Consider the following 206,925-nt stretch of genomic DNA (forward strand, 5'->3'; position numbering starts at 1 on the left):
TCTACGCCAAACAGTTATTCCGGTATACGTATGAGAGACTTCTGTTCGGTGTGCGCCACACCCTACATACCTCAAATTCTGAAGTACTAAATAGAAACTCTATGGCATAAAAAAGCTTTACCTTGGACCGAGACTAGCTATTTAACTGCCCACCAAGTAAGTCTACAGAGATACCGGTTGGACTGCTTAGCCCTTTCGTATACACAATAGAAACATTAAACAGACTAAAAAGAAGCAACAAATTATAGCCTCAAGTAAAAGTTGACAATAGGTTATGACCGTCCAGGACAAACTCTGATGGCCCAGAAAGAAAAAAAGAGACATACGAAAATTGAATGGGCCTTGCCAAGATGGACAATCATTTCGAGAGATGAGAAGCATAGTACGGCAGCAGCACAGAAGCAAGACGAGATTATCACTGGGGAAAGAAAAGAACTTGGTGAAGAATCAAGCACGTGCAAGAAAGAAAGAAAGTGTTGAGCTGAGAATGAGAGTGGGTCGAGAAATAAAGTCATGGAAACAAATGAAAATCACAATAGCTCCGAGTAATATTTTTTTCCTGGGTATACGGCAACAAGCTGTGTAAATACTGCGCTCACTCCAAGAGCTAATGCACTTTTTATGGCTGCCTGGATCGTGGTTGCGTACACCACCACAGAGCAGTGATAATAAGGCAGCATATATTCTGTGAGAACCACCTCTTTTTTTTATTGCGCATACTGCTGAATAATGCAGGGAAGAGGAAAACAAAAATGACAGCGGCAGGGTGTTCAAAAAGAACAAGGGTAAACTTACTGGGCTACTATGGAATGCTCGTCTGCCCCTCCTATTGCATTTATTTCCTCCTCTCTCATAGTACTTTCCTAATTATTATATTCGCCTTTTATTAGGCACAGATCGGTACTATACTGTGACAAATATTTGTGAATGACGAGAGCAGGCAGTTAGCAGTGCATCTAACGAAGACATTTCGCAGAGGCTGACATAACTGTGGGCACAGCTACGTTGAAAAAAATGACGAGAAACACCTAGAAAGAAAAGTTTAGTAAATTCGTAATACCGGAAGACTTATGGCACAGGAAACAGGAATGCCCACTCCGGAGTTTCTTAAAAACACGAGGCTCTCGATCTCGCCTCGTACCTCGCGTTGGAGGACCAACGCCAAAAGGCACCAAAACGACCCGTTAGGCCGCAAAACTGCCGAAACCGGGGCTTTACGGCGCCTCTTCGCCCTCGTCGTGGCGTTTCAAGTCGTCGCCGACGCCACCTCCGGGTCCCGGGTGCGTCGGCAAGAGGGCATCTTCTGCAGCGGAGACAAGTTCGCCACGGGTCTCCTGCGAACCATCATCAGCGCCAACGTCGAAGTGATTCGGAGAGCGGAGCCGATTAAGGTTGGTGACCTCGACCATCTGGGCCTGCTGTGGCTGAGGAACGGTCGCGCCTTCAACGTGCACACGGTGAAGCCTTTCGCGCTCATCGAGAGCGACTGCGACAGTGACGACCAGTGGATCAGGACAGTTATTCCGTTAGCGTTGGACGGACCAGAGTTTCACTTTGACTGGGAGGCGCCCGGTGGCCTGTTGGGTGGTCTGTTTGTGCTCTCGTACGAGAAGGTTGCCGCCAACGTCACCATCGAGATTCCCAAGGTACGGAAACAAACCGGTGAATCGCATGCTGAATTGAAGAGAGACAGTGGCACGAAACAAATTGTTCACTGGTTGGTTGGTTGGTTGATTAAGTTGTTGATTTATATATGCCCCACCTAAACAAGCTCGTATATGCACTTTTGCGTCCTATATATAAATTTTGTGATGTAAGCATACTCACGTTTAAGTCTTTTAAGTTTCTGGGTCAAAAACTGTACTTTCCCGACAAAGTTTTTGCGTGATACAGATATCAGTACCCAGCCAAAACGAATACTAATGTTTATTTTTTTTATACGCCAATTATACTCAGTAGCAGAGAAACAGATATTTCGAACGTAGTCCAGCTATGTCTTGCATTGTTAACGAGCGAGGTGACTGTGGTTCATTGGACGCACCTTCATACCTTATTGTGCTCTAACCTATAGCCTTTGCCCCTATACGTGCCCGACTCACCCATTTCTCCGTCCACGTATGACCACAGCAAATAACACACACATTAAGGATATGTCATTCAATGAGTGCATTTCTCTCTGTTGTTCGACTGCAGTACAAGCTGCGCGGCCAGGCGCGCACTCGCGTGACCGACTACAGGACGGTGGCGAGCCAGGGCCTTGCCTTCGGCAAGCCGGGCGTCACGAGTGGGCCCTCGGCAGTTCTGGCGACGCTCTTCACGGCCCTCAACACCATCTCCCCCAACGTGGTTTCCGACTTGCTCGACATACTAATACGCAGGCTGCTGCAGCGTTTTGTCCAGACTGTGTCCTTACCCTTCTAGGCATATAGAGTTTCCTAAAATTAACTAGAGGGGGCTCTGTCGCTGTGATCGTTCAGCGATCATGGGAGTGATGGGCAGTACACACTTTTGCCCAGTCTTCGTACTTGCGTGCGGCGAATTGTACTTGCGGCTTCGTTTATTGCTTTGTTTCGGTTTTGTTTTAAAATAAAAATTCAACCTTTGTGAACTTCGTGACCCGATTTGGAAAGTGAATTCTAAAAGAATAAGGTGGTGAAGCGCAATCACTGAACATTTGCTGATTTTTGTTTCGTGAGAAAACAGCTTCAAACCACACGAACACACACGGAGCCAAAAGCAGGCCAAAAGTACGAAGATTAGACAAAGCCATGTACTACCCATCATTCCCATGCTCGCTGAAGCGCCGTGCGTTGCAGCTCCCATAGACACTAGCGCCAGAGTTCCTTCTAGCGTATATTAGGAAACTCTACGTTTCTCGGGAGAAAAAATCAGCCCACTTCGGTCGTCATTTGTTGAACTTTATTTTAGCGCCATTATTAGCGTATAAAAATAAGCAGTATTATAATGCATGCATGCACACACAGCGCCTTCTTTATGCATGCATGCGTGCACTTTCTGAAAATCATTTTTGTGGATGCTTGAAGCTCGCGATGCATGTTCAGGAGGGCGAATTTTCCTCCGCACTTAAACCAAAATGACACCTAAGTTGTGATGCCCTTTCTCGAATTCTTCTTTGTGTTTAAAAGTCCGTAGTATCTTGAAAGCATAAACAGAATAGAATATACCTTATGCAGATAGCATACAATCATTCTATTTTATTGCGTACTTTTGCCGGCAAATGCACTCTTATACTATTGAGTAGCCAATAGCAAGAGTATACGCTGACAATATTTGTTTCTGAACAGCTTTTCGACCGGGAGCGTTTGTTTCTTTTTTCCGCAATACAATGCAAGACGTAGGACAATGCGGGATATTTTAATCAGTTGAATTATAATTGAAGGCTAGTTAGTCATTTATTGTTTTTTTAATGTGGAAGACGGGGTGGGGTGGCAGGTGTACATCCCTATGGTCTCTAACAGAAGGTTGGCACACAGAGAACACTACACAGACACTATTTGACGAAGGCTATTTAAAACGGTGGCGAGGCTGGGGGCCTTCGATTCTAGTTGGCAGAAAAAGTCTATAGAATGAAAGGGGCTACGAGTGTTTTTAGTGCACCAAGTAAAATAAGGGGCATAATCAGCATGCAATTCACTACTGCATAAAAAAAGTTGTCCACAACATTGGTTCCTTTCTTGAATTTACTTGTTTCTTATTCCTCTGTACATGCTGGCTGTTATGTCCTTATTTTATTTTTGGTGAATATTATGAGAAAATTTTGACGTACAGTGCTAACTTTCATGAAAGAGGACACGCAAGCGCATAGCCTGCGCTGTGTCACGGCAGCCCACAGCACCATCAACCGGCAGATAAAGAAAGTGCGGCCGCTTTTGACGTCATCTGTTAGCAAAAGAAACAACAAGTCATGACTGTTGGACAAGCGCTGCTGAATTGTGATCTGGTCTCGCAACGGGCTACGAGATGGTGCTGTAGGCAGCCGCAGCAGAGCGCCAGCCACGTGCTCGCGCGTTGCCTTTGATAAAAATTGATACTGTACATAAAACGTAATTGATCCCCTCCCCCTCCTCCCTGCCTAAAAACGTCTGGCTACGACCTTCGCCTCAGCGCTTAGAAAGGCATCGGCGTGGTTGCGACGTAGTTCCTCAATATGCGGGTCAGTATGATCTCGAGGAGCCGCGTCTGCACAGACGGTATCAGGAGCTGGAGCAGTGCCAACAAGGAAGTCACCGCTGTCGTGGCCGGAGGCATCCCCGAGAATTCGAGCCGAAGGTTGTGCACTCTGCGAACGTCGGCGAACGGTACCTGCGGCTGGACCTTCTCGGCACTCTTTTTGATCTTCGGTGTGACGAGGTTGATGTCGACGTCCAGCGAGTCCACCCTGACCGTCAGCTGACCACCGGCGAGCAGGTTGCTGCCCAGCGGTGCCACCAGGTCGAACACGATGTAAGGCTTCTCGAGGTTCAATCTGAACACGAGGTTCATGGTGGTGTCGTTGCATTCGCTGGTGAACTTGTCGCGGACCTGCGCGTAGTAGACCCACACGACTTCCTGTTGAAACGCAGGAGTCAGTGTAGCATAACACGAATTGCTACTGCGATTGTCAAGCACAGACTGCCATTATAGGCGTTACAAATAGGCTGGTAAATCTTAGCAAAGAAAAAAAATACTGTATTTTATGTTACGAGTCCCTGGCCAAACTTACTGATTGAGTGAATGCGCATACGTCAGGAAACAAAGGACGTGACCTTGATGGTATGCAGATTGTAGACGCGGCCATTTCTCAGCCATACAAGACCTAGGTGCTCGCTGTCGCCCACATTTAGCGGCTGGGTGGCTCGAATCAATTCCCGGTTCACGTCCATCACGTTCGTCATCAGCTGGGTGAAGCTGTCATCGCTCTTGCAGATGAAGCGCCACTGACGACGCACTCGCCGCAAGGGGCGCTGTTCCGCCATCTCCGCGCCTTGCTCCGACATGGAAAATAGGGCTAAAAATATGTCAAACAAAGCATCAACAGTTATTGGGGCGAAGCCCGGCATTTTCAAACGCGGAAATTGACTGTTGGCGTCGTTGTTGTCAACATAAGTCATGCCAAAAGTCATAACGCGAAGACGTCGTCGTATGACGACGTCATGAGAACATTCGTTGACTCATCATGCTTTCAGTCATCATGACGTCACATGTGGACGTTGAACCTCGCGGTGTTTCTCTGTATCTCTCTCTAGCCAGTAAACCATTTTAGACAGTGCTGAATCTTCGGAGTAAGCGACGCCGGCATCTATGTAATCGAACTAGCGCTGATTAAAGAAGTAGTCATGTGACTCGTTTTATGGGTGCCGACTGTTGTGAGCCGATGATTTTAGTAAGGAGTGTTCGTAATTTGTACACCACTGGCTGCGCTGTATGTATGATAGCGAATCGAGTTTCCTTCAATTGAACCCATTTGAAACCTTTTTATTAGTTGGAATGGCTGGCATGGCTGTATGCAACGTCTGTAACTTCAAAGCGAATACCACTCATTGTGCCACTTTCCTCAAGTTTGGCTTGTCAACCTCTCCATCACACTGTGAAAAAAGAATATCGTGTCCTGTCAGTATTGACGTTAATATAGAACCTCGTCTATCTTTTCAATTTTAGTTTAAACAGCAGCGGGATCGAAACAGTTAGCTACGAAGCGATGCCATATACTAGGGACCATTTCAATTTTTCTTTCTATTCATTTCTCTAAAATTTTCAGCAACGCAAGAACGGAATCGATAAACTCTCTGTACTCACCGATCTCGCACCTTCCTGCCAGCAAAAGAAGAGGCAACAAAACAATAAATTCGACCAGCAAACGAACCATAATGAAACAAGGAAACGAAATTCGAAAGCGAGACGCGCGAGACATGGCTGCCGAAACTGCGAGGTGAGCGATTAAAAACGCATGGCGTTATTATTAAACAACGACACTCTTCAAGCGAAAATTTTGTTGGGAAGTTTCTCATTGGGCAAGTGATTTACTTTTTTCTTGATTTTCTCGAAAAATACACCCTTAAGTGCATCTGCGGTTGAATTCTATAACGAAGTGTTCGAAGAGTAAATAACTGCGACGGGTACGCAGCTGTCTCGAGGCAGACGTGTGCTCAGGCGGCAGCTAATACGCTCCTAATTAGAAACCGCCTTCGTGCATTTATTCGGTCGGCGCTTGATTGATTCAAGTGCCCGAGAGGCCGTCAAGCAATTTAGCCCGAGGTCGCAAAGCTCAGAGAGCGGAGATGTTGAGTGAGGGAAGCTAAATGGCAGCAGAAAATCCAATCAGCTGACCCCGGCGAAGGGTTTGAGGAAAAAGGAAAGAACTTTTTGAATAAGTATTTACGTGTTACGCGAGGTGAAGTATAGTTTTCGCTACTTACTTAACTTACCTTAGCTTACACTAGCTATATATTTCAATAAACAATTATTGTAAGCAGAGCGTTCAATATATGCTTCTTGTATTGTTAAATATGTTCTTTCAAAGAGAGATTTTCATTACTAAACTCATGAAGAAAAATCTATGCAAAATTAGTTTGTAATAAAATAACAATAGAAGCCTCATTATCAGCGTGTGTGACACTAAAAGGTAACTGCTAGAGCATATCTTTACTAATTGTTTGTTATGTTTTAAAGTTATCTTTTTGGTTCTTTCTCTTCTTTCTTGGGTGTAGGCCTCATGCTAGCATTATGTAAAGGGACCCTGGAACGGTTTTGACAATTTCGCCCAAGCACATTGGGCTGGTAGGCATTGGGCTGGTAGGCATTGGTCTGGTAGAAGTTCAAAGGGTCATCCACAAACCAATTTGAGCGCTCTGAGTAAACTGTGTAATTTATTACAACACTTTGGAGCTGCGAATCACAGAACATCGCTGCGGATCGTTGTGACTCGGCAGTTTTCAACCGCCCATTCACACGGTGACATGCTCTGCCCACTTGACGTCATCGTGGCTGCTGGTCTCATTGGCTGTGGAACGCGTGGCTAGGATTCCGTGATGGCGGTGCTTTGCCCCGAGTGCTCAAAGGAAGAGTTGAGGTGGTTGAGAGTAAAAGGCTGAGGGTAGGAGGAAGGAACCTATTTATAACTCATAGCTCCATTAAAAAGAGGTGTTTCAATAGAAATATGGTGCCAATGATTTGTTCCAGTATTGGTATAATGAAAAACGGAATGTAAAAAAAAAAACGCTTCAGGGACCCTTTAACCGCGACATGCAGACGCCCTGTTTTCTGTACTTTATGTCATAAATAATATGCAACGCGTACATGTATGCATAATTTATCTCCTTGTGTGCCCTGTACAAGAGGTCCAAATTTTTGACAAGTAGAAATTACCTGTTTAGAAAAGGGAGGTGGGGGGCTTCCTTTAATTTTATTGAAGTAAACATTCAATTGCATTGAAACACTGAGGTAAACTACTGCGACAGAATCCCTCTAAAAACGTAGCCTAAGTTTCGGATCTATGAAACCTCACTAGAAAATGGGCTGGTTTCATTAGTGTTTTGGAGGACCAAATAAAAGTTTATCCAATCCAATTAGAGCAAATATACATTTCCCCAACACCAGTGTAGAGTAGTATACCGGATACTAGCATCTGGTTAACCTCCCTGATTTCCTTATTTTTTTTTTTTTCGTTTCTCTCTCGTTCTAACGGAGAACCTTGCTCACATTATATCTCTCTATGGAAGAACACCGTGACCTTCACGCATTGCCATTTACTGTCTGTCCTTTACTCTCAAAAAGGTAACACGAACAGCATTCCCAAGTGAGGTATACTTTTTTACTTAACCCTAAAGCAAATATCCTTTTCAACTAAAAAATTCACATACAACGTTTTCGTTTTAAAAGTCGTAAGAGATCTAGGTAGCAGAACTTTTCGTCTAAAATGCTATTTTCTCAGCCTGCAGGCGTTTAGAAGGCGGTGCGTTAGTTTAGTTGGCTTCGATTCGAAAACACGCGTGCCGCGAAACGTGAAATTTGTGGACGGATGTGTGTGACGCAGACAGACCGCCAACGATGACGTCACATCCCGCTGCGCCGGATGCGATAGTGGCTCGCTAGTGGGGTGAAAGAGACGGTGGGCGGCTTTCAGTATGAATAATGAAGCAAAGTTTCAAACCACAGATGCATAGGAAGTGTTCTGTTAAACTACGGAACTGACGTGTAAGCTTGTATACCAGTCACAGCTTAGTAAGTGTGTCGGAATAATATGGCCAGAAATCCTAAAGTCGGTATTCGTCACCTAGTTCAGACACTGACATTGCTTGGTTCTTGAACTGAGTGTCCTCGGTCGGAATTTTGTTCCCAGATGCTCTATAGTTTAGTCTATGTCAGTGGGTCAACGAAGATTCGTCACAGTCGGCTTAACTGTCGAAAATCGATTCCCGGCTGCGGCGGCTGCATTTCCGATGGAGGCGGAAATGTTGTAGGCCAATGTGCTCAGATTTGGGTGCACATTAAAGAACCCCAGGTGGTCGAAATTTCCGGAGCCCTCCACTACGGCGTCTCTCATAATCATATGGTGGTTTTGGGACGTTAAACCCGACATATCAATTAACTGTCGAAAAAGCTCGAGAATGGTAAAGAAACCTGCGATTGACAGAAATTGGAATATCGAAGCTTGGGATGAAAAAAAGAAAATCGATAAGCAGGGGTTGTGTGCTCCAACGCACGTTTCGACAAATGGATATGTCTTCTTCAAGCCCAGAACTAATTTCCTGGAACTGATTTTGCTTTGATTGACACGTGGGGTGTCCCAAAACCACCATATGATTATGAGAGACACCGTAGTGGAGGGCTCCAGAAATTTTGACCACATGCGGTTCTTTAACGTGCACCCAAACCTGAGCACACGGTCCTACTCCATTTCCGCCTCCATCGGAAATGCAGCCGCCGCAGCCGGGATTTGATCCCGCGACCTGCGGTTAAGCAGCCGAGCACCTTAGCCACTAGACCACCACTGCGGGGCGAAATTTCCTGGAACTTATTTCAAGGCAATCAGTTCTAGTTTCGGAAAACACAAGTTCACTTGTCTAAACGTCTGTTGCGATTTTTTTTTATAGCATCCTTATGCTGCATATTAGAAGGCGATTTCACTGCGTGAGCACAGTTTTCTTTATAGCTAACTGTTGCAGGAGGATCAATATTCATAGGGCTGTAAAGTGGGCTGTAGAGAGGCGGAGTGCTGAATAATAATTTTGACAGTCTGATGATAACTTCGTCAAAAGTCTAAATCGCATGCCATTCGTATTTTTTTTTCCTTTTCACATTTTTTTTTCGCGTGTACACGCTCCCGCCAACAACAGTGAGCCGGTGAGGCACTATCCCTTCATGAGGGTCGAGAAATTGGGATGACACTCAATATGACGACGATGACTCATGTTCACCAGCACATGGCTGAAATTGCTTGCTTGTAAGCGTAAAGAGTGAAGCTGAATGGAAGCATGACGGTAAGGAAAGAAAAAAAATACACAGCATATCCATGGAGGTTTGGTGGGCAGATGAGATTAAGACGTTTGCGGGTATAAATTGGCAGCAACAAGCACAGGACCGGGTTAACTGGTGGAACATGGGAGAGGCCTTTGTCCTGCAGTGGACGTAGTCAGGCTGATGATGATGATGATGATGATGATAATGATGATGATGATGATGATGATACACGGAGTGAATGATGATCAGTGGGGCGAAGCATCCATCACTCCGTCCGTGCTTGCGTCCGTCCGTTCGTTCTTGCTTCCGTCCTTGCGCCCGTTCAAGTGACTGTCCATGCGACCATCCGTGCGTCCATCTGTCCATCCGTGCGTCAGTCCGTCCATCTAATAAACACTTCAAGTACCGCCATCTCGCATCTTTTCATCATGTATCCATCATATACAAGTACCGCCATCCAGCGGACGTACTAAAACCTAAACAAGAGGTGGCTACTACTACGATGACGTCACGGGACGTATGACCCACGACGTAAGGAGCTTCGCCCCTAAAAACAAAATGTTAGTACAGCTTGCACTGAATCTTGCAGGGCTAAGTGAGAACGCTGGTAGACACTTTATCTTCTCTAATTAACCATTTATACAGAATGTGTCTGCGGTGTTTGAGCACGTGCTGGCTCGTGGTGACGACATCGCAAACCTTGACCATGACAACTCTGCTGTAAAACTCTCATAGCACGTATGAGCCACAGAGTTTGGGTAAATAACGCTACTCATCGCACTGGTCCACTAAAATTTTACAAGAAGACGCACGGGTGGCATACACCAATCAAGATTTCGGTATACAGACCTAAGCTAAAATCTAAGGGTCTGTTATGCACTCGCCCAAGATGACTGCAAGGCGAAAACCTTCTTTATTTAGTAGCATAGCACCTTCTTCTTCTTCTTCTTCTTCTTCTTCTTCTTCTTCTTCTTCTTCTTCTTCTTCTTCTTCTTCTTCTTCTTCTTCTTCTTCTTCTTCTTCTTCTTCTTCTTCTTCTTCTTCTTCTTCTTCTTCTCATCATCATCATCATCATCATCATCATCATCATCATCATCATCATCATCATCATCATCATCATCATCATCATCATCATCATCATCATCATCATATCTTAACCACAGCGCTGCGCCTCTTGCACTGCTCGTTCTCGGAGCTCAAGGCGCATACTCCTTTTTATTGTTATTATTTTTATTCTTTGTATGCATGTGTAACAGTGTTATTTGTATTGCCAATTGCCCCTCCTGCTTGGGCCACAAACTGGCCTGCAGTATTCGCAATAAATAAATAAAGAACAGAACGAGTCCTCGCGCCTGGTGGCTAGGTCACCACTAAGCTTTGATCCTGAAAAATAAAGTGGCGCGATCCCCTGACGTCTCTCTGCCTCTCGCTACGATGTCATCCTAACTCAATATGTACAGCACCTTGCCCACCATCCTCCGAAAGCGTTAACGAGGTTTCCCTTGATCTTCCTGCAAAACCGGAGACATCTCGCCAAGTTTCGAACTGCCCCCGTGACCTTTGACCAAATTTCGATGTCATGCGACAATGGCATCGTATGACGTTATTCCACTTGACATCACCCTGAAGTCACAATGAAGTCACTTTTGCCTAACTGTGACGTCAGGATTGCGTCATTTGGTTAGGTTACCACGTGATATTTTGCGTCAATCATGCTGACGCCACCAATGGGAGACGCTGACGTGGAAAGTCCACCATTTTTAGCGTTTGATTGGGCAAGTAAGGCTTTCGTCTTGAAAAAAAGTTATGAGCACAGTTACAAAAAGGTAGCATCGAGGTGCTTTAACGACTGATAGGGTATTTAGTGGTTTTGTTGGCGTCAGTATGGTGCTGGGGTTACCAGACAGTCTCGCCTGTATTTACACTTCAACATGTATTTACCCACGTGAAGGTGCAAGTGATGGCACATTTCTTCCGGTGCCTGTGACCTCTTTGCTGATGCGTGCCACGCTTTCGTGGAAGTGAATACAGAAGGCAAATACAGAAACCAAAAGGCGAGGTAAGTTTTAGAATCATGAAAGAAAGAAAAATCCGCTTGGGTGAGTGAGATATTGAAATTAAAAAATTTTACTTTTTACTTTGTTCGAAAACTTTATGTATGAAATGTTTTGCCCTCACGTGCTTACCCGCTACTTAGCGGGCTTGAAAGTTTACTTGGTTTTGTAACTCTGACCATTAATAAACAGTTTACAGCTGGTGCTCTGGCTCTTCACTGTCTTTTCTCCGCGTTTCAAAACTTCGTGTCAAGAATTACGTGTTCGGCAATTGAGATTTTTCGAATAGGGGCCCCAAAGAAATAGCGTCAAGGCCACTGCGCATGCGCGAAATCCAAACCGCGCTCGGGTTTTGCGCATGTGCCTTGACACTATTTCCTTGGCACATTTGGCGGGAGGCCTAAAGCCTGCCCCAAAAGTTTTGGGTCAGAAAGACGTGACGGCACCCACTGAGGTGACGGCTCTTGGTCAAGACTATAGAGTAACATAAAATATATAGGGAAAGAGTCCAAAGCGCCATAGACCCTCATCGAAAACTCATCGCTTCTGCATGACCCAAAGCGTCCATGCGCTAAGGCTTCGTGGCTCCAATTCGAAAACTCCCAAATGTCAGAGCCCGATATTATTTCAAGTGAAATTTCGTCTGCATGTTGGAATCGAACGCAAGCGGAAATCATGTAAGTACGTTGCCATGGTTTTTCTCATGAGCTTCACTTAATCTCCTCTGATCAGTAACGCTACAAAGAAAACGACGTTTTTATTAGGACGATAACTTAAAGCCTCCGCTGTCGATCATCCTCTGCAAGCCGGACTGAATGATGCGCCTAAGCATGGCCAGCTTAACGGCTGTCGGTGGTCGCTCCATGAACAAGGTGACCGGCCTGCCCGAGATGGGTGCGAACGTCTTCACCTCGATCTCGATTGCGTCCACGTCCACGATGTCGACCGACGCAATCTCCACGTGTCGGTCTGGGTCTTTCCTGTTTACTCGCACGCCGACGTCCATCTCGAGACCGGCGAGTGTGTACGAGACGTTCTTGTCGCTGTTCGACTCACGGAACCGGACGGATCGCCTGCGGTGCAGCACTATCGAAGGCGACAGCCTGAGTGGTAGCACCGCTTCGGCCACGCTTTCGTTACAGAAGGTCTGAGCTGTACCGCGGAGCTGGAGGGTGTCCAGTCCGTTGATGGTCACGTTCAGGCCATGCCGCTCGCCGATCTTGAGCGGCCTCGGATCTTCGAGTACTTTCTTGCCGAACGTTAGCAGCAGGTTGATGGTGTTGGTGAACTTCTCCGTGCCCTTGCAGATCTGTTTGGCGAGGCCTTTCTCGCGCGTATTTGTGGGCGTTGGTTTCTTTGTCGTCGTTGTCGCTGTCGTTGTCGCTGTCGTTGTCGCTGTCGTTGTCGTTGTCGCTGTCGTTGTCGCTGTCGTTGTCGCTGTCGCTGTCGCTGTCGCTGTCGTTGTAGACGTCGTCGCGACGTCATCCTCTTGTGAAGCGGCCTGGTGGGCCAGCAGGAGGACCAAGGGCAGCAGTGTAAACAAGGCTGTCAAGGTCAGGGCGCGCGTACGACACCGCACGGCAGCCGTGCCAGAAGTTGGCCGCCGCCGTATCGGAGGAGGTCGCCTGCAACGAAAGGGGGCGAGAGAAAGCGAATTTTGCATAGATTGAGATCCAAACTTCCTGCACAGCAGTTGACATTGACAGGAAAACGGAAACAACGCGAGCAAGCGAGCGGCGGCTGCGTAAACGAGGCGTCGTGGCGTGATCACGACCGTTCTTCGCAGCCTTGTTATAGGCAAGCGTCGCCCGACGCGCCGATGGGCACTCTTTCAAGTGCGGCGACGAGGAAAAGGCCAGCAGGCTTGGCGCGCGGCGTCAACCTATACGTGCACACTTTATGGGGATATCGACGCCGATATTATGAAAGATTCCTGCTGGTGCTATTCGTCTCTTAAATAGGCGCGTTCGTATCCCGAAAGGTTTTGCGAGCTCGAACGAGGCTGCGCCGGTGATAGGAGCCGAAGCGAGCACGATTATCTCGTACTATTTTAGCATCCCGTGAATATGCACCGCGAGTAATCATCAGAGAAGCATTTTTGCTGCGTAAGTCTGTGGTGCAATAAATACGTAACCATGTTCTAAGCTGGACTTAATGCATGGTGCTGTCCTCCGAAGCCTCTTGTTCTCCATAACCGTTAACACAACGTGACCACAATATTGCGCGACCATGGATAATGTATTTGAGGAACCGGATTGTTATACATCAATATGGATCATTTTTCTTTTATTTGCATCCTGCCCGAGCTCCAACAATAAACTTGCGAGGCGAACAGTTAGTGGTGGCGACAGGATCATGATTAGCTACGTCACATAACGACTCAATTTCTGTTACTTTGCGTAACTCTGGCTAATAGGAGTGCTTTGTGGCTTATAGGAATGGGTCATGTCAATAATTTCTGTAAATGAGAACGTATGACGCTAACAGTTCTAATTTAGGTTCGAGAGCGAAAGTTAAAGAGTTCACCAAATAAATAGTTATATTTGCTGTTGAACAGTTTTTGAACTTATAGGTCCTGCGTCTCACTACGACTCACAAAATGCTGCCGTTTTTCTGTGCTGTAAACTGAAATTCTCCCAAAACCAGCACACACAAAAATTTCTGATCAGTTAGAAAATACGCTTGATGTAGAAGGGGTTTTATTGGGCATATTCAACGACTTGGTTATTTTCGCAAGGTGAAAATTTGGTTTAAGCACTTCTTTATATTACTATCAGGTATGACTCAAAGAAGTGACACAAATTTCTGGCCCCGCCGCGGTGGTCTAGTGGCTAAGGTACTCGGCCGCTGACCCGCAGGTCGCGGGTTCAAATCCCGGCTGCGGCAGCATGCAGCATTTCCGATGGAGGCGCAAATAATGTAGGCCCGCGTGCTCAGATTTGTGTGTACGTTAAAGAACCCCAGGTAATTGAAATTTCCGGAGCCCTCCACTACGGCGTCTCCTATAATCATATGGTGGTTTTTGGTACGTTAAACCCCACATATCAATCAATCCATCATCAACAAATTTGTGAAGAAGTAAATTTTCCTAGGGGTGTGCGAACAGTGAAATTTTATCTCGAATCAAATTCTAATCGAATGGTGACCAATAGCGGCCGAAAATATGGAATATCCAATAAAATATTGATAACAGAAGATCCTGCTGAAGACTGAGAGAATAAACGAACAAATAAAATCTGCTCATAGTCTCGAGTGGAAAACATGGTCGGTCGTTGCTGTCAAAAAAAGTACAAACTATCATGCAGGAACACAAGCTGTTCCACTTGACCTGGCTTTAAGTGTTCTTGCCGTTATGTTACGCAGTTTTTGCTGTCAAAAAAAGTACAAACTATCATGCAGGAACACAAGCTGTTCCACTTGACCTGGCTTTAAGTGTTCTTGCCGTTATGTTACGCAGTTTGAAATATGCGCTCACTGGGCACCTCCGTAGCAAAGATGTCTCACAAATCAATTTCGGAGATACCTGGATAAAGTGTGGCTCCATGCCCTTTCCAGTATATATAAGGATACGATCTTGGGCGCGTGGTCTTTAAGCATACATCAGCCCAGAAAGCCACACGAGCCCTTCTACAATTCTTGTGGGCAACATCACTGAGCGACCGCCTGTGAAACCCTGCATGCACTCTGTCTGCGGTGTTCAATGTCCATCTAATGCTTTCTCTTTCTCTCATTTACTCACTTATTCCCCCCTGAGCTAAATTCGAGACGATGACCTTGGATGCTCCTTTCAAGATTCGGTCTGTTGAACAATCCACAAATTTGCTCAATTCCACCGACTTCTCAGGAATTCTGTAAGGTCCTTTTTCGTTCTGTTCTGTTCTTTCCTTCCTTGACGAAACGCGTATTTTTCCATTTCAGTAAACATGTACCAACTAGCCCAAGAACAAGTTTTACAAAATTATTTAAGGAACGATCCTACTTAGTCCTCATAATGTTATGTAAATAAAAAAAAACTGGTGCTCGGTAATCGTGAGGAATAAATAGAATTGTACATATTGGATGTGTTTCCACTGAACACTCTGAACATGTCGGCTCTCACATTATATGCGTTGTGTCCAGACGACATTACCAGAAAGAAGGAACACTCGCAAAATAGAAGTTATATATGTCCCAAAACTAATAGTTTCATCGAAGGACGCAGTAAGCCCTGCACATTTACAGAGCAGGTTGCACACAAAGGCTGTAGTGGTCATGAAGTTCCTCCTAAATTATCATTGTCCCGCTGCATTGTCTTCGTGAATGAAAGGTATCGTGTATGCTAAGACAAAATGATCTATGATTATTTCTATCTTTTTCTCTTTACCTCTCTCTCTTTGAATGAAATCGCCTGCGTCATCTGGGAAAGTTAAGCCACCACATGTACCCTCGATTTATTTTTTTTTGTCTGGCTTCACTAACAAAATTTTGCAATAGGTGTTTGGTCGGTGTCCATGCTTAATGGTATACTGCAGAGGTCCTTAGCTCATTGTGACGGTACTATACTCATCAACGTGATTCTTCGCATAAGGTAACCCCCTATGTTTTCTGTGCGGTGGCTTTATTGCGTACGTAGAGAGCACAGCATGCGCCGTCATATCTCCAACGAGGTAAGCAACAAATTCATTCGCCTTTTTTCCCCCGAGTAAAAACGAACTCGTGCATGCGCGTCTCACTCTGCCCATATCGCTTAACCAGGTCACGTATAGTTAAAATAAAACAGATAGCATTCGTCCAATAGGGGACGTCCTTCAAATACACACTCTTCGACAAAGTGATATCGATTCGTCGGAATGACGGAGGGAGGCTTAGATTGATTGATACGTGAGGTTGAACGTCCCAAAACCATTATATGATTATGAGAGACGCCGTATAGTGGAGGGCTCCGGCAATTTTGACCACCTGGGTCGTGCACTCAAATGTGAGTAAATGCGCCTGCAGCATTTTCGCCTCCATCGAAAATGGAGCCACAGCCGGGATTCAATCCCACGATCTGCAGGTCAGCAGCCGAGTACCTTAGCCACTAGACCACGGTGGCGGGGACGAAGGCAGGCTTTGAAGATTATATATTTTCCTGTCATTTTTTGATGCAAGGACGATCGCCTCTCTTGCATAGCACTGCTCAGACATGACAAGTTCGTGCTGACTATGTCGTGCGCATCTCCTTACATAATTTGTTGTCAAGTCATAACTGAATTCAGCCAGATGCATTCCATACATTCCTCGTTCGACTGCTGTCGATCTCTAAGTCACCACTTTTCTGAATGTCTGGGGGGCTCGGATAAAGAGCATTAAGCGTTGTCCCACTCACCCTGTGATGGCGCTATGGACTTCGCTGTTGACGCCACGTGAACGTTGAGAGCATCCATTGCCCTTCATGGTCCAACTTTTTAAAAAAAAAAACCACTGTTGCCGAGGACACGACCAGACTTTTGGACACCGATGAAGCCCGACGCACGGGCCTTGGTACGGCGGCGGCCTCCGTATAATTTCCCGCTGAATATGCGCACTCGGTGGATCGGTTTGATTAAGCGCCACTCATCGTCAGTGCCTCGTCTCATTCAGGGCTCGGTGAAACTTCTGCGACGACTTCACATGTTCATTTCTTTTCCTAGGTACGAGAAACACGTGCCAGTGTCAGCTGGGAAAGGAGTGGAATGGTCAGCGGACAACCGCGAGCAAACAGGCATTCACGGCTTCTGAGTTGTGCCGTCGCCTCCTCTCTCCTCTTTACATGCGGCCACCTTGACTGAGTGCCATTTGCCCCGAGGGGGCGGGCAGCCCGTTCGGCGAGGACGACTGCGCGTGCAGCCGTGCGTATAAACACCAGCGAGCCCTTCTTGCGTCTGCAGATATTGCGTACATCTCCGCACTGGTTTCAATGCGGGGTCGATAGCGTACGATATAGGCCCTAGATTTGGCTTATTTGGCAAGGTGCCCTCGGCTACCTAAGTCGCAAGCAAGGTCCTCACGAAAGATATGTAAATGGTGGATTGGAAAGCGGGCTGTTTAAAGAACGTGAGACGGAACATGTTGTATGCTAGAGTTCGACAATAAGGATGTGCCGTCCGAAAATTTTTGCGTGCGTCTTTTCCCTGGTTGCAGAGCGGTTTTAATTAAGTACGGTAGGCTCTACATTTTACTGATTCGGCACCGCTCTTTTCAGCTGCTAAAGTCGCAGACAAGACCTCAGTGACGGATACATAACGGGTGTCGAAGGATTGGAAACAGGAGCATTTTCGGAGTGTGAGGAAGATAGGAGAACGCATGTAAACGTCGTATATCGAGAATAATCATATGTCTCTTGGAACGTTTACTAATTAATGTAAGGAAAATGACAAAAACTTTTGCAAGACTTTACGGAGGTTTCCTTTCAAATTTTATTACATGGAAAATTACGGCATCGCTTGATGCTGCAACGATGACAGAGGTGCTTTTAATTATCATCTGATCGCAATGCCCGAAATATCTTTTAGAACTTACATAGATAAAACTGAACACCATTAACGTATTCAACTTGTTAAGACTAGATTCTCAGTTGTAGTGAATCAAAAGTTATCCTACTGCCCCCCCCCCCCTCCTTTTTCTTTGTAAGAAGCATAGTATTAAACTGACCAAGTGAAAACGGAGGCCTGTTTTATTGTCCCCCCCCCCCCCCCCCTGTCTCATTCTTTTTCTACATTTAGCACGATCCGTTTGTGCAGTACGTATACAACTACACGAGTGCCATGTTTTTCTTTTCACTGTTTTTCATATTATTTCGAAATGCCTTGCTGATTGCCAGGCACGTTTCATTCTCACCTATGACGAATGCACACCTTTAACAAGTTTCTATAAAGTATCTTCGAATCAATCTCTAGTTTGTAAACAAGAATAACAAAGGCATTTAATCAGTTATTGATTGATTAACAAAAAACACGCGAAATGCTTCGATACTATGTAGTAAGGTAGCAATAATCTAATAGCCACACAAAAGTCATCGCAGCAAATTGTGATTAATTGCGTACTCAACGCACAACCACAAACACGAGCCGAGTGGCTTATTTCGTGACTTGCTCTAACGAGACAGCGCGTTCTTAGTTTTGGATGTTTGCAATCCCCTGTCCGACGCGTGTCTTCCTGCAGAGTCATCTGCTTACACGTGATAACTGTGCTCTCGGTTGGCACGAGAAAATGAATATGCAAGGCAGATCCCGGATGCAGTGGTGAGGCACGAACACATCAAATGGGCATTCCGTCCTTCATGCAAAGGTTGTGTTCATTGTTCGTGTGACACGACCAGTGATTGAGCGCGCTTGCGTAACGTCTGCCGCTCCGCTGGCCTTTCTCTGACTTTTTTTTTTCATGAGATTACCCAGAACGATAGGAATATGCCATATCTGTTCCTTTCGCTTGTCAAGGGAAACGTTTTGCGGTGTCGACATGTGTCACTTACGATGTACCATTTTTGGATTTGTATGTCAGCCCTGTAGTACACATAAAGCACTAATCTCCAGACAAACTTTCATAAAAGACCGCCCAGTCAACGCACATCATGCACTTCTTTGTTGGTGTCCTTTTGCTTCCATGATATAAGCGTTGTCTCATAGACAATAAAAAAATAAAGTTTTATGGCGCCTCGAGCAGAACTCTGTGGACTGTTCAGCAGCGGCTTTCCTGAATGCGTCCGTTGCCAATTATATACATGGCCCCGCCGCGGTGGTCCAGTGGCTAAGGTACTCGGCTGCTGACCCGCAGGTTGCGGGATCGAATCCCGGCTGCGGCGGCTGCATTTCCGATGGAGGCGGAAATGTCGTAGGCCCATGTGCTCAGATTTGGGTGCAGGTTAAAGAACCCCAGGTGGTCGAAATTTCCGGAGCCCTCCACTACGGCGTCTCTCATAATCATATGGTGATTTTGGGACGTTAAACCCCAGATATCAATCAATCAATTATATACATGCTCACCTTGCGAAATTCGTTTCGATTTCGCCCGTGAAGTTCGATGATGAATATCTCAAACTACGTACAACATTATATATATATATATATATATATATATATATATATATATATATATATATATATATATATATATATATATATATATATAATGTGTGGAGGGGGCTCTTTTTTCTAGACACACAACTACTTTGAGAATTGATGCCTTCAGGTGGCATGCGAGGGATTATTGGTCAGCTGTCATCTAGTAATAGGGTCACGTGACGCCAATAGCCGTAAAAGAGTGTTGCTTACTCGCTGCAGTGACAACAGACAGCTGTGACAGGAGCTTCACGTTTAAATGCACATATATTATACCCTATAAAAGTGGGCAATGGGGATTATTACCTCCGTAGCTCAGTGGTAGAGAATCGAATGCGTTATTTCGAAGGTGGCAGGTAGCATGGATGGCTTTCGCTCACGACCACCAACACCAACGTTGACACCAGGTTTTCTGCGAAACGAGCTCTTTGATGGTGTCATAAAAGAAACGAATGATCACCAAAAAAAAAAAATCCCGCTATGGAACGAGCATCAAGTATTGGAAAACGGCGCATAGAAACACGCAGATGACCAGCACCGGGTTTTCAGCGCGGTGGACGCCGGAATTTGCGAGTTATTAGCGCCTCGCTTATAGAGCGCAAGGAGCAGCATAGTCAATATTTATGTCAATCGAGAATGGGAACAGCTGTCTGTAAAGAACTTCCAGACTGTGCTCAATATATAGGGGCCCTTTTCGGCCATGATGCTGCAGCCTTCTCACTGGTGTTTCTATTTAAGTCTGGGTCGGATAAGAAGTACAATTTACGCGTGAACATCCGATGGTCCCGGAAAATAAGAACGCTGTTTTTCGACCTCAGTATGCGAGATGCCGCGTAAAAAGCATGAATTGCAAAAAAGGATAGTAATGAAGGCAACACGAGCGGTCACCACGATGTCACTGTTCACCTGTCGTTACCACTGCCTTCTCACCAGCTTCCCGTTCTCTCAATGAAGAGTAAAAAAAAAAAAACTCAAACTTTTTTGTTTTGAGGGAGGAAGCGTTCAAATACATCAAGGTTGCCCAAGAAATGTTCAACACTCAAAATGGCGTCTCTTTGTCTTTTGAATAACACCCTAGCGTTTATTGAGTGAGAAAGAATCGTAGGAGAAAACAACGTGTCTCTTTCACCGCCTTTTTGCGGCAAATGTACATGATATAGGTTCTACGTACGGCGACAAAAGCGGAACAAACAAATTACCTTAGCATCCACCACCTAATTCTCGAATGAGATCTTTTTCTGCACGGCTCTGTTGCACGAGAGGTGGTCAGCATCAGCGCAAAGATCTAACGATACCTTTCTCGTCGTACACATTCTATATACTAAATGCAATACAAGTTTCCTACAGCCATAAAGGTAGGCGTGCTATATGCATGGACAGCAGAACGCCCTTAAGGGTGTACGACATTTTTATCGCTTCGATTTTACTTTGTCTATATCTCTCTCTCTCTCTGGCCTTGTTGCTGGCGTCGTCCAAGCTAGTGACATCAGGTTTTTTTTTTTTTCATTCAGGTGGCCCTAATGCTGTCTACCCAGTCGTGGAGTGCACTCAGTTTTTTTTTCTTTCTTTTCCTTTCTAGCTTATTGCGTTGGTAAGAGCAACGCGAGCAAGTCTAGACAAAGAGCATACCGCATTCTTATCTTCCGTGACGAAATGGAAAACAAAATGAATCAGCCTGTGCACACATTATCCCTGGACTTCACGAAGACACCAGTAACCAATTCTCGGAACGGACAAAGTCGCTTCGGTCGTTAAGCGTCGGCGGCGAGCCCACGTTCCCACTCATTGATGCATGAAACGCGGAGTCAGCAGCCCTCTTAACAGGAGGAATTAAAAGAAGGAATTTTGTTCACTTCAGTGCTGGTTCATTGACTCTGAAAGGGCTAGTTCAGGAGATATCCGCCGACGTACACAGTACATATTGCTTTAGAATATTTCAGTGTCAACCGTACAACATCCATCTCAAATGCAAAGATCTTCGTTTTTTCTTGTTCACAGCCAAGGCTCTCTGGTCCTAGGATCAAAGATTACTCATACAGAGAACTTGTAGGAGGATATCGGACAGAACCACTTTGTCGTGCCGGAGCATGAACAGCTGCGCTAGGGTGTGTGGCTCTGCTTTAGGCACCTCGGCACGCCCACGACCGCTAATGTGTGCGTCACCGTCTAGCCAGTCGCACCGATGATGATCGGACAAGTAAATCCGAAATCGCGCTGGTTTTTTTTTCTCTTTCCTCAGACATACAGAAAAACGATTGTCTAGAATGTTTACACTCCCCTTCGCCCGCCATTTTCTCAACTCCGAGACCTTGGACAACCACGCGGACCCACGCGCCACATGCCTCTTGCCGCAATCTCTAGTAAGGCCCTTAACTTTTCTTTAAAGAAAAAGTAAATGACGCTGCGTACTACTTGCTCAAGCCATAAATGACTTGAAAGGGCTCTTATCTTTCTTTATATATAACAAGGCAAGTGACTCGTAGTATTACTGTAGTGATAGATACGCTACTCTTTAGGAAAAGGTTTATTTGCACTATGTATAAAAATAGATGATATATATGTATACATTTGGCTTATCTAAGGGTATATATGTGACGTTATGATGAATAGGTGGAGAGTCCTGGTTCATAAGCCACGTTTATTCCATTCTCACTTCTTCCTCTTCCGCTTCTACCAACCATCACTACCTTCCTACGTCACATGATTCCCCCTCCCCCCGGAAGAAGTCGCGTCAGACACTTAACAAAACAAGAAAAACACAGAGTGTTAAAGCAAAAGATGTCAAAATGTGCCGTAGTTCCATTTCAGAAGGGAGTTTCTCAACTCGCACGAAAAATCCACAGCAGAGCAGAGGGAACCAGTCTGGCCATAACTAAGAGAACTCGTGTAGACGAGGTTGGCTGTTGCGTCCTGGATGGCATAACCACACCCTGGAGATCTGCACTGGTGATGACATCGGTTGAGTTCTTGTGAGGAACGGACAAGGTTGGGATTCCCTGTAGTATTTCAGGTTCGGATGTCGAAGGCGTCGACTTGTGCGTCGTGGCGGGAACTGACGGTGTGCTTACAGTTTGCGAGTGCGATGGTCGCGGCTGACGGAATGGTGTCTTGGTCTCTGCGTTCTACATATGATGCGTTTTCGCCTCTTTCGTCGTTTTCTGTGGCGTCGGAGCTGTAATTGGCCCGCAGGTTGCGGGTTCGAATGCCGGCTGCGGTGGCTGCATTTCCGATGGAGGCGGAAATGTCGTAGGCCTGTGCGCTCAGATTTGGATGAACGTTAAAGAAACCCAGGTGGTCGAAATTTCCGGAGCCCTCCACTACGGCGTCTCTCATAATCATATAGTGGTTTTTGAACGATCAACCCCACATATCAATCAATCGAGCTGTAATCGTATAGGCACAGTTTTGATATCTTGCACCAAATCCGTTTCTGGCGCCGATCCCTTATGCGAAGATGCCTCACGTCTTGAATTTGTTTTAAGCGGCTTACTTTGCGTCGTCGTCCTTCATTGTGGTATAAGAGGGGAAAAAGAAGAAAAGTGAGCCCCGTAACTGTCTGCATCAGCTTGCGACACCTCAACCGTAGCTCACAAGGGATGAGGGTGAGGAGGGATTAAAAGGATAGGATTAAAGGTATAGAGAGAAAGAGAGATGCGCTAGGACAGTGAGCGACGACATAAGAGAGGTAGGAGAGATATGAAAGATGGAAACATGGTCGCAGGAGTCCTAGGACGGGGCACCACTTGCGAGAGCTCTTGTCGGCGACAGGAGATGGCGTAGGGCTAATCCAGTCGGCCAGAGCTGCGCTGACGTCGTCGTAGGGAACCAGCAGCAGGAGATGGCGTAGGACGAACCCAGTCGGCCAGAGCTGCGCTGTCGTCGGAGATCGCGAGGGCACAACCGGTCGGCACGGAATCCTGTCGGTGTATCCATTGGAGTGTATGCGGTTCTTGTACTTGCTTTTGCTGGCGTTGCTGATGTTGCTGTGGAATGTATTGCGGTGGAATCCCTTCTTGAACATCGCGCTGGTTTTCTTGACAGCCTGATGTGATGCCCAGTCGGCAGCTAGTAGTCTGTGGGTTGTTGTGATGCAGTTCGGGCAATGAAGATAATGCTTCAGAGTTGGTAAAAAGTTCTTCAGAAGCTTCTTCTACCCTGTTCACTACGAGAGGCTCTTGCGCATTGCAGCGTGTGACGTTCGATGCGTCTGAGCCTTCGGTGGTGCTTCGACTGTCGAGTGTGTATGCACCGGACGGCGATGCATGAACCTGTGTGGAAGGAGCATGGCTCGACAGGCTATTTTTCCGGTGCGTAAGCTCGTCTATCGTGAACACGGCGTCCTTACGAGGCAAACGGTGAGCGTGAGGAACGCTCGAAGAGCCGTGTGATTGAAACCCGGGTGGTGGAAAACGTACGTGAGACGAAGAAGGAAGTGCATTAGGTGGATAAGCAACGTCTCGTGTCGTGTGCTGGAGCGACGACTTTGAAAACACCGGCTTTCGCGAAGAGAAACCTCGTGGAAACAAGGAAGAGAAACAAACTATGTTCCTTGAGAAATGAGCGTGGACTGCGACGGCCAAGTGTTGTTGTGTGCAGATGGTCGGTAATGAGGAAGTCCTTGTCGTAGTCGTTAGAACGGGCAATAATCTCTTCTCTGATCTTTTGCTATGGTTCGTCGTTTTCGAATATATCTGTCAGGTAAAACTTAAATGCCTCACCGGAGACGTAGTCAGTGAAGTTGGTGATGATCTCCCGTTCCGATCATGACGCAGCGGTAGCGTGGATCTCGAACAGGAAGAACCAGTCCTGCACGGTCCATCGTTCACTTCCCCGGTGTACTTGGGGATGTCAAAGGTAGGCCGATGAACCTGTCATGGGGCTAGTCGTTGAGTCCTGGTTGGAGATGACTCGGTAGTCGATGTATGGTCAGGGCGTCTTGTGGGGAACTGCGTTGATGATGAGCGACTGATGAAGGGGCAGGCAGGTCTCCATTTTGTCGACTCGTGTGACGCTTGATGACTGGGAGACGTGACTTCGTGAATGATTTGAGACTGATGACTGATGAATGGCTGACATTTCTGCGGTGAAAACATTTTTGCGGTGAGGCTGGCTACCAGGTCTTCATCCTGTCGATTTGCTTGTGGTGTGACAATGATCGTGGTGTGCCAGCATTCTTAGCAAGTCCTCCGCAGGCTTCTACGACGTGAACCAATGCAGCTGTTTCCGGTGGAAGACAATGTGTGGGCTTTGTGCACTTGAATCTTCTGTATTTATAAACCATTCACTGTTGGTGGTTGCCTGAAGTATACTTGTGTCGTCAGAAGGGGCACCTGTGCTTTTTTCATTGTTGGGAGTGAGGTTGTATACTAGATTCACGTCGCTTCGATCTTGTGATTGATGAACACTAGACGCTTCTGCAGGAGACTTTTCTTCACAAGGTGCTGATTGTGAATGCTTCTGTCTTTGTTGAACTGCTGAGCTGAATACTTTGTACCTTCCCCTGAACATTTCCCGAGAGATGCTCCAGCAGAACAAAATCATCAAGGTGATCCGCAAAAATCTCGTCAAGAAGTGCCTCGAGCTCTTCGACAGCATCACCGAGGATGGCGATATGTACAAGGAGTTGTACGAGCAGTTCAGCAAGAACATCAAGCTGGGCATCCACGAAGAATCTCAAAACCGCAAGAAGCTTGCAGAGTTCCTCCGGTAATACACCTCAGCCTCTGGCGATGAGATGTGCTCGCTGAAGGACTACACGTCTTTCATGAAGGAGAACCAGAAGCACATCTACTTCATCACCGGCAAGTCCAAGGACCACGTCGCCAACTCTGCCTTCGTGGAGCGGGTACGGGAGCGAGGCCTCAAGGTCATCTACATGATTGAGCCTATCGACGAGTACTGCGTACAGCAGCTGAAGGAGTACGATGCAATACTCTCTTGTCTCTGTCACCAAGGAAGGCCTCGAGCTTCCAGAAGACGAAGCTTCTGGGAGCTCGGCCCAATGAAACCCCAATGGAAACCCCAATAGAAATCCATTGGGGTTTCCCCGCACAGGTTTGAATCCTGTCGACTCATGTGACGCTAGATCCGGGAGACGTGACCTGGCTCATACGCCATGTTTATTCCATTCTCACTTCTTGCTCTTCCGCTTCTACCAACCATCGCTACCTTCTTACGTCACATATGTACTTCGGCACAGTTATGTGCCACGTCAAGTTTGCCGTAAGCTGCACTTTCCACTTCGTTAGAGTCGCATGACATATCACGCCTTCCAAATGTCACTTGAGGACCTTTAGATATGGGATAACCATGGTTCACGTCTGATCACTACTCCATTTCATTGTTATTGTGGTATATAAGAAGCACTTGGGCTGCCACGCATGAACTTTATGCGAGGATTTCATGGTTCGAGACGGAAAATCAATAAATTTGCTATTAGAAAAGAAATTTAGGCAATCTTCGTGCTGAGAATGCTTGAGAGGCTGGATGGGGTGGATGAAGTGAAGACAGAGACTCCTAACGAGATTTCCTTTAGGACATATGCGCATATTTTTATTGAAGAAAACTCGCGTGATTGCGTACCCACTTGAAAACGTTGTTTCCGGAGAGTGTCGACGACCAGTCTTCTTCATCTCTTGTGCATCTGTCCGCGTCTGTAACGGCACCACAGGAAGCGTACCCCGCCACTACCGAAACGTGTGTTTGGCACTAAATTGTCGCAAAGTATTGACTTTCTTCAAAACGTAGAATCTTCCATGAGTAACACCATCCATGCGAAATCCTACAACGAGGAGCAATGACAGTACAAGGAACGTCGGTCCGATAAGAAGCGCATCGGGGGAAGTGGAGCCCTGTGCGCTCAATTCCTATAGCGCTCTTGCACGCGCGACGCCACACCGTTAAAACACTACCCCAGTTTAGTTGGTTCCCCTCTTCACAAACAGCGGGGAGGGTTCTAAATTTTAGGGGTGAAGCTCCTTAATGCGCAGGTCGGTCGTCACCATTATCTATGCATGTACGTAGTAACCACCTCACAGCATATTCATGTAGTGAAGGATAATGAGTAAGGCCGAAGCTTCGGTGGATTTTATCGGCAAACCGTGAATAATCCACCGGCTGCATCCGTCAGTCGTCCGTCTGTCTGTCTGTTTGACGCACGGACGGACGGATGGATGGACAGACGGAAGCAAGAACGGACGGATTTCGCTCAGCAGTTGAAATGACTTAGGCGTCACAATAAAAGCTCAACCACGCGTCAACGTTTTCTTCTGGAAGCGGGACATCCTGAAAGTTGCGCGGTCTTTTCAAACTTCTGTTGGTTTTCTCGCAGAGTGGTTTTCGTCATTTTGACATAGTATCGTCAGCACGTGATTTAAGAAGTCGGCTTTCCAAAGCCTTGCCTCGATAATGGGCCTCTTAATGCACAATTGTTGTTTAACCACAATACAGCAACCATACCATTGTAAAAAAGAAATGCTCTCTTTCTTTGTGGTAAAACTCCGTCTCATTGACGCTAATAGCTCGGTGTCGTATAGTACAGATAGGCAACAATTTTAATGATTACACCGAATATGTTAGCCAGGTTCATAGCCTTGCTCGCTATACTTTAGATTCATGCAGGAGACAAAACTCTCAAGTACAGCTGACAACGTGCTACGCCTGCAACTATATCACATGTTCAACGATGTTGACATTCGATGTTTCCTAAGCGCGCTGAATTATTTATTCACGAGAACATAACAACATACTTTAGCCATCAGCAGATATTTCCATTCATAAACCGTTTCGGTATGTTGCGCTGAGGGTATACTACATATTGAACACCAGAGGTGCGCGCAGCGCACATGCCCTGTATGTATAGTTGACGCCCTGACGAAAATCCTGCCCGTCCTTTTTTATCATAAGTCACCGTAAACATCCTGCTATTTCTAAATATCCTATTCTAGAGACGCTTTCACATTATTTATGGGAAAACCTCGGATGCCTTGTTAAAAGTGAAAATTGAGCGCCAGCGTCAACACGAGTGACGGAAAAAAAATCGTCGCGTGATTACGTCTTCACATGACGATCTCACAGATCAACTTTGTGATGTACTCATGACGTCATCACATGACATCATCGCTTGGTTAAAGGTAGGCTGATAACGGAAGCGCTGCAAATTCAGGCGAGGTGCGAAAAGCTTGCAATGCATCCGATCTCAGAGGCATGTGCTAAAACCACGTTAGTGCACACGTAGATAGCTTTAAGAGAGGAGAAAGAGGGATGCGGGACGGGGGAGGATCAAGAAATCGAGTAAGGAGAAAAAGAGCATGGCTTTCTCCTCTTCGGTGAGCCCATGAGAGACGCTGTGAGTTGTTTACAGGCTAAACGAGCTGTTGTCGATGAACACCTGTAACGCGGCACGCACCACGGGCGCGAGAAGCGCGATCTTCCTAGTCATGCCGGGCAGTTGGAAGAACGACGTGAACGGCGTGCCGGAGAAGGATGCGAAAGAGCTGAGCTCGACATCGATGGTGTCCACGTTCAACACTTGGAGCGACGAGATGACCAGGCGGCCGCTGGGGTCGTTCCTGTCCACCCGAATGCCGACGTTCGCTTCGAGTCCGCTCAGCGTGCCGGCTATGTCCTTCTGGACGTACGGCAGGTACGGCACCGGCGAGATCAGCGTGACCACGACGGTCGGCGAGAGCGAGACCGGAATCGAGGCCTGCGCGACGTTCTCGTCGCAGTATGTCTCCGCCACGCCCCGCAGCGACAGAGTGTCGAGTCCGCGCAGCGTCACGTTGAGACCCAAGTTTCCTCCGAAGTTGAGTGGCCTGGGCTGCGCCAGCACGCTGCGGCCAAGTGTCAGCACGAGGTTGAGGGTGTTGGTGAACGACTGCGATCCCCTGCAGATTTGCGTGACCAGGAAGGACTCGCGGCGCTGCTGTCCGTACTGGCTGGCCTGTGCTGAAACTCGCTGGGACGGCAGCGATGTCAAGTGTAGAAGTGTCAGCGAAAGGAGAAGCAATAGAGAGTGGGCCAGTGTTCGAACGTTGGTGGCGCCAGTGGACATCAGAAAGTGGCCACTGCAACAGAAAAAAAAGTGAGGCTTTATGGTCATGAGGTGAATGATAACTGAAGTAAAGAAGCAAATTGGGCTCGTTTAAACATACTCATCATGTTCAGCGCTTGTGTAGTGCACTTTGTTGTGCTTTTTTGTGCTTTTCGTGCACTGATTGTAATGAGGTGAATGATAGTCACCTGGACTTACGGACTGACAAGGTACGTTTTACTGCTATATCAGCTATATGAAGAATACAGTTGCAATTTTTATGTCGGCGTCGTCATCGTGTCCTGTGTACCATCCAAGGGCAGAAACATTGCACAACTCATTGTGTATTCTATGATCGAATGAGAGCATAAAAGAGCAGACAACTAAAAATTTGTAGACGTATAGTGGAAATCGATGATATGCGAGGCACGAATGGGGAAGGTTGAATTGTCACATCAGAATCAGCCCAGCGTTGTGAGGCGGACGTATATCGTTCCGTACATGAATTCTATGTCATGATTACCATGTTTTCGCCTAGCATTTGTGCTCATCGTCGATTCACGTCACGTAATACCAAATTTGGTATCTGTGAAGCTAGCGAAACGGCCGCGAGCATGCTATGAGCGTAGCATGTCGTCATGTTTTACGGGACACGCATGTCATGATTATCATGTTTGGACATGTCATTTATCGTCGCCGTCTATTCATGTCCCGCACTGCCAAATTTGGTTTATGTGAAGCCAGCAAAACGGCCACGAGCGCATCATGAGCGTGGTACGTAGTCAGGCTCTCACTGGACACGTATATCATGATTATCATGTTTGCACCAGTCATATACATTCGTCATCCGCTCACGTCACATAACGCCATATTTGGTATATGTGAAGCTACCGAAATGGCCGCGAGCGCACTATGCACATAGCATGTAGTCATGTTCTACATGATACGCATGCCATGATTATCATGTTTAGACATGTCATTTAGCTTCGTCCTCTGTTCGCGTCACGTAATACGAAGTTTTGTATATGTAAAGCTGGCAAAACAACCTCGAGTGCATCATTAGTGTAGCATGTAGTCATGTGCTGACATGACACGCCTGTCAGGATTAGCAGCTCTGCAGCAGACACGTGCCTTCGTCATCCATTCACATCCCGTAATACCTAATTCGGTATATTTGAAGCTAGCGAAACGACCGCGAGCGCATCATGAGCGTGGCATGTAGTCATGTTCTTACATGACAAGCATGTCATGATTTTCACTTGGGGGCCTGTCACTTATGTACGCCATGCAGTAATATCGTACCATACTAGTTTTGCGATATGTCATGTGAACGAAACCATGGCAGGAGCAGCAAGACCATGACATATAAGTCATGACATTCATGACATACATGCGATGATTTTCATGTTATGACTAGTCAATTATGCTCACTATATACTACTGTCATATTATGCCATACCATTTTGGTTTAGATCCCATTATCCAAACGGTTAGGAGAGCAAAAATTCGTAGGCGGATAGATAGATATATCAGACAGACAGACAGACAGACAGACAGACAGACAGACAGACAGACAGACAGACAGACAGACAGACAGACAGACAGACAGACAGACAGACAGACAGACAGACAGACAGGCAGACAGACAGATCGATAGATAGATAGATAGATAGATAGATAGATAGATAGATAGATAGATAGATAGATAGATAGATAGATAGATAGATAGATAGATAGATAGATAGATAGATAGATAGATAGATAGATAGATAGATAGATAGATAGATAGATAGATAGATAGATAGATTTTGCATTTAAAACACCTGAAGCTGTGAGGAAAAGCTCCTTACGTGCACTTTTCCGTGATATGTGCATGGTGTGGCACCGAGGGGAGGGGTAGAGGGGGAATGGTGACCACTTGGCTCCAGATGCGAACATCTGTTTCAAAGCTTAGTACCGAAATTAATTCTCATTAGTTTATTAGCGAATAGATGGCTTCGTTTTTTTTTCTGATCAAGGTACGTCCTTCTGGGCAGAAACTTTATAGTGATTTGATCTAACTAAATTTTGTTTTTTGAAAAGTTTTTGAAGCAAACTTTAGGAGAGTCTGTGTCTCTATATCGGTGGAAGTTGACAGTCAATTTAAATAGATATATTTTTTTAATTCCATGGGGAAATCCACCCTATTACACTTGGCTGCTGCTAACTGTTCTTTGAACTAGTTCCACTGAAGGTTTCACATGACACCCAGTACTTTTATGTTTGTTTGTTTTTTTTCTTTAAAGAAATATATTTTTTTGTGAACTCTAAGGTTGCTGGGTGCCACGCAGTAGTACTTTTCTTCTCTTTTATTTTCCGCTTAAATACTTCATTTCACGCACCATACAATGTCCAAACAGTTCACGCAAAGCAGAGACTGCGAAGCTACACAAACAAGACAGTGCGCGTTTTTCCTCGTAACCCGTGTTTGCCAGTTATCTATACCCTTAAGTCACAGCTGCGATAGTGTCGTAAGAGATCTTGGTGGTTTACAACGTGGCGTAAGTTTTGGCGCCCTTTTGATGTATGGCTGCCTTCGTCGAAAAGCAAATGTACTGGACAAAAGAGTAACCAGCTGCATTATTTCGTCACGGCGTACTCTACATAACTGCAGGTGCTTACACGCGCTGCTTTCAGGTACTGAACAATTCCACACCAGTACCGAGGGGCAGACGGCGGTGACAGCGTGAGTAATGTTTGATACAAACATTGCGTGAACTCATCGTCAGAGCGATTTAAAGGGCGGGAGAATAAACCGTCTTTCATTTATCAAGCTGTCTCACACCTCTATTCGACACAACGCTTCCACACTGACTAAATTGATGAAATTATTATCTCAATTAGAAGTGGTTCCTACCCGTAACTTCCGAAGGTTATGGAACTTTTCGAACCAGGCACGTAACCAGATTGTTTTTTTTTTTCGAATTGTTACGAGGAGGGAGCCAACATTTATGGGCGTTCATGCATGTGCTTGTACGTGTACTTGTGTGTATGTGTCCATACACATGCAAGAGAAAAACATTATGGGAGGAGGGTTAAACCCCCACCTCTCACCGCTTCCTGACCACGCAAATGTTTCGCACATCCACACCATATGAGACCGCCCCACAGACGAAAACCCCAGTACAGTTTCAAAAATCGGCCTGGGCTACACCTCACCTCTCGTGATGGCCAACTCACTTCCATGTGCCTCGCCCCCTCTCTCCTCCAAGCTCTTGTTCAGAACGTCCGCAAGGTATTCTGCGATACCTGGCAGGTAACGAAAACCTCTAAAGAAGAGCTCCGGACAAAATGCTATAGCTGAATTCTAAAAAAAAAATATCTCTTTATGTCACTGCAACACCCATAGTTCATCGATTCGCTGACTGAACCAGTTCACGTTTGACCTTAGGTAACGCTATGTGAACATTGGTCGAGCATGCTAAGGCCCCGCGAAAGTGAGCTTACGCCTAATTGTAGATCAGCTATACTAGTGTACCGCAGACGCTGACGATGCGTGCCTCACACGAACGCGCACACCCAACACAACCATAATGACAGCCGTCTTCAGAAACAAACAGCATGGCTATTACCTTCTCAAACTGGAAAAAAATGCAGAAAGAAGAGATGAAAGGGGCAAATACAGCGAAACACACCGTATTATGAAGACAGAAAGGAGGAAGAACTAAAAAGGACAGGAAGAATAGACAGCTCATTATGAACACAGAGGTGCACTATAGAGTGTATGAGGTCCTGCGGCTTAAAAAAAAAAACACATCCGAAGTTTAAACAGACAAGTCTTTTCTTCATTTGGCCTGTGTTTTTATTGGGGGAGGGGGGCGTAAAAATACCACTGCCTTTCTTTTTCTGGCAATGTCGAATGTAATCGGATATTTTGATCGTGCATCCTTGGAACCTTGTGTCACAGGCGGCCGGAAAGCCAGCCAAGTTATATGAGAGCCGAGTTGAATATCTCCGAAGTAGCGCGTGAGGTGCAGTGGAGCTCACGCCCACATTGAGTGTTATTATCGTTCGGCTGCTGTCAATGTTTATCGTTCGTTGCACTCAGGGGTAAAAGCTGATGATAGCGACGGAGCGGCTTCGTTGACGCAAAATTGAGAAATCTCCTGTACAATGCCAGCGCAGTAGTCACTTTTCGCGGTGTTCAAACTGGCGGTTATTAGTTTACTCAGTGATACTATTATGCTAAAGCTTTAGCCTTTTAGCAGTAAGCTCATACTCCTCTGTACGAAGGTGAATATATATATATATATATATATATATATATATATATATATATATATATATATAGAGAGAGAGAGAGAGAGAGAGAGAGAGAGTGTTGTGTGCGAGTGTGTGTTGTGTGTGCACGCGCTCGAGGCAGGGGTGCGGCCTATAGTGTTGGGCTGCGAGGTGACTCTCAGACATGTTATTTTCCTTTGGTCCAAAGAACCCAGAGCGCGGGAAAAGTATGACGTACGATTTAGAACCACGCAGCACCGTGTGATGTTGTTTCTCGTAGCCTTTACCACAGTTAACAGCGATCAGAAAACAAAATGAGCACTTGAAGTACACCCACATTACATGTAAACGTTACACTTTAATATTACTTCTGTTGTGGATGTCCTATATGAAAGAAATAAACGGCAATAGAACGGCGTGGCTGGTATCAACTGTACACAAGTGCCAGTACTAGAGTAAACCAAGCTTGCGGGAAAAAAAAAAACAAGAACAGTCAGTCTGCTATAACAAAAAAGAATGTTATAGGTAGGACAAAGCTGGGCGAAAATAAGATAAGATAGGGCGTAAGCTTAGGTTGAAAGTGGTACGCCTACTGCGACTCCAATACATCGGTTGGAATGAATGAATGAATGAATGAATGAATGAATGAAAAATGTTGCAAAAACAAAACGGCGCATTTTTTTTCTATAACTGAAAAAACCTCGCGATGCTCCAACGCAACAACCAGTGAGTTGCCCAACAATAATAAGCTCTTGTGTCGTGCATGGGGCAGCATTTGATGGACACAAAGGGACAGCACGTCAAATGACGAATGTGTACCGAATAGGCGAAACTTTGTTTACCACGTGTGACACTAAAGCACAATATTATTTTCAAGTTCAACCTGCACAAACAGAAGCTTAGCGATACGCTATGATGTTTTAAATAAACACATTTAGTTCGCACTTCTGATTCAGAAGTTACACGCATTTGCCATAGTCAAACTAAACTTCTTTATCGTGGGTGAGGTCGAAAAATTATTACTGAGTTGCTATGTCTTGCAGAAAAATGGTAGGTGTAACCTTAAGAGACAAGAAGAGAGCAGAGTGGATTAGGGAACAAACGGGAGTTAAGGATATCATAGCTGAAATCAAGAAGTGTACATGGGCCGGTCATGTAGCGCGTAGACAGGATAACCGCTGGTCGTTAAGGGTAACTAACTGGATTCCCAGAGAAAGCAAGCGGGTTAGGGGGAGACAGAAGGTTAGGTGGGCTGATGAGATGAAGAAGTTTGCGGGTATAAATTGGCAGCAGCAAGCACAGGACCGGGTTAACTGGCGGAACGTGGGAGAGGCCTTTGTCCTGCAGTGGACGTAGTCAGGATGATGATGATGATGATGTTTTGCACCTCAGCTCAAGTGAAAGGGGGAGATTTCTTCACATGCTTACAGAAACACTTATGATATACAAAGATGATCACAGTGGAATATGATTCCCACATTTCGCGCTTAACAACAGGTCTCCAATCCAGGATAAACACGGTTATTTAGCACTTGATAGCGATATCTTACTCTCCTCAGCTCTCTATGAAAAATATCCTGTTTGACAGTGATGTCGACAGGTATGAGCGAGTTGAGAGAGCTCGACCATCCCACTCCCCCTTCCCTACTCGCGATTTTTTTATTCAGTTTTACATGCATATATACGCACACACAAACGTGTACGCACGTGAACCACCATAAAGTATTGTTTAAGTCCGAACTTCCCGAAAGAGATTTCTGGCTACGCACTGCGATAGACCGCTGCTAACACTGTGGCTGCAGACCAAAGTGACGAGCAGTTGGCAGCGTTCGCGCGCGTACTTTCACAGTTTACACTTGCTAGCGACAAATATCGTGAACTTTGTCCCTGGCCAACAGAGGAAATCTTCGTCGCTTACATCTATACGCACGTGTCAGGCAACTGCGCGCACACACACGATACTCATAATTCCGCTCACGTGACAACGATGTGATTAACTACATCACGGCCGCCTTGCGCTTGAGGCGGTGACTGGTTGGAGCACTCACCTGGCTTCGATTTGATTGATTTTTGGGGTTTAACGTCCCAAAACCACCATATGATTATGAGAGACGCCATAGTGGAGGGCTCCGGAAATTTCGACCACCTGGGGTTCTTTAACGTGCACCCAAATCTGAGTACACGGGCCTACAACATTACTCACCTGGATTCGCTGTGCACATGGGGGGTATCGTACGAAACTTTCGCGGACTTGCCACTCACCAGGTCGGCGCATAAATCATGCGCGCGCGGCTGCTGGCGCTCTGGGTTATGCGCACACAATGCAATTTTTCGATCCAAGAGGAGGTTACGCGCGGAGTCCTTGGCGGTAGAGATCGAGCGGTTCTTCAAATGGGCTTCTTCCCGATCTGATCACCGGCAAGCCATCAACGTCGCTTCCGCCCAGCAAAGCGAAGACACGCGCTGCCGAGACGTGGAAACGAAGAGAAAAAATAAAGCGTACAAGGCTCGGGAAGAGTTACGTTGGCTCCTTACAGAGGCCCCCGTTAAAGAGTTTTATGGAGTGCTGGTCGTGAGACGAACAATTAAGAATGCTATTATAAGCCTCCGGGTTCATTTTCCTGTCGGCCTTGATGGTGTCTGTTCTGATTCTCCTGGTGGTCTTTTTGACGATACATAACTTCGTTCCTTGCTAAGGAAGAGAACGAGCTGCACTAGAGTGCCCATTTTGGGCCAGTCGGTACATATGAACGAGTGAAAGCGTAATAAACAGGACAAGGAGGAGGAGAAGGAGGGGAAGAAATGAAAGGCAGGGAGGTGAACCAGACGCACGTCCGGTTTGCTACCCTGCACTGGGGGAAGGGGTGAGGGGATTAAAGGAGAAGAGAGAGAGAAGTGAAGGGCAACAGTACAACATTACAGATATGGACTTAGCGCTAAGTCCCCTTCTGTCCTGCTCGCGATGTCTCGTTTCCAGAAGAGGTGGAAATCATGGATAGATGAAAGATTAACCAATACTAAGTCAAGCTGGATGCCCTGAACTGGCAAAAGAGAAAGAGGACGAAAATTTTGAGGGCAAGGAAGAAGATAAGGTCGTATGTTGGTTCCGCTGAATGGAAGAGCTGCGTGCTCGATGTTCCAAACGATCAGTCAGCCTTCGGAAAATGCAGCTTCGTCTGTTCTTACGTTGTTGTTCGTTCATATCTTCAGCGCCTTTTCTCCCATTGTTTCAACTATATTCCGGCGGGCAGGCAGGGTAGTAACCTTAACAAACTACGAATCGACTGTCAGTCCTTTTCTTATTTCTGGCCCGTCTGTCTCTTTCTTTATCATTACTTCGTTGCATGGTCATTGTCGGAACCGCACCAGAAGTGACCGTTGGAGTGTCCAGCGTATACGGACGACACGTGTTGGCTGAGTGAACCGGCATCGTCCACTAAACTGCCGTACATAAGCAATAAACAATGAACTGTGAAACGCGTGTATACGAAACGCTGCATGGTTACATTGTTCATCTATATGCTGTTGCGCGCCTTCGACGAGGACCGTAAAGCCAATAATTTACTAGCGTTGGTGCCGCCAACACGGATTTCCGGGCCTTTGCGCCAAGAAAGAACGCGCAATCGGTGAGTATACAAATGAATCTCCAGGCATATTTTTTTTTTTCAATTCTTCATGTCTGACCATTCGCTCTCTTAATTTTTTTCAGACCACATGTTTTTGATATAGCAAATGCTGCCTCCCACTCCACACATTTTTAGTTCTCATCATCCCTCCTCCACTGTTATTTTTATTTACTTCGATTTTTTTGTTTTTTGCTTGGGCGCATGCGACTTGATAATTTATTGTGTTATCAGGATAGTCATTTTGTTTTTTGGCGAGAGAAACCGTACCATGTGCCTAATTTGTAAGCTGCACATGTGTTGCCTCCTAACTGAACTTCCATTGGTGAGTGTCGCCCTCTTCTTCTGTTCATGCCTTGTGCTGTGCCCAACCTTCGGCATTTAAAGTGAATAATACGAACTAGCCCAATGGCTGCTTTGCTATAACGTGTACGAGAGTGTCGAAAGAGAGTACATCGCCAAGTATTGGTAGTTGGCCGTAGACAATCACGTATGGGCAGGTCCTTGCGGAACTCTGTGACGCTGTGTTAACTGAGTATTCAGTCCCGCTGAAGTGCTCTTCCCAATCGGCTTCACCGGATTTGTTGTTCCTACACAATACGGTGCCCGTCGAGCTTGGTGGTTTTGGTCTGACATATCTGCCGGGCTGTTCACTTGTGGGTTGCAGGCTGCTGCAAAATGATGCTCAAGCCGCTTGCCGGAATACGGAGCTCGCGGCCGCTGAAAGTGATCGACCTTTTGGAGATGAGTTTCGCAAGGACGCCGTGTCTCCGTTCGAAGCGGTTCCACCGAATTTTTATTACGAAGCTGGCGGAAAGAGAAAGCACGGCAGTGACCTCTATGTACCTTAACGGGAAGTCCACGCCGACCATCTGTTACACACTAGCGATGTCGCAATATGCCCAATGGAGCATGTTCTGAACGAGTATAAAATTGTCTCCGGTGACGTAATAGGTGTAAATTATCCAAGTTGACAACCCGGACACCATTTGTATTGCTGGACCACCGTCAGCTTGCGACATATACGAACACGCATTCCTGTCCGTTCTCGCGACCACCAAAAGGACTCTTGTGCTTTGCGGAAGCTTGCTCGGTAGCCGATCTGGCCTTCTTCGAAGATATCTTCTGTTCCTTCCTACGGAGACTGTTCCTTCTGTTCCTTCGAAAATATCTTGGATGGCACTCCGAAGATGTGTACGTAGGTAGGTAGGAATCAACAAGAAAGTGGCGTTCGTCTTGCGTCTCGACCCAACGACGACGATACAACGTGCCTTTCTACTTACAGAATATATTTTTGTGTTTCGCTCGTTGCTCTACCATTCTTGAAAGCTACTAGCGTTTGCAAATATTGTATCCTCAGAATGATGTACTTTTTTTCAAATTGTATGAGACACGTAACTCCTTCTGTGCTGCTGTGAATCCTTGAAATGGGAGTGGTGGGCTCGTCACGATGCTGGAAAACAGCTTTTATTTGCCGCTCCTCAGTCTGTTTTTGAAACGGACAAAAATAAGTGTTGATTGATTGATTGATTGATTGATTGATTGATTGATTTACAAGTGATGCAGTGGTGACATCTCCCCGCTCCTTCACTTCCCTTTTCTACTCCTTTAACTAGGCATGGAGTGCGCATGGACGCACGACAGGAATCATGGCCTCACACATCTTTTTATTCATTCCACAGTTATTTGGCACCCTGGCCCTTGGCCCGGACTGCTATGGTGTCCTTCGTCATGGTGGCATGCTACGCACAGCTTCGGCAACTGCAGACGCATGCCTTCTGGATGACTATGCCTCACCTGCCCCGTCTTGGCCTGATCACTACTGCTTGCCACAGTCTGAGAGACGTCCTATCGGCCAGTGCTTCGTTGATGGAGATGCCGTGGATGAACCTTGCTACTGGGCTATGACGGCGGACGGCTTCCCAGCTACATTGTTTTCGTGTACTGTCACTGTTCTCTGGCGGAAAGGGCGCGTCATGGATTGCCGATCGCTTGATATCCACTGCGCATCTACAACGTCATCATCAGCTCTGATTGTTAACGCATTTAAAGTCGGTGCTTCGAACGCAGTCTTCAGTGGGCATGGAGGCACGACAGGAATCATGGCCTCACACATCTTTTGCTTCACTCTACAAGTCAGTTGTTTTTCTATGACAAGACTAAGATCTGACGATCCATTTATAATCGTGCTTCCATGCCCAGAAGCACTGCTTGCTCCATTTTGTTCTTTGCTATTACTTTTGTGCGGCGATATTGAAAGCAATACCGGCCCCCAAAAGAACAATCATCGGATCCGTTAACTGAAGTTCTGAAAACATTACGTGGCTTGAATAAAAAAAAAAAACTGAAAGAATAGAAGATAAGGAAAAAGAAATGCTCGGTACTATTAGTGAGCTGAAAACACATCAGGAAACAGTGGTGGGTGCGATATCTGAAATCAAAGTAAGACTCGCGAACGGAAAAACTTAGACAGGCAATTTGGAAAAATGGCAGCATGAATTGGGTGAAGTCGTCGAGGCCGTTTGAGGCACCACTAAGGACGCTGCAATCCTATATACGCTACCGATTGTATGATGCATAAGATCGTTCTTGTAGGGATAATCTACTTTTTTATGGAGCAATAGATATTTCCAGTGAGTCTACCGTTCAATAGGAGCAGAAAATAATCGGCATGCTAAATAGCACTCCAAATATAAGCGTTTCTAGTGATAACATATCGCAGGAGCATCATATCGGTCGGTTTTCTAAAGGAAAATCACGTGCATTAATTTTTACTTTTACTGCCTATGAAACCAAAAAAGAAATCTTATCCAAGCGTACCCGGCTACAAGAAAGTAATGTTTCTCTTAAAGAAGGCTTCTGTGCCACTACACGCAACGCCAGAAAAAGCCTAATCGAATATGGAAAAAGTCTGAATCTGCCATAAAGGTTAAGGTACAAAAGCTATTATTTGATAGAAAGTGATATGGCTGCGATGCTGATGAACAAGAGGTTTATGAAGTGAATCCGTGAAGTACCATTAATAATACCGAGACGTCTGTTCAAGTCTTAAGGCCCCGGCGCAATGTTTCAACAGCCTCCGAATAGGATAAGGCAAATGGTAGGGACGCTGAATAGATAATATCCAGCCTACCGGTTCTTTTTACTAACATCCGTAGTGTCTTACCTAAAAGAGATCTTCTATGCGGACTAATGAATAACTGTGATGCAGATATAATTCCACTAACCAAGACTTTGTTGACGAGTCAAGTTACAAACTCTGAGTTGTTCCACAGCAATAAAAAGTATGTTTACCGTGCCGATCGTCCTAAATGATTAGGTGGTGGTGTATTAATTGCTGTCAATGAATGCTTAGACTGTTTTCCTGTGGTTATAACATGCGACATTGAATGTGTATGGTGCTGTGTTACTGTCAATTATAAAAAAAGGTTCTGATTGGTTGTTGTTACCGAGCACCATCATCTGCCTCGACGTTTTGTGACAGCATGCACGATTAAGTCAGATAAGCACTCGTTTTCCCAGTTCACCTATTCTGCTTATGGGAGACTTTAATTTTTCGAATATTTTGTGGTCAGGCAGCTGTCCTTCATTAAATCCAACTTCCGCAGAATCGAAACGTTTTATCGACATATGCCCAGAGTTTAGCCTACTTCAATTTGTTACTTCGCCTACACGTGTAACGAACACCACATCATCCCTTTTAGATCTAGTTCTAACGTCATCAACAGATATCATATCCCAAATTTCACACTCGCCTGGTTTGATTGATCATGACGTCTTACATTTTACCATTAGCCTTTCAATTTTTCTTTCTCAGAACAGTCTGAAAAACACTCTAAACTACAAAAAAAAAACCAATTTTATTGCTATCAACCATAAACTTGGTGTTTTCCTTGATAATTTTTTCCCTAATGCCGCTGAACGCTCATTGGATGCTAGCTGGAATATGTTTAAAGAAAAAAAAATCATGATCTTGTCAACCAGTTCATTCCAACGAGGCGCGTTTTCTCAAATAACAATGCGCCATGATATACTAAATCCTTAAAACGACTGTCAGACCGAAAAAAAAAACATCTCTTTCGTACAATTAAGCGGGTGCAAAGCGAGGCTACATAGACGGCTTACAAAGAAGCTGCCTCGACCTATAGATTTGCTCTAAAGAATACTAAATTTTCATTTTTAACACAACCCTTCCGACCATGCATATCAATAATCCGAAAACCTTTTGGAATGTAATAAAACCTACCGAAACAAAAACCATATCACTCAGTACCCCTGCCGCTCATCCAATACCCCTGCACCACTGTGCTACTATTCTAAACAATGTGTTTGTTAAGGTTTTCTCACCTGCAAGACATGATGTAGAACTACCATGGCTACCGCACTGCAACTTGTTACCCATGGATCCGATAAATTTCAACTCCGCAGGCATTACAAAAATTATTATACAGCCTCAATCTTACGTCTTCATGCGGAATCTACGGAATCACGGCGAAACTTGTGAAAACTACCAGAGAATACTCCTCAATTGTCCTAGAGAGCATTGTTTTTTTACAATCATACACGTCTTCATCTCTACCTCCTGACTGGAAAACAGCAAAAATTATTCCGATTCCCAAATCTGGTGATACTTATGACCCATCTAATTACAAGCCCATATCGTTAACCTCAATACCATGTAAAATAATGGAACACACCATATTTTCTAGCCTTGTTACGTTTCAGGAAGAAAACAACTTTTAAAGACGATAGCCTTTCTTGGGGACCTTCGACGGAAAGTTTTTGGTCTGTCTGTCTGTCTGTCTGTCTGTCTGTCTGTCTGTCTGTCTGTCTGTCTGTCTGTCTGTCTGTCTGTCTGTCTGTCTGTCTGTACATTTGTCTGTTTGTCTGCCCTAACGATACCTCAAACGGCACCAAACGGCCAACTCCATCCGCAGCGCCCACCAATATTGCTCAAGGTTTAGCGTTCATAGTTGTGCGATTGTCAATTAAAAAGCAAATATTGCGCATATTTGAGGCGCCATAATAACACGTCTATGTTTTGTATTTCTGCCTTTATACTAGAAGAGGCACACACAAGTAACTATAATAACTGCAGCGTTTATCGCGCTGCGCTGACAGTGCAACGCGATGCTCAAGAAGGTGTTTCCAACGCTTTGCTACGACAACACGGTGGTGGCACCTGCCCGTCGCTTTGCATTCTACACCTTATCACCTCCGAGACTGGCGCGCATATTTCTCCGTGGTCGTGCGCGCCTTCGTTTCAGAAAATAACTGCCAGATGGCGCTTGTGTCTAACGTGCCTAGAGGCGCTTGTTCACTTCCGCTACGCGCTCGAGGTACTCTAACGCAGTGACTTCAGAATTCCATTTACCAATTTTCTTGCGCAGGACATCAATTAAACGTTTTGTTCACTCTCTCCAGACGCAAGACTATCGTCTTTCGACGACATTTACAGTGTAACATGTAGATTCGTGTCAATTTTTTCTTTTGGAGTCAACACGGCTATTGCAAATTATTTTTCTGTGAGACTCAGCTTTAACTAATGACTTTCACGTGTATCTTGATAATGGCTTTTTTGCAGACTGTATTTTTTGAACTTCTCAAAGCTCTCCTCTCTAACACATAGGTCTGCTCTCAAATGGGTCTGCTCTCCAACAGGTCTGCCAACACATAGCTCAACTCTCTATCACATAGCTCTCTTTTCTGACACACAGCTCAACTTTCTATCACATAGCTCTCTTCTCTGACACACATGTCTGCTCTCCAACAGGTCTGCTAACACATAGCTCAACTCTCTATCACATAGCTCTTTTCTCTGACACACAGCTCAACTCCCTATCACATAGCTCTCTTTTCTGACACACAGCTCAACTCTCTATCACATAGCTCTCTTCTCTGACACAGATGTCTGCTTTCAAATAGGTCTGCTAACACATAGCTCGACTCCTAAAACATAGCTCAACTACTAACACATAGCCGAACTAACACATAGCACATAGCTCAACTAACACATAGCTCAACTGCGACACACATGTCTGCTCTCACATAGGACTGCTAACACATAGCTCAACTCTGACACACAGCTCAACTGCGACACACATGTTTGCTCTCACATAGGACTGCTGCTCGCGACGCGCCGCAGGGCTTCTTTTATATGCGCCGGGTGAATTCTTTGAATAACAAAATGTCCAACCAGAAGCGCCGCTGGTCCTGAGGTCAGACTCCTCCAATGGGGTCGCCGCTGGGCCGCGTCATTCTTTCTCATCGAATCTGGAGAGGCTGCGCTGCAGGTGGCTGCACCCAAGGACGAGTGACGTCGCAAGCATTGCGTCAGACCCGCCAGACAGAAAGGCGCCGGTTGTTTGCTCGACGGGCTCGCGGGCTGAGGTGACTCACTGCACGTGCACGCCAGAAAGGCGCCGTCGCGTGATGACGCCGTTGAGTTGTTGATCGCGTCAAACGGGCTCGCGTGCTGGCCTTGACACAGATTTCCTTTTTCCGAGGCATGGACAGTCGCTGCGGACTCGCAGGCATAACACTTCACATCTGATTCGACTACTGTCGTATCAGGTGCTCCTTAAGGGTCCGTCCTAGGTTCTATTTTATTTTTAATATATATTAATGATATACCCGACAACCTTGCCTCAAAATTTTGTTTATTAGTGGGTGACTACGTTGTGTATCGTAAGATTAATGATGCCCAGAAACACTGGGCATCATTAATTCTGACACACAATTAATTGAATGATGCCTCTGACATAGCCACCCTTCAATCTGACTTGAACAACATATATAAGCGGTGCCTTTCATGGTGCATAATACTCAGCATTAATAAATGTAAATCGTTGCGCATTTCTCATTCCAACACACTCTGCCCTACCTACGCACTAAATAACAGTCCCCTTCAATCTGTTAGCACCTACTGTTATCTACCATGGCTGAGTGTGCGCGCGTTTGCTGCTGAATGAGCTGTGTTTATCTCTCTTCCCTCTCTCTCCCGTCTATTTTTCATCTCCCCCATCCCCCTTCCATGCGCAGGGTAGCGAACCGGCTACCTAAAGCGTGCTTAACCTCCCTGCCGTTCTTTTCCTCCTATTTTCCTTCCTTCCTACCGTTATCTTGGCATTCATATTACAACGACCTTTCTTGGAAGCAGCACATAAAATACATAACATGAAAAGCTCACCACTCATTATGTTATTTGAAAACAAATTTTTCGTTTGCACCTGTCTAATTAAATCAACTGCTATATATAAGCCACGTCCGCCCCAACTGGAATACGCCTCATCCATTTGGTATACTCATCAAGTCACATCAAATAACGAAATCGAATCGGTACAATATCGCGCTGTTCGTTTTGTTTTAGGTAATTATCATCGCACTGCTAGTGTTTCATTAATGAAGAGTACGCTCCAAATTCCATTACTCTCTATTCGCAGAAAGGCATCACGCATTTCGTTATTTCATAAAATATATCACCACAATGCTTTCCTTCGCTCACTTTGGATTCACCCGGTACAGTACCATTCAGCTCGCCATGATCACGTGCACAAGTTCGGCGTACGTTGACACAACACCTTAGCATGTTCACAATCATTCCTTCCTAAGACTTCAATAGATTGGAATAACCTACCTGCATCATTAGTAAGCATCACCGACCCCGCTTGATTTAAGAATCCACTAATAAACTCGCAATCGTGAATTGTACGAATTAGCGTAAGTTTTGTTGGCTGTTTAGTGTATTCTTTGTGGTTTGAGTTCAGTTGTCTTTTAATAAAGTGTACTCCTTGCATGTAAAAATTTATCATTATATTTATCTTCACGTTAATGTGTTTACATAATCCTGTATTCTGTTGTTCAAATATATTTCCGCGCCCTCTTTAATGTACAAATCTACCCAGAGGATTTCATAAATAAAAAAAAATTCGGCAGAACCCTCGTACCACGGAATCGACGTTATGCGAAGCATGCGAAGGAAAGGTGACCATGTCACATTTTTTTAATTGAGCGACATGTCATGAAACGACGTTAAATATATGTACGAATGTTGCACGCACAGACAAATGTTTAACAGTTGCATATGTTTATATAACCAATAGTTCGCACTTGCGCAACGATGCCAACTGTAACATGCGTATTAGCAACACCAGAAGCTGATATGAAGCGCTGATGCTCGCGAAGATGCTGGTCCTGGACACTGCAACATAAATCATCTTCAGCGCATGACCACCTACCACAATTGACGTTAACCCGATGTGACGGCTGTATCAAATGAGTACCTATGAATTATTTATAAATTTGGGTAGGCAGCACTGCAACCACTATTGACTTTACAAGAAGATTAGCGATTTGAAAAGTAGTTACTAGATCTGGCTTAGCTCTGAGGTAAAATGCTTCATCGCCACCTAGAATGCTTGGGTTCAATTCCAGCTGGGACCCTCACATTTATTCTTTGCATTCGTTGGGTCGACGCTACTGATGTCGCCCCGCCACGGTGGCCTAGTGGCTAAGGTACTCGGCTGCTGACCCGCAGGTCGCGGGATCGAATCCCGGCTGCGGTGGCTGCATTTCCGATGGAGGCGGAAATGTTGTAAGCCCATGTACTCAGATTTGGGTGCACGTTAAAGAACCCCAGGTGGTCGAAATTTCCGGAGCCCTCCACTACGGCGTCTCTCATAATCATATGGTGGTTTTGAGACGTTAAATCCCACATATCAATCAATCAATCAACGCTACTGATGTCGGGTATTTCTTAACGCTCGCGTGTTAAAATAGCCCATCTGTGTTCTCGTCGTTCCTGGGTAGATACTGAGTGTCAATCACCTGTGGCACATAACCGCATACCAGCGGCACATACTCGCCCATGGGTACGTGCCACTGTCTGGCGGGAAGTGTTGGACGACGCACGTGACGTGATTGTGACATTATTCATTTCTTGACCAGTGCGTGATATTCGTCAAACCATTTTACTCTCCCATGCTAATTTTGGTTCACGCCAAGTTAAGGCGGTGACCACGAGAGCACCCAAACGTAAGCGGCTAGATAGATAGATCGATAGATAGGTACGCTCAAAGTCGCAGAAGTTCGCTCAGAAATGCTTCGCATTTAATAAATAAACTGCTATACAGTAATGCGCACCACTACAGGCTATACCCTCTCCTTTCTTCCTTTTCTCCTCACACTCACATCGCTATTCGTTCTCCTCACTTTGCTTTCCCGCCCGCTTGCCACACTGCACTACGCGCGACAGTATTTGTCTCTTCTTCCTGTCATCTTTACTTCCCCCCTCCCATCCCTTAAGGAACTGAGCCATGCCCCCGCATCGGGAGGCAAAAAATAGCATCCTTTTTATCCCTTCCTCTTTCATTAACCTCTCGCTCTTTCTCAGTATATGCTTGCTATACGCTCTGTCATCCCTCTTCATTTACCTGCTCCTTAGCCTCACCTTTACCACCCCTAGCTGTACTGTACACGGCTAGGTCATGCTCTGTTTTATAGACGATAGTCTTTCTTGGGGACCTTCGACGCAAAAATTTTGGTCTGTCTGTCTGTCTGTCTGTCTGTCTGTCTGTCTGTCTGTCTGTCTGTCTGTCTGTCTGTCTGTCTTTTTGTCCACTTTTAACGGCACCGTGTACTTGAAACGGCCGACCCCATCCGCAGCGACCACCAATGTTGCTCAAGGTTTAGTGTTCATGCTTGTGCAATTGTCAATTAAACAGCAATTCTTGCGCATGTCTGGGGCACCATAACAACACGCATGTATTCTGCATATGTACCTCTTACTAGAAAACGCATACATAAGTAATTTTAAGGACCGTAGCGCTTATCACGCTGCGCTTACCATGCAATGCTTGCACGGAACGGGAAGTGTTTCCAACGCTTTGCTAAGACGAGATGGTGGTGGCACCTACCCGTGGCCTCGCGTTCTACACCTTGTCACCTGTGAGACGGGCGCGCACGGCCACGCGCTTTGTTTTACAAAAGAAACTGCCAGATGGCGCTCATGTCTCACGTGTGACGTGACTTGATGCGCTCGTTCGCCTCCGCTGTTCGCTCGGGGCACTCTAACGCAGCGCCTCCGGAATACCATTCACCAATTTTCTCGCGCAGAACATCAAATAAATGTTTTGTTCACTCTCTCCACTCGCCATACTATCGTCTTTCGACACCGTTTGCAGATTACATGCAGATACGGGGCCAATTTTTTTCTCGTCCTTTTACTCCTCATCCATCACTTCTCTTTCCCACTTCTTGTTATATTATACTAAGCAGGGTATGCTATGCGCTACCTTCTCCCCTCCTTATTCCCAACCACCTCAGTTTCACACCACTCCACATGATTTATACTTCCCTTTCCAGCCCCCTTGCTATACTGTACTGTTTGGAATTGATTATCTTGCTTGTGCGACGCCACACACGGCTATGCCGTGCTTTACCTCCTCCAGTCCTTCCTGCGCACTGTGTTCCCTTTCCGGCACCCTTGCTATACCATACTGCACATGCCTTTGCCACACATCGCCTTTCAGTTTCTATGTCAGTTTAAATTTTATTAGTCACACGAGCATAAAGTTCATAACACTTGTATACAGATGTGGGTTCTAGAAATTGAATGCTGAATACGTATACGACGCCATAATAAATATATGACGTGCTTTCCTCTCCCTTCTTTTCCCTCCTCCTTACTTTCACATCCCTCCTGCTCGCTTCCCTTTCTTTTTTTCCGTCACATTGCTGCATTTTATATGGTTGTGCTATACGTTCGTTTTGTCTGCATGACGTCAAGCCACGGCATGAGTTGACAGTATACGTACTACAGCCCGGGCCTCCAAAGTGATGTGCGCGTAGAAGTGGCACAAAGAAATTGACGAACGAAAGCGCTGACTAGCAACGGTGTGTTTATTACTTGAAGCAGCAACGTAGTACTGTTTTTAAGACTAAGAAACCCTATGAGGCTAGCGCAAAGGGGGAAAAGGGTAACGAAGAAAATACATGTAAGGAAGCCAGGAGCATTCCGAGAGAAAAATAAACCAAATTTAACCAATATTTATGACTTTTGCTCACGAAAATCGCTAGCGAAGAAAGTGGTGCGCCTTCACCCCGTTACATATGGTGCCATAGCCTTTTGAAGTACCACCCAAGATATACCGCCCAAGATATTTCGAACAGATTTCGAGCACTGGTATCTTCCAACGTGTCCGGAATATTTCTAGACGCCACCGGAGACGTCGACGGTGGTGCCAGTGACAAAAGCGCTGTCGGGTCCACAGAGGAAGGCGACCACGGCGGCCACTTCGTCGGGCATCGCCGCCCGGCCCATCGGGATGCCAGCAGCGAGCTTCGAACGCTGCGCCTCGCTGAACACCTTGACCATGGGCGTCTCCGTCATGCACGGCGCCACGGCGTTGATGCGGATGCCGGTATTAGCAGCATCCGCTGCAGCTGACCTGTCAATGTGAAGTAAAGCATGAAAAAAAAAGTCACCGACAAAGTGGCCACTCAGTGAATGTATTACTTCCATGAATATCGAGGAAATCCAGACAAATCCTGTTTTTGTCCAGACTAAGACAAACTGCCTCGTAGAGAAATTGCAGCCTGGCTAAGATCTGTTTATATTGCCATGAAGTAAAGTTCATCTGGTGAACAAATTCATATTGTGCTTGCAGGTTTAATTTGCCAAATTTTCGAGCAGATCTCACACATCTGCACTGGACAAATTCGCGTACTCTGCCGTGCCTTGGGGAGAGTAGATAACCGTAAATGTGCAAAAATGTTACAAAATGTGAGTGATTTCATGAATGTTTACTAGGACTTAACACGACGGTTACGAATGGAAGAGGGGAAAGAAAACTTTTGGAATGGCGTGCTTCAATTGTCGTGGCGCATCGGCTAGCGGATGCTCTAACCACATACGCCATCGCCGCACTATGCATGTGGGAGGTAGTGGCCAGATACTGCACCAGGGTGGCCAATCCTTCTCTGGTGAGGGAGTGCGTTCCCGGCGGTGGTTACCAGTGAGGCCGCACTCCGGGCCTCTTAATGCAGTTCTATCAACACGCGGATTGTTTTTTAATACGGTTGGGAACTGCGCGACACCGGGATTTGAACCACGAACCTCTTGCATACGAGGCGGAATACTAAGGTATTCACCATTAACTACTATCCCTAACTGTTCCCATTCAGAAGCCTAGAATGGGAACAGTTAGGGATAAGAGTTAATGGAGAATACCTTAGTAACCTGCGCTTCGCCGATGACATTGCATTGCTGAGTAACTCAGGGGACGAATTGCAACTCATGATTACGGAGTTAGACAAGGAGAGCAGAAAGGTGGGTCTTAAAATTAATCTGCAGAAAACGAAAGTAATGTACAACAACCTCGGAAAGGAGCAGCGCTTCGAGATAGGTAATAGTGCACTTGAAGTTGTAAAAGACTATGTCTACTTAGGGCAGGTAATAACCGCAGAGCCTAACCACGAGATTGAAGTAACTAGAAGAATAAGAATGGGGTGGAGCACATTCGGCAAGCGCTCAAATTATGACAGGTAGATTGCCACTATCCCTCAAGAGGAAGGTATATAACAGCTGTATCTTGCCGGTACTTAGCTACAGAGCAGAAACCTGGAGACTTACAAAGAGGGTTCAGCTTAAATTGAGGACGACGCAGCGAGCAATGGAAAGAAAAATGGTAGGTGTAACCTCAAGAGACAAGAAGAGAGCAGAGTGGATTAGGGGACAAACGGGGGTTAAGGATATCATAGTTGAAATAAAGAAGAGGAAATGGACATGGGCCAGGCATGTAGCGCGTAGACAGGATAACTGCTGGTCATTAAGGGTAACTAACTGGATTCCCAGAGAAGGGAAGCGGGTTAGGGGGAGACAGAAGGTTAGGTGGGCAGACGAGATTAAGAAGTTTGCGGGTATAAATTGGCAGCAGCAAGCACAGGACCGTGTTAACTGGCGGAACATGGGAGAGGCCTTAGTCCTGCAGTGGACGTAGTCAGGCTGATGACGATGATGACGATGATGATCGGCTTGCCACAATGACTATGGCTCCCTGCCTGATGTTAGTGAGGACATATGTGACTAGTGGATTGGTCGACCTGCGCTCATTGATTACTGTATAGTGTTTACTAAGATTTCACTTGAACTAGGTGCGAAACGTCAGAATACACGTAAAAGAACTATTCCTCTATCAGTAAAACTAGCTCGCTCACTCACTCATTGATGGCTACTGTTAGGTCCGCTGCTCACTGGAATGTGTGCTATGTTCGCCAGCTTGTTGTTAAATGACATCACGTTAAGAATACGCTGAATCGTTGTCCTGTATGGCGTACAAGAAGCGGCTATCCACAGACATCCGACGTCATCACACGTTTTCCAGGTAGGCAAGTAGCTCTAATATCAATGAATCAAGGAGATGTACAGGAACAGAAATGCACAGCCCTATTGAACTGGTTTATCTTAGTCTTAGTGAACTGGTGAACTGGATCTGACCTGACAAAGCATGCGATGGCAGCCTTGGAGGCACAGTATGCAGCAAGGCCCGGTCGCGCAACCCTGCCTGCGACGCTGGATATGTTCACGATACTGCCCCCGGTGACCTTTTGCCGTAGCATGCAGTGCATCGCGGCTTGCGTCACCAGGAAGGTCCCCTGCATTTTCGAGGAAGAGCATAATGTCAGCATCGTTTTCAATACTGGGCCGCGAACAGCAGGCAGTTTGCATCAGACGTATACCCTCCACGCTGTTCTGGTGGTTATTAGGCTCAGCGACGGACCCGATGGTCGCGGGCTCGAGTCCCGACCGCGGTGGCCACATTTAGATGGAGGTAAAATGCTAGAGGTCCGTGTACTTGGATTTAGGTGCGCGTCAAAACACGCCAGATGGTCAAAATTGCCGGAGTCCTTCGACACAGCGCCCCTCGTAATCATATTGTGGTTTTGGGCTGCAAAACCGTAACATTTATCATCAGTTTGTGTTACATCAAATTTGTCACCTGTGCTGGAGAGTTTGATTGAAAGAGCTGAAAGCTTTAGTGTATAATGAAAGGGATAAACAGTAACGTATGTGGCCCGAGTAGAAAGAGTAGGCATGCCTGCTGGCAGCTGACTTGTTCTGTAACAAGCCTCGAATCTTTATTATCGGATTTAACTGGTGAACGTAACGCCGTAATGAGAGGGATCGCTGTACACACAGATTGCCTTTGCGTTCTGTTCAGATCGCAATACAATCACCATTGACCCCGGTATGGGAACTCTATAAACCGGGATCAGCAGCATAGATAGTGAGCCTCTGCGACGAGTCGAGTATTTAGAAATTTTCAGCCATACAAAGCAGCACAACACCTGCCACACTGGCTCAATGGCAATAGCACGAATTCCGCTACGTAACACCAGGCTGCTAACTCGAGTCACAGCCTTTTTATGGGGAAAAAATGCGCTAACGCCCTTGCCTTCAAGGTGCGCTTATACGTGCTCTTAAGGTGCGGTTTCAACGAGTCGAACTTATCGGCATCAATACGCGACTATTTTACCGTCTGGAATTGCTCAGGTTGTTCGCAACTTGCACGAACGCAAGCTATGCTCGATGTGTGCCTAAAACACCAGCAAGCTTTAGGCCTTGCAGCCATTCTAATTTCGTAGTATCTACCGGTAAGTGGAGCAAAGAAGACATTGTTGATTATCGGCGTCTCAAGTCTATAACCAAGAAGAACGTGTATCCACTCCCTAGCATCGATGACGTCATCGACTGCCTGCACTGAGCATCCTATTTTTCTTCGGTAGACTTGCGGTCCGGAAACTGGTAGATTCCCACGATCAGACTGATAAAGAAAAAAACACGGATTTTGTTACGCCAGAACGCCAGATCAATTGTTTTAATTTATTGTTATGCCGTTAGGATTGTGCAATGCCCCGGAAAGGTTTGAACGATGTGGGGGAGCCGTCTCGCAGGGTCTCGAATGGGAAATCTGTTTATGTTACATGGACGATGTGGTTATCTTTGGACGAACTTTTCAGTATCATAATCATCGCCTGGACCCTGTTCTAACCTGTTTGTAGAAAGATGCCTTGACACTGATTGATTGATATGTGGGGTTTAACGTCCCAAAACCACCATATGATTATGAGAGACGCCGTAGTGGAGGGCTCCGGAAATTTCGACCACCCCCATGGGGTTCTTTACCGTGCACCCAAATCTGAGCACACGGGCCTACAACATTTCCGCCTCCATCGGAAATGCAGCCGCCGCAGCCGGGATTCGATCCCGCGACCTGTGGGTCAGCAGCCGAGTACTTTAGCCACTAGACCACCACGGCGGGGCAATATGCCTTGACACTAAACAAAAAAAAAATATGTCGTTTCAATGAACATGAAGCACTGATTTTGGGACAGACACCTTGTGGACAAAGCCGGCGTTAGGCTGGACCCTTAGAAAAGTGACGCCGTTGAAACGGCGGTATTGATGCTTTTTCTGACAAGACATGAACGGAATAGTGCCTGTGAAAGCGCGATGCCTTGTACACCTGCTGCGGGCTTAAAGCAAAAGAAAATGCTGTTCTGTGCTTTTATCTTTTAGGTGGTGATGCTGAGAACTGCAAACAATTCCACTCGCTTACACAAGTTCCGTCATTGCGTGAGCGTTATTGATATCAATTTTTCGGGTACGAAAAGAAAAAAGAACACTATATATCGAGAAGAAACGAGAATTTGTTAGGAACTGATTCATTGAACGAAAAAAAAAATCGTTAAGCAAGGCAAGATCCCCGATAGTCAAAGAATTTTACCCGAAGGTTGACTCTCAATATGCGGTCGAATTCGTCTACTGCAACTTCCGTGAATGGCTTCGGTGGTGGCAGTATGCCGGCGCAGTTGACGACGATGGAAGCTTGCTCCGATCTGTTCCCTTCAAAGTTCTCAAATGCTTTCTTCACCGAGTCGGGGCTGCCAACGTCAATGTGAACAGCCCGGTGTTCAGCGGCCCCTGATGGCTCTAGAAAGAGACGTATAAACGGTCACTCCACGTGTCACTTAACAATACTCTAAGATGAAAAGCATAATATCCTGTTACACTTTCGGCAGCGAGTCCTCACTTGCAAAATACAACTCGCTTTAATAATAGACGTTAGAATTATCTTCTATAAGTCGGCTCCAATGAAAGAATACATACAAGCTCCACTTAGCCATCACTATCCAAGTGAGGAAGAATAGGCGACCCACCCAATCAAATATCCTCCCTGCCGTGACGTCATGCACTTTGCGCGTGCTTCATATATTTAGCATGTCAATATAGACAGTGCTCTTTTCACTGTTTTTAAGACAAAAATATGAACGTCCTCGCGAATTTCATCATAGATTATGAGATCATCACTTGTTCAAGGAACATATCTTAAGACGAAACAACAAGCCTTTACTTTATATGTGCGGGGCACCTGTACATTAACTCAGAAAATGTGCTCACGGCTTTAAAGGAAAACAGCTTTCATGACTATCACACTTAGGTGATCTGTTAGCGGATTGACAAGCACGCCACCTTTTTGTGGGAAAGGCGTGTATTTATTCTTAGGTTGTAAACGACCAAAAATCATTATAGTCTGTTTAGGCGAGGCACGACTCTCCGAAAGAGATATGAGACTGGACACCACGAGAGACTAGCCATATGAATACACCTGCTTAACACTGACTTGCAGCATTGAACGGAAACAATGTCATGAGGTTTTCGGTCAACAAGCTACGAACCTGGGAAGGCCTCACAAAGATTTAGAAAAAGAAAAAAAAGTTGTTTTTTATACTTCCCTAACATTGCGTCATCATTAGCACACGACAGGAACGCCACACAAATATCCTCCTTTTTTTTTTTCTGAACTCATCGCAGGTGCTTCATGGTGTCACTGAATAGAAGGGTTGGAAACAAAGTATTCAGTATCCACCTGCAATACAGTAGTGGAGCAGGTAGGCCCCCCATGGCCCTCTCACATCCAGTATTCAATAACCTTCCATCCTTCAAAAAAAAAAAAAACGTCTGTCTGGACGCTTTTTTTTTTCTTTTTGGGAGGGATATTGAATACTGGGAGGGAACTAAATATTGAGAGGTAATATTGGGCGGGAAGAAAACTATATTTACAAAACAAGTTTACAGCATGCATCGTCGTGAGCAACTTGAGATGGAACACCGCATTCATGTTTCATCAACGATTACTTGTAATATTTCGATATTAAAGTGACGCAGTCAATCGCAAGAGATACCCTTCTACTTGAGCTTTTGAGATGAAATACACTTCTTTACTTGTCATCTGCGTTCAGCCACTACGACAATTAAAGGTTAAGTTCAGCGTTGCATATCACATTACTCATCACCACGCATCTGAAAGCAGGAGCACAGTGAGAGCTTTGCAAGAAGGATATCATGACAACTCAACCAAAACAGACGTGGCCTACATGAAAACTGCGTAGTCGTACGGCTTTCCGCTCTACCATAGTAGAGTACCAAGTACTCTAACTCATAAACCGCTTTTTCTAAACACACACTGCCTACCAACAGCGCGATTTGCTAGGAGACATACTGCTGCAACGAAGATTGATACCAAATCTGTTTGGTCACAGCGGATATAAAACTGTCAGTCGCATTACTTACAACTTAGTCGCGAACTGTGATTCACACTGAATACTGTCTTAGAAAAAAAAATAATAAAAGGTGGCCGTTGGCATGAGTAGCCGTTGACCAAGAAATGCGAACGAGGACGAGCGATTGCCTAACGTTGAAATGGACAACGCACACGTGTCGCAGCTGTCGCCAGCCCATAGCGTGCATGGTTATTCATTGCGGGAGTGGGGGAGGGCAATAGTCACCGCCTTCTCCCCCGTATGATGCAGCAACCGTTGTCCCTCCTCCCACCCTTCATTTGGAAGAGTTCAGAAGCAGACAAGCCTCACAATGGATGCAGAAAATAAACGTGAGGCGATGACGCGCTTCGCACGAAGGCGTACGTCATTGCTAATAAATGAGAATGATGGCGAAAAACGCCCATCATTGCGTCGAAAAACGCCCACCTCATCAACGTCGACAGGTAGATTCAAAATGCACTGCATGATGAGGAGTTGCAGGCAGACTTGACCAACACCACTGAATACGAGGATAAAGTCACATTAACCCCTGATCTTTCCTGGCGAACGCATATCACTAACATGATTTCATCAGCCAACCGATCATTAGGATTCCTAAAACGTCACCTACGTCGCTCACCGTATCACGTTCGTCTTGTGGCCTATCAGTCGCTGATCCGGTCCAAACTTGAATACGCATCACCCATCTGGAGCCCTCACCAAGTTTCTCTGATCAACGCTATCGAAGCAGTTCAAAATCGTGCCGCTCGCTTCATTCATTCTTCTTATTCTTACGATGTCAGTGTTTCATCCCTTAAAAATGAATCCGGTTTATTAAGTCTTTCCCTTCGCCGCAGAATTGCTACGTTGTCACTGTACCACAAGTTGTATCACAGCTCACTCCACCAACCACCTTACATCGCTCCCGTCGCACGCATTTCTCCCCGCACTGGCCATCCACTTCAAGTCTTCCGACCCCGATCTGGCACCTCAACATTTTCTGCATCATTTCTCTGCCGCGCCGCCAAAGAATGGAATGACCTTCCCCACGATGTTGTTTCAATCACCTATCCATCACATTTTATTCAGTGTGTCAATGCATCTGCAATGTTAACCTGTGGCTTTTGTATCTTTGTTGTACAACCCACCCCTTATGTAACACCCCCCTGTGGGGTCTTTAAGGAAATAAAGTGAAGTGAAGTGAAGTCATCTGCGCTCAAGTATACTGAGAGCTCGCCACGCGACCGAGCCGTAGCAGCCAACGCCACCAGAATGCGCCGCCGTCACAACCACTCCACCCAGTGACCCTCTCGCATGCACGTCGCAGCCGGCCGCGACCTCGACTTCGCCCGGCCTTGCGACTCTAACGACGGCGTCTCGCATCGCGCTGCCCAAGCTGCACATCCCGAGTTTCTCCGGAGAACAACGCGACTGACAAGGATTTTGGAACCAGTTACAAGAAAGCATTCAGAACAACGAGTGGATACCAAAAATCAATAAGTTTAAATATTTGTTAACATATTTAATTGGGGCAGTGAAGGTAGCAATTCACCCCACCGCGGTGGTCTAGTGGCTAAGGTACTCGGCTGCTGACCCGCAGGTTGCGGGACCGAATTCCGGCTGCGGCGGCTGCATATCCGATGAAGGCGGAAATGTTGCAGGCCCGTGTGCTCAGATTTGGGTGCACGTTAAAGAACCCCAGGTGGTCGAAATTTCCGGAGCCCTCCACGGTGTCTCCCATATTGATAAGGTGGTTTTGGGACGTTAGACCCCACATATCAATCAATAAAGGTAGCGATTCAGTGTATTCGCCTTACCGACGTTAACTACGACGGGGCAATACAGATATATACTATCCGACCATTTCGGCCGCCGCGACGTGCTAGTCGATGACCATTTAAACAATTTGCTGTCAGTCACACCACTTTGAAGTTCCACTGACGTGACCAAGTTAAGTAATCTCTATGATGTAACAACATTGCGCATCAACGCTCTAGAAGGTCTCGGAGTGTATCCAGGAGAGAACTTCACGGTGCTGCGGAGCATCACCTTGAAGGCGTTACTTTTAGACCTTAGCATCCTGTATCGCAAAGGGCAAAAGAAAAGCTATGCCAGCTGAGAACACCATGACATATCAAGAAGCGCAGTCACAACAAGTGAAAGAATTCATGAGCTTCATCAAAGTTCAAGCACAATTACAAGAGGAAAGCGATGTCGATGAACCGATATCGTCTACAAGCCGCCTCGCCTATCGGACTCGCCTCGCTTTCACGTCGCAGCAGGCGGCGATTTCGCCGTTGACCAACCTTACGACTCCTCTCGCCTCGTCGTCGCAGCAGGCCGCGACTTTGCCTTCGCCCAGCCTCCCGGCTGAGGCGCCACAGTATCTGGCATTGCACTAACCCAGACTACGCCTTTCGTCGCCCACGAGCCTGTTCACGCACGAAACTCTTGAACACCAGTTGAAGAGTTTCGGGTACATGCCGCGAGACCTGTCGCTGTCCACGCGATCTACGGTGCTTAGGTGGAAGGACTCATCCGAAAGGTACGCCGTGGCGAGTACTATGGCTAAGGGAAACCCCGAGCGCCCCATACGCATCGACCACAAGGCTCAGGTTTCCCACAACCCAGCTTGCCAAGGTTGCCTTATACTTTCCAGACGAAGAGGGTGAAGTCATGTACTGCCGATCACCTAGCACCGTGTACATCCAAGACTTTCTGCAAAAGCAACAGCAGGCGGAACCCTACTTCTCGTCCTACATGTACCTCAAGCCAGATTCTGGCGGTAGAGTCTCGAGTTTGTCTTGCTCCAAGTCCAAGCAAGTCGTTGATCAGGACGGTGATCAGCGGCGCTACTACAAGCCGCACTCAACCTGGTACATGCATCCCAAGACCGTTTTCGACACCGCCGAATGCCAGAAGAAGATGGCATCTAACGCCAGAGACCTCCGCTAGATGTTCAAACTATACACTACACAACTCCAGCACTACACCATGTTCATCACGCAGGAAACCGGCGGGAACGAAGAATCTCGCTAAGCGGGACAGCCATGATCGACAAGCCGTCGGGAGACTTCTTCATCGTCGCTGTGTAACACCTCCTGGCAGATTCACTCAAAGCTTTCTTAAACTTGGCAGACTAGCTCAAATCGTACACAACATTACCAGCCGCGGGAGAGTGTTGCAAGTTAAGGAGAAAGAAAGGGCAGCGGGCATGAGCAACAGCCATGGGAGCTGGCTCGCTTTGTTGGTTCATTTCATTTGATGCAGCCAGACGTACGGGTCCAAGTTTGCACTTCTCTTTCAAACGGCATCTCATTGGTCCCCAGCTTTCCGGGGTAAAGGTGGGATGAAAGCAGTTCTTTCAATGCAAGATCAGGAGCACTTGGTTTTCATTATTGTCAAAAACACAAAAAAAAACAAAAAAACGCGCGTAGCCTTAATTTTGTGCCTTAAAAAATGACAAGAAAGATTTAACTTAGTAAAGATATTGTTGTGGATCATACCGACAGGTTTACTGACGCCTGAAGGGTAGTCCAGAGAAAGAGGACAATCAGGACAGTGTTCGTTTTGGATGGTGTTAGCGTTAGTTGCTCTTTTACGCAACACTTGGTGGTAGCGGTGGCAACGGTAACCCATGTCTACTCGGAGCAACGCCGTCTCATCGTCGACTGCCCGGGAACCTGCTGTCCAGACTACGCAGAAAAGCTCGGGCACAGACCCTATCATACTTCGATGCGCAAGATCGCCTACAAGCCCTACAAGGTCAGGCCGACAGAAGAGCCCTCATGCGAGATTTCGAAACTCGCTTCGCTACCCGCCTGCTTTATCTTGAGGCCACGCTTGCCCAACGTTCCCTGACGGCAGATGACGTCGCCGACCTATCTGCATGGCTCTCTGCCATTGAAACTGTCTGGCCTTAAGCACCGCGAGTCTACCACGGTCGAACGAAATGCTCTCATGTCAGCTCAGCCTTGGTTTGTCGGAGCACAACTTTCACAGCCTACCTTCGACAGCACCACGTCATGGGCAGCATTCTTAATGCAGTTTAAGTCCAGCGCTGCCCTAAACGACTGGACAGTTCAACATAAAGTTCAGGCGCAAGTTAACCAGCTGAATACCTCGAGTACATCCCGCAAGCCGTCCGCTCGAACTATGAAGCTCTGGTCTCGGCGCTGCAAACCAGGTTTGGCGACACTCATCTTATTCACAGTAATCTCCATATAAAGGGGGAGAGGCTGGCACAATTCACCCTCTCCCCCTCTATATGACAAAGGGCTGCCTCCCACTGCACTCTACTTCGGCTCGCGAACGTTTACATGCCGAAAAACCCCTCGTGAATCGTCTTCTGCACTTCAACAAATGCACATTATAAGGTACAACCTAGCTGACCTTGAAGCAACGCCACCGTCGCATTGGCCGCCTCCAGATCGACATCTGCCACCAGAACGCGGGCACCTCTCTGGGACAGCAGGCAGCACACTGCGCGGCCTATGCCGCTGCCGCCGCCAGTCACAAGCGCCACACGTCCACGAAACATGTCAGTTGAATGCGGCGGCCTGCTATTCAGAACAGCTGCTGCGCAGGTAGAAATAACACTGTTATTTGAAGCTGTCAATAGACATTTCTTTCACCGTGAATTTGTGGGGCGTGCCACCATAGTGCACGCATGCGCGCGTGCGCAAACACAGATTAGATAGATAGCTTCAGTGTCAGTTTATATCTTAAAGAAATACAAGATCAACAAATATACAGGCGATGGTCCCAAACTAAATAAAAACTGCAGCGGGACCCTCGGTCAATTATGCAATTATAGAGGGCAATAACTAATACAAGTCAACGGAACATGTTGCAAAATCAAAACACACTAGATAAAACGTCTACAAAATCAGCAGCAAGAGAAAACCAAAGGTACAAGTAAAAAAAAGTCGATTTGAGACGAGGTATGACATGAGTACACTTAGTTCAGGTAGTGCAGTCTAAGGTCATTTTTAATGATTCCAAGAAAACACGAGTGAAATAGATAGATAGATAGATAGATAGATAGATAGATAGATAGATAGATAGATAGATAGATAGATAGATAGATAGATAGATAGATAGATAGATAGATAGATAGATAGATAGATAGATAGATAGATAGATAGATAGATAGATAGATAGATAGATAGATAGATAGTCACCCAGCATATTTGTTAAAATCACTATACATTCATCTATGCCAGTCCAAAATTATGATCATATCTTTTTTTTTTCTTTCTTCGCGAAACGTTTTCATTTTATAAGGTTCTGTATAAGCGCCTCATACCTGTTTTTTACCAGCCAATATTCTAAATGTGTATTGCTTATCTTGACCGCAGATCAGGTAATATTTGAATCAACTTGAAAACGCATTGTTTGCTCAAAGATACACGCATTTTATGGGTCCTATTGGGTGGATACGCTTCCTCCTGGCAGTGAAGTAAACATAAAAAAAACATCGTTTCTTGTAGCAGCAGCGCTAACTCACGGCAAAAAACAAACAAAAAAGATCGTTCTGTTTATGCCCTCCAAGATGGCAAACGCACAGCAGCGCTGCGCGTTTGCCATCTCAAAGGCCATGCTCTGTCAAATGATGCTTATCTTGGAGGCCTAGTACGAATCATGTATTTTTTTTCTCCTGTTTTAATAACTACTTTACCGTAACATATTCAAGTAAAACCAGTAAACTGACAGGGGTATTGCAAGCCCTAGTAGGCTGTGTACAACGCTTCATATCAATGGTGTTTTCCTTCTTTATTTACCTTCGAGCTCTTGGTCTCTACTACGTTTGGAGATCGTTATTTTTTCCGCGTGTAGCGAGCAGCGAATTAAGCAAGTTTCGTGCAATGTTGTTGAGAGGGCGCTGCCATCGGAGCGCGCAAGTTTGAAAGCCACTCCGGCCACTCGTGTTGGACGGAGGGTTGTATAGTCCCAGCTTCCATTTCCGATCAATAAAAGTTTATTACTCCCCTAAACAACTCGCGCCACTCGTTCAAAAGTTATCTCAGCAGCTTTTGGCCAAATAAGGAGCTCTGAATGACATGCGTGCACAGCGCATGTTCCAGCGTAAGAATATGCACATGAATAACCCGTTTAATTCAATTCAACATTTATGCAATGTACCGCCGCGTTGAAAGCGTATACGTAAGCTGCTCTTCGGATATTGTCCCTAAAGCCGCGTTTTCAGTCCCAGCCGTGGAGGTTGCTTTTCGATGGAGAAAAATTGATAAAGGCCCATGTGTTGTGTACAGGCGCCTTTGTACTGTGTACATGTACTGTGTACATGTACTGTGTACATGTCAGTGCACGTTAAGGAACACCAGATGTTCGAAAGATGTCCGCAACATTACGCTATAAAGCGCCTCGCAGTCATATCATCGTTAAGGCGTGTAAAATCCCAGATAATATGAATACTTACGGAACGGCTAAGCACGCTTCGGAACAGGGCAACAGCTCCCACGTTTGTGCTGTCTTAACTCGCTGAGAGCCAAGAGCATTTATATGCAGAGTTGCAGACGTTCGGTGTTTTTATCTGCAGAGTTCCATTTATGCGCTAGCCGTGGTATATTTAGGTCACGGTCTGATATATTCCCCACATGTGCGAGATTGCTGGCAAATCCTGCAAGCTGTTACTTTCGTATCTCGAATCGCGTTCGGATAACAAAGTTCGCGGCCTTGAGACGCGAGCCGTAGCCTGGACCCAAGTACGACTTCCCCATTAAAAAATTCAAAAGGAACCGTCGTTACGATGTTGTCAGGGGCGTAGCAGACATAATTTTTTACGGTGGGGGTCAATTATATGTCTTTTCTGCATGTTTGTATACGAAATCGGGGATTTCAGGAGTGGGATGTGACGCCCCTAAGGCCTCCACCCAAGCTCGTTGCCAGGAATATTATTTGTCATTGGTAAAATTGGCAAAGCACTCCCCTTCATCCAAGTTTATGGGAAAGTCCAGGCCCCCAGCTGCGCCCCCCCCCCCCCAAGGTGGCGCCTGGAATTGTCGAGAATATATGGAAGTTTATTTATTTATTTATTTATTTATTTATTTATTTATTTATTTATTTATTTATTTATTTATTTAGCAATGCTGCCGACCACATTCGAAATCATCGGAGGAGGAACACATATCAAAGAGCCTCTTACAAAAAGTCATAAAGGAGAGAACAAGGCATAAATTAAATAATACACAGAAGAGTAGTTACTACAAAAATATACCTTGAGACTGCTGCAATAAATATACAATAGCGTCAGAAGGCAACCACAGCAGCTTCAACAGCAGTAAAACATGAAAGTATTTCACCCGATAAGGTGCATTTTCAAATAGGTACACATAAACACGAAGAAAAAAAAAAGCTCATTCAGTCGCAGCCCAAACAATTCAGTACCAGTAAAATAACTGCAATATTACAATACACTCTCACATTCGTGTTCTTAAAAAAACAAGAAAAAAGAAGAAGAAAAAATAGTTCATAAAGTTTGGATAAAAACATTAAAGTTTAATTGTTGAGAGGAAAAAAAAGTAGTATATTATATAGCGCTTTTTGCAAAGATTTTAAAAAACTGTTCATGAACTTAGTGAAAGGATGTGATCATGGACTTGGTGGTGGAGAAACATTGTCCGTGGTACTTCAAAGTTTTCACGTTAAAGAACCCCAGGTGGTCTAAATTTCCGGAGCCCTTCACTACGGCGTCTCTCATAATCATATAGTGGTTTTGGGACGTTAAACCCCACATATCAATCAAATCAATCAATCAATCAATTAACCAATCAAAGTTTTCACGATGTCAGTATTAATTATCAATTTATCTAATCTATTACAAGAGTAAAATAAGAGCACATAAGGCAGTTGGTGGTGGTCGAGTATTCAGCCGGTGTTTGGGAGTGCTTGCATCGTGTGTCTTGTGTTTGTTGAGATGAACTTGGAATTGCTCTCCCATAGTAGAGTACCTAGTACTCTAAATCGTTAACCACTTTTTCTAAACACACATCAACCTTAATGTCGTCATTCAGAAACTCCAATAGAAACATTATTCTCGCTATTTTCTTGCTCTGCTTTCAGTGGTTCGTAATTCGGCTTTTATTAGCGGTTCTGTTAGTTAATTGGTAAGTTTATATTTATTATAATATGAGGCGAATCACGTTTTTTGTACACCATCCAGTTCAGATACAAGTTTCATGGTATGTGTACACCATGCGACTGTGCCATATTCGAGTACTGGTTGAATTACTGTATAGTGTATGCCAGTAGCTTTGTTTTATATGGTGCGAGCCGTAGCCGCTGTGTAGGAACAAATAACCTTTTTAGGGTTGATGGCATGATGTTTTTTTATGTGAATTCCGCACATGAGATCGTGTGACAATGTTATTTCTAGGTGTTTGTGTTCTTTCGAAATTGGGGCGTTATTTATTGCATAAATGAAGTCTGTTTTGACCCTTTTTTACGAGTAATTGAGAACACTGCAGATTTTTCGATGTAAATAATCATTCGCCCTTCCGGGCACCAATTATGAACGGAATTCAGTGCTCCTTCATATAATGTTGAAAGAATTTTCCGGTATAAGATGCAGTCAATGGTAAAGAGTCGGAATGTGCAGTTGCACATGAAGAGTAAATTGTTTATCTACGGCAGGAATACCATCGGTGCGTGAGCGCTTCTTTGGGTATACCCCATGACATTTCGACGAGAATGCTGCATTATGAATTGGCACACACTGAAGGCGATCAGCTAAGTAGTCCATGGTGCAATGAACAATAGGGGAATTACCCAAAACACAAAAAAAAAGAATCGAGAATTTAAATGGCACACACATACGAATACCCTGGTAAAATCTAGTAGTGATAGGTACACTTGCTTCTGGTCGCCAATAGCTAACGACATAAGATGCACTATCTCCGCTAGATTTGTTACTGTTTCACGTGCCAAAACTACGACATGCACAGGAGGCATGCCGTCAGGAATGGATTCGGAAATTTGCACTCTATGGTGTTCTTTAACGTGCACTGCCCATTGCCCAGAGTACGGGCGTCAAGCAGGTCATGAACAAAATCACTGCATTTAGATGCAATGGTCGGTGTGAACTGATTAATGACATTTTCGACGCCGAAGGACGAAATAGGTAGACAACTGAATTATTGGACGAAGCTTGATCGAAAACAGTGCTGCTTTCTTAACAGCAGGTAGCCAATATTAACCCAACCTTAGAAAAAATCACCAATACTTATAGCCTTATCCAGTGCTACAAGCATCCCAGTAAAAACAATATGTTGAACAGACTGACAGACCAACCATTAACGACCGAGTTGGAGGGGAAAACGTCAACATGAAAAAATTAGTTGCACGGACTTGTTTTGAATCCCACAGAATTGTTTTGATTTCAAAGCGTAACGAAAGAAAGTTGAAACTAAAAAAATCCAAACATTCGCTTCAAAATACAGGATTATGCGCAGCTGCACTGAAGATACAATCGGCGGTATCAAACACCGCCCTACGCGATCGAACAATTCTGCAGGTACTGGATGGTTGGAATCTCAACTGTCATGTATACCGCATTGTTTTGCTGGCATTGCCCTACTTGCCTTGAAGAGACGAACGCGCAACATGTGCTGGTACACAGATATCGGCAGCCTTGAACGATTGTTTGGAAAAGAAGTGGAGCGCGTGTATCTTCCAATTTTCCCGTTTTCTTTTTTCTCTGCATTGTTTGGCTCCCAGTGCACTAGTATGTATCTGTATATTTCTTGCCTAAATCTCTTTGTTAAAGTTAGAGGTAAACATCAAAGTTTAGTCGATTGAGCATATATATATATATATATATATATATATATATATATATATATATATATATATATATATATATATATATATATATATAATTCAAAAAAGACATTCTGTGGGTCCGGTGCAAATATAATTAGGAATTAAGCAGCACACCTACGAAAATGTGATAGTTGTTTACTCTACGTTTCGGCCGTGGCAAGGCCTTCGTTAATCCTGACGGTTAATCCTGACGAAGGCCGTGCCACGGCCGAAACGTAGAGTAAACAACTGTCAAATTTTCGTAGGTGTGCTCCTTTATTCCTAATTTTATATATATATATATATATATATATATATATATATATATATATATATATATATATATATATATATATATATATATATATATATATATATATATATATATATATATATATATATATATATATATATAGCTTGCATACATTGATCAACGAATTAAGAGAATCATAGCAAGTGTCAAAGAAAATCAACAACTCAAGCCAGCCATTGACATTACAGTGAGTATGACAAATTTCCAGCTTGGGCTCTCCCTCTTTCATGTGTGCCCTTGTGTATGCAAATAATAATAATAATAATAATAATAATAATAATAATAATAATAATAATAATAATAATAATAATAATAATAATAATAACAATAATAATAATAATAATAATAATAATAATAATAATAATAATAATAATAATAATAATAATAATAATAATAATAATAATAATAATAATAATAATAATAATAATAATAATAATAATAATAATAATAATAATAATTCTATCACCACAGCACTTACCAAATTGAACTCTGTTTAAAAAACCACGTATATAGCTAATGCAGCTATGAACTGACCAAGGCTAACTGGTTATCGCATTACCGATGCCTTGGAGTCGGGGCAAACGGTTGTCCAACACTTCGCTTCTTCAATAAGTTCGTTTTAGAGTTTGTACGAAGGAATGTATAAGGTGGTCATACAATCACACATTCACGCACATAGAGTATTAGACTTAACCTATTCACATCCGCCCACAAAAAAAAGTCCAGAATTCGTTCCTGGGCTGACCAATGATATCACTCACGTTGCTAAATGCAAATATGGCTTGAGTACGCATTAAAAAATCAAAGCAGTGGAACACCTTAAAAATAAAACCAACACGAGAGCAGGTCCTATACATACCTAGCCTCTTGATATGAAAACAGTGGAGCGCTGCCCTTGGTTGACCGACTCGTCTCACCCACGTCGCGAACAGTGCCGCTCTGCACGACAAGCCTTATCTCTCATGTACCAAAAAAAAAATACAACTGTACTACGGCATTCCCCGTTATCAGCGGAATGCATTGAAGGGTGAACACGTTTTGCAGGACCAGAGTCAGGAGCAAACAGACTATATAATTTCATGGTGAGGTACAAACTCTTGTCGAGGCAGATAACAATTGTGTCAATGACTTTTTACAGAGATATCGTTAACCCGAAGGTGGATAGGTAGATACACCGAGAAAGCAGTCGTCAGCGAGCACTGCCACGGTGTCATATCATATCCATAACGCGAGCATAGCAGAATATAAATCCTCATGCAAATCGAGCTTTATAGTTATGCCGGTCGAAAGCCTTAATCAATGCCTACACACACGTACGCGTCAGCACGTGTCGTGTAGACTAGAGGCGTGTGCGAGCTCCGGATAGAAGGCCCTATAGCACGGCCCGGCCCGCGGGCCATGTTACTGCATGTGGGCCGACGTCTTAGGATCTCGGGCCCAGGCCATTTCGGTGGAGGCGAAATGGCAGATATACAATCTCCCAATGCTATTTACCGCGTGCTTACCAGGAGGTTTTCAGAGGCCTAGCTTGGGAAGAGTTGGGGATGAGAGTTAATGGACAGTACCTTTATAACCTGCGCTTCGCCGACGACATTGAATTGCTCAGTAACTCACGGGACGAGTAGCAATACATGATTACTGAATCAAGAATCAAGAAAGGCGAGAATCAAGAAAGGTACACATGTTGGAATTAATCTGCAGAACACGAAAATAATTTACAACAAACTCGGAAGAGTTTGTTGTAAATTATGTTGGTAGAAGTTGTAAAATAGTACGTCTACTTAGGACAGGTATAGGAACCGCGGAGCCGATCCACGAGATTGAAGTAACTAGGAGAATAAGAGTGGGGTAGAGCACATTCGGCAAGCATTCTACAATCATGACTGGTATATTGACGCTATCCCTCAAGAGAAAGGAACATAAAAGCTGCATATTGCCGGTACCTACGGAGCATAAACCTGGAGGCTTACAAAAAAGGTTCAGTTTAAATTTATGACAATGCAGCGAGTGATGGAAAGAAAATTGGTAGGTGTTTTAAGAGACAAGAAGAGAGCAGAGTGGATCAGGGAACCTACCAGGGTTAAAGATATCATAGTTGAAATCATGAAGAGGAAGTGCACATGGGCCGGACATGTAGCGCGGAGGCAGGATAGCCGCTGGTCATTAAGGGTAATTGAGTGGATTCTCAGAGAAGGCAAGTGGTTTAGGGGGAGACATAAAGTTAGGTGGGCTGGTGAGATTAGGGATTAGGAGGCAACAGCAAGCACCGGATTGAGTTGACTGGCAGAACATGGCAGAGGCCTTTGTCCTGCAGGGAGCGTATAGTCAGGCTGATGATGAAATGTCAGAGCCTCATATACTGTGCACTTCAGTGCGCGCTGAAACACATCAAGTGGTCAAAATTTCCGGAGCCCTCTACTACGACTTGCCTCAGAAGAATGAGGTGTTTTACGCACTAAAACCACATGTAGATATTATTAATTTTATAAAAACATTTGCTACTTCATCATTGTCTTCTTAACTATTTTTGTGATGGGGCACATCAGCCATCGTCAGGCAGCTGTTTGATAAAAACGCACCTCCATACCGGATCAAAATGGAAAAAGCATGAGGAACTTTCTCAAATATTTCTAAATGGACGGTGAGACACATAAGGTTCATCACAGCGCCTTCAGCCAGTGATAACAATAACTGCAGCTTAGTGATTCATACTACGTCCCAAGGATTATCCGTGATATATCTTAGGAGATTTATCGTCGCGCTGCTAAGCCCGAGGACGGGAGTTCGTTTCCCTGCCACAGTGGCCGCTTTGATTTGGAGTTGAACGTGAAAAAAAAACAGCAAATAAACTTGAGCACTCAGGTTTACGTTCACGTTGGGGAACCGCAGGTAACCGGCATTAATGTGTAACACCCTATATAGTACCACTTGCGCATGCTATAGTATCGTTGTTTTGACACGTGAAATCTCAGACACTATGTTAACACAACCATGTAATTTTCTAAAATCGTGATGCGCACACACACACACACACACAGACACACACGCGCGCGCGCACACACACACACACATACACACACACACGCACACACACACACACACACACACACACACACACACACACACACACACACACACACACACACACACACACACACACACACACACACACACACACACACACAAAAGGCGGCAAGTCGAAGATGACGCCGGAGCTCACTCACGGGATTATGGCCATCGCCTAGATTGCCCCCCCCCCGCCTTCTCCGAAAGGGGAATGACGATGTTTTCGCCAATGAAATAAAATGTTTATTTTTATAATCATCATCCCACATGCATGCATATTAGTACTCAGACCACGTATGGCCCGTTGTCACAATTCAGCTGGTATTGAGAGAGAGATATATATATATATATATATAAGAAATAGGAGAGGAACAGAGGTCAACTAGACTACGCCCAGTTTTCTACCCTGCACAAAGAGAGGGGAAGAAGAGTGTAAGAGAGAGATAGACATGTTGCACACACCACACACACACAGTTTTTCATAGGCGGCCGCTCAATGTTGCTATATATCTTTAAATACTGAATGAGGGCTCTAGTAGTTCTCAAGGCTCTTGTGCTATGAGGCCAGGTTCCCAAGAGATTTCCTTCAGAGAAAGATCTTTCCTATGATCGAGTCTGCTCAATGCACACTGGAGAGTCCGGCGATCTTAGGGCTCTGCGTCCTCCCGTAGCCATCTTTCGGCTTCTCGACACTGGTGAGAATGAAAACGCCGAGATTTCATCCAGGGGAGTTTGCAGAACATTTTTCAGGCAGGGCAAGTTCAACAACTCGATGTGTTCACGCGTACGTCTGTTCGTGTACGTGTACATAAATACGTGCATACATGCAAAATTGAAATATTCGAAGAGGGGGTGGCAAGACAGACCCCCCTCCCATTCTTTCCCTCTGGCCACGTCATTGTTGTCCTTTTGCTGGTGTTGTGTTCACCACTTGGTCAGTGGAATGGTGAATACGTGCAGACGCCATCTCCACAACTTCGTTTGAATGTACCATGTTTATTTCCTAGCCGACTGTCCCAGCTGATTTTTCAACTATTTTCAATATTTTACGCAAATATTTATCCAGTATTGTGTGGCTAAGAAAAAAAGTTCTCGCTCAAATTATCTTCAGAAAAACGAATATTCTCGAACATTTCGGAGCACTTCGAGTTTTATCAACCAGCGTCAAATGAGAAAAAAAAATCCCCACAGAATTCTCAATTTTCGTAACTATCACAGCAATTGCATTTCTGTCGTCTTTAAAAATGTATTTATTAGTAGAAAAGTTATTAGGGCACCATTTTCATCTTCATCTTTAAGTTTTTAGCTCTTATAAGCGATGTAATTGGACCATTTCAAGGACGCACCATACAAGAATTGGTAGGACATAAAGTTTTCATAAAGATTGCATGCAAGTTCCCGCGACATCTGTTATCCACTAATGTTTGCATCATTTGTTTCCTTACGGTGTCCACAGGCCCCACTATTTAACGCAGAGTTTGTGAAATGTGCTCGGGTTTGCGATATGTGTTTCTCCTGTTTAGAAAAAAATATTTACAGTATGTACAGAACACAAAGGCTTCATTACACAGTAACAGGGCATATACACTTCGGCACATCTATGTATCACGACCAACATCACTACGTTGCAGTGAAGACATTTGCTCTAATATACATGATATTTTCCTAATTTTTAATCCCTCATTTCTCTGCCACCACGTGTAGGGTAAGAAACTGAACATAGATTAGTTGATCCCCCTACCTTCCCCATGTTTCTTACCTCTCTCTTCTCAAATGTGGCACCTACGCATGTCTGTTCTTGCGGTTCTAAAGCAACATACCGGTTCTTTGAAGAAACTCACACGACTTCGTTATCACAAACACTAATATCAAGTAATCGAACAAGGTTGAAGTTTTAAAAGCCCCCCCCCCCTCTTTTTTTTTTTTTCAGCCAGCCTCTTTAACTTTTTCGAGCTATTACAGGTTGGGCTTCGCCACACAATTTGATGGCAGGAGATGTAAGCGTGATTTTAAAGCAGCGTATTGACTTGCGGTAGACGTGCCACACGCTGTAATTCATAGTATTTTGATCCGATAACAAATAAACCCGAATGAATCAAACACGTTATGGCATTTACCAGTGCGGTTATTTCGTGTCACATGATATGCATTCCATTCTTATGAAAATGTGCGCGATAGACGAAGTCTCGGGAACTTTAACGCGCAAGCGACGCCGCTACCGCCACCTCGTGGGTTAGATTCAAAACGTCAGTTTGAATACTCCGGCCTCTACGACTCGTGAATGCCGCCAAATAGCCAGCAAAAAATTTAACGCTGGCAGTGCTAACGCAATTACTGATTAACGGTCAGCCACGCTAGTGTAGATTATAGCCATGGCGAGGTTTTGTCTGCGACATGGATTTTCATACACTTTAGTTCGTGACTTTTTTGCCATCTCGAAGGTTGTTGTCGAGTTAAACAAGGCACAGTAGTTCGTATCATTGTGGCCAGATGGCGCTATGTTCGCAAAAAACAAGGAAACCAGGAAGGAAAGTGCGGATGGAGCGGTGTCTGACGAGTGTGACCTACAATTACGGCCACTCAGCGGAAGCGTTCGCGCGTGAACAAACGCTTCTTTTGAGGTCGCCGGGGAAATAGGTGGCGACACACAATAGCCGCTCGCCCTTGAGTTGAGCCGTTGCGCCACCCGACGTCTGTCGTTTTGCGGGGTTACTGCCCGTCGAGGCCAAAGCCATCGGGGATCGGTAAGCTGAGCTTAGCTGACCGTTCGCCGTCATGCTAGAGGCGCGAAAAATTGTCCAATAACTGAATTCGCGTGTGCAGACAGATTTTTTTGCTCCTTGTGAGAGAGAACGGCCGGGGAAATACCAACTGTGACAGTTGTGGCAAATGGAAAACGGGACCCCAGAGGGCACAGCGTGGCAGTGGACACTAAAGAGAAACAATGACTTGATTTAGATTGATAAACCGAGAACTCTAACGTCACAAGTTTCGCTATCGTAAGTTCACTATTAGTGGAGAAAAATGAAGGCTGAAGTTTCATTTTTTTTTTTAATTTTGCGCCGAAATCTCCGCGCGTAACGTCAAATCGTCAATCAATTGAAAATCTATTTGTCTCATTTTGGCAACATAGGATCTACGGAATTTTATGAAAGTTGGTGTGTTAGGTCTGTGGAACCCACATATATCAATGTACCTAATTTTTATCTTTTAAAAACTACCTAGAACTCGGTAATGCTGTCAAAATCTATGACGTCATGGTGTTTCGTGCGGAAATCTGAAGATGGTGTTTCCAACCGCATTTGTTTTTATTATTATCGCGCGTTTTCTCGTTTTACGAGCGTTGTCTTGCGGTAAATGTGGTGTTTTCGGCACTGTGAAAGACTGCACTAACGCGCAAAAAAACGGTGGTCCGTTTAATGTCCTTCTAAACTCCTTTTAGGCCACTCTGGGCCCGACCAGAGTTCTGACGCGAGATTAGAGCTTGTTGTTGCCCAGCGCCTCCACTAAATTAAGTAGCAGGTTCACTGAAGCTCATGGGGAAATCTAAACACGCTGTCAAACCCGCAGGCCGTGCTAGGTCCTTGCTTCAACCACACGATCTCCAGTCTCCAGCCACCACGGAGGAAGGAAAAGGTAAGGAGAGGCCCTGACGTCACTCGTTGTGAAGCCGCGATGAAGCCGGAAGTCGGCCATATTGAGTAGGCAAATTCTCCTCTCTTGTTTACATATGAATGCGAAGCAGAAGGCGCGACTCCCTCTCCGGCTCGGAAAGCACGTGGGCTGCGCAGCGCGTGTGTCGTGACGATCCGAAACTAATGGAACTGGGCTCATCACTCAGAGCCAGCAGGACACCTTCAGCGAAATCGCTTCATCCGAGTAATAACAAAGAGTAACCGCTCGCCGACAACGAAGCAACTACGAAAGAACGCGCGATAGATGCAATGACAACGGCGAGTGCTTTCACGTAATTCAGCAACTGTACAGACAACACGATCGGTCGTGCGCCTTCTACGGTTGCATTCCGCCACGTGACTGACGCAGCGTCCTGCCACTGTGTCCGTGTTCCGCGTGAAACTCACCTGCGTCAGCATTCTGCGACCGTGGTAACTTTGAGCACGGTGCTAGTGACAGTTGAACGTGGTTGCTGTTACGTTGAGATTACAAGCAATGCTGGTGGAGAGTGTACCAAGCGGAACAGAAAAGGTGTTTTAATACGCACGTGCAAGTTGTTACTGTACACACACAACACGAAACTACGTATGTGCACATGGTCCTCACGGCGTCTTGCTGGGCTCAACAGCGTCGTCCATTGTCACAAGCAGGAGCACTGCTCAACCGTCACTGACCTGCAAGGCGTTCGTCGTCATTCAGCTTCATCATGGTGCCCAACGCCATTTCGCTGAACACTAACTGCTTCATCCGCGTCATCCGCCGCACGACACATGGATATGCACTTGTTCTACGCACTGTTGAAACCCCGTGATGGACAAAGAGATTTGTAAACGTTGCTAAGAGTAATGTAACAGCCAGACGAACACTGCGTAACCAATAACGCGGCGCAGAGCACAGATATTGTCCGCCACGGCTCAGCACGAGACCTGGGGAGGCACACATTCCGCCGCCAGCCGTGGCCGCTCACTGCTAGACCAGCTTCACTGCGCAACACGTAACCATAACAACGCCGCCATTGTGCCTACTGAATATGGCCGCCATGATGTCATTTCCGCCACATTTTTTACGCCCTGCGCCGGCTGGGCATGCCCTCTCCTTACCTTTTTCCTTCCTCCGTGCCAGCCACAGTGGTGACAGGGTTGCTTATCTGCCTCAACGTGTTCTTTTGTCTCAAATATATAGTTGAGACATATATTTATGAGCCATATATTGTTGAGACATATACATTGAGTATATATATGTATATATAGTTTTTATAGTTGGTACTAATGATCTATATTTAGCCTGACATATGATCGAGATGGATCGTTCTTTAAAGTAATCCACGAAATTGCATGTATGACCGCTTGAAAGACTTCCCGTGGAAATGCACTACGCTAACTTTTCTTTTTTCCTTTCTCTTCTTTTTCTCCAACTTAATACTTCCGCGCTGCCACAAAGCTAGTTCCTACTTTCCATAATGCAACCTGATCGGTTCATCGTCAAGTTGCTTGCAAACGAGTCACTAACAATGACGAGAGAGACCCCTGGGTTATTTGAGTAGATGGGCCCGCACTTACACGTCCTTCGATTTACTGCAATAACGTGACTGTGCTACATTAAAATATTACGCGTTTCGAGTAGTACATTTTATATATATGCGAAGCGTCCCGAATAAATGTATAGCACAGTTGCTCTGAAAGCACAACAATGAAGGTACATGCTGATTGCTCAAAGGTGGCGACGAAATTTTCAAGTTTCCTTGCAGCGCTCCTTTCCGTATACTACTCGTAATAAATACACTAACACGCGTCATCTTCATTGTTCCCTCAACAAGCGTCCACGTGTCACCACATGGTACCTAACTGCGTCAACTATAGCGTAATGCTCATCACGGAAAAGCGATTGTCATCAAATTATGGATGACCACGTCAGCCGTAGACAAAGATTTGTTTCATAATGCTTTGAATTGTGTGCTTTGTGGGACAAACATATAATGAGTCACGCGTTGAATAAGATTAAACGAATGCGATTTGACGCATCACTATTATATAGAGTTCACATGAAGTCTCTCTAGGGCCCCTAAACCGCCCAGAGGTTGAAAATTCGTTGCGGTGTTCCAGTTGTGCATGAGTGTACAACGAACACATTGACCTGATAATTTTTTCGGAATGGTACCGTAATAGCGGAGTTACACCTGATTGGTGATACAAAGAACGCCCTTGCTCGTTTCGCTCTTTCCTTCCCTGTTCGGCTCGTCTCTCCTCCTGACGGAGTTTGCGCCTTGGTGGAACTTAACATGGGCCAGCGGGACGTGGAACGGCTGCCAGCGTTCGCGGCTCAAGCTACGAACCTCTATCTCCCGTGCTGCTGAAGTATACAGTGTGGTAGTGTATGAATCAGCACAGGCGCAGGTTACCCTAGGATGTATTACTTGGGAGCGCACATCTTGCCTTTTCTGCTCAATTGACGACGCTTTGAAGCAGTGCCGTTTTGAGAACCTTCGTTTATTACGTGCTATAGTTGATGTCATCTTGAGCGGGATTCGTGACATCCTGGGTCCAAGTATACCCAACCAATCGCAGCTGCCACAACAACTGGATCATGATCGTGGATGGGCCTTAGTCTTCGGGGCGGAGATTGTTCACAAGCTATAATATATTAATGCACAATAAACAATCAACCACTTCCGAAAAGACACGTTTCACTTTCGTGTTACACCGATTCCCATTACAGAGGGATCAGCCATGTTATTCTCTTTTTTCCCCCTTATTTTGGCCCATAGCAGTAATTAGTGGCGAGGGTGGACAGCTATACGCCACTGAAATCGGTTGTTGTGATTTCAAACAGAGCACAAAAAAATAAATCTTTTTTTTTTCATGGTGGTCAGCTGTTTGTAGAGCTGCGTGAACGCGATTGACAAAATGACTGCCGCCGTTATTTTCTTTCGTCTCGCTGGATACAACATGTTTTACACGAAGCAAGGCTCGAAGCAGCGGCAACGGGGTCTGACGAAAGTAGTTCCGTTCGGGGTCAGTGCCGTTTGTGGCGCGGCCCAGTGAGCGCCTGGCCGGAAATGGGGCAAGAAATGAACATTCGTAGACTGGGTGCTATTGGTGCCGGATATGTTACCTGTTTCTCCCGGAGTATACACCTGATGTGGAAGCGCCCGTCCAAAGCGACAATGGAAGAAGCGATTGTACATGCATGTGCTGCAGTTCGACATGAACGGGGCTACATTTAGTGGTCTCTGTGCCCACGTCCCGAGCCGCTATCTTCCCGCGCTCAGGTGAGTAGTCGCTGCGGATGAGCAAATATTTGAGCTGCGCGTGAAACAGGATATACGCCGCGAGACTATTTTAGTCCAATAGACAAAAACAGTTGTCGTTTCACTGCCGTGTTTATGTGTTGTATACTTGTCATGAGGCACTATCACATTGCTGAAGGTTCTCTTTATTTTTATCTTTCGCTGTGTAATTTTGATTGGCGTATTGTACGTCTCACTTCTTCTAGAGACAAGTTGAAGCCATTGTCATGAAGTTGCACACATACGAACGCATGCATAAGCATTCATAAAGGGAGGAAGGAAGGAAAATAGGAGGGAAAGAACGGCAGGGAGGTTAACCAGCCTATAGACAGCCGGTTTGCAACCCTTCGCATGGGAGAGGGATGGGGGAGAAAAGGATAGAGAGGGGAGAGGGAAGAGAGATAAACACAGCACATTAGGCAGTACACGCGTGCACACTCAGTCATAGTCCATTCTTGTCTTTCGCGGTGTGTGACATTGCTGTTACAGCCGCTTGTTCAAGTCCGTGTCGCGTAGGAATTTCAACAGTGATTTTTTTGCCTTCTGTTGCAATCCTCTCTCGGGCACTTGAAAGAATAGTGTCCACAGACATTTGGCTGTTGTCGATGCGCGCAAGAACGGACGCCAGTGATTGTCTCTGGATGTCATACAACGGACAGTGGCACAGGATGTGGTGTAGCGTCTCTTCGCAACGACAGGCATCACAGAGAGCGTTGTCGGCCATTCCTATAATAAAGAAATAAGATTTTCTAAATTTCACTCCTAGCCATAAGCGATGAAGAAGGGTGGCTTCTCTTCGGTCGAGCCCAGTGGGCATGCGGAGAGCCATCAAAGAGGACAGGGGGTGTTGACGATTCGTCTCGTTGCTTAATGGGCACCATATAGATTGGTCAAATCCTTTACCCCATTATCTTTCGTAAAAAAAAAAATTCTAGCTACGACTCTGGCGTTGCAGCATTTGGATGCCCACACATCCTCCTATATATCGTATATATTTCAAGTAGAGGGAGTAGTTCGGAATGAAAACAATTAGGTTACTCTCGCCAAAGTATTATTATATTGAACTTCCTGCGAGGACAGTAAAAAGCCGGACGCTGCGCTTCATATTTCCTTGAAGATGGAGTGACATAAACTGTGTTCTCCTTTCTGGTGATGTGGATTTCCTGGTGCTGCGTCCCTGACAGGTGGAGTGACTAACACGCACACACGCAAATATATATATATATATATATATATATATATATATATATATATATATATATATATATATATTGCCGCGCCCGAAACAAAGAACGAGGACGATGTGCGCGCCAAAACAGCCTCGTGAAAAGGGGGACTGAAGAAGACGACGTGCTTTTGTTTTGCTTGCCTGCTCTTGGCTCCTGCATAAAAACACACGCCGTCGGTTCTCGGACTCAACGTCTCGGTGCACTGCTTACGTTGAACCACGACAGTGGTGGAGGCGCTGGGTTGCAAGCCTGCCGATGCTCAACACCCCATCTGGGAGCCGTTCATCAAGTCCCGACACGCAGCCACCTGTTACGACACCAGTGCACCGCCTCAGTCGGCGGTTGCTATAGGCCTATCTCCTGAGCTGACCTCCTTCGACGAACATTCTACCAGGCAATACGTACCTCTACCAATGGCCTCCGCTAGCCAGCCACAGTTGGTCCAAGGGATACAAGGCAGCCCCGTTTCCAATCCAGCCCAGGTAACACTTCTTCAGCCGCTTGTGCCTGATCGCTTCGGTGGTGCCCCACATGAAGATGTTGAAGATTGGCTTGAACATTACGAACGCGTTGCCGACATCAACCTGTGGAATGCTCAACAGAAGCTCGCCCGCACGTACTTCACTCTCGATGACGGCACTCACCCGTGGCTTGAGAATCGAGAAGGCCGTATGTCCACATGAGATGAGTTTCGTCAGCAGCTTATTGACACCTTTGCTAGCGTCGACCATCGAGAGCGGGCTCAGAAGTTGCTCGAGTTAAGGCTTCAAAAACCTAACGAAACTGTGGCAATGTTTGCTGAAGACGTGACGCGCCTCTGTCGTCGGGCTGATCCCCATATGTCCGAGAAGAAGTTGCGCTACCTTATGCGCGGCGTGAAAGAACAACTGTTCGCTGGGCTTGTGCGCAATGCCCCAACTACCGTGGCCGATTTTATAAGAGAAGCCACTGCCATTGAGCGTGCTCTGTACCAAAGATCGAGGCAATATGATCTCTCGTCCACTACCACCCCAATCAACGCCGCTTCAGTGACTCTGGACAATCAGGGCTCCCTACGTGACCTGATCAGAGATATTGTCCGGGAAGGAATTCAGAAGCTTTGGACTCCTCCAGTGGATACACCAGTGACCGCCATTGCCGCAGTCGTTCGTGACGAACTTAGGCATGCTTTTTCAGCAGCTGATCTCGGTCGCGATCAGCGTCAACTGAGTTACGCTGACGCTGTCCGCCGTCCACCACCCGTCCCGCCTATTACATCATACTACCAGCCACCTACAGCCGCACCTTCGTCACAACCATTGCAGGAGGCTTTCAGACGTCGGCCCATGGCTCCGACGTCTCCATGCCACCAGCCACCACTTGCCGCGCCTTACTCACCACCACGAGAGGACATAGGACGCCCACAATTTCACAGAACGGACGCTTGGCGCACCGTCGATCGGCGCCCTCTCTGCTTCAACTGTGGTGGTGCCGGCCATATAGCTCGCTATTGTTGGTACCGCAACACATCGCTTCACCCGTCTCGGCCAGGGTACGATGGCCGCCGTCCCAACGACGACTACATTGTTCGCCATGACGACCCTGGTTTTCGGGGACCTTCAACAACGTGGTCTCCCTATCACAAGTCGCTTCCTAATCGCCACCCCAATTCCACCCACAGGTCACGCTCTCCATCCCCTGCTCAGACATCGATCGTCACCGAATCGACGTACTTTTGCTGACCTTCGGAGAACAAGGTCGCCCAGCCCTTACCGGGGAAACGAAAGGCGGCTACCTATCGGGGTAAGGTCGCATCCCGACCACAAGACGATAAAAAGTCCCCAGTACTGCCGCTACAGAACGACTCGACGCCGACGAATATTAACAACTACGAAATGGTGATCGCCGACCTCAATGTAAATATTGATGAAGAGCAAGTGACGGCCTTAGTCGATACGGATGCTGAGTTTTCCATAATAAGTCACAAGCTGGCTGATCACCTTAGAAAAGTAAAAACACCATGGACAGGACCACATATAGGAACAGCGGCTGGTCAATTGCTGCTCCCTACTGAAAGATGCACAGCAAGAATCAGCATAGGAGATTCTTCTTTCGTCGCGACTTTCATTGTTCTCCCAGAGTGCTGCAAAGATTTAATTATAGGAATGGACTTTCTCCGGGAGCATGGCGCAATAATCAACATCTCGGACCGCATGGTTTCATTTTACGAGAGTGCTCGTCTGACTGATCCTACATCACCAGAGCACAAATCCTTTCGTCTCAAAGACCACAATATAGTCGTGCTGCCTCGATCATGTATCCTCGTTTCAGTAGCATGTGACGTACCGTTCGACGGTGAAGGAGTCGCCGACCAACTAACCTCACTGCTTTTCACACACGGGATTTCTGTAACACGAGGAATAGTCATTGTCACCGACGGCTGAACGAACTTGCTGTTGACCAATTTCACCTCTGAGCGACGGCACCTTCCAAAAGGCACAACGTTAGCACATTTAGACGAGATCGCAGATGTTTGTGACTGCTTTTCAGCACTCGAAGCAACACCTGCACAAGACCCACGTGACCTATCTCCTATCCTTGACGTCAGCCCTACTTTAACTCAGCAACAGCGGGAACGCCTGCTTGTGCTGCTAGACGAGTTCCACGACTGTTTTGCGTCGACCTCGAAAGTTGGCCGGACGTCCTTGACCAAGCACCGAATCATCACAGAGGGCACGGCTAGACCAATTCATCAAAATCCGTACCGTGTGGCTTCAAAAGAACGAGAAGCAATACAACAGCAGGTAACAAAAATGCTTGAAGACGACGTCATTCAACCGTCGAAAAGCCCCTGGGTATCACCTGTTGTTCTAGTGAAAAAGAAGGACGGCAGCCTGCGTTTCTGTGTGGACTATCGAAAGCTAAATCAGCTTAGAAAAAAGGACGTGTACCCGCTTCTCCGCATAGATGATTTGATTGACAGGCTTCAAAACGCACGTTACTTATCTTCCATGGACTTAAAGAGCGGATATTGGCAAATTGAAGTAGACCCCAGGGATCGTGAAAAAACCGCTTTCGTGACCCCAGACGGACTATACGAATTTAAGGTTTTACCATTTGGCTTGTGCTCCGCACCTGCTACTTTCCAGCGTCTCATGGATACCGTTCTTTCTGGGCTTAAATGGAGAACCTGCCTAGTATACCTTGATGACGTCATTGTGTTTTCTACAACGTTTCACGAGCACCTTGAACGATTGCAAATGGTCTTGCAGGCCATACGGGCCGCAGGCCTGACGCTCAAGCCGGAGAAATGTCACTTCTGCTTTGAGGAACTGCAGTTTTTTGGCCATGTTGTCAGTTACGCAGGAGTTCGTCCAGAACCCGAAAAACTTGCCGCCGTCGCACAGTTTCCAACACCATCAGATAAAAAGGCAGTGAGGCGTTTTCTGGGTCTCTGTGCATATTATCGGCGGTTTATTCCAGATTTTGCGCGCATTGCGTCACCTTTAACTCGTCTCACGAGGGATAACGTTGCATTTGTTTGGGGCGACGAACAGGAAGATGCTTTCAATGACTTGCGGCAACGCCTACAGGTGACCCCCGTTCTTGCCCATTTTGATGACACAGCCCCTACAGTGCTCCATACTGACGCCAGCAATGTTGGCCTCGGAGCTGTGCTTGTGCACCGCCAGGACGACGAGGAAAGTGTGATCGCTTACGCAAGTAGAACTCTGTCACGCACAGAAGCAAATTACTCGACCACTGAAAAGGAATGCCTCGCCGTGATGTGGGCAGTTATGAAATTTCGCCCATACCTGTACGGCCGCCCATTCAAGGATATCAGTGACCACCATTCGTTGTGTTGGTTAACAAGTCTGAAAGATCCTTCCGGGTGATTGGCACGCTGGAGCCTTAGACTACATGAGTTTGATATAACGATGGTGTATAAATCCGGAAAACGACACACGGACGCCGACTGCCTATCTCGATCACCAATAGAGTCGGCTGCTGCTTTTGATGAAGAGACAGCGTTCCTCGGAATCCTCGACACGTCAATCGTCACAGATCACCAGCATGACGATCCTGAGCTACTTGGCTTGATTAATTATTTAGTAGGACGAAGCCAGAATGCACCCAAAGCCTTTACAAGAGGACTATCGTCGTTCTGTCTGCGAAACAATGTCCTTTACAAAATGAACTTCTCGTCAGACGGGTCCACCTACCTGCTTGTCGTCCCTACCACTCTTCGTTCTGAGGTGTTGCAAGCGTGCCACAACGAAGTAACATCTGGACATTTAGGCTACATGCGCACTGAGCAGAGTTCGAGGGAGATATTACTGGCCTAGACTCACCGCTGCCATGAAGCATCATGTTCGGACCTGCCTCGATTGCCAGCGGCGCAAGTCACCTTCAACGAAACGAACCGGTTTGCTACACCCTGTCCAGATCCCGACAACGCCATTTGACCAAATCAGAATGGACCTTTTTGGCCCACTTCCCACCTCTAGTGTTGGTGACCGCTGGGTTATAGTGGCGACCTTACTCGCTACGCCGAGGCAAAAGCCATCCAGAAAGGCACAGCAGAGGAGGTAGCCCGGTTATTCATAGAGAACATTGTGCTGAGACACGGTGCGCCATCGATCGTTATAACAGATCGCGGAACTGCATTCACGGCCGCGCTTTTAGATCATGTGTTGGTGCTCAGCGGTACTATTCATCGCAAGTCGACAGCTTACCATCCACAAACCAACGGGTTGACCAAGCGACTTAACAAAACTCTGGAAGACATGCTTTCAATGTATGTGGACATCCAACACAAAAACTGGAACGAGATTCTCCCTTACATAACGTTCGCATGCAATACTGCGAAACAAGAAACCACACGGATGACCCCGTTCAGCATTGTTCAAGGACGAGAAGTAAGAACGATGTTAGACGCGATGCTGCCACACGAATGCGATGACAACGAAACGAGTGCTGACGCGTTTACTCAACGCGCAGAGGAAGCCAGGCAGCTCGCACGTCTGCGAATATACCAACAGCAAGAGTACGACGCAGGCCGCTATAACCAACGTCATACACCTGTAACGTACGAAACCGGGGACAGGATATGGGTGTGAACGCCTGTACGAAGACGGGGACTACCCGAAAAGTTGTTCAGAAGGTATTTCGGACCTTATCGAGTGCTGCGACGACTATGTGACGTTACCTATGAAGTCGTCCCGGAAAGCCCAAGCTGTTCAAGGCGTCGCCAGCACCGACCTGAACTTGTGCACGTAGTGCGCATTAAGCCATACGTCAGCGAGTGACTCTGCGGGGCACCGCTTCTACGAAGTGACTTCATGTGCTAATTACTGTCTCAGCCAGAGCATCGGGGCGATGCTCTTTTAAGGGGAGGCAAATGCCGCGCCCGAAACAAAGAACGAAGACGATGTGCGCGCCAACAGCCTCGTGAAAAGGGGGACTAAAGAAGACGATGTGCTTTTGTTTTGCTCGCCTGCTCTTGGCTCCTGCATAAAAACAGACGCCGTTGGTTCGCGGACTCAACGTCTCGGTGCACTGCTTACGTTGAACCGCGACAATATATATATATATATATATATATATATATATATATATATATATATATATATATATATATATATATATATATATATATATATATATATATATATATATATATTATATATATATATATATATATGAGAGAGATGAAATAGATTATCAGAGTTTCTTCCGGCTACCGTAATAAAAGTTATAAACTTCGAGAATAGTACAGTATAGGAAACAAAACAATAAAATATTTATTTAATCCTAACAGTTTCGGCTGGTAGACCAACCTTCTTCGGAGGATCTAAGTGAAATGGTACAAGTGCCCGTAGCAGAGGGTGACCCTCTGTATATATATATATATATATATATATATATATATATATATATATATATATATATATATATATATATATATATATATATATATATATATATATATATATATATATATATATATATATATATATATATATATATATATATATATATAGTGGGAGTAATAATTCAATGGGCCAGTTAGAATATATCGGCCAAACAGACACGCCATTTCGGCTGCGGTTCAATAATCACCGGTACCACGCCACTTCAGTGCCGAAGCTACCTTTATCTAGACATCTGCGCCTGCCAAACGACAGTTTTGAAAATATCAGCGTAACTCTTTTACAGTCCGGTTTCTCAAACAGACGCGAGCGCGAACAGCGTGAGGCATATTTTATTTTCAAATTTCGAACATTAGTAGCCGGCATCAACGAAGACCCCCGAAAACTCAACTGCCTCCGAGAAGTAAGCCAGGAGGAAATTGGTGACAAAGATTGATAGCTAGAGACCATGCTTTTTTCTGACTGACTCGTACGTGTACACTGTCCTTTCTTGCTTTTTGTTTTTCGTTTTTTTCTTCCTTTTTTCTTTTTTTCCACATGCACATACAAAGTGTTTACGTTCGCCTACCACTTGATGACCATTGAAGGGAAACGGACGAAGATCAAAGGTAAAAAGGTAAAAAGAGCCGACCGACCCATTAACGGGAAACCCTTCCTTTACGCACGCCGCACGCCGACCGACCCATTACGGGTAAACCCTTTCTTTACGCACGCCTTCACGGACCCTCCCGGCACCACGGCGACAATCTTGGGTGGCCCGACACACATCGAGAACTGAACAGCACGTGATAAGAACCGTATGTGGACGTACACGGACAGTTGGTTTCGTTCTCAGTGTTGACAGTGGTTCTTCCTCTTTTTTACTTTCTTTCTTTTCTTTCTTTTTCTTCTTCGTCTTTTCCCCCCTTTTTCGTTTTTTGTTTTTTTTCTTTTTTTAGTTTCCTCTCACTCTCGCAAACATGTTTCAAGGTGAGAGGGACGCGGCTGCAACGAAGTTTGGAAGCTCATGTCAGTATAACTCATCCCCTGATGAAGGGAGGACCCCTCCCGAAACTGTTGGGAAAGAAATATATTTATCCTTGTTGACAACGCTCCCGTTGTGCCATATCCCATATATAATATATATATATATATATATATATATATATATATATATATATATATATATATATATATATATGTGTGTGTGTGTGTGTGTGTGTGTGTGTGTGTGTGTGTGTGTGTCTGTGTGTGTGTGTGTGTGTGTGTTTGTGAAAAGTAAATCGACGAGTGAATTCGACGAAAGCGCTTTAGAGGTGCTCCTAAATCTTGTACTTAAACATAATAACTTTGAATTCGACCAAAAACATTATCTGCAAGTAAACGGAACTGCCATGGGAACCAAAATGACCCCAAATTACGCAAATATTTTCATGGCCTCTTTAGAGATTCCTTTCCTCGAAAATTCTCCATTCAAACCTATATTTTACCAACGTTTCCTAGATGATCTATTCTTCGTGTGGGCCGATAGTCAACATAATCTTTCCAAATTCATTTCCGGTTTCAACTCCCTGCATGCTTCGATAACATTCACGCACACGTATTCGCAGAAGAGTGTTCACTTTCTGGATGTCACTGTATCACTAAGTGGCACCACCATATCTACTTCCCTGTATAAAAAACCAACTGACCGCCAACAGTATCTGCATTTCCATAGCAGTCACCCCCATCACTGCGAAACAGGTGTTCCTTACTCTCAAGCCCACAGATACAGAAGAATTTCTCTGAAATCACGCAATTTGACACCCACGCACATGAATTGAGAGCAGCCTTCTTGCGTCAAAAGTACCATGAAAAAATAATTGACAATGCAATTGAGCGCGCTCGTTCTTTGGACTGAAAATCAACAATGGGAGAAAAAGGCGGGAATAAAGATGATATAACTTCAGGGGCAAATTTAATCCTCACATACTGCGCCGCCGCCCCTCGAGTGAATTCTATACTAACCCGCCACTTCAACATACTTAAACAGAGTAGTCGCCTCTCTGCCGTTTTTCAGACTCCGCGCAAGGTGGTTTACCGAAGAAATAAAAACCTGAGAGACTTACTGGTCAGGGCGAAAACACACAAATCCGACCACCATCAGGGCTGTAGACCGTGCGGGAAACCTCGCTGCAGGGTGTGCACACACATGGTGACCACAGATACGGCCGAAGCCTCCTGTTTAGACTATGTGTACAAAATTAAAGACGACCTTAACTGTGACTCAGCCAATGTGGTATACAAAATTCGCTGTGAGGTGTGCAAACAGGAATATATTGGACACACGGAAACCGCGTTCCGTTTGCATTTCAACAACCACAGCGCACACGTAAAGGGCCTCCCCAATTTGCCGTTCTCCAAACATATCAATCTTCCTGGTCACTCTTTCGAACGCGTAGGTGTCATACTCCTACAATCCGGCTTCCAGAACACACGGGAGCGCAAACAGCGGGAGTCATACTTCATAAAGAAATTCAGATCACTTACCCACGGAATCAACGAGAGCCCTGGGCGACTGACGTGCCTCCGCGACGTTTCGTGAAACACAGAAATTGAATTACTCAATTAATTTCTTTATATATACGTGAAGTCGCACACGTAAGTTGGTCAATATAGCGCGTGAAACAAAACGAATTCGATGCTACGTGAACCAAACGGCGTGTGTTAGTATTATTAGACTTTATTTTCATTTCTGAGTACTTTTTTAGTATTATTTAATTTTTATTTTTTTGTTTACGTTTTCGTTTGTTCATCCTTTACAAGAATACCCATTCATTTATTTTCAGTATGACTGGTTGTACAGTTTTCTGCAAGAGAGGGCAAGTGGAGGGAGGGGGAGAGGGCACATTAGCTTTCCAACGTGGCCATTATTTTCCGAAAGCTGGAGCAGGTCGTATGCGTGTGTGTGTGTGTGTGTGTGTGTGTGTGTGTGTGTGTGTGTGTGTGTGTGTGTGTGTGCGTGTGTGCGTTCGTGCGCGCGCGCGCGTGTGTGTGTGTGTGTGTGTGTGTGTGTGTGTGTGTGTGTGTGTGTGTGTGTGTGTGTGTGTGTGTGTGTGTGTGTGTGTGTGTGTGTGTGTGTGTGTCCCGATTCCGCGGGCCAACCGCCGAACCACGTGAACTTAAACTCGATCCATGTGTGGGATGCGAGTAAGCGGCAACGTGTTTCACATTTTTCCGTTTTTCTTGGTCGCCTCTGCTGGCGGCGCGTCTTACCTATACCCAATAACAATGCCAGAATTACCCGCTCGTTTCCGGCGGCTCTCCATCGCTCCTTTCTAGTTCCTCTCCTTCTGCTTCTTGTTGTCTGTTTTGAGCTTGAGTTTGAGTCACTGCCACAGGGCAACCTCATCTTGCTGGGTTGGATACCAATCGGGATGCACCAATTACGTACAATGAAATTACAAAGCACTTTTACTTGGAACGCCGCATTTTTCCACCACCACATTCGAAACTTAATCGACCGCAGGCATTAACCCTACGCCTATTACAGACCCACACGTACCCAAACCTTGCCACGCTTCACGTTTATTATCCCGGTGCATACCCCAGCGACACATGCCCATCATGTGGACACACAGTGACACTCGAACACATGCTCTGGGAGTGTAGAACAACTCCTCCCGACTCTACCTCAAGCAAGTGGGAGAGGTCCCTCAGGAGCTCACTCCTCGCCGACCAGCAATGGGCCGTCCAGCAGGCCCACGAAGCGGCCGCCAGGTACTCCCTGTCGGTCCCTACGTGGGAGACGCCCGCTACGCGCTAAGCGCGTCCTGCAGGACTCAAATAAAGTTTTTTCATACCATTCCATTTGAGTTTGAGTTTATTCAACCACGTGACAAGTACACGAAAATACAATGTATACGTGGTTTGGTGCGAAGGGAAAAAAGCTGCATTTCACAGCTTGACTGGCCCCTTCACCCAGAAAAAAATCTAAACTACAAATTTACAAAAAATACAAACATTACAGGCAGTGGAAAGTGACAATAAAAAAAGAAACACGCATGTTGCCCATGACAGCAAATAATAGAATCACAACTCTAAAATACATACAAAAATATTCATAACAAAGCAATGCATGAAAGAATAAAAACTGAATAACCATTACAGAAATCACCCAACATTCACTTACAACACAATCAGCACATCTGATTTAACATTTCAGTTTTAGACAATATACGCAGATTATCAGTTGTTAGTTTTCACTTGTTCATCGCACTTGTTCATCACACTTGCTACCTCGTTCGCCCGTTTGTCTCGTTCTTTTGTGTTTTTTTGTGACCCTCTGCTACGGGAACTTGTACCATTTCACTTAGATCCTCCGAAGAAGGCTGGTCCACCAGCCGAAACTGTTAGGATTAAATAAATATTTTATTGTTTTGTTTCCTATACTGCACTATTCTCGAAGTGTATATATGGGATATATGGATATATATGGGATATGAAGTTATATATGGGATATGGCACAACGGGAGCGTTGTCAACAAGGATAAATATATTTATTTCCCAACAGTTTCGGGAGGGGTCCTCCCTTCATCAGGAGATAACTCATCCCCTGATGAGTTATATATATATATATATATATATATATATATATATATATATATATATATATATATATATATATATATATATATATATATATATATATATATATATATATATATATATATATATATATATATATATATATATTGTTACGAGTGACTGTGTTTATTTACAGATGAGGTGAAATGGCGTTGTGAAATAGCAGCGTACTTCTGAGACAGGCCTAGAATGCTTCCACCTAACCACACAGTCCAGGTGCCGCCCCACTACTCTTCTTCTTCTTCCGCGCCCCATAGGCTTGCGCATCTTCGTTTCATTTCCCCCGGCGGCAGACGAAGCTCGCCGAGCGAGTTAAACAGGCCTATGATGGTACTGCTTGAGGCGGGCTACGTGAACAATTTGCGTAGTGCGCGAACGCCGGTTATTGGCTGTGACTCGGGCGACAACGTAATTCACGTCACTGAGACGAGTGACTATCACGAATGGGCCGGAATAGTTTGCTAGAAACTTCCGGTACAATCCTTTTTTACGGACAGGAGTCCACAGCCACACGTAGTCACCAGGAGTGAACTCTACGGGGTATGCTTGGCATTGTAGCGACTCTTGCTGTGTTCTTGCGAAGACAATGTTCGAAGACGCGCTAGTTGACGTGCTTTTTCAGCGCGACACAACGTCTGAGCGATGGACAGATCTTCCTGATGCGAGAAAGGTAATAGAGTGTCCAGAAAACTCTGTGGATTTCGTGCGTAAAGCAGAAAGAAGGGCGAATGTCCAGTAACTTCATGCTTGGCGGTGTTATACGCGTAAGTAACAAACGGTAAGACGGCGTCCCAGTTCCTGTGGTCAGCATCAACGTATATCGATAGCATATTCGTGAGAGTTCGATTTGTTCTCTCAGTGAGACCGTTAGTTTGCGGATGGTAAGGGGTGGAGTGGCGATAAGAGGAGCCACAGAGGCGCAAAATTTCTTCAACCACATCGGCCATAAATTGTCGTCCACGGTCACTGATGACAACCCGTGGAGCACCATGACGCAGTATGAGCCGTTGTAACAGAAAAGAAGAAACAGCGGCTGCTGTGGCCGATGTCAGTGCGTCCGTTTCCGTATAACGCGTTAAATAATCCACGCACACTATAACATATCGGTGGCCCGATGGGGTCTTTGGACGGGGTCCGAGCAAATCGATGCCGACTTTTTCAAAAGGGGATGTCGGTGGAGGGATGGGCTGCAAATAACCTGCCGGGGCAGTGGTGGATCGCTTGTAGCGCTGACATATAGCGCAGCTGGTGACGTACTGTTTTGTGGTCTTCCACATTTTCGGCCAGTAGAACCTCTCACGTAGTCGATGTAGCGTACGTGTGAAGCCGAGATGACTGGATGTTATGTCATCGTGCGCAGAACGAAGGACGACCTGGCACAGGCTTTCCGGCACCACCAGAAGCAAGGGGAGGTTATCGGCTGAATAGTTTCTTTTATACAGCAAGCCATTTGAAATTTTAAAGTGCTTGTCGACGGAGTTATGTGCAGCTTCGAGCAAGGGTTTCAGGGTAGGGTCGCGCTGCTGCTCACGTTTGAAGCTGCTGGCATCTGGGAAGTCGGACGAGACAGAAACTAAATAGTCATCAATGTCATTGTCATCAGCATTGGTGTGTACTGAAGGAAGGCGGGATAAGCAGTCGGCATCTGTGTGACATCGTCTGCTCTTATAGGTAACAGAAAAGCTGTACTCTTGGAGGCGCAACGCCCAACGAGCCAGCCGGCCAGACGGGTCATGAAGTCCCACAAGCCAGCATAGTGAGTGGTGATCGGTCACTATTGTGAACTCGCGGCCATGTAGATACGGTCGGAACTTCTGAATGGCGAAGACGACTGCTAAGCACTCGAGCTCGGTGACGGTGTAGTTCGTCTCTGCTCGGGTCAGTGTCCAACTGGCATATTCTACGACGTGCTGGCGGCTGTTGCAGAGTTGGACCAGCACAGCACCAACACCTAGCCCACTAGCATCAGTATGAATTTCAGTCAAAGCATCAGGATCAAAATGCTTTAGGATGGGTCCTGAAGTCAATAAAAATTTCAGCTGTTGAAATGCAGCCTCACATTTATCATCCCACAAGTACGGTGTGTCTTTATGAAGAAGGGACGTCAGTGGTGAGGCAAGTTGTGCGAAGTTCTTAATAAATCGGCGGAAATATGAGCACAGACCCAGAAAACTTCGCAGGTCCTTCACTGTTCGTGGTGGTTCAAAGTTGTGAACCACTGCGGTCTTCTGTGGGTCTGGTCGCACGCCTTCTTTATCCACGAGAAAGCCTAATACGAGGGCTTGACGTTCTCCAAAATGACACTTCTTTGAGTTTAAAACAAGGCCAGGTTCACGTAAACATTCAAACACAAGCGACAAGCGGTGGTCATGCTCTTGAAAAGTCTTGCCGTAGATAATCACGTCATCTAAATAGCACATGCAAATTTCCCATTTTAGTCCACGGAGTACTGTATCCATAAATCTCTCGAATGTCGCTGGAGCATTGCACAAACCAAAGGGCATAACGTTGAACTCAAAGAGACCGTCTGGTGTTACGAAGGCCATCTTCTCTTTATCTGCGGGATGCATAGGAATTTGCCAATACCCAGAACGCAAGTCAACAGAAGAAAAATAGGAGGCAGAATGCAGGCAGTCCACGGCGTCATCTATACGTGGTAAAGGGTAGACGTCTTTCTTTGTGATGGCATTTAGGCGACGATAGTCTACGCAGAATCTCCATGAATTATCCTTTTTCCTCACTAGAATGACAGGAGCTGCCGATGGACTAAACGATTATTGTATGACGCCCTTCTTTAGCATGTCTTCAACTTGCTCAGCGATGACTTTCCTTTCAGAAGGCGATACGCGATAGGGCTTCTGGCGTATTGGTGGTGCTTGGCCTGTATAGATGCGGTGTTGCGTACGTGAAGACGGTGGCGTAACGGTAGACGTCTCGTCTTGGGCAAAGTCAAAGACTGAGGCGTAGCGTGCGATCACCTCCTGCAGCAGCGACCGTTCAGTTGATGGAAGTGACTTGTTAATCATACGGTCAATGCTGGCAGAATAGTCGGGGTACGAGTTGGCGTGGGGTTTCTTTACATCCACCGACAGTTGGAGTGACCGTATGGTAAGAGTGTTTTGCTCTTGAAAGCTTGCCAATTTAAGTCCTGCAGGCAGATATATGGGCTGCGCGGAAACGTTCACAGTCCACAAATTGGCACAACCATCGACGGTAACACGAGGCAACGAGGCACAACAACGTTTTTCTTAAGTGCGTTACTGAAGTTCGGCTCGGCTAAACAGTAGTAAGAACCCGCACAAGAACGCGAAGAGTTTACAAGCACAAACATTGCGGTATGTGGGGTATGTCACACACAGAAAACACTTCCAAGCAGTCATCAACGGTATCTTTCGTCAATGGAGACGGCAACACGGGACGAAAAATAATCCCACCACTACCACAATCTAAGTTGCACCATATTCCCGCAAAAAATCTATACCTAGAATGACGTCGTGGGTTGCTCGTGCAAGCACCGTTAGTTCAGCTCGAAACGTTTGATTTCCTACAGAAAGTAAAACAGAACAAACTCCAACCGGGCTCAACGTTTCTCCCCCTACGCCGCGGAACGTAGCACTCCGATTCCAAGAGGAGTGCTACGTTCCGTTACTTTCGTCCCAAGGCGATTTTTAAAAGACATGCTCATTATGGAAACGGCAGCACCAGTATCAACTAGTGCAACAGTACTCACATTGTCTACAAAAAAAAATGCCCGCAGCTTCCCTCGGGGGAACACTGAGGAGGATGCGGACCATATAATTGGTTAACGGGGTGTTAAAGTGCGACTTACTTGGGTCGATGGCTAAATTGGTTAACGTGGTTGTGAAATGGGGTGTTAAATTGCGACTTACTTGGGTCGATGGCTAAATTGGTTAACGTGGTTGTAGGAGGGGGTGTTAAATGAGTGAACACGTACACACGTATGCGAAAGGGCGGCGCTGGTCGAAGGGACGTCGATCATTGTGTTTGTGGATTCGTTGGAATTCATTTCACCGCGACCTTGGACGTCGACGCGCCGTACAAACCAACCGACGAGCGGCAACTGAGCGAGCGAGCGCCGACCTTGAGTATATATACAGCACGACGGCGCATGCACTGTCAGCTGTTGAATGTTCTCGAAGCGCGACGCCACATGCGCGTCCACTGGAGAATCAGGAGAATTGTAGATGTCGAACGCGGTGTGTAGAGGAGGAAGGGTGCACAGATGGTGGAGGAGTGAAGCGCGCGCGGTGTGTAGAGGAGGAAGGGATGCACAGATGGTGGAAGAGTGGGCGACGGCGCGACGGCGCATGCGCGCGCGTCAGCTGTCGAATGTTCGAGAAGCAGTGTGGGCGGCGCGGACGACGCGGACGGCGCACTACAAGGCGCGAGTATAAGATGCTCCGCATCTAAAACACTCACTTTGTTCTCAACCATCACAACACAAGGGGGTCTTGCGGAAGATGATTTTGCGGCCTCGCCCTCTTTGGTCGCACCAGTTAGTTTCCCAGTGGTGGTGGCGTCCCCGAGCGGCGACGCGGAGACGGGGATCGCTGTTGGCGTGCGGGTGGTGGGGTAACGCTGCGGTCGGAGCAAGGCGAGTCAGCACGTGCTGCGTGTTGCTGTTGGAAAGAGCCCTGAAATGCTCGAGACTCGCTAGCAGGTACATAGGGCGTGTACACGTTCAATCGTGGAGCTCGCTGCTGGCGACGGTAGCAGTACCTAGCGATGTGTCCAGGTAGCCCGCAGTTGTAGCAAGTACGGGTGTCGCGTCTAGTCGTCCCCGGCGAAGTAAACCTCGTCGGTTGATAAAAGCCGGGCGATGGTGGTCGAGGAGTGAATCGCTGTGACGCAGCTTGCCTGCGTTCCTGGTTTTCGAGTGGTCGTTCACTCCGTCGTTCGAACCGATCGGTGTAATTTGGGCGAGGCTCAAAGCAGCTCTGTCGCATCCGAGGTACCAGTGGTTCACGGGGCCGTTGGTCGAATGCACACTGATGGCAGACACCAGCGGTGTCCACAGCTCGCAGTTCAACAAGTTCTTCCTTAACCACTCGTCTTATAAGAGAAGTGCCCACTTGCGATCGTGGGCACATTCTCAAGACGCCCAAATTTTGGTAGGATTCTCCTCCTCTTTAGCGCTTCAAACGCTCGGCAGTGTCTCTTTAGGTCGGAAGGTGTGCGTAAGTCTTCCTTAGTGATAAGGAAATTGTACACGTCTTCCGCGATTCCCTTCAGCAAATGACCTACCTTATCTTCGTCACACATGGTCGCACTCACGATTCCGCAAAGCTTCAAGACGGCCTCGATGTAGGTGGTGCATGTTTCGCCAGGTAACTGAGCTCTGCGTGAAAGCGTTTGCTCCGCCTGCTTGACCTTAGCTGTTGAGTCACCAAAACACCTCTTCAGCTCGTCCACGAAAATGTCCCATGTGGTCAATGCACTCTCATGGTTGTCGAACCAAAGAGACGCGGTGCCGACGAGAAAAAACACCACGTTCTCGAGCTGCTTAGCAGTGCTCCAGCGGTTGCTGCGACTCACTCTTTGGTAGTGCTTGAGCCAGTCGTCAACATCGTCATCCGGCTGCCCCGAAAAGGTCCTCGGCTGACGTTCCGGTATGCCGCAGCGATCTTGTCCTAGCGGGTGAGCGTGTTGCTCATCATCAATGAGGTTGTTATGGCCTGCTCCCGCGTCCTCCATGTCTGGTAGCTGTGGTGGCAAGCCTGCCAAGCGTCTGCTCCGTCGCAAAATCGGTAGAGCTTGGTCGTCCAGATCGATGTACCCGGCACCTTCCACCAAACTGTTACGAGTGACTGTGTTTATTTACAGATGAGGTGGAATGGCGTTGTGAAATAGCAGCATACTTCTGAGACAGGCCTAGAACGCTTCCACCTAACCACACAGTCCAGGTGCCGCCCCACTACTCTTCTTCTTCCGCGCCCCATAAGCTTGTGCATCTTCGTTTCAATATATATATATATATATATATATATATATATATATATATATATATATATATATATATATATATAATGAGATATAACAGACAGTAATGCCAAGGAATGTACAGGGGAAGTTATTAACATTAATGGAATGTAAATAAGAAGAAAGAAAAGTGGATGAAAAAATTACCAACTGTAAGCAGGAATCGAACCTACGACCTTCGAATTACGCGTTCGATGCTCTAACCACTGAGCTATTACAGCGGCACTCCCTCCATCCACTTTTTTGGGTTTATCTGTGAATTTAGAAGTAGGAGCGACAGTCAGCGCCATCTATAAGCCAAACAACGAGTGTGAAAACACTCTTATGCGCATGTTTGGCGTCACGTAGCACGTGAACTTATTATGAGCGGGCAGCTGATTAATTGTCCCTCTTATACAACCTAAACACACCAAGTCTGCCAGTACGAGACCCTCGTTCAATGAAATAAGGGAAAGAAGTGTATACCTAAGGGCTCGTTTTTCCGTGTTTTTAACACAATAATAATGAGATATAACAGACAGTAATGCCAAGGAATGTACAGGGGAAGTTATTAACATTAATGGAATGTAAATAAGAAGAAAGAAAAGTGGATGAAAAAATTACCAACTGTAAGCAGGAATCGAACCTACGACCTTCGAATTACGCTAGAGCATCGAACGCGTAATTCGAAGGTCGTAGGTTCGATTCCTGCTTACAGTTGGTAATTTTTTCATCCACTTTTCTTTCTTCTTATTTACATTCCATTAATGTTAACAACTTCCCCTGTACATTCCTTGGCATTACTGTCTGTTATATCTCATTATTATTGTGTTAAAAACACGGAAAAACGAGCCCTTACGTATACACTTCTTTCCCTTATTTCATTGAACGAGGGTCTCGTACTGGCAGACTTGGTGTGTTTAGGTTGTATAAGAGGGACAATTATTCAGCTGCCCGCTCATAATAAGTTCACGTGCTACGTGACGCCAAACATGCGCATAAGAGTGTCTTCACACTCGTTGTTTGGCTTGTAGATGGTGCTGACTGTCGCTCCTACTTCTAAATTCACAGATAAACCCAAAAAAGTGGATGGAGGGAGTGCCGCTGTAATAGCTCAGTGGTTAGAGCATCGAACGCGTAATTCGAAGGTCGTAGGTTCGATTCCTGCTTACAGTTGGTAATTTTTTCATCCACTTTTCTTTCTTCTTATTTACATTCCATTAATGTTAATAACTTCCCCTGTACATTCCTTGGCATTACTGTCTGTTATATCTCATTATTATTGTGTTAAAAACACGGAAAAACGAGCCCTTAGGTATACACTTCTTTCCCTTATTTCATTGAACGAGGGTCTCGTACTGGCAGACTTGGTGTGTTTAGGTTGTATAAGAGGGACAATTATTCAGCTGCCCGCTCATAATAAGTTCACGTGCTACGTGACGCCAAACATGCGCATAAGAGTGTTTTCACACTCGTTGTTTGGCTTATAGATGGCGCTGACTGTCGCTCCTACTTCTAAATTCACAGATAAACCCAAAAAAGTGGATGGAGGGAGTGCCGCTGTAATAGCTCAGTGGTTAGAGCATCGAACGCGTAATTCGAAGGTCGTAGGTTCGATTCCTGCTTACAGTTGGTAATTTTTTCATCCACTTTTCTTTCTTCTTATTTACATTCCATTAATGTTAATAACTTCCCCTGTACATTCCTTGGCATTACTGTCTGTTATATCTCATTATTATTGTGTTAAAAACACGGAAAAACGAGCCCTTAGGTATACACTTCTTTCCCTTATTTCATTGAACGAGGGTCTCGTACTGGCAGACTTGGTGTGTTTAGGTTGTATAAGAGGGACAATTATTCAGCTGCCCGCTCATAATAAGTTCACGTGCTACGTGACGCCAAACATGCGCATAAGAGTGTTTTCACACTCGTTGTTTGGCTTATAGATGGCGCTGACTGTCGCTCCTACTTCTAAATTCACAGATAAACCCAAAAAAGTGGATGGAGGGAGTGCCGCTGTAATAGCTCAGTGGTTAGAGCATCGAACGCGTAATTCAAAGGTCGTAGGTTCGATTCCTGCTTACAGTTGGTAATTTTTTCATCCACTTTTCTTTCTTCTTATTTACATTCCATTAATGTTAATAACTTCCCCTGTACATTCCTTGGCATTACTGTCTGTTATATCTCATTATTATTGTGTTAAAAACACGGAAAAACGAGCCCTTAGGTATACACTTCTTTACCTTATATATATATATATATATATATATATATATATATATATATATATATATATATATATATATATATATATATATATATATATATATATTGCAAGGGGGTTTATTAGCGACGCCAGATAATAGGCAGACAGCCGGTACAGAAACAAATGCTCGGGCAGTCCAGTGTCTACAGCTCGTGCTCGCGCTTCGCACTCAGCGATGGTCCCACTATCATTGCCTTGCGAATTCCCCACTACAATGCCCCGGCGACGAAGACGAGCCATCCTGGCGACTCAAGGTGACGAGAGAACAGGAGGGTCGTAACAGGGCTTGAGGCGACTGACGTGGACCGTCTCACGACCAAGGCGGCGCTTGTCCGTGGACGGCTTGAGTGGTTCAATCACATAGGTGACAGAAGAAGGGTGTTGTATGACGCGGTAAGGGCCCGTATACTTCGGTGCAAACTTGGGAGTCAGTCCAGGAGAGTGGAAAGGCAGTCGGAGCCACACGAGAGAACCGACGGGGAAGGTATTCTGAACAAGATCATGGTCGTGGCGATCTTTTTGGAGGGCTTGGTTATCGGCTGTGAAGGACCGTGCAAGTTGACGACACTCTTCGGCATGTTCAGCCATTTCAGAAACTGGGCTGAACTCTGAGGCATCAGGATTGTATGGCAAAATTGTGTCGAGTGTGTTGCATGGGTCACGACCATATAAAAGAAAAAATGGAGAAAAGCCTGTTGTTGATTGAATCGCCGTATTGTAGGCGTACGTCACGAAAGGAAGAACAACGTCCCAGTTGGAGTGGTCGGAATCAATATACATAGCGAGCATGTCTCCGAGGGTTCTGTTGAAACGTTCCGTTAGGCCGTTTGTCTGAGGGTGATAGGCTGTTGATGTGCGGTGTACCGTATGGCATGAATGTAGGAGCTCCTGCAGAACTTCGGACAAAAATACGCGTCCTCTGTCACTCAGGAGCTCTCGTGGTGCACCATGACGAAGAACAAACCGGTGTAAGATGAAGGTTGCAACGTCACGAGCGCCAGCCGAAGGCAGCGCTGCCGTTTCGGCGTACCTTGTCAGATGGTCGGCAGCCACAATCACCCATCGATTGCCACCAACAGAGCACGGTAGCGGGCCGTATAGGTCAATCCCAACACGGTCGAATGGGCGTGCAGGACATGGCAAAGGCTGCAGTTGACCGGGTGAATGAGGGAATGTCTTGCGCTGCTGACACTGGGAACATGAGCGAATGTGTTTGCGCACAAACGTGTACATACCCCGCCAGTAGTAACGTTGGCGGATCCGCTCATACGTCTTTAGTGCACCGGCGTGTGCGTGTTGCGGTTCAGCATGAAAATATTTGCAGATATCAGACCGCATATGGCTGGGTATGACTAGCAGCCATTTACGACCCGTCACTTGATAGTTGCGACGGTATAACAGGCCATCCCGTATGGCGAAATGCGTTGCTTGGCGGCGAAGAGCACGCGGGTAACCGGAAGTTGATGCGTCAGAAAGCATATTCAATAGCGAGGCGATCCAAGGGTCCTTGCGCTGTTTGGATGGCATGTCTGTGACGCTGACAGCAGAGAGGGGAAGGTCCAGGGCTGATATATCCGTATCATCGGATTTCACGGGTGATCGTGAAAGCGCATCTGCGTCAGAGTGCTTTCGCCCCGATCGGTAGACGACGCGTATGTCGAATTCCTGGAGGCGTAGTGCCCAACGTCCGAGGCGGCCGGAAGGATCTTTTAGCGAAGCCAACCAACAGAGTGCGTGATGGTCAGTTACCACATCAAAAGTTTGGCCGTATAAATAGGGGCGAAACTTGTTTAACGCCCACACAATCGCGAGGCACTCTTTTTCCGTAACAGAATAGTTGGCTTCTGCCTTAGTGAGGGCGCGGCTGGCATAGGCGACCACATACTCAGTAAAACCTGGCTTGCGTTGCGCGAGTACTGCACCAAGGCCAACGCCACTTGCATCCGTGTGTACTTCGGTTGGCGCAGTAGGGTCGTAATGGCGCAGTACGGGTGGTGAGGTAAGGAGTCGGCGCAGTGTTGCGAAGGATTCGTCACAGGCTGCTGTCCAATTCGAAAGATCTGCAGGGCCAGCAAGGAGTTTGGTGAGTGGAGCGATGATGGAGGCAAAGTTCCGGACAAAGCGACGAAAATAGGAGCACAGGCCCACAAAGCTCCGTAGTTCTTTAACAGTAGTCGGCTTAGGAAATTCGGCAACAGCACGAAGCTTGTCAGGGTCGGGAAGAATGCCGGCTTTCGAGACGACATGACCAAGTATGGTGAGTTGTTTAGCCCCGAAGTGACACTTCTTCAGGTTAAGCTGAAGCCTGGCGTTTGTAAGGCACTCGAGAATCTTGCGCAGACGAGTGAGATGCGAAGTGAAATCGGGTGAAAAAACCACAACGTCATCAAGATAGCACAAGCAAATGTTCCATTTGAGACCACGTAAAATGCTGTCCATCATTCGCTCGAATGTGGCAGGCGCATTGCAGAGTCCGAATGGCATCACGGTAAATTCATAGAGGCCATCCGGTGTGACAAACGCCGTTTTTGGACGATCAGACTCAGCCATTGGGACCTGCCAATAACCCGAGCGAAGGTCAAGCGAGGAAAAGAATTCTGCACCTTGGAGACAATCGAGAGCGTCGTCTATGCGGGGAAGAGGGTAAACATCTTTCCTCGTAATGTTGTTTAGGCGCCTGTAGTCTACGCAGAACCGGACTGAACCATCCTTTTTTTTTGACGAGTACAACTGGGGAAGACCAAGGACTACAAGAAGGCTTGATGACTCCGCGCTGTAGCATGTCGTCTACTTGTTCTGCAATTACCCGACGCTCCGCTGGTGACACACGATAAGGGCGCTGGCGCAAAGGAGTACTCTTTCCTGTGTCAATTGTGTGCACAACGGTGTTCGTTCTTCCTAGCACCGCTTGGGGAAAGTCAAACGAACGCTTGAATTCGTGCAGCAGGGTAACAAGCTGCTCTCGTTGAGCCGGGGCGAGATGGCTGTCAATAGAATGGTTAAATGCATCGGTAGACACGCTGTTCAAGGCAAAGTGAGGAACCAACGCGTTCAGCTCCATATTCGGCTTGGTGTCGAAGAAATCGGCAGGCACGATAGTACCTTCATCGATGAGCTGAATGTGGCCGAGCGTCTCGTTGTGGCGCAAACTGAGGGGGCACGAGTTGGGATTGGAAATAAATATCCCGGTAGTGTCTTGACAAAGCTCAAGAACGGCGAATGGCAGCGATGTGTGGTGGCGGCTACCGAAGATGTCAGATGGCGTGAATAGGACGGTAGCGTCAGAAAGTGAAGCACAGCATGCAGGGACAAACTGGGCGCTGAAAGGAGGAAGGTCTATGTCCGTCGCGACGACAAGGTTAGCCACACTAGATACGGCCGCATCAACAGAAGGCGCATCACCAAACGGTAACAGCTCCACTTCGGCCCGAGCGCAGTCCACGACGGCGTGATGACGTGATAAAAAATCCCATCCTAGGATGACATCGTGGGAACATGAAGCCAACAAGTGAAATTCAATGGTGTACAACACGTCTCGAATCACAACTTTTGCTGTACATGACGCGACGGGCTCAATTTGTTGGGCGCTCGCAGTACTAAGAGAAACCACGGGAGAAAGCATCGTCACTTTACGAAGAGAGCGGCAGAGTCTCTCACTAATCACAGATATCGCGGCACCGGTATCGATGAGTGCGAGTGTTCGTACACCTTCGACGATTACATCGATAAGATTGGCGGGAGACAGGCGAGGACTTGAACGATTAGACGATGACGCAGCTCGTGCCTCCGGAGCTGCGGCAGTTAGTTTTCCGTCTCAATGGAGGTGGGTCGTCGACGCATAGGCGACACGGAACGACGACTTGGTGAAGGTGAAGGCGAGCGGGAAGTAGAACGTCTAGAAGCGAATGTTCGGGCGCCGGAAGCAGTTTGCGCATCGCGTTCGTGAACTTCAGGTGGTACGTGAGGCGCGTGGTATGGAGGTCGAAACGAATAGTCAGGATATCTTGGTGCGTTAACTGTGAAGCGCCGACGACATAGACGTGCAACGTGACCTGGAATTCCGCAAAAGTAACATATAGGCCGGTTGTCAGCGGTGCGCCAAGGATTTCCGGCGTGTTGCTGTGGAAACGGCGCGGTGGACGGTCGCACAGGTTGTGGCGTATACATTGGCAGACGAGATGCAGGAGGCATTGCCGCGACGGCCGCATAAGTCAGTGGCGCGGCAACAGGCGTTGGTTGAGAGGCAGGCGTAGGTAATGGCAACGCCTCGGAGACCTGTTCCTGAATAGCCTGTCTTATTGTCGGCGTTAGGCGGTTCGTTGGTGCTTCGGTGGTCGGCAGATACGAGAGACATGAAAGTTGTCGTGCGACCTCTTCGCGTACATATTCTTTTATCTGCTCCAGCAGGGAGCTGTCCCCACCGACGGCCAGGGCAGCGAGAGAGTCGTCTGCAGTCGTCGACCTCCGAACTGCTGCACGTTGTTTCCGAATCTCTTCCAAGCTCTGGCACAAGGTCACAAGTTCGGATACGGTACTTGGGCTCTTTGCCAGCAACATTTGATAGGCATCATCGTCTATGCCTTTCAAGATATGCCTGATCTTGTCATGTTCGGTCATCTCAGGGTTGAAGCGCCGGCATAAATCGATTACATCTTCAATATAGCTTGTGAAGTTTTCGCCCTGCCTTTGTGCACGTCCGCGTAGGCGCTGCTCAGCACGCAGCTTGCGCACTGCGGGGCGATCGAACACAGCTGCGAGGGTGGTCTTGAAACCGGCCCAAGTGATAAATTCAGTGCGGTGGTTTGTGAACCACAGGCTGGCGACGTCTTTGAGATAAAATGGGACATACTCTAATTTCGAGGGGTCGTCCCACTTGTTGGCGGCGCTCACCTTCTCAAACAGCTGCAACCAGTCCTCCACATCTTGGTCCTCGGTGCCACTGATGAAGGGCGGATCTCGTTGGCGCAGGGTGGTAGGCACGATGACCAGTTGAGATTGGGCCGTGCTTTGCTGGGTGGTGCCTTGCTCGGTCGTCTGATCAGGCATTGCTGATGTAGTGGGCGGCTTCCGGCTTTGAAGTTCCAGGTTTGCGTACCCAGAACACTTCCACCACTTTGCAAGGGGGTTTATTAGCGACGCCAGATAATAGGCAGACAGCCGGTACAGAAACAAATGCTCGGGCAGTCCAGTGTCTACAGCTCGTGCTCGCGCTTCGCACTCAGCGATGGTCCCACTATCATTGCCTTGCGAATTCCCCACTACAATATATATATATATATATATATATATATATATATATATATATATATATATATATATATATATATATATATATATATATATATATATATATATATATATTGTCAGCGGCACTCGAGTTCGCACAGCTGAATTCTCCGGCAGCGTCTCATTCTCCGGCAGCGCCTCCTTCTTCGGCAGCGTCTCCGTGCTTGCTCGGCAAACGCTGCACTGCGTTAACGTAGACTCCGACCCCTGAGCGCGTCCACTCGACGCGGTTGCCCATTGGTTCAACCATAGCCTCCTCTATAACTTTGTGCCCGAGCGGTCGGTCCCTCAGCGCCGTCCCCCGAGCTATTATGGGATGCGAGCGCTCCTGGCGGAGCGCCGAGGCGCAAAACGAGAGAATGGATGGCAGCTATGGAGAAAAAACCGGCTTTGAGTAACTACCGAAAGGGCAAAAATGAAATAAGGAGGGAGGCATTTTACGATAATTCAAGGGGAAGCGCTTTACTGTTTGAAGCGAGATCGGGTTGCCTTAGAACGCGTAGTTATAAAGCAAGATTCAGTAAAGAAGAAGAACAATGCACATGCTGCGGGAAAGATAAGGAAACGGCGGAGCATGTTCTGATTGAATGTGGAGATATCCACCCAGGTGTACTCCTGTATCCGTCAACTGAGCTCGTAATTGTTCTAAATTCTCTAAAGAATTACGCGGAAGTTTTCCTCGCAAGAGCGAGAAAGATGAATCAGCCACTGAAGGCTGCCGTTGACAACGCCGCGCAAATACTACAGAAACGTGACAAACTCAAGTGCTCGACCCCGGGACATCATAAAAAACTTTTGGAGGTTGTGCTCGTGAAGTTTCTCCGCCCACTTTTTCTGAACTTCGCGACGAGTGTGACTGACAAACACGACTTGGCAAAAGATTTTCATGTCAAACCATTGTCTCGAAAAGTGCTCAAGCTTTGAGCGCGAAATCAAATAACAAAGCTCACATTGCATTCTGCATACAGTGCTTGTGTTAAAAATTTGGTGTGTGCGCACTTCTTAACGTATACGCATAATCCAATGCAATGTAGACGGTTTCTAGACCGTCATAAACGCAAGCGTGCATAGGCCGCGTCGTCTGCTGTTATTATGGGATCGGTGCGGCATCTGGCGGCGAGCGCCAAAACTATAAGGGACGGATGGCGCGTATGTATTTAGCGCTAATGCGCGGGCACAAAAAAATATAGGAGGCTATGGTTCAACGAACATTCAAAAAACAAAAAGTGAGCCTTCGAGCCGGGACCGCATAGCAACGCATCGCCAGAGAGAGGAGAACGAGCCGAGATTCGAGCCGGGACCGCAGAGCAACGCATCGCAGAGCGAGCCGAGACGCGAGTGGCGTCGGGCGCATCCGATCGAGCTCCTGCACCGAGTGCAGTTTCCTTATACATGTAACCACTGCCGATTCACCGGTAACTTAGCACAATACAGTTTTTCTTAAAATTTGAACCTTGCCTTGACTACATTCATTCGGACATCGCTGACATGGCGCAGCCGACAGGATGTGAATCGACCGAGCGGCATGCGGGGGAGGAAACGACGCCACGAGAAGGAGCGACGCCACGCCGTGCATCGTCTCGGGACTCCGAAACGACCATTGTCGAAAGTGTGTTCACGACCCTCGACCACAGCAGGATGGCCAATGTAACGAAAAAGCAACTCGTCGACGAGCTGAGAGCACGAGGTCTACGGTGCTCCGGACGAAAGGACGAGCTCATCGCAAGAATCATCCGCGACAACATCACTCGCCAAGCCCTAGAGCCGACGGACTCGTCAACAAAGGACCAGGCTGCCTACGACGACGACAGGCAGGCGCACCTGGAGACGCTGTCCGCCGACAACGCGAGGCTTTGCGCTGAACTGGGCAGCCTGCGAGCCCAGCTTAACCGTGCGACCACGAGTGAACGTGAGACATTGCACGAAGCCCATCAGAACGCTTCACTGCCAACGGAATGGGTGACGACTCCAACCCTCGGGCTGCACCATTCCGTCCCTGCTGACATAACGATGTCCTCGCGTTCGACGCGGCCACCGTCACTGAACGACGGCACCAACCAAGACGCGGCACGCCCCGCCGCGCCGACCATTTCAACGCACGAGGGAGAACCTTCCATGGCCCAGATCCTCGCCGCGCTCGTGAACACACAAGCCCTGCTCGCCAACACGCTGTCGAGAAGTCCACCGACGACGAGCCCGATCCAGATTCATTCCACAAGCGACACGTCGTCCTCAATCCCCTTGTTCGATGGGACGCCGCAACAAAGTACTCACGAATGGATTACGCAAGTGGAGAGAATCGCAGCGCTCGCCCACTGGACGCCATCGCTGACGTTGGTGACAGCAGCAAGCCGCTTGACGGGATCTGCCAAGGATTGGCACAGCGCCTACGGCTCACAGTATGACACCTGGGAGCAATGGAAGGAAGCGCTCATTCTCCGATTCAAACGAAAGCTGACAATGCAGGAGTTCCTCGAACTACAGACGAAGCGACGCCTTCAGAGCCACGAGACCATCGTCGAGTACATGTACTCGAAGAACGCCATTCTGAACAAGGCGCCGTACCGTTTAGCAGAGGAAGAACGTATTTCCCTCATTCTCAGCGGCATCGAGGACGACACATGGGCCAACCCACTCGCAGCGCAGCTGTGTGGCACAGTAACCGAACTCATTGACAGAGCGGCTTTGCTCGACGCGAGGCGTCGCACAACCGTGTGTGCCGAGAACGACAAGAAACCGTCATTGTCTACAGCGAGCCGTGGTCAGGGTTCGAACCAGCGGGTGCCAGCCAGCAGCTCTGCCAACTTGCCGAAGGCCAACCCGCGCAGCGATTTCTCGGGAGCTCCACACCCGCGGCCCATCTCTGCTCGTTCGTGCTTCAACTGCGGCGACATCGGTCACCTGTCCCGTGATTGTAGAAAGCCGAAAACGCCAGCAACGATCAGAGCGGACGAGAAACGAGCGAAGAGGGACAATAGCAGCCACGAAACAGGAACTACGTCACCTAGGCAAGCGAACTGTTTTTTGCATTCGACGGGCGGCACATTACCAATAGTGTCCGGTACTGCTAACAGCCGACCCGTCCGCGTGTGCATTGACAGTGGCGCCAACTTATCCATCATGAGTGCCAATGCCTTGACGGACGACATTCCCACGCACGCATGGGTATCGCACGAGAACATTGAAGTTCTCAACCGCAGCATATGCCCAACTCTCGCTGCAACGCTTGATGTGGCACTGGGCACCACGAATGTGCGACTCGAAGACGTCGTGATAACGGAACTGCCCAGCGGCATCGACCTGATTCTGGGATCAGACTGGCGACGAGTCGCGAACGTCGACGTAACGTTTCACACATCAAACGATGTGACTATCGTTCCAGTCGAGCCCTCCGGAAAATTCTCATCGTCCGAAGTGCCACCCCCGAAACAAGGCACACCACACCGCACCAGGGAAACGCTTATTGCGACGTTCTGCCGGCAATCGGACGAGAGTGTTTCCAAAGAACAAGGGTACGTGCGCTTCAACACGAAATGTCCCGCACCCGACGAAGACTGCACGAGTCTAGTCGAAGACGCCACACGGAAGATAACGAATGATGCCACCGAGGCAGAGAGGGAACAACTTCACGCAATTCTGTTAAGGCATCACCAAGCGTTCACTTCCAAAGGCGACACCTTGGCCGTGTGTCCTCACACCGAGCACAGCATCGAACTCAGAGACAATATACCAGTGTCATCGAGGCCGTACAGGTGCTCACCGGCTGATCGCAAGTTCATCCGAGAACAGGTGAATGACTACCTCTCCAAGGGCATCATAAGGGCGAGCGAAAGCGAGTACGGTGCTCCAACGATAGTCGTCGAACAACCGCACCACCCGACGACTCCACGAAGAATGGTACACGACTATCGCAAGCTCAACGAGAAAACCATCAACCCTTCTTATCCAATGCCTGTCATGGAAGACGTTATTGACGATGTCATGCGCGACGGATCGGCTTACTTCACTGTGTTGGACGTGAAGACGGCATTTCTGACTATACGAATGAAGCCGGACGACGTACACAAGACCGCATTCGTCACTCCAGACGGAAAGTACGAATACCTTCGAATGGCCTTTGGGTTTTGCAAGGCCCCTCAGACCATGCAAAGAGTCATGCGTCGCACGTTCGATGGCTTACCTAGGACAGCTACGTACATGGAGGATGTCGGGCAGGGAGCCACAACAGTGAAGGAGGCTTTGGATTTGCTGAACGAAGCACTCAGGACAGTCGTGATCAACGGCTTGAAGATGGATCTCCGGAAATGCCAGTTGATTCAAGACAAAGTATCTTTCCTGGTTTACGTGATCTTCGCCGAAGGACGAACACTGGACGAATCCAGAGTTGCCGCTGTCGAGAAGTTCGAGCCGCATCGCAACGCAAAGAAGCTGTAGTCCTTCCTGCAGTTCGCTAACCACTACCGAAAGTTCATACCGGAGTTTGCAAAGGTCACGCACAAGCTACGGCACCTTCTGGCGAAGGACGTTCCTTTCGTATGGACTGACGCTCATGAAGCAACCGTCAACGCCATAAAACACGCCTTGAAGAACCCGCCGATTTTGGCGAGCTTCCGCCCAGACTGCCTGATTAACGTTCACGTCGACGCTTCGCAAACCGGGCTGGGTGCGGTGCTTTCTCAAACTCAAAACGGAAAGGAGCGAATCATAGAGTACGCAAGCAGATCACTAAACGAGCACGATCGTGGTCTACACTCTAATATGCTCGAGTGCATGGCGCTCCACTGGGCGATCACTGAGAAGTTTTCGGTCTACCTGAAAGGAGGCCCTCGTTTTACAGTGTTCACGGACAACTTCAGCTTGTCACACCTCGTACAGAAGGGAGCCAGCAACCGCAGATTTGCGAGGTGGACGCTCGACTTAGAGTACACCTTCGACGTCAAGCACAAGCCAGGACGCCAGAACTCCGCTGCTGACGCACTCTCGAGGCAGTCGGAATCTGCAGAGGCTTTCGACCAGGGCGTTTCGACCCGAGACCTCCACTGCTACGCAGTAGTGGTCGGCAAACACAGTCGCCTACGCGAGTTTCAGGAGAGGGATACTGACTGCAAAAGATTTCGGGAGGAGGCCAAGCACAAATCTTCAGACTACGAGATCGAAAACGACATACTGGTGAAGAAATCTCTCGAGGGAGGACGGGTCCGTCGGAGGGTGATCATTCCCGCTGCCCTCCGAAGCAGTGTGATGATCGTTTTCCACGACAACAACGGCCACCTAGGCGTCGAGAAGACAAGAGACCTGATCCAGCGTAAGTACTGGTGGCCATCGTTGAGAAAAGACATACGCGAGTATGTTGACTCCTGCCACACGTGCCAGACTATCAACGCCCGTACGACACGGAATGAAGGTTGCCTCATCCCACGCGATATTCCTACTGAGCCAAACGCGGTGATATCCCTAGATCACATGGGTCCACTAAACGAGAAGGGAGACCACATCCTCGTGTGTATCGACCACGCCACGAGATACATGGACGCCGTGACCGTACCGAGCACTTCGTCGGCGCACTACCTTGACTTCATGACAAACCGGTGGATTCCGCGATTTGCAGTTCCTAGCGTCATTATTACGGACCAATCCAAAGGATTCGTGAACAAGAAAACCAACCAATTCCATCCCAGACTGGGAATTACTCATCAGAACTCCCCACCATACTGGCCACAATCAAACGGACTGATTGAGCGAATGGTAGGAACGTTGAAACAGGTGCTACGCAAAATGCTAAACAACAAGGACAAATGGCAGAAGGAACTACCCCGAGCAACGCTAGCAATCAACGCCACGAAGCATCGTCACAGTGGCCACAGCCCATTTCGACTCATGCACGGCTACGACCCAAAACTGCCAGGAGAGCTCAACCTCGCCTCAGTCGAAGGAGACATCGACGAGTCTCATAGACTACACGACTTGGCCAGGGGACGTGCGGAGACAAGAGAGAGGCTACTGCACAGTCAGCGCAAAACAACGATCCGATACGACAAGAAGCGGCGAACTCCGAGGTTCATAACGGGGGACCTCGTCCTGCTTGAGTTGAGCGCTCGAGGCACATTAGACCCTCACTATGAAGGTCCGTTCGAGATAACAGCCCTCGTCGGAGGAAACAGGGCCGAGATCCAAAGAGTACCCCACACACCGGGCATGATCAACCAAAAATCGTCAACGTGGAGCAGCTTCGTAGATGTAAGGAGCCGCTCCTAGAAGTTACGGAACCATCGCCATCTAACGACACGCACGCCTGAGGACAGGCGCAATTTTCGGGAGGGCCGTGTCAGCGGCACTCGAGTTCGCACAGAGAGAGAGAGAGAGAGAGAGAGAGAGAGAGAGAGAATAAACTTTATTGAAGAATTAAAATTACGTGACTAATCCCGGGTGGAGCCCTCTTGTAGAGCCCCACTGGCCACAGCGGCTCGCCGGGCCTGGTCTAGGGTCACCATTTGGCTCCCCAGTGCCAGCCCGGAAAGCCGTGCCTCCCAAGACCACGTTGTGAGTGTTTGTAGTGAGCGCACCAACCTAGATACTGCATTGGCTGGCCGCTCGGTACATTGGTAGGTTATGTGTGTAAGTGTGGCTGTGTGGTTACTACACCATGGGCATACCCCTGTTGTGTATATATGTGGAAAAATTGCGTGTAGTTTTGATATGTGGGGGTATGTGTTCGTTTGGAGGCGGCGCCAATCCCGGGCTTGTTGGCTGCTTAAGTTCGGATGTGGAGGGGCGTACGTGCGTCTTGTAAGGCGTTGGTTTTCCAATATCTGCCTGCTTGTTACACTTTGCTCTTCATGATGCCCTGTGAGGTGTCCTGAGGAGAGTCCTGCGTCTCGGCCAGTAAGTCCGCGAGCTACGCAGTTTGCCTCCTCGTTTCCCCCCAGGCCGTCATGCCCTGGGCACCAAGTGACGCCATGTGCCTCCATCAACATGGACCCCAAAATATCAGTGACACACCTTGGAAGTGTGCCTCTAAGGTATAAGCGACATGCAGCTTGTGAGTCTGTCAAAATATACGCTGAGCGCCCCCTTCTTTCGGCTTCTCTGATTGCCAAGGCTATGGCTGCTGCCTCTGCGGTGGCACTTGATCTGGTGCGTAGGGACGCGCAGGCCACGACTTTGCTTTGGTTAGTCACTGCCAATGCATATGCTTGTTTTCTGGAGCCTTGTGGTGGCGCGGGATAAAGACTGACGTCGGTAAAGTAAGCGTCTGGATCGCTACTTCTCTGCAGGAGTTTTCGTGCTCGCGCTTGACGGCGCTTTTTGTTGTAGAGCGGGTGCATGTTTTTTGGAACTGGTTCCACGATTATTTGATCACGTATTTGCTTGGGTGCAATGACTGTCTCATCGCCACAATATTGAGGGGTGAGAGGGTATCCCAGCCTCTGTAGCAGTGTTCTTCCCTGGAGCGTAGTGGTGAGTCGTTCTCGCTGTGCGATTAGCGTGGCGGCGGCCAATTCTTCATACGTATTATGCATGCCGAGTCCCATGAGTTTTTCTGTGCTTGTGCTGTTCGGAAGTCGCAATGCTGCTTTGTACGCAATTCTGATGAGTCTGTCAATCTGCTCTATTTCGGGCTTGCGTGTTGATTGAAAGGGAAGAGCGAACGTGACTCGGCTGAGAACGAAGGCCTGTACAAGGCGTACCGTGTCGGCCTCTGTCATCCCATCATTACTTCGCGCAATTCTAGCTATAAGGGATGCAATACTCTTTACGGTGTGTTTGAGTTTGCCTATTGCAGTCTTTACGCTGTTGTTTTCTTGCACGTGCATGCCTAATATTCGAGCTACTGGGGTCCTGTTGATGATCTGTCCGGCAATTTCTAGCTGCAGCGCTGGTGCACGGTTGGACCGAGTGCGTGGGGGTCTTATTTGCAAATAATCCGATTTGCTAGGTGCGCACGACATGCCTGCAGCAGTGAGGTAGCCTTGAATCATGTCTATAGCGGTTTGCAGTACATCTTGTCGTTCTCCATAGGAGCCCTTTGTTGCCCATAGCGTAATATCGTCCGCGTAAAAGGCACAGCCCAGGTTTGGTACAGTCTCCAGCTGGAGGACTAGTTTCCGGAGGCCGATATTGAATAAAAATGGAGACAAGATGGAGCCCTGAGGTGTGCCTTTCAGTGGGAGGTCGTATGGTGAGGATTTGGTACCAGCTATGCCAATCTGCGCCTTGCGATTTCCAAGAAAATCAGAGGCATAGTTGAATATGCGTTGTCCGCATTCAATGGCTGCAAGACCGTCTAGTATGGTAGAGTGCGCAATATTATCAAATGCTTTTTCGATGTCGAGTGCAACGAGTAGATTGTTGAGACTACCTGGCGCTGGGTTAAGCACTTCCTCTTTGAGCAGTAAGAAGATATCCTGGGTAGACACTCCTCGCCTAAATCCGTACATAGATGTTGGTAGAAGCCCCCGTTCTTCTGTGTATTGCTCAAGGCGAGTGAGTATAACTTTTTCGAAGAGCTTGCCAATGCATGACGTTAAAGAAATTGGTCGTAGCTGATCAAGGCTTCGCCGTTTGCCTGGTTTAGGTATGAGTACAACCTGTGCCAGTGTCCATTCTGCAGGTATCTTTCCACTCGGTGTCCAGAATTCCTGATTAAAGTGGTCTGTGATGGCTTGTAATGCTTCATCGCTGAGGTTCCGTACCATGGCATTTGTAATGCCATCCAATCCGGGCGCTGTATTTCTTTTGAAGCTTTGAGCCGCTGCATAAACCTCAGCAAAGGTTATGGGGGCGTCGAGCTCAGTGTTGGGTTCTCCATTGTATTCTTGACTGGGTGTTGGGCTAACGTTTCGCTTGCGTTCTCCTGTGTAGCGTTGTTTCAGCTCTTCTATTAACTGATCCGGATCACCTTGAAATTCCCCAGCTAGCCGTTGAAGGGTAGCGTTTGTTTCGGTTCTTGTTGCAGAGGGATCCAAAAGACTCCGTAGGATGTTCCACGTCTTTTTCGTGCTTAATGTGCCTTTTAAGGAATCGCAGAAGGTGCGCCAGTTGTTGTTGTAAAGTTCCTTTGAGTATGCGTTTACTTCCTCCGTGATTTTCGCTATACGGAGTCTGAGTTTCTTATTTAGCTTTTGTCGGCGCCACCGTTTCGTGAGGCCTCGACGAGCTTCCCAAAGATGTGTCAAGTGGGTGTCAATGGCAGGTGCGTCGGTAGTTGTTTGATATATCTTGGTGTTCTTGTCATAGAGACCCTTAATGTACGGTGTCCATTGGGCTATAGTTGTTGGCTTGGGCCCGTCTATTTCCTGTTGCTCTCTATATTTAGTCCAGTTAGTCAGTCTGGCTTTTCCGAGCGGGCGTCGCAGTCGAGCTGTTTCATATGTTATTTGCACAATATTGTGATCGCTGCCCAGATTGTCGTCCAGCACACTCCAGCGCATGGTCGCGGCATTGTTGGTTACGGTAAGGTCGGGAGTGGTGTCCCTGTTGACACTGTTTCCTATACGAGTCGGTACCCTATCGGAAAAATTGCCATGGTGGATACTGGAAAACATGGTGGGAGTAGTGGAAATAATAGTGGGCATGGTGGAAATAATAGTGGGCATGGTGGAAATTATGATGGCTATGGTGGGACGTAGTGGAAAATATGGTGGTTATGCTGGCACATACTGGGTGATATGGTGTACAGATGATGGGTAAAGTGCAAATGATGGTGGAAAGCAGAGGCTAGATAGTGGGCAATAATGGGACACTCTGCCCACCATTGCGATAATGCTGGGAAGCCCTAAGTATATGGTGGGATGGTGGGTGGTGCTTATTATGGTGGGTACATGGTGTACCAAGTTGAGAAACTCTTCCCACCATTGCGATAATGCTGGGAAGCACTAAACAGATGATGGGTGCTGCTTGTGATGGTGGGCCACATGGTGTACCAAGCTGAGAAGCTCTGCCCACCATCGTGATAATGCTAGGAAGCAGTAAGCAGATGATGGGTGGGCTTATAATGGCGTGCAATTTATATAGTGTACAAAGCTGGGATCTGTACACTACATGTTCTACCACCATGATTTCCACCAAAGGTTAGGCCTACTGACCGAGCCCGCACAATTGTGTTATCCGGGCTTCCGGGTTTCAGAATACATGATTACGACGATTAAGTATGACAATACAGCGCAGCCATATGGCATCAATTAACCTAAATGAAGCATTTTTCATTGTGTATGGTGTCCGCTCAAGAAGCAACAAACATCGATACGATGCGATTAAAGCACTCCCAGAGAACGTAATTAAGTGTCTTCTCACCGACAGCCGCCAGTCACTATCGCCGGCACTTCTCTAGCTTTTGTACGAGAACTCAGACGTGCAATTCGTGTGCTTGGTGAACCAATATGATAGCGTAATGTTTCTGGCACACTGCATTCGTTTTGGCCAAGCCGTTATGTAGTTGTTGCTTTAGCGAAAGAGCTACAGCATTGCGCTGGCGCGACCGCCCTCTACATTGCGCGAAAAGCATCCAAATACTCAATCAAACAAATTAGGCGGGCGTATCCATGGAATGAGCCTAGAAGCGTCATAAAGCGTGAGCAGATGTCGCCCTTTAGAACGAGCGCGAAACGGATATTAAACTTGGAAGACCCCGCCGGTAAACTGTTGCTGCTCCCCAGTCCACTTGGTTTTTTTTCTTGAAGTTGTGAATTGTAAAAGAAAAAATAGCACTAGTGCCATTAACATAGTGGCGATCGTTACAGGCCGCAGTTGCTTGTGTTTAATAAATGTGCAATATTTAGTAGCAGGTGTAGATCTTGTCTATGTTGTGTACACGACAAACATAACTAAGTTGAACCTTAAGTTTGTATGGCAACTAAGTCTTTAACACGCAATCAACGTCATGTTGGTGTGGCGCAGTGGTTAGCGTTTTCGCATGGGAATCCGCAGGTTGCAAGTTCGATCCTCCGTGGCGCCGTGGTTTTTTTTTTTACGGGACGGGTGTTTTTTATACCGTTTTTATAGAATTGTTTTTTATTTTTTCTGGAAGCTCGTCACAGTGATTCTGACGTCATTTTGCGCTCAAGTGTTGCCGGCACTGCAGCACCCACCATACCTACCATGCGCCATGGTGGGCGTTTCCCACCATTCACCCACTACACTAATCCACTATAATGGTGGGTGGTGGTTTCCACCATGCCCACCATTCGTTTTTTTCCAATAGGGTATGCCCGGTGTCGTGAGGAGTGTGTAGTCGTAGCGCTGTATCGCTTCTAAAAGTCGCGTACCTTTGGGTCTGTCTGCGCTATAACCCCATGTGGTGTGCCAAGCGTTGAAGTCCCCAGTGATGATCAAGCGGTCGCGTGGTTGAAGCTTGTTGTTCAAATAGTGGAAGATATTGCTGAATTCTGCTTTTCTGTCTTGTGGGGGACTGTATATGTTACATATAACCTGCCTTGGGCGTCCTTTCTTCGCTGGCCAGAGCGTTACGATAAGGTGTTGCGTCTCTTCGGTCGGTGCCGTTATGCATGTAGCTGCCAATTCTTTCCGGACGAGTGTCGCAATCTTAGGTGTATTTGGATCCATGTATAGTTTGTAGCCAGAAACTGTTTTAGGCCTAGTTCCCACCTCTTGCAAGCAGATTACGTCAGGAGGAACCAGCGCCGCCTTTATGTATAGAGTGAATGTAGCGTGCTTGTTGTGCAGGGAACGACAGTTCCAGGACCATATAGTGAGATTCTCGTTTGCTATGCGTCGGTTAATTGCCATGATGCGAGGAGGTGGGTGTGCTTTCAGCGTCCGAGGTAAGCATGCTTTTGGCGTCGGACTCCTGGGACCGCGTTTGGCTCTGCTTACGTCGACGCTTCGTTTCTTTGTCGAGGCTTTCATGAACGTATCGCTTCAGGTCTTGAAATTCGACAAAGAACTGTTTCATTTGGGCTTCTGTTTGCTGCAGTATGTGCTGTTGCATTAGCTGCAGTTGTTGTTGTAAAGTGGGGTTTGTCGCTGTTTGTTCTGTTCCTATATTGGCTACAGGATCTCGTGGTGGTGTCGATTGCGGTTGGATGTGCCCATTGTCCCGTAGCTTTTCGCTTGGGTGGCTAGTTAGATTTTGAGAGGCCTGGACTGTAGTTTTCGGGGTGGCTCCCATTAATTGGGCCAGCTGTTTTTCGAGCCACATTATTTTGTTCTCGTATTTGTCAAGGCGTTGCTTAAGCTGTTTGTTTTCAGCGATTACTGCTTGATAGTGTACGTTTTGTGTGATGGGGGGAGTACATGCAGACTTGGGAGCCACGGCTTCCGCCCAGCTTACCGGAAGTGATGATGCCTGTTGAGTGCATCCTTGATCCCCGCCGTTGCCTTTGGCTCCCCCTCCTGGAGGACCGCGGTGGAGGTTCTGCTGAGTCGGTGCTGGCGCGCTCTTCTTGGATGGCGGGTGCAACTTTCTGCCCGGGGACCGTGAACGCGACCGGGAATTGTGCTTGTCATCTGCTGACTTGTAGGCGTTTTCTTCCTCTTCAGAGGAGAACCAGCGGAGATTCTTGGTCCTCGGTGGGTCGTTGCTAGTGCCCTGTTGAAGCTTATCACTGTGGCCTGCTTGTACTTGCGGCTGTTTAGGCTTCGGCGGCTTAAGTCTTTTTTTGCAAGTTGGATCTCCTGTGGGGTGAGCCTCCCCGCACGAGGCGCAACTAATAGAACACGGATGTCCATCCGTTGGATTAGTCAGTCCGCACAGCCGGCAAATGGGGCGATCCGGATGCGGGCAAACGTCCGCGCGGTGTCCTTTTTCTCGGCAGACCTTGCAGACTTGAATCGTAGGTCGGAAGGGGTAGCAGCGGAGTTCACCCCCGTAATAGTAGACGGTACGAGGTAGCGTTGGACCGAAAAATGTAATGGCTGCGCTTTTCGTTGTGCCTATCATTCTGGCAGTGATGATCTCCACACCGTGCGTTCTGACACGTAGGTGCGCCATGAGAGTTTCGGTTGAGGTGTTCATCGGTACGCCGTGAATCACCCCTCTCAGAGTATCGTCTCCATTTGCGGCGTATGCACGGACAGCGTGAGCCCTGCCGTTAAGCACAAGGGCGCGTATCAGACGCACTTTGTCCGCCACTTCCTCATATTTGGTCGACAGAATCGCTATGTTTGACCCTGGGTTGATTCTAAGGATGAAATGGTCATCTCTGATGCCAGCTTGGCATGCCTCGATGATTGCTTGCGCAAGCGTAGGAGTCAGAATGTTTCTCAGCGGGAGGCCCTGCTTTGGACGAATGACGATCTTGTAATCGTCCTTCGGCAACGGCGGTAGCTTTGGCAATTTCTTGAATGTTGGCGTGCCTGTCTTAACTTGGTCCTGGAGCCCTGCGCTGCCGCGTCTCCGCTCCAGTGCCTCTTGCTTGCGTTTTTTGGTGGATTTCGCTGCCTGCCAGCTAGCGTCCTCGTCTGCATGCGATTGAGCGCCGATAGCGTCTCGGCTCACCGTATCGTGGTCGCCCTGGAGTTGATCCATTTGGTCGTCTGCTGTACCATCCTGGTCTAGGAGGTGGTATTGTTGGTCGGTCGCCGCGTTGAGAGCCATAGCTGGATGAAGCTCCGACGCGGGCGTCCCCAGCGTCGGTGCAGCTGCCGGCGGCTCCCCAGGTCAGCGTTTGGTGAGCGTCCTAGTGGTGACGAGCTTTCTGAAGTCCTTTGGCACCTCCAAGTGGCAAGAAATCCTCTTGAGTGGTGCCCAGGCGTTCCTCGGAACTTCTTGAAGCTGATAGTAACGTTTTCGAGTGGTTGCAGACGAAAAAACACCACTAAAAATCATGAGAATCCAGAGTGCGAAGCGAGCGCGTCTGCACTACTTCGAGCCCCCTAGCGGTCTCCGAGTTCGCACAGCTGAATTCTCCGGCAGTGTCTCATTCTCCGGCAGCACCTCCTCCTTCGACAGCGTCTCCGTGCTTGCTCGGCAAACGCTGCACTGCGTTAACGTAGACTCCGAGCCCTGAGCGCGTCCACTCGACGCGGTTGCCCATTGATTCAACGAACATTCAAAAAACAAAAAGTGAGCCTTCGAGCCGGGACCGCATAGCAACGCATCGCCAGAGAGAGGAGAGCGAGCCGAGATTCGAGCCGGGACCGCAGAGCAACGCATCGCAGAGCGAGCCGAGACGCGAGTGGCGTCGGACGCATCCGATCGAGCTCCTGCACCGAGTCCAGTTTCCTTATACATGTAACCACTGCCGATTCACCTGTAACTTAGCACAATACAGTTTTTCTTAAAATTTGTACCTTGCCTTGACTACATTCATTCGGACATCGCTGACAATATATATATATATATATATATATATATATATATATATATATATATAATTTATTCTATTTGCACCGTTGTCGACTTCTCAGTCACGCATAGGATAATTTTTCGTTCACAAACGACAACGACAACGCTGGAATTTCTCCGAAGTGAGGAGGAGGAAGAGAGCTCAAGCAGAAAGACAGGGAGGTTAGCTAGTGTTTCTTTAATGCTATTGCGTTAAATTGTTGTCCACCTTTTTGAGTATGTATACTAGAGCTTGCAGTGCAGTGTTTCATGGGACGATGAAAAGCTCGATCGCTCCCTCCCCCCTCCTCCCCTCCTTTTTTTTCTGCGTTTGTCCTATAATCGGGGGCACTTCAACCTTCGTACAGAGTTATTACACTCAAGCTCCGACAGCATCGTAAAGCTCGGTGGAGGACCAACTTCACGCCGAGTGCTTGGATTCCTCCAGAGAGAAAGAAATCATTAAAAGGAAGAGACAGGGAGGTTAACCTAGACGAACTGGTTTGCTACCCTGTACGGGGGTGGGGAAAAGGGTCGGAAAGAGGATAGCTATAGAGAGATATAAAATAAATTAGAAAAAAACACATGCACACACATTTAGGGAGTTCCGATCACAGTCGTTTGGACAGGCCGGTTGAACGCAAGGAGCGCATGAGCGCCTTCACAGCCTTCTTCTGCGACATAAAGTCCTGTCGGCAGCGCAGGAGTCTTTCTTCCGAAAGAGGCTGGTTGTCCAGTTCATCTAGTGCATTGCAGAGTGACTGTCTCTGCGAGCAGTATTGTGGGCATTCACACAGAATGTGCCAAGTTGTTTCATCACTGCCACAATGGTCGCAGGCAGCAGTGTCAGCCATTCCTATGCGGAACGCGTACGCATTGGTAAATGCGACGCCCTACCATAATCTGCACAGCATAGTAGCGTCTCGTCGGCGTGATTCCGGAGGAATTCGAAGACTGAGAGTTGGGTCTAAAGTACCTAGCTGTGCATGGAAGAAATGTGACTCGTTCCATTGTGACGCGGTGCGCTTGCGAGCAAGCATGCGGAGTTCCCGTGCAGCGTCAGTTCTGGAAAGCGGAATTGATATTTCATCGCTTTCAGTATGGGCAGAACGGGCAGCTCGATCGCGCGTTCATCGCCAATTATTCCACAATGACTTGGCAGCCATCAAAAGGCTATTTCATGTCCTTCCTCAATGAATTTGTGAGTCTTTTCTGCAATCTCAAATACCAGCTGTTCGTACGGGCCGTGGCGTAAAGGGGATAGAAGGGATTGCAGTGCCGCCTTTGAGTCACTGAAAATTGATTCCTCCAGAGAGTGCATGTATAGCACACATGCAGCATCCCATTAGCGTCGCCTCACCCTGACGATACAGTTTCTTCACTCTCGTTAAGCCAATCGCCCAACTCCGTACGGAGAGTATACGTGTGCGCAGAGTTCTCCGTTCGGGGATTCGAAGTGTCACCGCATTCTTCCCCTCCCTTCCCAAAATAGGAAAAAAAAAAGAAGCTTCGTATTGGACTAAAAAACGTAAATGACGCAACTATGTGCTCCTCGCAACCCGTGTCTATGGTCTACAGTTTTGCGGGGTTAAAAGTGGGCAGCAGACTGTTCTCGTAATGTACAATCAGTGGCCCTAGGGACGCCGTCATTGTCAAAAACCTGTATTGCCATAACCTTGCACACCTAAAAAAGACAGACAGGTCCGGCAGATGAAAGGTATACGTTGCATACTCGACGCTTCCCTGAGATAATACAGAAAAAGAAAGTGGTGGCCTCCCTCCCCTATGAGTGCATGCCGAAAGCTGAGAGGTTTGCATACTTAATGCGGCCGAGAGCTTGTGGGCATTCTCAAAAGTAAATGGAATTTGTCGCATGCATGGGGGTGCGGATGGGGAGGGGGGAAGCGCAGGGGTGGCAGCCGCCCCTTCTAGTCCCATAGGAAGGGGGTCGCGAAATCCGCCCCATTTATCAACTTAATAGGAAGGGCGAGAGTTTTATTTTTACTTTTATTTTATTCATACTGCAGACTACAAAACGTGGTCCAAGCAGGACGGGCAATCAGGAATCACAAAAACAGAGGACTAAGATTGATCACGAATGTAATAAATAACAAAGTGAGTAAGATGAGGAAATATATACAGTGCTACATCAACAAATATACACTATGAGACAAACATACATACTATGCAAGGCGGTCACACTCAGACAAGGTGTTCCACTCAGACACTGTTCGCGGAAAAAAAGGAAAATTTATATGTATCTGTTCTAGCAAAATATGGTGTAAAAGAGTTTGGTTGGTGATGTCGTGTATATCTGGTTGACAAAGGGGTTAAATACAATGAAGGGTCAATTGCAACTCTATGGTTAAGCAAGGAACTCAGGAAGTTGCCATAAACCTTCCCCCCACTGAAGGTAAACCCAGCGCACGCTTATGGGGGCGTGAGTTGACTACCGCGGAGAGGGATTATAGCACTCAATGACTCCTCAAAGTAAGATATGACTGTAAAAAAAGAAAAAAAAAGAAAGAACACACTTTTTGAACACTTTAGCGCCAGCAGACGAGAACAAAATAAGTTGGCACTAATACACCACGACGTTCCAGTAGCGCATTTACCTGATCCACATTTCTCCGTAAATGTTGACGATGACGTTCACTTCGAGAAACAAAACGTTCCATTTTTTTTTAATTTCAAATCACATATTCTGCCGCGACTCGTACCTTACCAACATAACATACCGACTCGTGCTCGCATTAAAATTAGTACCAGTGCTAGAGTCCTCGCTAGATTCTTTTCCCAAAAGCACCGAATGTGTTCAGGGATTAATACACTGCTCTTTCTCCGTATGAGGTGAACGTTAAGTGATTTCGCTTGTGCGTTGACTTACGGTGGCTTTGAACTTCGTTTTCGTTCTATGCTCCCACGATTTTGCACTTTTCAAACTACTTTCTTTTTGCAAGTGCCCGCACTTGCCCTCTTGTTGTGATGTGCAGAGTTGGACTGAATGCGTTAAAAAGAAAAATGAGTACCGTGTAGCAGCGCAGCGGTTTTTACTCCCACTGTTAACTATACTACAAGTGCTGTCACTCAGTGCGTACTCATAGCGAACGTCACGTTGTTAAGGACGTAATGAAGCAACTCCAAGAAAACAAGCTTGGCCAGGACGCCTGCCTGCATAGGGTTGACTGTGATAACGCATTTTGAATACATGCCCGGACAGGGCGTTATTCTTGAGCGCGAATACATACGCCATTTATGAGCACATATACCTTAATATAGGGAAAGATGTCATGAGATCACAACAACGGCGGATTATGGGTCCGTAGTTTTCAGCCGTCACCGGTGTTTGTAACTACGCTGTAGTGGAGGGCTCCTGAAATTTTGACCACCTGGAGTTCTTTAACGTGCACCCAACTATACTATCGAGTGAAACAAAAAAAAACGGAGGAAAAAAAGAATACCGACGACCTTTTCCGCACCCACAGCATCAACAAGCTGCAAATAATGTCTGACGATTTTATAGCGGGTACCACAATTTGCCTAAGAATGACGAATAATGGCATATTCCATAGACGCTTCCCTACTACACGAACATTATGACTGTTTATGGCTTAGTGGGTACCAAGCAAGGTGTTTTTGCAGTGGTTGCCCCAAGACTGTTTAATGAAAGGCTTTATATGAAGGCCGCTGCTCCATCTTTCGTTGTGACTGTGCTGCGCTTTTTGCGCAGGCCTGGCGTTTCTTGTGTAAGTTGGTGAACACGCGCACTTTGCTGGTGCACACAAGAGGCGTATGCGAAAACCGTGTCCGGAAAGCACGTGACCTATCTTACCAGAACTGACACCATGCAGCCCCGACAGATGCCGCAGCAACTGAGAGTTTTATCATAGCGAAAGTAAAAATCTGGCACTATAGTGGCTATGGGAGCTGCATCACATGGAGCCCACGTCAGCATGGTAATAGAGGGTAGCACACAAGTTTGTCCAATCTTCGTTCTTTGGGGTCCACGTGGCCAGTAGCCGCTGTGTCTCATAGGTGAGGTTCAGACAAAGTTCAAGAGCTTTCCGTCACCGCGTTGACCCTTTTTAGATACCCAATTCAAAGCAGCTCACGAGGTTTCAGAACGAGCCGTTCTTGGATTTATCCGAAACAAAAGTCAAAACAAGCCGATAAACAAATCCACTAGTGCGTCAGAGGCAGCAAGCACGACGACTAAACTAATTTATGTACTGCCCGTAGTTTGCACGGTGGCTGAATGATCGCTGTGCCACAGTTCGCTTTAGCAATTATTGCAGAGAAACACTAAAGACTAAAAACGGAACAATAACACGAGACACAAACGAAGAATACACAACGACGGACAACGTGTACTCCTCGTTTGTGTCTCGTGTTCTGGCGCCGTTTTATTTATTTTTTTTTTTTGTCATGAACCCGCACCAACTGGCCCAACTATCAGGGTTACGAAACACTATAGCCTCTTTTCCGTGAGATATGTGAGCGCAGCTATCTTGGGCTTTTAAGCCGACATTTTTTTTTTCTTCCTTTTTTTTCTGTAAGTCGTCACGTAAATTAATAGGGCCCTGAAATATCGTACGCACCAACCCAACCGCTGCCATGTGTATGGGTCCACCGTAACACTGCTCGCTTAGTAGTGAAAGATACAAAACATAAAGGTCAACAGCCCTATATGGCAGCACTCAAACCCGACCGTAACAGAGTATGTAGAAGCATCCAGCAGCCGTGGCGACACTCTACGCGCTCCGCTTAATAAGCGCAGTTCGGCTTCTCACATTCACCCATCTATTTGTAACGCAACAGGGAAACACCAATTCACAGCCACCCTCGGTAACGACTATCTAACCGAAGAAACAATTTCGTGTTCTAAACTCACGGCGATGTGTTTGATTCTCTGCGACACCTTTTTTTGTTTCGACGAGCTACTAACCTCCCATTGAATGTCTTACAGGATATTTATTACCTGCTTTATATCTTGATGTAAATACGTTGCATCAAAATAGGAGTGACAAACAGGCGTGCACTTACAGAAAACGATAAAAAATAAAAATACATAGCACCACACCAAGACGTCATGGCCTTCTCGCGCTACGCCTTAAAAAGCAACTTCTGCGATTTATTTTAATCATGTCAGGCTGATGGCAGTTTCGTATTCATGAGACGCCCCGTGACCCTGCAAGTTCGAAACTAATCTTAAGTAAGCAATAAAGCGCAAGGGGAATAAATGAAACCCGAACAACATTGAAACCCGATCAATCAATACATTGATGACGGAGTGTTTCACACCACGTGAGCATAAGAAAGAAGAGAGTTAGAATAACAAAAGAAAGGGTGCACTCACTTCCAACTTGGAAGTAAACGCTGCTTTTCTACTCCGTCCTACGTTTTTCGCCTATGTTCTTTTGCTGTGAAATACGCTGTAATGTACCAAAAACAGCTTGCCCAAGCTCCTACACTTGTACAGCAAGCAAATCTTTTCGCATGACATATACTTAGAAATACAGATAGAATGGGGCGCAAGGAATGCTGGTGTAGGCAGTGTGAGGAACGAAAGTTGGCAAAGGCGAAATGCTAGCTACCGGTTCGTTGCCTCCTCGGATTCTCGGAAGCAAGTGTATTCAGAGCTACGTAAGAGTGGCGGCTGAGCTTTCAACAAATTGATCGACCATTAAGCACACATCGCCTTCAACTCAGTGACATGCAGGACAGCTGTTGAGACGGCCAGTAAGATTAATAAATATGTGGGGTTTAACGTCCCAAAACCACCATATGATTATGAGAGACGCCGTAGTGGAGGGCTCCGGAAATTTTGACCACCTGGGGTTCTTTAACGTGCGCCCAAATCTGAGCACACGGGCCTACAACATCTCCGCCTCCATCTGAAATGCAGCCGCCGCACCTGGGATTCGATCCCGCGACCTGCGGGTCAGCAGCCGAGTACCTTAGCCACTAGACCACCGCGGTGCGGCACAGCCAGTAAGAGCAACAAAAAAGATAGATTTATTGAGCCGAAAGCCTTAGGTGCACTCATTAAACGCGAAAAAATGACAGTCGGTGTTGGCACCCATTTGCGTTGGCATCTACACTAAGATTATAATCACATGATGAAGTCACAGATCGCCCAAATTTGTGGTATCACCATGATGCAATCACGTGGCATTGTAGCTTCGCGAAAAATGGGCCGATCATGGAGGCAGTGAGAAAAATTCCAGTTTTTTCGCCAGGGTGAAGCGATAAATGCAATAGAAGCATAATGTAATCTTATACGAAGTAAGAAGGCGCGCATATGACAAGATCTCACGTAACTGTATGAAATTCTGGTGTAAGAGGATACGGCCGCTCCAGGGAGAGGCAGCGCTTTTCGCACAGTCTCTTCGCATTAAGAACGCAGCACGTAGCAGGGCGTACGAGCCGTTCACCGATGCCTGCCGAGATAGCACGCCGCCAGCGATCGCGCTCTTAGAATCAAATCTCACAGGTACTTATTAATGCCATAGTGGGTACCCAGCAAGTGTGCTTGCAGCAGTTACCCAATGAGCGTTTAGAAAAGGCTCTGAAAGGCCGCTCTTCTAGCTTTCGCTGTGACTGTGCTGCGCCTTCCGCGCAGGGCTGGCATTTTTTTTTTTTCTGAGCAGTATTAGACAGCATGTCCAGCAGGCGCAGGGTTGTTATCACATGCGCCCTACGCGCGATGGATATGACCCGGCTCGTTTGATCTCTGCTTCTGCCGCATTTGTTTTGCCCGCTCCCAAGCTTTTACCAGCGCTGGTAAAACATACGATGCGTTGGGGATGATATAAATTCGAGCTTTATGCCGAACGTGACGGTGACAGCAATGTCGACGCCGACAGTGTCCATAAAATTGCTATCGCCATGAAAACCAGGTCAGGTGCAGACTGCTGGCAACGCATCTGATATACAAGGGGTGATGCAAAGGGACGGTAGGTGCAGATAGCTTGCGGAGGGGGCGAGGAAGGACCAGCAAATCGACTGAGAAGAAATAAAAGATGACTTCCACCTTCGACTATTCTTAGGCAAATGCATGACGAACCCTATGAGTTTACTGAAAGGCAGTGTGGTTGGCCTGAGCGATAATTTGTTTTGGCTTGTTACTCTGCACTGGGGAAGAGGGAGGGGGACGCGAAATAGTAACGAATGACGAGGGCGAGTTAGGTATGTGAGTGTCCCGTCACATTGAGACAAATGTAACGTCGTTCACCAGTCCAACCCCATGTGGGTGGACTATATGACGGCTCCTGTGTGCTAAGTTGCGTGGTTGGCGTAGCTAAGAAATCGGGACATGCACGCCGCTTCGGAGACAAAAACAACGTAACAGCTGTGTCTGTAGAGCACGCTCTTTTAATTGGGGCAAACTTTTAATTTGTGCAAGAAGCATGACGAGTGATCAGTGGCGTATCTAGATAGGACCGCGCCCATGGATAATTTATTTCGGCGCCCCCTATGATGGTAATGACAGTTATTATTGTTATTATTCATTGCTCATGTGCAAAACAACCATCTGTGGTGCTATGCGGGATGGCCTGAGCTTTTCGGGCAGACTAACTCGCTCTACGGCGGGAATGAAGACAGTACAAAACGCGCGATCGCAGCGCTAATAAAAATGACTGCAAGAACATGCGTGGCGTCAGAAACGCACTTGGGCATTTGCGACGTTTCTGAAAGAAGCGCCGCGTGCGAACACGTCAGCGCCACCACTAAGTCAGCATTTCACCAGTGTAGTGACGTCTGCTAAGGGTCCTGGATGAAAGAACTTGTTTTATCTATGGGGACCTTAACGTCAACACGATTGTTGCGCTATCACTTTGCCAACTCAACTTGCGCCTCCCACAGGCGCGTTCGTGAGCGTTTGTTCTCTTTCGGGCAGGTTCTTGCGTTCCGCCTGAGTGAGTGAGTAAAAACTTTATTGAACATGTCCGGCGTCATTGAGTGGGTTGGGCTACAAGCACCCCGGCCTAGGTGACGGCCTCGAGTCCTTAGACCCGGGCGGCATCCTGGGCTTGCCGGACGGCCCACAATTGATCGGCAAGGTCGTGGCTGAGCAGAGCCGCCTCCCATCGCGCCTCGCGGTTCGAGACCGCCATGTCTACCGGGTTCGTAGGGGACTGCTGCGCGTTACCGGTACACTTCCACAGCATGTGCTGCAGCGTCGCTCTGGCTCCGCACGCCTTACACGCGTCGGACGTATAAATGCCTGGGTAGCAGAGGCGAAGGATCACCGGATTTGGTACGTGTGTGTCTGTAGTTGTCTCCAGGCAACCTGCTGTTTCTTGTTTAGTTTGGCGTGGGGTGGTAGATATTTGCATGTGTTCAGTCTGTAGTGTTGCGTGATGTGAAGCATGAAAAATTTTCTCTCTCGAAGGTGGTAGTGGTGGTGGTGGTGGTAGTGGTTAGAAGATGAGAAAAGCACCTAATTTTTTGCAACCCGGTCGGGAGCACGGCGCAGTACCTTGAAGGTAGCAAAGGTACACACGCAGCACTCTTGTGCCGCTCGTTTCCCTTTCGCTTCCATAAGATATTGCGGATAAATATACGGCCAGGTTGTCGCTAGGGGCGCTCGCATCATGGCGGCAACGCGGCTGTGAGTGACTACGTCGCGAGCCTGGTGAAATAGAATGCGAGACACTATGACCACGTGATGATACAACTTTCACACCTGCGTGCGTGTGTACATAGTCTGTGCGATAAAGCTGATAGATGAATCGTGCCGCTCGCCGGCATCGCGGCAAGGGCAAACGTGGTAGGAGGAAACGATCTTCGCCGCGGGCGTCTGTCAATCAAACTGACTGACGTGTGAACTCTGGTTCAACCTTCTTGATTTGTAGAAGGCCTAGTTCTACTCGGGACTGTCATGGTGCCGGCGTGACTGTCAAGCGCTTGAGGTGGTGGACGCTAAGCAGCAGCTTCTTTGCATATATAAAATAATTTGGTCAGCTCGCACAAGTTGTGCAAGGCTGAAGCCTTGGAGGAGCTTGTGATAACCCACCTTCTTCCAGTTTTTTGAGTCGGTTGCCAACTCATCTGTTTGGTCTGCTTCGAAGTGAAGACCGCTTGAGCTCTGTCTTAATTTTGAATTTACTAATTAGCTAGGGCTTAATTAACATAACACTGAATAGCTTTGCCTTTATTGATAATGTTTTACTTGACATAACACTAATTATCTGGTGTGCGATTAGCGAATTCGTGATTATTGAGGATCTACTTAACCTAATTCTAATTATAACAATCGACTATCATATTAGTAAGGTATAATGAGCATGGTTTTACTTAGCATGCTTATATTTACAGTCGCGTTAATTAGCATGGTATAGTTAGCGCGTCAATTATCATGGTTTAGTTTGCATCGTCCAAACCTTACAAGACTTCGTTAGCGTGGTTTTAATAAGATGTGGCGTAATTACCTCGGTCTTACCACGACTTGAATTTAATGGCGTGTTCATAGCATGTCCTGGCCTAACGAGCGAAGTTCACCACCAAGACAAATAGCTAATTATATAGTCACTCTTGCTCGGGTTCTGGCAGACGACGAAGGCGCGCACCGGACGTGCAGCGCGCCTCTGCGAATTCCTATGCGACACAATGAGATTAGCTTGATCAGTCATTGATCAGCTCTCGATTTTCCCTAATGAAGCCTAAGTTTAGTATTTCATTATTAGACAGCATTGACTAAACCTACTGAAGAATTATGTATTACGAATATGCCTCAGGTATTCGGAAAATTATGTTATTTTTCTTCTTTATCTTTTTTGTTCACATTGTGCCAAAATAATCCCGTCTTGTTAAAAGAAAGTAATCATCTTTCTCTAGTGTGCATAATCCTAAATTCTTCACTTACATTAACCGTCGGTTTCTTGGCCAATCCCCTTGATATAGTGTGTAAGAGCCACAAGAGAGGATCAATCAAGCAAGCAAGCAAGCGCCTAGAATGTACAGGTTGGCCATGTTGATCAACACGTGCCCTCGGGTTTAGCTGCAGTCACGATGTTGTAAGGCACTCGGACTGAACTAACCTCAGAGTTTATCGCGCTGATCATTCTAAAGCAGGCTTAGTGCAGGAATTAAAAGCTTCAAAATGAACCTAAACACACATGCCTCAAAAATTATCGCCAGAAAATGTTTCAGACGCTTTTGTTGCATGAGTGCACTTCTGCACTCTGTGGAACGACAAACAAATGAAAGAACATCCCTCTTATTTTAAAACACCGCCAAGCTTAGTCAACCGTCCTTTTCGCGATGCCGGCCTGCATCATGACCACTTCTTATACCTTATTATATGTGGGGTTTAACGTCCCAAAACCATCATATGATTATGTGAGACGCCGTAGTGGAGGGCTCCGGAAATTTCGACCACCTGGGGTTCTTTACCGTGCACCCAAATCTGAGCACACGGACCTACAGCCTTTCTGCCTCCACCGGAAATGCAGCCGCCGCAGCCGGGATTCGATCCCGCGACTTGCTCGTCAGCAGCCAAGTTCCTTAGAAACTAGACCACCGCGGTGGGGCGGGCCTTTACATTACCTGATGGGGCCACCTTACAAGTGAGACGTCCCCCGCTACGCCACCGATTACCAAATAGAGGGAAGACCACTGAACCCCTTGTCTATCCGGCTCCCTCTTGGCTATGTGTATCAATCACTTCTCACATACAGGGATTCGTGCTGGGGCCGGGAAGTTAGAGACGCTACGACCTGTTTCTGTTTACTGATTCATTAAATTTAATACTAACTGTAAACATCGTATACCCGCGTACATCAACCACTACACAAAATTATAACACATGATCTAGACGCTCGCGACGTTCGACACAGGGCAGGCACATAAAGAAAGTAACAGCAACCATACAAGGGTATGCATATAAAAAAAACACACGACGACACAAATCATAAAGTCATTAATTAATAAAACCGCGCAATGTCTCAATATGCCGCATCCCTTCCCGCAAAGCTCGTTTAATTAAGGGAGGTGAAGTTCGCCTCACAGAATGTCCATGTAGTCGGGGCATCGGAGTTGGCTGCTCGAATCGGGGCCGAAGGTTGGTTCTTGGCGTCGAGGTCTGATCTGTCCAATTCGTCAGCGTATTCATCGTCATCGTCACCTACGCCGTGCCTCTCAGTGATTTCCATCTTAGCTTCTCTACCATCTTGAGCTCATCGCATCGTCTCTCTGACTCCCGTCGCGGTCTGATCTCTCCCCTTCCGTCGCCGTCTGCTTCTTTTTCTCCCCTGGGAAAGACTCTCCTCGCCTTTCCCCTTCCTTGACACGTGGCCGCTTTTCTCGGGTTCCGACTCTGCCCTCCCGGGGCACCAAACCAATCAGTCTCAATGTTTCCATGCAGCTCGGTGTCTCCCGCGAAATTCTCCGAAGCCGCCGCTTCTTCGTCATTCACCGCCGCGGGCGGCCATCCGCGCAGAACGCAGTAATGAGCCCTGGAGCCACGGAGGCTGACGGAAAGTCATACTGGACCAGGCACAGGCGCTGCGGCAGCGTCGCATTCCCCGAACCAACAAAAGGTGCTCTGCTGCTCCCCCATGCCACAAATCTGAAGGGTGCGCACGGATTATCTCCACCGTACACTGTCACACTGTACGTAGACGACAAGGCGCCGCCCGGTCCTCGTGTTTGCGCGGGAGAGCCCGCGAGAATAGTAGAAATAATCCTTCCGGTACTCCACTCCGGAATGTCCATTCGTCACACCGAAGGTTTTCTTTTCCTTTTTTTTTGCGTGGGTTTGAAAAACGAGCGTACACATCTTGAAAGGAGCGGGGTTCAGTCCGTGTTTGCGGGGACATCACACAAGATGAGTAACCACGTAGTGTGCCTCTATGCACGCTATAGCGCCCCATAACTACGAACAGCCAAGCGCCAGGTTGGTGTACTCCTCCGCCCCCTAGGAAATACCGGTGGGTTGCTGGGTGGCAGTGGAAATCGAACCCTGTACATACCGGATTGAAAGCTGACGCTCAATCATGTAGCCACCGTTGAAGAAGCTATACTATATGATCTAGCAACTGTTGTCCCATGCTCGAGTAACCGCGCTCGTGGCAACAATCTAGAAAGGTGATATGGGGGCGTCCACGGGACTCTAAGCGAATATTTAGTTTTAAAGTGCCCTTCTTCAGCATTGCTTTGTTCGACGGGGTCACACGATGCACCAAGAACTATTCTTGCTCCAGGATAGCTCCTTCCGGTAACATTTGCGTCTTTATTGTATGCGATACCAGCTATACATGCTAAGCTATGCCTTCCACCCATATTTCAGGGCTTAGCAGTGTCACGATACACGAGTATCGTGGTAATAAAGGCGTATACGTTGAGATACTTTTGAGTATCGGTATTTTTGTAAGGAGATACAGTTGAACAACAACAAAAAAGGTCTTGTATCTCACTAGGTAAATGCTATTACGATGTATAGAATATATCGTGATACTGGGCAGGACACGGGTATCTAAGTTACTTTCATTTTATCAGAAACCAGCTGACTTGTTTCCGAAGAAGAAAAGCTTGTTTTTGCGTGTGTGGTGTGCCAAATAAAGGCACTCCGCCGTTTGGCAACGCCGGAAGGGTGGCGTGTGACAGTGGAAGAGCGCTTTTGAGTGAGACCCACTTGAGAATGGTGTATTTGAGAACTAGTACATCGCCTTGCTACAAGACTTTTTGGGTATGGAGGCGATACTTGTTCGTTAGAACACGAAGTTGTGCTCGTCTTCAGCCGTAGACTTCTCTAGTTCGCAAGTCTTGTGCTGAGGCCCAAGTGGCGCTTTCCTAAAGGCAGCCTATATGACATGTGGCGGTTACTTCACCTTTGTGTTCTTCACCTTTATTCACTGGTGTTCATTACTGATTTGATCGATATGTTTTACTTGCAAGTTTCAATGCACTATAACATTATTTCTCATATTGTGCTGCACTAAAATGTCACTGCGAAGAATCAGCCACCCGGAATCAAAGAAAGGTATTCCAGTATCCTGTACCTTTATTCCGAAACGTATTTTTTTTCTGCAAAAAGCATCTTCGGGTTGTCCTGTAGAGTGAAAAAGAAATGTATCTCAGCATTTGTATTTTATATATAGTCTTACACCCCATGTATTTCCATACGCGTATTCCGGAATACCTTTCTCAGTATCTCTGCCCAACCTTTAGCAATCTTCCATTCACCTTCCTTTCGTAGGCAAGGCTGTAAAAAAGGCAACACTCCAGAGAATTCGATGAAGCAATACTCGATCGGTTCCGTTTTTATTTCAGCTCGGTTTGGCGAAGGCTTTATGTCGGTGTCTGCATGTGTCTAGCAGTCGCCTGTACACAAGTTCTCTCGTAGCCTCACCGTAACCTCACCGCCGTGAAACTTTGATTGATTGATTGATTGATTGATTGATTGATTGATTGATTGATTGATTTGTGGTGTTTAACGCCCCAAAACCACCATAAGATTATGAGAGACGCCATAGTGGAGGGCTCCGGAAATTTCGACCACCTGGGGTTCTTTAACGTGCCGCCGTCAAACTTTGGCGACGTGAACAAATGCTTTGAGTTTATTTAAGAGTGCAGTGGTTCAAAAGACTGCGTTTTTTTTTTGGATCGTCTGAATTATTGAACTCAGGCCACAGTGTCCGGATGACCATCAAGAATAATCGAGCGAATGTTACTTCCTGTCACGTCGATTGGCTGCGCGATGTCCCGCTCCAACTTCTAGCGCACCGTTATAATAGTAAAGTTATCCGATTTGTTTTTGTTCCAATGTAATAATATTCTGACGTGTAAGATGCCCTAGCGATTTTCGTAGGCAGTCCTATCGCTTTGTAAAACGTACCTGCGCACATTGGTCACGGTTAAATAGCGTTATTATGGTGTAACATATTTTCGTTCCGGCGCGCTGTCTGGTGCGGTTTCCGCAAGCGGCTGCTTTATTGAATTCACATTTGTAAGGGTCGCTTCATAAGCCCCCTTTCTGTTCGTCTGGACTTTGCTGCTGCGTACCATAGTTCTCCTTGTATTCATTTGCTCATTTGCGTTATCGCAAGCAGCACAAATAGATACAAAATATAATATTGCACTTTTACGCGAGCGGACAATCGTTTGTCCGGGTTTAGATGCAAGTATACAGCTGCTCACCCAACAGTGGTGATAGATAATGCTCCCAGGTTTTCTACACAAGGGCACACGGGCAAACGCGTAATTAGTATTCAAAATCTGACAGCAGCTAATCCACAGCTTAGAATCCGTAAAGTTGTCACCAATCTGTTTGCATAACGTTCGTAAGCGTCATACAGGGCATCCTCCATCTGTAAAACAGAAGGGATTAGGTTATGTAACCAGTGAGAGTATGGTAACAACGCGCCGACGGTAGGTAGTGCGATCCCGCACGGGTATGTGGAGTTCGCTTGATTTATATGTGGGGTTTAACGTGCCAAAACCACCATATGATTATGAGAGACGCCCTAGTGGAGGGCTCCGGAAATTTCGACCACCTGGGGTTCTTTAACGTGCACCCGAATCTGAGCACACGGGCCTACAACATTTCCGCCTCCATCGGAAATGCAGCCGCCGCTGCCGGGATTCCAACCCGCGACCTGCGGGTCAGCAGCCATGTGGAGTTCGCTTGTATTCCGCGAATCAAGACCATAACGAGCAATTAATCATACGCTCGCATCGTCTTCGATTTCGCCATCCATTCAAGGTGCCAGACTGTTAACGAAAACAAGGGAGCAAGAAATCACCAGAGGCGTATCCGGCGAGAAAAAATGATCCTTTCCCAGACTTTGAGAAAATAACACGGCGCTTTTCAACGACGTCATCATTGGGAGGTTGCATTTGTGTTTTCCAGCGATGCAGGATCTCAAGGCAGCTGCCGGTACGTATACGTGTACTGGTGCTCGATACCTGGACGTCCGAGCCACCGGTGACGTGTTCCGCCTGCACGTGTGTTTTGTGCCGGCGTCATCCGCGTTTTTTTTTTTCTTTTCATTCTCTCTATAAGAGGTTGTCAAGCGCCTGCTTTTTTTTTTTTTTTCGAGAGAGAGAGTGAACTGGAGGACACCGCTTCCGAGTGAAACATTCCTCGCGTGTACAACGACTTAGGAAAGGCGGCACGAAAATCAGGAGAGAGTGCGGTACTGTGCGCAGACGGGCACGGACGGAGTCACCTCTTCCCCGCAAGGCAAGTGCTTGTTACATACTCGCATTGCGGACGTCGACGGAAGGGATCGGTGAGAGTTGGTTGCGTGGGAAAGGGTGATTGGAGGAAGAGGAGGGTGCAGGTAGACGCGCGGCCTCCTTTTATTTTACTTTGCCCCCGTGCGCACTTGCCCTCGCCGTTCGCATTGCGAGATCGCGCGACTTTCGCACCGAACATACTCGACGGCATACTCGAAGGCAGCGCAAGAGGGGGACGCAACGGCGCGCCGAGCGAACGGGCAAATACGCGACGTGTGACCACGTTAACAACGCCGTCAGGATGCCGACCGGATTCAGCGGCGCTATGGAGGCGGACAACCTCGCACTGGAGCTCGAGGTGAGAAGAACCCCGGAGTTGAACGTCGATCCGTGGTTTGCCTCGATTTGCGTCTAACTACTCGCTTTTTTTTCTCTATCTCTCGTTATTCTCGTCGATGTTTTGTCGTAAAATTTGAGACAACCCGATGAAGAGCAGCCGAGATCGACCGTGATGCACACATCTCGTACGAACAAATAACGAAAAAAAAATCTTAATGAAAAATTTTATGTGAATAGACTTTAGCGTTAATGGCGCTTAACCAAACTGCAGCTTGTTATGTATTTATATTTTAATGTTATTACTTTACAGCTCTACCCACCACTAATGCACCAAATGGGCGCTGTATATATAAGTAGTAATTTCCGTATGAATTTTTTACCGACGGTTATTGTTCTTATGGAACCCACGACTATCCCACAGCCATGGGTCGTACGTGTTAATTCAATTTGCATTCCTTGTGTGTGAAAGCTAAGGAATTGATATGAATAATATAAAAGTTCATCGATCTATAACGAAGCGAAACAAAAGTATGGCAACTACATCCCGCCAGCGTGGGGCTTCATTCAAGCAGTGATGGGGGCTTTGCGCAGTGTCCTTATCTAAAGCCGCATCCAAGAGGTGAAGACTACGACTGTACACTCCCTCGGTGCAAATACTCGATTCTACTGCTGTTTCGCAGTGAAATGAGATGTATAATTATAAGGGACCACGATTTGGCGCTCGCCTTCGTGTGTACACAACAGCGGCGCAATATTTTACATTAACGCCAAAGGACACTCGTAAACAACAGGAACCAGATATTTGTCAACAGAAATTTTACTACAGAGCTTACATTAATATGAGCCGTACCTTCTTCTTCGTTTCTTTTTTTCCCTCCGAGTCTGGATGGGTTGCGTTGGACCTTTGTTACAGTACCTTCATGTTCGCGTTGCGATAGCTATTCGCAGTTACGATTTGTTTTCAGGTTACGAAGAAGAGCTAATGTACTTCTTTCATTAATCGCAAAGCGCAAATTAACATGACTGTTATACTTAAATCCTAAAAAAAGCAATCTTAACTGAAGTAGTACTGCAAAGTAGGCCAACGTTATTGGACCCAGACATGCAGGTGATGATGATGATGAGTAGGAGGAGGAGGAGGAGGAGGATCCTCTCACACTTTTGACGCTCACCCACAAAGAGGGGTCGGCCATGAACTGGGTGCCAGGATTTTTTTAAGTTGGTGGAGTATGAATCTTAAAACAGGCAATGGAAATTAGGTCTACAAAATCAAATCGTGAATAATGAAGGAAAATGCTGCACGAACAAACGGTCCGGCAACCAGAGAGGTTCGGAGCCGAAAATAAGACTCAGAGGCACCTACCGTACCCTCCTTTCTCTTTTCTTTCTTCTTCTTTTATTTTTGCGTTGCAGGAGCGATAGGATTGCAAATGATGTTGCCTAAAAATGAAATTCGCAATTCGTTGGATTTCATAAATTTCCACATAATTCAGCTTGCTCTCTCTTCAATGCTAGCTGAAAGGCTTGCTCATTCAATGCGACGTGTAGACGTGTCGGTTAGAAAATTGTTAAAAAAATCAGCAAGGGAAGAAAAAATGAATCATGTGTAGAGTAGGCCGTAATCAACGCCAAGAGAGAGAGGGCCGTGCCGCTAAATAAAACAATAGTTACTAAATACAATTGAATAATTTTAGACGACGTTATAAGCGAATCGCAAAGGGAGAGTTCAATACTCTTTTCGCATATACTTTTGATTCTCTGAAATAAATTTCCCTTATTTATATATAGCTTCAAAGTTTTCACGCACTATCAGCGCATGCTTCCATCGTGATGAAGTAGTGATACGTACAATTCCGTAATTCAGTGTTTCCCAAACCGCACATCACTAAAACAGGTTGCATGTTGGCACCCGGTTGCGTCGCAACTCGTGAACACGCAAGTGATTTGCATCGCGTTGTGTATTTCCATGCCTCACAAGGAGGATGAAAGTGGCGATGAGGGCAGTGCAGGAGGGCGTGGTACGGCGCCGGGATGTGACGAGAGAAAAAAAAAATGAAAGAGGGCAAGGAACATTAGTAGTGCGACCACGTATAGTCAGTCACACATCACGTACACAGTTAGTGAGGACGGATTCACTTCAAACGCTGGATATAGTGACGGGACGAAAAGCGTTGTGAAGCTGCAGCACACTTCTTTTTAAAAGCCTGCCGTGAAGCATAGTAATGGAATTCTAATATTTCAAAAATGTCGGTCTGAACGTCGTTAACACGGAGTATTATTCATTATCATCTCCGTTGCTTAACACAACAACAACAACAACAACAACAACAACAACAACAACAACAACAACAACAACAACAACAACAACAACAACAACAACAACAATAATAATAATAATAATAATAATAATAATAATAATAATATGTGGAACGAGTATTTGATTTATCGTGGCAAATTTATAAATACATACCTGGCACCCGTTGTCACACTCTGCAATTGTTCGATGCTTTTTTTTTCTCCTCTCTCTATTTTAAGGCTACTTTCGGTCCTTGCCCGTACATGCAAATTTTTAGCACTTAAACGCGCACGTCTTGAGCCACGTTCAGCGTGTGCACGTGTTTCCTCGTGCGTATGCGGAGCTCCCGGCATCGGCACGTGTCGAAAGCACCACGTGGAAATGTACTGGCTGCAGCTTCGGTTCACGGGACAAGAAGAATGATAGTTTTTCGATTTCGCATAATTAAGGCGTGATACGTGACTCTTTATGGTAGCCGAGGTTGTGCTTCCCACCTCTGCTGCTCCGTTACATCCTAACTGGCTTGCTTTGGAGAGGCTCAGTCAATCCACCCGTAAGCCATCAAAGCGTGCGTATAGACTCTGAACATTGCCAATCCGCATGGTAGATATTAATGAAATTAATGATGCCTAAATTCACACAGAGGAATGCACGGAACAAATGAATACTATTGAATATGCAGAAACAGAAGCGGTTTCAGCAGAGCCATGCCTCTTAAAAACTAGGAAAAAAATTAATACAGGTGACGTCGAGCACGACACACCGGTGAAACAAACGCGTAAAATGGAGAACAATGGACAGAAGCGATGGAAAAAAGAATACGATTTAAAGAAAAAAGTAGATGCGCACGTTCGTGTAAAAGATTATGTTCTTCAACCCTGACGCAATATCAAAAGTGTGCATTATTCTCGCAAAAAATGGCAAAAATTACCAGCGAATTCGCGGTAAAGAACAACAGATCACCAAGTATTCCGAAGCCCTCCACTAAAGACTATCTCTTCAAATCATTTGCCGTTTCGGGACGTAAAGCCGCGCATAATATTATTACAGAGCAACTCCGCAGAGAAACCTTCGCCAAAACATTCGAAGTATAGAGTGGGTAAGGAACAAGTGTAAAGATTCCATCTGGACGTTCTGACGAAGATGATTATTTCGTCGCAATCAGACAAGCTCGGCGAACTCATAGTTCAGCACCCTTTCATTGGTGATGTAGCTGCAATAAAAAGCTGCCCACGAGCAAGAACACCTAGCCGCGTAACAGCTGACACTTGAGCTAGTTGTTAATAATATATATCTGGGGTTTAACGTCCCAGAGCCACTAAATGCTCATGAGGTGCGCCGCAGTGGATGGATCCGAAAATTTAGACCATATGGCGTTATTGAACGATCACTCACATAGCACAATACACGGGTCTTTTGGCATTTCGCCTCCATAAAAATGCGATTGCTGCCGCCAGGATCTAATTTTCGTGTAAGTAAACGAGCACTGTGGCCACTGTACCATCAAGGCGGATAGCTATATAGTTGGCAGTGATTTACCACAGAGGAAAGTAAAAGATGCCAAATTCGACACACAATCGGAGAACAAGACAACGAAAAAAGGACTACTGTCATTACATAGGCTGCCTTGCGTCGGAAAAGAAGGTGCACAAAAAAAATACAGCATATCCACGGGACGAGTGATGATAAGTGGGCCGAAGTATCCCTCCGCCCACCCGTCCGTCCGTTTGTCTGTCTGTCTGTCTGTCTGTCTGTCTGTCTGTCTGTCTGTCTGTCTGTCTGTCTGTCTGTCTGTCTGTCTGTCCGTCAATCCGTCCATCTCTCTGTCTGTCCGTCAATCCAACCATCTCTCTGTCTGTCTGTCTGTATGTCTGTCCATCCGTCTGTCTGTCTGTCTGTCTGTCTGTTTGAATGTCTGTCTATCTGTCCGTCCGTCCGTCCGTCCGTCCATCTGTCTGTCTGTCTGCCTGCCCATCCATATGTCTGTCTGTCTGTCTGTCTGTCTGTCTGTCTGTCTGTCTGTCTGTCTGTCTGTCTGTCTGTCTGTCTGTCTGTCTGTCTGTCTGTCTGTCTGTCTGTCTGTCTGTCTGCAGATATACTGTGCTGGCTACGCCGGAGGGATGGACTGCCCTAAACCATAAGGAGCTTCGCTCCTAAAGCTAATCTGTGCATGCTCAGGAACGGCAGCACACCAACCCTCAATCAGAAACACGTGGAGGTACAAGTGAGAGATATGTTTAAACAACAGATCTATTATGCAAGGTAATCGAAGACCGGTGCACTTCCGCTGATATTGATATGTCACGCCCCGACCATAACACGCGCGTTTCTTCGTTTTGGGGTCGTTACATAAAACGGGTAGCCATTGAATGTTGGTGTATATTTACAATAGCCTCTTTGTCACACTCTTCGCATACGTTAGCTGGATCGCGTAAGTTACGTGATCAACCATTATAGCTTTCTAAAGAAACCAAAAAATTACTTCTACGTAAACTTGTCAGGAGTAGCATTTGATTTGACGACCTGTCACCTCCTCCTCCTCTCTCTCTATTTTACTCCATCATTCCCCTCTTCCCACGTGTAGGGTAGCAAACTGGACTTAGTCTAGTTAACCACCCTACCTTTCTTATATTCTCTCCCCCCCTCTCTCTCTTGCTAACCTTTCAGCGAAAGGCGCCGAAGTAAATTAAAGAAAACTGTAATGTGCACAAGGGTTTTTGTACCCTTGTGCACATTACAATTAGTGGTGTCGAGCCACCTTAAATTTTTCTCTCCCATACGTAATCGAATAAATGCAAGATACATTTATAACCTCGCAAAGCACAAGGACCATAAATTGTGTTTGTTGACTGTATTGTAATAATTACGGCGTAAATTAGAGTAAACTAAATGCTGAAGAAAACACCATTTCCATTGGTGGGAGCCGAACCGATAATCTTCAAATTCTGCATGTGATACCGCTAATTCACTCTTGTTTGTGCGATTGTAAAACTTCCCCGATACTTTCGATATAACATTTTAGGACTTTTATTATTATTAATTTATTATATTATTTATTTATTATTATTGAGGCTGATACGCATTCTATGTAATGTAATAAATAGCCCTGATCTTCGGTGCTGTTTATTACGTTGTAGGTCGTCGTGTTATTGGGCCTCATAGATGTCAGCAAACAAGCTTAACATGACCAGTTTACCGAAAAAAAAAAAAGAATGCAGTGTGCCTGTTGATATCCAACGAAATGTAACAGACGTGGCTATAGAGATAGAGAAATATTTCAATGGCGAGCTGGATATGTATGCCCGGCTTTTCGTCTGACAAGCTACTCCAATCGCTGGGTGATGAGTAGGGTGCACACCCTGATCAACACACAACACAAACAGCCACACACACGTAGACCAAACTGTTCACAATGTTTCGTTCAGGCTCGTGGCCCACAAGAAAGACAACAAAGCTTTCGTCGCGCGTAGCGCACTGGGGCTGCTTTGCCATGGCGCCAGAATGACGTGGTTGTATCAAGTAGGCTATAGACCATACTACTGTGTATCGCCTGAGCGCACGCCGTCACTGCGCATGCGCCGGGGAATAGGAGGCGGCTTACGAATGCAAGCACGCGTTTGTCTCGTGATATCCTTGACGCAGTCACCCTCCGCTCTCTCGCAACAGTCAGACAAAAGGAAGAGAGCAGGGGCCCTTGTGCCACGATGCTTTCCGAGCACCGCATTGACTGAATATAACCGTTTGTCCCGCCGCCACAAGCAACACGTGCACTGATCCAGCTTTCATTGGCTGAATTAACGCAGCGGAAACTCAATACTTAGGCTGTAGTGTTGGCGTAGGAAGTTGCCAAAGGGGGGTGTGTGTGTGTGTGTGTGTGCGTGCGTGTGTGTGTGTGTGTGTGTGTGTGTGTGTGTGTGTGTGTGTGTGTGTGTGTGTGTGTGTGTGTGTGCGTGCGTGCGTGCGTGCGTGCGTGCGTGCGTGCGTGCGTGCGTGCGTGCGCGTGCGTGCGTGCGTGCGTGCGTGCGTGCGTGCGTGCGTGCGCGTGCGTGCGTGCGTGCGTGCGTGCGTGCGTGCGTGCGTGCGTGCGTGCGTGCGTGCGTGTGTGTGTGTGTGTGTGTGTGCGTGCGTGCGTGCGTGCGTGCGTGCGTGTGTGTGTGTGTGTGTGTGTGCGTGCGTGCGTGCGTGCGTGCGTGCGTGCGTGCGTGCGTGCGTGCGTGCGTGCGTGCGTGCGTGTGTGTGTGTGTGTGTGTGTGTGTGTGTGTGTGTGTGTGTGTGTATAACTTGTGGTATTCCCTGAGATAGAATACTTTATTTCGGTGTGGGATGTCTAACCTACACGTCAAATTAGTTGAAAAGTACAGCTATGGTTTTTCAAGAGAGAACGAACGAATGAATGTAAGAGAAGGTGACTATGTAGTCTGCATTAAAATTTAAAGAAGAAAGGTGAAGGGGGAGCAAAGGGAGTACAGGTAGGTTGCATAGGCTATGTTGCCACCGTTGCTAAGACTTTATATGTGGAGTTTAACGTCCCAAAACCACCATATGATTATGTGAGACGCCGTATAGTGGAGGGCTCCGGCAATTTGGACCACCTGTTCTTTAACAGTGCTACGACTTAGTACAACCTATTATACGCTACTTGTGGAAAAGGAAACGAATGGTAAAAAGAAAGAGAGAGAGCTTGCGGATAGATAGTATTTCCATGCATGATGCAGCTTAGACAAATTTGGTTGCCCTCAAGAATATTTCCGAAGGGCCCGTGCGACTTTCCCTCCTGAATAAATTTGTAAAACTATAGGCTCCCCAGATTTTTTTTAAATAAAAGGCCGATCATCAACCAGTTTGTCCATTCTAGGCACACTGGGGAGCCTGGCCATTCTTGTCAAAGTGGAAACATGTACATTTAGTGATGAACGGTGTCTTGACATTTGCATTTAGAGCACGTGGATGAATCTGGAACATATAGAAGTGTATATAGTGGAGGATTGTTTTCTAATGTTGTTTTACTAAACAAAGTGAACAGAATTTTCATATGTTGAGCATGTAGTTTGTCAGGAGCAACAGCTGCACTAAAACAGCATCACTAGCTCCCAGTATACAAATAAAGATGTTCATTCCAGTCTTGAAGTAGCTGGATTTCAGTACGTTGATGGGACTAAAACTCCCACTTTTCTCTCTATTCATTCATTGTTAAACTAATTCTATCCTTCAAGTGTACTTCCAGGAAATATGGCAGAATGTTAGTGCTCTATAACTCATTCGCGCCAGAACACTTCCTGACCCAGGTCCCACGGAAAGCGTTGGCGGAGTTTAGGACGATATATTTCTACACTCCTGACGTGTGTGTGCATGTCAGACTTGGACCACCTGGTGATCTTTAACGTGCACTCACATCGCGCAGTAATGAAGTGTCTAGTGTGTAGGCTCTATATCGAATTGTGACCGCTGCGGCCAAAATCGTTAAATGAGCGCCGTTACCATTACATGCGCACCATCCGATGGAGACCTATACAAGAGACGTCACCAATGTGGCATTCACACGCAAACTTAAATAAATGCTCGTTTATCAAACTGGACTTCAATATCAGTCGCAAAGTACTCGCAGGTTGTTGAACGCATTCTCGTTTCGATCTTTATATTTAGCCACGGTAACTTGCATTTGGTTTCTCATTGTTTGCTTATTTTCGTTTTCATTTTCTTTTTGACTTCGTGTAAAGTTCTGGTAGGAGAGTCTTGCGCCGTTTGAGATATCGAGAACCCGGGACAAGCAAACGTACGGGACCATAAAAAAGGGGGGGAGGGGAGAAGAAGAAGATGAAGCAACTCGCATTACCACAGGCCGCGCAGGCGTCATCGGCGGCTTGAAGTTCGCGTGTCCCGCCCACGGCACATGCACGGCGGCACCGAGGAGACTCAATTGCCGGTGACCGCCTCCCTGCGCATTCTTCGGTCCATTCGTACACAAGAACTACATTTTTCGAGACAGTCTCACCGGATGTCTTATACGCAGCGTTCCTAAACAACGAAGAAGCATCTATTCTCGCGAAGGTCGTCATTTAAGGGCAGCCTGATTTGACGTGAGTTGGTTTTGAGCTGCCGTTATACGCCATGAAATACGTGTAATGAAATAAAAAAGAACCGAGCCCATCGATTCTCCCCCATTCTTTTTTTTTCATTTCTTTTCTTTTCTGAAGTTCTGAAGTATTCTGAAGAAATGCATTCTCCATCCGCGGATGCCAATATTCGTGTCTTCTCACAGAGGGAGAGTGACGACTGAGTTACGTCAGCCGGGGTAAGCGTGACCAACCACAGCTAATCAGTCATCTCAGGCAGTCTGTCAGGCTTGTTTCGATAAGCGGCCAAGGTTGCGTCAGTATGTAAGGAAGCACGTAGTTCGTGTATTACATATACGCCATGGAAGAAACCAACACATTCCAACTGATGGCCGTCCACCTCTGCGTCGCCAGTGTCGAGCAGCTGTTATCGATACATGCCCCGAAGCGTCGGAGATCGCTTGTCGCATGTTTGTGTGTGTGCTTTGCCGGCAACGCAATGATGGGAAAAGCTTTCGCAACTGCGCTGACAAAGCCGGGAATGCCTGCACGCAGTAGTCCGAATGACGGGAGGCAGCGAATGGGAAGGAAATTGAATCATTCCCCCAGCGCCGAAAATTCAAAACATGCCGTTGGTCTTGAGGCTTTGAAATGTGGCGTGGCCATGCAAAACACTGGATGAGCACACAAATGTCAAGCGTCTTTCTCAATTCAGGCACATGATCACACCAGTTTATTTCTCTTCTAGTTTTTCGCTACATTTATTTCCAATTGAGAGAAAATGAGCTACCTTTCTTATGAATCTTCTCTTTTGTGTGTATATGTGTGTAGTGGGGGTAAAGATGATCAACACTCGTGACACTGAATAAGACAGTGGCAACAGTCATTCAGCGTACATTGCCTTTCTGATCCCGCCCACGGAGGTCACATTTTCGATGAAGGTGAAAGTGTTTGGGGCCCGTGTACTACAGATGTGGAGGTACGCGTTCAAAAAACTTCAGGTGCTCGAAATTTCCAGAGCCCTGCACTACGGAGTTTATCATATCGCGATTTCAACACGTTAAATCAAACAATCATCATCATCATTATATTATTAATATGTCTTTCTTCAAGCCACGATGCCAAACATGCAAAAGCTGTGCCGTGCTCTGTCGGTAGGATGAGTACTGATTATGACAACTTGGTAGCGCAAACAAACGGGACAAAAGACACAAAGGTTTGTGCCCTTTGTACTGTTTGTTTTCGCGACAAAGTTGTCATAATGAGTCTATACCCACTAGCCCGCCAATCGACTATTCTGCAGTGAGTACTCAAACTGGACTTCATAAGGGAAACGATGTGAAAACAAACTAAATAATTAAATAAGTAATTTTCTGCGCAAGGTGCTTTGTTCTCCTCAAGAACGTTCCACTCGTGCGATTATCCAATATCGACCCTTTATTTTTTAACCATCAAGTTCTGATTGATATATGTCTTCCCAGTAGAATCTCCCACTTCCATAGAGTGTCACGACCTGGTTAGGCCTATTGTCAGTTAATAGAACGGGAAACGTTAGCGGTGGCTCCTTGTCTCGACGTTGAAAAGAAGAGGGCAGCCACGCACGTAACTTGCGACGGGTTTCGTCACGGTCGAGATGAACGGGGAAAGCCCTACGAGGTGGCCCCACCGTTGCGCAATCGTCATGTGCGTAGTCGCGCGTACACTATATGACACGGGAAAAGAACAAGAAAGCCTAATAGAAAGAAACGTTACGAAGGCGTCAGCAGGAACATCTGTCACGTTGTCACTCAATTTGTATGCGTTCTGAGATTTTTCTCAAGGTCTTACGAACACGCCTTCTAAAGCTGTATTATTATAGAGCTTGCCAGAATGACGCCTGAAGAATATTCCGGGAGAATACAATCGCAAGACAATTTTCAGTGCGCTCTGGTGTGTGTTTATAATGTGAATCCGAAGTCTAAAGGCTCGTTCACACTTGTGACTGACACCGGTCGTGCAACCATTTCCTTCCGGCGACCAGAAAACGGTTTAAGTCGACCGATGTTGACACCCCCGTGCGACTTGTCTATACCGTCGACACACAAAATTCACGTCTGCTCTATTGCCAATGCCCTGTGATGTCAACTGACATGCTGTTACTGCGCATCTGGTTGGATGTCAGGCGTCTGGAAAATCAAGCAGCGGGCGAGTGAGCCAAAGTAGTTGATGATTGATATGTGGGGTTTAACGTCCCAAGGCCACCATATGATTATGAGAGACGCCGTGGTGGAGGGCTCCGGAAAATTCGACCTCCTGGGGTTCTTTAACGTGCACCCAAATCTGATCACATGGGCCTACAGCATTTCCGCCTCCATCGGAAATGCAACTGCCACAGCCGGGATTCGATCCCGCGACCTGCGGGTCAGCAGCCGAGTACCTTAGCCACTAGACCACCGTGGCGGGGCGAGCCAAAGTAGTCGCTTAGTGACAAAAGCTTCTTTTTGCGGCTAAGTTGCTTTGCGACTAACTTGGTCACGTGGTCGGTGCTAAGACGCAAAGCTGTCGCTTTATTTCTAGATTTTTTTTTCTTTTTGCGCAGCGTTTTAGCACTTTTGCTTTCTAAAGCAGCTGGCCTTCCTATCAGGGCCTGCTGTAGGCCCGTGTACTCATATATGGGTGTACGTTAAAGAACTCCAGGTAGTCGAAATTTCCGGAGCCCTCCACTATATACGGACTCTCTCACAATCATATCGCGATTTCGGCACGTTAAACCCCACATATCATATAATCCTTTCAGGGCCAGCTCAACATGTGCCCGGCTCACAAGAGTCTTCAGTAAGGTTTTCCCGGCACGTCCGTGTAGAGACAGTGCGGCGTAGACATTTTGAGCGAGAATGTTACGTGCGTCGCTGTTGCAGAACGTCGCGAATTCTCGCGGGAACCCGACGGTTTGTTGTCGGCAGGCGATGATGCTTCCATGCACGAACGAAACAGACAGCTTGCAGCGACGACAACGAATGGCACCCGCGGGCGCAGCCTATAGAGAAGCGCAGCTTCTCTCCTCCGCATAGCTTCTCACTCGTCGTTTCGCTATAAAGCGTACATGTGACGGTGCCCTATCATGGCAAAAGACATTTGCCTGGGTATACACGAGCTGAAAATTTGCGTATTCCATGCAGCCGGGACTACTGCCACAATATCCATGCAGCAGACTAATAGCGACCGCTCGAGAAAGATTTCAAAAATGTGCGCTCAAGTGATGCATGCATGTGGGTGTGCGCATGATGCAAAACATTTTTTCTTTCAAAAAGGGAGAGGAGGATCCGCAAGACTATATACAGTCATGCCCGAGTAATATATGTGGGGTGCATGTTTGTATATGCATATGAGCATATTACGTACAAATCCTGAAATATGCTTTGGTTTTAAAGTGCTTCTCTCGTACACGCCTTCATTGCTCTCTGTATTTATAAGATATATATTTCTTTTTCTTTCTCAGCTTTTCAGCGCGTGTATGCTCGAAGGAATTACACATAACCGAGAAAAAAAAAATCTGGTTTTCCTGAAGAAATACACGCAAGCTCCGAGGCAGTCTACCTGCGCGCTGCGTCTAGCTGCTACACGTGCAGAATCTTAACGTCCACCTTCCGCGTTCACGATCCCCAAGTATGATACGTTAGGAGGTACGTATGCGTGCGCGAATAAAAAAAGAACCCTTCTTGGAATCAGTGCTGGTAAATACTTTATACAGGTAAACTAATGCGCCCAAGCCACGTGCCATGTGAAGGCGTTTATCAGACGGCCATCGACCCGACTGCAGCCGATCGACACCCCGGAGTATAGCATTGCCGCTTAAATGCTTTGCACGATCGGCACCCGGTTGAGTTTGCCAAGTAATGCAAAAAATGAATATGTAAACAAATGGTACGGCGTTTTTTTTCTTCTGGCGCAATGAGACGCCTGTGAGAATGCTTAAAAATGCAGGAAAACCGATAAGGTTAGGCCTTGTTGATTTAACGTTCTGTCATTCGTATCGTCCTTCTATCAATGAGTTAAAGAGATTTATTGGTGACGATGATGATTAGGCGATACGGATTTCACACTCTGTACCTCTACAGCTCAGTGAAATTAATGAATGCAACAGGACCCGTACGTCGCAGGATCGTGTTTTGGCCACGGCGGCCACCGTTGGCTCGAGGCGATATGCTAAAACTCGGTGTGCTTAGGTTTAGGCGCACGTTGAAGAGCCCTAGATTATAAAAAATTTCAGAGCCCTCCATTACGGCGTCGCTCATGATCATATAGGGGTTTTGGGGTACAATACCCCATCAATTATAAGCATGAAAATGAAGAGTGATAGTAAACTTTTGTTGGTTATTTTTGTTTGTTTGTTTGTTTGTTTGTTTGTTTGTTTGTTTGTTTGTTTGTTTGTTTGTTTGTTTGTTTGAGACTACCACCGATTGTCTCGCGTTGCTGGACGGACCGCACTCGAAGCCAATGACTTCAGCAAATTTCCTTTACACACTGGATATTATATCAGCACTTCTACATAATAATAAAAGTACTCGAACAATATGATAATGTTGGCCGCGTAAATCTGAGAATTATGTGTGGTAGGACTATAGGTAACGCAGCCTGATACGGTGGTGTATATTGCATCCAAGAGATTGTTGAGCGTGTGACATTCCGCTGTCGACACAAGGACTCACCTGCTCACCTTTGCTTTTGGAATGGTTACTGGCCCATACTTCTCTTATATGAATGACTGTATCTCAACAGCAGTGTGTATTGGATTATACTATAACGTACAGTGCAAATAATGTGCTTTAGTCAACTAAACTATAGGGACGCTGATCTTCCGGACGACAGAAAAACAGGTCTAGATTTCACCTGCAAAAAAAAAATACCACCTTGCTCTTTTTAGGGGCGAAGGTGGTGGTGGTGAAAACGTATTTATTTATTTATTTACATGAAATTTTCTGCGGAGAAGCTCCGAGTAGTCGGAGATGCTTGTCTTGCGGTGGGGGGGGGGGGGGGGGGGCTTAGTCTAGGGCTCCGCTTGCAGCAGCCGCTCTGCGGGCCCGGTTGATCAGACTCAACTGAACTTCCAGGTTCTCGCTGGCCAGCAGCTCCTCCCATCGCTCCGCTGTTGGATTTTGTACTGGTTGTAAGGCTGTAATGGCCTGACACTCCCACGTGACGTGGTACAGAGTTGCTTTAGCTGAGCACCATGGGCACACAATGCAACATCAAATATTTCAACGATAATGCGTCGTACAAGTGCTCTTTGCAATCAAACGTCAGAACACGCGATTATTATGATATTGACTACGTGGTGTAAATCCAGTAACCCACTTAAAAACGCACACACGCCATCGGCGTTTGTTTCCATACGGGCCAACTCCGGCGATTTTAGGGGCGAAGCTCCTTAAAGCGGCACCCGTTCATCCTTCGTCGTAGTCGTAGTGCGTAACCAGTCTTACCCTTTGACCTGCAAGGTGGTGCCGGTGGGAGATTTCTTCTGTGCGTTGTTGAACAACAAAAAAGTAGCAGCGTGTGCGTTAACTAAAAGCTGAATTTTCCTGTCTCATTCCCAATTAGCAGCCATTGGCATGTACATTGAACACTATCTGACAAGAAACGCTTACTAGGTTATACTCGCTGGGCGTGACCTCCTTGGTTTTAGAAAGGTTTAGCGAGCGTTGAGCCGCAGTGCCATGAATACAGTATAGTAAACTAAACCATGAACTCGAGGTGGTTAAAGGTGAGAAGGAGACAAGAAGCGCAAGTCGCAAGAAAATGTGCGTGTGCCACCTCTCGTTTAGTCCTTGGAATGTCCGCTGTATGGCGGTGCTTCTATGTGTGAAATATATGATGGAAAGATGCGAGATGATGGTACTTGGAGTGTTGAATATAGATGGACGAATGGACACACAGAGAGGTGCATGGAAGGACACATGAATTGTAACTAGCAAGGACGACGATACAGCATGATGGCCAGAACAAGAAGTGCTATCGGTTTATTCAGTCACTGATTATATAGGCGCACGATAGCGCGCCGTGAGTATCTGCGCATGTCCGATGCGCAGTCGTGATGCAATAGCCTTGCCGGATACATCCTTTCCGTTAACAACAAAATTACGTACCCACCGAAACAGTGGTAAGTACATGGCATTTAAAAAAAATGATATCATACACTTGGTTAAAGTCCTTGTCATAATGAAGACGCTGTGGTGGCTTCGCGGTTCGAGTCGACCTTCTCAAAGCTAGCGTCGGTGGTGAAGTTGACTGACGCACCACAGGTGGCGAAGGGTCGTCCGACGTCGGAACTTCGCGACGTCGGCCATTGGCTGGCGAGGTTGAAGTTGCCACTGTCGGATGGCCACCAACGTTGTTGTCCGCTGAGCTGGTATCAATGTCGTCGTCGCTTTCCTCGATGAACCGTTCGCCAGTTTGAAGTAGGTGACGACGGTTGTGCCTTAACAGCTTCTGGTTTTCCGTTTTGACAAGGTAGGACCGTGGATATGGCGAACCCACCACTTGAGCTTTCCGGTACAATGCAGCGTCTCTGAGCCTCACGACGTCACCCTTCTGCAGAGGAGGCAAAGGTCTTCCCCTTTGGCCTGGCTGTGCTTTTTGACGTTGGTTGCGGTCACCGTACTGAAGTCCGGGAGGTTGGCGCGAAGGCGCCTTCCTTGCAGTAGTTCACCAGGGGATCGCCCGTCCTCCAGTGGGTGCCAGAAGTGGCCACCGCGGACCGAAGCACGGCAGCAACGGCGCGGAATCGCCATGGACCTACTGAAGCCGCCGAAGCCATTGCGCCTATCGGGCAACTTGTCTGAAAATTGGAAGCGCTTCAAGCAAAGGTTCGAGCTTTTTCTGCAAGCAACGGCAGCCGAGAAGTCCCCGAGAAGTGACTCCTCGAAAGTGGCGCTCTTGCTGAGCTTCGCGGGAGACGATGTGCTCGACATCTTCAACAACTTTCAGTACGGCCCCGGAGAAAGCAAGGAACGTTACGACACGGTCGTGCGGAAGTTCGACGCCTACTTCTCCGAGGTGAGCAATGAAATTTACGAAAGATATGTTTTTCGTACACGAAGCCAGGCGGAGAAAGAACCTTTTGAGAAGTTTGTGCGGTACTTAAAGAAGCAGGCGACTCAGTGCAACTTTGGGGATCAGCACGATTCACTGATTAGAGACCAAATTGTGTTTGGTACGAATGACCCAAAGCTGCGTGAAACAATGCTTGCCGAGAGAGGCCTGACGCTACTAAAAGCCGAGGAAATGTGTAAAGCGGCAGAAGCAGCGGCATTAAGGAGCCTAGTTTGGAATAGGACAGAAGACAGCATTGACACAGTTTCAAGTGGCGAAACGGTGACGAAAAAACGGCAGCAGCGGAAAAAAAAGCAGAGTCGCGATAATCAAGATATTTGCTGCAAGAAGTGCAACCGCAAACATAAACCTAAGCAATGCCCCGCGTATGGTAAATTATGTCATTCTTGCCGCAAATATAACCACTTTGCAAGTTGTTGCCAGAAGTATACCGCTGTTAGCGCAGTAGCTAATCTCGTTGAGAATGACTTTGAGATTCTCGAAATCGGCTCCGAAAATTGTCGCAAGAAAGACTGGACAATCAAGGCTCGAGTAAATGGCAGAGAAGTGACGTTCAAAGTGGACACCGGTTCGCAGGCAAGCTTACTTCCATTTACAACGTACCGTAAGCTTGGATTCAAAGAAGCGTTGCAACCTACCGGGTCAGTGTTGCGTGCCTACAACGGGGGCGTTATCTCAAGTCATGGAACAACGTCGCAGAAAGTGTCTGTCGGAACCACCGAGATAAGCGTGCAATTCTTCATCGTAAAGAATGGGCGCCAAGCCATCCTTGGGCTCGATGCCAGTGAAGCGCTTGGATTGGTTCGACGTACGGTGGACGCTGTCAATGCCTCGTCTGAGTATGAACTTTTGAAAGATTTCAGGCACCTGTTCCAAGGGCTCGGCTGCTTGAAAACACAGTACAGAATGGTCCTGGATCCAGACGCGGTTCCATTCGTTCAGCCTGCTCGCCGGGTTCCACTTGCACTTCAGGAACCTCTGAAGAAGGAACTACAGCGAATGATCCGGGGGGGGCATCATCGTCAAACAAAATGAGCCAACCGACTGGGTAAGCCCTCTGGTACTGGTAAAAAAAAAGACGGTGCTCTAAGGGTTTGCATGGACCCCAGAAGAGTAAACAAGTAAATCAAGGGGTAGCATTTTCTTTTACCCATACGCGAGGACTTGGAAGCACGGCTAACCGGTGCTACTTATTTTAGCTGTTTGGATGCAAACGCCGGCTTTCATCAGGTGCACTTACACAAGACAACATCAAAGATTTGTACGTTCTCGTCGCCTTTTGGCAGATACCGTTTTCTAAGGCTACCTTTTGGCATCTCATCTGCACCCGAGGTGTTTCAGCAGGCACTTTGTCAGATATTTGACGGTCTGCCAGGCGTGCTCATATATATAGATGATATCCTGGTCTGGGGCTCAACGAAGGAAGAGCATGATGAGCGCCTGGTAGCAGTCCTCAAAACTGCCGAAACAGCCGGATTAACGTTTAATCTGCGCAAGTGCAAGTTTGGCGTAAAAGAGCTACGGTTTCCGGGTGATATCATAAGTGCGAACGGCATAACCCCAAATCCAGGGCTCGTAAAAAGTTCGGTTCAAATGCCAGTGCCAACATGCAAGGCCGATGTTCAACGTATGCTTGGTGTGTTGAACTACTTTGGAAAGTTCGTGCCGCAGCTATCTGAAAGAACGGCCCTGTTAAGAACTCTTATCAAGGCCAGTTCTGAGTTTGAGTGGACAGATAACCACGCCAAAGAGTGGAAAAGCGTCACGAAAATTCTGACCACCGCTCCCGTGCTCGCAATATGTGACCCACGACGGGAAACAAGGTTGTCTTGCGATGCATCGAAGGACGGCGTCGGTGCCGCTCTTCTGCAACGTCACAATAACGAGTGGCGGCCCGTAGCTTCCGCATCTCGCGTACTGGCTAAGGCAGAAAAACTGTACGCACAGATAGAAAAGGAGGCCCTAGGAATTCGCTTTGGATGCGAAAAATTTCACCAGTTCGTCTACGGCCAGAAAGTCACAATTGAAACGGACCACAAGCCACTCTTGTCAATTGCTCAAAAGGAAATTAGGGACATGCCACCTCGCCTTCAGCGGTTCTTTTTGAGGTTGTTCAAGTATGATTTTGTTTTGCAGTATATTCCTGGGAAGCACCTTGTTCTTGCTGACATGTTGTCCCGGTCAACTGCTGACAACCAAGACGACGCTGGTGCTACTACCGACGTGGAAGTTCACGCAATCCAGCTTCTAGGTTACCGTGTCACAGAAGCAACGCAGAAAGAACTGCAAGCGGCAACGGCTCGTGACCGCTACCTACAGACGGTGATCGCAAGTTTGTCGGCGGGGCTTCCAGTACAAGGTGAACTAAAGCCTTTTGAGCAAGAACTCTCATTTGTCAACGGAATACTTTTAAAGGCGTCGAAGGTTGTTATTCCGAAAAGCATGCGAAAAACTATACTTGAAAAAATCCATGCAGGTCACTTCGGCATGCAAAAATGCAAAGATAGGGCCAGACGCCTCGTGTTTTGGCCGGGGCTTAACGCTGAGATTGCTTCCATGGTGCAACTTTGTCCTACATGCCGCAAGTATGCTTACAAACAGCCCAAGGAACCGCTTCAAATGCGGCCCGTGCCAGGTTGTGCATGGCATAGAGTTGGAGCTGATATTTTTTCGTTTGCGGGGGACTCGTACATTGTTGTCTTTGACGCCTTATCAAACTTTCCGGAAGTTCAGAAACTACATGACATGTCGGCGCAATCAACCATCGCAGCACTGAGCGCTATTTTTGCCAGATTTGGCGTGCCCGTCGAAGTATGCACTGATAACGGCCCACAATTTTCCAGCCATAATTTTTTTTTGTTTTCAAGGAGATACGACTTCACGCACGTCATTTCAAGCCCTCATTATCCGCAGTCAAACGGGCTTGCGGAAAAAGGTGTGCAGGTTGTGAAGCGCATCTTAAAAAAACTGCAGATTCGGGCGACGACTTCTGGCTGGGCCTGCTGGCCTACCGCTCTACCCCACTTCTGACACCATGTGACTAGCAAGGACGACGATACAGCATGATGGCCAGAACAAGAAGTGCTATCGGTTTATTCAGTCACTGATTATATAGGCGCACGATAGCGCGCCGTGAGTATCTGCGCATGTCCGATGCTTAGTCGTGATGCAATAGCCTTGCCGGATACATGAATGGCTGCACGGACGGATGGACGCATGGACAGACGCAGGGGTGGATGCATGGACGAACGCAGGGACGGACGCATGGATAGACGTGCGGATGCACGAACAGACGCACGCACGGACGGGCGCATGGACGCATGGATGGTCACACAGATGCACGCATGGACGGATGGAAGCAAGAACGAATGGACGGATGCTTCGTCCCTTTCTCTATCATTCACCCTATTGATATGCTGCCATTTTTTTAGCCTCGTGCCTGTGGATTACGCTTAACGTGGGGAATCGGCCAAGAATGGTGGAGTTACGATTCTATAAAAACTCAAAAGGATGATTCCTGGAATGTAAGTCTCACGATTCGGATAGAAAATTCAGGAGCTCAGTAAATTGTAAAGGCAACCAAACCCAAACAAATCCTTATTACAAGCTACCATGGCACTGGTCATGCAGGCACGTGATATCCGTGCCGCCGTTGCTTTGTTTCGCGCGCACGCTGCGAACAATTGGGAGGGGCTTATAGGGCGCGGTCCAGCACGCCTAATCGGAAGGGGGCTAGTGCTGATGCCAGGAGTGACTGCGTGTTTCGCAGGCGTGAGTCCCGGGTAAACTTCCCTAAAAAGAAAGAAGATAAAAGGCATTGAAGAAATGCTAAAACAGACGAAGAAAGAAAAAAGAGAAAACGCGAGAACGTAATATTCCTCCAGAACAATACGAAGGCCTCGATGACCATTTTACCGCTTCGTGTAATTTCAATGCCATATGATATTCGTTTTTGAGGTAGAAGGAGTAATTACTGATAATCACTTATAATAACATCGTGGTGCTCATTTTCAAAACGTTACAGTTAACGGTGAAAGTGTGCGAATAGTTAGCTTTGGGACGAAGGAATATGCACATATGGTGATTGCAGAACTAGTGATCTTCTTGTGTATATACTTCTTTGCACCCGTTTTATTTTCCCCTCGGTTATATATATATATATATATATATATATATATATATATATATATATATATATATATATATATATATATATATATATAAACAACGAATCTCATTTATGACAGCCGATTGCAGTGACAAGCTTTCAAGCAGTTTACAAAAGCCACTGGATTTAGATCGCATGCTGCAGTATTTCCTGATTGACGACGATGAAGTCGTCTGACAATAATAATATGACAGCCTTTCGAACAATTGACTGACAATTAAGTGTCGAGTGACTCTCTCTCGTCACACGAGTTAAAACAGAAAATAAACACAGCTTAAGCGCTGTCCCTCGAGCCAACTCGATCGCTTCAGAAAATCACCACCTGTCTAAGTATACCCTGATACGTCCGAACTTCGTGGCTGAGTAATCGCGACTCTGCAGCTTAATCGTTCTATACTCGGGTTACATCACCTCCACGATGCGAGTGACCGTGCCGCTATAAGCACACAGGTGCGCTGCGGTATTGAAAACGAGGAGGAAAGGGGGTGGCGTAGCCATCAAGTGGTTAAGAAAAAAAAAAGCGCGGTTTCGGGCGACAGCCCTGCTTGGCAACAGTGCGGTCCCCCATATCTCCTCATAAAAGCGCGAAATGTATCGACCTGCCGACGGTTTCAAGGCGGGGCGGCATACGTATGTGCGATTAGGAGAGCCGATTATAGGCGTCCGACAAACATTTCTGCGAAAAAAAGAGACAAGAACAACATACCGGGCCGTTTCTCATATTGCCAGCGTCCGGTCTACTGAAATCTTGCTCTCATGCGAGCAGAGACCCTGCCTATGGAATTTTCCCGAGCCGAAGCCAAGTTCGTTTTCTTTTCTTTTTTCTCCTCTCTTTCTTTTCCTTTATGTCTCTGCCCCAGCTGGGCCAGGCAGAGATATTCGATTCTGCTCGGCCGGTGTCTCAGGCAGGCCACGCCCACTCCGCAAACAGTCAAGACCACCATCTTGTGTCTTCTCTGCTGGATACATTCGTCTCTTTTCTCAGTGTCTGCATTTATCTCTCTCTCTTTTTTGCATGCTAATTATTCGCAGTGGCTCGTAGGATAATACATACGGCTAATCAGTGACCTCCAAACAGCCAGACGTTCTTTAGGTCAACTACCATCTTGCGTTTCTCCCCCCCACCCCTACCAACTCTTAAATGTGTCGACCCTTTCCAAAAGGTAACTTAACCATGTCGCCCATGCAGTGTGGAAGAAAATGGGATTGTGTGGCAGATTCGAAGTGGCTAGGAAGCCGTTGGCGATGTGAGACTAGCGCCAAGTGAAAAGGGTGGAGGGTATGGTGTGTCTATTTGAACGAAACGGCCGTTTTGCCACTGCTTCAAGGACGGACGGAAGAGACTGCGGAGTGCGGGGAGAAATTAAGGCCGTTTTTTGTTTGTCTTTGGACTACTACCCACCCTGTTTGAACTGGGAGCATTTTGTATGCGCCAGTGGTTGTCGGACGCAGCGCAAGCTGCATCGCTGTAGTCCGTGAACAACTAGGCGCAGTGAAGCCTGAACAAAAATGAACTATTATTGGAGTCCTTCCACTGAAGGACGCTTCCATTATCTCAGCAGCAGCTCGTTTCTTTCTTCGCTGTGTTTTATATATATTTGTTTCTAAGCGGATACCCTACGTATAGACAAAGACCATGGTCGGACCTAAGGCATTCTCTGTCTTTATTTAGCTTCTTTTTCTAACAGCGATAATATTCATGATCCACACGCCTAATTTAAGCAGCGGTGCCACCCGATATGGAAATTTCTGCGAAATGCATTACGCTTCTGGATTAAGTTCTTGACCTAGCAAGTTCACTGCAGGAGCCTAAATCAGAGAGTAACTCAAGCGTGTGCAATAACTGCTACGTATTGCACTGAACTTCTTGCATTCATTTCTTAAAAGAAAATATCAATGTCCAAGCGGCAGCAACTCACGCTTGTCCTCACTAGCAAAAGGATCACTCCCTTTTTGTTTCTAATTCATTAGGAAACCATATTATTATTTTCTTTTGTTACCGACTCCACGTAGAATCGAAGAGAAGGCGTATTTTACAGTGAGCGTTTAACCGTTACATTATCACTCTGAAACTAAGTAATCACGTCCTTCATTTGCTCGGTGCATTGGACACATTTACAAAGTAAATGCGTTGTTTGAGCTTCAATCGTAGCCAGGGTAACACGCTTGAGCGATCGCTCGCTTCAGAAGACGCATTAAGCCGTATCCGATACGAGGCAACCTAGTCGGAAATCTCCTTAATCCCCCCACGGAGAGGCGGAAAATCGCTTCAGGCGAGCGTGTTTTAATTGTGACTGCGACTGTATACAATCAGCGCACACGGCGAAAACAGTGGCGGCTAGGGGATTGACACGCGTGTATACGACGTGGACGGAGTGCATCCTGCCTCACCTCGGGAATGGCGTTGTTTGCACGTTCACCTGCGCATGCACGGCGGCTTTAGTGGCGCCCATTGCTAGTTGTCATATAGTACATCTTCGTTCGTGCAACCGCGCTGCGTGAAAAAATTTCCGGCTGGACTGATTGTTTGTGCTTCCCTCCTTCCCTTTCCTTTCCGTATACTTCGCGGGGTCGTCACCTCGCACGCGTGATTGAACTTGGGACGCTAGCTGGATACACGGGAGTTAGAAGAGGAAGGCAGGGAGGTTAGCTAGGTAGTTCTAAGACCGGCTGGCTATCCTGTGCTGGGGAAGGGGTAACGGGGAAAAAAAAGAGACAGAAAAGAGATGCTATAAAAAGATGAATCTTTTTTTCTTTCTTTTTTTAAGGAAGAGAAGAATACGATATACGTATAAACTGCTTTAAGTATGTCTTCTAAGACAAACTCCCTAAAACAGCGCACTTTAGAAGCTTGTGGTGCTCAGGACGTTTCCGACAAGCGTCATAACACCCTTTTCTCCGGCAAAAGGCGATTGTCAAGCCTATCAAACACAATCAAAAGTTTTTTTTTGTTTTTTTCGATGCACTGAAACAAGTGTTTACATGGAGTTTTTGTATGTACGCTTTCAACTGAATTTTCAAGGGCCTTCGCTGTTGCCTTGCATTTAGGGGCTGTGGCTCGGTCAAGCTGTCTACTACAGCTTTTTCTGCAGCTCCCCTGTCAATGTATTTTCTTAGGCAGAAATAAATTATTATTATTATTAAGTACGCTCAGTGAGAAGAATTTGTGATTATTTCATCGCTGCTTCAGCTATTAAGGCGGAAGCTTTGATGCCTTACCAAACGTGAAAATTGACTTCGGCGGCGGCAATGCAAGTGACAGAAGAAAATAATGACGTCATCACGTTACCGCGTGACGTCATTTATCCCCAAGTTTGTGACTTGCATGATGATGTCTTCACATATCGTCGTCGATTGGTCAAAAGTGGGGCCGGGCTAATCCCGGAGGCTGTGCGAAATCGTGTTAGGTACGTAAGGCTTTCGGATGTGAGCGTGGAGGACCAATATATCTACTGAGAAGAACGAAAACAACATGACTTTCGCCCCCGAGTCGACTTAGGCGAGAGAGAGAGAGAGATGCGATTGGGAAAGACAGGGAGGTTAACAAAAAAGCAAATATCTTGTTGGCTGCCCTGCAATGGCAAGGGGAGAGGAAAGATAGATAAGTATAAGGAAGAGAGGAAAGAGGGGTGGAAGTAGAAGCACACAGGAGTGTCACAATCGTTCAAAAAGGCGGGTCGCTTGCAGAAACTTTATCAACGCTTTCATCGTTTTCAGGCCTCAAGCTCGGTCTTTCCACTATTCCAAGATTGACATACTATAGCTAGCTTTCATAGGGCTTAGGCGAATTCACAAGAAACCTTGTAAGTTCTCACATGCCAGGCTTCTGACCACTCCGACCCGAAGTGAGTAAGCATTGGTGAAGGCCGCATCGGGCCACAGGTGGCACAGAGGCATCCGGCGGATGAAGCTCTCCGGCGGTCGAAAGCGAAAGCGGGTCATCGCGTCGCGGCCCGTCCGACCAGTCTCCGCCGCCGCCGCCGGTGTACGGGGCTTCCGATAGCGGCTGTGCGTGCGAGAGCGGCTGACCCCGTTCTCGACGACAGAGCGTGCCGCAGGGTCCCCGCGTGCATTCCGCCTGCATATATGAGTAAGCGCGGCTGAAACCGAAAAGGCCGAGCCGGTCACGGGCCACACGGCCTTCGAGCGATCGTCGACGCCGACGACGAACTCCTTCTGGCGTGAACGGAGGCATGCGGGTGTCTCGCGAGGCACCACTTCTTTTGGGATATTGGTCAACTTAATAGCCCACGGCCGGGGCTCGTCGGAGAAATCGAAAGTGGAATTGGCTGCTCATATAAAGCTGCCGCTTTCGGAGAGCAGCTTTTACCTGCAGCTGTCCCTCATCAAATGTTTGGAGTAAAAGCTATTATTATTATTATTATTATTATTATTATTATTATTATTATTATTATTATTATTATTATTATTATTATTATTATTATTATTATTATTATTATTATTATTACAGAAAATTTATTCATGCGCCCCACTTTCACGCCCGGTGTGATTTAATAACGGTGTGGGACATATATGAGGGGTGACCAATAGCAAACGGACGTTCAACCAAAAATGAGCATTCGGTCTGAGTTAATATTTTTTCTTTCATATGAAGAAGCATGGGCCATGCTCGCAATAACGTCCTGCGTTATGAGATGGTTCGAAAAAGAAATTGCTATAAATCCCGACACTGGAAGTATAATTAGTGATTAGCACTCAAAAAAGAGAAGCCACCCTCCATGCTGGTCTAGTGGTGCTCGACGGCGGACCTGGAGGTCAGTCACGGGATTGAATCCCGGGCGCGATGGCCGTATTTAGATGGAGTCGAAATATTAGAGGCTCTTATATCGAGGTGCCCGCTGAGAAACACCAGACGGTCAAAAGGAGGAGGAAGAAAGGAAAGGAAAAAGACGCCATTCTTGCAGCCCTTCAGAAACCTCCACTTTGGCCTCCCTCCCAATATTATCGTGATCTTGGGTACTTAGACCCCGACCGTTATAATTAGTAAGAACAAAAAGCATCGTGGAATATGCCACATACCTTTTTCTGCCACACAACCCTACAGACCCCACTATATATGGCCGCAAGCTCTCTCTCTCGTTGCGTGGCTGCAAACGCGTTTATCCGGAGATGGTTATCACACGACGGATAATATTCGCGCATATGAGCAGTTTAAACTAGCTGATAATGTTAATGCCTTGCCCCGCCGCGGTGGTCTAGTGGCTAAGGTACTCGGCTGCTGACCCGCAGGTCGCGGGTTCAAAAATCCCGGCTACGGCGTCTGCATTTCCGATGGAGGCGGAAATGTTGTAGGCCCGTCTGCTCAGATTTTGGTGCACGTTAAGGAACCCCAGGTGATCAAAACCTTCGGAGCCCTCCACTAAGGCATCTCTCATATTGATATAATGGTTTTGGGACGTTAAACCCTACATATCAATCAAATGTCAATGCCTTATATGAGCTGGAATTCTGTGTGTGCTATAGCGACGGCGTCAAGCGTGATGCAGTCTATAGGCTAATTTCAGTGCTGGACTATAATCGGGACGAAAATGGAGCCGCCCTGAGCGGCTACGATTTTCAGTCGTAGGCGCATACGCACTTACAGAGTAATGTTGAGTAGTCCTGTAGGTAGTTTCGTTGTAGATTGTATGTTAGGCTATAGGACTGAGCCTCTTTTAACTCAATCAATAGACATTCACGCGAAACCGTGCTTCTACTAGGTGTGCGGCAAGGCATTGAAGCTTGTTGCTTTGTCGGCAACATTTAGTTTATGATAATAAATGTTCAGTTTTTACCTCCCAAAAGAACACTATGAGCGACGTTTAGTGGGGGACCCCGGAAATTCCTACCATCTGGTTCTTCGACGTGCGCCCAAATCTATGCACGCGGGCGCGCCTCAAGTATTCTCGCTTCCGTCCACAATGCGGCCGCCGCCACTGGGATTCGACCCCGCGACCTTCGGATCAGCAGTCGACCACCATGACCACTATAGCCACCGTGGCGGTTGCAAATGTACTTCTGAACACGGAAAGTTGCCCTTTCAAGTGCGTTTGAAAGAACGCCGGAAGTTTCCAATTCCGATGGCGTTCGTTTATCTCCTGCGCAATCTCGCTATATATTGACACGTGAATCGCAGTGAGCATAAACGCACTGCTCTGGCCTGCCCCCCCTCCCTCCTTTACCAGCTTTATTATTATATTATTATATTATTATATTATGTTTATTACTATATTACATACAATACTATTATATTGTACTACCTTTATTTACGTTAAAAAGCACGGGAACGGTATATTAGAGCCGACTATCCCCTAATCATGACCTTAATATGTAGTCACTGCTTGTTAGTTAGTTAGTTTGTTTGTTTGTTTGTTTGCTTGTTTGTTTGTTTGTTGGCCCTACTTTATATTCGTTGGCCACGCCAAAATAGCAACTCGTTCCCCATCATTCTTCGGAGCAAGTGCCTGGAATTGCGCATCGTGTAATTTATTGAAAATGCGGGCCAACGGCAGAGCTTGCATTCTAGTATGCGCGTTCCAAAACGCAAAGAAAAAAAACACAAATGAATAAAGACCACGTGTATAAATGGCAAAATCGATGTTGCAGAGACGTTTGGCGAAGCCCCCTCCTTCGCGTCGAAGCTGAGCCAACGACTCTGCCCGACGTTCTGTTCACAGTTTCTAATCGCCACTAACCGTGTGGAGCACTGGCGCATGCCAAAAGGTGGCTGGCTGATTTGCATACTAGACAACGCGGCTGGTGCGGACATTGCGAAGCAAGCGCGCCTTCGGGGAGCCGTCGCGTATGTGATCTGAATGGGCAATTGAGAAGGGCGTTTCCCGAACCGATAACCGCTCGTTCATTGAGTGCAGTCGGCGACTTGGCTGCGAATCTCGGCTCCGAACCGAGTGGGTCGTGCCGTTCAAGGACTGCGGAGGGCGCAAAGAAGTGCGCTCCCTTTACGAAGCATCATTACTGAGTCTAACGAGGGGCGGAATGTGCAACCGATACCCTACGTTTAATGCGTTAGCATTTACACGGACACTCCGGCAAAAATGCACGAGTGTTTTCGCGAAGTATACCGCATTCGCTCGCATTGAACTAGAACTCTGGTTTGATGCGTGGCCTCCGAGATTAGCCAGTGGCGATTTGCTGGCTATAATCTCGGAGGTCATGGTTTGATAGCCCGTCTCGGTTGTCTGTGGTTATGGTGTTCGACTGCTGACGCGCAGGTCGCGGGTTCGGATCTCGTCTGTGGCAGCCGCATTTTCGAAGGAGTCGAAAATGCCTGAGGCCCACGTGCTTAAATTAAGGTGCACTAAAGTACCCCAAGGAGTCGAAATTGCCCGAAACCTCCACTAGGGTTTCTCTCGTAAACATATTGGCGTTATGGGCAGACAAACGCCAACAATTAGTTTTGCTGATTGTTGGCTATCAGTGTAATCAAATAAATTTAATCCAAGGTAATCAGGTGTAATTAAAGCTAATGTTAGCGCGTTGCTCTCATATTCACCACCAAATCACCGCTAAGTTTTTGTTACTGCCCTTGTCTCATCACCGGCCTTCAATATAGAGCCAAATGACGGAGCGCCTTCATGCGCTCTAGCTCAACAACAGGGGAAAATGAATGTTCACCGTGTTTCAACGTTGTCATGTTCACGTTATTCATGGCCAAGAATAGAACCAACACCCTAAGGTGTTGAAATTGTATGCTTTTCTCAAACTACAATGACCATTGACGGCGCCGTACATATGCATCGCGTGACAATGTTTTAGAGAACAATGATTCCTTCATACGGTAGTGACGTACGAGTCACGTCATTCGATCGATTCCCTGAACTTCACGATTTGTTGCTAATAGTTAGAAGACTGGGTGTGTTGTTGCAACATGATTTTGAGTGCTAATCAGCGCAACCGACATGGGGGGGACAGAAAAGATGTACTTATAGGTTTGTCCACGAGATGGATTCTTGTAACATCACTGTGTCACAATGATGACTTTAATGACCCCGCATGGCTGTTGCAAGCATGTAATTGTATAAAAAGCAAAGGCTCTCCAAAGAAATAAATTGTTGCAAGTTCAGCGCAATGTGACCTCTCTGCTGTCCCCTCCTGTCGATTGCGCTATATAGTTTGCACCCATAATTAGCAGGTAGTTCTTGTTAAAGCAGCACATATATACAACGACTTCACATAACAACGTTTCGCCCAGGAACACTGTGCGAGGAGACACATCTGGTGTCACCTTGTTAATGTTTCAGAGACAGTCAAAACACCGCGCAATCCCCTTGCCCGCTTGATGATATCATTGCAGGCACGCGCGCAATCCCATTGACGACAGCCCGCTTGATGATATCATCACAGGCACGCGCCGCCAACCGTGCGCATGGTGCAGCGGATTTGCCCTCTTGCCAAATTCCGCTTTAATGACCGTCTGGCGCAATGTGGTTTGCGCTGCCAGTATAGTTCGCCCGCAGCGTACCGGCCCGACCACCACGCTTTGGCTCGCTAACTATAAACGAAACATTTAGTTAGCATCTTGTTGCCACGCGAGACTTCCTTTTCTGTCTCTTTCGAGTCTGACTGGCATTACAACAGCAATTTCGGTGCAAATTTTCGGAATCGCAGTTTGCATGCTTCGTTTTTGGTGCGAAAACAGCGATCGTTCAGTTCGCGTTCACGCTTTCTGATGTCTAATCGGCGAACAAGCTACTCAAGGATATAGCGACGGTGGACGCAAGAGGCACACGAGTCTTTGCCTTTGAGAGTGTCCTCGGTTCTTAATTGCGCGAATTATAAGTCTTTAGCTCTGTGCAACTCACGGGAATGATGATAGCAGCCAGATAAACGACTGGCACAAAATGACCGATTATTAATCATTTTATGTTCACTCGTGGACAAGGGTGTTGTCCGGTCTACACGAGCGTTGGCAGTGGTCTTACCTTGCAGAACTGACCGACTGCTAAAAACGAGTACGCTGGTATACTGACGCTGTCAGCGCGCATTCTAAACCAGTGTCTCAACCCCACCACACGCTCGCCGAACAGAATCCAATAGTTGGTCGAGATAGGGTGTGATCACCTTACCTCATCATGCAGCTTATGTTTAGTATACTACAAGAAACCTAGCCCTCCACCCCTCCTTCTTTTTTCTAATTTTAAATAAATACATTTAAGGATTGGCTGCTAGATGTGTGTTGTTCCGGCTACTCCCTCTTTCCTTAAATCATGGCTGTCATCGTAACGTTGTCAACGGTGACAAAACTAGGCCGACACAAACTATCATACTCAGTCTCAGCACTCCATTGTAAATGTACACTGTCGTCCTTTGTGAAAGGGAACACACGTGGCCTGCGCTCTGCGACGGTGGCCTACAGGACCATCATCAACCGACAGCAAAAGAAAAGGCGTTGGCTTTCGCCGTCATCTATTGGCAAGAAAAACAACGAGTTATGCGCGCTGGAAAAGCGACGCGAGATACTGTGTTGGCAGCCGTTGTAGAAAGCAGGTCACGCGATCGCGTGTTCCCTTTCATAAAGAACGACAGTGTATACAAGCATCAGGAGGATTCGCATGGCGTGAATGCTCACACAGGCGAAAAGTGCACGCATTGAATGAAAAGCTTTAGAACACGAGTCTTGCTCCCCCCCCCCCCCTCGTTCCTCTTGATAAAGAACAATCTTCAAGCTTTCATCTTCTCTTGAACTCACACCGCAGCTTACCCTTCTAGTCATGCACTGAGTGACGTCCTTGTGTTCGCTCATCCATGCTTCACGTCACTGATTGACCAATCGGTGTCCGCGTCTCCCGTTAATGATCAAAAGTTGAAGCCATGTTGTCGTTTCCTACAATCGTTTTGCCTCGTTCGAATAGTTTTTCGCTCAAGGCTGTCATGCGTGTAACCGTAAGCGTATAGTGTGCCTAACTAATTAGTTAACCATGTAAGCTGCTAATGCCTTGTGCGCACTATGGAAGAGGCGTGCGAGACAATTGTGTACACGTGAGCATGACTCACTTGAATGATGTCTTTTGTGTTTCCTCGCGCACGGCGTGCTTCGTATATACGCTTTCAGGTGCGCATATCTGGCTTAGTCGCAGGCTGACATATAGTTAGCACGTGCCCTCTAGAGAGTCTCACTTACGTGAGAGAATTCCCAGGTGCAGGACGAATGCTTGTACGACTTCTTACGTAATACGTTCTGGCATGCTATATTGGTCGGTTCATTGCTGACAAACTTGTTAAACTGTGCGAGAAGACGAAGACACAAATAGGAAACATTCCAAACACCACAAACGATGTACTTAATTACGCCGCGCTGCTTACAAATGCTTACGCCATGCTGCTTATGGTTTCGCAACTATTTTGAAGCTTCCTGCGCGGTCGCTATTTCACTTCCTCAGCGCCTCGTGACAAAGCACGCCGCTCATCCGTTTCGTATTTCGACGTGCTCAGTTGAGTTATTCGCGCTTCGTGATAAGAGCGCACGTGTCTTATACAGGGAGAAAGGTTGTTTTGGGCTGCGTGCAGTAATTTACCTGGTGAGCTATAGTTATAAGGCTGCGAAATGCTGCTATGCACATCAAGACATAAATAGGATTGCCGTCGATGTCAGTCGTATGTTAATAGAGGGTCTTAAACAATGCCTGATCAATCGATATATACACGAATTTTAAAGAACAGTTGGTCACAAGTTATCAATAGCTCCCCGACGTGGCTTCTTCTGTATACGTTAAAACATATGTGCCCCTTTGATATTCCTAAGAATGAATTATTTATGAAAACTCTGGATGTATTTTACATTACTTCTCGCTAGAAGTATGACGGAAGACACTGCTCGCCCCTGCAGCTATCTATAAAGTGAATTTTTACGAAGCTCGGTGTAAATTTGCACAGCTTCGTCAAAACTGCGCTTGCAGTGCCTTCTGGCCTGCGTTCTTAAGTGAACGTTGTAATTTACTGCATTGTACTGTTTTGTAGCAGAAAGGTATTTACGTTACGGCACTGTACTGTACACTCCCCCTCTAGTGGACCATTTGCAGTTGACTGGCGTCGGTTATCGACCGCTATAGCTCTATAGGCTGTTAACAAGTCATCTTGCGCAGCCATTTTTTAAAGCTAATGCAGTGTTGAAACTTGAGAGCTCATTCGAGACAGCCGATGACATCGTTTTATGTGAGAATTTAGGCATCGCCGTTATCAGTGAAGAAATATGTTCGTTTTGTGCCAGCCATTATAAGGACGGAGATGTGGTGGTCGTACGGGAACTCAGCGAGGAAAGAATTTATGTGCGACCTTATACTTTACATTCGTTACAACGAGCGCAAGATGCATTGATTTCAGATAAAGCACAGCTGCCTTCACAACGCTCACAACTTTACTGATTACGCGGCTACTTCTACACAGATATCGCGTGATAAGAATCACTGACTTTATTACCACCCGAACGATATCATCTTTTTCGCGTGTTTCAAAGAGAGCTTTCACGCGAAGCAAGTAAAGCTTGAATGAACTTTTCGAACTGCAGACGGGTGCTGTAGCCCACAATGATTTGCGTGAGCCACGATTTTGCTATCCACCTATATCGCCCTCAGCAACTTTTGATGCGTCCGTGAAGTGATGTCACTTTCGATACCATTCGTGTTCCCGCCGGTCGTTTATATGCAAGACGCCGTATTTGTTTGTTTGTTTGTTTTTTGCTCGTAAGACATACAAGGCGATCTGCCTTAAAACCTCGGGTGTAAGCTCCCATGCCACGCTCAGCCTGTTCTCGCGACCGAATGATTCAACGTAATTGTATACTAACACCGTTGGCACCACCACCGCTACGATCGGACTCGACGTGTCGCCAAGGTTCACTGGAGAAGCGAGAAAAACCGAAGTCGTGGTTAGGGGATGCTCTAAGGACTGAGCGAGCGGATGACAGCAAATGTTCCTCGAGAGGCCTCTTACGGTCCCCGAATTCTTCGAGTGCCAACGGTACTTGGCAGACCGCGCTTAGCCGGAAGCCATCGCATTCTTGTGTTTTGCCGCTCGAGCACGCCTTTAATGTCCCTTGTCTGCCTTCCTACCGTCGGATCCTCAAGGACGACTCTGTGCCACAAAGGTCGTTTGCTCCGACACCCCGCGCCGTATATCTGTACACGAAGGCCTCGGCCAACGCGTTCTTCTGACGCTTCGTTTCGAGAATACCATGCAGCATTACTTAGGAGACACGGCTTCACCTTTTGCTGGCCGGAGGCGAAGTTTGAGAAGCTGTTCCAGTGACGAGAAAAACCGTGATTAACTGGCGTACGGGGAAGCGCGCGAGAAATTATTTTATGGGTCCTCGTTTGCCAGGCCGTACGCTGCAGCAACGGTGTTGGTAACGCACGAAATGACCCATTCATACACAACACTTGTAGCATGCACGATAGCCATTACCTATACAACCTAGTCAAGATTGGTGTACTAGCTATTGCGGCACACAGGCTTAAAAGCATACAGTGGCGGTGACGTGATTCCTGTTATAGTCCAGCGCTGAATGCGAGTTTATTATGTAAATCACTCTGAATTACGCATGAAAATCGTATTCTGGGTCGATGTATTTGGCGGTCAACATTTTTACTGTATACGCTAGCCGACGGAAGTGTAAGGAATGAGGAATTATCCCACGTTGTATAAGCGCTATTTTTCACGTAGAAAGCAGATCGCGCCCATCTTCAGTGCATTGAAAATTCGAAATGGCAGCCGATAGCAACAACGAGATTTTGTGTTGGAAAGACGTCGCGAAGACATGTAAGTATATATCCGAAGTTGGTTAAACACGCGCCCAGAGACAACGTCGGACACAGGATACAGATAATTTGATCGTGCTGACGGATACGGTAATGCAATTTAAGTGAAGTAATAAACGATGACAGCTTCTGTTAATACGGACTTCACAAGATACTGACGCTTATAAATTATTGTGGAGAATTCAAGTTAAGCTTCCTTGATTTCCCATATGGATCACGTCATATTTTATATTGAGTCAGTATTCTAACGTTGTAACGAATGTAATTCCTGGTCATGTTTTTTTGCTGACACCCTGCAAATTTAGAAACCACAACGAAGCATAAGAGATGCATTTTCTTTCATTTTTAAGGTGCATACATATAACCTTCAACGTGCATAAAAGCATGTGCACTAAGTGCAATCTTCGAGGTTTTGTTAAGTGGTTCGTTTAGGATGCGCTCTATAGGTTGAATTAGAAGGCTATATCATAACAGTTTTTCCGCAGCAATTATATTCGTAGCCCGCAAACTTTTGCTCGCGTTTGTACATCGCTTCTATTATACTGCTCAATACGAAGCTGTCCAGTGCACACTTTCTGTCGACATTCTAACAAGGTTTTTTTCCCCTCTTTCAGCGTTGTTTCTTACATTGATAAAAAAAAATGAGCACAAGTGTATGGAGTCGTACAAAACGGAGAGAAATGAGACAGAAGGCAAATATCCAAACAATCACAGACTGCCCTCGTGCGCGCGCAGGTTGAGAATTTGGCCCTTGATCGCTTATAATGGCGCGGTTCTTTCACCTTCTGCCATGCTGCACTCTTCTAAGGACCGTGAGTTTCAGGCACAATAGCCGGAAGGTTGGGTGGACTGCAACAGCCTGCAGCTGTGGTGACGGCCGTTGTTTTGGGCAACCCTACGCGAAGGCAGATTAGGTAATTCCGTGGTGCTACCTGCAGCGTCCTTCACTAGCCGTTGTGTCGGCCTGTCCTTTTTTGTTTACATTAGTCTGCAAGGGCGATGGAAAACAAAGAGTCTTTCTCCGCCTTGGCAGCAAAGCCAGCGTTTTGGCTTGTACTACCGCAACCAACTCAGACCTCGCACGAAATAGCACTGCGAGCACAAACAAAAGAATAGTGAAGCGAAAACTCGAAACAGTCGGAGCCCTGACAGTCATACTGTTCGACTTAATGTTCATTTTAGCTCTCGCGGCACCAAGCAGCATTCACATTGCGCTTTAGGAGCTGCTGGAGCCAAACAAAACGCTTGTTGTGTTGAATAGCGCTTAAAGATTGGCAACATGCCAGAGGATTGTGAAAGGCCCAGATTTATGAGAAGTTCCAAGTAGTTCCTACTCATTTATATAAATAAACTCTCATGTTGAGATGAGACAGAGCAAATACTTCTAGAAGCAGTGCTATATCTGCCATGGATCTCGCAACAAATAAGCTGGTGGAATTTACAGTTATTGTCTTTGTCTAATATGGTCACACTCGCGTTTAAGCTATAGACCAAGAGCCCAATAACGGCTGCGCCTACGTGTTCCACGCAACACGGAATCTTAAGGGAACTGAAGCAAACGAAAAGAAAACGCCTATTTTTGTGCGTCGTTGGAATTAAGACGGTTGAATAGCGTCTATAGATCGGAAAGGTTCTTACCAGGCCCATAGCCAAAAAAAAGGCCTTCGCCCTCCCCCCCCCTCTCCCCCCAAAAGAAAATTCGGTGAAGGGGGGTGTTTTACGGAGGATAAGCTAATGAAAATAGGTATTTTTCAAGGTTTCAACCCCCCACCTCCCGAAAAAAATTTCTAGCTACGGGCATGGTCCTCGCACTTCTGGTGGTATAGCTGTCACAGCAAAAGACGTCAGTGCCTGCCCTGAGGCCGCGGGACCTAATACCATGGTTTTAAGGGCTACTCGAATATAAAAATTGTTTAATACACGTAAAATACGAAGCAAGTCAACGAAACTGATGGTGCGTAGCGAAAATCAAATACATGAACGCGGGCCAGTACTGCTATGTTGTATATGCGTCAACTTCTATATGCGTTCTAGTCAAGTGAATTGTTAGAAATCATAATAACTAAAAAAAATCGATGCAAAAAATAGGCTGCAAAACACTGCGAAAGCTGGATATATCTTGCTTGAAGTGTTTCTGCAAATAAATTCCTCAAAATCCCGCCTGGTGGCAAAGGTGTTCATGAAGGGGATGATTAACATTGTGGCTTCATGCTACAAAGCACCGAACAAGTTTTTACGCGAGACAGAACTCGACAAGAGACTATAAATTAATTGGAACTTCCAAAGTTATGCTTGATTGCCACCTTCCTCGTCATCAGCAACGCCTTCTCTCCTTCATTTTCCACCCCCCTCCCTTTTCCTAAAAATGAACTCCTGTGTAGCAGGTTGGTAAATCGACTCAGGACGACGTCCCAGCGTTTATGCCACAATAAACACTTCTCTCTCTCTCTTTCTCTCTCTCTCTTTCTCTCTCTCTCTTTCTCTCTCTCTCTTGCGTTACAAAATGGCGATTGTCAACTATCCCTTTTCACGACTAACCCTGGCTGCTCGTCATCAAACGCAATTTCACACTTGCTTCGCTATTGTTCAGAAGTTTTAAGGATCTTCTCACTACGCTCTCTTACGCGCTATTACCGTAGTATCAAAAGGGCGGATGTCGATTTCAAGTCAGACCGTTCAGAGGTACGCGTAAGGAAATCACCGTAAGGCGCCACCCTCGTAACGCGCGGCAAGCTATACGACCGTTACTTCAAGAACGCCCGGCTCTCGGAGACGCATTGCGCGAGAAAGATACGCTGCTATGAATAGCAGGGAGTCAGGCGACGCAGACCGCCTGTCGCGCATGCGGTGGTTCCCGCCGAAGGGCGTGTTCGCATCAACGGCAAAACAAGAGAAATCGCGTGCCGTCGCCTCGGCATGCAGCGGGCTATACAAGGCCACGCAAGCACGTACAAAGTTAACAGGGTGTAGCCTTGGTCACTGCGTACAACTTCGGCAAGGTGCCAGTGTAGTGCGCGCCGCCCGTCTAATGAACATCGACGCGCGCCCGGCGGTGGAAAGACGGCTGCGCGTGAGTTGACGCCTACACCAGGAACTTTCAAGAAGCGGGAGGAGAGGAAGACTCGGAAGGTGTGCGTCCCGGATGGCTTCCAAAAGGCGGATGCTGCGTCTCTGCCTATACATAAAACTGTCGCGGCTGGTCAGCTGTCGACTCGATGGCAACACCGCTCAGATCGCCTCCGTCTGCGTGTGATATGTCACGATGAGTGACAGGTAAACCTCAGCTCTCTCAAACCATCCGTCCAGAGCGAAGTGTATTTTGGCAAGTAAGACACAATTAACATAATCAGCCAACCTGTTATTGTGATCTCGTATCTTCTGGGGACAGTGGGGGATATTTGGCGTTGTTTGTTTCCCATTATAGGGGCAAATGATAAATTGCGGCATAAAAGTTTTTGCTCGGAAAATAAATGAGCTTTCTCTGACCGTAGAATGACAACCGGAGGAAGAGGGAGCCACTTCATGATGTAGCACTTTGCCTTCGCGCCTCGATCGCGCCCGTGTCTTGGACGCAGCGTGTACGTATGGCAGAGTGTAGGGGCTTAGAAAGCGTAGACCTTGAGAATGCTCAGCGAACCATTGGTGCCTGTGCGCCACAGTCGTTTTCTTCGAAAAAAAAAATGAACCCGAGCGATAAAACGGATAAAAGGCCGACAAAACCAAGACTTCGTGATGAGGCGCTGAAGGCCATAGCAACTGAGAAGAACACCATGAAGGTAGAACGATTTACGTCCTGGCGTACTGCAATTCTCTGTAGTACAAAAGTATCTTGCATCACTGTTAATGAGCGTACTTTACCAAGAGTTCCCCAATTCATTGAAGCGTGGCACATTGCACCTCCGCCCACACTCACACACTTACGGGGCGATTAGCTAAAGGCGCGCATCGGCGAAGTCTTTTGAAGATGACCACGTAATGGCCAAGTTGCTCCAACCCTCTATTGCACGCTTCAGTACGCCTGTTCGCGTGGTTATGCAAATTTGCACCCTGCTGTACAGTCAACTAGTTATGACATCCTGACCTCGGACCCACCATGTCACGTAAATCACTCCCTCCTTCGAAAGTTCATTCTGTGTGAACCTGCCCTTTTGTTATTGCTCTTTTCTTTAACATGCTGGTTTTCACTATGGCAAGCTTTATTGTTCGGCGAAGGCGTGACGAAATCGAATGGAGTCAACGGGCGATGAGCGACGAAGGTCGCCGATGCAATGGGCCACGCCATCTTTGCCATTGATTCCCGAGGGTAGACACACGCCTTTCGGCCTGTTACCTTCCATATTTCACTGCGCGGAGCCGGAACCATCAACATGCTTTCATTTCATTTTTTTTTTAATGTTTTCTCGGCATAGGCGTTTCTTCTTGTACACCCTCGAAGGCCACCTTGAGGGTGCGCCTACGAAGACGTCCGATCGCGTAGTTGCGGTCGGTGGACACGTCATATGAGAACACGGACGGCAACGGCACACCATGGATGTGGACGTCAAACGCAGTTCTCTGGAACCGGATTTCGAGATCGCGTCGCGCCTCGTCAACCAAGCAGGCAGCGAGGAGTACAAAACGTACACTCTGCCAATCAAGCACACCTTTCCGCGTTTGCGGATGCTCGTCAAAGCGTGAGCGTTACAGAAGGAAATAACAATACTTTCACCTTTCTTCTTTTTTCTGAAAAGTACAACCAGTTCTATATAGCGCCAAACAGGAAGACTATTTTTTTAGCATCAAACAAAGACAGATAGGCGTGAATATTCTGACGTTTTTTCTGACTCCTCGAATTCGAGAGACATCTTACTGAGAACTGGCAAGTATACGGTATTCGTATAGGACAATTCATCATCCTTCACCTATACTCGTTGTTCTCAGACACAAATGAGTATATTCTGCTACCGTGAAACCCGTTTCTTTTGGAGGCGCGCAATGAAGTCATTTTCGAACCACTCCTTCTTACTTTATATAGGAGACAAGATTGCTGATATTTGCAAACATTCAAATTTTTAATTACCTCATGTGATCTCATGGCGAAATGGATAGCGGGCAGGTTAATTTTGCATGCCTTTCATTAACATCAAGCGTGGACGAGATGAAGATGGAGTGGAGAAGATGAAGTCAGAGTAGAGGAATACAGGCTTAGCACACACACACGCACGCGCACACACAAACACACACGCACACACACACGCGCGCACACACGCACACACACACACGCACACACGCACACGCACACGCACACACAGACATGCACACACGCACACACACGCACACACACGCACGCACACACACACATACACACACACACACACATACGCACACGCACACACACGCACGCACACACGCGCGCGCACACACACACGCACACACACGCACACACGCACACACACACACACACGCACATGCACACACACACGCACACACACATGCACACACACGCACACGCGCGCGCACACACACACACACGAACACACACAGGCATACACACACACGCACACGCACACACACGCACGCACACACGCACACGCACACACACGCACGCACGCACACACACCCACACGCACGCACACACACACACACACGCACACACACGCACACGCACGCACACACTGAGAGCACGCGTCTGCAGTTGTGTACTCAAATTCTCAATTTTTTCAGCCACTGTATCAAACGAGGCAATGTAGCTTTTTTGGTTTATGAAAAAGCGAAAGGAGAGGGAGGGGGGAGGGGATAACAATAAAACGTTGTAGAGGTCGTATAAAATGAGGCTATGTTCCCAGGACCTTTGGTTCGGTAAAAGGACGATCACGCAATCAATTTTCAAGGCCATCTTGAAAAACTCACCATGAACAATGGGAAATGTGATGGCGGATGATCTCTTCATATCTCCCCCATGCAGACATGGGGAGACTTTAATTAAAATGGGATAGCTGCATAAATTAGTAAGGGCTGACGCTGACCCTGCTGGTCTGACCCGAAAGAGCTACAAACGCGTATACCATGGTTGCTGCAAGATAATTATCAGAATCGCCCCGCCGTAGTGGTGTTATTAGTGTTATCATTAGTGTTAGTCATTAGTGTTATCATTAGTGTTATCAGAACCCTTCACGTAGTAAACAACTGAGCCTTCCAGAGTAACTTCAACGCGAAAGACGACGACGCTCTGCTGCGCAGCCCCCTCTTGATAACTGGATTTAATCGTCTGTAAGCAGCGCCATCATAAATCAATCTGGATAATTTGGTCATCAATTTTTTTCACCCCGAATTTCGCGCTTCTCTAGTGGCTCGAGCAGCGTCGAGAGTGGCGTGTTTGGACACTGTCTATGGGACGATGTAGTGCGTACAGTTTCGGCGGTAAGCAAAATTAACACAAGTGGCAAACACCGCTTGCGAGAAAATCACAGCACTGGGCGTCATGTGCTCCAGCATATACGAGTAGCAGCCGGCATGGTCTACGAATAAATAATTAAAAAACAAACAAATAAATAAATAACTTGTCTTAAAGCCCAAATTTTCTTACGTGATTCGCAACTTCGTTCAAAGCTCACGAAATCGTCAATTTGGCATGTACATACCCGTACACATACAAACACACGCAGGAACATACCTGATATACCCCCCTCCCCCCAACTGCCTCCCTGAATACTGCCACCCTCATGAAAAATTCTGGCAACGCTGTAATCTTAGAATGACCGAGAGATGAGCTATTTGGCGGGCATATTCGTGTTGAAAAAGACTGAGCGTACAAACACAGACACAGTGTCGAGACGGCACAAACACCCCACAGCTACCGGTAATCCGTGGTTTTTCGTTATACGAAGTCCCAACAATGACTGTTATTATTATCTTCCCATCACGCTGTTTCTTCGGAGCGGTAGACAATCGGAACTTGTTTGTCAGAGCCAGTTCCGCGTGACGCGATGAGCTTGTTCAACTTTTCCGTCTCTCCTCGGCTCGAACGTATATCTCGCTCTAGATCGCGTTCTCCTTCACGACGGCGCATATTGCGTGGCCTGCACGCAATATACCTTCGAGAGTAGTTAGTGCTATACTCCCCCCCCCCCTTTTTTTTGCATTCTTTGTCTTATCATCATTTCTTTTACGTCTGCATGCAGTCTGTATTTTCTGTGCGTCTCTCATATACTGTTCACACGTATTCACACTACAGAACGGAATAAGAAAAAGCCGCGAAGTAACGTGCTCAGAATGCGAAACTAACTATCCGAGAGTTTAAAAAAGAAAGACGACAGCGTGCCTCGGAAATTCTGCCGGCCTTACGCTACGTACGGCATTAAGAACAGAGATGGCTTTCATGCTGCTTTAGAAACGCACTGCAATACGTGCAACACTGTCTAGAAACAGCCACGGGTGTGTTTTTTGCGCCACGTGCCCATGTATGCAGTCCCAATCTATAGTTTTTCACAGTACGTTCAATGCCAATCACGCACGGTGTATTGTGGCGTTTGCCACAATACACCGTGCTGACTTCAATCTATTAATCAATCTAGTAGGCTTCAATCTATTATGCTTCAATAATCAATCTATTATGCTTCAATCTATTATGCTGACTTCAATCTATTATTAGGTTCCAACGCATATGAGTAATCTACTTAACCTGTAGGTGTGGTAGTCAATGACTGCGGATCAGATCGCCTCATGAAATTTTTTATGCGCACTTTGTTTTTCTTTTTGCGTTTCTCTGGAAATCGTATCACAAGCTGGTGCCGGTGTACGAACCAGCGACCTAATGTTCGTTTAACAGTCCTTTTAAGCCAATACCGTGGTCGCCTATGTATAGACTGAAATAAAAATTTAATCAAACTTAAATAGTAGAAAGTTACACCAAACAATAGTTGAGTGTGGGTATTTCGGCTTACTGATAAGTACGTCATCAATTGGCCTTTTAGGCATTGACCACACAATAACATGGACGTATATGTAAAAACAATATGACACACACGCAGTACAATGTGTATGTCCCATTTTACCTCTACATTCATGTGCTTCAATATCTTTACGCCGAAGGACAAACAATAAAGTCATTCGGGAAGGATGTGGGCTTGTGACAGAGACGCCACACTCTCCTATCAATGTCCGCCCTTTTCTTATTTCTTTCGCTCATGCTGCTGCACCTTTTTTTGAGATTCGCTTGTTGTGTGAATATTTCCGCTAAAAGTGGAGCAAGCACATGTGATCCGCTTAAAGCCAGTTCCCTTCCGCTAGGACAGGAAACTTCGTCAAGCTTTGCCGTGTTTGGACACTGGTGCAAATCTATAGACGATAATTGACGGGAGGATGAAAAAAAAAAAAACTTTATTTTAACAGAGGAGTTTGGGGCACGCCGGCTCCTGGGCCTCCACACGATCCCGCTGAGCTCAAGCGTTCATTTGGTGGGGCTCTGTGACGCTGGCAGCCCGGTCGGCAGCCATTGTCTGCTCCACCGGGTCCTCTGAACGAAGTAGGGTCTCTCAGACTTCCCAGATCTTCAGGAGGGCCCCTGGGGGACGATCCGCCGGGAAAGGAGGTGTGCAGAAGCAATAGGAGGAGGAGGAGGAGGAGGAGGAGGAGGAGGAGGAGGAAGGGAAGAAATGAAAGGCAGAGAGGTCAACCAGACGCACGTCCGGTTTGCTACCCTGCACGGGGGAAGGGGTGAGGGGATTAAAGGAGAAGAGAGAGAGAAGTGAAGGGCAACGTGTGTGTAGATGTGACCTTGTCCATTGCACGCTTATAAGCGGTCGCGTAGTCCGGTCGTCTTTAGAAAACTTAGCAATGCGCGCGTCGCTTTGCTGGCCAGCGACGCGTAGAGCCATGAGCCAAGTATCTTCTCTTCGGAAAAAGGTAGATCCAGGGCAGAGAGTACAGGCTGGTGTTACGAAAGGGGGTGATAGTGCGATAGAACGAGAGGAGAAGCAAGAGTGTGAGCCTGTAGCTGGCGCCAGAGGGTGGCCTGTCGATTGCTGGGGGAGTTGTGTGGGGGAAGATGTATAGCTGACGCTCTGCCCTATAGGCCAAGTCAGCTCGTTGAAAGTGTGCGCGCTAACTATAGTCCCTCTTTCCCCCACCCCAGTGTAGAGTAGCCAACCGAGCCAAGCTTGGTTAACCTCCCTGCTTTTCCTCTCTCTCACCTTCGTGAATCCAGGATCGGAGGCCCCCTGATGCTCGGTTTAGAGTACCTAGGACTAAGAGGCCGCCGGCCTCATTTTCAGGATTCCCGGAGTGCGCGGACCCCCAAGATCAACTCCACACGACGCGGCGGGTGTGCAGCGGACGATTCCAGTATACGCAAAAAGCAGGGACATGAATTCGGGCACGTTGCGAACAACCAATGCGTACACATGTGGTATCGACACGAGCCTTTCGAAATAAGAAAGTGTAGTGTGTAGCTGCCAGGGCACCATAAAGAACCCCAGATGGTAGAAATTCCCGGAGCACTCCACTACACGGCGTCTCTCGTAATTATATCGGGGTTTTGTCACGTAAAACCAACATATTATTATTATTATTACTATTATTACTATTAATACTATTATTACCATTATTACTATTATTATTATTATTATTATTATTATTATTATTATTATTATTATTATTATTATTATTATTATTATTATTATTATTATTATTATTATTATTATTATTATTATTATTATTATTGCTCAATGCCAGAAATGTAATCTTATTTACCCTAGTCTTATTCCAGCCCCCACCGACACCTGTACTATTATTATTTTCTTTGGTCACTTTTTGCGAAGCCTCATGTTCCTTCTTTTTGCTTTTTTGTCATTTCCCTTGAACCTAGCATGTGTTAGGCGTTTTTGTGTAAATTCCACTGAGTATGCTGTTCCTTAACCAGCATTTTGTTTGCCTTACTGTATGCTGTATATATCGTGCTTCTTGTTTTTTTTTTTTTTTTTTTTGTAACCCACATATGCTGTAATTACGCTACAAATGTTAGTGTATGTTTTAACTCACTTGTTTTGCTTTGATTTTTTTTTTCCCTCTATTTTCATTGCCTGTACTGAAAATCATTGTACTGCCCAACTGCCACGCTCTCGAATGAGAGTAGCAGTATTGAAAATAAATAAATAAATAAATAAATAAATAAATTATTATTATTATTATTATTATTATTATTATTATTATTGTTGTTGTTGTTGTTGTTGTTGTTGTTGTTGTTGTTGTTGTTGTTGTTGTTGTTGTTGTTGTTGTTGTTGTTGTTGTTGTTGTTGTTGTTGTTGTTGTTGCGCAAGTGGCAAAAAGACGAAAGTGGTCGAGGCTGCCCTAATTATTTGTTTCTTTCAGTTTTCATCCTGCGTACAACTAGGCAAAGTCATTTCTCAATTTAATCTAGCGTGAATTAGTTCTTCTGTTACCAGTAATGTCGTACTTAGCTCTACAGTCTTTTTTTTTTTTTTTGCACCTAACATGAAGAATTGTTCATAATACTGCTTGCACGTGCCTTAACAAGTCCTATACTCTGAATTTAGGATGATGCAAACTATTTCTTATCCCAATCTCGCTTTCGTGCGTTGTCTATTCCCAAGTGACTTCAGCTAGCACTGCCCTCGCTGCGGGAGAACGTGTGATTTAAAGCCCGTGCTTCGGCGGTAGCCCTCGTTATGTGCGTGAATAAGGACCACGTAGAGCAGAAACGAAGCTCGGTCCTCAGGAGCTCGGAATATCAGCATCAAGCTCGAGTTGTGCAGAGAGTCAGCGATGAAGCGGTTAGGTTAGGTCCAACTGGCCCCACGTGGGAGCGGCCCGTGTTGTCACCCTAAGGGGGAGGCACTTCTCCGGATCTTTAAATGAAAGTTCTTCATACCTTATGGCTGCATGTCGTGCGGCACATTAATTTATTAACTATTATCTTGGTTGCGTAGATGGCTGATATCCTGCTGAAATAAATAAATAAATATGAATAAATTATTTAATAAATAAATACCTCGTTTTTAACGTTTTCAATCTTTTTACTGACTCAAGTCAACCCTTATTTACGCTCCCAGCAGCATATCACGTTTAATCATGGAGAGTTTCTCACTGCCGATCCATTCACGTCAGGATGGATACTTTATTGATTTCGAATCACACTCATTCGGAAACGAAATCGATTATCTGAGGGTCTGCCGACAGCCGACAAGACGACCGGCTTCTGACTTAAGCTGCATGGTAAACAGGGATCCCGGACTCAACCAAACCGAAATCTGGACACGAATCCCTCTTACCAGCCCCGGCAGCAATCTCGAGTTCTGCGATCGCCTTTGAATGCCTAATGAACGCTCTTATCTGAGCTCGCCCGTCTCGTCTATTTCCTTTTGCGTTTTCCTTGCCCTTTGCCCTTAACCAACGTACTGTAACAAGCCCGGTGCAATCTGATTAGCCCCCCGGCCGGCCACCTCATCTTTTTCCACGCCGCACTCCCACCTATATATGCTATATAAAAAACAATATAACCATGTGTCGCGAACGTGTAATTTCTTTCCACGGTGGGCGTGCCAGTTCTCGTCAAGCTGATTGCAGTCGATTACTTGACGGGTTCGGAAATAAACACCCCGTCCCATGAGCCATAAACGGCATATCGTCAGCCAGCTCTTACAAGTCGCTTGTCAGTGTTGGTTTTTACAACGCACACACCCTAAGGCGTTTGCGACGAAAGTTGAATGCGATATTTAGATATGCATGCATGGCAGGGAGAGTTATAAAGATAAAGAAGAATCGCGGGACGCTTGAAACTGGCCGACTCACCAGTCGTGCCTTTTGCTAGAATAATCATTAGATACTCCAATTTTTTTCTTGTTTTTTTACGAAAAAACTTATTTTTTTTAAATTTCTCATTCTTCAGGCGTGTTTATTCTATACCTGAAAGCGAATTCACACACAGACGAGCCCTGTGCCGTTCAGCGTCCTATTAACGCTATGATCTCGTACCAGAAATCATCATAATTTGATTCCAATTCCCGCTCTAGGATCATTATCATCATCACAATCATCATGAGTGGGCACATGTACCGCAGAAAAGCGATACTTTCGTTGTCACCTGTTCGGCACAACACATGTCAGTCAAATCAACTCGCTCGTACAAGTTCACCGGATTTTTTTTTCTTTCGCTCTATTCGGTTATTTTAGGGGGAAACGATAGTGGGGAAACATGCATGCTTTGTTTAATACCGTGACTATCAACTATTACCTATTACTTTGTCTTGAATCATTGGGGATCGATAGTCAACTGTTCGTGCCCTCGGTGTGCGTACTGCAACTAAGAAAGTGTACACCGTAAGCAGACGTAGTCAATTTTTCTTGAACACGTCCAAACATATTGACCATCATTCTGAAGGAGCCCAGATGAGCACTGGCATACCTGATGACTCGGCACATTTGCGCTACACTTATTGCTATGGTGCGAGAAATAATTATAGTATAACAGAAACAGCCACATGGCCACCGATCAACTGTTGCTGCGACTCTGTCCAAGTTTCGACGTGCATTTCTGTCACAATAAGTAGCTAATCGAAGCGAGGTCGGAGTGATATCAAGGCAACTGGCCAAGTTTCCAAGCGCTTAATGAAATCAGCGCATGGGTATGTATTCCAGCAAAGAAACAATAATGTAAGTCCGCTTCCTCATTTGGAGGTCAAAAGCGCGTCCATGGTGCCGTTCGAAGAAACCGGTGTCCGGGAAAACGGCTTCCGTTTTGCCGCCGGCGCGGCAATAGGACGGCAACAGGTGGTGCACGCTCGTTGCTGCTCAGTTTAACGTTAAAACCACGTCGGCGTATATCGGCAGTTTAGAGGGGAATTACGCACACGAGTGTCTAAATAGTTCCGGTACGTGTCCATGTGTGTGTCCGGCCAGGCTTTTATTCGGTGCTTGTATGTGTCTCCTCTTTTGTGTCCCCGTGTAGAATATCGCGCTGTTCGTATACTCCACCTTGCAAAACCAACTAGCCCAAAGCTTCACTCTACTGAATTTAATTCAGAATTCTGGTACTGGGGAAAAGGGGAAAGGAGCATGAAGCTTTAAGGAAAAAAGAGCCATGGCGGGACTTCCTATATATCTTTCTCTGCTGTCTTCTGAAGCGGGGAGGTGGATGATATGGGGAGGTGTTTTGTAGGCTTCATGCAACAGGATTTAATCAGCACGTATCAGGCCGTTAACTACAGTGCGAACGTAACGACACGATATGGGACGAACAAACACAGAAAACACGTTTGTTCGTACCTTGTCTTTACGTTAGCGCTACTGTCTCGAAGAACCAACTTCCTATATCAAGTATTACATTTAGGACAAAACGCAGCAAGAAACACGCATGACAAACGCAGATCTTTACCTGCCCAGACCTAATATGTGCCAATGAAGCCCTAATCCACAAATACCGAATTCAGTCAGCACCAGCCCACTTTGGTTTTTAATTGCACCTGTAGGGACGTGTAGAGACCTCCGTTCGAGGTCCTTGGTGCTCCCACAGCAGTGAGAGCCGTGGAAGCTCTTGGATTTCTTGATATAAGTTGCTCAGTAAGAGGAATATCGGTGTCAAACAGTTCAATGCAACAATAATAGCGAAGCCACGACGGCACACTGGCTAATTCCAAGTCCTGGTTAATTAGCACCAGCTAATTCCAAGATCAGTGGCAAGGGTGCGCGGCTGCTGACCCAAAGGTCACGGATTCGATCCTGGTCGTGGTGGTCGCATTTCGATAGAGGCGAAATGATAGAGGCCCGTGTACTGTGTGACGTCAGTGCACGTCACATGCCACTGTGTGACGTCAGTGCATGCCAGATACTCGAAAGTTCCAAAGTCCTCCACTACGGCGTTACTCGTAATGATGTTGTTACTGGGTCGGTGCATTATACACAAGATCTATTTACTGGGAAAGACACAGACCAGAGTCAAGATGGCAGACTGACACACTGGCGCGCCGGTCAGCCCTCACTTCATCTCCGTAACAGGACTCCCGGGTGCTGTAGCGCCGGATCGGCGCAAGTCCAGAAAAGAAGTGTAAGAGAAGTAGGGTTTCATCCGCGAAACATGCACAATGTCAAAAGGGGGTGAACTCGGTGTCAAATCAGAGTGCAATGGCTCTATCTGGTAGTCTACGTCCCTAACTTGACGCAAGACTTGGTATGGTCCCGCGTTGCGAGACAAGAGCCCTTCGTTTTGTTTTGTTTTCTTTCACTTCACCCACGGAACAATCTGACTTCAAATAACCTGGAGGGGCGCCCTAGTCGTAGACCCATGTTTGTTCAGTAGGAGCATATGCCATGGAATGTACTTAGACGTGCCCAAATCGCGGTGGCGCTCGGATTACAGCTCAGAATGGTTCCTTGGTTGGCCATCAATATTGGCACATCGTGCTAAGTCAGAGAACGTCAGACCCATTGAGCTAGTGAAATGCGATGGTGACGGCTGTGTATACCGCTTTGTGGTCATGGATCCCGCGGCTAGTCATCTCGATTGCCAGCAGATAAAGTCGCCACGATTAGTGTATGTTCTGGCACATTTTGTAATGACGGTGTTAAAGGCGATATTAAGGACGATAGTCTTTCTTGGGATACCTTAACGCAGAAATTTTGGCCAGTCTTTCAGTTTGTCGCACGAGTTCATCACCCGGCAAAAGTTTAAGCACTTGCTGAACGCCCAGCCATCTCGAACTGGTGGCTACGTTCATACTTGCGAGCATTGTCGATCAAAAAGCTAATATCACGCATATCTGAGGCGCAACGTCAATACGCAAGTATTAGGCGGTGTGTTCTTTTACTAAGGAATGCGTAGATACGCAATTATAAAGACCCTCGTGTTTCTTAGGCTGCGCTGAAAATGTGACGCTGCGCGAAAGAAGGCCAGCAGATGACTATCGTATTTCGACGACATTTGCCGCGCAGAGCGCAGACAGATACGTGGCTTTTTTTTTTTTTTTTTGTAGACTGACGAAAGCTGTATAGATATAGCGACGCCTATCGAGAACTCCACGAATGTCGGCTGAGGTATTTATTACCAATGCGTCAGGCTCATTTACGGACTTCAGCATACCGAATGTTAGAATAAAGCTGTTAAATGTTTTCCACTGCGAATGAGGAGAGTGGTAGCTGAGCCATTTAGGAAACGGGAACTGCAAAGCAAACGCCTCCGGAGTACACGTAAGCGACGAAGCGCGTACACTGTCAGAGGAAAGGTCAGAGCGGAAAAGCCTCCTTCCTTCTCGGCGATCGTCCTTGGCTCACTTCGGAGCTTTCCCGCCGTTTCATGCTGCAACAATTCAGACGACTCCCTCGGCGAGAATTAGGAGAACACTGTTACTCCTGCGCTGGTGCTCGCCAGCGTAATAGCGAGACCTTCAAGTCGCAGTGCGCGCTCTGCAAAGATGTCACGCGGATGCTTGTACGGCCCTTATCTTCCGTACCAATTGCCCCAATCTCCTTTGTTATTTTTCCCATTACTTAATTTTTTTATTATTTTTTGCCGCACGAAGGAAACTTCGAAGAATACACAGCACATGCCTGGCGTCGGCAACCTTGGTCTGAGTCATACCATATGGTACTGCATAGGTATACAAGGATGGAGATATAAGCGAAACAGCGCCACTCGATCTCCCTTTCTTTGCACGTTCGTCAACGTGTTTCGGTCTATCGCCGCGTCCCGGTATTTTTTTTTTTTTTAGCACTCCGCAACGAACAGGCACAACGGTTCAAGGAGAACGTCCTGCAGTCGTGGAGGAGAGTAGTTCACGCGAGCTGTAGACTGGAAACGCGGTCACTTGCATCCGCAGGCCAGTCGCATAAACAATTGGGAATCATCTGTTTGTGCTAGTTGATAAACAGCGGCAGCTCGATAGCATCCTACTCCAAGGACGGGCGTTAGGGCGCTATAATGCTCCGTGAACATCGAGTTACGTTAACGTAACAGGCACCGGTTCACTCTTGAAGTGTGTGGTGCTTAAGCATCGAACCTCACGTCTGTCGCCATGGATCTAAAGTTTCGCGTAACAAAAATACATCCAAAGGATGTCCGGCATATGCCATAACGCAGTGATGAAATCGACCAAAGTCACTTCGGCGCATCTTCTGGAGCAGCTAAAAACGTCGCCGTGGAGCTGCATAAGAAAATTTTGGGGCAACTACCAAGCAAACACTTTTAACCGCCAAGATTTATCGCTATGTTTACGCAGTTGTACCACATGCGTAAGAAAACTGATTGATATACGATTGCACGAATGATGCATTAGAATGCCACAAAAGGTGAAACCGAGTAAGTCTTCAATTAGGCCTAGTTTCTCTAGCCCTGTGACCTCAGGCCAGCTACCATTAAACCCTATGAACGTACGCCTAGCGTCCCTTAAGTTGATGTGTGCAATATGTACTATTAATAACAATATCTGGGGTTTTGCGCGCCAAAGCCACCATGTGATTATGACGCACGCTGTTGCAGGCTCCTATAAGTTTCTTCAGCGCACAGACATCACACAGTATATATACACAGGCCTATGGTGTTTCGCCTTCATCGAAATGTGGTCACTACGGCCGGAATCAAACTCGTGACCTTCTGGTCAGCAGCAGATCACCGTCACCCTTGCTCCACCACGGCGGACCGCTTTTGTCTTTTGCGTGTACTTTAGGAAGGAACTGTGGGCGCGTGGGTGCAAGAGACGGGTGGTTGTTAAAGCCTTCTGTACGCATCAGTGGCGCGATAACACGACTCCTATCAAAGAGCAATCAAAAGCGAGTCGAACTCGCGTGGTGCCCAGTGCGCCTAGGCGGCTCTAAAATACGAAAGCATTCACAACGGGGCGGAGTGAGGATGCGTAGGCGGAGTGAGGATGCGTAGGGGTAAGTTCCGTTTCCAAAGCAGCTTATCATAGTCGCTTTTAGCTGCGCCACCCGAGCACAGCCACCTCCACGTTGTAAATAGTATAGAACTGGTTAAAAGTGGGTCTTGGGGAAGGACTTCGTTTGTTCAATGTGAATCGCAGGGTATCGCGAAGAAGCCGCTATCGAACTGTGCAAAGATACGTCCAAAGCGATTTGATATTTTTCAAGCGTTTTGCATGTCCCCGAAACGCAGCAGTTGCCAACAAATATACAAGTCAAAGCAGATGTGAATGGCACAATGTGTTCAACAGAACTTGAAGTACGGAAACTGTAAGCTTCACGTTCTTAGTAAACGGTTAAACCTTGTGGTTCGATTGATTTCTTTATATAATTGTGTAGGCCAAGAAACAGATTTCTTTATACTTTGTCGTGTGGTATTGGCTGTGTGACTGGCGACACTGCGATGAATCTTATTGTTTACAAACAAGAAATTATTGTTTAAAAGAAGCATGGTGAGATTTTTTTTTTTTTTTTTGTACGTAACGATTGCGCAGGAACCGATTCCGGGCAAGGCGCAGCTTGCCAATGGACACGGCATCCACAATGGCACCACCACATTCGTCAACAATGTGACCAACGGCAAGCAGCAGACAAATGGCACGTCGGTACTGGTCGCCACTCCAGAGGCCACGGAGAAGACCAGGGGCGACACCGTTATCTACAGGGTCAACGACACTCCACCCTGGTACCTTTGCCTGTTACTCGGCTTCCAGGTACGCGAAACCTATACAATACCATCAAAAAGGGATTGCTGTTTTCGAGAGAAACCTTTTTATAATTACACAGCGCAGTGGCAGCGTTGTATATGCAGAAAAAAAAAAGTGCCGGCGACGTTGCAGAAATGTGGTCCTCGAAAGTGCACTTGTCGTACGCGCGCGTGTATCTGCTTGCACCGTTTTCCAATAAAGGATGCTCGTTCGATAGTCGGCTTGTCAGTGGTCAGCCGTCGTTCACGATATGTCAATCTAATCTTTGATCGAAGTCGCCAGTCACTTCATGTTGCCGCAGTTCACTGTTTCTTGCACTGGATATGAACGCACGTCAGTCGTTGTTGCCTGTAGAAACTATACAAAGTTTGGCTGCGAGAAAAGCCAGCAAAACACTCAATGCAGGGACGAAAAAGAAGGTATACATTAAATCACACATCGTCGTCACAGGAATGTCGTCGATTGAATCAGCCTTCTTCGTCCCTGTCTTTCTTGACTTTTAGCTGGTTTTTCTCGCACCTAAACATGGACCGACCTGCCCAATTTTTCGCGCTTCTGAGAAACTGATGTGTTGCGCTAATAATCTCGCGGATGAAGGCCTCATTTTCGCAATGGCCGAAGGAAAACAGTTCAGGGGCAGCATTGGGCGTGAAAAGAAAGAAAGAAAGAAAGAAAGAAAGAAAGAAAGAAAGAAAGAAAGAAAGAAAGAAAGAAAGAAAGAAAGAAAGAAAGAAAGAAAGAAAGAAAGAAAACATCACGCACGCCTTCGCCTGCTCCATGCATTTCGCCGCAAAGACTCCCGATTTTTCTCTTTTTGGGCAAAGTAAGCGAACAAGCCTTTTAGCATAAATAGTCTCAAACAAATAAAATAAATAAAATTTATTTTCTAATTCTGAATTACGACGTATACTTTTGTCGTAAAGTGAATGTTTAGCCGGGCTTTTTCGTACGACGATATAGGATATGAAGATCTGCACGCGAACGGGAAAAGGTGGGAGGTGGGAAGCGTGTTAAAGTCATCATATGTGAAGCAAAAAAAATAAAAATAAAGAAAGGAATTGTCTCACTCTACGAATGGCTCATTTTATTTGTTAGACACGCTTCATGTGAAACCAACGGACAGTGAAGCCGAGGACGGTGTAGGATGCACTACTTGTACGCTTGTACTGTAGTGCTGTACTTATCACACAAATTGAAAAGAACTATAGAGTGTATATAAAGACAACTTGATGCCGGTGTAGGGACCGAGCTTACAACTTTCGGATTACGCGTCCGATATAGCGTCAGGGTATTTGCTTACATCATCTGATGATGTACGGGATGTGTTCTTACGAGCGGCGTCCGGAACGTGCAGCACTACCTGACCATGATGGGCGGCACGGTGAGCTACCCGTTCCTGCTGGCGCCCTACCTGTGCATCGCCGAGGATGATCCGGCACGCGCGCAGCTCATCTCCACCATCCTCTTCGTGTCCGGCCTGGGAACGCTGCTGCAGGCAACTTTCGGCGTGCGCCTACCCGTCATCCAGGTAGGCACTATACTTCCATCTACGCTCTTTTCCATTCTTAATTGCCTGCAGCCACACGATCAAACTCTATTCGGATGTTAGCCGAACGCTTTGCCTGTGTGCTCCCGTCCACGCTGACAAGACTCTATTTTGGCATGCAACTCACTTCTTTCTATCTTCTCTTCTTCCTACCATTTTTACTTCCCCTTAGCAACCCCTAAAGGCGCCGAGCCGAGCCCCCACGACGGAAGGCAGAACATTGCGTCCTTTTTTCTATTTTCCTCTTTCCCCAAAACACTCTCAGGCGCCAGTTATGGTAGTGCTTTTTTGACGACCAGAGAGACACAGAGAAGAGGCAAAACAGAGCTGGGAGGTTAGCCAGAAAGAAACGTATATTATGAGAGGTATAGGATGGCGCAGGGCTCTTTATAATTTGTTTAACAGCGAAAGCTGATGTGAGATTACAACAGCCTTTTTTAACGCCATAGTGTTCCACCACCGCCGATACGATCAGTGACTGTAAATGTTAATGGGCGGAAAAATTATAATAAAAGAAATAAAAATTGAGCTAGAATGGGATTCCAACCCGAGCCATCTGCGTGACAGCGCAGTATTTACCGCAGAGGCACGCCAATTCTTTATTACTGCTTTGTTAACGTCACATGTATACATCAAAAATAGCCACCAACACAATATCAACATAACCAATTGGCTTTAAAAAAGGGAGGTGTGGGGCAAGCTTTTCTTACATTTCTTTAAAGTATAACCCACCTTTTGCTTTAGAATTTTCCATCGTAAGCTTCCACCTTTCCCTTCTCGAAGGTATGCTGGAGGTTCAACTCTGGTCAGCCAGTCTATTTCCCTTTTTTTTTTAATGGATGGGGGAAAGGGAGAGGGGAGTTTGAAGAAGGACATGGACAAGTTTTAGCGCAGCGCCAAGCTTGTTCTTTACTGTTTTTTCTTCAAAAAACGAAAAAAAAAAGACCTAACTGTGGCAGCATCCTGGTAAATCAGCTACCCTTCCTCGCGTTTAGCCAATAATCAACATCAGATTTTAGGGGCGAAGCTCCTTAGGGCGTGGGCTGTGCGTCCCCTGTAGCCTGTATGTAGCCACCTCTAGTTTAGTTGTTGCAGTGTTCACTAGATGGCGGTACCGTCCCCTGTATGTAGCCACCTCTAGTTTAGTTCTTGCAGTGTTCACTAGATGGCGGTACCGTCTCCTGTAAGCGTCCAGGGGATCTCCCCGGTGAGTAAAAGTGTGGCGGAAAAAGCAACAGAGGAAGAGCTAGTACTAGATAATTTCAACTGGAAAAAGGCCGAAGGAAAAATTCCAAAGCGCACTGCCGCGGGTTTAGATGGGATTCCCGTTAGCCTCATTAACGAACTAGGACATAACACTAAAGAAGCATTGTTAAAAGCAGTAGAAAAAAGCTTAAAGGACGGACAAATACCGGACAGTTGGCGACAAAGTAGAATGAACTTAATCTATAAAGGCAAGGGAGAAAAGGACAAGATTCGCTCGTATAGACCACTAACCATTACATCGGTACTATACAGGTTGGCGATGCAAGCAGTAAAAATGAAAATAGAAACATGGGCCGAACATAACGATATTTTGGGAGAACTTCAGAACGGATTTCGAGTCGACAGGCGGTTAGACGATAACCTGTTTGTTCTCACTCAGTGTATAGAAATATCTAAAATAGAGAATAGGCCCTTGTACGTGGCTTTTCTAGACATCACTGGGGCATACGACAACGTTAATCAGGAAATTATGTGGGATATATTGAAAGGAATGGGCATGGGTGACGACTGTATACAGCTTTTGAGGGAGATATACCGAGAAAATACAGTTTGCATAGAGTGGGAAGGAATGCGTAGCAAAGAGAACGTTGAGGTTAGCAGGGGTCTGAGACAGGGATGTCCTTTGTCCCCACTGTTATTCATGCTGTACATGGTGAGTATGGAAAAAGCGCTAGAAGGTAGCAACATTGGTTTTAATCTGTCACACAAACAGGGCGGCATGATGATTGAGCAGAAGCTTCCAGGTTTATTTTATGCGGACGATATCGTCTTATTTGCGGACAGTCGAGATGATATACAGCAGCTGGCGAATATATGCGGAAGGGAAGGTGAAGCTCTTGGACTAGGATTCAGTGTAACGAAGTGTGGTTTGATGGTATTCAATGATCCCTGTGATCAGACGGTGTCCATACAAGGCCAAGAAATACCGAGGGTAAGTGAATACAAGTACCTTGGAGTATGGGTAAATGAGAGTGATAGATACATGGAGGTACAGGAAAAAGCCTCGGCAGCAAAAGGAAAGAGGAATGCGGCAATAATGAAGCACAGAGCGTTGTGGGGATACAATAGGTATGAGGTGCTTCGAGGTCTGTGGAAGGGTGTAATGGTTCCAGGGCTTACTTTTGGGAACTCAGTGGTGTGCATGAGGGCAGAGGTGCAATCGGGAATGGATGTAAATCAAAGGACTGTGGGACGCCTCGCGTTGGGTGCTCACGGGAAGACGACAAACGAGGCTGTAAAGGGCGATATGGGGTGGGCAGGTTTTGAGGCGAGGGAAGCGCAGAGCAAAATAAGGTTCGAAGAAAGGCTAAGAAATATGAAGGAGAGTAGATGGGCAGAGAAGGTGTTCCGTTATTTGTATAGGAAGAGCGTGGACACACAGTGGAGAAAAAGAACTAGAAGACTCACTAGTAAATATACGGCTGGTATTGTGAGCCATATGTCAACAAAGAGCGTTAAGGGAAAAGTCAGGGAGGCGGAGAGGATTTACTGGATGGCAGCTATGGAGAAAAAACCGGCTTTGAGTAACTACCGAAAGGGCAAAAATGAAATAAGGAGGGAGGCATTTTACGATAATTCAAGGGGAAGCGCTTTACTGTTTGAAGCGAGATCGGGTTGCCTTAGAACGCGTAGTTATAAAGCAAGATTCAGTAAAGAAGAAGAACAATGCACATGCTGCGGGAAAGAGAAGGAAACGGCGGAGCATGTTCTGATTGAATGTGGAGATATCCACCCAGGTGTACGTTTGGGCACGAGCCTACAGGAAGCCTTGGGTTTTAGGGACAACAATGGAAAGCTGAACACACCCGCGATTGAAATAAGTAAGAGAAGGTTAGAGTATTGGTGGCAGAAAATTAGAGAGAAAGGACAAAAATAAATATTGGAAAAATAAAATATGGACAGTGTGCCGTAAATGGCAGAGAACTTAAGCTGAAAATTTACCTTTTTTCCATTAAGATAGAATTTATCGAAGTAGAGGCATTAGGCCAACATAAAAAAAAAGGAAAAAAGGTTTTTTTTTTTTTTTTTTTTTTTGTCGAGCTTGGTGGCATACTTGTCACCACCCCGTTATAAAGGGGACGCTCATAGCATCCATCCATGTAGCCACCTCTCGTTTAGTTCTTGTAGTGTTTACTAGATGGTGGCACTTGTAGCTGATGATGAAAAGATGCAAGATGTTATAAACTAGAAAGCGGTACTTGTAGTTGATGAAAGACGCGAGATGTTATAAAATAGGAATGATGTCACATATGGCGCGTGTCATTGGTTGAAGGCAATCGTTCGATTTAGTGCGGCGACGTACGCTAGGGGGAGCGTTGTAATAAAATCCGTTCGCTGTTGGCGCGCGCTCGGAGTCGCCGGATGGATAAGGCTGCACAGCGGAGAGAGCGCAAGGCGGCAGCAGCGCGCGCTCGCAGACAGAATCCCGATGTGCGAGCGCGCGAGGCAAGGGACATCGCAAGCCATCCATCGTCTAAGAACAAATAAAAGTTGATTTGTGTATATACACACACAGCGTTTCTCACGTCTTTACATGATGATCGACTGGGCGAATTACACGGAAGATTCACAGTTTACCGATGAATCCCTCCGGAGCTTCGCCCATTCATCATCATTCACCCCGTGAATATGCCGTAATTTTTTTAAGAAACCTAGTTCTAGCTTGATATGTTTAACGCTTAAACAAAAAAAAAACGTGAGCAATCATTCCTCGAAAAGTGGAAGTTCAAGCAGCGTACGCTGCACAAGGATATGTCTCACGCTAACGTGCGCAAGGCTATGTCTCACGCTGACACGCGGATGCGTGAGTGCCGGCCAACCCTGTGGTCGACATTTTTTTTTATGCGAGAGGTTAATAAATAAAGTGTTAAAGCATCAGTCTCTGATACAGGTGTTATGCTCGCGGATATTGGCTCCACGTCTCAATAAGTGAGACTATCCAGAGTGCACATCATTTCATCATTGTGAAGGGTTTTCAAAACATATATCTCAGGCCGGTTCTGACGAACGCTTGCAAAAGCAGTATACGCACAATAGAAAACGCCCAGGGCCAGGCACTCAGAGTTTGTCTTGGATTACCACGCTGTACATCAACAGCGGAAACCATCGCAATCGCCAAAGATCATCCGGCCACAGTGCACATTACTTTGGAGGTGCTTAGAGCTCATATTAGACACCTTGCTCGCGCCCCTGCCCACCATCTAGCTTCGCTTCCAGAAGATCGACCGAGTGCCTCCTTCTGTAAGAGAGTATTGACTTTCCGTGAGTGCCTTCCAACAGTCTACACACCTCCGGAACGGATACTAACACCTCCTTGGTGCTTGGACCGACCAAAACTGCGCTTGACAGTGCCGGGGATTCGCAAGAAGGCGGAGCTCTCGGCGCCAGCTTTAAAGCAGATGATTCTACTCATGCTACACGAAGAATACAAAGATCATGTCAAACTTTACACGGATGGCTCGACAACTGTTGGAGGATCTGCAGGAGCTGTGATCTTCCCAGCAAGAGCCGAAACCATCCAGTTCAGAACGTCACACAAGACGACATCGACAGCCGTGGAGCTCGCGGCACTCCGCAGCGCACTCCGCAGGATTGACCAAGAGACACCACAAAAATGGAGCATTTTTACTGATTCGAAACCAGCTCTCCAATGTCTACACAATACTCTACGTCGTGGACCTCAAGATCAATTGGCGCTCGAAATACGACAACTGTACCATCACCTAATAGACGAAGGACATGACATATCTTTTCAGTGGTTACCAGGCCATTGCGGCATCATCGGTAACGAGCATGCCGACAATGCAGCTAAGAATGCTCACGAAAATGGAGTGATGGAACCCATTCCACTATCAAGAAGCGACGCAGCAGCAAAGATTAATACGCTTGCGCAGGATGTCGCAAGGTCTATGCGGAATACGCCCGGTTTTCTCCACACCCGTCTTCACCGCCTGGACCCATGCCTACGACTTACTATTCCATCTGGCCTACCCCGATCCGAGACGACCCTTCTCTGCCGTATGTGGCTTGGGGTGTCTTTCACGAACGCTTTTGCCTGCCGCATCGGAATGAGAGACAGCGCTACATGCGACCATTGCGACAATGACGAAACAATTGAACATATTTTATGTCAGTGCCCCCAGTACAGCTCTCAGCGACAGTCCCTCTCAGCAGTGTTTGCTCGCCTCGACGACCAGCCATTTTCTGAGCAGTCAATCTTGGAATGTCGGAAAGATCGAGCTTCACGCCAGAAAGCAACGAAGGCGCTGATGAAGTTTCTGCGAGCGACCCGCCTCGTAGAACGACTGTGACACTACTGTGTGCGAGTGTGTGTATGTGTGTTTGTGCTTCTCTTCCTCCCTTTCCCCTTACCCTTTCCCCAGTGCAGGGTAGCAAACCGGATATGTTTTCTGGTTAACCTCCCTGCCTTTCCGCAATAAAATTTTCTCTCTCTCTCTATCTCAGGCTTCGAAAGAAAGACCTGGTTGCGTGTGAAGTGACCTGGTTCTTACACAAGACCTGGCCATATTTTTTGTGTGTAATAGGCTTTTTTGTGCTCTCAAAATGATGTGTTTAAATATTGATACAACGACATTTTAAGATAGATACGTTTTAACAAGAAACGGCACCAGCTATAGTTCTGTGATTCTGATACCGATAGTGTTTTCATCGTATGCCCTTGAGCGACTGTCGAGTACGACGTCTGCGATCACTCAACTCTGGACTCGATCGGAACGACACTTCCGCATAACCACTGCATTTCGCGAACGCACCCTATTCAAAAGGGGTGCTTTACAAGTTCGAGTGCTTATCGATAAGCCTAACCTTTTTTTGTTTTTCGACAGCCTCATCTGGGGATAGCCTATCAGTCGGGGGAACTTGTTTACAGTGTGTAAACAAGTGCGAGAGCGGCCGTGCAATACACGCGGGTTTTCCGAAAGCGGGAGAGTCCTTAGTCATGCATGCAACGCCTCGCTATAGAAGCCCCTTATTTGTTTGAGACAACAAGTAGCGCTGACGTGCTCGACTTTCTAGAAGTGCCCTTTCCGCCTCTTCATATCTCTTGCTGGCGAGCTGCTCCAAGCACAAATGTTTGCTTAGCAACATTTGTGCTTGGAGCAGCATTTGTGCTTAGCAACAATAAATTAAGCAGCTTCCCAAGCTATTTTGGGAAGAAAGGAGTAGGTGATTGGCAAGAAGGCCTCTTACTTATCATATATATGAATTATTTTCGAAAATAATTTGATGTCAGGATTCGTAAGGATTAGAGAAACATATCAACCTACAAAATGACTGAAATTCGGACTTCAGTTCAGTAATATACAGCTTTTGTTGCACGGTTATATTTCAGCGCATATTGACCGCATGTAGCGGCTCAAGACAAAAAGTCCTTGGGATCAGTCACGTCTTGTAGTTGATTCGAACAACTGCTTAGTAAGAACACTATTCCGGAAAGTGATGCGAGTGCGGTTTTGCAATGTTGAATGCTCATGAGCATATGCATATGAATATGTGACGAACAGTGTCATGCGTGGGCGTGGCTGCATGCGGGTCACGGGCTGCGTGGTTTAGGCCCCTGACATACAACTTCTCATGACGAATATATTATTGTCAAGGGGTGGTGACGTTGACAAAGACAGCCGTCCACGTGTCCAAGAAAAAAAACTATTTGGCCGAACTTGTGACTGGGAGACAAACTCGCACTGCAGCAAGCAATGCACGCTGTGCACTGATATCGGCGGACGAAGCGTCAGCCATCGATAATCTGATCCGTGGCAAGGCGCGTCGGCATTTACGCGCGCTGCGTCAAACATTCGACCGTCATCACTGGTAGCCGAGTAATTTCGAGAATAAGCTCAGCCTTTCGCGTTTGTGCGCTCTAGCCTAAAGATGATCGTATATGCGGTAATCTGGAATGCTCCCAAGACATTCTGGCGCAATTTGCGCAAGGCAGTATCTAAAACGAGCAACGGGCCGGCAATATAAAACACATGCAGAAAGAAAGGCGTATGCGAGGATATGCCAACTTCTGTCGTAGTCACATCGAAACGCACCATTTTTTAATCAGACTGTGCACACTTATACAGTGGACAGTGTTGACTTAACTGTGATGGTGGTGCGTGTGCAGTATAGCAAAGTTGGGCTTGCTGGCATATCTGCATCTTTATCTCTCTGTCTCTCTCATCTTTCTCATTCCCGTTCCCTTTTCCCCTGCGTAAGGTAGCCAACTGGACTGCTATCTGGTGAACCTTCCCGTACAGTGTACTAAAAGAAGATTAACAATAACTTTCTACTGCCAAAAGTTCGCACCAATTATGGCAAACAAACCATTCATTTTTCCGGAATTTATTTTTGGAATAGTTTGCCTTCCGACATTAAAGTATGCCGTTCCCTGAAGGTAATTTAATTGAAGTTAAAAAATCATATCATGTCAACTAACTAGCCTGTTTTGCTGTTTCTTAATTGATTCCTGTTCATTGTGAGTTGCGTTCTGTAATCACTTGTCATTGAAATTAGCACGTTATTCTTACATTTAAATTGTTTCTGTGAGATTACAAGGGTATATTCTTACTTTATTTGTTTCAATTGCATTTTACTGTAGCTCTGTCTCCCTGCTATGTACATCACAATCATTCTCAATTCTACATTGTACAAGAGGTCCCCTTGCAGTCTCTGACTATGGGACCTCTTTCTGTATATCATGCACATGTATTCTTCTTCATTTAGCACAATAAAACCTTCTGTTCTGTTCTGTTCTGTACAGTACAGTGTACTATTCTAGTAGACTGCACTTCTAGCCCCCTGCCTTTTGTATTCCTTCCTTCGTACCTGCATCTTTACACACGATGCGAAGAAAATAACAAGACACTTTCTTCCCGTTGTGTGTTTACAAACAGTGGTCTGAAGTTCTTCCTCACAGCGCGCGCTTGCGTTGTTCACTTTGTCTGCCAACCTGCCCTTGAACTGTGTGCCTGCAGGGTTCGACGTTCGCGCATCTGGTTCCCATCCTGGCCGTCCTGCAGCTGCCGCAGTGGAAGTGTCCCACTCACACGGAGACGCAAGGAGCCGGCGTCGAAGCGTCGCCCATAGGCAGCGACTGGCGGCCGCGAATGCTCGAGGTAGCCAACCCGGTTACATCCAACGACGACAAACTTTTTAAGGCGATTTCCTCGCATCTCTCATGCGAAAGTTACGGCTATCATTACGTGCACATAGTAGTATATTGTGCTAGAAGCCCCGAATTGTTTGCCTGTCGCCATAAAGGTTCTGTTACCCACATAGTTGTTGCAGTGACATGATGAAGCACGCGGCACACATCGCGATTTATACCAAGTCATTACGTAACCATACGCAGCTTTGCAGGCCAAGAATAGTATACAGTATATATGCCTTCGAAGCAGACGCACCTGCTTTTATCCAACAAATATTTTATCCAACAAACAAATTTATCCAAGAGGCCAATAGATATCATCATACGTTTGAATGTTAATGTAAACCATACTATAAATTTAGGTTACGGTAGCTTAATCACGCATGCCGCTAGAATAACGCAGTCACGTATTCCTGAAGCTTTACGTGCATAGATTGATGCGGCGCAAGAGGCACCATTCTTTTATTTATTTATTTATTTATTTATTTATTTATTTATTTATTTATTTATTTGCTATTTTGATTGTTTTCGGGTACAGAGTGCAAACGTAATGAAAAAGGTGACCTTACCTTAAAAAAAAAGTGAAGAGCATGTGGTTTCTGTCATCACTAAATACAAAGAAAGCCGATCGCACATCAAGCTGCAGCTGCGGCCATCCTTACATCGTAGCGTAAAGGAAGTTTCGAAGAAATGTCAAACGTCTACTTTAAAACGTCTATTTCAAAATTATATCCGAGACCTGGCGTGGCTCTGTGGTAGAATACTTGATTGGCACGCAGAATGCTAGGGCTCGATTCCTGCTGGGACTTAATCTTTGCATTTGTCCGGCCAACGCTGCCGATGTCCGCTTTTTTTCTAAGTGATCAAGCGTTACAATTGCCCATGTGTGTTCTCGCCGTTCCTGGGTGAACATAAAATGCCTAGCTTAGTGTGGCACATGCTTACCCCCGAGTATGTGGTTCTGTTCTTTGGAAAGTGTTTGACGACGTATGCGGCGGGATTGTGGCATTATTCGTGATACGAGCAGTGAGCCGTATTCGTAAAACCAAATACTAGATAGATAGATAGATAGATAGATATGAGTTTGTTTTATTTATTTATTTTGCCCTAGTCTGACTTGCCGACACCTGAAAACAGATATTTTTTATATACTGGAATGCCCCTGCACGTTTACTCTTCCACTGGCTGCGTGTCTCTTTTTCTGTGCGCTCAGTCGAGAAGCCGAGAAAAAAAAAGAGAAAGAAAGAACGCGTTAGTCTGGTATGCGAGATCCGGTATAGCCTCGATACGGTAGCCTATAGCCTTGACTTCTGCGCAGGTTGGAGATAGGTTGAAGTTCGCCCGAAAGCACACTTCGCGGGATGCCGCTTGTTAATGCGTGGCAAACGCCATGGCGGAAGAGAATAGTAAGTCGTCATTCATGTTTCATATCGTTCAATTTGTGAAGGGGTCTCGATTGTATAACCTCTTCGTAAATATTTAGCTGCAGTCACATAGGCTTCCGTTAACGACTCACAATTAGCAATACAGGCCAAGGTCGAAATTCCAGTGGAAATAAATGCGACAAACGCGAAAGCAACAGACCCGCGGGATTTTCGAGAGTTTGGCGGTCGATCGCGAAAGCTGCCTTTCCTGGCAGGGTTGTCGGGTTGCCTAGAAGGGCGTGTTTGTTGGCGCACTGAATGAAAAAAAAACGGTGTGCTATGAAACACGTGAACTACAAGTAAGCACTATCAACAGGTGATAGCAAACCAGCAAGTGAGTCAATTTGAAGAAACGCGAATACTTATACATTAAGGAAACAATGTCACCATGATGACGTGCTAAGGCCATGGGCATTCTCATGGCGATATCCTTTGCACACGCACTCCACTGTGCCTCATCGGCACTTGAACAAAAAGAGATTGAGTTCATATCGCGATAGGGCCTTGGCAAGTCATCGTGGCGATATATATATACATTTTTTTTCATGTGTAAGTATTCGTGTTTCTTCAAATGAACTAACTTGCTAGTTCGTACAAGTTTTTTTTTTATATTCACCATGCTCTTTGTGCCGCTTTTTTTTTTATTCAGTATGCTAGACCAACCCGTCCAAATGAAGCTCATTCTGCATATTTAGTAGTTTTGACAATAGAACTGTCAATTATTTTGTTGGTGTACTCTTCTACCAATAACATAATTTCTTTGGGAAAAGTTAACCTGTATGCAATAATCAAAACGATATTGAAGTTCGCGCCCCGCCGCAGTGGTCTAGTGGCTAAGGTACTCGGCTGCTGACCCACAGGTCGCGGGTTCGAATCCCGGCTGCGGCGGCTGCATTTCCGATGGAGGCGGAAATGTTGTAGGCCCGTGTGCTCAGATTTGGGTGCACGTTAAAGAACCCCAGGTGGTCGAAATTTCCGGAGCCCTCCACTACGGCGTCTCTCATAATCAAATGGTGGTTTTGGGACGTTAAACCCCACATATCAATCAATCATATTGAAGTTCGCGGTCGTTTCAAAGCTGCATGCTCGTAAGCATCCTGTGTGTTTTGTAAGTTTGTGCGTCTCATAAGAAGTATGCGCATGCGCATTATTATTCAAGCACAGTTATCAGATATGCTTCTCGGAAAAGTCTCGTTTTTGTTGCACAGAATGAGGCCGTGGGTTCTATTCCCATCTTCGGCAGCCGTGCATTTCAGTGCATGAAATAAAAAAAAGAAAGTAAATAAGTTTTCGTGTGCCTAAATTCAGGTACACTGCAAACAACGTCAGGCTCTCGCCAGAACAATATCTTTGGCAAAATTAAAAGACAGACAGACAGACAGACAGACAGACAGACAGACAGACAGACGGACGGACGGACGGACGGACGGACGGATGGACAGACAGAGAACTTTATTGAAATTAAATATAATTTGCCCACAATGCATAACTTCCACAATTGATGGTAAGTAAGAAAATGAAGGAAAATGATTGAGGGAATTGGAAGAAATGTTAACCAGTTTTGCATAACCGGCAGATATGAACTAAACTTCTGTTTTGCGTGCCGAAACGGTATGATTATGAGGAACGCTACGTAGTAGATAATTAAGGACTAAATTATGACCCCCCCCCCCCCCCCCCCGATAACGCGTGGTTCTTTACATGCATCTAGATCTAAATACTATAGGCGCTTTTGAAGGTGCCCTATATCACTTTTCACAACCTCATTGTTTTACATGTTTTTTTTAGCTGGTTGCGTACACTGAAGACTTAAGAGATAAGTGCCGCAAGAACGAAAGTGATAGGGGCACGCAGTGCAAAGTTATTCAGCGTAAAGATATGAAAATACAATGAAATGAATGTTTACCCTCACGTCAATATTCGCGGCTCACCTGATCGTGTTTCCCTCGCCCTGTGACGTCATAAGGCTGTGTAATGAAATGAACTGAACGGCCTATACTGTAAAAGAAGCTTGCATGCCATATTGCCCATTATGTACAACGTACTGAGGACGCCGTTGCGATGGTAACAAATAATTTGGTACTTCAACAGGGAATGACACGTGTGAAATGAGGCAGCTCACGAACCCTTCTATAAGTTCTGTAGCTTTACTGATCCTTCTTTTTGCGATGGCGTCTATATATCAGCGCTCTTACATTCTTTTTCTCTTAGTTTCCTGAAACAACGGTGCATAGAGCGTCCCCTGCGCGCTTCCTCTAGCGCCGTGGTGTTCAGCGCATTCTTTGACCGGCTTTTCGCGCCTTCCGTTGTAATTTCCACTCGCAATAGTTCTGGCGAGCACCACCAAGAGCTATGCAGTCTGTACCAATGTTTTCAAGCGTTAAGGAGGGCCTCTTTAGGGTCGATCCCCCATCGAAATGTGACCGCCGCAGGCTAAACAAAACAATTCGACCTCAAGGTGAGCCGGGCAAAGCTGCGACCCTTGCGACACCTAACATGATAAACATGAACCTTTGGAATTTTTTTCCACTTTTTGCAAGCAGCTATTTCATTTTATCGCCTATAAATAACTCCCAACTCGTATACCATCTCTTCTTTTTGTTTAGTAAAAAAAAAGGGGGGGGGGATACATATTTTGTTTATATCAGCTGCCGGATAAGGCGGAGCCACGCATCGCACAAATCGATAGTGACGCTGTTTGCACGTAAAACAACAAAAACTGAAAAAAACTGATTCGCGTGCCGACCGAACTTGTCATCGAAAGCATGCGCGCGACTCGCCTTATCTTAAAAATAAAATCGCTCGAAGATTGTAAAAGTACACCGCCCATTAAAAAGAAAGTAAGGAGTTTCGCCGAAGGTCGCTATTGGAGTTTATCCCGCCGCTTCTCAAAGAAGCCCGTTTTCCGCGTTCCCGATTCACAGCTATCTCGGGCGAGGCAGTCATCGTGCATCGCAAGACGGCACTGCGCCTTCCGACCTCCATCAAGCGTTTTAGAGCTAGAGTTTTATAGATTATATTGGAATGGTGGCGCACTCTGTACGTGTGTCGTTCCCTTTTATCGCTGCAGCGACGAACGTTAATTCCATCCAAAGCCCACCCTGCTGTACTTACCCGTTGTGTAACCTGAGCGCTATAGTCTTTTCTTTTTTTACACAGCGACACCTGACTAGATATGCTAGATCCTTGTGCCGGCAATCCCGTATTACGCATCCCCGCATAACACAACTTTTATGTCACGGCAGATTATATCCAGCGAAGAGTACGCGCTGAAAATGCAGTCGTGCCCGCTGTAGAGGTACGTTATAGGCAAATCACCTTGAATGGGAGCGGGGATCTCTAGCTCATCCGAACGTCCTTCGACAAGGGTGGTAACAGGTCCGCCGATTTCTTTTTTTTTTTTTAGTTGCGCACTTGCGAAGACGACGCGTCATATACTGGCAAGCTCGTACCCAAACGCATAAGGCAAATTTTGAGCGTACTCCCTTTTATGCATGTTATTTCGTGACAGGCGCGTAAAGGGTGCTTCGGGTTTTTCCCGACACGAAACTTTTACGTCGATTTCGCTCATTTCTATTTTACAACCCGGTACACATTCACGCTTTAGCTGGCATGACTAGGTCACTCAAGGCACGACAAAAACCAGTCTCGTAGGGTAGGCTTTTAAACGGCGTGCGCCGGACACAACTGATGATGATGATGATGAGCCTTCAGCTTTGCTGGCACTCGCCCACAAAGGGGGATCGGCCAAGAACAACTGCAGAAACCGGAACTATGCGTCATCGACGCCGTTTTCATCTCATCTCACAACTATTAAAATGCTAACAAGAAATCATGGAGCGGAAATCTTTAAAGCAATAAATTGGGAGTGATTTCGCGTAGGCATATTTGTGCGATTTAGAAAATACGCTGTAAAAAACTAAGATAAGGAATCGCCAATGAAGAAGCGTATGCTTACCCACGACAAAGCATGGGACTATATTCGGTCATCAAATTGCATGTTGATGATGATTATGTTGGTTATAATAAATAAGAAGATGTTGGTGATGAGGAGGATATCACAGTGATGGAGGCCAATCTACCAGAGTCGGTTATGTGCCATAGAGTCGATGTAAATACAAAACAAGACAAACAACAAAGCAGGCTATTGGAGACCGTTTAAAGTGTGTAGATGCTCCTTACATTATAGATGTTGGTACTGAGATGTGAAGCGTCCACACCATATCATTTTTTTTTTTTGCGAAGGTGTTAATTCCGTAAAACGTCCTTGCGCGACGTTATGGTGAGCCGTTATGAGCTAACCAGCTATGGTAGCTGCCTTCCGTCGTGAAATTCTAAGTGCACTCACATATGTATTGAACACTAAGCTGCCGCGACAAGCAAAGATGAAGACCGCTCCAGAGTCTGCCAATTACTTATCGGTGGCCCTTGATCGATGGTTTCAGATAACTGAATGGTGAGCGTGCAGAAGGTTTAGGTAAAAAACCAATAGCAAAGCCGTGCCAGTATGTTTTTTGGAGGGGGAGTGTGTGTGTGTTGGGGGGTGGGGGTCAACTATACTTCATGTTCGTGTGTGCATTGTGTTTAGAAAAAGTGGGTAACGATTTAGAGTACTAGTTGCTCCACCATGGGAGAGAGCTATAACCGACCCGTGGGCCTCACACTTAATGGGGCCCTATATTCTGACAGAAGGCACGCTGTGTTCACGACAATAACGGTCAGGGCAGGGATGCTGATTGCCTGCATCCGTGGCATGCAACAGTGAAAAAATGTCGCAGCTGAGATCTTGCACCCCCTCTTGGCTATACCAGTGGTAAATGACTTCTGTGACAGCGCAAGTTTGCTAAATGCACTTAGTGTTGCCCAATGCATCTGTATTGATTATCTGCAAACAGAAGCGAGGCTTTTGAACAATCGTCAAATAGTGAATCGCCTTTCATATTACGTTAGATAATGACCGGCCACAAACGGTTGTTTTTCCTTTTTTTTTTTTGATTGAGAGCACGATTATCAACGCAGGTGCAAGGTGCCATCATGGTCGCTTCCGTGTTCGAGGTGTTGGCAGGGGCCACGGGCCTGGTGGGCCTGCTCACTCGCTGGATCACGCCACTGGGCATCACGCCCACCATCGCCCTCATCGGACTCTCGCTGTTCCCGGAGGCATCTCACCACGCCCAAACTAACTGGCCTGTCGCACTCTCGTAAGCGCCGTTACGCAAAATACGCTGCGCACACCGTAATTATAACGAAACCTTTTTCCTCGGGCAATCATATCTGCGGGTCGTTTGCATGTGTGCGAGCACGAAGCAATCTTAAAGTTTTGTTTCGCAGCAAAGCAGGGCGTAGCCCACAACATGAACCTGCAAAACGCTGCCGATTACTGCGCAGGACCTTCCTTTCGTTTTTCTTTTTTGCTTTTCCAAGTCGATTTCTGTGCAGCCTATTTAAGCTGCGACCTACCATGGTGGTTGAATGGTTATTCTGTTTGACTGCTGGCCTGCAAACTGCAGGACGCGGAATCGAATCCCGGCTGTGGCGTTTGCTTTTTTTTTTTTTTCATGGAGGTAGAAATGTTTGAAAGTCGTGTGCATAGATTTAGGTGAGTGTTAGAGAACCCCAGGTGGTCGAAATCTATGCCAAACCTGAACAATTATTAATATATAACGTGCACTGACATAACGTGCACCATAGTCACTGTTTCACCGAGGCGGACTTGTGGGACAAGTCAGAGCGATGAATATTCGTATGGGATGGTTCGGGGCTACGCCTGTCGTTCTTAGCGCCACCCTTTGACGATATTTATTGTTATAATTATCTTGAAGTTCCACCATCTCTCTATCTATCTCTTTTTGTTCATGAATGTGTCACCATGCATCGTCGAAGGCATGGTTTTGTCGAGAATGCTTGCGTAGTTCTAAACGAACGCTAGCAGGTGCTTTTTTTTTTCTTTCGCATGCAAGGGCACAGTTGTGGCAAGAACCGAGTCATAATTTGTGGTGCGGTGACAGTTATGACGCCATCGCTAAGCTCAGCTTAAATGAACAGGAGACAAATAGTTCATTAGCTCTTGACGAGGTTTTCTGAAATCGTTGCCTAAATCTACTTGTGATCAGCTGTACCTGCATGGTCAAGTGCTCAGCAACCATCCGCATTACGACGAAAAACTGTGTCTGCCCGTCTGGAAGGCAACGGACGGTACGAGTTACACCTATGAATCGCGACCCCTTCTCATGTCGCAGGACCGTGGCGCTGGTGACTCTGTTCTCGCAGTACCTGCGCAACGTACGCGTGCCCGTGGTCGGCACCAAGCACCGCAAGGAGCCCCACCGGCCGCGCAGGATGGCACTCTTCTCGCTCTTCCCGGTATATCGTCAATCTATTGCATTTCCGTGCCGATTGTGTTGATTCATAGAGAGAGAATGAAATGAAAGAAAGGCGGGCAGGTCAACTGGAATTGTAGCATCCGGATATATCTATAGATGGTAAAATAGATTTGGCGAATATATACGTGTAAACGCTACACTTTGCCGCCACTGCACTAATATTCTTCATGTGACTAAACAACCCCCCCTTCTCCTTTGCCACCTCCAGATCATCATGACCATCGGGATCATGTGGTTAGTCTGCCTAGCGCTGACCCTCACCGATGCCGTCGGACCTGAGAGCGCTGCCCGGACGGACACCAAGCTGCGGGCGCTGAAGGAGAGCGACTGGTTCAACGTCGCCTATCCGTGTACGTAACCGGTAGCCACTTATTCACTTCGGTTTGCATTTCGGAGTGGTCCTTGAGCGCCGCTTGTCCGCGCGCAGTCCAGTGGGGCCTCCCGACGGTGAGCGTGGGCGCCGTGGTCGGGCTGCTGGCCGGCGTGCTCGTTTCCGTCGTCGAGTCCGTGGGCGACTACCACGCTTGCGCTCGCCTCTCGGGCGCCCCCGCCCCGCCCGTGCACGCCGTCAACCGCGGCATCATGGTCGAAGGCCTGGGCTCCATCTTGGCTGCCGCCTGGGGCGCCGGCTGCGGGCTCACCTCGTACAGCGAGAACATTGGGGCCATCGGCATCACCAAGGTATTAACGTCAGTTCATGCTTTTTTTTTATTTACACAGGGTGACGTGCCTGTGCCCTTTTAGTTGGAGGCATTATTTCGCATGTTTTGCGTATGAATAATTTGATACTCTTAATGGAAAACATCGTCAAAAGTAGTCGCCACCACACCACAACAAGTGAAGCCTATCTGTATGTACCACACCCTACATGACACTCCAGTCTTAGCCTCTCCAGGGAAGGACAAGTAGTCCGGAGCTTAACTATTTCCGATTATACAAGCACACTCATGAAGTTATCAAACAGGCAAGTATCGTGGAGCGTCGACGGTATCGGCTAGTGAGCAAAGCCCGAGTACTTCGTGAACAGTTTGAGTGTTTTGAATCCCAAAGTAAAGGACAAATGTGGCAGCGTCCTCTATTTTAATTAAGCCAGTCACACCACATATTCAACGCAAAGTGTTAATCTGATATAAAGGTCACTGTCAACTCAACATCACTAAGGGCCGCATTCTTTAACTTTAGAGCCAAGGTTACCGTACAATCATCACCGCTTGTAAAGAGCTCATTTTGCATGGAATCGTGCAGGTTGTGTTCGTTACCAAACTTTATCTTATCCTCAGTGCAGCAACTAAATGTGATTCCAAGAGCTCCGGTGGCTCTCAAGATCCAAGATCATAGAAAAAAAACTGCTCTTCAATGCAAAATAACGCAATTCACAAATTCATTCTGCATGAATAGAAAACACTAGAATAGACGAGAAACTACTCTGCACATGGTGTCGCTGCAGGCGAGGTTTCGACGAGCGGTCATGCCTGCTTCACCAAACTTGTCTAAACATTAACTATAGAGCCCATGTACAAGAATGTTTTTGTGTTTTCAATCTTGCATTTTGCTCTGATCTTCTGCCTTACTTGATCCTATAAGCAAGCGATACTGAGAACGCGTAAACTGTGACGATCGAACGCAGGTGGCCAGCCGACGGGTGATCCAGTACGGGGCAGCCATCATGCTCGTGCTCGGCATGGTGGGCAAGGTGGGCGCCCTGTTCGCCGCCATTCCGGAGCCCATCATGGGCGGCATCTTCATCGTCATGTTCAGCGTCGTCTCGGCCGTCGGTCTGAGCAGCCTGCAGTTCGTGGACCTAAACTCGTCCCGGAACCTGTTCGTCCTCGGCGCCTCGTTGTTCCTCGGCCTCTGCGTGCCGGACTGGGTGCGCCGACACCCGGCAGCTATCGCCACTGGTACGTACACCACAAGGATAACATTTGCCACTCTCAGAAACGAATTTTCGAGGCAAAGTCTTTTTTTTTCTAACGTACAGATTTACGGGCTATTTGGTCATCAGACAAGAGAAGCTGGGCACCGTGGAGGCCGACTCGCAATGGCAACGCTCCTCATATGCGAGTTGCTCGTTAATCTGCGAGACCGTGTTTTAAACCTCGTGCGCAACCTCACTTAACGTGTCATTTATTGATGAATGTGTGAAGACAGTCCTACGGCCCGCTCTTCGAGGAGTCTGAAGCAGCTGTCGAGATTAAAACCCTTGATTAGTTTGTCACATTTTTCTATGTGCTTTATAGCGACTTAACTACGCACGTATGCACGTTTCCAAGACGGAAAAACTATGCTTATTGGCCCGCCGCGGTGGTCTAGTGGCCAAGGTACTCGGCTGCTGACCCGCAGGTCGCGGGATCGAATCCCGGCTGCGGCGGCTGCATTTCCGATGGAGGCGGAAATATTGTAGGCCCGTGTGCTCAGATTCGGGTGCACGTTAAAGAACCCCAGGTGGTCCAAATTTACGAAGCCCTCCACTACAGCGTCAATCATAATCATATGGTTGTTTGGGACGTTAAACCCCCACAAATCAATCAATCAAATCAAAGCTGTGCATATGATCGTGACAATGTTTATCGCGCGTGTGCAGCGAAAGTCTGGTGGTTATTGCTGTTTGCTATAATAAACATCTTTTTTTTTTAAACGCCCCGCCACGGTGGTCTAGTGGCTAAGGTACTCGGCTGCTGACCCGCAGGGCGCGGGTTCGAATCCCGACTGCGGCGGCTGCATTTCCGATGGAGGCGGAAATGTTGTAGGCCCGTGTGCTCAGATTTGGGTGCACGTTAAAGAACCCCAGGTGGTCTAAATTTCCGGAGCCCTCCACTACGGCGTCTCTCATAATCATATAGTGGTTTTGGGACGTTAAACCCCACATATCAATCAATCAATCAATCAATTTTTTTGTAAAACGGTGACCATGTTAATCCTGACTTCTTTTTTTACACTTTCCTTACAGGAAGCGCAGAAGTCGACCAGGTGTTCCGCGTACTTCTAAGCACAAGCATGTTTGTCGGAGGCTTTGTGGGCATCTTTCTTGACAACACAGTTCCCGGTATGTTTCATCGAAGCGGCATGATAAAAACTGTATACTACCGCCTTTTCCATGCTATCTCAATTTTCATTTCACTCTCACTTGAAACGATGATGTTTAAAAGTCACATAGCAACACACTAAGCCTCACTGGATCGAGGTTTGTGTTCGTTTGTTTCGGTCTCCCTCCCTCCCTCTTTTATTTCTCTCTTCCTTACTTTTCTGTCTCCCCTTATCCTTCCCCAGTGCATGGTAGCCAACTAGATACTTGTTTTCAAGTTAAAACCTACCTGCCTTTCCGCATCATACATATTTCTCTCCGTGGATTGATTTCGATAATTCGGGATTAACAGGCATCCAATTAACGTACAAGGTTAGTATTGACGATGAACATGGCCAGCACTCGGAACCGCGTCATTTCTTTCGTGATGTTAAACGCCATACAATCTGAGCCCCAGCAATAGTAATTGTGAAAACGAAATGAGCAAATCGCTGGAATTAACTACATTGTATGCATTCTAAAAAAGCATGTCCGAAGAACCAGTATTTGCAAGCACACGTTACTGTATGAAATTACAGACACAAGTGTTACCTAAACAACCACCTTCAGACACAAGTCATGCCCCAACATTAGGCAACTTCCTTTTAATACATAAGCTCTGTGAATATGTGGAAGAACAAGGTGTCCGAAGACAAAGTTTGAAGCAGACCGCCTGTCTGCTTTAAACTGCTTCAAACTGTCTGTGGCTGACCTACTGTCTTGCTTGGCTAATTTCAGCGCTGCTGACTTTTTAGGATCCAGAGTTGGGCTAGAAGGAACTGGTGCTGGGCCTGTTGGTACGCGTAGCTTGAACGAACGACGAACCCAGCCCTGTCAGACGCACGCACAAGACAAGAAATATTTTACGCACCCACGCTCATCGTGTGTGTTGATATTTTTTTCAGTATTATAACTCGGTTACACCGTATATTATTCCACTACTTACTCGTGTTAACTATAAAGAAAACTGAAAGTAACTGAAGGTACACGCTGACAACGCATTCCTCTCGCATTTTGGCGCCAAATCACCACTGACGTTTTCTACTACGTTCGCTCATTCGACAACATTATTTTGCAGGCACGGCGCAGGAACGGGGTCTCGATGGCTGGCGCGCGCACGAGTGTGGCACTGAGGCCACCGGAGACGACGGCAGTCCGGGAGAGTCGGTGACCATCAAGGAATGCTACGACCCGCCGGGCGCCAGCTGCATCGCCAACAGAATTCCCTTCTCGCGGTTCCTGCCGTTCAGCCCAAACTTCCGGGGTTTCGGCCGATAGCCTCGCCACGTCGAGTATGCGCACCACTTAGTGAAGACCGGCACGCGAGTTCAATCACAGCAGCAGCCGGGACCAAGACGGCACGTTGACAGTGTACGGCACGTGGCGCCGTATAGCGGCATCTTTGCGCTCCCTCCATCGACCTGCCGTTGTGTGATATGCTGTGGCGACGGAGCGTCGTTGGCCGTCGTTCTCGTCGACGTTATTCAGACCCAACGCATGATCTTGCTCGTGGAACGCTCAACAGAATCGCGCATGAAATGCGTGTATACGTAGACGTCAGACATTCTTCCACGGACCTCATCTTTTCGTATACGCGGCGCGAAACTCACGTGAATGCCACACAAATGCGTGGGTGCTCGAGCGGGACAAATGTAACGTGCAGGACACGTCAGCTTGCTTTCCTATGCAGGGTGCGATTGAGTGTGTGTATCTTGTGAGTGTGCAGTATGCGTCATTTTGCGGCGTTCGGTATAGACGTTGGGAACGCCACGAATGCAACAATAAAATTAAAAGTGGCCTGCCGAAAGCTGCCCACCGCGATGAAGTGCTATAGCACCCACATTTTTTTGTTGTCTTAGTTGTGTATTATAGTTAAGCTGAAGCCACTGTACCGTGTTGAATATAAATACAAATACGGGCGTTTGGTTACTGGACGCCACATTTTACCCTCGTGGAACTGTGTGTGATATTTCATTACTATAAGCATTGAATTGGTGGGATGCATGTGACGTCACGGACGCGGTTTCTTAAGGTATAGGTGCTCCGACATGACGGCTTTGATGACAAAGTAGCATAATCCCGTGACGGTTAATCTACACCGATGCGGCAACGCCCTCGAAACGTTTTTGGCTTTAATGCACGAATGACGAGCATTTTCGTGTGCTGACCTGATAGTATTAACATGCCATCACAAACTGCACGTCCCATCATGCTGCTATACTCCAACATGGCCATTTAGGTGCAACGGTCCTTCTTGTTTAACAAGATAAAAGTATGCTTTGTAATATTCATGCACGTGCATCGACTAGATGATCACGTAAGCGACGTGTTCAATGCAGACGAGTCGAAAAACTAATGATGATGATGATGATTTGTAGGGTTTAACGTCCCAAAACCACTGCATGATTATGAGAGACGCCGTAGTGGACGCCGTAGTGGTGGGCTCTGGAAATTTTGACCACTTGGGGTTCTTTAACGTGCACCCAAATCTGAGCACACGGGCCTACAACATTTCCGCCTCCACCGGAAATGCAGCCGCCACAGCCGGGATTTGATCCCGCGACCTGCGGGTCAGCAGCCGAGTACCTTAGCCACTAGACCACCGTGGCGGGGCGAAAAAAAAAACTAATGAAGGTGGACACCACGGCGAGCGTCTCATTAAAGGGAAACTGAAGCACTTTTCGGGAAAAAAATATGGCAGGATCGTGTAAGGACAGCTTGATCCCTTCTTAAATAGAAAAACGATGTGAGAGTTTTCAAAAGTGAACGCCAATAGCACTTTTTGGTGAAGAAAAAAAAGTGGGTGTGGCCGCCAGGCTTCTTGAGACGCCGAGCGAACGCAGTGACGTCATTCTCGATATCACGCGTCACCTGCAACAGCAGCACTGCTGAAGCGTGGCCTCTTCGATTAGTTCCGGCAACGGCACGTATTGGGTTAGTCACGGACGCAGTGGTGCAAGATCAGAAAGAACACTTGCTCCGGGCCAGAGGAAACGAAGATGACGTATCTTTTCACGCCCACACTTTCAGCGTGCTCGCGGGGGCTGAGCAAGACAAGCTTTTATTTCGCCTGTTCTAGAGCTTCTGCAGCTACAACCGCGAAAACAATTATGACATCGTCTACAATAATGGGGGTTCTTCCCAAACACGAAGTTTGATTCAATCCTATAATCCCTCCAGCTTCCCTTTAATCTCCCCATAGGCTCAGCGGGCAGACTGATTCAATAAAGTTACGTGAAAATGGGAAACTTCGGAACGTTACCTTTCACTTTACAGCAACCGAGGCTTAAAGAACCCCAGGTGGTCGAAATTTCCGGAGCCCTCCACCGTCGTTATCTTGAGATAGTAAACAGCCTGAACTAATCGCAAGCGTAAGTACGCGACAGCGAAGCCAAGCAACGCAAGTGATCACGCAGGCGCCCCCAGCTGTGCAGAAACTTATGGCACCGTTCTGGTGATGGAAGGACTGGTTCCCAAGAGAGTCTGTCGCAAGTGCAGAGTGCTAGGAAGTGATTCGTATTACACTTTCGATATGCAAATAGTCAAATGCATGCCGACTCTTTATTCCAGAATCATATGCAATGCCTTGACCATAGAGTTTCCCACAATACTTACTAGAGGGAACTCTGGCGCTAGTGTCTATGGGAGCTGCAACGCACGGCACTTCAGCGAGCATGGAAATGATGGGTGCACACATTTGTCTAATATTAGTACTTCTGGCCTGCTTTTGGCTCTGTGTGTATTCGTGTGGCTTGGAGCTGTTTTCTTATGAGACAAGTATTAGCAAATGTTCAGCGGTTGCGCTTTACCATTTTATTTTTTTACTTACTTTCCGAATTGGCTCACGAAGTTCAAAAGGGTTGAACCTTTCTTTCAAAACAAAACCGAAACACAGCAATAAACGAAGCCGCAAGTACGATTCGCCGCCCGAAAGTACGAAGACTAGGCAAATGTGTGTACGACCAATCGTTCCCATGGTCGCTGAACGATCGCAGCGCCAGAGTGCGCTCTAGTTAATTTTGAGAAACTCTATGGCCTTGATGAGCCAAAACTAGAAAGCTGAGATGACGCAAGCGTCGCGGACTGTGTTTGCAGCTACCGCGCGTGGTAATCGATGCTATGCATGCGCGTTCAGCTCAGAGCGGAGAAGGGTTACGCACGCAAAGTTTCGTTAGCTGAGCGGTGGCAGCAATCAATGTCTTATACGATACGAGTGGCTGCATCACGCTCAAGGACGTACTACTCTTGCGAACTGCGAGCGGAATTTCTACTTTTCATGATGATATTATGTGTCGCTTTACGCCTCATAACGACGGTATGATTATGGTAGATACCGTGTGTGGCGGGCTCCGAGAATTTTGACCATCTGACCTCGTACCCTACCGATTTCACCCCCACAAAAACGCGACAGCTGCGGCCGGGATTGAATATGCGGTTTTATTCAGTTTACACCTCAAACGCTACGTACCAACAAGGTTCAATCAAAGTTTTGATGATTCCGCGACCTTCGAAACAGGGGCAGAGCCCCCGTATCCACTGATCCACCGAGGCGTACAACCGAAGTGGAATACGAGATACCTAGAGAGGGCGGTTGGGCAACGACACGAAAGCAAGCTTTAGCGGTGTAGTGTACATAAGTATAAACCAGTCATCTAGAGCCGGAACGAAGTCGCAACGAATGCCTATACGTGCTTGGGCAGCGACGCGACATCAAGAAAGTCTAGCCCTCCGGCTATAGCGTCCTTTCTCGGAGAAATTTCAGCGCGCGTGTTGCATTCCCTTTACCAAGAACACTGGAATATGGTTCCTTACAGGACAACTGTACGAAAATTATAAAAAAACAAATATTTGTTTAAATAATATGCGTGAGACCACTACAAGTAACTGTTCTAAACAATTTCATTGTGGGTGAAGAAGAAGAAAAAAGTTCCACGTTATGGTTCAGAAAGAAATTTACTTCGGTCATTTCCCTGTTTCCCTATGCGACGGTTGCAGGTGGAAGAACCAGGCGCGGCTCGTGTCACATTGGTGAGAATGACGAAATTCAAAGTAATGCGACTGTCGTGAAAGGTGCACCATCAAACTGCTGCCGGCTGGCTATAGCTTTCCGTCCGTGAAATGCACGCTGCAGCGCCGTTCAACTGCGTGCAAGCTTATTGGTGTACCACATCTTCCGCATGCCTGACATCGTCCTGGGGCGAGATTAAGTGCGTCTGCCATTCCTTAGATTTTTTTAGACAAATATTCACCGTTCGGCTACAGTCAGTACGTCGTCCTACTGAAACAATGTTCTTAGTCACAAAGCAACGGTGCGAAACGACGCGGACACACTTCCGCAATGTCGTCCATGCGTTTCTTTTAGCGCCGTTCCCATCGTGCATGCCCCAACTGACACTGACGGAAGTCTCGGTACACACCACGCAGACACGTCCTTCCGTTTCGACAGCGTTCTCCTGGGTCTGTCGTCCCTCACCGCTCGCAGCGCTCTCCTCTAGACACGTCGGTGACGAGACTCTTCAGTTTGTCGATCCTCCTGTGCATCTCGTCGAAAGTGAGCCCTTGATTCACCGTGGCGTCGGCCAGCTCCTCCTTCACTTTCTGCAGTTTCTTCGCGATCGCCCAAGAAGCTCTCGTGGTCAGCTCGTTGCGCAGTGCGCTGCGAACGGAAGACTGCATCGGCGACGCTGGCGAATCTTCGTTAGGCCCCGTATCCATAACAAGGCTTGGCACAAACAGCCAAAGTGCGATTGTGGTCCCTTTCGGTTCGACGAGATGTCGACCAGTCTCGGCTGCGCGCTAATCGTTAACGCATTTATAGCATTAGGCTTGCAATAACAGTGCTGTATAGACAAGATTACGTATAACGCACATAGGCGCCCCCACCTTGGCTGTCAAACGAATGTTTTCTTATTTCTGTATATCGCGAACTCAATTGATAAGGTCACGTAAGGCCGAATGTACCAACGAAGCGTTTTCGCTTCGCATGCGTCCACCGTATCACGGTTCGTTCGGTATACTTCAGTTGTGGCAAGGTTTCGCAGCACTGAAACGATTACGTGACCGTGAGACTTAAGAAACCTTCCTTGTGTACTGTTTCTAAATCTGAGATATGTTATAATAATAATAATAATAATAATAATAATAATAATAATAATAATAATAATAATAATAATGCCTCTACCATTTCGCTTCCATCGATATGCGACGGCCGCGGCCGGAATCGACCTTACGACCTGCGGGTCAGCATCCGAGCACAGTCGCCATTGTTCCACCGAGGAGGACGATGTGTCGTCGCTAACTTTCTCGTTTTCAGTAAACCACGTCACTCACATCGCTCTTCCACGAGTCGTTCGGAGAAATAACGTGAAGCGATGACTCGTAACTTACTGCTGAATTTGCCCACGTGATCGATATCGGGGAGCAAAGCATAGGGAGGCAATGGGTGATCCAATAAGATCTTCGTAATTTGTAAAGGTGATGCTATAAAATCTTTATATGCTAGTGTGCACATACGGTCATCGCCTTGATTATTTATCAGTTAATTTGATAAATTGTTCGGTTGCCAACAATCAGCGCATGCAGTCGCCTTTCCAACATGGACTCCGACTGATAAGGATGTCATTGCGCACACGTGCCTACCACAATACACACTAATAGAGCGAGATGTTATCTATTTTTTATCGTAGTGCTCGTAGCTCACGCAGTGCAGCCGAGTTAGTCTAATGAAGAAATCTCCGATAATCTTGTTTGTCCAACAGCGGGCTTAAT

The 206,925-nt window shown here is 46.7% G+C and overlaps 4 protein-coding genes and 1 pseudogene across 10 annotated transcripts; 2 read left to right on the forward strand and 3 right to left on the reverse strand.

The window, feature by feature from the left end:
• Nucleotides 1-12,245: 12,245 nt before the first annotated feature.
• On the reverse strand, nt 12,246-17,215 carry LOC119188203 (uncharacterized). Its single transcript, XM_037436133.2, has 2 exons — nt 16,861-17,215; nt 12,246-13,138 (listed from the first exon to the last, which is right to left on the reverse strand). Exons 1-2 carry the CDS (start codon nt 16,926-16,928, stop codon nt 12,274-12,276), a joined length of 933 nt encoding a protein of 310 aa, XP_037292030.2. The 5' UTR covers nt 16,929-17,215; the 3' UTR covers nt 12,246-12,273.
• Nucleotides 17,216-23,166: 5,951 nt separating this feature from the next.
• Nucleotides 23,167-25,575, forward strand: LOC119165083 (heat shock protein HSP 90-alpha-like; annotated as a pseudogene).
• Nucleotides 25,576-26,091: 516 nt separating this feature from the next.
• On the reverse strand, nt 26,092-35,215 carry LOC142817668 (uncharacterized). The gene is made up of 2 exons (XM_075894862.1): nt 35,068-35,215; nt 26,092-28,638 (listed from the first exon to the last, which is right to left on the reverse strand). Exon 2 carries the CDS (start codon nt 28,623-28,625, stop codon nt 27,927-27,929), a length of 699 nt encoding a protein of 232 aa, XP_075750977.1. The 5' UTR covers nt 28,626-28,638; nt 35,068-35,215; the 3' UTR covers nt 26,092-27,926.
• Nucleotides 35,216-47,368: 12,153 nt separating this feature from the next.
• Nucleotides 47,369-65,218, reverse strand: LOC142817672 ((3R)-3-hydroxyacyl-CoA dehydrogenase-like). 5 transcript variants are annotated; one of them, XM_075894881.1, is made up of 5 exons: nt 65,080-65,218; nt 58,472-58,666; nt 52,273-52,478; nt 49,983-50,140; nt 47,369-47,934 (listed from the first exon to the last, which is right to left on the reverse strand). In XM_075894881.1, exons 2-5 carry the CDS (start codon nt 58,626-58,628, stop codon nt 47,697-47,699), a joined length of 759 nt encoding a protein of 252 aa, XP_075750996.1. In that variant the 5' UTR covers nt 58,629-58,666; nt 65,080-65,218; the 3' UTR covers nt 47,369-47,696. The 5 variants fall into 5 exon arrangements, with proteins under 5 accessions (XP_075750996.1, XP_075751010.1, XP_075751014.1 ...); XM_075894895.1 differs by having other exon boundaries at nt 58,472-58,663; nt 65,080-65,191; XM_075894899.1 differs by lacking the exon at nt 65,080-65,218 and adding an exon at nt 60,528-60,660 and having other exon boundaries at nt 58,481-58,666.
• On the forward strand, nt 58,144-202,114 carry LOC119188205 (solute carrier family 23 member 2). Of its 3 annotated transcripts, none has more exons than XM_075894874.1 (11): nt 58,144-58,274; nt 179,112-179,330; nt 180,679-180,852; nt 189,114-189,254; nt 195,730-195,911; nt 196,950-197,073; nt 197,302-197,443; nt 197,521-197,774; nt 198,721-198,994; nt 200,044-200,139; nt 201,236-202,114. In XM_075894874.1, the coding sequence occupies exons 3-11, from the start codon at nt 180,691-180,693 to the stop codon at nt 201,433-201,435; spliced, it is 1,575 nt and encodes a 524-aa protein (XP_075750989.1). In that variant the 5' UTR covers nt 58,144-58,274; nt 179,112-179,330; nt 180,679-180,690; the 3' UTR covers nt 201,436-202,114. The 3 variants fall into 3 exon arrangements, with proteins under 3 accessions (XP_075750989.1, XP_037292036.2, XP_075750985.1); XM_037436139.2 differs by lacking the exon at nt 58,144-58,274 and adding an exon at nt 129,142-129,349; XM_075894870.1 differs by lacking the exon at nt 58,144-58,274 and adding an exon at nt 145,596-145,819.
• Nucleotides 202,115-206,925: the final 4,811 nt, after the last annotated feature.

The sequence above is a fragment of the Rhipicephalus microplus genome, chromosome 1, assembly GCF_043290135.1.
Source record: "Rhipicephalus microplus isolate Deutch F79 chromosome 1, USDA_Rmic, whole genome shotgun sequence".
Classification (NCBI taxonomy): Eukaryota; Metazoa; Arthropoda; class Arachnida; order Ixodida; family Ixodidae; genus Rhipicephalus; species Rhipicephalus microplus.

What these genes read in the sequence shown, in the direction of transcription:
- LOC119188203 (XM_037436133.2), bottom strand. Translation starts at nt 16,928, where the DNA reads ATGAAGGGCAATGGATGCTCTCAACGTTCACGTGGCGTCAACAGCGAA. An exon ending in GTCCATAGCGCCATCACAGG is followed by an intron (nt 13,139 to 16,860) that starts GTGAGTGGGACA and finishes CTTTCGTTGCAG; the next exon opens with GCGACCTCCTCCGATACGGC.
- LOC142817668 (XM_075894862.1), bottom strand. Translation starts at nt 28,625, where the DNA reads ATGTCCACTGGCGCCACCAACGTTCGAACACTGGCCCACTCTCTATTG.
- LOC142817672 (XM_075894881.1), bottom strand. Translation starts at nt 58,628, where the DNA reads ATGTTTCGTGGACGTGTGGCGCTTGTGACTGGCGGCGGCAGCGGCATA. An exon ending in TATTGAGAGTCAACCTTCGG is followed by an intron (nt 50,141 to 52,272) that starts GTAAAATTCTTT and finishes TCGAAAATGCAG; the next exon opens with GGGACCTTCCTGGTGACGCA. An exon ending in GCCATCGCATGCTTTGTCAG is followed by an intron (nt 47,935 to 49,982) that starts GTCAGATCCAGT and finishes TCACATTGACAG; the next exon opens with GTCAGCTGCAGCGGATGCTG.
- LOC119188205 (XM_037436139.2), top strand. Translation starts at nt 129,293, where the DNA reads ATGCCGACCGGATTCAGCGGCGCTATGGAGGCGGACAACCTCGCACTG. An exon ending in GGCGGCCGCGAATGCTCGAG is followed by an intron (nt 189,255 to 195,729) that starts GTAGCCAACCCG and finishes TTATCAACGCAG; the next exon opens with GTGCAAGGTGCCATCATGGT. An exon ending in AACTGGCCTGTCGCACTCTC is followed by an intron (nt 195,912 to 196,949) that starts GTAAGCGCCGTT and finishes CTCATGTCGCAG; the next exon opens with GACCGTGGCGCTGGTGACTC.